The sequence below is a fragment of the Vidua macroura genome, chromosome 9, assembly GCF_024509145.1.
Source record: "Vidua macroura isolate BioBank_ID:100142 chromosome 9, ASM2450914v1, whole genome shotgun sequence".
Classification (NCBI taxonomy): Eukaryota; Metazoa; Chordata; class Aves; order Passeriformes; family Viduidae; genus Vidua; species Vidua macroura.
In genome coordinates, this window is record NC_071579.1 from 510,061 (window position 1) to 788,264 (window position 278,204).

Consider the following 278,204-nt stretch of genomic DNA (forward strand, 5'->3'; position numbering starts at 1 on the left):
CCTCTGCATAAGGTCAAGGTCCATCTGGAGCTAAGCTCTGACCTATGTGCCTCAACCTGTGCTTTCAGCCCAAGGCTCCTGTCCCTGCATGGCACACGGCACTAGCAGTGGGATGGGCCATAGGAAACTGCAGAGCTTACTCCCTGCAGCACTGGGAAGCAATCTGCTCATCCATGAGCTGCATTTGCAGCTGCTGGCATTCTCCACTTCCATCCCCAGCCCTGCCCTCATGTATCCTTTCTCTTCCTCCATCTCCCAGTGAAGCATTTCCCCGCTGCCCTGGAAACCCTCCACTCTCTGCCCTCCCTCCTCCACCACTACTCACGCTGGCCGGAGAATGGTACAGTGATCAAAACCAACAGCCTCGACCAAGTTTTCCACTTCTCCCTGTCAGAGCAGCCAGGCAGGATGAAAGGAGACAAGGATGACTGCAAGCACCATCCCTGCCATCCCCAAGAAGAGGCAGGAAAGACCTACTAAGCCAAGGGCAGGATGGCAATAACACAATGGCAACGTGAAGCTGGAACAGGCCAGGCAGGGATCAGCTCTCCAGGCTAGGCAGTCGGGGCGAGGGCCCATGGTGGACATGGACCACAGGTCAGCAGCGTGCCCTTGCAACCATCACGCTAAACTGCAACAGGCTGCTCCCGAGAGCACCTGGACTCAGCATCCAGCCTGGGGATGGAACTAAGCGGCACAAGACACTGGCAGGCAGCTCTGAGTCCAGCAGGCACTGGGAGCTGCAGCACACAACATATGGAGAAAAAAGCTTTTGCAACGGGTGTGGTCCTCCCTGGGGAGCCTGCGGGCTTTCCATCACGGGATATTTAATGCCTCACCTGGACACAGCCCTGAGCCTCCCCACATAGCTGTGAAGCCATCCCAGCTTAAGGCTGGGGAACTGTTATTGGGCTAGAGACCCCAGAAGATGTTTCTGGAGTTTGAGGAGGGAGGCAGACGCTGCATGCAGGTGCTGCGCTGCTTTATAAGAAGCCAGTTGCATAGCTGGCCAGCCAGCCCCTTCTCTTGTCCCGCAGCAGTAGGACGACCCTCAGAGCCATTTGGATCTCTAAGCCTCAGCTCCTGCTTGCTTCCCGAGCATCCCGGCATCCCGTGACTCCCGCACGAGCATCAGGAGCCCAGCCCAGCAGCCCCCTCACCTTCACGCGGAGGTAGAGGAAGCGGCTCTGTGGGTTTGCCCCTCGGGAGGACTGCAGGACAAAGTGTTTGCAGCCCCCTGCCCGCGCCAGCTCCGCTGCCTGCGCCACGTAGTCCCGATCCACACGGACAAAGCCATCCTGCGGGGGGGAGAGGAGGGTCCGCGGAGTAGGGAGCGGGCAGGGGAGGGGACAAGCGGGACCCCTGCTCGCCCGGGGGTCAGGGGGTCCCCACTCACTGCGCCAGCCTTGGCCCTGGTAGTGCCCAGGCAGCAGAAGCCCACGTCGTGTCCCTGGAAGGCGGCGGCGTGCTCGCCCAGCCGCTCGAAGTCCACCACTGCCTGCTCCTGCGGGGAGGCCGGGGGTCAGCGCCGCCGCAGCGGTCCCCGCCGCAGGGCCGGCCCTGTCCCCGGCCCGCGCACCACGGCCGCCTCCGCCTCGCCCAGGCTCAGCCGGCGCCGCCCGATCAGCGTGACCCGGGCGAAGGCCCGCCGGGCCAGCAGCTCCCGCAGCAGCGCCCGGCCCGTCTCCCCGGAGGCGCCCAGCACGAAGCAGCTCCTGCCGCCGCCGCCCGCCGCCATGCCGAGAGCAGCGGGCGGGGCCGGGCCGGGCCGGGGCGGGAGCGGCTGCGGCGCCGCGGGAGGGGCGCTCCGTGCCCGGGCAGCGGCGTGCGGACGCGACGCGGGGCCGGGCCGGGGCTGTGGAGGCGGGGGCAGCCCCAGGGACCCCCGCTCAGCACGGCCGCTGCGCCCGGGGCGCAGGGAAGCTGCCCCTCGGCCCGTCCCCGCCGGCTGCTCCTGCAGTGTGACAGAGCCGAACGCCCCCGGAGGATCCCTGTACCCGCCCCGCTCAGGCGGAGGGAATGTCAGCTGGAGGGATGCTGGGAGGGCTCTGTCACCTGTCCGGCGGCTGCTTTCCAAACCCCGCTGGGTTCAGCACGTGCTGCCGACCGGGGTGCTCGGCAGCTCTTGTCCCCTGGGCAGGAGGTGGGTCACTCCCCGCCGGGCAGCCTTGCAGTGACTCCAGTGTGAAGCAGTCCCTGGTGCCTGAAGAGCAAGGAGATGAAGCCCACTTCCTCAGGAACTCTCGCTGAGCAGGTCTTGGGATGTGCCAGCAAGCACAGACCCCCGTTCCGAACGCTGTCTGTGCCTTGTCCCTCTGGTAAGGACGATGCCAGTCCTCACCGGGGCGGCCCAGGTGCCACCAGGACACAGCTCTGGAGCAGGCATGCAGGCACCCCGCGGCTCTGCACAGCCACTCCCGTGGGCAGCATCAAGGGGCCCCGCAGCACCACGATCCCGTTTGTCCTGATTCCTGGGGAGGGAGGTGCAGAGGCCTGAATGGCTGCTGTCGGGATCAGCCAGGTGGTTTTCCAGCCTAATGTGTCTGTCAAGTGTGCTCCTTGGCCGAGGGCTGAGGATGAATCCCAAGTGCACGTGCCATTTGCGAGGCAGGATGCGCGTCATGACAGTCACCGGGTTAATGGCTGGCATCCCGCTCCGCCTGCCAGTGTGCCGCCGGCACCCACGGCCGTGCCCTGCCCGTTGGGCTCTGCTCCGCAGCCACAGGCAAACCCAGGTGGGTGATGAGGGGGAGGCTGGGGCGTACCAGGGCTCGGGGTGCTGGGATGGGTGCTTGAGAGTGGCAGGGGAACGGTACAGTACAGAAGTATGGGCGTATATGATATGTGTAGGCTATAATGTGTTCTAGGGTTTCATGGTACCGTGGGGATGCCACTGGAGAGGGTGGGATCGAGGTGCATGGGGGCCGTGCTCCCACGGTTCATGGTCTGCTTCTCCTCCACGGCAGGGCTCTGGGGGGCCAGCCAGGTGCCGGGGTGCCCACTGTCCCAGTGGCATGGAGACATGGTCCCGGCGCGGCGCTGCCTTCGACTGCGTGCCCCAGCCGGCAGCCTGCTGCCCTGACTGGATGGCAGAGCTCCCCGACGCCCTGCCCCTCTCCCACCTCTCCATCCCTGGCACCCACGACTCCCTCAGCCTGTTCGGTGGCCGGCGCCTACGGTGCCAGAGCTGGGGCCTGGAGGCCCAGCTGGCGGCCGGCATCCGCTTCCTGGATGTGCGCTGCAAGCTGTCGCGGGGTGAGCTCCGCATCTACCATCTCTGCACGTTCCAGCGGGCCAGCCTGCGCGGCGTCCTGCGCCGCACCCTGCGCTTCCTCCGCGCCCACCCCAGCGAGGCCGTGCTTATGCGCATCAAGGAGGAGCTGCCCATCTTCTCCCGGCCTGGCTTCGCTGCCCAGCTGCACCGCTGCCTGCTGGAAGAGGGACAGGGCTGCGTGTGGTGCCGGGAGGAGGTGCCAACGCTGGGCCAGGTGCGCGGGAAGATCGTGGTGCTGGAGGCACTGGCGCGGGAGGTGTTGGGCATCCCCTACGAGCAGCTGAGCATCAGCGACGCCTGGAACGTGCTCTCACTGGAGCGCAAGTGGGCCCGGGTGCGGCGGCACCTGGAGAAGGCGGCCGGCGGAGACCCCACCACCATGTACCTCACCTTCTGCTCCGGCAATGGGCTCTTCACCTGCCCGGAGGAGGTGGCCCGCTTTGTGAATCCCCGCTGCTGCCAGCACCTGCGGCGCCGGGGCGGCCAGTCCGTGCGCTGGGGGGTAGTCATCATGGACTTCCCTGGCGCAGGCCTTCTCCGGCTCATCGTGGAGAGCAACGGCCCGCGGGCCAATGGCCGCGGCATGGCGGCCCCCGGCACCCCCACGGTACGGTCCCGGCGCCGCGGCGGCAGACCGGACAGACGGCACGGCCAGCACAGCTCCGCGCGCTGCCCGCGCCGCTGTCCCTCGGGGAGGACACTGCTCCCGGCCCCGCGCCCTGCCGAACGGCCTCGGTGCCCGCAGGGAAAAAGCGGGCTTCCAGGTCTTGCAGAGCACCGGGAAGCCTTCGCGTGACAACGGTGTGACAGCCGCAGAGGCAGCAGAGGAGGGCCGGCTGCGGCAGGAGCCGGGCAGCCCAGGGAGCTGCGCCCTTGCCCTGAGAAGCCAGGTACGGTGCCGGTACGGGGCTGGGCCACCTGAGTCCCACAGGGCAGCAGGGTTGGGTGGGGGTAGAACGTCCTGCCTCACCTCCTGTCGGGCCAGTGAATCCTCCCAAGATGCCTCTCTGCAAAATAGTCCTTTTCCTTAAGGGTAAAAAAAAATAAAAAGAAGCTAGGAAAGCACTGCCGATGTTGCCTTGCCATTTCCTGTCAGAAAAGTGGAGAAAAGACCTTTTGCTTTTGTTGCTCAGATGTGAAGGAGCCTGTAGCCCTCTGCCCGTGGATGAAGCACAGTTAAATTTTTGTCTGTGACCATCTTGCTCTTAAAGCAGAGCTGCAAGAGGTTGCAAGAGTAAGAAGTAATTTCAAAGGTGACAACAAGTGGCTAGGAACATCCCTCCCCTCATTATTTTAGCTTTTGTTTCTTTCTTGCAGGGGCTTGCCCCAGAAGTCAGGACTCTTAGCCAGAGCTAACTTCAGCAAGGGCTCCACCCTGTTCTTGGAGAGCTGGATGGCCACAGAGACAGCGATTCAGACGAGGCTACCCTGTCCCTGGGGCCACATACCAAGGGATGCTACACTGGGCAGAGCCCAGCAGTTAGCAACAGCTGGGGCAGTGCAGACAGGGCACTTTGTAGATCTACAAAAAGAAGGTGGTTGAGGCATAAAAAAGACTTTAAAATATGTTGTGCCAGTGCCTGCTCCACCTGCAGATAATAAATCACTAATCTAAATAGACAACACAATAACTCCTTGGAGCAGAAAGGCAACCAAGATCCGAGGGGAGAAATGATCACCCAGGAGGGTGCCTGCTGCATCACTGGCAGCAGCCGAGCCAGACAGGCTGTGTGCTGAAGCGGGGAGGTGAGGAAGAGAAGAGGAACTTTTAAAAGAGGAAAGCTCAGCCCTGGCCTGCCAGAAGGTGAAGAATGTCCTCAAAGTTGCTTCTGTCTCAGGTGAAATGCAGCTGGGCACAGCTGGAGGAGATGCCACAGAATTTCCTGGCCAGAGGAGAGGATGTCTTTTGCTGTGCAGGGGCTAGCCCTGGCTAGAGACACGGCTCCTGGTTCTGAGCCTGTTCTTCTGCTGCCCAGGGAGGGGAGCAGGCAATAGTACACAGCGGGTGACAGAGGTGACAGGCAGAGGAATCTGGCTCTGGGTTTGCTATGGGAGACGGGAGAAGGTTGAAATCTCTGCATTAAACCAGACATGCGACAAAACCACTGCTGGTGTCCAAGGTGAGGGTGGCCTGGTTCATTGGCTACCAGTGCCTCCTGTGCCTGGGCTGCCCCCACACCAAGCCAGTGTGGCTGGTACCACTGTCCTGCCAGGAGGATGGGTTCTACTGGGGCAGGGCCGGGTGAGTCGATGGCTTCTCTTAGCATTCCAGGGATGCACAGTGCCATGGAGAGCCAGGCAGGGCAGAAGCAGAGCAATCACAGTTCCTAGGAGCTGTAGGCTGGGTGGTTTGGCTGTCACTCAGGGCTGCCCCTGGATGTGGCACATCCCTGCAGCTGCACCCCAGCAGCCCGTACCCGCCCGATGCCCCAACTCGCTGGCAGGGCAGAGGTGCCGCCGGGGATTCCCTGGTGGGCAGAGTCACTTGTTTATGCCGGGCAGAGTCACTTGTTTATGCCGTAGCACTCAAGCAGTGAGATAATGTCGGTGTTATCTGTGCCTCAGGCATCCTGTTTGGCAAACCCTTATCTGTGCCGTGCACATGTGGCTGCTGCCAGGTGCCAGGGAGCCGGCAGGCAGCACGGGCAGGGGTACTGGGCAGTGATGCCCAGTGAAAAGGCTCTCCAGCACCAGCTTCGCAGTGAAAGGCAGGAGGCAGAGAGCTGTCCTACAGCTGAGGTCACAGAAGCATCTCTTAGAGGGTCTGGATAGGGTGGGCAGGAGCGATTTGCCCAAAACTACCCCTATACTCCACAGCCTGGGCTGTCCCAGTGCCTCAGGGTCCCTGTGGGTGCGGGGTACGGGGTACCTGCCCCTGGACTTCTGGTCCTGGCTAATCCTCACGATTATCTCAGTCCTTCCAAGCCAGGGTAGCACCCTTAATGCGTCTCCCTGCGTCCAAACGCTTTCAAATTGTGAGAAAGATTTTATCAGGTGCTGCCTGAGGCGGGGCAGCAGCCGATAAAAGGGTGGAGAAGGAGGAGGCTCCGGCTGCTGGAGCTGTTCGCTGGCAGACTTGCTCAACGGCACCCTGCAGCTCAGGGACACCTTTTGGGTCAAGCACTTCCTAGGGACCTGTGGTGGAAGGGATTCTCCTGCCCGCGCTCAGGAGATGCCTCTAAAGTCTCAGGGAGAGCCGCCCGTGTCCCCAGGGAGGAACGGAGGGATGGCAGCAGCGGGACTGCACCTAGGCTTGTGTGTCCTCGCCGGTAGCACGCCACAGCCCCGACGGGGCGGGATCGGGTACCTCCAGTGGGCTGTTGAGCCCTCCCCGGGGCGAGCGGGGCTCCCAGGAAGGTGCCCGCTGTATCGCCGGCAGCAGCCGAGCCGGCGGGGCAGCATCGATTCCTCTGCGGTTTGCGGAGACATTGCATAAAGAGGGGAACAGGCTGTGCCAGCCTGGGCGGGAGCCTCTGCCCTAAACAGCACGCGGCCGCGCCCCTTCCCCAGGAGCAGCGCCTGCGGCGTGGCTCTGCGGCGCGGAGAGCATCGCCCCGACTGGTGCTCAGCACTGGGGCACAGCAAAGGAGGCACTTCTCCATTCCAGAGCCTGCGTCCAGAGGGACAGTACAGAGGTGACACAAGAAAGTGTCTTTGTACCTTTGTACCCTTGAGCCCACGCTGAGCAAAGCCCCAGCTTGCCTTGTGCCCTCAGAGGGATGGCTGGGGGACAGGATGCACCATCCTGACACCTGGGAAATTCCCACACTGCTCAGACCCTTCCTTGGTGAGCAGAGCAACGGGAATCCAGCAGGAGCATGTGCCCTGCAGCATCCTGAATCCCTTCCAGGGAAGCCAACCTCCAACCTTGGAAATAACCTGAGATGTGAAAGGGCTTCTGGTGATTAACCAGCTCCCAGCAGAGCTGATTCAGGTCTTCTCTCCCTCCTACCATGTGCACCTTTTTCCACTATCTGCAAAGCGAGCCTCCATCCTGCCAAGTATCCATCCAGCCATGTAGGACCCGCTCTCTGAACCCAGGCATGGGGCACCTGCCTCCACACAGAGCTCAAACTTGGTCATGTATTGTCTCCGCAGCAGCAACAGCCTCTGCATCTCAGACACCTTGATTCCATTTTTAAAGCAATACCTATTTGTAGTTACCTATTTGTAGCAAAACTATTTGTAGTTACAAAAAGAAAGGTGGCAGTATTTTTTTTTTTCCACTGTTCTGCCCTACCATGTTGGGTTCCAGCAGAAGTGAAACTGGCAGGGCCCTGCTCTGCCCTGGGGCCGTGTACCCATGAACACCCCTCTGAGGCCCAGCAGTGTCTCAGCAGTAGGAGGAGAGGCAGCTCCCACCCTGCCCAGGTGACCCTCAGCACTTGGCACTGGTCTCCTCCCCAGCAGCTGCCCCTCAGCCTCTCTCCCTTCCTGGCTGCTCCTTCCCTTCCCATAACTGACCACTCTTGGCAGAGGAGCTGCTAGAAAGCAAGTGATCCTGAATTACTGGATATACAGACTCAGCAATTCCATAAAATGAGACAACTATATTAAAACATTTTTTCAAGGAAGATATCCAGAGACAGGAAACAAGGTTCATTTATACTGGCCAATGATAAAGTAATTGTAGTGGGTTATGGCTCTTGTGGAATGGGTTCCTCCTTTTGTCTAGAATGTCCTGGTGGAGCAGCATCAATTTCTTTGGAACTGGAAAACACATGTGACCTGCATGGCTCTTGTTTGGCTTTAGCTGGAAATGAGCAGAGTAATTTCTGCGGAAAACCTGGCCAAGGCAATTCTACTTACGAGCAGGACAGGGTAAGAAAAGATTTTTAGTGATTATAATGATCCAAGGGGCGGTGGACACAATTAGACATGTTCCTGAAACACTGGTGGAAGTTTCTAAAGGATGTTAATAAGTCAGGGGGAAGTTCCTCTGGCATATTCCGGACCTTTCTCATAAAGACTTAAAGGTAAAGACAGAAAAATACATTGTGTAAGTAACTGTTTATAAATGGTATATGAAGATTCACAGCCAGAGCAAAACGCCTCCATACGAGGAGAGCGTCTGGCGCAGGAGCTGGGAGGTTGTTAGCCACTGTCCCACTCAGCCCACAAGGGACCTCATCACACCTCAGCCTCCTCTGCCCTCTACCAGTGTAGGCGCTGCCACATGGACACGGTGGGTCAGAAAGGTCTTGGCGCACCGTGGACTGGGGCTGAACACTTTTCAGGGGGTCCTTCTCCTCCTTATGGGGTGCTTGGGCAAGCCTGTCTCATTGTGGGTCATCTCCTGTGGCTATCCTGTCCCCACGGCAGTGGGGATGCAGCCAACTCCCGTGCCATGGGGCTGCTGCCAAGCTAGGTGCATGAGGACCGTGGCCAGTGCTGACCCCACTGTTTGCCTCCAGCCTCGGGCTCAGAGAATTGTTTCTGGGGGCTGGAGAGTCCTGTGGTGGGGGAAGCGGGGGTGTGGGGCAGGATGTGGGCTGGCAGCGGGGTTGGGATGGGAGGGGAAGAGGCCAGGGGCAGGGAGCGATGTGCTGCACGCTCAGAGGAAGCGTGAGCAGCACTGCCCACCGAGGGACAGCTGCTGCGGGCTGGGCACGGTGCAGCTGCGGCACCAACATGGTAAGTCCCGCTCCTTTCCCTGGGGATGACTGAGGGTCTGCCTAGACAAGGGGATTAGGGGAGGGCAGGGCTGTGGGCAGGCACTGACAGGAACCACAGCTCGGGGCTGTGGGACACACGCAGGCTGCCCCGGAGGCACCCTGCCAAACGACCTCAAGCTCATGGGACACTGCCAGGCACAGAGGGCACAGCTACTGCAGAGGTAGATGCCAGCCCTGGCTGGGCAGGAAGGGGCTTGGGGGGCACAGGACTTAGGAGCTCCCCAGGAGTGAAGTGCCCAGCTGTGCTGTAGGCACAGCTCCCACCAAGTGCCTCACTGCAAGGGGCCCTTCCTGCAGCAGAGCCGTAGCTGGCTGGGAGCACCGTGTGTGCCTGCGTGCCAGTGCCACAGGCGACTGCCCTTGTGTGAGCCAGGACTGCCTGGCAGCGGTGTGGGTGCACGTGTGAACCCCTTGGGATATGCACGCTCGTGTCTCCCTCTCTGTCAGGGCACTGCTGAGGGACTGCGATCTGCTGGGAGGACATGGACTCTGGGCGCACCTGGCACCTACCTGGGCATCGCTGCCATCGCATGGGGTAAGCCACCCACCACCCACTCAGTAAGCCCAGTGTGACCCTGCTGCCGAGGAGTCTGCAGGTCTGAGAAACCGGAGAAATGTAGCATTGTTATTTTGGAGGCTCATCAGCCCATCCTCAGGGCTGAATCCCTCGGGGCTGGGAGGGGGCTGCCCCTGCTTGTACCAGCTCCCTCCAGGCAGACCATGCTCCCCCGGGAAGGGTCAGGCCATGGCTGAGGTCCCTGCAGGATGTTTGGTTCCCCAAATGCAGTGTGGCAGCTGGTACTGTGAACTGTGCTGTGAACCGGGGGAAGGCAGGGGAGCTCTACCCACTGCCTACACCCACGCTCGTGCTGGGGAGTTGGGCACGGATGGAGTCACGGGACCCATGGGTGTAAGGGTTCATAGCACAGCTGGGGCAGCATCACACAGAGTTAGAGCTGCTAATTGACATCAGGAGTATAGAAACTAATTTGGTTTTGCTGCCTGTAGGGTATTTCCTTTACATGCTGGTATTGCACAGAGCAAAACTACTGGTGCCTGCTTTGTCCCTGGAAATTCTCTCTGAGTTGAATTATTTTCCTAAGAACCTTAGTGACTGAGCTAAGGAACAGAAATGAGGTAAATGCAGTGTCAGGAGGAGACTGAGATTTGGCTCTGAGAGAAAACTAAAAGGCAAAGGCACCTCAACTGCAGAGGGTGCTGAGCACCACCCTGGGAAGAGGTATCAGGGCTGCCACGGGAGCCAAGGGGTCAAAACACAGGAAAACAGCACTCATTTGGGGGCTCAGCACCAGGTGGGGCAGGAGAGGTAGCATAAGACCAGGGAGGTGAGCTGTGCCATAGAGAGGATGTAACTGATGGAGCTGGAGGAAAGAAGTAGGAGAGCATGTGGAGGATGGATATGGAGCAGATGTCAAACTTTGGCCCTTCTCAGTTTGGGGATGGGCTGTGTGAGGGTAGCAGGCAGCTGCCTTAAGCTGTGCTGGGGAGCAGCAGGGGCCAGGAGGAGGGTGGTGGGAGCTGAGGATGAGGCAGGCTCCCAGAAGGTGCCCTGAGTTCCTGTCCTGCAGCCCCAAATTCCCAAAAGGTAAAGAGGGAACCACATTTTTTCCAGCTTCAGTTCTGTTGAACAAAGAGAATAGTTTGCTCTTTCACAAGAAAAACCAGACAAATTATGGGAAATTACTTACAAAAATGTATAACGATGGACCAAAGTACAGCCCTAATTAGACTTCAGAAGATGTGTTTTTGCATCTAATCTGCAATGCCCGGATCTTTGCACAACTGCAGCATGATAAAACGCTCTCCTGAGATACAGCGTGAGGTAGGCTGGTTGTTTGGAGCAGACTTTGATCCCCATCTCGCTTTCTGCACAGATGGAGATAGGATATCCCCACATCACTTTCTGCAGTTGTGGAGGTAGCTGTCCTGGGGAGAATGGAGGAAGCTTCTTTCTGTGGCTAAAACCATTTGATTGCATAAAGTCGTGGTGTGAAATGCTGTAAATAAGAGCAGGGTTTCAGCAAAGTGCCCTTCGCTTCTGGGTGTGGGTTCCAGTTACTTTCGGGCTTTGCCCTGCCTGCTGGGTATGACTATAATGTGAGCTTGTTTTTGAAAGACCTTGTTTTGCAACACTGAGTTTTACAAGACTCTAGACCATCTCTGTCTCAGATGAGCAGGTTGGGGTCCAAATACTTTTGGGGGTGAGGGCATATTGGCTGCTCTGCCTTGCTCCAATCTGGCTCTCATGTAGCAGGATAAAGCAAGAAAACTGAAGTATACACATCTGCACTCAAGGAAGGAACTGTGTTTATGGAACCATCTTGAAATGGGACTTTCCTCTTTGGGAAACTTTTGTGGGCAGGGGAACAGGGTCATGAGGCTGAGCTTTCAATCCTTACGCTGGAGGAGGGTTGGCATCACTGCTTGGGGCTCTTTTGCCTCCTGTGCTCTGCCTACCCCATCCTGTGCTGCCCTATCTCAGCCTTCACCCTGTCACCTCCACCTTCGTCATCCCTGTGCCATCCCCCTCTGTCCTCAGCTCCTTCTGCCATGCCTGATCCACCCACGTCTTTGTGTACCCATGGAATTCCATTCTCATCCACACGCATCCCTTCATCCAGTCCCTTCACCCAGGCAGTCACTGGCATCTCTTGGCCATGACGTCAGGCTTAGCCCACCCTCATGTCCCAAGGGATCCCATCCCTGACCCAGCTCCCATCCTTTCTGCATCAATCCCAGATCTCATCCTCTTTCACAGGCATGGTGCTGTGGGTGGAGGTGGGTGCCTGGACCTACCACTACAGTGACCAAGGGGACTACACGTGGGAGCAGGCCAGGAATTTTTGCCAGACCTTCTTTACTGACCTGGTGGCAATCCAGAACCAGCAGGAGATCGAGTACCTCAACAAGACCCTGCCCTACCACGGGCGCTACTACTGGATTGGCATCCGCAAGCTGGGCGGTATCTGGACGTGGGTGGGCACCCGGAAGGCGCTGTCCAAGGAGGCAGAGAACTGGGCAGCGGGGGAGCCCAACAACCGCCGCTCCAACCAGGACTGCGTGGAGATCTACATCCAGCGGCCGCAGCAGTCCGGCAGGTGGAACGACGAGCGCTGCGACCGGAAGAAAAAGGCGCTGTGCTACCAGGGTAAGCAGGGGCACTGCGGACCAGAGCTGGATTGGGTGGGCTGGGGACCTCGGCAGGGTGGTCAGCAGCTCCTGATGACTGTTCCCTGTGTGCGCAGCCTCCTGCCAGCCCCTCCCCTGCAGCCAGCGTGGTGAGTGCGTCGAGACCATTGGGAGCTACCGCTGCGAGTGCTATCCCGGCTTCCACGGCCCTGAGTGCACGGATGGTGAGACATCCATCCCTACCCCTTCCTCCCTGGTGGAGAGCCCAAACCCTGGTGACAAAGCAGGGTTCCAGTGCTCCTGACGGGCTGTGGCGCCGTGTCTCTCCCAGTTGTGCAGTGTGCCAAGCTGGAGCCCAAGGGAGTGCCCATGAACTGCAGCCATCCCTATGGGGACTTCAGCTACAACTCCACCTGTGAGTTCGGGTGCCACGAGGGGTTTGAGCGGCGAGGGGCGGGCGTGCTGCGGTGCCTGCCTTCCCAGGAGTGGTCAGCAAACATCCCCACCTGCACAGGTAGGGCCTGGCAGGGACTGGGGGTCTCAGGGACGTAGCATTGATGCTTTGGGGGGGACCAGCCCTGTGTGCCCAGTGCTGTTCAGGCAGGTGTTGCTGTGCCCTTACCTATTGTGGAAGCATCTCCTGGTGCTGCACGTGGGGTGGGATTCCCTGAGGAGGCTGCAATGAGCAGAGCAGCTGTGAGGCCATGTTCTGCCTGGCTGTCCCAGTGCCCACGCTTGCTGCCCTGAATCCCACTCAGATATCAGCACCCTGTGTGCACCAAGTGTGGGGTCATGATGGTGTCCTGGCTCCTCTGTCAACTCTGTGGCAGTGTCTCTCTCCTCTAGCCTGCCCTGGTCTGCCTTGGGAAGGCATTTGGCATCTTGGGAAGGAGAAAAGAGGGGCTGCTGTCCCACAGCCGGGGGAAGGGTGTATCCTGGCAGGGGTGGGCCACCTTGAACAGGGATAAGGACTCATGAAATGAGGTGGGTGGTACAGGGTGTGGTAGGAAACCACAAAGGAGAGAAAGCTGTGGTATGTTATGCTGCAGGGGCAGAGAAAGTCTTCCTGTCAGTGGTTTGAGAGTTTGCAGCCAGGCACCAGTCATCCCAGAGAACTGCCAGACTTTTCTGGGGGTGCAAGAGCCTTGCTCCACCTTTCCTGTGCTGCTGTGTGGTACACATGCAGCCTTGCACAAGGATGGGGTGAGTCGAGCAGACATGGGACACAACCGTGACTAGGAAGGAATGGGAGTGGGCAGCATCTTTGTATTTATATTCTTTTTAAAAGAAGCCTTCCTTGAAGTTAGTGCTGCTGCTGCTGCTGCTGCCTGTGCAGGGTGGGCCTGTGGTCCAATCCAGGACCTTAGGTAGCTGAGACCAGCAAAACTGTCTGCAATTAAGGGGAACAGGCGCAGAGATGTGATGTGACTGTTCTGTAACCAGTAACCCCAGCAGGGGCAAGGGCAGGAGCTGGCTCCCAATTTTGCAAAAATCCCCACAGACAAGCTGGGCTGAGCCTGTGTACTCCAGGCTTTATAGGCTCCCAGGGGCTTGCTTTCCCAGCTTGTTGGGTTTTTCCTGCTGGCTGTAATATGATTGATTTTTGTTTTATTGCAAATAATCAGATGAGTGAGTTGGTTGCCTGTGCTGATAACAAAATGGTGTTAGCAAGCATCGCCAGCTGGGCTTACTCCAGAAACAAGCAGAGCAAGGCTGAAAGCAAGGCTGGTGGTGCAGCAAGCACTGTGTGGGGCAAGGCTGCCTGTTCTGCCTCAAACTCTGCCCCATGCCTGCCTGCAGCCATTGTGTGCCCATTGCTGGCTGACCCCCAAAGGGGCTGGGTCAGCTGCTCCCACCCACACAGCATGTTCACCAACAGGCACTGGGAAACCAGAACTGCCTGTAAAATAGCTATGGAAGGAAAAGTCTACCCAGGGAAGTGTTTGGTGTCAGTTTGAAAGCAGAAGATGCAGTGAATGCAGTCTGTCTCAGCTGGGCTGGGTGGTGTTATTGCCCCGCTGGCACTGACCTTTGGTGCTCCCACAGGCAGCGGAGCCACTCACCCCAGAAAACTTTGGGTATTGCCCTGGCATGCAGCAAAACACACCCTGGGAACAGGCAGGGGAGGCTGGTACACAACCTCTTTAGCCATTGCAGTGCTTTACAGTCCCAAAGCCATCCTCCTGCCACTGTGACAAGGACAGAGGCTGGTCTCTGCTCCAGTAAAGGGAGGGAGATGAATGGGACTGCAGCAGCTGTCGTCCTGCCTCCCAGGGGCTTTGGCCTAGGGTAGTGAAAGGGATAAACAGGGCTCTGGCAGAGCAGCAACTGTGTCCCCCTGAGGAAATCACTTGTAGGGCAGAAAAATTATTGCATCAACTACAGTTTCAAAGAGGTGAATGTGGGTAAGGTTTGATTTGCATTCAGCCTTAATTGTTAGATTTAACCTCATCTATCCCATCTCTGAGCTCTGCTCTCCCATTGCAGCCATCACCTGCCCGGTGCTCAGAGCACCAGACCAGGGAGAGATGAACTGCTCCCACCTCCATGGGGATTTCACCTTTGGCTCCACGTGTGCCTTCTCCTGCCAGAAGGGGTTTGTGCTGATGGGGCCGGAGAGCCGTGAGTGCACAGCCACGGGAACCTGGACAGGGGACGCCCCACACTGTGAAGGTAGAGCTGCTGCTGGAGTGCCAGCTGTCACTAGCCTTGGGCTGTCACTGTGGTGTTCCCCAGCCCTTTGGTCCCAGAATTGTAGTCTCCTAGTTCCCAAGCTGCTGGTTGATGTGTACCTCTTCACTCTGCAGCCATTGCCTGTCCAGTGCTCGGTGCTCCAGACCAGGGAGAGATGCACTGCTCCCACCTCCGTGGCAACTTCACCTATGGATCCATGTGTGCCTTCTCCTGCCAGACAGGCTTTGCCTTGGTGGGGCTGCAGAGCCGTGAGTGCACAGCCTTGGGGACCTGGACTGGGGACACACCACACTGTGAAGGTATTGCTGCTGCTCGAGGTGTCACAGGCCTCTGGTTCACCCTGGAATGTTCTCCAGTGTCCTGGTCCTTTCATTCCAACAGTTTAGCCTTGTAGTCCTCAGACACCAGCTCAAAGTACTTCTCCCCCCCTGCAGCCATCACCTGCCCAGTGCTCAGAGCACCAGACCAGGGAGAGATGAACTGCTCCCACCTCCACGGAGACTTCGCCTTTGGCTCCACGTGTGCCTTCTCCTGCCAGAAGGGGTTTGTGCTGATGGGGCCGGAGAGCCGTGAGTGCACAGCCACGGGGACCTGGACAGGGGACGCCCCACGCTGTGAAGGTAGAGCTGCTGCTAGAGCTCAGGGTGTCACTGCCTGTAGGGCGACTCTAGGGTTTCCCCAGTCTCTCAGACCAAACAGTTTAGCCTTGTAGTTCCCAGGCTCCTCCTTGAACTGTTTCTATGTTCCTGCAGCCACTGCCTGTCCAGTGCTCGGTGCTCCATACCAGGGAGAGCTGAACTGCTCCCACCTCCATGGGGACTTCGCCTTTGGCTCCACGTGTGCCTTCTCCTGCCAGAAGGGGTTTGTGCTGATGGGGCCGGAGAGCCGTGAGTGCACAGCCACGGGGACCTGGACAGGAGATGCCCCACACTGTGAAGGTAGAGCTGCTGCTAGAGCTCAGGGTGTCACTGGCCGTGGGGTGACACTAGGGTACTCCTGAAGCTTCTCAGGCTGAACAGTTTAGCCTTGTAGTCCTCAGACTCCTGCTCAAAGTGCTTCTCCACCCCTGCAGCCGTTACCTGCCCAGTGCTCAGAGCACCAGACCAGGGAGAGATGAACTGCTCCCACCTCCATGGGGACTTCACCTTTGGCTCCACGTGTGCCTTCTCCTGCCAGAAGGGGTTTGTGCTGATGGGGCCAGAGAGCCGTGAGTGCACAGCCACGGGGACCTGGACAGGGGATGCAACAAGATGTGAAGGTAGAGCTGCTGCTCAAGGTGTCACTGGCCTTGGGCAGACCCTGGGATGTTTGTTCTCTTTTTAGTTCTCTCATCACAAGAATTCAGCCTCATAGTCCCCAAGCTGATGCCTGAAGTGTGCTTTTTGCCCTGCAGCCATCAGCTGCCCAGTGCCCAGTGCTCCAGACCAGGGAGAGATGCACTGCTCCCACCTCCATGGCAACTTCACCTATGGATCCATGTGTGCCTTCTCCTGCCAGACAGGATTTGCCTTGGTGGGGCTACAGAGCCGTGAGTGCACAGCCTTGGGGACCTGGACTGGGGACACACCACACTGTGAAGGTACTGCTGCTGCTCGAGGTGTCACAGGCCTTGTGTTGAGCATGGGATGTTTGCTAGAGGACCCTCTTGGTCCTGTTCTTTCAACCGTCTAGCCTTGTCGTACCCACATTTCAGCTTGAAAGTGTTTCTCTGTCCCTGCAGCCGTTACCTGCCCAGTGCTCAGAGCTCCAGACCAGGGAGAGATGAACTGCTCCCACCTCCACGGAGACTTTGCCTTTGGCTCCACGTGTGCCTTCTCCTGCCAGACAGGGTTTGTGCTGATGGGGTCAGACAGTCGCAAGTGCACAGCCACAGAGACGTGGACAGGGGATGCCCCACGCTGTGAAGGTAGAGCTGCTGCCACAGTTCAGGGTGTCACTGGCCGTGGGGTGACACTATGATGTGTCCCCAGCCCCTTGGTCCCAACAATGTAGTCTCCCAGGCTCCTTTCTGAGCTGTGCCTTTTTACCTTTGCAGCCATCAAATGCTCAGCACTGACCACCCCCAAGATGGGCCAGGCTGCCTGCTTCCATCTCCATGGGGACTTCACCTTTGGCTCCACGTGTTCCTTCTCCTGCCAGGTGGGGTTTGTGCTGATGGGGCCAGAGAGCCGTGAGTGCACGGCTCTGGGGACCTGGACTGGGAACTCCACACATTGCAAAGGTAAATCCTGTGATCTCACACATGTCTGAGAGTGCTCTCCCCAGCACCCTGGGCTATGTCAGTTTATCCCCTGGCTTGCCAGCCCATATGTCCCCATCTCACTGCCATCAGTCCTGTCCTCTTGATGCTCCTGCTGTGTTTTATCTCCAGCCATCAGCTGTCCAGTGTTGTCCCCCCCCAGCAGAGGCCAACTCAGCTGCTCTCATGTGCACGGGAACTTCACCTACAACTCCACGTGCACCTTTTCCTGCGAGGAGGGGTTTGTTCGGATGGGAGCAGAGATGCTCCGGTGTGAGGCCACAGGGAACTGGACCAGGGATCCCCCCGTCTGTGCAGGTATGATGGGACCCCCAGCTCTTCTAGCACTGCGGAGGTTCCAGCTTTCCTCCAAGCACATCTTGAGTGTGGTGGAGGGGGGGTTCCCCAGGGGCTGCGAAGTGCTAAAGTGCTGACAACTTTCTAATGCGTGGCTCTGTGGCTTTGTTTCAGAGGATGGTGCCTTCCTAAAGCAAGTCCTGGCTTACAGCAGCGGCTCAGCCCTGGCAGTAGCTGGTCTTGTGCTCTCTGGAGGGCTCATTGCCCTCCTTGCCAAGAGGCTCAGTGACAGAGGTACAGAAATGTTTCCTGCAGCCCACCCTAGCTTCGGCCAGGGGCTCTCAGGCAAGGTGGTGACAGTCCCAGAGGAGGCTAGGGTGATCAGAAGAGTTTAACAGTGTGACTGCCTCCATTCACATGTTTTACTTGCTGAGTTGCTTGGGTCCTTGGCAATTGGTCCAGCTGAAAGTGTCAGCAGCCAGGTTTGGAGGGCAGAGCCAGATAAACAACGTCACTCCAAAGAAGGCAGAAAATGCTTGTTAAGGCAGCCCCACCTCATGCCTGTTAAACTGTGTTCAATTTCAGATGCTGCTGCTGCAGCTTCTCGTGACCTTCACTAAACAGATCTGGTTATTTCTTTTCTATGTGCTTTATCCCCATGGACATTTCAACACTGTTATCAGAGGAGAAGAGGAAGCTCCTGAAACCCACCAGGTGAGAGCCATGCTTTGCAGGAGGGTGGCTCTGCCTTGTGACTGCCACAGCCCTGTTTTCACCCTGCTGACACCCAAATCTGCCTGTGTGAGGCTGTTTTTTTATTGGAGCATCTCTGGGGCCGACAGGGCTGTGCTAACCTAACCCCTGGCCTTCACATACTCCTGCACTCCCCAAGGTGACACCCCTGTGTTTGCCTTCCAGTGACCTGGGAGCGCCGGGCACCTTCACCAATGCAGCATATGATGCCAACCTGTGAGGTGAGGGCGGGCGAGACCCTCGCAGCACCCTGTTCAAAACTCACCTGGGTGGCCATCCTCCTGGCTGGGGTGCTCCTAGGTGGGGACACCCCTTGGGACTGAAGTGGGTAACACCAGCTCCATCTCTCCTGTGCTTCCAGCCTGCCCAAGACTGAAACGCACCGTGTCCCCCAGGGCTGCAGGCCCAGCTGCTGGAACTGCTGATGGAGCACAGAGGGACTCCATGCCTGTGGTTGTAGCCTGGACCAGAGCTGCCCCTGGACACTGCCACCATGCTGCATGTGCAGCATTCCCCTGGGAAGGGGAGCTGCCTCCAGTGCAGGCAGCTGGAGACCCACCAGGGGCCAAGAGCCACGTGCTGGGGGCAGCCTGCCACCCAGCCCTTGGACATTCTCCCGCCAGGAATTTGGATATTCCCCGGTAGCTGCTTCACTCATGCTTCCACCAATGAGTTTGTGTCAGCGAGGTTTGAATAAACACCTTTTTCTAACTAATGCCTCCTGTGTGCCTGGGGCGGTGGGGGGAAGTTTTCATTAAATCATGTGGCCAACACACCTAGGGAAGTGATTCTTCCCCTGGACTGGCACTGGTGATGCCACTTCTGGGGTGCTGTATCTGGTTCGGGGCCCCTCGGTTCAGGATGTTGAAGTGCTGGAGCATGTCCAGAAAAGGCTCCGAGCCCGGTGAAGGAGCTGGAGCAGCTGGTGAGGAGCAGCTGAGGGAGCTGGGGTTGTTCAGCCCGGAGAAAAGGAGGCTCAGGGGTGACCTGGAAGGAGATTGTAACCAGGTGGGGTTTGGGTGTTCTCCCAGGTTAGTTTTGAGAGGACAAGAGGACACAGCCTTAAGCTGCGCCAGGGGAGGTTCAGGTTGGGCATTGACAGGAATTTCTACACAGAAGGGGTGGCTGGACACTGGAGTGGGCTGCCCTGGCAGGTGGTGGAGCCCTCAGTGCCACGGTCTGGGTGACAAGGTGGTGCTGCTGGGTCATGGGCTGGACTCGCCGATCTCAGAGGTCTTCACCGACCGATGTGAAGCCGTGACTCTGCGGGGCTCGGAGCGCGGACAGCGGCCCTGGGAGCCCGCGCCGCCTCCGCCCGCCGAGTGTCCGCCGGCGGCCGCCGTGGCGGGCGGGGCCGGCCCTCCCGTGCCGGAAGCAGACGTGTGTTTCGAGAGGAACGGGAAGCGATGGCGGCGGCCGAGGCCGAGTGGGAGCCGGCGGGGCTGCTGCCCGCCCCGGGGGGCGGCCTGGACTGGGGTGAGCGAGGCTTCGGTGGGCCGGGCGGGCGCAGAGCTCCCCGGCGGGGCCGGGCCGGCGCTGAGCGCGTTTTCTCTCCGCAGAGGCTGTGCTGGGCGAGGAGCTGAGCGAGCTGCTGGGCGCCGCGGCCCCGAAGGACGAGCCCGACGTGAGTGCCGGGGATGGCGGGGGCCGGATCCGCGCTCTGCCGGCGGTGAGAGCCCCGGCCCGGCTCGGGGGGCCTCGGAGCAGCCTGGCAGGAAAGTGCCAGCGATACCGATGGCTGAGGCACAGTGCGGGGGTTGCAGAGCGGGAGGGTAGGGTTAGGGTGAGGGTGCGAGGTGTCGGGGAGGAGGAGTGGCCTTGTCACTGCCCCGGTGAAGGTGAGCCCCGCAGGGCGCTGCTGGGGGAGCGCTGGCTCGGGGCTGCCTGAGAAAGCGGTGGGTGCTTTACACCTGCGTCCACCCGGGCTCTTCTTTATCCCTTTGCCTGTTGGATTACTTCTTGTTTCCTTCTTTAATGTCGGATTTTCTCTAAAAGCCTTTGCTTGCAACCTTCTGCATTAATCCCTGTCGTTCTCGCTGCCCACTTGTCCACACTGCTTTTTCTCTCCCCGGGCATTTACCCCGTGGATTCTCCTCTTCGTGTTCTTCCCCTGCCGTGGCTCTGCTCACTGTGTCCCAATCGACCTCCAGCACAAGCCCGGGTTATCACCTCATGTAAACCCCAGGTTCTAAGAGCATTCCTACACGTGTAAAACCAGTCACTGGAGAAAATCTGGGAACAGAGTGATTGTACAAGGGAAAGGTATTCTCCATCAGCAGGTCAGCATTACTTGCCTGGGTGAGGGCTTTTAGTGCACTGTTCATGTTGTGGTTTTTTGGTCATTCTTCCTTGAAATGAGCTCTGATGAGCTTTTCATTCTAACTTGTAAGTACCATTATGCAGTTTGCAGGCTTTTTGAGCCTCCCTTCACAAGGCAAGTTGAGAATGTAAGGGAAGGTATAATTGCAGATTGGTTTTCAGGAAAATATTTGTATAAGCTGGTTAGGTCATGTTTATATTTTTCATGCAAGTGCTCATAAAGGGCCACATTTGCATAGGAAACTGAGACTTAAGATGCACAAGCAGAATAAATGGAGAAAAACCCCAATTGTTGTTTTGAAGGTCATAAGATAAATAATATGTATGAAGTGATTTTAGCCAGTTTGTTTTGATTTTTGTTGGAAAAGGAAACTTTTGGTGTTCTTGGCTTTAGATGTTGACATCAGTGTATTCAAGTATAGGGAGACCTAACACATACTGTTAATCAGGTCTTGGGCAGATCAGTCTTGTGTCCGTTTTCCTGCTGGTAAACTGTCCCTGGTGATTTTGTTTGTAAAGTGCTTTGAGATGTAATGGTGCAAGAGCATTAAATAGATTTTTCAAGGCAGATGAAGGAGAGGATGGCACCAGGTTCCCAAGACTTGTGGTTTTTTTTGAGATGGTTCAATGAACTTAGAACTTTTGCTTTACAAATTACAAAGAAGAGTACGATAATTAGTGATGATCTTAAACTAACCTGACCCTTCCTACTGGTGTAAGTTTAAAAGAAGCCTTGTTTTCTGTGTTTCAGTTGAGAATTTCTCCTTTAAGGACTCTCATCTCTGCATACCTTAAGGCACCTGTGATTGATAGTTATGCTGTTTGTTTTGTTTTCTGGAGCTGTAAGAATATGAACATAATGGCTGATGGTGTCAACACATCTTTCTTTTTGTCTTGTCTCTTTTTCTGAACTGTTGTTTCAGGAAAATGATCTCTATAACTTTCATTTTGATTTGGATTTGATGTCTTGGGACTCAGACCTTTGGAATATTACAGGCCATGCTTATGCAGGTAATTATGCACCTATATTTTGCAGGTCTTGCTCTTCCCCTCCTGCCCCACAAGGGTGAGCTCTTAAAACTCATGTGGAGCTGTTTGATGCCCTACAGCCTTTTGCTCTGTGATGAGAATTAGGCTGTGTTTCTGTAGGATGGGTACAGCTGGCAAGGGCTGCCCTACGAGCCAAGCTGTTTTATACCTTTAATCTCCCTACGTTTTCTGCTGTGCCTTGCTTTGGGAATGAAATATCTGGTGTAGGACAGTGTGTTCTTTACTTTTCCCATTGCTAAAAACCTGTGCAGTGAATTGTCTTTACCTGACTCTTGCAGATGCAAACGTGAAGACAGAACCTTTATCACCAGCCACTTCCAGCTGTTCGGTCCCTTCACCACCATCTGTGGACTCTCCAGTGCAGAATGTGCCTGTATGCAAAACCCCCCCATGTATCACAGACAGCAACAGCTCTGACAAAGCAAAACCCTGTGATTTACTCCTCTGACCAAACTCATGGCATAAGAGGAAACAGCTTATTTTCCCAGCCCTTGCAAAAACCTGTCAGTGGTGTTTTCTTATCTCTTCTCTGTGACCCATTTGAATAAGAGCATGTTCAGCTCTCTTTCCTCAGCTATGTTCATTAACCAAACAAAATGCCTTCCAAAGGCTTCTGGGTCTAGCAGAGTTGGCCTCTGCCTCCCATTGCTCTGCTGATGGGGAGAAATACTTGTTTTTTTTGGTTTTTTTTTTTTTTTTTTTAGTTTTACGTGGCCAGAATCAAATTGCAGAGTAAAACCTTTCTCTTGTTGGCTGCAGCAGCAGCACAGATGTGATAAAAAGCAGATGTACTCTGAGCTGCTGGTAGATACTGCTCTGAGTTTCTGAAGTGTTAATTTCTTGTGCTTTCTGTCTGCAGGATGATGTGGACTTCAGCTGTAGCTCCCAGATGTCTCCAATCTCTCTCTACAGCAAGAGCTGCAGAAGCCCTGCATCCCCTGAAGGAGATGGAGGGAAGAAGCCTGCTGTGAGCATTTCTTCTCGATCTGGTATGAGAGAGAAAGTTACTTTCATCCTATAGATAATATGTGTGTTGTCTTGCATCCAAATTAATGCTACTGACTAACTGACACTAGATGTATTATCATTTATGACTTGGATATTTGATTAGATAAGTTTATTTTTAATAAATATTATAGATGGATAAAAACCCCACATTAAAAACTGCTTCATTATTGCTTGAATTATGTATTTTATGCCTCTTGGTCCAATTCTGACCCTTTTTTCCTTTTCTAGCAAATAATTCTTCAAGGAGCCTGAAGAAGTGTGGTCAGACAGTGTCCAGGCCTTTGATACAGCCCAAACCCCTTTTGCCTGCTGTGCCTGAAGCTCAGGCTAACATTGGCATCCCAGCTAAAACCATCATTATTCAAACTCTTCCCACACTTGTGCCACTGCCAAAGAATCAGCCAGTTGTGAACATCCAGCCAGCACCTCCTAAAGGTAGGTGAATTGTCTTGACTAGGCCAGGTCTTGGTGGTAGCATTGTCTCTTTGGGATGGCTGATAGGATGAAGTTAGGTTTGGTGTACAAAAGAGGAGGAATTGGAGAAAAAAAGGCTCTACGTGCATTGCTGGAAAAGCTTTAGGCTGAGAAGATGGCCTTACTCCTCTTGTCCTGTCCTGTGAGAAACAGCACTCACATGGGCATTGTGTAAAATGGAAGACTGGATTATATAATTCCATTATTTGGAGTGGAAGACAGAGGCTGTGCTGAACACTGACAGCTGTGGAGATAAAACTGCTGATTTGGAAGGATCTGTAAGGATGCTTTGCTCTGCTCTGCTTGCAATGTCAGGTAGTGCATAAGGTGATTATAGTGCTGCTCTGTCATAACTGAAGGAAGATCCAGTAAAATCTTCCAGGATGGCTTGAAGGAAGCTGGAAAGCTTGAGAGAAGTGATATAAGCGTTTTTTTACCCACATGAAACTCTTCCAGAGGATTGAGGGAGCATGGGTTTATGGCTTTTTAGCTCACTAAACAGCATTAAATAGAATGTTGTGAAATCTGCTAAAAATTGAGAGCTGTGTCAGAGGTTAGAAAAGTTGCTGATGTTAACAAGAGGGAAGCGACTTCCTGCCCCATGATAATTCTTCATTGCTACAGTTACCCTGTTACTGATTTTTGAAGTAGCTCGAGCTTTCATTTCTGGATCCAAAGCATTTCTTCACTCTCTAGCTGGGGCAGTAGGGACACTGCTTGCCTTGCAGCAATTGCCAGCTGCAGTTGCTCGTTTCACCAGCTGATGGCCACAGTCCCTTGCAGTTGATTGCATAGGCACTGGGGCACGGAAGGAAAAGGAGACAAATTCTTAAGGGCACATATCTAGAAATTATTGCAATTGGGAAAAATTTGTCTCCGTCACTGATTTCTCTTCCATCAGGGGTTCAGCCAAATCTGGAGATGCTGACATTTGTTGTAACATGCCTAAGATTGCTAGACTGCTTAAAACACAGGTCAGCACAGTCAACGTGACCTAATTCTAATTCCTTCTGATGTTCCAGCTGATAAAATACCATCTGGAATAAGGAATGCTGGGGATATGGATTTCTTTGGATATAAGTCTAGTATTCTGAAGATCAGCTTCTCCTTTTCCCTGAAGAAAAGTCAGAACAGTAGTTTCTGTGAGACAGTATAGAGGAAATACTTTTGAGAAAGTATGTCTATGCTTTTGTTTAACTGATGGTATGTTTAAAATTTCTCTTGTGCAGTTTCCATAACAAAAACCATAAGGATCTTTTTTCATTAGTCTAAATCCGCTGCATATGACAGGTTGGAACTACTGGTTTGAAATATGCCATTATCTTCAAAGAAACATGAGAAACTTTATTTGTACAGCCCTTTTTATAAAATCCTGAAGGAGAAAGCACAGTCTTAGAGCATCATCTCTTTTATACATTAAAAAAAATTTGAAATAGTCTCAAATTCATTATTTAAGATTCTTAAACAGGGTCGTACTAAGTTATGATGTCTTCGAGATTGTGTCTGCAAAAAAAAAAAAAAAAAACATTTCTAGTTTTGCCCCATACATAAGACCTTGGCACTAGGTAAATGACTTCACTTTTCGCCTTCCAGAAGGCTGGATAAGTGCTGTAATCCATTGTCGAGCATTTTGGTTGGAATGCTCAGCTGGAATGTGCTCTTTCTGAAAGCTGGCGAGGTCATCCTGTTACAAAGGATTAGACAGACATTAGCGTGTTTTCAGACAACAAAATATTACTCAAGCACCTGCTTGAGTTAAATGTAGTTGTTGGACTGAAATTTCTTGGAAGTGACTGTTTTTAATTCCATTTCAAACTCTGTCAAAATGACCTCATTTTTTCTGACAGCTTTTCTTTAAGCTCGATTCAGCTTGTGTATAAACTTTCTTGCATAAGACATTTTTCTAAAAAAATGGTCTTAGTGTGAATTGGAGCTTCAGCGTAAGTTTTGAAAGTGTAACTTGCATTGTCTTTTTTGTTCATCTTCCATCTCTCTGCTAGCTTGAATTGATCTATGTGGCATGAGTCACTTCTGTCTAGTAAGTTTTCCATTGAATACAGCAATAAAGTACTTATGGACAAAAGGGAGAAGGAGGATTGAGGTAAGTCGGCTAAATTCTGTGAAAAGGTTATTCAGAGTGCTTCAAGTATTAGCAATACTGAGTAATGTATATAACAAGTGTTGAATTTTATGAACTTTGAAGAGCTCTTGGGTCAGAGCTTCATTTATTGGATTTCTTTAATGTCTGTAGTTTTGGTTTGCAAGATGGATTAAGAGTCCTGTGAACTTTGGAACAACTTCTTTCCATTTTTGTTCTGTGCAATATACGGATGGATTTGAGATCAGCTGTGCAGGGCAGGAGAGGATAGCAGAATGCCCCCTACAAAGTGGTGATGTACAAATCCATTTCATCTGTGCTGCGCGCTGTTGTTCTTGTGTTCCAGGTCCATCCGTGATGCTGCCCCAGCCGGCTGTGGTACAGCTCCAGGCTTCTGGGGTGCTTCCTGCCTCCCAGCCAGTCATTGCAGTCACTGGAGGGGCCCCAGCACTTCAGAACCACACAGTGAAGGCGCTGGCTTCTGCTTCTGGGAACGGTTCCAGCAGCGGCAAAATCCCGGTGACAAAGCCCTTGCTCCAAAGCAGCTCCCCAGCCTTGGGGCTGGATGTAAGTTCTGACTCTGGGATAGCTGCTAACCCAGTCTTGTGCGCCTCTCTCAGTTACCTGCATGTGGGACCTCATGGTCCCTTCAGAGTCTCAGGGACACTCTTAATAGGATTTCCAGCTGTAAGCAGGGAATTTAGCAGCTTGGCACAGAACAGGGAGGAACAGCTAAATATGTGCTGGCCTGCATGGAGTTGCAGACCAGGTGTGCGAGTGTAGTGGCAGAAGTGCTGATTGATGTTTTCTGTAACTTGTCTTCTCAAGTGTGAGCTTTCCATGGCTGGACCACTCTTACATACAGGCAGATTTGATCTGATTTTTGATTAGTGCTAAATCACTTTCCTAATCTGTATAATAAAAACGTTTCTTTGGAAGCAGATGAGTTGGAAACTTCAATGCCTCATTCTCTTTCCATACCCATTTATCTCTCCAGATTTTACTCATGATTTTTAGAAACTTCAGTTGCTGAGTTCCATTTGATCCTAATCTCTTTAGGCTCCCTTTTGGTCATTTATTGAATGAGTAGAAGAGGGTTAAGCTCTCAACAATCACAGTGCAAATAAGTAAGTTTTTCTGTAGTAGCTCACAGTAAGCAGTAGGTGTAAACAGTAGGTTTTGAGATATGTGTGGGCTTTTTTTTCTCCTTCAGCTCTGACATCTTAACCCAGCTAGCAAGCTGGGTGTTAACTTGATTTAACTCCTAGTAATTTGGAACTGCTTTGATAGCATTTTGTTGTCCAAAGAAGACATGCTTGTGGAAAGGACCAAAGCTTCTTGTTGGTGACTTCAAAACTCTTGTCATTCCCCTATGTGGTATTCCAAGCACAGTTGTGAGCTGAGGGTCCTATCACATGTCAGTGTAAGGGAGAAAATACTGGTGGAAACATGTGAAATTTTGCTGTATTGGCCCCTGCTTATTAGCAGTGCAGGTCACTGCTTCCCAAAAGCAGTGGGAAGCCTGTTCCTTCAGCTTCTTTGGAGGGATGTTGCTGTATAATTTCCTAGTGTCTGAAATTGCTGCTCAGGCTTGATGGTTACTTTTCCTCACTAATGATATTTGTGTGTGGGCTGCGTTTTATAATGAAAATATTGTGCTACCAATAGTTTAGCAGCCAGAGTACAGTGGAAACTTGATACTCAATGTGCAAGAAGTAAAGGTCTGTAGTTGGCAGAGCAGTTAAGTGTGCTGCATTTTTAGTGAGAATTCCCTGTCATGCAAAGTTAACTCAAGAAACCACATATCAATGACCTGCAGTCACTAGATTTGTGACTCCCTGTAAGCAGGGCTAGCATGGCACCTTGCCAGTGTCTGAGTGTAAGGTTTAATTGACAAAATCCCCTTATTGTCATCAGATTCCATATACATATCCATGACATCAGGAGTCAAATGTGTAGCTGGGATACCAAACAGGTGTTTGTTTCCAAGGGTGGTTGTGTTGGTATTTCCACCCAAAGCCATTTTAGGGAAGGAGTTTTAAGACTTGTGAAATACTGCACATCTTACCTGTGTTTTTTACAACATGAAGAAACAGTTGCAGCTGCTCTTTGGCACATGCTGTGAAAAAGTGCTTTGAGAAGAAACAAATGTTTTGTGATTCAGCTGGGGCCAGCATGGTTAAAACATCTCCCAGTTGCCTTGGACACTGTATGTGGCGCTCAGGGCTGCACAGATGGAGCTGTCATTTGAGCTCTGTAACATGTGTTATTGTTCGCTAATCTAAGCAAATGTTGCAGGATAAAAAGAAATACTGCAGGACTTTCTTTTGGGTTTAGGGGGGATAAACTGTTAGCTTAACACTCAGACTGCCAGTGGATCACACTAGGATGGGCTGATGGCAAGCTATAGGTGTGAGGCTCTGCGTATCCTGGTGGCACACATGTGCAGCCTGCCAGCCATGGGGAAGTGTCAGAATACAGAAAATCTAGAAAAGATTAGTTATGCAAAACAACTTCAGCATAAGTGTGGATTTCTGTTGAAGAATCCTCATGTCTGTGCTGTACATTGTGTAATATTTGTGTATCATAAACCCATTAAGCAAGTTGTGTTCTGTTGACTTAGAGACGAGAAAACCCAGAACTTCTGTGAGAACAAAAAAACCTTACCTTAGTCTTGTATTCCTGCAATCAAAGTCCTGTATTCCTGCAATCAAAGATGTGTCTTTCATAAGCTGGGGTAAGAAGCCAGCTAATGCTGTGTTGAATGGTTTGTACTTACAGCTCTTTGTTAACTTTCCCAGCACATGTACAAAAACTCTGGAGTATGAGAGACATTCTTGCTTCTACAAGTACAGCTTGTGTTGGAAGGGACATTAAATTTTGCTCACAATAGAGTTTTCTTTGGAAGTAAATTGAGGTAGCAGTGTTTATTTGTAAAGTGCATGACTCTCTAAAACCTCTGAAGATAAGAGGACAATCTGAATCTGGTTAGTGCTGTTTGAAGCAAGGGTTTGCAGTGAACCTGCCAGTTCTCCATATTTACAGCATTTTTGTGTGTGTCTCTGCTAGTGGTGGTGTGGTTCTCAAAGCTAGAAAGCAGAAGTTGCATCACTGTTTACTGATTGTTTTTAAGGCCAGTGTTCTCCCTCGTGGTCTGTGTTTCCTTAGAACCAGAAGTTGCTGTCTTGAGTGGAACATCAATATGATACAACTTTAAAAGTTGGGGGCTGTAAAAGAAGTTAGCAGAGGCGTTTGCTACCTTTAATCCTGGTTCAGCATTTGTGCAAAGCAATGTTGCTGAAGCAGACTGACATTATAAATTAGTTCCTTTCCCTCCCGAGTATCAAAGTGCTTGGGCAGTGGGCATGTTTACCTTGGTGCTAGGCCAGCTGTGTAATGCTGATGGCCATACTGCTTCCAGGTTCAGCATTCCTGTACCACTTCACTCACACAGCTCTTTCCATTTCCTGCATCACTTTTAGGTGGGATTGGGTGTGCAATTGTGGCATATTCCCTGAGAAAAGCCAGGCAAGACCTGGAGGGCTGACCAAGGAGGACCTTATGCTGTTTAAGGATTGTAAATTAAAACAAAATAACTTCAGGACACAAATGCTCGATTTCATTTAAGCAAGGCTTAAAAATTAGTCAAAATGTAGTTGGTGTGGCATAGACTGAAATGTAGCTACTGCACAGGGTACCTGGAATTAGGCTGGGGAGAGCTGCTGCTCCTCACAGCGTTTGGACAACTGTTAGCAAAGTAGAGAAATCTGGATAAGTAACACATAAAATGTAGATGGCAGTGTCTGAAACAGTGACAGATGTACCTTAGGATGTACTCTTAGTGTAGAGGCACTGCACTGGTGCTCTAACACCTTCTTTTCTTCAGAGAAGCATGTAGATTTGCCAGAGGTTCCAGACATGTAATTAAAAGCTGTCCAGTAATGAATAATCCTGAGCAGGTCTGCAAACAAGAATGGATGTAAACAGTTTGGTCTTTTCTGAGTTCATGATGCAGAGGGTCTTTTTAAAAAGAGGAATGTAACTCCTTGTTTGGAATAGCACACAACTTGAGCCAAACTGCTGCATGAACTCATTCCTTGTTTTTTCATCTCTGAACAGTTTAAGTGATCCTGGCCACGGACTGGTGTGTTCTGTACACTGCAGTTCTTGGCTAGCCTGAATCTTTTTTTGGTCCAGTTTTTATATGTCTGCAGAAGCTTTTTTATGTTAAATATTGTACTTTAAAAATTCAAGACAAAGCTTAGTGTTAATGAAAATATGTTAAAATGTTTTCCTTCTCTACTCCCTGCCAAAGAGAGGAACTGGAGTAAGTTCAAACAGCTTCACTTTCACAAACTTTGGCTGGTGAAAGCAGACTAGACATATACTAAATGATCTTTATAAAAAGCAATTAGACCAACACGGAGGCAGCCCAGAACATTAATGCACTGTAACGTGTTTTCTTTCTTTGCCACCAAACCGCAGCATCATGAAGAACGGTGTCTTCAAACAGCTTGTGGCCACTTTTTGTTGAAGATGCCAGTGCCTTAGAACAACATATTGTCTGTGTGCAGGTAGATACAAGGAGAGAGTGGAAAAGCTGTGGTTACGTTTTTTTACATAGCTGGACTCAAAATCGGAGTTAGTTAATGTTACTGTTCTGTGATTGTATTATTTCCCTAGAATAATACTTCTGGAATAGTTCTCATCTTTTTTCTTTAATGTTCCTGGTCTGAGAGATACAGGTTGCAGCAGGGCCTGTGCTGGTAGTTTCTGAAGGATATTCAGGTCTATGTAAGATGGATCATTCAGTTATCTGTCAGTGTAATTGTCATTGAGGCACATCCAGTTACAGCTTAAAAGTGTGATGGAAGTCTTCTGTTCCTAATGAAAACAGAGTTGCTAATCTGTGAGGGAAAGGAAATCAACAGTCTGGTGTTTGAACTTAGTATTTCAAGTAGTTTTGTATAATTCTGCTGTATCCATCATTGTTATCCTTGTCAGCAGCAAGATGCTTTCGGTCTGGGTTGTCCCACTCAGTGCAAACCACAAAATGAGTAAGTGGTAAAAGATGATGGAGTGTTCCTGCTTGGGAAAAAACATCAGTCGTCAGGGCTGTTGGAGGATGGGAAGGGGTTGCTTTGAGCTGTCCCAGTCTGGTCTTGCAGACTGAATGCCTGCTAGTGGTAAGAATTAATTATATGCTCTCCTGGAGTATGTTTGCTGGTTGAGCTTTATCCTGAAGGAATCCAGTTTGTGTGCTCTCAGAGACTGTTCTGTGATGTGAAGAGAAGCGCTTTTAGTGGGACAGTCAGGAAATGTGAACCCAAGCCACACTCCTCATCTGAATTACGACGTTAGTGCAGATGCAGCCAGAGACTGCATTTAAACTGTTGTGTAAGTGCTTGATACACATAGAATGTGCAATCTGAGATGAGCAACACTATTCAAAATCTCAAAAACTGTGTAGCATAGGTGGAAAAGGTACAGAAGCAGGTGTAGTCAGTATGGAAATTACTTCCATACAGAACTGACTGGAAAAGCCTAGAAATTTCCTGTTAGGAAAGCAGATGACTGATTGTAGCCTGTAAAATGGTGCAGGGAGAAGTCAAGGTGAAAGGCTTGCTGCCTTGCAGACCTGAAGATAGGTAGTTTTTGTCTTTGTGATTTCATTGATCCAATCAAACTCGAGTATATGTTTGATGACTCCTGCATATAGAATGATGAGAATACAGAAGAAAACTGAGACAGTTCAGGACCTGTTTTTTCCTTAGGTGTACCATGATCCAGAGGTGCCTCTGTGCTGACCATTCCAGCTCATTTGAAGCAGAGTATGGGAAGCTATCTGTGCAGACCTGTGACAAAGCAGAGAAGCAGAAATTCTGCGTGAAATGGAGGCAGTTTTAACTTGTGGATTGTTAATAGCCTGTGTATTGTGTGTATTGTGTGTTCAGGTCAACGTCTTGAGGCGGCAACAGCGCATGATTAAAAACCGTGAGTCAGCCTTTCAGTCACGCAAGAAAAAGAAGGAGTACATGTTGGGGCTGGAGGCCAGGCTGGAGGCAGCCCTGCTGGAGAATGAGAAACTCAAGAAAGAAAACAGCACGCTGAAGAGGCAGCTGGATGAAGTGGTATTAGAGGTAAGAGATTGTGATGAAAGCTTGATTTTATATGAAAACAGTTGTTCAGGTGGAAGATGCTACAACAGAGTTGGGGAAATACTGGCTGTAAGACCTTTGAGGGTTTCTAGCCCAGCATCCCAGTTCAAGCATGACTTTCACCAACTCTAGCTCAGGATAGCTGACACATTATCGGTATACTTTTCATTCTTTACTTCATGGTGCTTCTGAATATTTCACTGGATAGAAGCCGAACATAATGTATAAAGCAAAGTTTTGTTTTTAAGTAGTTCAGGAATGTATTCACACATAATTAGGCAAGTATAAATCTAATGATCAAGTACAATTTGGTGTACTTGGCTTCTGACATACCCCTGCATATGTGTACCCCTCTTTTACTCAGTGTCTTCTGTTTACTCTGTCTAGAACCAGAAGCTCAAAGTATCATCTCCGAAGAGAAGGACGCTGTGTGTGATGGTGATACTGGCCTTTATAATGTTGAATTATGGTCCATTGAGGTAAGCTGCTTAGAAATTCCTCTTTGCCTAGCAAGTTTGCTATCCAGAGATTTTTGTTTGAATCATTAATAACAGCTAGTGTTGTGTTTTAAAGCCTTGAGCTTGAAATCTGAAATGTCCTTTATTCTCCTGCTTAGGGAAAGATGCATCTGTATAATGGTTCCTCTTTTGGAATCCTTCTGGCAATAAGGGCTAGATCTTGTACATCTCATTTCTCCTGGTTTGGCATTTTTTTAATTCAGTGGCAGCATATAGCAGTTTGTCTGCTCCATTTATACCTGCAGAGATTAGGAACTGTGTTTAGAATCCTTTTAGGAAAAAAAGTCAGACTTGGAGAGCTTATCTGCTTGCTCATACCTGTGCTAATTTCAGTAGCTATGACTTGAAGCTGCTTTAGTACTCAAAATACTCAGGAAATCCTGCTATACGTTCCATGCCTTGCAGTCCTGACCCTTAGACGTGTCCAGCTGCAAGCTCCCTCATTACAGAGTAAGCCCTTGTCTCCCAGGTCTGGTGAAGAAGTTGTTTCCTCTCCTTGATTAGTTGAAGTGGTAATCAGAAACCTCTCTTGTTTGAACTGTTATCAGTAGGGCGTAGAAGCCAGAGAGGAGCAGGGAAAAGCAGCCAGACACTTCATAAAGAAATCTGTGGAAGAAAGGAGAATAAGAATAAATACTTCTTGCGCATACCTGTCTATTTAACTTGGCTTTGGAACATAAAGACCTTTCAGATGGAGCTGTTCACTTTTTCAAAAAGGCATAATATTTCAGTAGGATCCCAGTCAGCAGTGTCTGCATTTGTCCTCAAAATCCCAGTCAAACAAAGGAATGGGGTAAATATGGAGGGAAGACTTTGTTTCTGACTGTGATACATTTTTAGAAAGTGATGTTTGTATTTTTAGTATAAGAAAATTTGCTAAAGCTGAAATTACTTCTGAAGTATTTGTACTTACAGCAAATATTGTTTATCTCAGGAAGTGAATTTTGCTTTGATATGGATGATGTTAAGGTTGACCATTTCTTAGTGTTTTCAGGATTTGTATTGTGATTTTTGACTATCAGGCAGAAAAATCATCTTCCAGATACTAAGGGATTGATTTGTACATCCCATGTGCATTTGAAGCATTACTACTCACTTGAGAGAGACACTGGTTGAGAATTACTAGAACCAGTCATCTTTCTGAAGCTGGGGGAAATGTACTTGTGTCTGCATTACAGAGAGATGATAGAATGCACAAAACTCTTGTTAGTGGTGAAGGACTTGGGAACACAGAGAGATGGGTGGGAAGTCTTTTACCACAGTGCTCTGAAGTTCTGTATCTTCCCTACCCTCAGGAATGAGCAAGGTGTTGAGCTCAATGGCAAGGCACTGCTGTCAGAATGGGCTGGAAGGTCACGTTGTGTTCATGTCTTTGCAGCACTCAGCAGCTATAGGAATGTGACAGGGTTAACTTCCTGACAGGTTTGATGTTTAATAAAGTAGATAAAGCAAGAAGAAATCCTTGGATGTCTGACTGTTCCTGGCCAGTACAGTAGCTAAGTGTGCCAGTGTAACTGTTGTGCCTGAACCAGGTGGTTTGCATCAGCACTGGATTTAGGCAACGAAGAGAAATGGAATTGCAAATTTGCAAGGAATTACTCTTCCTGGGTTTTTATTTGTCCTCTCTAGCAGAAGAAACGCTCACACTGCAATTAAAATCCTAGGCTGTATCAAGATGGTGTGAATGTTTGATCGTGCAATACTCTTTAGAAGACCCAGAATGTGGGATATACAGACCATTTCTTTGGATTTTACTCCTCCCATACACATTTTCTTCCTTTTATAAAGCTGTCACTGAATGGCAGCTCCACGAACATGACAGGATTGCTTAGGTTCTGCTTAGTGCTTAACAACTGAAGATTCCAATATATGTGCTTTTTTTTCAGCCCCACAATTTCTTACCGAAATAAGTAATTTTTTGTGATAATACCCATGCTAGCTTAAAGTTCAGCAAAAACACTATTTCCCCCCACGTAGCTAACTGTGGAATCCCTAATTTCCATGCAGTGGTTAGCTGGAGGTATATATGTTCTGGAACCTTGTGCTGCCATTTTTTCTGTGTAAGAAATCATTTCACTTGCACACCTGAATGGAGGTGTGCCAGCATTTGAACTCAGGGTGTTTTGATCCAAACATACCAGCAGTGAGTATTTTGTTACTTAAAACCAGTGAACCATTGCAAAGAGAATGACATCCAAAAAAGCAAAATCATGGGAAATTCATCCCCTAAAATCTGTAGCAGACTTTGAAATTCCCTTAGCCGGCCTTATTGTAAGATTCTTCTTAGGTTCTTGTGGGAAGTAGTAGGATTTTTTGAAGACTAGAGTTAAAACAAAAGGGCAGATGTATAGGTTACCTCTTTCTATCAAATCAGAGAAAGAGAAACAGTTGGATTGTTTAGGGCTGGGGATGTGAGGCTGAAGAACAGTCCTGCAAAGCCTCCGTGTCCTGCAGTGGATCAGTGAAGGTGCAGTGTTTGGGCACTCAGCATCCCACAGAACAATCCCACCTGGATTGGTGGCCGTGTAGTCAGTTCTGTGTTTTCCTGTGCATTAATGGATGTGTGTTGCACTAATAAAGACTAACACATAGCTTTTTAAATTGGTCTTAAGTCTTGTTGCCTGTGTGTGTGGTGAAATGTTTGTAATGTTTCATAGAGGAGTCTGAGACTGCTGTTCAGCTGTTTTAAGATTATGGAAAGCAGTCCAGGATGTGGCAGCCCTTGGCAAACAAGTTTAGCAGATAAAATTATTCTGCTGACACAGGTTTTCCTGCTGACAGATAGCGTGGGGGTAATCTGTAATGCTGAACTTGGGAATTTGGGGGTGGGGGTGAAAGTCTGGTAGGGAAGTTGGCCTGTTGACACAAGAAATCTGTTTGAAAATACTGGAGGGAGAGTGTTGCCCAATCTGCTTAATTACTAACAAGCCTTTCAGAACATCCTTCAGTCTTTGACACAGCACCATGGTATCTCGAAGAAAAGAATGCAAGTCTAATTCTATAGAAATTGAATGCCAGTGTAATTTGAGGATGTGAAAGGGGCTTGTATGGAGTTAGTGGTAACTCTGCATTGGGTGTTACTAAACTCTTTGGGTTTGTTACTGCCTTGTATTGAAAACTGAAACTTTTACTTATTAAAAGCAGAAGTAATCTAGCAGGAATTCTATTGGTGTTTCTCTTTTATCTGTTTGTTTTATACTAGAAGAGAGGCGCCCAGGAATTTCCCATCTGTGTGTCAGTGAACTATCTGTCTGTAATCTTCGTGAGTTATTTGGATTTGGATTCAACACGTATAAAAACTTCCTTTTATTATTATTTAAGAGTGATTGGTGAGGTTTGTGGAAGGTAAAGGGTACATTTCGGTTCAGTTCATTGCTGAGATCACCCCCTTGCCCCAGCCTTGCATTCTGTGAGGTGCAAGGCAGGAACTGGCAACCAGCAGCATTTGCCCAAAGGCAGTGAGCACACAGGCCTGTGGCACACAGCAGGGCTGGGAGCTGGAACCAGGACACCTGGAGCCGGGTGTCCCTGGGAGCCAGGTGTCCTGGGAGCCAGGCTCTCCTGCCTCCACATGTGCTTTCTGTGGAGCCAGTGTTGGTCCCACTCCCAGCTGGCATGGCATCACTGAGACATGGCTGGCTGCTCACACTGACAAACATCTTGATTAGCTGTGCTGGTTTTTTAGCACGTACAAGATCAAATCTGGTAGTTTTCAAATTATTGCAGTTCCTATATGGCTTTTTCTCCTCCTTTCATTTCTATATTTGTGTTGGACTATGCCTTAGAGTAAACAGATCTGAAAATGTGTTAAACAAGCACAAACAAGGCTGAAACAAATGGTAACCAAGCACATGTTCTAGTCTAAACAATCCATGTATTTATTTTGGGAATATTTGTATTTTGATTCTCTTCCCTGTTCTAATTTCAATATAAATTGTCTTGTATGTTTGTTTTGGTTTTTTTTTTATGCAAGTCCTACGTGTGATAGTAAAACATTTGTAGGGAAAGGAGAGCAATCACAGAAGATGCAAAAGATAAATTTTCTGCATCTCTTCTTGGGATCGTAGCAGCAAAGCATGTAAGCTAGTGGCTGTAGCATTATCTTTGTGGCTATAAAAAGTGTTCAGCTAGTTATTTCTTTCCCCGTAATCAGTCTGCATAAGTTTACATGGTGGTTGTCACCTAGCAGCAAACTTAGAGCATTTATTAAGATGTCAGCCAGCCAGAATCTGTCCTAACTACCACTTTAGCTATGTAGTGGACAGAAAACAAAAATACGAAGTTGGAGGGAGGAAAGGCAGATTTGCAAAGAGAAGGGAACAGGAGGTTTGAGAGGGTGATGTGATACTGGTTTTTTAGTATTATTATTATTATTAATTTTGTCTTTTCTTAACAGTTGGCTACCTCTGTATGGCTGGAATCCCTTTCAGGCTGGAAAACAGACTTGGGGATATGCAGAAAGCTGTATTTGTGGTGGAGGATGACTGAGGTGGTGATTGATGTAGCTCAGTACAGCTGCTGCTGCTTCAAAACCTCTTGTGTCCCACTGACCCCAGGCAGCTGCAGTAGAATGGCTGGCCTTTAGTAGAGATTTCATTGCAGCTCCTCTCCAGGGTATCCTCATAGATTTTCCTCTGCTTTCCAGGACTATCCTGGAAACTGAATAATCTATTAAAAATTTAGATCCACTGAGCAGTTGCAAATAAAGACACTGGCCTGGCTGGCTGAGAAGTGATTTGTCTGCTGTTGTCATAGACTACTACAGCAAATGAAGAAGCAGTGACTTTTGATTCCTGAAAGATTTAGGGGTGTGTCTAATTTCTTAAGTTGGTAGCACAAACAGGGAAAAAAATCCAGAAGTGCTAAGATTAATTATCTTTTACTAAAAATGAGGAAATTGCCCAAGGATTGTTCAGCTTGCAAGCTACCACGACCTTCTGTTTGTGAGGATAAAGTAATGAAAACACAAGTCTTCGCTAGCAGTACCCAGATGAGTATCCCACCTAGTGTGCAGGATGCTAGTCAGCCCTACTGGGGTCTGCTAAGCTTTTGGAGCATGAAGGATTTGGGCTGCTGACCGCACCTTCCACTGAGCACAACTGTATTGGTGTCCCTGTGGTCTAGTGCCCTTAACGAAGCTGAGCAATCTCGAGCTGGGGTGTGGGAGAGGAGGATTATTCTGAGGCCTGGTGCATTCAGCAGAGTTTTTGTGCAAGTTTGCTGTTGTTTGAGACTTTATGCTGGACTCCTCGATTAAAGAAACAGACCCATTGTATGGTCAGCAGGAGCGTAAGGATACCTCAGTGATGGGATGTTGGAAAGTTAGAGGAGTGGTGTCAGCAGGGAGCATTTTCTGTGTGGGCAAAGGAGCTGGTCTTGTTCCCATACCATCACGTGCAGCAAGTGTTGTGCTGCTGCAGAGGTGTGGGAGCTGTGTGCTTGCACTGGGGTCTGTCAGTGCAGATCCCATCCACAGCTGCCAGGCCAAGCTCCTGGTGTGGTCTGAAGTCACCTCTGTGCTGCCCTGGCAGGTGACCCCAAGCAGTGACATGGTATGTTCAAAAACATCCCAAATGTCCCCTTGAGTAGCAGGTGCTGAGTAGGCTAAAGCCGTGTGTCTGGTACCTGTCCAACGTGAAGGGCAGTGACCAACAGCTCACACAGCACTTCTTTGGCCTTACATTAGCTTGTTTCCTTAACATTTCTTCCCAGACTCGGTGTGTGCCTCCATTCCAGGGCAGAGTGAGGCAGGTTGGTTGGAACCACTGGTGGCTTGCAGGAGGAGTGGCAGAGGAGCTCTCAAACTCGTGGTGACTGCTTGAAGCATCTCTAAGAGGTGTTCTGAGAGCAGAGAACTGCAGATCATGGGCAGTACTTCAGGGTCAGTTTCTTTTCCTCAGTTCATCCACTCCTGAGCTTTTTTTGCACTTGGTGAAGGATAGAAAAGGATTGGTTTTCTGCTTTTTGCAAGCCTCAATAGCTTCCCATATGTCTTCAGGAGGCTGATAGGCTTAAATGTGATGTATAGTAAAGCTACACACAAATGATGACAGTCAAATGCCTATTAATTTCTTACTCACTGGTAGAGAGGAACTGGTGAAATGTGAAGAAAAAACTGAGTTGAGTGCAGGAGGCATGAAACAGTGCCATGTTAGCGAGGCCCATGGCTTCTGGCTGCCCATGAAAGATGAAGCCCTCTGGGTGTTTTAGCAGAAATAGCAGAAGCATCGGAAAACATTTGAGGCTCTTAACACTCGTAGTACAGGAAATGTAATGTTTGTGACACTGAAAGAACATGTTTCAGCGCTGAGTTGAGTGTACATTTGTGTTGGAGATGGCCCAAAGATATAAAACTGCTTCTGCAGCACACCTTTGGTCTTGCGTTGTAGTTTCTCCTCGAAGACAGAAGGAGAAATTGAGAGAAGAAGGACAGGCTGAGTGAATTGGCCACGGGTCTAGGTTCCAGACCTTTCAGTACCTCTCTTGATAGGTTGCTGCTTGAATAAAATTTCTTACAAATTACAACTCTGGGAGCAGGAAGGGATTCCTTCCTGTGTCCTCTGCTGATCACAGCCACAAGCTTTGGCAATAAAGGCCAGATAATGGTACAGAGTTTTCCAAGCAAGAAAAAAAGTGCTCTGGGTGTCAGTATCTGTTTTCTTCCTTTCTTTTCCAGAGGCTTTATTAAAAATAAATTGCTCTTTAAAGCATGCAAAACACGACAAAAATACACGAAAATTACACTTTGGGTAGCTTTCCTCTTCTGCTTCAGAGGAAGAAGGCTGGGCTGCTCTCTCCAGCCCAGTACTCAGAGAGGGCAGCTCTGGAGCAGCCCTCAGGAGAAGGCAGAGCCTTGCTGTCAGCAGATGGTGCACTCATCAGGAGCAGAAACAGAAATACTTTCCAGAGAGAGTCTGGCACTATGGCAGCCTTGTCTGGAATCAGTTAGGAAGAGGACAAGGTTGGTGTCTCCTTGCAATGTCAACTTTAGCTTGTTGGAAACTTCCCAGTTCATACTCAGAGTTCTGTCCCCAGAAAACTCTTTGTTGTGATACCACTATTGTCTTTCGTCTAAAAATTACTGTACAACTTAAATGTCAGTATTCAAAACTTGAATTGCACAGGATTTGTTCAGCCAGAAGCACAAATGAAATTTAGTTTGGGCTCCTGGCAAGACTTGCTTTCACATTTATCAAACTGACATTCAAACCAAAGAAGTAAAAATACAGCTAAAATATCAGGTGCTGTTGAATGCCTGGAGAAACCATGGCAGTAGTTCTGCTTTTCTTTCCCTCTTATAATCAAATTTATCTGCACGTCGGAACAAACATCTGCATGAAGTATTTAGTGGTTCTTTCTTTTTTCCCTTGGATCTGGTTTTGCATCTGAAACAAGCCGAGAGCTCAGCCAGCTTGGACAGGCTGTTTGTGGCTTGTGAAAACCCTTTCATGCTCACGGTATCTGGGATGTCCAAATGCAGGCTCTAAAGCCTCGCTAGGCACCCCAGGTGTGTGAGTGAGCCAAACAGGAAAGATTCCAATTTCTGAAAGACTGTCTTGCCCAGTAAAGCCAATTCTCAGCTTCAGTCTTTTTTGACTTTGAATGTGGGGCAGTAACTCACTTCCCGCGATTAGCAGGACATGCACAGGGCAGATATGCCAAAGTGCTCTTCCTTTCCAGCTTCTCATCTTGTAGCTCAACAGGATGAAAAAACTGTTAATGCTTTTGCCATTTGTCATATTAAACCAGTTCTTAAACCAACATGAAAATTCTGTTTTTCTGAAGCTTTCTTCCCTCTGAATGGGATCTTCTACCTTTCTTTTTCACTTTTTCTGGCCTCTTCTGCCTGATGCTTTTAATTGCCCAATATTTACTTCCTCTTCAGTGTCATGGTGCTGGGATCTGCTTTGTAGACCCTTCCTGTTGCTGCTTGTATTGTTGCTGTTCTGCTTGGCCTTTGTGAAGCTCAGCATGCCTGAGGTCAGCAGATGTTTCCAGATGCAGCTCTGCAGGACAGGTCCATCATCATCCCAGCTGCTTGAAGGGATTCCTTGCTCCTCAGTCATGCTTTTCCCCCCATATTAATGTTGAAGGAGGAACATTTCTGATACCCTGTCTCAGACCCTCAGGTACCCACGTGGCAAGGGAAGGCCTTGGAGAAACTGGAGGACATGGACTATTACCTGCACATCCTCTCCTATTTGTTTCCTGAAGATGGAGCCCTATTTATAGACAAACTTCACTAGTGTTCCCTCTGGGGAGAAGGGAAGAGGAAGAAATGATACAACAGAACAACGTCTTCTGTTCAGATGGGGAAAAAACGAACAAAACGAACAAAACTCCCCAAATAATTAGAAGGTGGAAGTGGGGCAGGATTTCAATTTGTGGGGCTTTTCCTTATCCAGAACTAAAGTTATTTTGGTTTCGGGTCATTGTCACAAACCAGAGGAGCAACAAAGGGGATTTTTACATTTATTTTCTTCAGACACATCTGAGACATTGAGAAGGAACAGTCATATGCCGTGTCCTAGAAAAAGAATGGGAAAGGGGGAATGCAAAAGTGGCCCATATAGCAGAGATTGCTGCTAGCTCTGTTTCAAAAGAAAAAATTAAGAATCCTGATAAAGGAAAGGGCATTGGAAAAAATACCCTGATATCATATTTTGTTCTCAAGTTTGTGTTCACATTGTCAGAAGTGGACACCATGATTTATGCCTGTAAGGATGGCAAAACATACTCTGTTCACCTCCTTCTTTGTTTTTTGCTGTTGAAGATATCTTCTTTCAGGTTGAAACATCCCATGCTCAGCTGATGAAAAGACAGAGATATTTTATGCTTGAGAAGAGGGAAAATAAACATTTCCTCTCTTCTAGAGCTGATGCAGTAAATGTGATGTGTGTGGTTTAGAATGGGTGTGTAGCTAAAACAACTAAATCACAGAAAGGAAGATTAGCTGTGCTTGTGGAGCAGTGTGTGTCTTTATCCTTGGTTTGGATTTGTCCCTGTTGTTCAGAGTTCAGGGTGAACTGCAGTAGGAATGAACTGTGTGTGACACTTCACCTTGCCAAGCTGGAACCTGAAATAACAAGAATTGCTTTTGCAGAATGGGACAAATAGGAAGGAAGAAGCATCATTTAAAAAAGCAGTTTGTTGCAGTTCTTCTGCTTAGATTTTTTTCTCAGCTTTAACTAACTAATTACATGGACAGTTTCTCTGGTTCTATGTGTCAATTTGAATGGGAAAGGAGAGAAACAGGATAGGGTAAGACACCAGATCCAGGAGGTCCAGCACCAGACTGGATGGCTGATACACTTCAGGCTGTGGAGAAAGGATTTGCAGGAGAGTTAACAACTTTCAGATCCTCCAGTGGATGTTCGTGGTCTAATGAATAAAGTGCCATGTACTTCTGGCTGTCAGGACTCCAGATTAAGTATAGTAAGGGCATTTCACAGGTGAGTGGCTTCCAGCAGGAACATGAGGCATCCATTTAAGCATCAGCCTTAGTTTTGAGCTCTGGTTCTTGGGCTTGAGACACTGCCAGTTATGCTGATGCTTTTATTGGCAGACAAGATATGTGATCTCATAAAACCTAGTAGGTAGGGGGGATTGGTTCTGTAAAATTGGATAGGCCTGGTGTTGCCTGATAGGAGGTTATGAATAACCATCCAGCTTTCTGTGCAGTAGAAGCAATGAGACATTTGGATACCAATGTACACAGGCAGTAAGGAAACTGTAAGTGCTTTTCTGCCCATTGGCACAAGTGAAAGCAGAGGCTGTAGCATTTCTGCTGCCCTCATTCCGTGCTGCTGCCTGGAAACCTGGAGGAGAGGAGGCAATCAAAGCAACATCAGCCTGAGTCTAGGATTGTCCTGATTCCTATGGTTCAGAACGTGACACAGTTGCTCATAGGGTTATTGCTAATAGGAGTGCAAAAGTGTTGGCAAAAGAGAGGGAATTTCTAGGCAATTCTGTCTGCCTTCTGCTTAGTTGTGGAGTATTTAATCTGCCCTCCTTGCTAGGTTTTGCCTGCGTCTATTTCTATTTCTTGCCTGTTGTAAAGTGATGCCATGTAAAACCAGGAAATACTCACCTGTGGAGTTTATGCTCTGCTGGACAGGAGGGGTGAGGCATGAGTTAAAATGCACTCTGTGAACTGTTATCAGCATGAATGGCAGGGATCTCATCAGTGGGCTGCATTGCATTTTTATGTTTTCACTCTCTTGCTGCTGCTGATGCTCTGCTGTTGGCAGCCAAGAAGGTTAGGACTTGGGTTTGTAAACATGCATATTTCAGGAAGCAACTGTGTTATGAAAGAGGAAGGCCAGCCTCTGGAGAGGAGAAATTTAAGTATTGCTTCTGTGCTTTTGAGAGTTCTCCCTTGTAGCTCACCCTTCTGAAGATGCAGGTCTGGTACAGCAGTGCTGGGTTGTGTTGCCAGCTCACACGTGCAGTGCTGCTCCCTCTCTGCATGGAGAGCAGCACAGATGCTCCTGGCTGGCTGAGCAGCCTCCAGGCCAGGATCCTTCAGTCCATGCCAGCACACACCAGATCAGGGTGTCTGGCACCATGGCCTGCTGCCCATGGGGCTGTTGGCCCTGCCGGTTGTTCTAAATCCAAGTAGAATTGAACATATTTAGGTTTGTGTACAGTCCTGGTAGATGTCTGGCATAAAATTCCAGGCTTGCAGCTGCACAGAATTTGATAGCTAAGTTTTCTTTACATGTTGTATTCATATAAACTATGTAGATTGTACTTTGAGGCTGATGAAAGTTGAAGTTTAGGCGTGCTTTGATTTGATTGTAGATAATTTTCTTATCCCTGTAGACCTGGGTTACAAGCAGAGTGTTCTTAGTTTCAGCAGGTGAGGCTTGTGTGAGGGCATGTGAAAACTATAGCATCAGAATCCTTCAAACAATCGTAACTGAAAAAGAGAACAGAAATGCTTTTCTACTGCTTTGAACAATGATATTATAATGACACATCATTTTTTAACAGTAGATATGGCATGAACCTTATCCATGTAATGTAACAGCAGCCAGAAACTTCTCCACCTGAGTATTTAATGCCTTACAGAAAAGTGCCTTGCAGACTTCTTATGTGTGTGATACATTTTGCTATGTTTATTATGTTTTCAGTGTATTCGAAAAGGATCCCAGTGGAGTAGATTCCACTGTGAGTTCTAACCACCGGACCAGAAATCTTCTGGAGTTCTCAGCTCGCCAAGAGTCCAGCACAGCTCAGAAGATACCTGAGGGCATCATTTCTGAGAAGAGTAACAGGTGAGATGAAAACCTTTTACGTATTTTGGGTGGCAGAGAGCACTGGTGCTTTTAGCCCTCACTGTCCTGCTCACCTTTTTGGCCGGTGCTCTTGCTGCTTTTACAGAGTACCTGAGTTCTAAATATAGTGTTTTGAAAGCTTCTCAGTTTGCTCTTCAAATTAATATAGTGTTTTATCTCCCAGTGTACCCAATATATAGAGCTTCAGAAGTGTACACCTGGCTGTACTGCACGGTGTTAGGGAAGAGAGCTTATCCACAAGTGCTTGTCACCAAGACTTTCAGGACCTTCTTCAATTCAGATGTTTGCTTTTTTCCTCTGATCTGTATTTTAGCTTGCGTAGTTGTGATAGCTGTCATGTTATCTCTTCTTACTTTTCAAGCTGGGGTACTTATTTTCTTAGTTGCTCAAGAGAAGACTGGGGAAGTTCACACGTAAGAACACACTCTGCACTTAGCAGTGTCTTTTTCATTTAAAAAAGTCCATCTGAGTCCATCCCTGTGCTTATCCATTATTTAATTAAATACTGCCTTTCAGGCTTCCTAGATCTCCAGCATGCAGTGCATAAGTGAACATATAATTGCCTCCAGATTGAAGTCTGGCTAATACAGCTCATGTTTTCCCGTTACAAGATCTATCCTCTTAGACTGTCCCTTTCCAGCGGAGTGTTTTGGCTGGTTGAGCAAAGCCAGGCACAGATGTGCAGAAAGCCCTAATGTATTTTGCCATGCAGAAAGAAGGCAATAAATCATGAGCATTTTAAGGCTGTAGCCATGTTGAGGGCTTTTGTATTCTACGTTCTGCATTTCAGACCATGACCTGGGAGACAGAAGAGTGGCGTGGTTCTCTTAGGAGGATGTGCTCGTGCCTGTACCTCCTTTTCTTTCACTGTTTCACCCTGGGTTTGGCAAGCTGTGAGCTCTTTGCTGCATATTCTTTATCAGTCCTAGATGCAGTAGAGAGGAGAAGCAGACATGAAGTTGGAGAGAAAGCTGGGAAAGGGAGGGGACTATGAATAAGGCTTTCTTAAGCTCTTATACCTAATTTTTCAGAAAGAAGTTGAGGTTCAGGAGCTACAAGTCTGTCAAAATCAAGAGGACTAAAGCTGTTATGTTGATAGCCTGTCAAGAGAGAAACCTACATTAGGTATTTGGTGATAAATAGTTAACCTGTCAGGAATTTCTGAGTGTTACGGATTTTTGTACCGAGAAGTACATGCTCCTTTTCACTTTTTATCAAAACTAAGCTAGTTTCTGGAGACAGAGATGTAAATCCTCTCCACTCAGTTATAATATAGTTTGTGGCTGCTCAGTTGTTAAATAGGTTATGGTCTTTCTATCTGCATGGTTTCAGTGGATAATAAATTTAGTATTTCTGTAGCAAGTCTTGCACAGCTTTGGAATGAAAAAGAAAGTTGTGTCTGCAGAGATCACATAGTTTGCATACTTTGAGGAATATTTTACAGACTACATATTCTATCAATATCTGGCCTTCTTGGGAAGAGATCCAACATCTGCTAATGCTCATCTGTCTGCCCTGCATTGAGAGCTGTCAGCCCCCTTTGAGGGATTGACTACGAACACTGGATGTTTGATAGGAATTGTTACTCACCTGTTTCAGAGGTCTCATGGGAGCAGCTGTAACATTCATGGGTCTGCTGGTGATAGTGCTCATTCTCTGGCTTTGGTCAAACGGTCATGAAAAAGTTTTTTAAGGGATTTCTTTCTGTGCTTTTGTTGATTTTTTCCCAGGTATGACCATTCTGTATCTGATAACAAAGCACTAATGATAGTCTCAGAAGAACCACTGTTATATATTTCACCACCACCACCCCCCTGCCGGCCTCTGATCAACAGGACGGAGTCGCTGAGGTGAGAAAACAACCTGTTGTGAGCATTTACAGTTTATTAGGAGTTTATATATAAACTCTGTGTTGGCTGAGTGCTGCTGGACAGCTGTGCATGATGCTATTGTCCATTCATGGTGTTTATCCAGTACCTGACCAGTGTCTCTCTCCTAAGTGTCTGCACTGTCCAATGCTTGCTATCATAAGGACAGATCCACTTGGATCTTTTTAATCTTTCCATGATTTTAGTAATGATTTTCACCACTCTCTTTGCACACTGGTCATTTGCAATAACCAAATAACAATTTTCTGATTGTCTGGGTGGTTTTCACGACTTAAAAAGAGAAATCACTTCATATGTAGGAGTGTTAATGATATGGAAATCAAGTCCAGCTAAAAGCCTTTCTCAACTGAGTTACATAAGAAATGGTCTTCTATTCTTCAGCTTCTGATAGAAGCGGTCTGAACCTGACATTGCAGATGTTCTTTGTTCACTGTTAGAAAACACCTAGCTCCACTTTTTCTGTGGATATGAGTCACTAACCTTACCTCCATTCTCTTTGTCTATTCTTTCTCTCAGATTTTTTTTGCCAAAATTTATCCTTAATCAGTAATTTCTCTTGAATTGATCAGCTTTTCATTTTAAATTTCAGTAGTCCTTTCCAGTAATTTCAAAATTACTGTTCGCTGGGCAAAAGAAAGGACTGTATCTATTTTATGTAGGAACACCCATGAATCTAGTACTTTATAGATAAATCTTAAAATTGTATTTTCTTTCTGTGGTATTAAAAATAAGTTATCCTAAGGTGAAATAATAGCAATTTTCAGTGTCTATGATGCCTTGTGGTGGCTACCTAGAACAGAGGCTAGACAAGATTAAGAGAATAAAAGCAGGTATTTATTAAATTTATTTAATAAATAGGCAATCAGTAATAAATAAATTTATTTAATAAATAGGTAAATAAATAAAAAGCAGGTATTTATTTATTTATTACCTTCAATAGGTACACCTTGGGCAGTCAAAGCCCAGCCAGGGCCTACACCCAAAAATGGACGACAGGTCGTGCGTTTTCATACTTTTATATGTTTGGTCCATTTGCATATTGGGGGTTAATCTTCCAATTACAGCTTCAGGTAATGCAGTAATTTACCCCAAGTTTGCACCTCCCCAACTCACTTTTGTTTACATTTCTCAGGGCCTGAGGCAGTGAGGTGTCCTTGATTCCCATGCCTAGAGAGGAATTGTTGTGTCTGACCAAAATGGGAAGACAATAGCCAACACTCCATATGGAGTTTAGAGCTATACGCTGAAGAACTGCAGGATTACAAATAGATGAAAAATAGAAAGCTAAAATCCTAAGGCATCATCTATATGGCAGCTAAACTGTTGTGTGACACTAAACCATTGTGCCAGTGTTGTTTGCAGTCTGTGCTGATGCTGTGCTTTCCCAGGCTGACCCACGAGCTGCGAGGATGGGTGCACAGGCACGAGGTAGAGCGCACGCGGTCGCGGCGGCTGAGCAACAGCCAACAGCAGCGAGCGCGAGCCCCGCAGGTGTGTGATCAAAAATTCATTCCATGGAACACTCTCCCTCACCTCTTGTGCTTGGCATCATAGACAGAAGTGCCCATCATGCCTGTAATTAGGGCAGCCAACACATCCTATTTTAAATTGGTGGGTTTGGTTGATTACTATGTTGTTCAGATTTGTTCTTCCATTCCTGCTCTTGGATTCAGGGTTTTGAATTTTTTTAGCAGCCATCAAAACATGATCAGCATTTTCTAAAATTAAATCAATCATTATCCTTTTTATGGCTTCTCTGTAAAGATAAGCAATTGCTTAATGGAGAGAAATACAACCTACAGCACATTCATCTGACTCACTGTTAAGGGTGACAGCTGATTTGTTTTGTTGAAGTATTTCTATTGTTTAAATTTTTGCTAGAGGGATTGCGGGTTTTTTTGTATGACTACAGAATTATGAGACTTGTGCTCATATTTCCATTTTTTTAAAATCTCTTTTATCTACGTGGCATACTTATATCAAGGCTGAAATTAAGACAATGAATTTCCCAAGTATTTAAATGGATTAGGCGTAGTAATGTTGCGGCGGGCGGTTGTCCAGAGTGCCGCGACGTTCTAGAAGAAGTGCCTTGAAAAAGACACCTCGGGGGCACAGGCACGTCTGTGCTCACACCGGGTGATTTCAGCTCTTCTGTGATCCCGGCGACACAGGAGAAGAGACGGGGTTTTCATGTGGGGTTCCAAGGAGAGCCTTCATTGAGTTTCTTCCTCAGAGGAGTCCAGGGACAAAGAGCCGCTCAGGCAGGGAAAGCAGGAGTTTCTTTAGGGATCTCGAGGGGCAGGACAGAACACCAGGGCCAATGGGATGAGGGCACAGGGCTGGAGCAGGGGCGCAGGGCCAGTGGGGTAGGAGAAATCAACATACAGTTGCAAAGGGCTCTGGAGGCAATTTTCTTGCTCTCCCTTACCAAAAGGGTTGTAGGTCAGGGGTTGGCCCTCCAGGGGAGTGTGGTAGGCTTTCCTTTTGCTGGCTCTCCGGCCCCCACATAGTAACAGCTTTCAAGGAATTGAGCATTACAATGTGGGAGAGACTGCAGTTCTCTAGAAAAGAAGTGTTGTGTATTAAACTTCAGATCCTTCTCACCGGTGTCCCAATGTGGTAGAATATTTAGAAATGTTGTCTATGGTGCCAAGCTCCCTTTCTTGTCTCTGAATGTTGACTTCCGATTTGGCTGTATTAAAATCTTGCTGGTTTTGTTGTTCCAGCTTGATTGATGACCATTTCAGTTTCTCATGTTTCAGTGGAAAAATGTACATTTCTGGTGCAGGGCACTGACTGACCTCTGCCCCCCATTCTGTGTGTTGTATTTAATGTAGTGACAAACCACGGAGCTGCTTATTGTTTTCACTTTGTGTCATCTTCTCTTTTTACCCCTTTTTCAGAGCTCCCTCAGTGACAAAGCAGATTCCCAGCTAATGGCCATGCCTTACACAGACACCAGTCTCAGGTAAGGCAGAACAGCTCCTTTGTTATTGCTTCCTACTTAATAAAATAGTTTTTCACCAACAGTTTGTAAAGAATGCCCATTTTCATCTTCTCAGGGTTCTTAAGCCAAATACAGCTACTTTTCTTGGTCTAATTCTGTCCCTTAGCAAATAACTGCCTCTGATTATTTATATTACACTTCAAAGGACCTCTGTATCACAGCTGCACTCTTCCAGGGCTTTTCTAGCTATGAATTTTAAGAAAATCCTTGCTTTGCTCTCCAGAATCCCTTTCCAAACAGATTTGACTATTTAGGGAAAAACGGGGGGAACTGACTTTGGACTCTGAGAACATCATTAGTTTGTAAGAAGGTTTCAAAGAGCCGTGAGTCTGGTAAGGAAAAGGTTTCTCTCATTATCTTCAAGAGTAGAGCTGTTATAGCTAGCACCAAATTATTATGATGAACTTAAAAGTACCATTGTATCTCATTTGCATTCTTTGTCTCCATCTGCTGACTTTTCTCTGGTGATTATTGGAGCATGTTAATGGATTGTTTCCTGATGTCCCCTGTCCACCCCTCCTCATAACTATCCTGTCCCTCTTCCCTGGTGACAGGAAGTCCTGGACAGAAAAGATTTAGGAAACAAAATTTCTCTCTCCTGATCCCTGTGTGAAACTGTTTAGGAGGCTGTCTGCTTTGAAGTGCCAAAGAGGAGTGTAAGAGCAGAATGGAGTATGGAGGGGACTTTTTGGTGAGAACACCACCTGAAATGGTGCTGTGGGAAGTAAGACAGTTGTGGCCTATCTGTTTGCATTGCTGCTTTGGAAACAGTATCAGTGTGGAGGAGAAGAGCAAGCTGCAGGCAAATGTTATGGAAAACAGGCAATTTTGATACATCTTGACTTACACAAAAAAAAAAAAAAAGAAAAAGCCTTTTGAGTTCTACAGGCAGATGAAGGATAGCTGTTTCAACTGAGCACTGATGAACAAGCTTCATGCCATAAAGCAGTTTAATATACATGCTTGCATTACCCTTGAAAAAATTATCAGGATTATTGGAAACAGTGTGAAACATCATGCAGCTCAGCATCGTTGTGCTCTGAAGGAAGTGAGATTTTTTTGGGTTTTTTTTCAGATTAAGGATGTTTATATGAACAGGACCAGTGAGCCATGGCAGCTGCATGCTAACACTGTTCTGGAACTGCTAAGAACATGAAACAGATTTCCAATTCCTCTCAGAGCCACCAGCTACTAGCTGCTCTATGAAATCATAGAATTACAGTGTAGTCTAGGTTATAAAGGACCTCTGGAGATCTCTAGTCCAACATCCTACTCAAAGTAGGCTTAACTTCAGGTTTACTGAATGCCTCTGTTAGAAGAGATTATTAGATTACATCTCCATTGTAATCTCCATTAGGAAGCTGAGGATTGAAAAGAATTTCAGGGAAGTCAAAGCAGTGGAGGAGATAAATTTAAGATGATTTCAAAGAAAATCATCAACACCCCTCAGCTCCTTATAGTCTGTGTAGCTTTCTTCAGAGGTGATTTTGTTGAGGGCTTATGTAAGAGTGTTTCTTAAGGCTTCAGGTTTCAAAATGAGACTCTCCAGTTATTTTCCTAAGTTTTGCACTATTAAGATTGTGGTTCTTGATGCATAAAGCACTGTGTCCTGCCGCATTTCTTCCCAAAACAAGCCTGTGTGCAACATGCCAGTGCTCTGTGATGCATAACAAGCAGTATCCTTCAGAGTTTTGAAACAAAAGTTCTATTTATCTCCCAATAAATGGCCAGGTTCAGCACCATTGTTTGGGATGCGCAGTTTAATATGGTGCTTTCTTGTAATATGCAAAGGTGTTACTAAAACAGCTGATAGTTTTGCACCTGGTTTTGGTTCTGGAGTTACTGCCTCCCTTCGATGGCGCGGTCCATCGTGGTTATCGGCAGATGCAGTGTCCTACCTTGTAACATGTCCTAGCGTGCACCACAGCAGTTGAGACAGCCATGATACAGAGTGATACAGAGTGTCATCATACAATTTCAGAAAGCTTCAACACATACCGAGTAATACAATACCACATCAGAAGGCTTCAGGTGTCTGCCCATGCAGAGTGACATCACTTCAGAAGGCTGCAAGCATTGCCCCTCTTGTTCTTTAGGCCAAACTTTTATACCCCTCATTGTTCGTGCATTGTACCTGTGTGCCCTCTGTTCCCTTCTGAGATTGGTCAGTACCCCTGGGCACTCCATGTCTCATTGCTTTCAGTACTGGTCACTTGCTTTTCACAGTTGTAGCCCATTAGGGATGAGGCTTGGCCGCAGCCCCATTCCCAATTAGCACAAACTGTGTACCTACAATAATCCCCTGGTATTGCTCGTGTTCGATGTGTTACACGACCAGGAGAGCTTTGGGAAGGCCCTGTGGTTTCCAAGTGCTTTGGGGCAGTTTTGTCCTCTGGCTGGTTTTCAGGTCTTGTTGTGTCCCAGTGGAGTGTGGGCGAGCACACAGCTCTGTGTGCCCCACGTTAGCTCTCAGGATGTGTTGTACCAGCAGCGCTGTGCCTTTCATCACAGCCAGCTCCAGGGCTGGTGCCTTTCATCACAGCCCAGCTCCAGTGCTCCATCTCAGATGTGGTGCCTTTCATCACAGCCCAGCTCCAGAGCTCCATCTCAGGAGGGGCTTGCTGGGCCTGGGTATTTCCGTGGATGAGTAATCGAGCTCAAATTAGCTCCAGTCTTTGATTCCTGTGTGTGAAGGACAGGAGCCGATTCCTCTCGTGCATAGTGCTGCAGAAAGGGATGTGTAGAGTAGAGCTGCCTGCTCCTGATCCCCCAGGACTCACACCCCCAGTCCTATGAAAGGGCAACTGGCCTGGCAGCTGCAGTCTTCTGCTTGCAACAGGACTCAGTTAGCAGTGGAAGAGAGGATGGTGACAGCCTGCTATTACTGCTGCTTGAGAAAATCTCTTGATGATAGATTTGTGCCTTGTTATATTTTAGAAACATACTAAAATCATCTAAATTAGCCCCCTTAGTTCAAAACCTGGGTCAGCAGAAGACAGCTTGGGAGGGGAGGGATGCCTGGTCAGATGCCTTGCCACAAACACACAGTGCTATTAGAGTGTGCTATTAGAGTGGAGGAAATTAAAATGACAGGTTGAAGGTCCAGCTAATGGTTTCCCTCAGTACAGCTTTCCAGTGTGATTAAATAAGTTCTTTTGGAATGGAATTGGGGAAGTATAAATGATAGCAGTATATGCTAGGAATTTCTCACCTTTCCAAGATAAACAGTGGCTAAGTACCATGATTGTAGGACTTGCCAGTGTTTTGGCTTGGAATGAGCATCTTTTCCCTGTGTCTCATATGTGTAAGATGAGAACTGTGTAAAAGATAAGCCAGAATTATGCGAATATTTTATTTTTGCTCCTCTGTCTAAATTGAAATCAAGAGCAAACCTTGGAGTTGACCAGGGGAGAAATTTTTGAGCTGACCAGAGGATACAGCAGAAAAAAAAGAAAAGAAAGGCGGGTGAGAAAGAAGGTGAATTTGTCATTTGACAGTAAATTAAAAACTCTGTTTATGCTTAACTTTGTACTTCTTTCAATTTCAGTGGTTTGAATTCTTAGCAGTAAGAGAAAATTATTTCATTACTAAATAGTTTGGTATTTTATTTCAGAATGACATTTTATTCTTAAATTTATTTTCAGAAGTCATCACAATTTTTCAGACACTTCAGGTTGAAACTTTTTTTTCCTGTTGAGCTAGCAAACAGGTTTTTGCTGGCCTCAGAAGCATGAACAAAAACAAATCTGGAAAACTTTGTCACAATAAGACCTTTGAAACACCTTGAACTTTCAAAAAGTACTGAGTAGTTTCATTGTCTACACCTGTGTTCTGTGTTCCTCAAGCTTCTCTCAGTGGATGAAGAGCTGCAGTTCCTTTAAAAAGCAGGTCTTCAAAGTCATTGTCTCACTGAAATTAACTGTCTTGTCTAAAATAATTACCTTTGCCCTTCTTTATTTCAGCAGGAACTCAGGGAATGAGCTGCAAGTGTATTATGCCTCTCCAAGGAGCTATCAAGACTTCTTTGAAGCAATTCACCGAAGGGAAGATACATTCTATGTGGTGTCATTCCGCAGAGTAAGTGTAGCAGGGGCTGATACTGGCCTTTTACACACGTCCCTAAGACTGCTTCTAGCAGAGATACCAAAGATGACTTAGCCAAGATTGAAGGTAAATTTGTTTCTTCTGAAGTGATGCTTCTCTGTGTCCTCTACAAGTAACATGGCCTGATCATGGTCTTTGCAAAACATGCCCTATCACATTGGGAATGGAAAGAGCTTTGCAGGAAACATTGTAGGCCAGGGCAAGACAGCCCAAAATTGCAGGAACCCTGTGGTTAAACACACGTTAGAACTACTTAATAGGGGTACAAACCTTCTGTGCTTCTGGGTATAGGAACAAATATACCCTCTGCATAAATTATTACTGTTAGCACAATGCAGTTTCTGTATTCTTCTAGAACTCTTACATTTGTAGCTTTATGTGTCACATATTGCAGCTGTACAGGACTGTGTGCAGGGCCACAATTTTTCTGCTGTTTTGTGACTTGTAAGTTGACACAGATGAGCAGGTCTGCTATCTATGCTGAGATACAGCAGAGGCTTGTGCTGCAGCTTTGTCAGGCACAGCCTCACATCTGCAGCACAGTTAGTGACGGTAAAAGCTGTTCTAAAATGGAATTTCAGGTGTCTGATGGCACTTTCTGCACTGCAAGCACGACTAGTGTCGAAGCCAGGACAGCTGCAGCAGTGAGGAGCTGGTTGGGACCTGGTGGTAGAAATGATCAAGGCAGACAGACAGTGGTTGAAAGACCAGCCTGGAGTTGGAGGAATTTCTTCCTCCCTTTTGCAGAGGTCTTGATGAATCATTAGATTCGTGTCTATAATGCACATTTGGTTGACCCTGGGCCCTGCTGAGCCTCCTGCCCTGCCATTTTGCAGTCGTGTTGTTAGATGAGAATTGTTCTGTGCATGTTCACACCCAGCTGTGATCCTCCCAGTACCGTGCAAAGCTCCATTTGTTTCCTCTTCATAGGAGTGTCCCAAGAGGGGTCCCGAGGTAGTGGGGCGCCAGTAGTGGCCACAGCAGCAGCTCACCCAGCTAAAACCCGTTCTGTGTAAGAGCACACTCATCAGCACAGTTCGTTTAAGCAGTTCCTGTGTTGTCATAACTACCAATCTATGGATGCCATAGGTACATAGGTAATACAGCCCTGTTCCACCTGGTACACAGCAAGTTTCTTAATTTGTGAGATGCACGTCTGTAGAAAAGGTTCAGGCAAAATAAAAACAGCGGTGCTCTTCTTAGTATTAAGGTTTTATGCTGAGTAGAAATATGAGATGAGTTTCCAGTCTTGGGATTACTGGGTTGTGTCACAAGGCTGGAATTTTGTTATTAAATGCTTGGCATGTTCTGCTGTTCTTTCAGCTAGCAACACAAATATAGCCAGCACCAGGCTCCACATATCCTGAAGATGAGGAGAAGGGAACAGAAGAATAAAAGTTTTCCTGGAAACTCTGAATACAAAGCAGAGCAGTGTTTGTAGAGTTCTGCACTTGGGACCATTGCTCCAGCCCACCTGAATGCATGAACATGTCCATAGGTCCTGTTTACACTGTTGGGTTAATGACCTGGAAGTTGTCAGCTCTCATTTCAAGTCACAGAGCTGTCCTTGGAAACAGTGTGCCCTGTGCCACAGAATCCCTACAGCTTGCTCTGCTCTCTTGCAGGGAGAGGTGCCTGGGCCTTTTAAACCCATCTATGAAGTTTATTTGGTTGCAAAGCTTTTGGTATTTCTGTTTTATGAATGAAGTGTCCTCAAATAGAAGTCAATTTCATGCATTACCTCATTTATTGTTTTAACAGGGCAAACCTGATCTAGCAGCAAGCTCTGCCCTGAGGCACTTTTCAATGACTTGCTTAGATTCTTTTGTGAGTTCAGAAGAAAGGAGTCCTGCACAGCCAAGGGGTGCCATCAGCAGGGCCCCAGCCTGGGAGGTGCCCTTTCACTTCCTCGGGGGGATTGCTGACTTCATTTTCTCTGGACCACAGCTCCCTTTTCCCTACTGGTTAGGAGCTGCGAGAGGACTGATTCCTCCCCAGTGCTGTCCCACAGTTCACTTGCATTGTTTGCTCTTGTCCAAGTGAGCAGCCAAGGCCTGGAGATGAAATGTTTAGTTCTCCTCTCTCGCTGTTTGCCATGCAGACACTCCCACATACTTCATAAGCTGTTACAGCCCTGTAACATAAAAAACAGAACAAGAATCATGTAGTTAAAAGTTGCAGGGAGTGGGTGGTTCTGGTTGTTGTGCTCCAAGTGGAAGGTGGGACTGTGGATCTCAGGAGTTCCCTTCCGCCTGATGTCCCTGGATCCTCTGTCCCCATTTCCTGCTCTGCAGCCTCATAAACCCTAGCGTTTCTCCTGGATACATGTGATAAAATGGAACATTTTTTGTGTGTTCTCAATTGCACTGCAGGAGCTGTGCCCTGAGTTCCTTGGATTTTCTAGAAAACGGGATTTGCTAGGGCTACTCCTGCCTCTTACGTGGTAGGACTCAGCCAAGACTTCTGGAAGTGCAGAGTTGGGAAGCAAAGCTCTTGCACACTGCATGTTCTTCTGGTGATGCTTGCTACCTGTAAGACTGAGATTCCCATGATCTCATTGATTTTACTTTCTTTCCTTGTCTTGGAAGGCTTGCAGTCTGCATTTTTACAGTTGAGGTTTATGTGGTTTGGTTTTTTTTTTCCTTTTTAAGGAGGAGAGAGGAAAATAAAGTAGCATTTGGATCAGCTGAGTCCATAGAAGAAGCAGGGCTTTTGCTCTGGGTCGAAAGAAATTAATTTGTTGCTATTATCAGGGGAATCTCTAATGTCATTTTAAACAAGAAGAGTCTGCTGCTCTGCCAACCCCCTTGATTTCTGCTCTGTAATGTCTGTGACACGAGTCTGCTTGATGTGTCCTGAAAGCGCAGTGGAGTGTGGATACAAAAGCCCAGCTGGTGGATCTGAGGTGCTCTGTCAGCAGGGAGGAAGCACCTGGCTGGCTCTCTGTGAGCCTGGCACCCACACAGCTCCCTGTCGGAGCTCACGTCTGGTTTGCCACAGAGTACTCAGGCCTTGCGATTGTTCCTAGAATTACCTGAATAGCTAGCTTAGTTTGAAAAGTAATTAATTAAAATCATTGGAGAAAACAAATCCCACCCAATTTACTTTGGCCTGTTAATGCTGCTTCAGATCATTCCACCCTTGTGTGGTTAGGATCAGAGTCCCCACAACTTGGAGTGATTAAGCAGTAGATTTCACCATCCTGGAAGGTTCACTCATGACCCTTTGGATGACATCTCTGCGGGCTTATTTAAGGACAGGGACATTTTTTAGGGTAAGAATGTAATTACGGTTCTTAAGGAAAACACTGTTTAAAGTTTAAATCACTTGGGAAATTCAGAGGACTTCTGGCATTTCCTTTCACTGCTTTCTCTATTTCAAAGCAGAAATATCTCCTAATGTCACAGTTTGCCACTTGTATTTATTGCAGTGCATATAGAGTATTATACAGTAGATTGTAGTAAAAAGTAGATATTAAATGGTTTCTGTTTCTTAGAGCAAGAGTGATGCTGGCCCTATGGAAATCAATGGCAAAGCCTTTACCAACTTCTGTAAGACCAGGAATTTGCTTTATAGATTTCTGCTTCAGTGCCATAAACCATAGAGCTTCAGGGAAACCTCTTATTATGAAAGTAAATTTCTGGTCCTATGAGCCAACATCTGCAGTAAGTATTTAACAGCTTTTCAAGTTCTGCAAACAAGTTTTTGCTGAAATGATTAAGCCAAATTTCAATCAGAACTTTTGTTCTTTCTTTGTTTGCTAGGAATAAAAATGTCTAGGTTGTGATGTGCTTCTGTTGGTAATAAGCCTGTGCTGTGCTAATTGTATTTGAGATGATATAATTGTATTTGGGATGATCTGTTACTTTCAGGAAGCAAAAGATTATAAAGCCTGGCTTTGACGTGCTTGTGCAGCAGCAGTTTGCTGTGCTGCACACACAGCTGGCAACAATAATTTGAATGTATCAGAGAGCTTGAGGCGGGTTCCAGCTCACTGCACTCCTGATGCCATCGCCATCCTGTAGGGAAAACTGCTTTAGAAGAAGTTGGCTTCAGATGATGTTTCACAGCCAGAAATTCAGTCCTAACATCTATTTTCCTCCTACTTGTTGCACTTGACAATGGGTGGTTTTTACTGAACATGGAGTTTTCTGCTGTTGATTTTTTTTGCGTATTTCTGCAAATTGGGATGTGTAATTTGGTGTTTCATTCAGATGAATTTATTAGACCCACATAGTCCTGCTGCCCCTAGAGATAGGGCAGCTATTCTGTATGTTTGAGTCCTGTGGATTTACAACTGCTGCAAGTTAACATGCAGATTTTTGAAAGATTTTACAAACTGCCCTTTTTCCTGTGGAGCCCGACCTTAGTAGCTGTTCAGAGGAAAACGGTTACTTTATCCCAGGATTGTAGGATTTTTAGATCTTGTCCTATATTTTCTAAATATGCTGAGAATGATATGTGATAAACAAACTGAGGCTTAGGGTGTAGTATCCATGATAAAATTGTCTGTCCTTTTCAAAGCAGAGGTCACCCTTTAGCCTGTCTTCTCTGTGAGGCCAATTCTTGCCTCTCTGGGAGAATTTGAGGAAGCAAACAGTATGTGTGATTGTGCTTCAGCATGCCCTGAAGCTCAGTGAGTCAGCCTCTGTCAAACTACAGCTGTATTTGACTGTCAGATTTGAAAATCCATTATGAAAACCTCCTGTTTCCATTGAATTGTCGATAGTGAAAATTAAGTCTGGCCTGTTGTATTCTTTGTCACAAATTCCCTCTTTTCTGGCCAGACTTTGGATTCTTTCTGTGTCAGGGAATTTTCTCCTTCCAAATCCCTGGTGTCCATATGAAAACACTGAAGCAAGCTTTCTTTCTGGTGTTTCTTGAACTGTCTTGCTTTCTGATATGGAATATTTCAGGTAGGTGGGGAGGAGGTAGAGGCGACTTTCAAAGGGACGGAGAGGTGGTGGGGGGAAGGTTTCTCTGTGCTCTTTCTGTTACTCAGCTGGGGAAGATGTTGCTTTTGATAGCATCTTAGAGCTTAGTCTGAAAACCTCCAGAGAGAAATCTTAATAATCTAAAATGAAGACTAAAATATTATGTTGGTCTATAGAACACAAATGGCCTCACCTCTGTCCTGGGATTCTCAAAATACTTGTGTATGTGAACAACACAGCTGCAAGTTAGGTAAAAGGATGCTCAGAAGAAGTTAATTTAGGTTTGCAGCTAAAGGCCAGCAGTTCTTTAAAAAGTGTTTCTATCAGCACCTTCTCCTATTTTCCAGAAAACCTGACTATGTCATCATTTGTCACTGAGGACATCCTTTGGGGGGCGAAGCAGCAAAGAGCTCTGTGTGTGCTGTGGAGAGCAAGCAGCCTGAGAGGAGGGGGAAGAGAAGGAGCAAGCAGTGAGACATCCCAGATGTGTGGGGGTGGAAGCCAAAGAGCAGCAGCTACGAGTGGCAGCTGCAGTGCAGCATCTCCTGCAGCCTCCTGGCTCCACCAGCTGCAAACAGGGGGTAGGAGGGACCAGAACAGCATTGCAGAATGGTGTTTCTGAGAAGGGAAGTAATGCCTGTCCCAGCAAGTGGGGTTTTGTTTCCTTTGTTCTTAGCTCCTGCTTGGAGAGCTGCTCCTACTTGGGAATCTGTCCCAAGGCATTTTGGAAGAAAAGTCTTAGTCACTCTGATTTTTATCTCTTTGGGTCCCTTTGAACCCCACTGTCCTCTAAATAAAGTCGAGAATTGATGTGGTGTTGAGGACAGATGTATAAGCAGAGGCAGGAAAGTCAACTTGAATATGGCTGGCATGAAGCAAAAGCTCCTCTTGGATTTTGTGTGTACAGTCTTGATTCGTTTGCCTTCTCCATGGTTGCTGGAACTTCATGAATCATATTAATACCGTCACTGAATTTCTTTACACGTCCCAGATCTAACTAATACTTTGTTATTTTTAACCTAGTGTTTGGAAGGACAACATACACTGCAGATAATTATAGTGAAAATAAAACATGCTGCAAGAAATGTCTCCAAAACCCAAAGCGGTTGCAGGGAGACATGACCAGTAATAGCATACATGTATTTAAAATGTGCTGCATGCTTGAGAGACAAAGAGCTGTGGGCAAGAAGGAAAGGAAGATTGTTGGGTTTGGAAAACCTCTGTAAAAGACCCAGTGCTTATGAAATTGGTGTGGACATAGGCTAGAGAAGTATAATTGAGAAGCGTGGGAGGAAGTTGTGATTATACAGTGGGAATTGTCTCAGTAAAGGAATGACAGCAGTATCTCACTTAATGAGGGTACAGAACAGCACTAATAAGAGTACAGAACAGACAATTGCTACCAACAAAGTGAGCAGGAGCACAAGTTTATCCACAGACAATTAATTTGTTTTCAATCAGAGCATGTGGTGAAAATATGGAGCTCTGAAACAGTTCCCTTCCTTCAGGAAATAACCCAAGTTCAATAATGCATTAATAATACTTATGCCAGATAATAGTACATCTTTCTTTAGTGATAGCGTGGTATTCATTAAAGAAAATTTTACTCAGATTATTCTGAACAGTTCCCAAAAGGGAATGATGGGCTCTTGCTTATGATCTGTAGCAGTATTTAATTATGGGACCGATGCTGATTGAGCCCTAACTGTACAGAGACATAAATGATACCTTCACCTCTGGAACTGCAGTAGCGAGTAAGACACTGACTTGCATCTGGTAGGAATGAGCTGCTTGAAGAAATGACCTTCGTGATACTTCGTTTGCCTTGAATGACAGTACATGCAGAGAGCACTTCAAAGTACCCATGCTTCCTTTCTTGGTTGAACTTCACACTTCCACAGCTTCGGACTAGTGATAGTTTTCTGTTCATTTTCTGGTTTTATATCTGACACTCTAGAGTCTGTATAAAAGTAAAGCACACACAAGAGAGTTGGGTTTGGTTTCATTAGTGTCCTACCTTTTAGTGAGTATTAATCATTACAGTATTACATTTGAGACCATTATTTAAAATCATAGGCACACATTTAGAGTTAATTCTGGTCAGATGAAGTTATTTGCTTCCAGGTGGAATTAATCCTTTTGCAAGATTTTTAGCTGGACAGCACACAAAGCTTATTTTATGAAGTAAGAGCCCAGGTGCCGTTAATGAGTGTGTGCAGATTATCATCACCTCCCACTGGACCAAACAGAACTCTTGCAGCTTCCAGATTTTATTTTTAAATAGCTGACACTCCTAGGACAATAAGTGTAATAGAATTCACTGTACATTTTTATCTTTAAAGTGGCTTTGAAACTGCTTGAAAGTGGAGCATAAAACTTGTTTTCAACTTCTGGATCTCCTAGTTGGATCTATCTACTGGAATGGTGATAGGTGTGAGAAGAGACCGTTTTGCCTCATGCCTGGCACGGCTTGCTCCTCACCCTGCAGTTGGATAAACTCCAGTTTTGCCAGCACATTTGATAGAGAATGTCAGGCTTTGAGTTTGTGATTAAGAATTCAGAATGCCGTGGGCTAAGCTATGAGATCCTTCACACTGGAAACCACTGTTCAGGAAATCCTCTTTGTGTTTTGATTGCAAACATTAAAATGTGCCTGTGAATAATTCTGGCACTTGAAAGTGTTTTTCATGGAGAGAAGGCAGAGCTGTGCAGGAGGCAGGTGTGCACAGCTCGAGCAGTGTTGTTGCAGTGTGAGGATGCTGCGGAGGAGTGGCCTGCCTGCTAAATGCCATGGGCCACTGCCCTTGGAGCTGCTTGGCAAAGGGCCACCAAGTATTGCACAAGTGATTGCTATTGTTCCTTGGTTTTGTGACTATCCAAAACAAGGCTGGAAGCGTCAGCTGTCTCAAAGAGGGTTATATCCAGTATGAGGAAAGTGGTCTGAGCTGTGCTCAGAGTGTGGGAAGGTGCACAGGCCTTCCTCTCAGGATCTGAGTCCTGCCAGGCTCCTGTGTGTTAAACAGAGCTCTCCTCTGAGACTCTAGAAGTGCACATTCCCAAGCTGTTCCTCAATGTGGAGATTCTTAGGTTGAGTCACTTGTTAGCATCTGGGAAGCCCTTGTTTAATCTCCTTTCTAGGAAATCAGCGTGGAGCTCTTCTCCTCTCTAAGAACAGTCCTGAGCACTCAGACCTGCAGTTTTTCATCAGGAACTCAGTAGGTAATCAGTGGGCAGGTGTCTCCAGGAAAAGGTGGCTGAAAAGAAACCAATCTGCTGTCTCAGGTGATCTGGGACCAGCATCTCCAGAAGGGCATCTCCTTAACATCAGGGAAGTAACACTGTGGGTTTCTCTTTACTTTTGCTGGTCCATATGTTTGGCATTTGCTAACCAGCTGTAAGCCTTAACTCTCCAACAGGCAGCAGAGGTGCTGCATAGAATCCAGGCATGAAGTTTCCTTTCCTTCTACCTTCTTCCCACTCAGTTTCCAAAGTGCCAACATAGAGAAACATGTACAAAAATGAAATTAGACATGAGCATGCTGTTATTTGGAGAAAAGCAACGGATGCAGCCATTTGTTTGGTGTGAAATTTTGGCAAAATCAGGTAATTGCAGCTCTAGGAGAATAAAAGAAAGTGTAAAGAACTACATTTACACAACCAGAAGGAAACGTTAGGTTAAGGCTAAACACAGGTGTGGTACTACAAATGCTGAAAAAAGGGTGTGAAGCCAGCTGGGTAAATGGCAATGTTGTGACAAGGTATTTCCATTTCAGGGTAGAGTTGGTTGGTATTGGCTTGGTATGGGAGTCCAGGAGGAGGATGTTGCCCATAGCATGGCAGTTGCCAAAAGGATGTAAGAAATGCGTGTAAAAAGCATGTCTGTCCCATAGTCTCGTTGTCATGCACACATGTGCCTGTAAAGAGTGCAGGAGAGGCCAGAGAGTAGAACCTGACATCCTGTAAGTTCTTGAATAATGACTGTTTAATTCCCTACAGCACTCCATCCCTCCACGGCTCTCCTGGCAGTTCTAACTGTCCAGCAGAGTAGAACCTCTTCACGTGAATCAAAATTGATACCCTTATGACTTAGTCTCTCCAAATCTTGATGGTTGACTTGAGAATTTACCTGTTTGCTTACAAAAGTCACTTCCAGTACCTTAATTCTCCTAGGAAACAGGCATCTTGGAATGAGACTAATGTGCACAAAAACCAGAACCCTGTACCTCAGCTGTGGCACCCTCTGTCCAGTTCTGGTACAAATCACCTCTAGCTGCTTGCAGTGCTTTTTCTGATTGAAAATGCCCTGACAAAGCCTTGGTGCAGCTGCCTAGGCTTGTAGGAAGTTATAGAGTTGCATCTGGCCCATCAGAGGATGTGTTACTGTGCTCCTGGTCTGGGTTTCCCTCCCAGTAATGGCATGTGCAGTTGTTACAGGGCTGTGTATGCTCTTGGTGTGCCTTACAGACAGATCTGTGTGGGATCAGAGGGACAGGGGGAAATGATCTGCAGCCTGGGGACTGCCTGGAATTCACACTGCCTTTGTGTGGGTCAGGCGTAGCTCTGCAGAGCCATGAGAGTTTCAGAGGGCAGGAGGGAATGGAAGTGAAAGGGAGCACATCCAGCAGGAGGAAGTGGCCTCAGGCTCCTGCTCTGCTGTAGATCTGCACATTAAGAGCCTGATAAGGTATTTTTGTTGATGAGCTTAGGTAATGAAGAGAGTAGTGACTACACATATTCAGCTGGTTAATGGCAAGCTGAGTTGCCCTCCAGCTAGAAGATTTGGATTGGTGTCTTCAGGGTGCTCAGTACCTCTGTTATTTTGCAGAAGTCATCCCGAGTCCAAGTTGTTCACTTGTTTTGTGTAGAATTAAAACCAGTACAGTAATAAGAAAAGAGGGGAGGATTCATATGGAAGCATAATTTAGGTGATTATAAAAGTGCCCATGCAATTGATGCTATCCGTGTAATGAAATCAATTATTTTGCCATAGTATTTGTACCCTCAGTGTCTAAGAGAACACTGATGTATGTACTCATCTAAAACCTTTCGGGCAACATTCCTCACATCTTTATTCTGTGATTAGATTTCTGGTAGAGCTTTCTTTGACCTGAAAGTCCCCTGTATTTTGAAATAAAAAAGCTGGAAACTCCAGTGGCTTGGTGAAATGTTGTCAATGGGTCATTTCATTTTTAAAACCCACATTTATGAAAACAGAGCTTCTGTGGTTCTCTGATATGGTTGCATCATACTTTGCAGGATGTTTGTAGAAAATGTTGAAATTTACTCAAGACTTCTTTTTCCACTAGCAAAATGTACCTAATTAGAACAGTTGAAGGCAAAAGCCTTTACTGTAGTTTTAGATGCTGCTGGCACATGTCAAGTGAGAGGTGCACTAATAAAGGCTTAGGTTTGCGTAATTTGCAATGTTCCTCTCATACTCCTGTTTTTCTTTCTTAATTTCTTTGCATCTGGCTTTCTTTCTTACATAATTCCACAGATTGCTGTTACTACTTCATGGACTACCAGGCACCACAAATTCTCAAGCACCACTCAAGGCTGCTTCTCTGCTAAATGGAGGCAGAAAAGCTCTTCTCAGTTTTCCCCACCTATTGCAAACACCTACCATTGCATGGACTGGATTTCCTTCCAGCGGTGCCTTTCCTTCTGTAGGTTTCAAAAGGAGCCCAGACAAGTCTGTGAGACAGCTGAAGCTGGAAAAAATTAATCCCACCCTGAGTGGGGAGATGAAAGGCTTTTATTTGCTCGAGCTATTATGTTCTAAATGTGGTGGAGAGCTGGCAAGTAGTGATAGAAGAAAACATATTACTCTGCAGGAAGAGAGACAGGCCCAGCCTGAAAGCGATAGCCTGATGCCTTCTTAGTGGCATGCAAGCAAGCATTTCCACGTTTTTATCTTCCCAAAGCTGACCTTTCCCACTCTTTTGTCTAATCTGGTGCCTGTGATCTTGATAATTCAATTGCTGTGGCAGACAGGCAGTTACTCAGATGCAGTCAGGAGATGAACAAGGAGCTATGCTCATGCACCAGTTTACACCTCTGTTTATCCATTCTCAAGTTTCAGAGCAGGATCCAAGTAAACCATTGTCACACAAGAAAGCTTTTTTGTGGAAAAGTGCTATTTTCTACCAGCTGTACAATGGACAAGTGCAGGTGGCTTGTGTGATGGCTTGTACAGCACTGTAGTACTCTCAACACTGTTCAAAACTGGATGATTTCTTTTCTTCCCTAGCTACATGAGCAGATCCCAGGATTTTCTAAGGGTAAATACCAGTGAGTCATTCACATGGCTTATCAGCACCAGAAGGGGCTCCCGTTGTCCATGCCAGTTCCTTGGCTGTGAGTACTCAGGTCTCTCTTTGGGCCATTTTATTATCTTGGTGGGAAAGCAGCCTGAGGAGTTCAGGACACTTTCAGGAGAGTCGGGCAGTTGCCAGAGGCTGGCAGGGAAGGAGAAGGGACCCTCCTGTTTTAGGTGGTCATGGGGATCAGATTGCTCAGGCTATGCCCAGCCATTCTGAAGGGCACTTCAGGTAGCTCGGGGGTGACTAACGAAGAATTCTCAATGCCAGGCCTCCTTTTTGCTTCCACGTATGAATTGGTCATGTACCTTCTATATGCTTTTTAGACCATTTTCCATCAGATTGTTTTGTTGTTTTGGTTTGAGAGGTTGTTTTTAGGGGAAAACGTTGATTTTTTTAATAGTCCTTTTTCACTTATAAAATGATCTCTGTTTCTAAAAACTGATTTATGCCTTCCTCAGCAAGACTAGAAATTCAAGCAGAGTAGACGCTTGGCAAAAAATCTGGACTCAGAATTGAGATTTAGAAGTGAACCTAGAAGTAAACTTAGCTGCAAATGTGAATAGAAGGATGCTCATTGGGCTGGGCTAAATACAAACCAATAGGCAAAAAAAAGAAAGGGAGCTTCATCTTCATACTCTCTTAACTGAGATTATTACTAACAGAGGCAATAACTTCTTTAACATTATTATATTGAGTATCTCTTTAATTAGAAGAAGCTATTAATAGTTGATGAATCCTTAGCCATACAGATGGCCTGGGATCTGCAGAATGAGAAACATCTTTCCAGCAAGCAGCTGTAATGTAATACACATTGCACAGCTTAAAATGCTGCCATCGAATTTGGATTCAGCCCACTGCATCCTGATACTAAAACCTTGTTGTCTGTGCGCCTGCATTCTGAGGGAAACAGAAGGCAGCTTGGCTTTGGAGCCCCAGCCATGGCCTGAGTGTGTCAGACCACTGTCCAGCCGTGGCAGCCCAGGAACTCTGCCTGTCCCTGCTTGCCAGGATGTGCAGAGACCCACCCAGCTCTGATCTGAAGTCATTACAGAGCTCTGTGTAAAGCTGGGGAGTTCAGGCAAAAATGCAACCAACTGGTGACTGAGAAGAGTGTTTATTTCTGCGTTATCTGCGTGTGTTTCTTTCCTTATGTCCCATGTTGCTCTGTTCTTGGGGGTTTGGCAGTGGCATTTGCATTGTGGATGATTATATTTATATAAAGGTATTCTTTTGTTCAGCTTTGGCATGATTTGCAAGGAAGGAGAAACCACTTTGAGCAGTGAAATCAGAGGACCCAATTCCTTAGGTTCCATAGAAAGGTGTTTTCAAAGCTGCTTTACCCAGTAGGTACTGACAATGCAAATGAGACCTGTATTTTTAAAACCAGGTCAAAGGCAGTTCAGTAAAAGTACTGCCTCTGTTTATAAAACAGCTTTCTGCCTGGGACCATCACCATGGTGACCTAAAATATAATTTTTTGCTGCTGCTTGGGAGGTGATTACCTCCATCTCATTGGACTTAACTTCATAGAGGTTTAGAGAGAGTTTCAGGTACCCTGAGCATATGAGGCTAAAGGATGGGGGGAGGAGGAGATCCCCAGAAACTTACAGTCAGTTGCTTTTTCCAAGAATTTGAGGGATAACAAACACTTCTAACCCAGACTTTCCAGTCCTCTGATGTATTTCTGTGTAATTGATGCAACTTCCACAATTAGGAAGATTTGTTGCTAATTTCCTGTACATCTGCTGTGCTCTCAGAAGCAGCATCTTTCTGGCTGCTGATGTGAATCAAGCTGCCACTGTCTGCTCTTGGGCAGTACCATGGTTAACCCTATCCAGTTAATAAGAGCCATGCAGCCACTTGTTCATGCCCTGTCTCCCCACCAGTGGGGAGGAGAATTAGAGAAAAAAAAAAGTGCGTCTTGTAAAATAAAAACAGTTTAATAATGAAAATAAAATAAATATTATTATAAAAGTGGTAATAATTATAATGAAAAGGAGAGAGAGGAGAGGAGAAAATGATGCACAGTATAGTTCCTCACCATCTGCTGACTGATGCCCAGCCTGTCCCAAGAAGCAATCCTGGCCAGTTCTCCCCAGTTAGTGTACTGCACACAGTATTGTGTAGTATGGGATATCCCTTTGTCCAGCTTGGGTCAGCTGTCCAGGCTCCCAGCAGTGCACCTGCTCACTGGCAGAGCATGGGAGAGCCAGAAGCCCTTGATTTGAGGTAAAATCTCAGCAACAGCAAAACGGCAAAAAATTGGTGTGTTATCAACATGAATTCAAAACAGGCACTGTGCCAGCTGCTAAGAAGAAAAATAACTCTCTCCTAGTTGAAGCCAGGACAGGCACTCAAGTGCAAGCAGCAGCAAGGTGGGGCTGTCCCAGCAGGGAGAGGAGAAGGGAGCACCCTGAGTCTGGTTCCCAGTGGATTTGATCTGAGTTTAATTTAGACTTGCTTTATTCTCTCTTGTGATTAGCCTTGCTTTCAATTTGTTTGTTTACCCCTCCCAGTGAATATATTTCCAGCAAGTTGACAGCAATCGCAGATCAGTGGATGGATCAGGAAAGGGAGAAAGTCGCAACGACTGTGAGATGTAAGCTTCAGTTGTCATTTTGTTCACTCAAACCAGATCTGAATCCAGTACCTGATATCCTGGCTGCAAAGGACATATATGCTCTCTCTGCAGACATTAAAATATTTTTAGGATAAATCCCAGGTGTTCAACTCAAGAATGCATCTGTGTGTGCTCAGATTTTGGGCTAATGAACAGTTGGGACCTGTTGTGCCAAATGTGCCTATTGTGCACACTTTTTAGAATAATTAACGGCTTCTGTAAAATGAAATTTTGGAGTCTAGTAGTATTTTTACCCAAAGCTTTAAATGTATATTCACCTGTACACCAGTAATATATATAAGTTTTATTTGCATGGGAACATGTTTGGATCCACTTAATAAAAGCTGCCCTTCAGATTGAATCCTGCATCTTGTGTCCAAATTCTGATTGTCTCAGCTTCCTTAGCTGAGCTGTCTGAGATGCTGAGTCTGCTGCATTGAAAACTACAGGTGCTCTACTTCTTGGCTTGCAGCTGTCTTACATAGTGTGGAGCTTGAATAGGAGGTTTAAATTCTTCTGGTGCTGCAGAAGGCAAGAAGATGGTAATTTCAGATTAGGGCTGGCTCTTGTGCCATATGTGTTGTAGGACTGAACACACTGTGATCAAATTAATTGCCTTGATTTTAAAAAAATTGAAGTGTTGCCTCTACTTAGCAGTTGTTTCTGATTAGGATTTTAAAGTTCTCCTGAATCCCCAGCTGCCTGCATGTGTGGGCATTTCTGCGCTGTATGAAAGCATCTTTTCTCCTACTTTGAAATGAAATTGTTCTGCCAGAAGAGTGTTCAGTCACAGGCTGTGTGACCTTTCCTGGGCTTGTGTAGCTATTCCTGAACGTTTCTCATGTGTATTTAACCCTGATTGCTGTCTTTGATATCTTTGCAACCCTGATTGCTATCAACATCTTTCTCATACAGTCTTTTCATGAGAGGTCTGCAAATCAGGGAAAAGGCAAGGTAGAAGTATGATCTTGACGGTCTTGAAAATTTGAGCCCAGGTCCTTCTGCATCCTGGAAATGCTGCTTAGAAGAGCCCTCTGGCCCAGCCTCCTGTGTGGAAGAAGGCTGTTGCTGACAGTGAGTTGGCTGTGGCATTGTCAAGTGGGCTCTGAAGAGCTCTCAGGATGATCTCACCACAAAGTGAGATCAAAGTGTTCTAGTACTTCACTGTCCTTTGAAGTCAGCTGGAAGAGAAAGCAGAGGGCAGCTGTATTAGCAAATGGATCTGGAATTGTAGTGCTACGTTGAGCCAGCATTTGGAGAAAGCCTGGCATCAATTTCTTTTTAGCCATGCAGCTTCTGTTTCATGGGAATGTGATCTGAAGAGATCACGCTCCCCTCTAAGGAGTGTGCCCATGGAACTGCACCGTTTTTGTGCACTCACTAGCTCTGTGCTCATTTACGGCTGCAGAAGGCAGAACAGCAGGAAAAAACGTGTTTGCTGATAGGAGCATTCTCCTGTACAGTTGGGGCTATGTGTGCTTTTTGGGTAGTCTCCAGCAGAGCAGCAATTCTGGGAATCCAGGATTTGTCTTCTGTAGAAGACCTGAGGTCATGCTGACAAGTATAGAAACTTTCAGTTAATGTTTTGTGAAAGAAGCAAAGAATCTGCATTATCCTTTTTGGTTTTACTGGACTGGATTCACATGCCCTATCTAAATTACATGTTTTTGCAATTACAGATTGCAGTTGCAAAACTAATAGCCTGCAGATGCCATGCAAAGGCAGAACTCTACTGCAGTGAATTATAGAAGGAGGGGTATTTCTTTTTATGGGTAATAGTAATAAAACAATTAATTCCTTTTGAGTCTTACAACTTTGTAAAATCTGCAAAGACAGTTGACAGACTCGGCTGGGAGTTACATATGAACTGCATTTCTGTGTTTCTGTAGCCCCTGGGAAGGATAGAAAATGGCGGAGAAACATAATTTTCAAATAATTTGAAGCAAACATTTATAATTTTATGATGCTGGTTAGATTGAGAGAGCTTTTAGAAGAAAACCTGATCCTTATCAAACATAATGGATAAACTTTTCCACCAGTACAAGCTGGGATTCTTTTTTCTTCACTGAGGCACAGAACTAAGTCAGCTAGACATGCCTTTTCCAGTCTGTTTTGAAATGCAGATAATTTCCACAAATAACACACACACAAATTACCAAAGCATTTTCAAGAATGCTTTAGAACCTTCCTATACGATTTTAACCAAAACTGTTCACTTAGACGTAGAATTCTGTCCCTCACATCCTCTTACTTTGCGTTTAGGAATTTTTTTTTAATCTGCTGCCAAACCAAAATTACATCATAGCAAATGCATGCATTGTTCTTTACTTTTGGCCCTGCAGAGCAGTTCTGCAGGCAAGTTTAACTGGCAGGATTTCTGTCCAGTCTCTGTCCTATGCCCTCCATGTTCACATGGCCTTTATCCTTCCTATTCAAATCAAAAAGGACAAAACTACAAGGAAAAAATACATTTATCAGAGAAATAAAGTCCAAATGGTGCTCCTTCACCTCGTTCTTCCTTGCAATTGGACTGGCATTGGTGTGCCCCATTCAGGCTTCTGCAAACTGTGATTTCCTGGGGCATTCTCTATCCACAGGGCAAGGATGATGGTATGTAGTGCCTCTTATTTTGGATGTCTTGCAAGTCAAAAATGATACTGAAATAGCTTGGATAGAAATGAGGGAGGTTCATCTCGGGTAATTCCAGAATGAGGGATTTGCAGAGGAACAGGAAGCTCGAGAGAAGCTGGTAATTTTGCTGCCTTGGTGGCACTTTAACAGGGTGAAGGCAGATGTTTCAGTAGGACAGGTTGATGAACCTGTCTTTGGAAGCACGCTCATGATCAACTTCCTGGAGGGAGGCAAGGTGCCTTCCCAGAGGCCCACTGGGTAGAGTCTATAGATACCAGATTAACAACACATTTCAGTGTTATCTTAAGGCATAATTCCTCCTCGTTGGCTTTGTATGTTGAACAAAGGGATTATAAACCATGAAAATAGAAAAACTGAACAGTGTGTCGATATTTTTCACTTTTCTATATACCTGTTCTACAGCTGCCTTTTGTGCACTTCCTCAATGTGAACCCTTGCATGTTTGTGAGCCCAGCAGGTCTCTGTTATCCTTAGAAGTCTCCATAACCTTTCTGGTTCTTAATCCAGGAGAGATCCTTTGCTACTGGTTCTCCTTTACATGGAGAAAAGTCTCCAAAGCTGAGCCCTGCTCGTGGACAGGCAGCAGTGCTGTCTTTGGATGGAGGGGGAGAAGCTCCTCCGAAGGAAGCTTGTGACAGAGTGAATTTTCCATTCCTCTGAGGTCTCTGGGATTTTCACAAGGCTCTCTGACTCACAGTGAGGTGCTTTCCAGGTAGCTTGGAGTCCAGCCCATATCACATCTGGCAGTAGCACAATTTACAATAAAAGGCACTAAAGACTTCTTCATTAAAAGACCTCTCATGTGGAAACTAAACTGGATAGCAGCTCCTTCTTCTGCAGGGACAGTGACTAGAAGTTGTTCCAAAGTGCAGTTAGGTTTTATTTATGAAAATTTGTCTGGGAAAGACAGAGAGGTGTAATCTTACACTAGAGGACATTTTATTGACTGTGGGATTGAGCTATTTCTGGTAAAACACTTAAATAAAAATCATATCTCATCACTTCATTCTGTCACTGTGTGCAAAGAATAGGCTGTAAAAACCACCTGTGCACAGAAATACAGGGATTGAAACAGCACTGTGGTGAAAAGGAGCAATTCTGGCAAAAATGAAAGCAGAAAAACAATCTCTATTCCCACTACTTTTTGGAGCTTTCTTGTTCTGGGACAGTCTTCTCCCCATCCCTTAAAACCTAGAAAAGTAGTTAGATGCTATGATTCGGGGTTGAGTTCTTCTTTAAATGTGCTGCAAACTCAAACTGTGTTAATGTGTGCTGGCTAACATCAAGGTTAACATAGGTAGAACTGGTTAATTTCAAATTAAGTTAAATGGCATTGTTAAACTCCAACTGGTAAAGCTACTCTCAGGATGGGCTGCCAAGAGCTGCTGCAGAGAGACTGATACCTTGTGAAATTTGATTGTGGGTTTTCTGTGGGTTCCTTGCAGTCATTTTCCCCTTTTTCACCTGCTCCCATACTCTTCATGTCATGGATTCCCTGTAAGGATCCATGATGAGGTAAGTGAATCTCCTTGTATTTCTAAGGTCTACCTTAAAAAAAAAAAAAAAACCAAAAACAAAAAAACTCAGAAACCAACCAAACAAAAAAACTCAACAGACCAACTTTAAAAACAAGCCAGCTTTACTAAGTTTCTGGCATGATGAGCAAGAGTGGTGGCTATGAGTCACAGTTTGTGCAGAGGTTTTAATTGGTTTCCTGTCTCTTTTTTTTTTTTTTTTTTCTATTCTCAAAAACATCCCTATGCTTTTCAGATATAAGGGTCAGAAATGTTTCCAGAGGCACCCTCCCCTCTGCATTTCTGCCCAGTGTAACATCCACTGATGGTGAAGGCAGTGTTTCAGGAACTTCTGGCATTTTCGGAGGGACCAGTGCTGCACCCAGTGCAGTGTAAACTCAGGGCACCGTATGGTTGCCATTCCCCAAAGGAATCAATAATGAAATTATACAGCCATTTCCCCTACAAATTTGTAAACTTTCATACACATCCTTTTTGAAATGCCAGAGGAAACCAGAAATGCCAAGGCCTGACTCCCATTTACATCCTGCTCTGTGCTTTGCACTGTTGGGAGCTGCTGGGGTAGATGAGGATCAGCCCCTTGACTCTGAGTGCACACTGGTGAGTTCTCTTCCCTGGGGAACAGCCTCCTTTTGTGTTCAGAGAGCTGACATCCAGCCCTGGATTCCTGAGAATTAAGTTCTCAGGTACCATTTCTTGGCCAGGAGTTGTGTGCCAAAGGCTGGGATGCTGCTCAGGGCCAGGTCACTGGCCTGTGTAGGAGAACAGACAGACACATCACATCTCTGGTAACAGCAAAAAGCTGGAAACAATGATCCTGAAATTTTTTAAAAGTGTAAAATCTGTCATTTGTGGAAAAAAAAGCTGGCTCAGGGGCTCTGTCAACCCAGGGGTTTAAGAGGTCTAGCTCCTTGGAGTATTTGTGCTATGAATCAGTCTCTGAAGTGGCATGCAGTATTTTGGGTCTGGGAGAGCATATTTTTGTTGCACATTCTTTGTATTGTCAAAAGCATACCTGTAAAGAGGTCCAGTGTTGTGTCAGTCTCGAAATCCCTGAAGATGTTCAAAAAAAATAGGGTTGAAAGACAGTGCATGGATTTGATGCACAATTTTTGTATGATCAAAAAAGTACTTATTTTCTATCTGCTTCATCTTGAGATCACTCACTAGGTATGGTCAGATAGTGAGCAGATAAGGTTTTAAGCTGTCAGGAGGTGTTGGAAACTGCCAAAAGTTGTGCCATTAAAGAAAAACAACCCCTCCGTGGGATGTGGGCGGCTGCTCTGATGCCTTGTGAAGGCTGAGCTAGAGCAGAGGCTGGACAGAGTTAAAGAATAAAGTAGGGATTTATTAAAGGGCCTCAATGGATCCACCTTGGGCAGCACAAGAGCCCAGCCAGGGCTGCACCCAAGATGAACCAAAATGGTCACAAAATGCACGACCGGTCATGAGGTCTCTCACTTCCATAAGTTCTGCTCCATTTGCATATTGGAGCTAATTGTCCAATTCCAGCTTTAGCCCATGCAGTCCCATCCTGCTTGTTTTTCTCTCTCCAGTCCATGTTGTTTGTGCTCTTGGGCCTGAGATTTGGATCATTTGTCCTTGGTCCCCAGCTGGAGAAGGAATTGTTTTGTCTCCCTGCTCTGTGAAGAGAGCTCACCATCCCTTAATAGGAAGCTCAGAACTACACACTAAAGCAGTACAGAATATGAAAAATATAAAAGCTAAAACCTGAGGCATCACCTCAGCCTGGGTCAACAGCAGCTGTAATGTGGTCCTGGAACCACAGCGGGAAGATTCAGGCTGGAAGAGGTTGAGGCACACAATTCCCTGGGAGACTTCTTAGTCATAAACAGAGATGAAAAAATGCCCAGCTCCAGTGTTTGTTTGCTGTAAGAAGCCTTGGGAAGCTGCTGGACGGAGTGACAGAGTACCCTTTGGCATGCCTGGCTCCTGTTGGCCCCTCTGCTCTTGCAACTGCCTTTGTTGCAGCATTCTAGCACAGAGCAGGTCTCCAAGGCCATGGTAAAGATCAAATCGCCTCATCCAGGCAAATTACAAGAATAGCACACTCAAGTTTTCCTTTGGTATTTTAATCCAGTCTCCTCGGAGCTTTTATTGCTGTAAACCAACAGATGTCTCTTGTTTTTGCAAAAGGTTATCCTTGGTTTGTCAGAGATGGAGCTCTTAATGAAGAGCAGGGCTCACTGGGACATCTTGACAAAGTCTTTGTGTGAAGTCGGGTGGGGGCTGTGTTCCTGGAGCCTTGGCTCCTGCATGGATCACATCTGTACTTTGCAGGGTACATGCTCCAAGCTGCCTGGAGGGGTCTGAGGCTCGACAGCAGCATGACCAGCAGTGTTCACACAGGCAGATGTGCTAAATATGCTCTAACAAAGCACATCTCAATCAAGGGTCCTTAATTAAGACCTCAGAAAAGCCTTTTGAAAAATACTAATCCATACCTAAGTACAACAGCTAAAAAGGTAAGAAAAATCTGGGGCAATTGATTTGACAGAGAGAAAGCCCTGGGACAGGAGGAAAGACAGCTCATGCTGAGAGTGCAGTGCTTTGCAGGGCTGGAAATCTGCTCCTTTGTGTCCTGTGTCACACGGGCTTCCCTGAAATGCGTGCACCTCTCCTCCAGACATTGCCTGGAATATTTTCTTCCATCGTGGGCATACTGCGAGGATCAATTCCTGCGTGTTTCTGTCACCCAGTGAAGCAGGAATGGAGGAGGTGCAGGACTGCTCCCTGGGAGGTGCTATGGCTGATGGGATATGCATTGCAAAAGCCAAAACAAGCACTGTTGCCAGTTCTGTTAATTTAAAAGCCAAGAGTCCAGCTTAGAAGTGATGATAGTTTATGAAACAAAATTAAATCAAAAAGACCCATGCCTAGCATTTTTTCCTCTGTTTAATGAAACCTCGTGGTATGCAGTGATGATGTTTTGTTTACATCCTTAAAACTATGAGAGTTAAAACCATTTTTTTAACAAAAAAAGGAAAATGAAAGCTAAAATGTCTCCATATTTTCATGCATCTAGGTAGGAGGAACTTTGGGTACCAAACCACATATCATGAGATTGAGGCTGAAGCTGCAGGAGCAGCAGGACTTCTGGAATATTCTGGCACAGTGGGTCAGGATTTCCATTGCCATTTGGCTGTAGGGTTAGAGATACATGAGGCTCTAAAGCTTTTTCCCTGCTGGAGCCCTGATAACACTGATCTGATGCACAAGAAACCTCAGAATCCTTATTGCAGTCCCATGTGTTGTTGAGACTTCCTAAATTAAGGTAACATGTTCATGGCTGGATTTTTAGTATCTGTGTCTATATCTGTCTGTCCATCTCATCTGGCTTCAGTATCACAGAACTGCAGAGATATCAAAAGCAAAATGAGAATGCTGAAGCAAGGATCTCATTTGAAATATTCTTTCCAGGCTGATATTTTTCCAGTCATTCTGCCAGCAGTCTCAGGTCTGCTTCGTCTATTTAAACTGTCGTCTTAAGTGCAGCTCCTGCTCCAAGCCAAAGCCATCTGTTGTTGGGTAATAGTCCTGATTTATTCTGACTCTGGTTGACACTCATGCTCCTGAGCCAGATGCTGACTTGCAAAATTTGCTTTTATTCATTTTCAGTTTTATACCATGTGTTAATATCACAAACAGTATTTACAGTATTTTAATTTAGGGTTGGTTGTTTGGGGTGGGGTTTTTTTTTTGTTGTTTTTTTTTGGGGGGGGTGGTTTTTTTGGGGTTTTTTTGTTTTTTTTTTTTTGTCTACTGTTTAAAATTAGGGATGAGTGATAGTGTCACAGCCCCCTCTGGGATGCAATTCAGCATCCTTCAGAATGGCACAGGACATTTTAGAAATGCATTCAAACAGTGCTTCTACATGTCTGATATCTTCAAAATCACTAATCTGAAACTACACTCATTTCTGTGGCATAGAATTAATTATGTTTTGCTTTCAAATAAAAGGTTTGGGCTACTTGAAGACTTTTGGGCTGGAGAATGTTTTGGGTGGCTAACTGTGGTCAGAATATCTGATATTCTACAGCATACCCTGCGAATTCAGTGAAGAATGAGGGTAGTTAGGTAACTGCAAGTTTGCACTGATTGCCACAATGCATATGAAAGATAAAGATGATTAGAGAGATGGATAAATTTCACCAATTCCAGATTTATAAAATGTCTCTTCATAGATGGGCAGCTTCCAGACAATGTGTGCATCTTGCACATTAGCTCCTGGTGGCAATCTGGGTTTAGAGCTTTTTGTTTGTCTGTTTTCTCCAGAGTTGGTGTTGAATCACTGGGAGGTTGTGCAGCAACTCCAAAGCACGTTTGAATGCAACTGGAAAATCCTTGTGGTAGCTCTTAATACAACTTATACATCCAGTAAATAAAGGTGCCATTATAAGGCAGCATAAATTAATGCACCAGTCTTCAGATAGGTTAGCAAAAAGCAGCTGCTACTTGTAATGACTCTCAGGTGATCATCTGTGCAGTACTTGTGGTTTGGTAGGTAGTGATGGACTCTCAGAAGCATTGAAAAAGGAAAAAAAAAACAGTATAAGCAATTTTTAAGGTCTGCTAAAAATAGTTATCAAATTGTGGCAAGGGTATTCTTACAAAATGTAACTTAATGGACATCTTATCTTAGGCCTGTTCCTTTGGGAACGTTGGATTTCAATAAGGGTCTTTATGTAAGGTTCATTGTCTTAGTGAATGTTGTCTTAATCTTAAGCAGTTCAAAAGTGAAATGGGAATTACATATGTGATCTGAGAATTATGCCAGAGTGGTTTTATAATTTTGGTTACCAAGATGCTTTTTGCAGACATCTATTTAAGTAATGTTTTCTTCTCATGGTCAGTCATTTGGTGTTTTGGGGGAGGGAAATTTTTGATGGGAAAAAAAGAGAAAGAAAGTGGTATTTCTGCAATGTATCTACAGAATATCTTGACATATTTAACACCTAACTTTGTGTGTAACTCAGTTCCCAAAATCTTACATATAATACTGTAGTGTTTATATTTTTAAATGGAAAAATTACTGTTACACTGACATTAATAAATTAATGTATCTTGAAGGAAGTCTAATTCAGTTTGCCAAAAAGATAACCTTGCCCAAAAGTACGAGATGTTTGTATGTGAAAAGCATGGGAAAGCATGAAAGGAGAGCATCAAACTGGCCTAATAATATGGGAGATGCCTGGACCAGAGCTTTTAAGTTCCATTGATAAGGGAAGAACCATATTTTTCCAGGCTGCAAGTTGAGCAGCTTGAGTTCAGCAACAGCAAAAGAACCCTGAAGAAAGGCTGTGTTTCTCCTTGCAGGCCAGGTCTGTATCCAGAGCAGATCCTACATCCTGCAGATGCAGCTTCCACTGTCAGAGCCAGGGCAGTTACTGCTGCCTTACAGGAGGGATCAGCTTCACCATCCAGCTTCCCTGGAAGGTGTTGTCAGCAGAGCTTGTGTTTCACACCCCAGCCCAGCTCTGAGAGTGCAGTCCTGCTGCACGAGGCACGTGGTGTAGAGCTTCACAGAGACAGCAAGACGACTTACATAGAAAGTAAACAGCTGTGCAAGTAAAAGCTTCCATTCAGCAAGGTCCTTAAACATATGTTTAAATAGCATTGAAGTCAAGTTAAATTACTTTAATGATATACATGAGCACTCTGTTGAATGAGGGCTTAATAGTAGTTTCCATCTCTTCCCACATGATCAAGGCTTTTTCATATTGTGCTGCATGCAATAGGGATTTCTTCTTGGTTACGCAGCATGAGCAATTGCTGTGACTTTTGGAAGACTCCCTCAACAATATGGATTTTCTGAGCTGTTGTAAACAGTTCAGTGTGGGATGCCAGTAAGGGAGAGTGGAAAGGCATTTTCCCAGCTCTCTGCTTTGAGAGTAGATTTAACACATCTTTTCTGCTGTTTTCCAGGACCACCTGCTACTGCCAGCCACCACACATAACAAGACCAGGAGACCAAAGATGTCTATAGTGCTGCCAGCTGTAAACATCAATGGTAAGTGCAAAAGAAGAAAGGGAACGATAAGAGAGCAGTTTCAAAGAGATGTGACTGACTCGTACATGAAAAGCAAACTTGGGCCAAATATCTGTCATTACAGCTTTGCAAAAGCAGTCAAACTGATCATTATTGGGGTTTAGTTGCCAGGGTCCCCGTTGGAGCTGGAGTACTGGCAAATCTCCCATGCTTGGTCACCCAGACTGTGAGGAGAGGTGGGGACCTGGCCAGCAGTTGTGCATTCTGGCTCCTTCAAGGACAGAGAGGGTGCCCCCCAGTCCTGGTGATTTGTACCCAGCTGATTAAGGGTTACATGAATGCAATGTAACCTCTCTAACTTGGTGGCTCACAGAGCCCATGGAGACTGTCCTCCTCTCCTCATTTGGGTTCCTCCTACGCTTGCTTAGCAGGGCAAATTCCTTGGCCTTGCTGGTTTGTTAGGATGCTGACTGCCTTCCCTGGTCCTCCTCAGCTGTTTACCACGCTGTTACACAACACTCAGTGTGAGTGGGACCTCTCAGCACTGCCTGGTCAGGATTAATAATCATCACGTTACTGTGCTGCAGGACAGCAGAGAAAACAGCTTTGCACTGGGGCACGGGCTTATTAGTGCACAGAAATGTTCTGGGGCAGCATTTCAGTCCCACATGAGAGACAGGACATGACCTGCACAAATACATCATGAATTCAGATGGTGCAGAATTGCCAAGCTGGGACATGTTTGGGACAGAGGGTCACTGCCACACTCATCAAATGCATTGAGAACCCTGGAGCAGTGTAAACTTTACTTTCTGAACAACTGTGCACATAATGCTTTTTTAAAACATCTGTGTTTTACAGTACATGTGAATCATAAACCCAAATGTTATTGTTAAATCCCAGCATGCTGAAAATATTATCTGCTGTTGCGAATTTCCATAAACTAAGAAAAAAAGAATCAGTTCAGGCTTTCAGCATTTTGATAATTGCACTTTCCCATGCAGTGCAGCTGAGTGTGATAATCTGTACAGCTGTCCTAGGGGAATTTTTATTAGATGTATCAGAATTATTTTTGGCATTTATCTGCCCAAAACTCCCTTTTTATGTCTATTACAAAAATCCTTTTTGGCTGACCTGAATTATCACATGCAAGGGGGCACTTTATCACTGAAGTAAAAACACTGTTTCTAAATTACAAATTATTTCTTCTTAACATTTTACTGAGTCCTGTTTTTACTTGAAATAACTTTTCATTTGTTGGAGTAAATATAATTTGGAAAATATGCATCAGAATCCAATGACAAATCTTATCCATAAATAATGAAACATTGTGAAATTATATTTTCATCAGTTCCTCAGGATTTTTTCTTTGGAACATCAGCATAATTCAGGAAATAAAGAAAAATGTCCAGGGATTTGGGCTGAGATGTTGAAACAGCTGAGACACAAGAATAGAATTAAGTAAACAACAGCATCAAACACAGATTCCTCTGTGACACCCAGCCAGGTGTTGGGAAAAAAGTTACAAGACACAAAAGAGCCAGTAGGTAACTTGGCTTGATTTTCAATGTGACTATTGATAACCATAGCAAATTATTCCCTAAAATGTTCTGTCTGGAGAAGAACCCATTTCTGTCCTTTGAGAAAATTGCTTCTCCACCCTATTCTGCCTCTGTGGGGCCTGGAGATGATCTGCACAAGCATCTGGGAGTTAGCTGACAACAAAGCTTTCCTCCCAGCTGTCTGCTGCTCTTTTAAGCCCACCTTAATTCTTTGTGCACCTGCAGAGAGTTGGCTGCTGGAAAAGGACAAGTCTCCTTTGGAGAAATTGGCAAAACTTTCCGTGTAAGAACTTGTCCCCTCTTTCCTTGTACCTCAGCCAGACCTCTGTGCAAGAAAGGAAACCTTTTCTACTGCCACTTCCTTGCCCTTTCTTTTCACTGCCACAGCCCTGGCAGAGGAGATGACAGGAATACAAGTGAAGGGGTCTTTGTTTTAAAGCTTTTTCAGAACTTCATCACTTGCTTCTGTGGGGACTTTTACTGTGTACTAAAGTTTACCCATGACACTGTTTCCAAAGATGAAATACTTGACAGGGCAGTTGAGAGCCAACCCTTTGAACTACTTGGACAGTCTTTTCCCAGCAGACAGTCACCCTTTTCTGGTCACCCTTAGATTGTTCTGGTGCCTTCTGAGGCCCACTAGTGACTGCCTTTAGCTGACCTGAGCCATTCCCACCACTGGCTGCAGGGACAGAGAAGAGTTATGGACAATGAGTACGGAGTTGTCCACTGCTGTCCTGCATGGCTCTGCAAGACTGATCTGGCAGTTTTCATGAGTGTACAGAGCAGAGTCAGGGTAACAGCCTGAAGAGTTTTTCTGGGAAGAAGGTGGCAGTCCTTGCGCTGTGAGGTAGTGACAAATGTCAACAGACAATCTTGTAAATGATGTGCACATGCATGTGTGTGCAGTCAATAAGATCAAAGTTTAAAAGGAGATCTTGTACAAGGCAATAGCAGTATGTTACTAATTTTCCAGATCAAAACTTGCTTTCAAATGTTCTGTTGCTCTATGCTGGAAAAGAATAAAAACAGCCATTACCTTGTAACGTGCCATGTGCTCCTTCTCATGGTCAGCCTGAATCACCCATGGCCCTCAGAGAGCATTAGGGTAGAACCAGATCCTCACTGTGCAGGTGCACAGAAACATATTTGCCTATTTAAATATGTTTCATATATTAAAATATGTTAAATATGTGTAAGCTTGTTTTTTTTTAAGTATAGGAACTTGTTATACATTGTTACTTGTTAATCCTCCACCTCCTACTCCCTTTTCCTTCTTCCTGCCTGGTCATAGCCCTTTCCAAGCTTGCTGGGCCATCCCCTAGTTCACAGTCAATGCTTGCTGGCAGCTCTTCCTTTTCTGCCTCCCCAGATGCTCTGTCAGCCCTTTGCCCTTGTGCCATGTCCCTGCTGGCTGCTGTCCCCTGGCACAGCTCTTCCCCTGGACCCTTCAGCCAGCCATGCCCAATTCTGACCTGCGTCTGCCCAGGGTCAAAGCGCCAGCATTTGTGACCACATGCAATGCTCACAGAAAATCTGCCTGATGGTACCTAAGGGCCTCAGCACTGGTAAACCTGGAAGGAAAAACGCAGAATTGGGGAGTCCTAGTCCCACTCTATGTGGTTTTGGAGGCACCATTGGTGTCCCTTCCTGGGAAGTTACTCCAAGAAGAAATATCTTGCAGTTTCTCATGGGAATGAAAATGAACTGCAATCTACAGTCAAACTCAGGCTTTTGTTTTCAAGCAAGTCATGTTTGTTATGCTGGATTGCAGCTATTATTTTAGAAATCTAACTATGTACTTGAGACCAGTTAAGTCCTCCGGTAGGTTTCATTCCTAAATTTGCTTTTATTTTAATTCAGAACGTTGTTGGCTCATTACACCAGTTCCAAATTGACATATAGGCGGTGCCTTTCTTGAAGTTTAAGTGAAACCATCTGCCATTGGCCCTCTATTTATTTAACTGCAGCGGGTTTCAACATGGATCTTTGGATCCAAGAGACCTATAGAGAACAGTGTGGCCGAGCCACTCTCTCCACCCTGAGCACAAGTGTTCTGTGTGTGCAGCTCTGCAGCTCTGCAGCCCAGCACAGCCCTGGGACTGCTGCTCCGTGCAGCACACAGGAGTGAGGATGGGCAGTGCCAGAGCGCCAGTTCAGTGTTTGGCCCAAGAAGGCCCTTTCAGGAATGCACTTCTCCCTGGGGTTAGGTGAGGGACTCTCACAGCTTGCACTTGCTCTTGGTAGGAGCAGCTCTAAGTGTCTGTACAGATGTGTACTCACCAGTGAACTTAGCAGCAACACAGAGACCAAAAAGACCTTTTTTCTTCTTAGGAGCCCGTGCAAAACAGTTCCCTAGATATGAAAGTCTTTCCATCATTCACTTTCTTTAAACTGGGGGTTGGTGTCTGCGCTCTAGGCCAAAACAAAAGTAAGAGACCTGATGAGAAAGCCCCTGGTGAAATCTAAGGCTCATTTTCTTGGAATTAGCAGCCATGACAGAGAGAATTTTGAACTTTTTATAAATATTCTGGATGGGTCCTTAGTCTGATGGAGCCCAGTGGGGCTTGTCTTCAGTCTGCCTTTGAGATAGCTGTTTGTGTGACCCTCCTTAACCTTCTTAAGGAGCTCTCTTCTCCTAAGGGTTGTTTTTTGTCATGAAATCCAACAGCAAAATAACCTCCCAAAGGCAGAAATGGAACGGAGTGCTGACTTCAGCAGAGTGCATGTGCTCTGTTGTGTTGGCCACTTTCTGATTCGTGACCAGTTCCATCAGCTTTCCTTCTTACCATCCATCATCATACTCATGTAACAGACTTCTGAAATAGTATAAAAAGGTGGTAAACAAATCTAGTGGTTAGGCTTTTTGATCAAAACTGGAACGATTTCTGCCATCAAGCAGCATAATTATTTGCATGCAGCTACGAAAAACTTCCCTTCAACTGACAGCCATGTGCAAGCAAGTCACAGATGTCCCAGGCTGGTAGCAAACTGTCTGTGAAAAATCTGTAAGGCAAACAGAACCGAGATAGGCTGAGGAGGAAAATGAAAACAAAAGCTCCTTGGGAAGTGACAATGGTCTGTAAGTTCCCATGTCTTAGGGTTGAATAAATAAAGTCTTCAACTTCCTCTGCCTTTCAGGATCAAGCAAACAAAAGATGCTCTTTCCTTTTTTCAGAGCAAGAAACAGAATTCACAGTCAGTCATGAAGGAAAGTCTAAAACAACACGTTTGAACAGCAGCTGCCTTCCCTGAAGGTTACTGCTTGACACTTTGGGAAGCCTCTTTCTCGCTTTGGATAGCTCCAGAGCAGTTTCCAGGAGGGTGATGGTCCCTGCTATCCATAGCTGTTGTCCCTCATTGTTCTCCCTGTGCCTAAAAGCCAAGTCGTGGTGCCCATGGCTCCCTCTCACAGCTGCTGTCCTTGGCACCAGGCTGGGAAGCTCGTGCCACTCTACCAGGTATAGAGGACACGTCTCTTGGCTGCACAAGCATGAGCTATAGAGATACTTCCCTCAGTGTTTCTGCTTTTTATCTGCATTTAACAGAAAGTCCTGAGAGCTCAGCATGGCCTTACAAGCTGTAGTGTGTGACCAGAAGGCTCTGGAAGTTGTTCAGTGTGGGATTAGAACCTAGATGTGAGATGCAAGAAGGGTGACTGCTAAGGTTTTTCGGGAAAGTCACTGGGAGTCTGTCAAGTTCTCTAAACAGGATGTAGGGAAATACATCTAAGAATGTCTCCAGTGCTGTCATTCCAGTCATTTTGAAACTGCCATTCTTTTGCTTCTTGAGCTGCCAGTTGAGGAATAAAAGTCGTTTGGTGAAGTCTGAGAAAGGAAGAATCAGAGCCATGATTAGACCTCGCTGTAGCAGCTGATTCCTGAGCCTGGGCTGGGACAGAGGGAGAGCCTGCAGTGTCCTGTGTGCAGCCATGGGCAAGCACCACTGCTGTGGTTCTCCTGTAATTTAGGAGGATTTGCCGATGTCAGAGATGTACTTCTGCTCCCGTGCTTGTGTAAAGCTGTACTGCAGAGGTCAGGATTGCAGTGATGGCAGAACATTGTTTAACAAAGAATTTTAACAACAGATTTTAGTAATCTTGTAAGATGCTGCTGTTCACGTTTCTGTTCTCAAAGTCATGTAGAAGTGCAGTTTGTCAAAACAAAATATTCCCTCAAACTTTCCTACACTTCTTTGAATCAGAATTGATCATTGCCTAGATTAAATCCTAAATAGAAGTTTTCAACTGCTTTTGTTACCTTTGAAAGGCTTTGCTCTCCCCAGCCATGTTTGTTAATATGTTGTCTTTGACAGAAAGGAGGAGATTAAATTATTCAAAAAAGTAAGAAAGAAATCATTCAAGAATCTGTGCGCAAAAGTAATGGAATTTGTGTCACTTGAGTTCATGTTTATTTATTTAGACAGGAAACGAACAAGAAATGAAATCATGAAGGCTTATTCCCTAATGACTTTTCATAACGAGCTGTTTACCTAAATTACTAAATGAGTTATCTATTTTTATGCATTCAAAAGAACAGGAAGGTTATTTCAGGGGATCTTCGGTGCCTTTTGCCCCTTAATTAATACAGAAAAGAGTATCTCATGGGTTTTGCTAGAGCAGGCCAAGCCCCAGCATGCCTGGTGCTCCCTGTGCAGACAGGGTGGCTGCTGCGGATGGCATTTTGCTGGGAATGTGCCATTCGCCAAGGGGGCAGAGAATTAGTCATAAATTAATTGGACTTCGTACGTAGTATTTCCAATGCCAGTGTCGAGTCATTACAGCAGATTGGTTTTTCCATAAGAATGACACACTTCTGTAAAAGTCACAAAGTATGATTGAAAAGAAGCCTGTGCCATAGGCTGGCAGCGTGGATGCCAGTGTGGAGTTGCAGAGTTGGTTTGAACGGAGCAGGTGTGTGTCTCCTGGATGTTTGTTAGCCCTGCATGCTGGTGCTGCTGTGGATGTGTGCCCTCCCAAGGTTCACCGAGAGCGCTGTGCTGAGAGCTGTGCTGCAAAGCCAAGAGGGAACTTTCACCCCAATCTGTGAGGTTACTGTTGCCATCCTGGCTGTGTTGTGTTATGTGCAGCATGTTGTAATTCTAGCCTCCAGCCCAGCCAATCTGCCTTAATGTATCTTCAAATGTTGTGAATTCAAGATCATATAATTCCTCTTGGTGTGAAATTATAGGTGGCAAACAGTTTTATGTGTGTGATACACGGGCCAACTCTGGTAACTCCTTATTTCTGCAGTGATCTGAAGCATAATTATCCATAATGAGCTCACCCCATAAAAACACGAAAAGCTGCAACAGAGCTGGTAGAGGAGGTTCACATTTATGAGTTCTGTCTTGAGGACATCACTGGAGTAAACCTAGAGACTGGTGAAAACAGAGCAGTCTGAGAGGGCCTGTTGGAGTGTTTGGGTTAGTCTCTAAGGAGACTCCTGCCAGCAGGGCTGGGAGGCTTTTCCCTGCTCCTTAGAACCTGGGTCTGTCCTCCAAGCTGCACTTCCCTCACCTCTTCATGTAGCCCACCTCACCCCTGGTGCTTCCTGCTGTGCTTCCTGGGCATCTTCTGGGCTTGGAAAGTATTTGAAAAACACATCCTGAGTTCCTGAAGGACGTTTTTGCTCATTCCCTACTTCATTAAGTAAATCATCTGTAGGAACATGCCTTCTGTTGATGGAGTAAACAAGTTACCCTTTGTCTCCTTAAAAAAGGAAAAAAACCTAGAAGTTTCTCTGTTCAATTTAGTTAAAAAAAACACCTCATAGGACCTTAAAGACTTCACCTCAAACTTAAGGATAGCTAATTAGACAAAAGCCAAAAAGTCCCGCCTAAGCAATTCACTAGAAAAAGAAGAGAGCAAAAAAAGCAATCGCTTTTGTGAAGTGTTTTAGCAAGAGCAAAAACCTCTTGCCCTGACTCGGTTTTCCTCTGTAAAGAGCTTTTTTGTTTTGCCTTTTATTAAAACTTTTTGTTTCCAACACTGGCACAAGAGCCTGCTTCTTTATACCACCTAAAGGGTATAATGCTTATCTTTATACCACCTATCAAGGGTATAATGCTTATCTCTGAGAACTTATAAGACCTAGCCTAAGGAGAAAAAGCATTAATCATCTCCCTCCATCCTGCCTGAGTCTGTAGCAGCTGCAGAGGAGCAGGCTGTGCCATATCCCCATGGTCTAGCACAAACACCTGGATGAATGTGGATGAAGGAATGACTGCCGCCCCGGGTGCCCCTCTGCATGGGAAAGGAGGCACTCCTGTATCAGAGTAGGACTGGCACATGAAAGCTGTAAAATGTCCCGTTGCTGAAGCTGGGAGACAGAAATGTTTGCAAGGGCCATCTCTGTCTGTGAGCACGCTGCGTTCAGACAGGCTCTGCAGTGCTCTCATCATTACCTGACACATGCATTGACCCACAGAAGCTCATGTGCAGGAGAGTGCTCGCCCCACACAGACAGAAGATGGTGTTAAAATGTGCTTCTACGAGCAAGAGCTGATTGCAGTATCTAAATGACGTAACTTTATGTACCCAAGTTAGACAGGTGGAAAATTTGGCTCACTCTTTGGATAGCGTCCAAACAATAAAAACATTTCAACTGTAAGGGAGTATAGGCTCTCACTGGCCTTCAGTCTTAAATCAGTGACACACTTTAACACCAGGATACAAGTGATACTTGGTGATAGGCGAGGTCCATGTCAATGCAAATGATGCATGTGATGTTGCCTCTTGAAAATAAAAATTATTTAAATTAGTTAATTTAACTAATTTAGTAGTTAAATTATTTTTATCAGTAAGTGCCTGCAACTTGAAATGCCATAATTCAAAGGTAAGGGCTAAAAAAATAGGAAAACATTAAAGGAAGAACTAGTGGGGTTAAAATGCTGGCAAATGAAGATTGATTAAAGATTAAAAGCTCACTGCAAGAATCTTTAAAAGAAGACTAAAAAATACGATGGGCTTAAGTAACACATTAAAGTCAATCCATAGAAGTAAGAAGATAACTTTTAAACAATGGACATTGTAGCCAAATGAGAGAATAGGAAAAAAGAAAGAGGATAGTTTCTGGCAGACTAAATGTCAAACCATAAGAAGTTAAGCCAGAAAAAGATACTGAGCAACAGCATGCCTGAGGCATAAAATAAATAGTAAAAATATTTTTCAGAGGAAGCCTGCCAGGGAATCTCTAGTGCCTGTGGAGGACCAAGGTGTAAAGGAGTACTTAAAGTGGAGGTCAGCACTGCTGAAGGAAGGAGTAAAGTGTTCTTGTGCTGGTAGTAACCGCTGAGTCTGTATAAATATCAGGCGGGTGACAAATAAGGCAAACTTTTAAAAATGGCTTCAACCGAAGTCTCAGTTTTGCACCAGTGGGCAGAATCTGTGAGAGTTGAGTGTGTCCTGGCACATGCAACAGCTTGGGAAGAGAGCACAGCTCCTGCAGCGGCAAGTCCTACCTTAGTGCTCCATTGGAGGCCCCAGAGGGAGAGTGAGTGAGGATAAGGATGATCCCTTCAGCACAGCAACATACTGTGTCCAAAGACCTTGGAAAAAGATGGTTCTTTGAATGTGCTGAAAGGAAGCAAGCTTTTGTGAGACAAGGGGGAAGGTTCACTCACGGATTAGTGTTTTTCTAAAAGGTGGAAACAGACGGTCTCATTTTGCAGTGAAGGGATTGTTACCAGTAGGTTCATACACAGGTCTGTGCTGGGGAGATGCCATGGCTCCCAGTCCCTGCTGCACTCAGAGGGTGCAGTGCCCTGGTCCTGGGACAAGCCCTGCAGCCCTAGTTCTTGAAAGAAGCCTTTGCTGGAATGCCTTTCTGGGCTACTCTCCTGTGTGCAGTTTTATGTCTTGTAAAGTGGGTAGGTCTGGATTTGCAGGCAGTGTGGGAAGTTTGTTTATCCTTTTAGTGCCTCCCATGTGGGCATGGGATGGTTCTGACTAAGAGCATTGCTCTTCCTCTAGCCTCTTTCCTTCACTCCCAAGAGTTTTCTGTGCAGCAGAACTCTTTACTCTTGTCTTTCTTTTCTCTTTGTGTTTTTGCCTCTTGTCATTAGCATTGTCACAGATGGTTAGGTTTTAAATAGGGTCATCCTGCAGCAATGCTACCCTGCCAACAACACACATATACACAGCCAGAGCTGTCAAAATGTCTCTGTTTTTCTGAGAAATACATCATCTGAGGGAGTTTTAAATCAAGTGCCTGCAAGGGTCAACACTGGTGAGTCTGGTCTTCTCTTCCTTCTCTTCTCTTCCTGACCATTGGCTCCCTCTCAAAACAAGAGCAATCACACCAAGTCTGCACTGGGCCATCTCCTCAGTAGCTCATGTTCTTTCTCTTAGAGGGAAGTGATGCAGCATGAAAGGAGATTGAAAAGGGAGGTAGGCAATCCAGTGGGACATGTTCCTTGGGAAGAGCCAACTTTCCTTCCCTCTCCCTGAGATCTCCCAGTCTAGAGCAGGTACTGCAAAGCACGAGCTGGCACAGATTGGCCACTGACCACATTGCTCACAGGTGCTGCTGGCCTCTTCCAGAAACCACACAGTGGTGTAAGCTGAGGGCAGGTGATGCTCCTCACCCACAGCCAGTGCCAGTCTCTCTGGTGGCTCCATTATTTACTTCAGAGGCCACTGAGAGCTTGTTTCCTCTGGTTCTCTTGCTTACCTCTCATGCCTCTGCATATCTCCCTTGGATAGTCCCTGACACCACTGGTCCAATGGATTGGGCATGAAGAGAGAGACAGCTCATGGCTTCTCAGGGTGAGTTTGATGGTGTGGATCCAGTGTTTCTGTACTCCTAGAGATGCCTGGTTCGCAGCTGGAGAGATGGTAGGAGATCTGGAGACTGAAATGCCAGGATCTCACTTAGTGTGTGCCCAGGACTGAGGACAGCTGAGTTCACAGAGGTGAGGCCACTGCAACTGCTCTGTTTGGAAGCAGTTCCAAGTAGGAATTTGCTTTTAAATAGGGAAGTTATTTGGGTCACACTATAACTTGCTCCCTTGCCTCAAACAATCCTGTCCAACGATCCAATCTGTAAATGTTTTAGCAATCCTGCTGCATTGTTGCAGTGAGCGTATTTTTAGTCTGTAACACTGCTTCATTTATATACTTATTTGGTAGTGTATACCAACCCTTCAGATGGAAACATTGTCCAGATGTGCAGGGTAGGACAGTCAGGGCTTCTTAACAGAGATGAGATGGAAGATTGCTGCAGTGACAATGTGGAGAGAGCCCCATGAGTTATGTGTGGGGACAGCTGCCACCCTTCAGCAGGCCAGTGCAGCAGAGTGCAGCTGGTGCCTTCAGCTCCTGAAGCTCCTGCTTCCTGAGCCCTGCTACCCTAAACATAAGCTCTGGATTGGGCCAGGGCAGGTTACAATAAAAACTATTTAGATAATTAGGTGCTAAATCAGTCCTAAAGCTAAACTTTATCATTGTCAGCTTGGTGCAGCTCACACAAAGCATCCAGGTGCTGGAACTTGTTAGTGGCTCTTTGAAAGCTGCCCTGGTTTCTGCTGCTGTGAGAGATGGGCCTGCAGAAGGAGCTCCAAGTGTAGATTAGTGCTGACACAGACTGAAAACTTTCTCTTTAGAAGGAATTGTGGAAAGTACAGAATGTGAGTAGCTGTTCAGCAAAGATGGCTTTAATAGAGTTGGTGGGTTTGGATCACCTTGCACAGGGGTGATTCACCGGCTCCTATTTTGACATCAGTTAAACTGGTTCCATGGATAGCAAAGTCACCTTCTGCTCCCCACCCCCCACACACAAGGAGGGCATGATTCTCTCACCTTATTGACAAAGACAGGCAGTTAAAGTAAGGATGGGGCAAGTGATTGCCCTCCCTGTACCATAGCAGGAGTAAGGAACAGTAGTCCAGATCTGTGTGGCTGATAACACCTTAAATGTGAGTTCAGTGAGCGCAGCAGATACAGAGCCAGGCAGGTTCTGACCATTTTAAAGTCACCTACTCAGAAAGCAACCACTGGGTACTTGGGTTATCTGCTTCAAAGGCAGCTGAGGCCTTAGAAAAGGGCCTGAGGACTGAGGACCTCACTGAATGCTAGAGTCCCACTGAGTTTGTTTTTTTTTTTTGTAATCCACTGTGATATTGCCCAGAGTAAAGTAAAATTCATAGTTCTGGTAGAATAAGGCTCTATAAATGTACGTATGGCATGAATGCGCCTTCAGAAAGCTGTAAAGCCTTTCCATGGTGTTTGAAACAGTCCTGCAAGCTCAGGTGGCCTTTCAGGGCAGCTCTGTCTCAGTTTCTCTGCAGACACCAGTTTTCACAGTGATCATTTGCTGCAGCAGAGCTTTTTGGGAAAGATAGGAAGGGATAGGTAGGAAAGGATAAATTATCAGAATTACATCTTTAAGACAGATGTGTCCATAGGGCCAAACAGCCTGATATGTGTAAAGTTGAAGTCTGTGGAGACAGCTGACATCACCATTTGTTCTTACTAACTGCAGAACAAAAGTTTCATTGCCTGCCTTTCAAGCCCTCTGCCTGTCTTCTCCCTTTCTCTGAGAGACTATCTCCCATAGAAGTAGGTGCTCAATCTTGCAGACATTTGAACAGCCAACTGATTGATGGATGTCAGTGCTACTGAGGGAAGAAGGAGGATTTTGGGTTTATGGCCTTTTCAGTAATACAGTTTTAAAAATCTTATGTTTCAAATATGAAGACAATCTTCTATCATCTTCAGTAATTTGTAGCAGTAGTAAATGCCCTTAGCCCTATTTGGTTTTGGTTTGGACCACAGACTTCAGCTTTCATCTGTTGGATCTTGCAACATGATTGTTTTTAGGGGGAGAGCAGCACTGGGAATTAGGTTTCTGTTCCCTAGATCAGGCTCATGCTGGGAGTTTCATACAGCCTGCAAGAGCCAGTGAGACTCTTTGGGAAAGTGCAGTCAGAGCTGCAACACTTGGCACAATTACCTTTGCTATTAATTTGAAATAGTCAGTCATCTGAAGCATGGCTTTTAAACCTGTTAACAAATAATTAACTGCAGCACAGGCTCTTGGCCCAGCAAGGATGGCTTCTTAAGCCTGAGTCTGCACTGTGTGAAAAACTGTATGTTCTGAACTTCAAAGAGGAGCAATAAATCTATTTATAAATCCAGACACCTCTACAGGAGATCCGTTCCTGTGTTTTCACTGACGTAATCCCACAAAACATCAGTCATAAGTAATTCAGAACAGTAAAGATCACTCCGTGTCAGCTTTGCTCTGGGCCCTTGGGCAGCCCTGTGTAACACACACTGGCAGTGCTGACCTTCCAGCCAGCACCTGAGCAGCAGGCAGCAGCCTGGGGCCATCAGTTCTGCTTCACAGACACCCTGCTACCTGTGCCTCGCTGGGAGGGGTGGTGGCTTTGTGCTCAGGCCGGGGAGTGCAGGCTGGCCTGAGCACTGGTTACATGCTGAGCCCCCCAGGGATCAGCCACACGTGGCTGCTGAGCTCAGTGCTGGGCACAGCCCCTCTGAAACCCACCTTCTGCCCTACTGGCACCTCCAGATGCTGGTACTGCACAGGAGGGGAAGGAGAGGAAGAAAGCCTGACAAGGCTGTCTTTGAGTGATCTGACACAGGAATCACCAGGCAAAATCGTGTGCTTGTGCTGGGGATTAGTGGAGTCCAGTGGAGAACCCACAACTCGAGGTGCTGTGTTTGGTCAGGAGCAGGGACTTGCAGCTCACAGAGGGGCAGGGCCAGAGGGACCAGCAGTGAATGCAAGTGTCTGTGGAGCTTTGGTACCCAAGGGCTTGATGGGCAGCTGCTCCTCCAGCCTTTCCTTAAAAGCTCTCCATCATGGAGATCCTCTCATTTTCCCAAGGTACTTTGATCCAGGGCTTGTATTTCATTATCATTAGAAACTTGGTCAAAGTTAAATATGTTTCTCTTGCAGTCGAGCTGTTGTTTCCAATCCTGTCATTCTGTTGGCTTATCCACAGTGATCCTCTGCAGTCCTCAAGGTTTTTCTGTAGTACTTCTGCTCAGCTACGTTTTTACTAATGTTTTCCAGCTCTGGCTGTGGTTGAAATGCATTCTGAAGATTTTGGACAGCTTCTCTCTTTTATCAAAACTGCAGTCTCATCCAATCTAGCCACTCCAAGGTTGTTGGAATCTCTCCAGTTTAGCATCTTCCAGAAATCTTCTAAGTATGCTGTCTATTCCCCATCCAGATCACGAAGCAGTTTAGCAGCATCAAGCTCAGGATGGAGCCGTGTGGAATCATTTTTTGCAATGACAGTGAGCTAGTCTTTCCAAACAGGGGACTGTGCCAGCTGCACTCAGGTCACGTTTGCCTGTTGTTTTGCTGAGACCATCACATGGGTGTTCACAGAGCATCAGCCCCTCCCTGGGCTGGGATAGGCCGGGTGTCCCAGGGCTGCCACTGCTTTCAGACCCCTCCTTAGAATGAAGCTGGTCCATGTGCCTGGCAGCAGCACCAAGCAGTAATTTCTGTCTTTGAGGAACATCCTACCTCCTCTTCTGTGTCAGTTTGGAGCTAATGGTAATGAGAAAGGCTGCTGGAAATGCCTGTAGTGGGCATTGAGCCATTCCCACTGCTGCCCTCACCCCTGTGAGATCAAAGCCTTTGCAGAGGTTTTCTGCAGCAGTTCAGTGCCTTCACCACAAAAAAGGGAAATAATCAGATGCCAACTTCAAACCTGCCTTCAACTTCTGAGCTAACTCACAGGCCAAGGGCAGGATTTGGGTACTTTTTGTGGATGTCTATGTGGGGGATGTGCATCCCCTGTGTGCCTGCTGGCCAGAGAAGCTCACCATGAGCATGATTCCTCCCAGCTCTCGCTGCTGTGGTGGACTCAGAAGACACAGACCCTCTTGCCACGGGGTAGCAGAGCTGTAGCTTACTTAATCCTGGCACACTTTGTTGGGAGGGAGCTGTGTCAGCACAGGGGAAGCAGGATCCCAGCTGGCCAGAATGGGCTGGGCTGGTTCCCCAGTGCCACCCACACAGCACAGCTCCCTGCCTTGCCTGGGCAGTCCTTGGGATTGCTATTCTCCTCTGTCTTGTGCAATGCCCAGAACTTAATGACAGCCCTCTGTGCTGGCTGCTGCAAATAGTCAGGGAAGCTCACTGCACTACCAAGATGTTTTCCTGGCCCTGGCCACCATCCCATCCCACCTCACCCACTTGTGGCTTTGGAGCACTGTTTCTCACATAGCTGGGGTTCCATCAACTGCAGCATGAGAGCTGAGGAGATGTTTCCAGCTTGTGGTGTCACAGGGAGCCCATCTGTGCCCATTTGCTGGCTCCAGGCTCTGTGCCCTTCAGCTTCCCCTTGTGCCCCTCTGCTCCCCTTTCCAGTCTCCTCTCCTCAGTGGCACCAGCAGCCCTGCTCCCTCTGCTGACTCGTCCTGAGCCTGTGGGTGGGAGTTAAGAGCACCTCCAAAGGCAGACAGAAGGGGTGACCTGGAGGGATGGCCTCTGAAAGGGTCCCAGCACCTTATGTCATAGCAGGGCTTTATCAGCAGGGCAGCATCCAGGAGGGGTGGGGTGCTTGTCAGGGGTTTGGGTCAGTGGCACAGAGACTTGCACAGCTGCTTCTGGCCTCAGTCTCTTGGTGGCACATACAGAGCTTTTTTCCATTTCATTTCTTGCAGGTGCAAGCTTTGATTTCCCTTGCAGGCTCTCAGCCCCCTTAGCAAGAGTTTGCTCCTGCTTCTCATTACTATACCAGACATAGTTGATCTAATGGCTTCTACAGGTGGTGTGGGGTACAACAGGGTCCAGCCACAGTCTTCAGCTGTCATCCAGAGTCAGAGTTAATCCAGGAAAACAGTAAAAATTAGTAATGTATATTGCATTCCTCCAGTCCATACGCTTTCCATTAGGTGATCTTCCATCCTCCCGAGCACAGAAAGGAAACTCTGCCAATGGCAGTCTTCTGGCTCTGAAAGGATTGGTCTTGCCTGGAAATCCGATCTCAGCTCTTGCATTCCTGGGCACACTGTCTATGCAGGGAGTAGTCTCCCACCTTTAAATCCAGGCAGCAGATGCTAGCCATGTGCACAGCCTGTAAGCCCAGCAGCTCCTGTGACAGCAGATGTCCCAGGCTGGGGGCCACACGGGGGTCCCGTGTGCTGGTCAAGGTCTTCCTGCGTCCAGGCCTCTGTCAGGGGAGTGGCCTTGCCCAGTGTCACCACATCACTCAAGTACAACAGCTAGGTCAGGATGGGAATGAGGCACAGTTAATTCTTTTGAGAGATCACATTTTAGGATTTTTTTTTTTGTTAATAAACTGGTGAAGAAATTCCTCAAGATCCCCAGTGGATCCCCAGAGGGTTACAGAAAGTGAAACATTCAGCTTTCTTAAATAAAGCTTATTTTCAATCACTCCCATGCTTTAGTGGCTCAAGAACAACAGTTCTGTAATGAATGTTACACAGTGCAAACTCTGTCAGTAATGATGTGCAGATGAAGAAGAGGAAATAAAAGACATTAATTTCTAGGTGTGACTGCTCATGCTAAGTGTGGTCTGGGCTCTTTGAGGTGTCATGAGCAGTCTGGGGCTCTGCTGTGTGAGATGGAGCTCCATGTGTCCAGCTACAGAAAGGAAGTTCCCCCACTGCAGTTCCTGCTCCAGACAAAAAAAGGTCTGGAAACCTCTGCTTTTAGTGCTGTTGGATCCCTAGCTTGCAGGGCTAACTCTGACCTGTTTTTTTTTTTTTATCCTTACTTTTGCAGAGAATGTGATCAATGGGCAGGACTACGAGGTGATGATGCAGATTGACTGCGAAGTGATGGACACCAGGATCCTCCACATCAAAAGTTCATCTGTCCCTCCATACCTCCGAGAGCAGCGCAGAAATCACACCGACACCTTCTACAGCTCATCCCCCTCCGTCCCAGAGACGCCCCATGCCCTGAGGGCCATTGTCAAATCCCTGCAGTAGCTCCTGTGGCAGCGCACAGGGGAGCACCGGCACGCAGCAGGTCCTGCCGCCAGCCCGAGCCCCTTCCCTGGCAGGTCCTGGGCCTCCTGGCACATGGGCGCAGCAGGGACAGCCCCCTTTAGCCCATTCCCGTGCCTGACATTGCCCAGTGGCCGCATCCTGCCTGGGGATAATGCAGCTCAGCTGGCTCCTCGCCGGGGACAGGCCTGGGGGTCCCACACAACGTGGGGGACACGGGCCGTCCCCGCTACTTACGCGCTGTCCAGAATTATGGGTTGTTTTTCATTTTAGTCCCTGTTGGGCTGCCAGAGGTGGGCTGGTGAGCCAGAGACAATACTGCAGACACCCACACTTGGGATGGGGCCGCTCTCCCTGCAGTGTGCCTGGGCAGCAGGAGGATGTCCAGCTTCAGGTGCTGGGCCTGACCAGACAGCCCCACTCCTCATCATTCCCTCCCAAATCCTGCCTGTGCAGCCTCCCTCAGCAGGAAACCCTGGGGTGCAGCAGTGTGGTGGAGCAGCCCAGCCCAGCCCCCCCAGAGGGTGCTGGGGCCCCGCACTCACCACTAAAGCACTACAAGCAGAACAACCCCACTGCCCTGGGGCTGGGCTGCCCGATAAGGCACTGCCCACCCCGCACCTGCCCGGCTCTCCAGGATCCTGCTGCTGCCTTCCCCAGCCCACGTGGCTGCACGGCTGAAGGCTTGGCCCAAAGGAAGTTATTTCATGCAGCAGATGCATTTGTAAAGTTTGGTTTTTTTGAGTTTGTTGGTTTTTTTTTTTTTTTCCTTCCTGGTTTTTATTTGCGTGGGTTTTTTGTGTGTGCTATTTAATGCTTTTCACTGCTAACAAATGCCCATGGAACAGCACTGGCCTTGCTGGGGCAGAGGGGCTGCTTCAGTTCTGTGGGACAGAGCCACAGCACCTTCTCCTGAAGCCACACACCCATCACACACACTCAGCACCACGTACCCCTCTCTGCCTCGCCAGCACAGCCAGCCACTCGCCGGGCAGCGGGGAACGTTCCATTTGCCCCAAACACTGGCCGCAGCCAAGTGCTGCCGTTGCAGAGTGGAGCTCTGTTCACCCATCCTGTGTCTGTCAGCCAGGCCCCAGGCCGGAGCTGGGCCCAGGAGCTCCAGAGCACTGGTGCTCAGCTGGGATGAGCCACCAGCAGGGCATCAGCCTTGCATAATGACTTCAGCATGTTGTAACGTTATTTTTTCTCCCCTGTGCAGTTCACAAAGAGGATGATGAGCTTCAGTTTGCCAGCCAGCTGTCTTTCCTTCGTGGTTTGAGCGCTAACTGGCTCACGTGGTGGTTTTAATTATTAATTATTAATTATTATTATTATTATTATTGTTTTTCGTGTATGTGTGTGGCTGTTAGGAAATACAGGTTGATATGGCAGCAAGACAAACAGCTCCAGGGGCAGTGAGGAGGAGGATGAGGAGCAATACACCCCTCTGAAGTATGTGCCTTGCAACACCTTGGAGAAGCTGTGCCCTTTGCCACGTCCCCGGCGCAGGCAGCGCAGGCCCCGTCCTCACGGCACTCGCGCTGCTGGGAGGGAGCTGGGCTTGGCCGGGGTTTGGCTGTGCTGCTCGCACCAGTTCATTTTCCTGGCCTGGCCCCACCTGACTCTGGGCCAGCTCACAACAGTCAGAAATAAAAACCCCAGCGGTGCCCCAGCCAGAGGCACATGGCTCCCCTGCCGCCGTGGGTAGGGGCTGCTGGCTGCTCTGGGGAGCTGGAGAGGGGACTGGGGTGGTGGCTGGGCTTGGTACAGCCTGGCACATTGGGAAGAGCTGCTGGTGGGGGCCGGGGGCTTGGGACTGCTGTGGCACCACATCCTCAGCCAGCACCCCTGGGCTCCGGTGGTGGAGAGCATCTCTTATCCTGTGTAATTCTGTTCTCTGTGTCCCCAGTACTGAAGGCAGTAAAATCCTTCTTTTATTTATTACTAATAACTTCATTATTGTGCGTGTTAATATTGTTTTCCTTAGGCAAACTACTGGAACACCTGCCCTGGTCTGCCATCTCTTGGGCTCCAGTGTGGCTCTGTTTGGCACAGTGTACCCTGTCTCCTTCCTTGTGCTGGAGAGCAGGTGTCCTACACGAGCTGCTTACCCAGAGCCTGCCAGAGGAGCCCGTGAGGGCTGGACATGGCATGTCACCCTGCCCCAGTATCACTCCCAAGCAGCAGCCTAGAGCCCTCTGGGGTTTGTCTCCATCTGGTGTGTAAACTGGCTCTCCCCACACCAACCAAAACCCACCCAAAACACCCCTGTGCATTTTCATGCACCCAGAGGGTGAACCAGAGCCAAAGAAAGCCCCAGACAGCTGCGAAGGTACTGGATCCTTTATTACTGACAGCAGGTAAATACAAGATGCTGATGGGCAGGAGGGCAAGGGCTGTGCCTCTGTGAGGGGATCCTGATGGTCCAGGACCAGGGCGGGCATGGGCATGAGAGGGAATGTAGGAGGTGGAGTGGCACAGCAAGGGCTCTGCCAGCCCCTGCCCAGGCAGCCCAGCACCCAGCTGAACAGAGCCTTCGCCCAGCAAATGCCAAGGGGGACTATTTGGGTTACAAAATGAACAAACAAAAGCCATCTACACATATTTACAGCATCTCCCTCCTGCCGCCAGCTCCCTCCAGGCGTGAGTCAGGGCTCGGGGTGCACCCAGCCCCCCAGAGTGGCCTGCAGAGAGCAGAGCCCCAGCTGGAGGGGACAGTCCTCGACGTAAGTACCAGCACCAGGGGCTGCCGGAGCTGTGCTCGCAGCCCTGTTGTACAGCAGGATCTCCAAGGGGCCTGCTGGCCGTCAGCCGGGAGGATGGTCCTGAGAGACGGGACATTCTCGTGGGACGTGCAGGTCCTCCACCAGGACAGGCAGGCAGCAGCATCCCGCTGGTGCCTGCTGCGTGCAGCTTTGCACTGGTTCGGGGGGTCTTGCTGATCATCTGTAGCTAAAAACATCAACAGGATGGTGGTGTCTGGGCCACCTCCTCGTCCCCGGGTAGGAGAGCCAGGCCTGCCCTTCCAAAGGAGGACCTCCTTCCCCTGGGAAGGAAAATTAGAAGCAAGGATGCAGCAAAGATGAAGGGGGTGGTTCTGGCCTGGGGATCGATCTACAATCCGCCATCAAAAGCCAGCTTGGAACAAAACCCATCATTTACTCTTCAATTTGTACAAAATAACAATAATAACAATAAAAATAATAATAAAGGTGCTGGTGGCCCCTGGCTTGCAGTGCCCCACTGTGGTGGGGGGGTCTCAGTAGGCAAAGATGACATGGTAGGTGACTTGGTGGCCATTGTCCCAGGCGTAGAGCAGGCGGTCCTTGGGGTTATAGTCTATCTGCGTGGTGTAGGCATACTCATTCTCAAAGAGCAGCCTAGGGATGATCTGCGTGTTGGTGTGCGTGTCAAAGGCGTAGGAGATGTTGGCGTTCCTCTTGTTGTAGCTGTCGACCGCGTACAGGACCCCACAGATGACAAAGCAGTTCCCATAGAAGTTCTTGCGCAGCCCCGTCCGCCACGTGGTCTCCTTCTGGGTGCTGAGATCGGCCGCGTTCAGCTTGCTCAGCACGATCACCTCCTGGCTGAAGCCCTCGTAGCTGATGGCTGGGTAGATGACCCACAGGCCGTTCTCGTCCACGGCAAAGTCCACGTCCGAGTGGCCTCGCCACCGCCACGGGGTGGACTCCTCGTAGGCCACGTCGTGCAGCATGGCCCAGGCGGCCACGTAGCGCTGCTTCAGGTCGTACTTGATGATGTTGCGCGTGAAGGCCCGGTTATAGTAGAAGGAACCGTTGTAGACAACGTGCCCTGTCCCAATCCAGCTGTACGGGAGCTTGTAGGAGTTGCTCCAGCGACCTGTGTGGGCAGACACACCTGGCTGCTGAGACCTCCCTTTGCTGCGGGGTGAGCGGCCATGCCAGCAGCACCCTCTGCCCACAGCTCCACCTGCACTCCCTCCCTGGCCGCCAGCCACAGCCTGAGCTGTCCCACGCTCTGTATCCCACACACCGGGTGCCAGCATCCAAGAATGGAAGGTTCCCAGGCAGATCATCCCCCTACGATGCAGCATCCCCAGGAAGGAGGATGCTGCTTGGATCAGCTGAGCGGTGGCTAACGTGGTATCAGAGGTGGTGCAAACCTACCTTGCTTGAAATTGTCAAGGTTCCTGAACTCCACCAGTGTGTTCCCATAGTAGTAATTGGTGACATAGATCCTCTCCTCCTGGGCCAGGGGGTCCTTCATCCAGGCTCCCTCATTGCGCCCGTAGGTGTTCTGGGTGGTGGGCCCCGAGATGGTGGACAGCGTGTCCTTGCAGCGCCCTGTGTGGGCAGGGAAAGGCTTGTGAGGCCAGAGGCACGGTGGCCATGCTGTCCCTGAAGGCATCACCCCCCTCCAAGCCCCTTGCTCACCCAGCAGGTACCCCCTGCCACCTTGGCTCCGGTGCAGCTTTGTGAGGCCCAGCAGGACTGGCCAGACCCCACAAACATCTCCCCACAGCCTCGGCCGTGTGCCTGCTCCAGCTGAGGCTGCTGCCTGTCTCGGGTCCCGTCTCTTTTTCCTCTGCCCAGCCCAGCCCCTAAAGGTGGGACGAAACTACAGTAGGTTCCAGAGTTAATAATTAAACCTGGCACCCCGGTGAAGTGCTGTCCAGCTGCCATCTCCATGACACCTCCCACCTGTGACCAAATCCAGGTGTGCCGTGCTTAGCAGGACACACTGTGGGCATGAGCCAGCCCCCCCCTCACAAAGCTCGATGGGTGCAGCACCTGCAGGCACTCACCAATGATGTTCCTGATGTCTTCCTCCTCCAGGCCCTCTTTTGGGGTGGCAGGGATGGCTGGGCTGACCGGTGTTGCGGGGGTGTTTGCCTGGACCCAAGCTCCTGGGCTGCGCTCCACGTCACTCCAGCCTCCAGTGGGGGTGGCCACAAGCAAGTTCTCTGTGGCTGTGGCCACCACTGTGCTGGCCACGGCTGCCGGTAGCTGCGGGGTCCCCTCCTCTGCCAGCCCTGCCGGGGCAGTCACGGACTCCGGGGCGGGGATCAGCCAGCTCACGGCGGTGGGGTCTGGCGTGGCAGTGGACAGCGGCACCGTGGAGGCCGCAGCAGTGCCGGCAGCTGGCAGGGTGGTGGGAGCTATGCCGGGGGTGGGCGGCCACCCCACTGGGGAGGGCTTTCTCAAGGGCTCGCCTGCCCTGGTGCTGGGCCTCAGGAGCTGGTCCTCTATCAGCAGGTCCACCGTGTTGTCCCCGCTGAACAGCTCGTCCGCTGCCAAACACAGGCACAGCTGTCAGCCCTGCAGCCAGGGGAGCCAGGCCCCTCCAGCTGGCTCCCTGGCCACTGCTGCGGGCTGTCTGGTACTAAATCCACCTGCGTTCCCTCTCCATGTGCCCTCAGAGAATTGCAGAGGCTGACAGTGCCCATGTCAGGAGGTGAGTGAGGCCCCATCACAGCGACATCCACCACCTCAGGCCAGGCAGAGCGGAAGGTGACTGAGATCAATTCTGCCCTGCCACCTCCCAGAGACTGGGCAGGATGGAGACCCAGCTGCATTCCAAACCCGATCCCACTCACCTAACCCGGGTTGCCAAAGCAGGAGCCTCAGCCAGGGCACGGGGATCACTGAGATTCCCCAGCCAGCACGGGCACCCTTGGCTCCTCCTCATCTCCAGGAGCTCACGAGGCCCCGCAGGGCAGGGCTGGATGTCCTCACTGCTGAGCCAGTCTGCACAGGAAGGGCACTTGTCCTTCTGCCCTGCCCACTCTGCTGGTCCCTGAGGGCTCAGCCCCTGCTCCCAGCACAGCCAGGGCTGTGAGCCCTGAACTGCCTTCCACCACAGCAAACACTGCACAAAGCTCCCGGGATGCCATCGGGCAGGCGGATTTGAAACACAAGCGTATTTAATAAACCTCCGTTTACTTCTGAAAAGGTGTTGATGCTGAGTGTTTTGAACCAAAGCAGTGAGCTATTTCCTCAGCTACCAGGGATTTTCCACGGAATAACAATGCTGCACTGCCCCGCGTACACGGCTCAAAGGCTGCCCAGCAGTGAGGTACCAGCTGTCCCACCTCCCCCTGCTGCTCCCACACACTTCGCCCCCCACACTCCCAGGGGATGAGGCACTGGCTTTGCCGCAAGATGCAGCCACCATCCCACCAACCATGGCTGCATACCCAACTCACGTTGCTCCTCGATGTCATTCTCTGACTCGGTGGACTGGGCTTTGTAGTAGGTGACCCCTCGGACAATGGTGGGCTTGGAAGGAGGCCGGCTCCTCACCCGCAGCTTCCTCTGCAAAAGCTGCTCAGGCTTCTTTTCCTCCAGAGAGAGGTGCAGCTCTGGGAGGGATTCCACAGAGTTGATCTGCTGGGAGATGGTTTCATCCTTCAGGAATCTTTCTTCATATTTTCCCTGGAAGAGACACAGTAGGTTGTTACCAGATGGGCTAGAAATGCCCCGTTTTGGTGAAAGGGCAGGTCAGGCTGCACAGCCCCATGCTGGGCTGCTGGGCAGCCCCTCCTTTCCCAGGGTCTCCCTCAGTCCATTCTGACATGGGAAACCCTTCAAGACACAGCAGGGTGGCAGACCAGCGCTGCTCCTGCATATCCCTGGTGCCACCCTACGGTTCTGGGGCTCAGGGCTCCATAAGGCACGTGCTGTGGGATGCACGGCAGGCAGGAGAAGTAGGGTCACTCCCTGGAATGCCAGGGGCTGGTTCCAGCAGCTGATCTGCAGAGTGTGTAATGTGCAATGAGCTTTCACAGGGCAGAGAGGCTGAAGGCACCTTCCCAGCACGAGCGGGAACCTCCCGAGGCAGGGACCGGGAACCCCCCCAGGGCCAGGACCAGCTGCCACAGCTCAGGTCTGAAGGATTTAATCTCATTAAAGAAAATCAGAAAGCCGGCCTGAGGGATGAAGCAGTGCCCATTTGGCTGACAAGATGGGCCCTGCTGCAATTAGCAGCGAGGAAAGGGGAATATTGGGAAATGAGGTCACTCGGGGTAATAAAAGCCCTACGCTCTGCTCCCCTGCCTGGCTGGGGCTGGCTTCTCTCCAGCAGGCAGCAGCTGCTCAGCTCACGGCATGGGGAGCAGGGGAGCGGGGCTGGGAGCACGGCCGGACGCTCTTGCCTGGGCAAGGCTCTCCCTGGGGCAGGGAGCGCTGGTACAGCACAGTTGGCGCCATTTCCCTACCTGCTGAGACACAGTGCACGTGTGGGAGCCCACCCCTGTCCCCAGGGGCTTGAGGATCTGCAGACCTGGGGTGGAGGGCGAGCACAGGCTCTTGCCATCCTCAGGAGCTGAGCACCCCTGCTTGAACTGGAAATTGTGCACTAACTGTTCCCCCCTCCCCGCCAGATACCTCCTACCGCCCTGCAGAGGGACACTGGGGTGAGGGCAGGACGATCCAGGAGCTGCCCAGCAGGGATCAGAGGAGCACGGGCCATCCTAGATAGCGCCACTGAAGCAGCAAGAACTTCAGGACACCCTGGACAGACCTTTCCCCAAAATGCCCCGCTCACATCTCTCTGGGGCTGCACAGAAACTGCTGCCCCAGGCAAAGGATGTCCGCACGCTGGGCAGACCCATGGGGACCCCTACAGTCTGGTGCCGTGTGCCAGAACCAGGGGGATGCCCAGCCCCTGCCTGGAGCCCGCCAGGCACAGGGGCTGGCTGGTGGTGGAGGGGTAATTGCCTGGCAGGGAGGCAGGGAGGGGAGGCAGGCGACAGGCTGTCCCTCCACCGAGCCCCAAGCCCTGCTGTTTCCCAGCGCTTCCCAGCCGGCCCCGCAATGACATCACGCTTTCCAAGCAGCTCAGCCACCGCTGACCTCGAAAACCAACAACCCCGTGGGAAGGGGGGAGGCCGAGGGAGCAACCTCCCTCTGCTTCCACCTACATCCCGTCCCAGCAGCAGCTGGGCTGCGCCGAGACACGCGGTTTGGAGTTGGAGGCGCATAAACGGGGTCACTCCAGTGAGGAGAAAATCACCGCGGGGCAGCGGCCACATCCAGAAGACACCCCAGGGCTGCATGAGCAGCAGCAGTGACACCGAGCTGTACCTCTGAGTGAGCGTAGGCAGCCTCAGCGTCCCGCTGCAGAGAGCTCTCGATGTCGGCCAGGCTGTTGGTGAGGAGCCTGGAGCAGTTTTCCCTGGCAGGGGGATCCTGCAGACCCTCCTCCCCGCTGGCTCCTGCCCGCTGGCCTTCCTGCGTGAAGTTCCTGGACATGCCCTAGGAAAGCAAGAGAGGACACTTTAACGACAAGGGGTGTTCCATGGCTCCCAAACCGCAGCCCTAGAGCTCTGTGCTGCCATCCCGGGCACGCGGCTGGGGGTTCTCCATGAGGCTGGGCACTTCAGCTGCTAAGAAGATGCCCGTGACCCCAGTGGGATCCAGGAACCCCATCCCTGGTGTACATATCCCAGATCCACTCTTTGCTGCAGGTTCCCATGGAGTGAAAGAGTGGCCTTGAGGCTCTTCAACCCCCCCCACCCTCAGCCACATTTGCCAGCTCACAGAAGAAAGAGGAAAAGACAAGCTGAAACGCCTTAAGTCAGCCTAGCGTCCTTTGCCTGTGGCAGCAAGTTCATCTTGCAGTTATTAATCCCACTTTCCTGGCCCGGCCACATCGTGCCTCCAGTCAGGGACTGCTGCTCCCCAACAACCTCTGCTACCACAGAATCTGAGAATCTGGGGACAGGACAAGAGCCAGTGACCCTCAGAGAGCTGTCAGAGCTGTCCTGTGACAGGGACAGAGCTGGGGCTGGTTGCAACTCAGCCAGCAGGCAAAACCCTTCTCGGTCCCCCAGCCACAGGCACACCCTATACCCAAGGGATTGTTGCAGTCTCTGCTCATCACTCCTTGTGCTTCTACACCTCAAACAGCAACTGCTTTGCATGGGTGGCACATCAGTCAAAGCACTTTAGCACAGGCACTGGGGGTGGTTACCCTGATCCTTCATTTTCAATCTGTTCAGTCATTAATTTCTCCTGAAACCCACTGTGACCTTCATCTGTGACCTCAAAATTGCCAGCTGATGTGGCAGCTGTGAGCTCAAAACAAAGCAGAGGAGCTGCAGTAAGCAGAGGAGCAGGAGATCTCATGATGCTCTCTAGGAGCAGCGCAGAGGCAGCTCTCAACACCATCCTCCTTTAGAGAGGATGACTGATTCCAACAGTCCCCTTACCGCTTCTCCTGTGTAATGTTTGGCTTATGACCTGCCTAGGGGATAAAATCTGCCTCACCTTGAGCAGAGAGGCAGCACCAAAGCCTGGCCTGTGATGCTGCTGAGGCTGCTCAGCTGCTGCGTGGGGCAGCAGCTGCCAAAAGCACCAAAGCCTGGGAGGGTGATGCTCTGAAGCCGTGCCAGGCTCCAGTTCAGCATCTCAGCTGTCCATGTTGTCAGAGCCCACGGCCGGTGCAGGGTGTGATCCTCCTCCACATCCTCTCAACAGGAATTCCCATGCTAAGCCAGCAGCAGGAGGCATTTCACACCTGCTGTCTGCATCAGCTCAGCTCTGCCCCAAGCACTGGCCGATCTCCTCCTAAGCAAGGCCTCTCCTGCCTTTTTCCATCCTGTCCAAGCGCCTGCAGGCAGCTTCAGCTGCTTTTACATCATCCTGCAGCTTCAATTCTGGGAAATGAGAGACCCCTGTGAATTCCCTGCTCCTACACCTCTACAGCTCCATCCCAGGCCAAACTCCTTAAGCCCTACAGAGCTTTCTGCCCATCTGCTTCCCTGTGACGGGCTGTGAGTGGAGTGACCAGGCTGCAAAGGTCACCCCATGTGTCCAGCGTGCCACCGGCACCGCTGGCTCTGAACCCCCCTGCAGAATCTAGCTAGTAGGCAGAGCCACTTTGGTACTGGAGCAGAGCGCAGCGATAACCCCACCTGAAACAATCCCTTGGCAAACGCAAGTAATGACTGAAGAACACACTAAACCACAGGAAGAGGGTGGGATTGCAAAGGGGAACATTGGTGCTTTGTTATTTTCAGACCTCAAAAACCCCTTTTGGGTCAATTTCCATGCTTGGAAACTCAAAGCCCCCCAGGCAAGCATGCTCCCCTCAGTAGTCTCCTTCCTGACCCCGGGATGGAGCACACGGTGCCTTCCTGAAATACTTTGCAAGTGGAATTTTGGCTTTATAAATCATCGCCTCTCAGCTCCTGGCTGGAGACGAACAGGACTGCTCCACTCCGACAGGAATGTAGAAATTACCATCCCAAATACAGACCACGGGAGAAAACTCCAGAATTTAATCTGGCAACCTGTTGCTACATAGCCGAGCACGGCTTAAACTGCAAACCCTATGCTGTGCTAGCCAAAGAAATATTAAACTGTATGGAAGTGAAAATTATTTCACTGTAAGTCTGCTCTAAAATTAAATAGAAGGTTGAGGGTTCTGCTCTGTTTTAACACAGGCCAAGACATACTTGGTCCTTCAGGAATGTGAGCTCCTTGGCTCCCCACAGTCCTGCTGACTGTACCCCTGCACCAGCCTTGAACCTCTCGCCCCCACATGAAACAGCACAAAAGCTCCTGGTTGAGAGCAACCATTCACACCAGCACACAAGTAAAACTGAGAAGAGGAAAAATTTAACAGCAGGGCCTTCTGACCCAAAGGAGATGCTGCTCCTGCTGAGGCCACAGCTGGGGTCCCGCTCGCAGTCTAAGCCCTGAGGGACTGTGAGAGCCGGAGAGCGTCAGGCAAGGCTGACAGGGTGGGACTGTACTGAGCACTGCCTGTGATCTGGTCCGGTTCAGATCCAAGTCTGGTCTGGTTTGGTTTCAGCCAAATAGTTAATTAACATTTCTTCCCAGGCAACGTGGCTCTGAATGCACCAAAGGCAGCAGGAACTTGGTTGGAGGCCAGTCCCACCCAGGGCAAGGACATTGAAGGAGAGCGGGACTCACCTCGAGCTTCTCCACCCGACCCACCAGCTTGGTCGTGACTGAGTGCAGCTTCAGAAGGTCTAAGCCATAAAAGGCACTTTCCAGCATCTCGACGATGGAGGAGAGCTGCGTGGCAAGGGGAGAACAGTCAGGCAGCAGCACTTGGTGTAACATACCCCCCTGCGGCTTCTTCAGCCGAAAAGTCAAGTACACTCCATCTGAGTGCAAGAATTTGGATGAAAAGGCAAGTTTTCCCTGACACAGCCCTGCTGCACTGCTGCCCTGGTCAGAGCACGGCATACAGAGTGACACTCGCCACTTGCACTGAGCCTCAGGGCTTCAGGAGCACATTTTGGGTGCTGGGGATTAGTAGCAGAGCAAGGTAAAATGCTGGTCTCTTTGCCACCTCTAGGCAGGCTCTCCCACAAGCCCAAAGGCTTAACTACTCCACCAGTGATGTGACTGCCAGCAAAAGAGGCAACAAGAAAAAGGCAGCTCAGTTTGAGATCAGACTCTGAGTTCGTGCCATTCTGTGCTCTTTTTCCTGGAACAAGAAGAAACTTGTTAAAAAGTTTTAAAATACCCTCAAAATGCAAGAGTGAAGAAATAGAAATTCCGTGCCAGCCTGGCAACAGCTGCCTTTCTGAAGAACAATTTTATCAGAGGGATTCTGCTCTCTCCTGCAGCCACCCACTTTACAGACACCCTGTATTTAAGTCACCCCTGTACCTGTGTCCTGCCCAGCATCTGCCCTTGGTCACCTCTGGGGATCTGGACAGCAGAACCCTTGTTCTGTATTTTGTCCAGTTTCTGGTGCTGCTCCACAGAAGACAGTGCTGAGCACGGCATGGCTGGTGGGAAGGGCTCCTGGGCCACCTCCCCCTGTCCCATGTGTTCCCATGTGTCCCCACATGTCCAGCATGTGTTGTAGACTCTACAACCCCAATGGCTGAGCAGGATTTTCAGTGGATAGGAATTACTACAGGGCAGTGACATTTTCTCCCAGCAGCTACAAACTGGTCAGCAGAGCTTCATAAACATGGGAGAATCACAGGCAGCACTGCTGGCAGCACTTGGAGTTTCCACCCCAGCCTCTGCAGCCTCCCTATGGAGCTGACAGCAAAGGAAAGATTTTTTGGGCCAGATAAAATGACAGCATTAAGAGACAAGAGCTGTTTTATGGCTGTGCATCCACTTTCCACTGAGAGCTGGATGGAGACAACCAATACAATGCACACTGCCTGCCAGACAGCCACTGGAGACACTTTCCCTCCAGGCTGGAGAATTTCCATCAATGCACAAAGGTTGCAGACTGCATTAACCTCCTTCCAAATGATCCTGAGCACAACTTCCTTGCACTCACTCTGCACCAAGACCCCCAAAACTCTCGCTGTGCCTGCAGGCAGCATGCTGCCATTTCACAAAAATAGATCTGAGATAAAGCTACTTCCTGCCAGCACCACGCTGACCTCCCCCCCAAAGACCACACTGATGCTCCTATCAACTCACTGCTTCCCTCCCTTCACCCACTGTGGACTTTGGCTCCCACTAGATAGATGGTCCATGAATGGTCCATCGGACTTTGCTAAAGGCATGGGAAGCCCAGCGCAGGCATTCGACTGAGTTTGGTTGCCCCGGGCTGTGTTCCTGCTGCCTGGATTTCTCTCTCTTTCTCACCATTCCCTCAGGGACTCATCCTCCAGCCCACCCAACGGAGGGACCTTCCCATGGCTCTCCCACACGTGGAGTACCCAGGGCTTTTGTGTCAGATCACAAAACAGTCTGGTAAAACACAACACACAAATGACCCTGTGCCCTTCCTGCTGCTGGACCGGGCAAGAGTGATGCTCGTTGGACCAGCAAAGAGAGTAAAACCCTTCAGGGGTACTCAGAGCTGTGGGGTGGCCTCACCTGGCCCCTCGCTGATGAGCTGCGGGAGCTGCTCCACATGAGTGGCTTAAGAATTGGAACTGTGTCCTCTCCTTCTTAACAGCCTCTCCTACAAGAAGGGGCTGTTCCCAGTGATCCCAACCCCAGGAGGGGCTCTGTACTTGGAGGGAAGGCAGTCCTGCTGCCCAGCTCCTGGGATGGACCCTGGCAGCACAGAAAACCCTTGTGTGTGTGTGTGTGTGTGTGTTTGGATAAACCTTGTGCAACCGCCTGGCCACGAGCCCTTGCGAGATGAGCGGGGGAGCCGGGGCCAGTTCCTAGAGGACAGCCTTTCACACCACAGCTGGCTGCGAGCAGCTCCCCGGTGGGAAGCGCAGCCGGAGCCAAGGGACAGCCAGGCAGTTCTGCTCCTCCTGGAGGAGGATGAGGAGGGAGCTGGGAGCTGCTGGTGCAGGAGCTCTGCCTGCTTCCCGGCAAGGGACCACAGGGGTGGCTCTGTCGCCTCGGGGGTGTCCCCTCCCCTAACCGCAGAGAGCTCACAGCTCTCATCTAAGGCCACGTGGGACCTCCTGGCTTTTCCCCAGACGAGGGACCACCAAACAACTCTAGACTGGGACTCCTCCTCCCCTGGAATGATGGATTGTCTGCCTGTGCCTGTTTATCTTCCCTAGCTGCAGGGGAGCTTGGACAAGAAGCTGCTAACTGTCTGCAGTCGGACAAGATGATACACATCCTCAAGCTCCAAATTAATTAGAACAAGCCCATCGTGGCGGCCTCCATGGCAGCTGCCCCACAGCACCTTGCACGCCACCCCCCGTCCCACCTGAGAGGGATTTAGGGGCACCAGTGCCACCAGCACTCAACCTGCCGCTCCAGGAACTTGCCGGGACTGGACCAAGCCAGTGGCACGTTCTGCTGCCCTACACTGGTGGCAAACTGGAAAACCCAGCAGGGTCTGCTGCCAGCTGCTACACCAGCAAAAGGAAGCATCCAGTAAAAGTCAGGAGTACTTAAAACAAACACTGTCACTTTTGGAAAAGAGGTATATATTACTAGAGAGATAAAATACTAGAGAAGTGTCAGCATTTAAAACAACAAATCCATCCTGCCATTAGCCAGCTGTGCATCACACCCTCACGCTGACGCATCAGCAGCTTTTGGCCCATGGAAGCCAAATCAGCTTTTTTTGTGTGGGTCTTTGGGAGTCCCTCTCCACAACAGAAAAAAAGTCCTGGCAGCTGCTGAGCAGAGCAGAGCTGTCCTCCAGGGACATTTGGAGCTGGACAGAGGGCAAGGAGCAGCCCAGTCCCTACTGGGCTCTCAGCACAGAAAGCCACGGTGAACCCCAGGCAGCACAGGATGAATCATGTGAATCATCCATTGCAGCTGCTCGACTTAAGCTGAGCTTGATTTTTATATCAAACGTGCAGATATAAATATAACTAGGAGATGGTTTAAGAGAAAAGGTTAGGAAAGAGAGGGTTTTTTTCAGAAAAAGCTCAGGAAAAAAAAAAAAAAAAAAGGCTTCATAATCTTGTCCCCAGAGAGTCGGGAGCTGAAGCTGCTCTCCTACCTTCAGGTCACTGCTTTCTGCCTCCCGCAGCTTCTTCAGCCTGAAGTCGCCCTCGCAAGGGTTGAGAGCTGAGGGGGGGGCCACGCACGCACACTTGCAGCTGGGTCCTGACGTGATAGTTTCCACCGTGTAAAAATCCTCCGCTCTGAAGGCGCCCTCGTTAATCCTCTGGCAGGCGCCGCGGCCCAGGGGTCTGACCAGGCATTTGCAGCGGCAGTCGGAGCCTTCGGACACCGCCTTCACCTTGTCGTAGTCACCTAGCAGCTGAGCACAGGTCACCAGCAGTGAGCAAACCTCCCGTCCTCTGCCTGCACGGCCAGGAACAAGCACGGCCTAGAGCTCAAGGTCCAAACAAGGACGCTCTGGATACCCTGAGTCTCGAGGAAACTGGCCAGCCCTTCCAGAATCTGCCAAGCCAAGGAGCTTTCTAGAGAGCGCAGAGCTGATCACTACCTACAAGGGGAATAAAAACTGGCTTCTTCCAACAGGGTATTGTTTTATTGCACTGTGCACAGAACGCTGCTTTGAATTTCAAAGACAAGAATCTTAGATTTTTCTGCTTCCTTTAAATGCTCTGTGTACGAAGGACCCAATAAGCCACCTGCTACCCAGAGCAAGACTGTTTTACACAGGCCAACAGGGCAAGGGTACATTGGAAGAGTGACGGAAAGCCACCCTATAAGCAGCGTAACCTGGTGGTGAAGCAGTACTTTTGATTAGCCCTATACAATGCCAGGAATTTCCTTTACGGAGATTTGCAGACAGCGCTTCTGGAAGCCCAAGCGCAAAAATAACTTTGGCGGTACATTTGCAATAGTCTCTGCGTTAGCCATTTCCGAGGGCAGATAATAACACACTGCCTGATCAGCCAAATCTAACAGAAAGCTCCACCGCATCCCACTGGCAGGGAAAGGGCCCGGCTCCCTCCCCTCCGCACACAAAGAGGCCCCACAAATTCTCCTCTCCAGGAGTTTCCCTTTTTCTGAGTCCCCCCGGAGAAATGATAGGATGGAGCCTGCGAAGTGCTCCCTGATGGGGAGTGATTTCACTGTGCCTCCCGCGATGAACTTCCTCCAGCGCACAGCATCACTGAGCTTCACCGAGAACGTACAGCCAGCATCGCCCAGGATGTGCGCAGCATCGCCCAGCACCACCGACAGCGTACACCCAGCATCACTCAGAGCGCGCACAGTATCACCCAGCACCGCCGAGAAGCCCACGCTCCGGAGCACCCGGCTCTGCCGAGCGCCTAGCGCACGCAGCAGCACCCAGCACCCCGCAGGGTGCGCCCAGCACCGCCCGGCACTGCCAAGCCCCACGCGGCGGGCGCAGCACGCCGAGGTGCCCGCAGCCCCCGCGGTACCTGCGAGAGGATGTTCTCCTGGTTGTCCGCCTCGTCCTGCAGCGGCTCGGCGGAGGGCCCGGGCGTGCCCGTGGGCTGGGTCCCTGCCCGGCAGCCGGCGCCCAGCGCGGCCAGGCAGAGCAGCAGCGGCAGCGGCCGAGCCATGGGCGGGCGTCGGAGGGGCCGGGGCCGGGGCCGGCGCGGAGCCGCCGCTGCTCGCTCAGGTGCGGAGCGGCGGGGCGGGCGGGGCTGGCCCGGGCTCCCGCCCCGCTCCTCCTCCTCCCCTCCCTCCCGCTCCTCCCTCCCACCCTCCGCTCCTCCCTCCGCTCCTCTCCCGCTCCTTTCCCCTTCGGCGGCGGGACGAGCCCCGGGCGGGCCCGAGCCCCTGGCGGCGCTTCCCACCTGCGGCGGGGGCTCCCCGCAGCCGCAGCCCCATCCCGCTGCCGGGGCTCCGCGGGCCACTCGGGCATCACCCGCCCGGAGCAGGCTGCGGGGAGCCCCGGCACGCGGGGCTGCTCTGGGGAGCCGCCACCCGGCTCCCCAAAGGGCCTGCGCTGCCGGTCGGCACCCGGCGAACCCGAGCATCCCATCCCTGCCGTGTGCCAGGCAGCTGGGGCGGACGGAGAGCCATCCTTACGGCCTGTCTGGCTCCTTTTCCGGCTCCAGGAACAGCCTGGCTCTCAACCCGCGTCCTTTGGGTGGCAGGGAAGTGGTCCCGATGGCACGGCACGGCATGGCGCACCGCAGCTCAGTCTCACCGCCCACACTGGGGTCACACAAGCAGCGTGTTCCAAGAAAGGCTCCCGGCCATGAGTGCGGACCTCTGTGTGCTCACTGAAATTCAGGCTGACACCGCTGGGAAGCGGCTGTGCTCTGGCAGCCCTGTATCCTTGTGCACCTCCTGCCAAACGGAAATGTTCTGGACACGCTGTTCCCGGGGAATGCACGGGCACAGCATCTTGCGCCGCAGAGGTGTCTGCGCTGCCGTGACAGTGGCTGGGCCTCGCTGACACAGGAGGAAACCTGAGGTGCTCTTATAAACACACCAGCGCAGGCCAGCACCATGCCCCAGGTATGGCACAGGCTCGCGTTTTCTCCAGACGTGCCCACCGGTCACAGGCAGAAGTCACGTACGCAGCAAGTGGCACCTGAGGCCACAGAAGCTCTTGCTGAAGCAAGGCTGTGCGCAAGCCAAGCCCCCCAGTCCCTGATGCACACATGTCCCAAAACCACCCCAAACGTGGTGCCTGCAGCCCTGGGGCCAGGCACCCTCCTTAGGGGGACTCCGGCTCCTCCATCCCACCCCTCTCTCCCACGCTCACTCCGCAGGGATGGAGTTGCCAGACACAAAGAAAACATCTCGTGTGAGAGAGGAAGCGGCTGTGGCACAGGGGACGGCGGATGATGCTGACCTCAGGACTCGTGTGGGATGGCGCTGTGCCCCCCTGTCCTCTGGCCTTCCTGGGAAGGGGAGCCTGCGGAGAAGGGGGCAGGACCGTGTGGGTCCCTGCAGCAGGGCTGAGCAGAGCAGAGCAGCAGGGGAAACAACCAGGGAGGCTGGGAGGAGAAAGACAGTCAACCTTTGGCAACTGGAGAGCAGTGGGAGGCAAAGGCATCTCTAAAAGCTTCCCCCGACCAGCCTCTCTCAAGGATAATAGGTCCCTTGAGCACAGGCTCCTTCACTTCTGTTTCCATGGCTCAGCTTCCCTGAGGATAGCTACCCCATATGTCAGCACAGGCTGTCCTGGGGCTGCCGGGCCAGCGCTTTGGGAGTCCCCATCCTGTGCCCAGCTGGCCCAGCCTCCAGCTGGCCCAGAGCACCAGACCCCCCCCCCCCAGTCATGGCACTGCCGGGGCTGGCAGTGAGACCAGCCCAGAGAGCTGCCACAGCAAGCAGCACCTAAAACTGTGGAGGCCTTTTCCTAATGATCACTTTCAAAGGCTGGGAAAAACATAAGGAAAACAAATCAACCACAGTATTTCAAAACTAAAAGGAAGGCTTTCATATGTTACTGACATCCCTCGCTGATTTCTTTTCTTTCTGAGGAGAAGAAAGCATTTCTGGAGGTATTTAGTTTGGGTTAAAAATGGGTTTAATCCTGTCCTTCGGGGGCAGGGAGAGAAACTGACAGGCACTTTGGGTTCAGAGCAGTCATCTCTAGAGTCCGAATATTCCTCCTTCAAGAGAAGAAAAACAAGACAAATCCACAGACTGAGGAGGACAGCCAAACAAGAAGGTGTGGTTCTGGCTTTTCTGTCTTGCTGATAGAGACTGGCCCAAACTTTGATGGGAGCAGGAGGGCCCCACTGTCCCCATATCTGACCCCATTCTATATTATTGGGTTCGAGCAAAGCCAGGGCTGCCCAAGGATGCAGGTAGACAGTGCTCTTCAAAGTGCAACAAGAACGAACACCACCAGGTCTGGGTAAAAGGGAATTTAACAGTCTTAGGTCTGTGCCTGGAGCTGTGAGTGCAAAGACCTGCCCACTGAAAGCGTGTCCTTGGTGCCTCACCTCTCCGTGCTTGTCTGGGCCCCTGCGAGGGGGCCCTGCAGCCGGGGGACACTGTGGGTCAGGCCAGGCCAGGGGTGTGGCGGCGGGTCCGGGATGCAAGGACCATTCCTCGCCATGCCAGGGCGTGCTGAGATCGGCAGGACAGACGGACGGCACGGGCGGCGCATCCCACCCTTTGGGGCCACCTGAGGCTGCCGGGCGCCCCGGGGGCGGTTCGCGGGGGCTGCGGGCGGGTGCCCGGGCTGGGACCCCGCGGGATGCCCGGAGCTCGGCCGGTCCGTGCCGGCCCGTTCCGCTGGCGGGGCCGCAGCTCCCCCGCGCGGCGCCGCCCGGCCCGGACACCCGGGCGCTCGGGGCTCCTCGCAGCTCCTCGCGGTTCTGCTGGGGCCAGAGAGCCGTGCTGGCCCGCCCGCGACCCCCCGAGCCTCCTCCAGGCGGCACAAGTCCCGGCGCGCCCAGCCTTTTTCCGCACGACAGACGCTCCGGTGTCTTCTCCATCGCAGTGACCCTTACTGGAAGCTCTCCATGGTCTCTCCTGTGGCCGGCCAGCCCCGCACTGCATGCAGCACTCCGGGTATGGCCCGTGCAGCGCTGAGGAGAGGGGAAGGATCCTCCCTGTGCCTGCTATCAGCCCTCAGCTAATGCACCCAGGACACCATCCTCCTTCTCCCCTGCCAAGGTGTGCTCCTGGCTCCTGCCCAGCCTGTTCCCTGCCTCAGAGCACCCTCAGAGCTTTCTCTGCCAAGCTGCTTTCCAAGCTGGGTGGCCCAGCACATGCTGGTGTGGGGGCTGTTACTGCCCCTAGCAGGACTCCGCCCTTCTCTGTGTTGAGCTGCATGAGGTCCCTGTCACCCCATTTTCCCCAGCCTGTCTCTGCAGGGCAGACCAAGACTCCTGCCAGTCCGAAAGGACACATGTCAGATAACTTAGGGTCAAAACCTGAAAGATCCCTAGCATCACATGGATGGGACACATCATCTTCCTTCTTATCTGGCCCAGAGGTGAGCAAGGTGAGCTACAGGCTGTGCTTGATCCTTGCATGCTCCTGGTATGTGCTGGAGCTCTTCCCAGAATCTGCGGCCTCAGCTCATATGGCTTTTGGTCCCAGGGCCTTGGGTGTCAGCACCACATCCTGCTGAGAGAGACGAGAGCCTCAGGGGGCAGGTGGTGCTTGTATTCCCACGCTGGATTCTGCGAGCTGCTGTGCCTACCAGAGGTCACAGATAGAGAGGCTGCTGGAATAATCCCCACGTTCCTGGGCTCCAAAGTGCCGTGCCTGCTGACAGCAGCAGCCAGGGCTCCTGAAGACAACGCTTCTGCAGCTGCCAAGGAGATTGGTGAGCGTATGAAGTGAGGGGTGGACTCAGCAGCTGCCACTCACCTGACACAACTTGTGGCTGGGATGGCAGGAGGTCACACAGCCTGGCAGGCGCCGCAGCAATCAGTGGCAGCGCCTCGTGCAACAGCTCCACCACACAGGTTTGCCACGGGTGCCCAGGGTGAGGGAAGCTCCCTCCTACATCCATCCGCTGAAGGAGGAAATCCATCCCATGGAGTGAATTAACCAGGCAGGAAAGCTTGTGACGTGACCCTGAGCTGCACAGCAATTTGAGAGGTTTCCCTGCTGACCTCAGCAGCAAGATTTTTTGTTTATTCTGTGAGTCAAATGATACCTGGGTGAGCAGGCACATGCTCCGGAAACCATTCTGGAGCTGTCCATGGGAGCAGGAGGCACAACTGCCCCAAGCCTGACCTTCAGCATTCCTCTGTCAGAACACCTGTGCAGGGGGAGGAGGGCTGTCCAAGCCGGAACAAAAAATGTATTTAAAAATATGTCCTAAAACCAGTTATAATAGAACTTTCCAAGAACAGTTTTTGAAGCCAGGAGCAGGCCAAGTGAGTTGCACTGTGTCAGGTGGGTTAGCTGGCTGGGATGAGCCCCAGGCTTCCTAGGCAGGTCTGTCCCATCCGTAAGAGCTTATGAGAGCAGCTTAAGGCTGGGTTTAGGAGAACTTGCCCTAAGCTGAGCTGCACAGGCACTGATTACAAAGCTCAGGCACTGATTACTGCAGTGTGAGGAAAGTGGGATTTCATACAAGTTCTGCCTTACGATGATATTATACTGAAATTCCTGGCTTTCTGTTCCCATTCACTAAACAGTGGCAGATGCTGGGCCTGACATTTTCCCACCAGTGTCAAAGACTTTTGGGATTCACCTGGGCTTTCCTACACATCAAGGGATTCTGTCCTGTGCCAGCACTGGTACCTACAGAGTACCATGGAGTCCCCTGCTCCATGGCTACCCCATGCATGGCACAGCCAGGAAAACAGCTCTGGCTATTAGTCCTGGTTTGAACAGCACAGAAGGTGACAAAGAAATCCAGTGGGTAAATATAAGGGTGTATCCATACCTCTGGCCCCTAACTCATACCCAGCACCTTCAGGGATGCAGCTGTTCCATCCCGCCTCCCTGAGATGCCAGCTGATTGTACCCATCCCCGCTTCACACTGTAATTAATCCTGGCCCCTGTGATCAAGGTGAGGTTCTGCCTTGCTGTGTTTCAAAATACAAATCTCCTTGAGCACACACATGCCATTCCATCAGGCACGTGCCCTCTGTGCCGCGTGGGGCTGTGCAAGACAGTCCCTGGGTTTTTGAGGCCACTTGGCCACCATCAGTGCCCTGCCTCACAGCACACTTCCATCACACCCACACACTGCCAGGCTGCTCCATCAGCACTCGGACACGCGGGGATTCTCGGCTTCTGGGCCACTTGGGAAGGATCAGCATGTCCTCCTGCCCCTCTCTGTTTGCACATCCCACCCTTCAGCAGGAGGCTGTGACAGGAAGGGTGTGCAGAGGATTCCCCGCTGACAAGTGCCATGCCCAGGCACTGCACGTGTGTGCCCTCGCTGCCCTTGGCACGGTGGCTGCACCAGCTGGCCCTGGGACAACTCTCACAACAAGCAACACTGCTAGTGACCAACTTCTGGCACAAAATGAGTAGATTTAGACAAAAGCCCTGATTTACCACGCTGCTGCAGAAGGACAGCAATCTCTCCACGCAGCCCTAACTGCAGCAGCCTGCCCTGCCCACACACCTTCCCCCTCCCCTGAAACCCCTCCACGTTCCCCTGTCTCCATGCTGGCCTCAGAGTAGCCCTGTCAAGACAGGGCAGGGGATAAGAAGGGCCCTCAAGGGGAAGCAGGGCCTTGTGGTAGCTACAGAACTACTCAGGGACGAAGCAAGGAAGCAAAACCTTCTGTTTCAGTCTCTCAGACAGAAAACCCCACTAGAAGTTTCTGGGGAAATCTCCAACTTGGAGAAAAGTGAGGCTCTAAGGACTGGCTGGATTCAGTTCTTTTGGCTCCAGGGAAACCAGCCTGGCTGACCCACATGAATCCCAGCTGTGCTGGTACCCGCCTTGCAATGTCCCCCTTGTTATTACCCTGCTCTGCTCTCTCCTGAGCTGAACCGTGGACCTGAGAGGTACGGGGACAGTGCAGGGAGAGCCGGGCAGAGCCTGCGCACCCCAGCCAGCCTGCAGAGGCTGCTGGAGGTCAACATTCAGCACTGCTGGCAGAGTGAGCACGGGCCAGGTCCAGGACAGCCTGTCCTGCTCCAAGCAGCGCTTCTGAGGTGTCCGGGCCACCGTGGTTGGACCCCCAGCTCACACAGCAGTGCTCTGATAAACTTTGGGAAAGCTGACCTTTGTCCTGCAGCAATCAAATCCTTCATGAACACCTCGCTGAGGGATGCATGGGCAGGGGAAAAAGGTGGAGAGAAAATAGGGATTAGCAAGGCCTGATAAAAACATGACCTCTCCCTGACAGTGTCACAACTGACAGTATTGACAGGTCCCTGGGGAATGAATGAGCTCAGCTCCTCAGGCAGGGAGCTGCGAGCATCAGCCTGACCAGCAGCATTCAGGGAAGGTGATTGATTGAGTGGGATGTGCTGGGACAGGTTTCTCCAGCAGTCACCACATACCAGCAGCACCTGCCACTGAGGTGCCCTGGGCAGCACATCCAGAGATGGCACCAGTGCCAGCACCACCAAACCTGTCCAGCATCACCTGGGAGTCCTGGTCATGTCCAAAGGAGGATGGTGAAGGGCCTGGAGGTGAAGCCACGTGAGGAGCAGGGAGGTCACTTTGCTTGATCAGCCTGGAGAAGAGGAGACTGAGGGGAGACCTCATGGCAGTCTACAGCTTCCTCACAAGGGGAAGTAGAAGGGCACCAATCTCTTCTCTCTGATGACCAGCAATACAACCTGAGGGAACAGCAAGAAGCTGTGTCCAGCAAGGCTCAAGTTGGATATTAGGAGAAGATTCTTCACCCAGAGAGTGGTTGGGCATTGGAACAGGCTCTCCAGGGAAGTGGTCATGCCTGCCAGAGTTTCAGAAGTGTTTGGACAATGCTCTCAGGCACATGGTGTGATTCCTGGGGTGTCCTGTGCAGGGCCAGGAGTTGTGCTTTGATGATCCTTGTGGGCCCCTTCCAACTCCATGACTCTATGGAACCTGTTCCAACATGCTCTCTGTTTGCCCTGGGATTCCAACAGCAGATCACTCTGCCATGGCCACTGCCTGCACCTCACTGAAGATCCTGCAGGCTTTTGGGGCCCAAGAGGTGTTGGAGAGGACACCTTCATACCACCAGCTTCCACCCCCACCACCTCAGCTCCATGCTCCCCCTTCTCCCCCGTGTCCTTGCCAACTCTGCTGCTCTGCACCCCAACAGTGTTCCCTGTCCAAACAGGGTTTGGGAAAAGAGGTAAGAGCAGAAGCTGGACCCAGCTCCCAAACTGCACAGAGAATAACTGCGCGTGGAGGAGCAACAGCAACTGCAGGAATGTCCCACCCTCGTTGTCCCTCCTCATTAAGCACTCCTCCTGCGACACCAGGAACACTGGAAGGGCTTTGTTAGTGATGGAAATGCCAAAGGCCATCACCACGTTGGTGGGAGGAACCCACTCGTGCCCATGAGGCTGAGGTGGCTGCACCCAACTAGAGCTGCCTGCTGGACTGTCCTGCTGCTGGCTGATTCACTGGCCCCATGCCTGGGGTTCAGAAAGGCAAAGGTCAGTCCCAGCAGGACTTTGGGTCCCTCTGCATATGGCAGAGGGGTCCCCCAAAGCCCCTCTGTGGGACAGGGTATATGCCAGAGCACCCACCCCGTGCAGAGCAGGGAGCTCAATCATGGGTTTCCCCATGGCTGAGCACCCAAGTGCTACACTAACCCCACACACTGTCCCTCTTGGACACAGCTCACCCTACAGCAGATGTCTGGTTAAGAGGATGGACGTCTTCCCTCAGGTGCCCAAGGCCAGCACTGGATACAGAACCCTCACAGCTGAGGGCACAAAAGGAGGGCAGAAGAACGGCTAGCACCATGTGGCCCTGCAGGGAGCCAAGAGGCAGCTTGTTAATGCCTTGCCTCTTCCTGCCCCAGCAGGGACATCCCTGACCAGGGACTGCCAAAGCCCACGTCACCATGGGCCGTAAGAAAGCACCTGCAGATGTGACCCACTGCCTGTGTACAAGAGCCATGCCCAAGCTACCAACTGCTCCTGCCATTTGAACTTCTCTGACCTTGTCCCAGTGTTCCCAGCCTAAACATGAGCTGGGCTCCTCTCCCCGACTGCACTGACCCTGCCCTCTGCCACTGCCTGGCAGTGAGCCCAGGGCCTCCATCCCTTCTGTTCTCTGACACTTCTGCTGTCACATGCACCTGAGTCACACCTCCCACAACATTCTGCCTGCTCCTGTCCACAGACTCAAGTGACAACACATTCCCTTCCACATTCCCAGACAAGAATGCCTATTATGAGCTGGGCACAGCAGGAAAAGCCTGAGTCAATCCAAGAGCTGCCCAAAGCCAAGGAAGCCAGGACCTGCTGAAAGGTATTCAAGGAATTCAAGGCAGGGATGAGATGCAGCCCTCCTGAGCTGTGGCAGCTGCTGTCAGGCAGAGCGTGGGGAGGTAGAGTGAGGATCTGCTCTGCTTCGAGTTAGTGTTAGTGGCCAACAAGAAACCCCTGGCACCTGGAGGCCATGCTCACCCATGCCAGGGCTCTACAGGCCAGCCAGGACAGAGCAGCATCCCTACAGCCTCCACACACTGCTGCTTGGAAGTGACTTATCCAAACCATCGCAGCCAGTGTGGCTTTTGCTGGCTCACCAAGAATGAGCCACCTTCTGCTCAGATGACAAAGGCACTGAATATTGCTGCACCTGCCATGTGCTGCCCAGAGCTGTGCCAGCCACGGTGACTCACGGAGCTTCCAAGGGACACGGCTCCCACTAAGCCCAGCTGAGCTGACCAAAGCTTCTTCTGAGACAGACGGAAACACAGGGAAGGCCAAGTATGGAGCTGTGCCTCCATGGTACACCATCTTTGTCTTTAGTAGCTTCTCCTTCACCAAAGAGGGTCCTACACACACGTTCAGCATCTGTGCTGCCTTGCACAGCCTGAGCCCGGGCTGAGTACCCAGCCACGCTCCTGTTTGCTGTGCTTGAGGCAGCTCGAAGGGAGAAATGAATGCACAGTAAGCAGCTCAGCTGCTCTGCCTCAAGGTGAATGTCGTCTGCCTGCCCTGTTGTCTCACCTGCTAGCACTTTGGTTTGATACAAGCCCTTGCATCTGCAGAGGAGTTCTGGCAGGGCAGCCTTTCCAGACCCCTCTTGCTGAGCACTGGTGCCAAAAATGTTAATTACAGCATCACTGCCCCTCCAAGCTCTGCTCGTACACAGGAGCATTGACTGATGAGCATAACAAGGAATTTACCACTCATTCTGATTCTTCTCACAAGTTGTTCCTCAACTCATCTGCCAGTTACCTTTTTGATTTCTCCTCTGAGCACAGCTCCATCTTTCAGAGTGGTGCTGACAATCTTCCCTGACTCTAGAGGCAGTCTTGGCTCTACAGTTTGCCCATTCTCAGCAAAACCCACCCAGATCCAGGTCCCTCTCGTCTCTTCCCTGCCAGCCAGACAGGTCATGCTGCTGCAACACTCTCAGAGTGGCTTCTCCCTGTTTCTCACCCAGCTCTTCAGAGCTGTGTGCCTCCTCTCCCCACTCTGGGCAGCTCCCCTCCAGGACTTTCAACATCAAAGTTGCCATCTGCTAAGCCTGGATCTTTCCAAACAGCCTGGCTGTATTACATCCACCTGCATAGGGGACATGCCAGTCCTTGTTGTTCTCTTCCACCCCATTCCCTTCCCTTCCTGGAGAGGCAAAGGTCACCCAGCAATGGGATTTCAGCTCTGACACGCCGATCTCAAGCTTTCTCCTTCCTTGGCCAGGACTCAGGTCTCACCCACCCTCCTGTTATCCATGCCCTACACAGCTGAAAGCCAGTTGGGCTGAAAGGCAATGGAGAACTCGGGCTGTGTTTGGAGCAAGGCAATGCGTTTGCTCACAAAGGTGAAAAACCAGTGGCTCAGGATGAGGCGGAGTTGTGAGATATCCGATCACACAGCTGATTGTGCAGGGTTCCACAGAGCAACCACCATGAGTTTTCACACTTGAAGACCTGCCCTGGAGGTTCTCTGGAAAGCTCCATATCCAAGGATCACAAAGAGCAAGCTCCTGTGTTAGCAGTGATTCATGGCTGCCACTGCCAGCTCTTCCCTACCCCAGCTGGAATTTCTCACCACCCTGCACCACAGGGCCCTGTGGTCCAGGCAGGACCTGTTTTCATTGCACAGAGGAGTCAGGTCCAGCTGAAAGGGATTAAGCTCAATTAAGCACAGGCATCTGCTGGCCAGGAGCAGAGCATGAGGAGCCATCCTCCCCTGCTGAATGGCACATCCACAGCAATGGCCAGTGCTTCTCAGTTCTTCTCACAGCCAGCTGCGGGGTGGGCAGCCAAACTTTGGGAGCAGCCAACACCTGAGCCACCCTTTGGGCAGTCCCTGTTTCAGGGATACAGGTCCTACCTGTGCCTTCAGGACAAAAGACAAAATGTGGGAGGTGGTTACAGTTCCCACCCCACAAAACAGTCCCATCCTTTGTGTGCAAAGACATCCAGCTTCTCACCACATGGAGAAGAGGGGCAAAAAGTGAGGTTGAGCACAACCAAGTCTTTTTCTACAGAAAGGCATGGACACTGATGCGTGGGGGTCACAAAAGCAGGCAGGAACCCCTGTGGAGAAGCAGGGACCTGTGACAAGTGCTGCAGAACAGTGGAGCACCTCCTCCCACTGAAGAGCATTCCTCTGGAGACACCTGGGCTGGCTGTGCCTCTCCAGCTCCATGCAGCACCAAACTTGTGGGAAATCACAAGTGTATGCCTGTTGGAACCCAGGACACCCCTCTGGCTGCCCTGGATGGCTCGAGCCTCTGGCAGGGGGCTCAGAGACCTTGGCACAGTGTCAAGAACACCTGTGGCTTTGATTTTAGCCCGTGGAAAAAGCCGCCAACTTTACATGAAGAATTACAAACCACAAAGGTTTGAGTAGTGTGGTAGTTGAATTAACACAGGGTGAAAAAGTAGAATTTTGGGGCTTTTTAGAATGGGGTTCAAGGGGACAAGATGGAGGGATTTGGGCATGTCCTGACCTTCTTCTCCTTCTCCTTGCCCTCCATGTCTCGCTGTGCTGGTGACACTTTTCTATTGGTTTAAGGTACAGACACACTGCCCAACATCAATGACAGACATTGGCACGTTATTGTAACCATGGCACACGGAGTTTTTGGTATAAAATGTGAACACTGCCCTGAGGGCAGACAGAATGCCATGGCCGAGCTGCTGGACAGAGCTCAGCAGGGCAGAGAGAGAATGTTCTAGAGAAGGGAAAATAAACAGCCTTGAGAAGCCGACCCTGCGCATTCAGACTCCTTCTTTGGCTGCACGGGCTGGGAAACAAAAGGACTTCTACACTTTTGGGGTCATCCCGACACACGGACCCCAAGATCTGCCATCTTTCCAGGTCATTCCACTCTCCAGGGCTCAGCCTGTGCTTTAGCACCTTTTATTCCTTCTTCGTGTCACTCTGAACAGGAAGCTGAGCTCGAGGTCTCCAGAGGCCACTTTGCACCCACACCAAGGACAACCATGGACAACTGTCCCTCACTACTCCTGAATCCCACATGTGCATCTCCCAGCACGGAGCACACATCTCAGTGCACCAAGTGCCACCACAGCAACCAAGGGGAAGCTAAACCATGCAGCAGGCCGAGCTCGCAGCAGGACAGAAAAACACGTCTTCTCTAACCCTGAGCTGCAAATCCTCAAGGGAGAGCTACAGAGAATTTTTAAGACGAACCAGGAACAAATTTATAGCTTTATTGACACCAGTGTCATGGGTAAAGACTCATCCTCTCCCCTCATCAGCCACTGCATGCTCCATAGGCAAAAAGCACTTGTCCCATCCCATCCCTGCTTTTCCTGTTAAATGTCCAACTTCATCCTACAGCCACACTTGAGATAAAACCTGAAAGGTCCTTCCTCTGGTCATCAACCTCTGCCCATCCAAGAAATTTTCCCTTTTTCCAAGCTTTAAGAAAAAAAAAATCCCAACAGAACCACCAAACCCATATATCAGAAAACATTTATTTTTCTTAAGTGTGCTAGATTATGCAAAGCTACATCTTCTAGGATCTCCAGACCTCACTGCATTCAAATCCTAAGCCTGGCAGAGCTGCAGTGCCAGCTGGCACAGGGCATAAGACCCCTGACCCTCCCATTCCCCACTAAGTTGCACTCAGCTCAGAAGCATTATGTCAGACTGTGTTCTGAGTAACACTTGCTATTTAATTTATCTCAGCCCAAGGAGAAAATGAGGCAGGGAAAACAAATGACTGAGTGCCTCTGCATTTGGGGTAGGGGGGAATCCTAAAGGTGAAGGTGGTGAGTGTTACCTGCTACAGCTCAGGGCAGAAGCGCAGCAAGGCTCAAGGTGCTCACCTAAAACCAGCCAAGGCAACGTGCTTCATCTCCTCCAGAACACGGATGCTGTGGGGAAGAGAACCAGCCACTGACTTTCCCTGTGAAGAAGGGAAGGCACTCCACCAGAAACAGAGGGTTTTGATCCCAGAGTGTTTCAGGACACAGCTGAACAAAGCCACAGAATCCAGATCTGGTGCTGGGACTGGCTTTAATGCATTTAAATAAACACCCACATAAGCACAGACCAATCTGCTTCACAGCTCTGAACAGCTACAGCCACAGCTGAGGGAAGCACCACCCCACAGCGGCCAGCTCCTCACTCTGTTCCACTGCCAGGCCAAAACCCAGTACATTCCTACCCAAACTAGTGCTGGTGGGCTCAGGTCTTCACACAAGGCTAAGCTGGGAGGGTCTCCTCAGCCCAAACTCAAGACTGAGACACCTCTGCTGCCGGTACCACCCCGCTGGCAGTCCCCCTCTGTTCTCCAGTGGAAGAGATGAAGTTAAAAAATGAAAGCAATATTCTTTAAATCTGTATCCCTGCAAGCCAACTGCATGAAGAGCCTGGATTCTCCTGGCTGCCAGTTCTGTGCAGGTTTCCCACCCAGAGCCCTGAGCTACCCCTCTTTGTGGGCACGCTGGCAGGAGAGCCTGCAGCACAGCCTTCCTCTAAGAGCACCTGAGCCCAGGCAGCCCCAGGGAAGCGCCTGGGCTCCCCTGCCAGGGAGCATTAAACCAGCAATTATGTGACACAGCAGGGTGAGCCAGCACCAGAGACACCTCCCAAGAGCCTAAGGCTGGGAAATAGCCTCAGACTTCCCAGCGGTGCTCAGCACACAAAACCACACTGGAGTCTTCAGAAATCACCCCTGTCGTTCCTTAACTAAAGAAGTAAGCCCAAAAAGGTGGTTAACAGCTCTTCTGTGGCAAAGAGGAAAGACTCCACACCTCTCAGGTATGCACAGGCAACAAATTAAATTTCCTTCCAAGCCTCCAAGTCAAAAGTAGATGGATATTGGAGTAAAAACACCACTGCATCAAGGACAACTCAATTTCAGTCATTTATTCATTACAGCACTTGAAGTTACTTGGTGGCAGGTACTTGGTGAAGGTCCCCCAGATAAACAACAGGAAGAATGGTTGGTACAATAGATTTATATAAAAAGAGTTAAACAGCTAAAACAACATGGTAACCTCTCACTCTTGCTCAAAACAGAGCAGACTGGCCCTGAGTGCAGGTTAACATCATCCTTTCAAGCCAGTCATGGTTAAAACCCTCAAGTGCCCATACCCAGGGGACAGCAAGGCATCTGTCCTCACAGTTGAGGCAGGCGTGTGCTTCTCAGGCCAGCTCTTCAGGAGCTTGGTTTCAGCTGCTGTGCAGACCCTGCCTGCCAGTAAGGCTCAATCTCGTTGAGCAGGTCTGTAGAGCCAGCCCCAGCTTTAGTAAACAAGTGTAATGGCAGCTCTGCTGAAGAGGAGCCTTCAAGTACATCAGGATCAGCCACAGGTGATGAGTTTGAGCCATCTACAAACACCAGCAGAGCCAAGATGCAGGGCAGCACCCCAGACTGCTGCCTTTACTGCACCGAGCCAGATGGAAACCACAGGTTTTGAGGCTGTTCCTGAGCCACACACAGCTCAGTCATGCTTCTGCAAGACACCACTTTGCAACTGTGTTAGGACAGACTCTGCCTATTCGAGGTCTCCAGTTTTATGCCAAAAGAAAAATCCCACAGCAAAAGATCTAAGTATTTCTCTTCAGTTTTCACATTTCCATTTTCAGGAACTGTTCACCTTCTGTCGAGAAGGAAGATTGTGTCTGAAGCTGTGCCTGCAGAACAGCTGGCAACACAGGTAGCACCAGAATGAAGAAATCCCATGTTACTGATACAAGACTCTCACCCCACTGAGACTAGCTTTACTTAATCTAAGAGATCACGGTATTTCTCTAGAGTCTGCTCCTCCAGTTCTATCAGCTTCTGGTAAAGTTTCTCAGCAGTGTCTTCATCCACATCCATCTGGAAGGCAAGGAAACAGCATTGTGAGACCATCACCTTGGTGGTAGCCAGTGCAGACACCGAGGGCAGCTCTGGGGATAAGCAGGGTGCATTTCCAGAGCTTCTACCCTCACAGACAGCCAGCTAAAGACACCTGTCACCAGAGCATAAGCCAGAACATATTTTGGGGAAGTATCATTACACACTTAATCTGTTCTTCCATTCACTTCCAACCATCACTTCCATTGTCTTCCAGACTCCAGCCTAAGCCAGGAGTTACTCTAGGAAACACTGCAGATAACCCCACTTCTTGGCATTCAACAAGCATCTTCCTTCCACTCCAGGCACAGGACACCCTTGGCACCAGCCCCCCCCATACAAAGCAGATGGCAGGCCCCCAGCCAAGCCCCTTGCAGCACAAAGCTCTCTCTCCACTGACCTTTCGAGGCTCCACATAGCACTTCCCCAGTCCAGAAGTACAGCTGTGGTATTTGACAAGAGAATCCAGGTACTCTGGCTTCTGTTTGAACAGCCACACCTGGGAAGAACAGCACAAAGATGTACAAGTCCAGCACAAACTGTCCCAGCCACGCCTGTGGGCAAAGACCTGACTGCCAGCAGACACAGGAGACACCACAGGTGCTCCCACCAAGCAGGGAAAGATGTGATATGTCAAGTTCTGAGCTGGCTCCCTTCAGATGTGACCTACCTGAGCCAAGAGTAATGGAGGTTTCTGCTAAAGCAGTTCAGCATGGCTGAACTTGCTTCCACTGTGCTTGAGACACACTGTGCCCCCCATCACCCACCTCCATCCCCTGTGCTGCACATCATTCTCCCCGGTCAGGATGTTTTCCCAAAATAATTTATTTTATGGGTACTGGGTGAAGGCTATAGAGCACCACGTGGCCGATCAGCCCTGGGGACAGCTGGCTCCCCACACTCACTGCTGTGTGGTATTTGGGGGTCAAATACAGCACCTACCCACAGCCTTGCTGACAGGCTCTTCGCTCGAGCCGCAAGACCCCAGAAGAGCTACTCAGAAGGAAGCAATGTTAAAATCAAGTTGTGAACTACTTACGTGAGCTTCTGCTCCGTTATAGGGTGTCAGAGTGTAAGTTTTGGCAAAAAATCGGATCTGAGGGGAAAAGGAGGACATGGCAGAATTTGTACTGTGGCCCAACATTTGTTGGCAAGCCCTGAGCAGCCCAAACACTCCAGATAATCTGCTAGGGGTACAAATGCTTCTCAAACTGGGCAACAGGTAACACTGCACACTGACTAAAGCATCCCTTTATCACCACAAACTGCTTTCTGGAGCCCCCCAGCAAGTGTCACTCCACGGTCCCACACAGAGTTCACCCCAAGGCAGGAGCAACAGGACACACACACACCTTGCAGGTGCCTCTTCTGGAAGGGTCTCAAGGGCAGGAATGGCAGGAGGCAGAGGGGATCTGCAGGACTGCCAGCTTTGAGGACAGCTGAGAAGGCATTGCCTCTCTGCTGCCAGGAGAAATGTGATCCGTCAGGATCAGCTGCTGCAATTGGGGCAGCTTAAGATGAAAGGCAAGAGCATCAAGGGTCAGAAGAGGCAGCCTTCAGGCACAGAACCTGGAAAGCTGAAGGCCAGAGGAAGAAAGGCAAGGGAGCTCTGGGGAAGCAGGGGGAGAGGCAACAGAGAGCAGGAAGCTTTGCTTTCCATAGGGTTGGAAAGAAAACAACACTGCCTTCTAGAGGAATGGAAAGAACACCACTGAAAAACAGGTTGTTCTAGAAATGAACAGCATCTCAAAGCACAGGGCCAAGTTGGGGCCACATCCTGAGCTCTGCTGCCAGCAAGCTAATGGCGTTTCACAATCCCAAACAGAACTAGCAAACCTTCCAAGGGGAGCCTTGACAAACACTGCTGTAGCTGAAGGCCTGAACCCTGCCCCTCTGAAGTGTCCAGCACCAAACCCCCAAACTCAGCTTGGAAACTGGGGCCCCAAGATGAGAAGGGGAAGGTTTACAGAGGGTCCAGCCTGCCCAGCCCAACAGAAGGAAGAAATCTACACCAACGCAGGCAGCAAGGAGCCAGAAGTGTGCTGTACATCACTTGCAGTGAAGTGTGTCACAGCCCAAAACCAGCCAGGACATCCATCCACTCACCAGCCACATGATGGGCATTAGCAGCTTCCACAGGAAAACAGGCAAAATTCTGTATGTCATGTTGGACATAACGAGCCCAGGACAAACAACACTGGAATACAGACCCTGCAGAGAAGAAACCAAGTCAGTGTGCAATTACACCACAGTTAAAAGAATGGGTCATGCTCCTTCCCTCCCAGACCTCCTCAGCAAGAGAGGGTGTGTACAGACACCAGACAGTGACAGTCCACTAAGTACCAGAGCAGAGAGCAATTAGATGTAGTGACTTTTAAGAGGTCCAAACTGGAAAGGTTTGTGTTAGACCCATGCCCATTACATACCCCCAGGGTAGAAAATGCAGCCTCCTGGTGCAATCTCCATACAGCTCAGCAGCCACAGCAGATATCCCACAAACTACAGCCCACTCAGACCAAAAACTGCCTCTTCTTTAATATATAAGGGCTCAGCCTTCTGGGACTGAACCATTTTCTCCAGGAGTGTTTGAGAATGGCACAACCACCACTGCTGGACCAGGGCTGCAGCTGCCAACACAGCCCATCAATCCCCCACAACAGGGGAGGCAGGTTGCTTGTACAGCTCACTGGTGAACCTGAGCAGCAGCACAGAGCCACCAGCAGAGCTTGCAGCTCCAGTGCTTGCAGGCAGCACTGCCAGAGCAGCCCTGTGCAGATAGGCAGGGACACCTGAAAAAAGCAGAGGCTCTTTGCTCTTTAACATCAGTTCTGATCTAAAGAGAAGAGCTTGCAAGGTAAGAACCACTCCCAAAACCTCCCGCTTTGGGAAGTTTTTCTGGCAAGAACTCCAGAATCTGGCAATCCCTCTGGCAGATTCTCTACCCCCTACACCACCAGTTCAACCTCAGCCATTTTTAGTTCTTACCTGTGCATTAAGGAACACATCACATTGCTATGAGTGAATGAATGCAACTAGGTAACAACGACGTCATGATAATTACAAACAGTAGCAGCTCATTAGGTTTCTGCAGCAACACAAACCCCATCATCACCTGGCCATTAAATTTCCTGTTCAGAACCACACTTGTCAGGTCAGTAGCATATTTAGAGGAACTGTATGATTCCTGCCCCTTGGCATGCTGATAGTCAGAGAGGCTGAAGGCAGACTCCCTGGCATTGCTGGAGGAGGTCCAGATGAGTCGTGAGGGCTTCTCATTACCGCAGAGCAGAGACTGAAGCTGACGAACCTGGAAAAAGAATTGTTAACTTATTTAACACAGCAGCTTCCCAGTCTTAGGGTATAACTTCACAGCACCTAAGGCTGTGAGCTTCTCTCAGCTTTCTCAGCCAGCTTATCCTAGACTAGCCAAAAGCAAACACTTGCATGAGCAGCTGTCATTCTGCTGGACAGCTCAGCTGAGCACCTCAGAATTTAATACAGCCAAGCCTTAGCATTTATCCGGGATGGAGAACTACATATGATCGACTTCTGTCTGCTGGCTCACTAGAGTAACCTCAAAATTATATAAACTCTTGCAATAAAAGTCACCATTTATCGCTATTTAGACAAATGCCAAGGCCTTTGCCCTGTCATTCTTCATCTGTCAGGCTGCAGCCTCCACCAGCATCTGAACCTGTGAGATCTGTACTGCCCAGACCCATCACTACCTACATCAAACATCAGACTGAGGGTTTAGTCTTCATACGAAGCCTCACCAGCATAAAGTGTCCAAAGAGGTTGGTAGCAAACACCTCCTGAAGCCCATCTCCATTCAGCCTGTCCGTCTGGGTCATGATGCCTTCGGCAGTGGTCAGCATGTGGAGCACCTTCCTGGAAGCCAAGAACAGGAGATAGTGAGGAACACTGCCAGGAGGAATCTGCCACTCCCCCCCTTCAGCAGTAGCCCCCATCTCACAGGCTCCACACAGCTTCACACAGATATTCAAGGGCAATATCAAACCATGAAAAAAATAGATGGGAAAGGTATAGAGAGTGTCCCAGGCCCTTTATTTGCAAGTGCCTCAATACTGACTGAACCAGAGAAGACTTGTCCCTTCAATTTCTCATGGTAAGCAACTGTTAGAAACAACGCCTTCCCTCGTTTCACGCTCAGATAATTTAATTAAGCTCCAGGACTGAGCCAAGCCCTTGGGCCATGCCTAACGCAGGCGAGGAAATCAGTCAGGCACCGGTGCTCAACACCCCAACAGTTCTGTTAGACTCACACGAGTCACTGTGCTGCTCGGCTCAGCCTCCCCGTGCTGCCCATGGAACAGCAATGCTCACACCAGCACCACGAGCTTCACAAAGTACTGTGACCCACAGCTACAGAAACCCACGCTGGCATCACAACAACAGCAAGGAGACACGGAGCTCAACAGAGCAGCACTTCTCACGCAGCGGCAGGGGGCTACAAGCTTTGGGCGACCTCTTGCCCTTCCCACGCCCTCAGCAGGCCTCACAGCCGGGAGCAGAGGGGGCACTGATGCCCCGGCACTCAGCCGACAAACCCACCCCTCACAAGAGGGTGCATCCCGCCGGGACGTGCCCTGTCTCACACCAGGGAGGGAGACAGGCTCCGCAGCACGGGACCCAAGAGCACAGCGCCGCACAAGTGCTCCCCACAGGCAGGGGGCTGGAACCCCCGGCAGCATCGCCTACCCGCTCAGGAGACCGTGCCAGAGAGCCTTGAAGTTCACATGCGGGTTGGGCATGATCCCCGCGTTGAGGTAGACAAAGTCCAGGCGCTGGAACCTGCGTGGAGAAGGGCACAGGAGCCGGGGTGGGAGCGGGGTCAGAGGGGTCGCTGGGGTGGAGCGCGGGCAGGGGGCGGCCGATGGGGGCACACCCCATACCTGCAGCGGAGCTCACGGGCGGCCCGCAGGACGGAGGCCAGGTTACCCAGGTCCACCTCCACGGTGGACACCTGGGCGGCGGGGTGGGTGGCCAGGATGAGGTCCCGCGTGGCTTCGCTCTTCTGCTCGTTGCGGCAGGCGATGCAGAGGTGGATGCGGCCATCCTCCTCCAGCAGCCGCTGGCACAGCGCCAGCCCCACGCCGCTGCAACGGGACGGTGTCAGAGAGAGCCCTGCCCAGGCCAGGCCTGCCCGCCCCTCCCGTCCCGTCCCGTCCCTCAGCGCCGCTCACCCGCTCGCGCCGGTCACCAGCACCACACGCTCCATCGCTGCCCCGCGCCCGCCGCCCCCGCCTTATAAGCGCTGCCCGCGCCCGGCCCCGCCCCGCCCGGCCCCGCAGCCAATCGGCGGGCTGCAGGGGGGCGGGGCCCGCGCCGCCGGTGGCGTGATGGTGAGCCGAGCGCAGGGGGCGGGACCACCGTGACGTAAACAATGGCCACGCCCCCGAGGGACACGCCTGGCGCATAGGGCCCGCCCACATCCGCGCGGGGCCCGCCCCCTCCGCGGAGAGCCCGGATGTGCCCGCTGTCCCTCCCCTCCCTCCCCTTCTTCCCTTCCCTCCCCTTCTTCCCTTCTTCCCTTCTTCCCTTCCTCCCTTCCCTTCTTCCCTTCTCTTCCCTCCCCTTCTTCCCTTCTTCCCTTCCTCCCTTCCCTTCTTCCCTTCCCTTCCCTCCCCTTCCCTCCCCTTCTTCCCTTCCCTTCTTCCCTTCCCCCTTTCCCTTCCCTTCCCTTCCCTTCCCTTCCCTTCCCTTCCCTTCCCTTCCCTTCCCTTCCCTTCCCTTCCCTTCCCTTCCCTTCCTTTCCCTTCCCTTCCCTTCTTCCCTTCCCTTCTTCCCTTCCCTTCCCTTCCCTTCCCTTCCCTTCCCTTCCCTTCCCTTCCCTTCCCTTCCCTTCCCTTCCCTTCCCTTCCCTTCCCTTCCTTTCCCTTCCCTTCCCTTCTTCCCTTCCCTTCTTCCCTTCCCTTCCCTTCCCTTCCCTTCCCTTCCCTTCCCTTCCCTTCCCTTCCCTTCCCTTCCCTTCCCTTCCCTTCCCTTCCCTTCCCTTCCCTTCCCTTCCCTCCCCTCCCCTCCCCTCCCCTCCCCTTCCCTTCCCTCCCCTCCCCTCCCCTCCCCCGGAGCCCGTTGTGCCCCGCTCTGCCCAGCCCTGCCATCCTTTGCCACCGAGGAAGGCAGAAGTGTCCCGCAGGTCGCCGTTCCGCCGTGCCGGGGCGGTGTGGGTGCGCAGGGCCCCCGGGAGAGCTCCCTGGCCCCTGGCAGGGTCCCAGCTGGAGCAGGGCATGGACACACCGGGCCCCACAGCTGCCCCCAGGCACCCCAGCGCGTTGCTGAACGCGGGGCCGTGCAGACCGTGCCGAGCGGCTGCGGGCGTGCCTCACCTGCCCCAGTGCCCCCAGCCTGCTGAGGCACGTCTGGGATGGGCCACGAGGCCCCTGGAGCACGGAGCCATCCGAGGGGACAGGCAGAGGGGCATCAGTTCCGTGGCACGGACAAAGCCCGTCCCCGCTCGGCAGGGATGAGACACCCTCTGTCGAAGCCAGCGGAGCACGCAGGAGACCAGCCAGCGTCCTGCGGGGCACAGCCCAGCGTCCCTGCCCTCCCCTCTGCCAGGCTCACGGTCCTGCCCGGCCCTGCTGCTGCACATGTCCTGACATGGGTGCTAAGCCTCGGAGCATTACCTCCCTCCCTCCTGCCCGCTGGGATGGACAGCTGGCATGGATCAGCCAGCTGCTCTCCTGACCGTGCTCGCCCCAGCTCTCAGGCTGTTCCCCGTGTTCCACACCGCATCCCGGGCACACGGTGCAGCTCCAGAGCCCCCCCAGCCCCGGGGTGCCCGCGGGGGAGGCCAGCTGAGCTGCCTGCAGAAGCGCCACAAGGAAACCGTGCAGCCAGGTCACATACAGAGTGTCTCTTCAGCGCGTCTGCCCCTACACATAGGCGCATCTACTGAATATACACATGCCTTAGCCGTGGGATACTGGGAACTGCGCCACGCGCGCCTGCTGGTGCTGAGCTAGGGCGTACAAAAGTGTGGAGGGGTCCACGGACCCTCAAGTCCCACAGTTCCTCCTGTCCAGCCACAGGAGGGTCCGAGTTCGGGGCGTGGTGGGTAAGCTGCCAAGGCTTTGGCACCTGCCCGGTTTGCTCAGGACGCCGGCAGCTTCGGGAGCATGGACGGGTGCCGGAATGCTGTGGGGTGTTCAGGGTGGCCGAGCCCAGCCCGGGTGCTTCAGCTGGACTGTGATCCCAGCCTGAGAACCAGGGAGAGCTGGAGCGCCCTGCTCCACGCCCGTGGGGTTGTTGCAGGCATGGGCGGCAGGCAGCTGCCAGTGAAACTCTGCTACGTGCGTTCCTCTCCTGGCAGATGAAGATGTGGGTTAACCCCGGGGGAGGAGGACATGGAGATTTCCCCATGGAACTAAAAGGTGCTAGCATTCTGCTGCCAGCTGCCGTGCACCACCCGTGGGGCATCCAAAATGCATTTCTTGGGCAGTTGAGCTGCTCCGGAGCGGCTGTGGTCGGTGAGGGAACGTCCCCTCGGCACAGGATGCCCGCTCCTCCCTGGCTGCACACTCCAGCAGCCGGGTGAGGTGCCGGGAGCGCCCCCAGTCTTCTCCCTGTGCAGCTGGGGCTGGCCAGCAGGGAGGGCGCTTCCCATCTCTCCACTGGCATGTCCAAAGCCCCAGATGCCCGTGGAGTCTTTGTTTTTCACCCCGCGATTGCACAGCCCACTGAGACCTGGTGGCAGCTCCCGGCTCCCCCTGAAGCCGGTGGTGGCTGCCGGTCTGTCCCTGCTCCAGCGGGCACACGCCTGCACACATCCCTTCCCTGCGTGTGGGCCGAGCTTCCTCATGGAGAAAGTCCAGCTGAAGCTCATTCCCTTCAGCCGGGGAAGAGAATCCGCTCTGTCCCAGTCCTTGTCACCGGGAACACGCAGCACCAATAAATAACCCTCCCCGAGCCCGTGCTGCTGCCGGGCTCAGGTCTGCGGGGAAGAGGGAGCTCTGAGCCGTCCCACGCCGTGGGGCTTTGCTGTCCTTGGGGGTCTCCTCTGAGGCCTCACTGCACAATGAGAACACGAGCAGCTGCTCGGGGTTTATGGCTAAGTCCTTGTGAAGTGGCTTCTGTTCGCATCTGGGGCTCCTCTGGGGACAGGGAAGGATGGGGACCAGGATAGGTGGGAGCCAAGGGTCATTCTTCACTGGCTGAGTCCTGGAGAAGGCGATGGATATCCTGGAAGGAGGGACGGTCTTTAGTGTCCCGTCTCCAGCAGCTGAGCATTAGCTTATAGACTGAGTCAGGGCAGAGCACGGGCTGCGGAAGGTAGGTCTGCAAAACAAAAGGCAGAAGTGGCAGAGAGAGAATTACTGCCGCAGAAACCAATGTGCAGACTGCTCCTGGAGAGCCCCATTTCTCAGGGTGCCCCATCTCTCCGTGGCCCGGGCTGGGGGCTGTGCTGCCATGTGCCCAGAGGCAAGGTGACCCCCAGAGGGGGACGCCTGCCTCTGTCCCCCAGACCCTAGGTGCTGCAGTGGGGTCAGCGAGCAAGCCATGCCTTGGGCCGCATAAAGTGCAGCATTTGCCACGATGGGCCCTTCACCAGGATTCCTTCCTGGAGGAGTTCCTGATACATAGCTGCTTCGCAGCCACCCTCCCCGTCTGGTCACCTTAAAGTCTCTCCCCAGGCCCCTGATGTCCTGGGTGCACCACTGGCCCTCTTGTCCCGTCCGTCCCATCCCGGCCCTACCTGCCGGCCCTGGTCCCGGAAGAACTCGCCGGTGTTCTCAATGACCTGCTCGTCGGACATCTGGGAGTAGGGCTGCTCCCGGCAGAGCGTGAAGGTCTCCCACAGCGTCACTCCAAATGCCCACACGTCGCTGGCCGTTGTGAACTTGCCCTGGCCACAGGGAGCAGAGCGGGGTCAGGCGTGGGCTTTACCCCATCCTGCTCCAGAAGTTGTAGGTGCTCGCTGATCAAAACCTCGTTCTGGATGCTTCAGCATCCACATCCGGTCCCACAGAGATGCTTGGCACTCCCCCACAGACCTGCTTTCTGCCTGGGGCCAGCATCTGGTGAGCTCCAGATCTGGCTGGCAGTGACTGCACTGGAGCTTGCCAAGGACCCAGCTCCTGGCAAAGGTAAAAGCCAACACTTGCTCCCCTTTCCAGGCCTGACCGTGGCCAGAATAAAATGCCGAGCATTCCGCTTAAAGGATGTCCTGCCCTTGGATATCAAAAATCACCATAGTCCCCCCAGCCTGCCTCGAAAACCTGCCACCACTCCTGCTTTCCCCATGCTTCACCCTAAATCTGGGCTGCAGTGAGCAGAGACCTCGCCATCCCTCCTGCACCCCCCAGCCCAAGGAAACAGGGCAGTGGGCATCCCCAGAGCCACGTCGGTGTCCATCAGAGGAGCCCAGGCCCCGTGTACCAGCAGGATGCTCTCCCAGGACATCCAGCGGATGGGGAGCACTGCCCGGCCCTGGATGCGGTAGTAGTCCCCACTGTAGAGGTTCCTGCTCATCCCAAAGTCGGCAATCTTGATGGTGTAGCGCTTCCCCACCAGGCAGTTGCGCGTTGCCAGGTCTCGGTGCACGAAGTTGAGGGATGAGAGGTACTTCATGCCCGAGGCGATCTGGGTGGCCATGAACCGCAGGTCACTGTCAGGGGCGCACGGCACGGATGAGCAGAAGGAAGGAAGGACAGCAGCCAGAAGGTGCACGGCGCCAGGCGGGGTGTCCCGGGAGCAAGCAGCACTGCCTGCCCCTGCTCTCCCAGGCAGCCCTACCTGACGGTGGGTGCGTGGGCAGCAGCGGGGCCGCCTGCCTGCTGGCGGGACAGGAACTGGTTGAGGTCCCCGTTCTCCATGTACTCGGTGATCATGCACAGGGGGTCATCTGTGATGCACACCGCCAGCAGCCGGATGATGTTGGGGTCCTTCAGCCGCGACATGATCTTGATTTCCTTCAGAAAATCATTCCTTTCCGGAACAGAAACCACACGGATGGGATGGACAGACCCAGAGGGGCACAGAGGTGAGCACAGACTGGCCAAGAGTGCCACTCGCCCACCCAAGCCTCCTGAGGGACCTGTGGGTCCCGTCCCCGGGGACTGCAGAAGATGAGCTGCAGAGCGGGCTCAGCAGGTAGATAGGCCCTGGGGAGCTGGTTAGGACCAAGGATCCTGACATGTGCCAGCCCAGCATCCCCACCAGAGCCCAGGTGTGTGGTCCTTGCAGCTGCATACTGAGCACACGGCTGATGGAGGCAGGGAATGCTTTCCCAGCATCCCAGCTCTCCTGGTGAGGCTCTGCACGGGGGCAGTGCTGGGGTGTGTGCCCCCCCTCAGTCCCTACCTGGCATTCTTGTTGGCATCTGCCCGCAGCATCTTCACAGCCACCAGCACAGGGCGGTCAGAGCTGCCATCCAAGCCCTCCAGGGCAAAGTCCTTCCCTGCGAACTTCTCCATCCCCTCCACTTCACAGAGGTGAACCTGGGGGAGCAAGGGGCAGCCATTGCCTCTGCTGAGACTGACAGCCTGCCACAGCCCCTGTGAGCTGGGAAGAGCTTTGCCTGAGCCCTGCTCGGAGCAGGCCCATTTCCCGCTCACCTCCCCAAACTGGCCTTCTCCCAGCTTCTCCTTGAAGCTCAGCAGCTTCCTGGGGAACTCCTCGACGGCCACATCCTTGCCGGCGAGCAGGTCCATGGTGAGGGCTGGCACTGAGTAGGTGTTGCCGCCTGTCACACCCTGCAGGTTCACAATGTCGGCCTCGGCGTAGTGCGGGACGCCCTCAGGGACGCTGGCCTGGGATGGCTTGGTCGGGCAGCTGCAGCCTGGGGGGACACAGCGGGGCCAGCCCTGCCATGGCTGTCCTGCCCTGCACCCTCTGCTCCCTGGTGGCTGCTCGCACTCTGTCCCTTCTGCCCCCGCAGAGCCGCATTCCTGCAGGCAGCGCAGGCTGCTCCACTCCTGCCCCACCAATGGCAAGCACACCAACCAAGCCCTAAGCACCAGAGGAGCAGAGATCAATGCCTGACCTCCAGACCATTGAGGAAGAGGTGCCAGAACATCCCAAGGATGATCTGGGACACAGCTCGGTCTGGCAGTGGACGTTGGTGATGGCTCTCAGTGACGGGCTTTGTGTGACCTTCATGTGGGTTGCATGGGGACTTGTGTGACCTTTCTCCTCTGTGACAAAATGTCTGGAGAGTGGCCAAAAGCTGGGGTTGGAGAGAGGGGGATGCAGCAGGCTCAGTGAATGGTGTCCTGGCTCTCACCTGTGTCCTCCTCCCCCGAGGTGAACTCGGGCAGCTTGCGGATCAGGCGGGAGGGCTCCTGGTAGTCGGGTCCCAGGGGGAAGATGCGGTCGTAGGTGGAGCAGGACTCCTGCTCGCTGGGGGAGGAGGAGCGGTTGTGGTTGAACATGCTGGATTCGCTGGGCAGGGAGAGGCTGACGGTCATTTCATCATCCAGCATCCTCCGTGACGCCTGCGACAGCGGGGCAAGGGAGGAGAGAGGTAGGGTTCCCCACAGCATGGGCGGGAGGGTACCAGGGATGAGCCCAAACCTCCTCTCTAGTGCCTTGTCCCTGGCTTGCAACCCCTGCCTGGGTTTGTCTGCGTGTTCCCCCCTTCTCTTGTCTGCCTCTATGGAAAAGGGTTTGGCTTCATCGGTTCTGTGAGTGGCCTTGTTTAGATGGTGGCTGTGGTGAGAAGCCTCCACACCCAGGCTCCTGTTCCCCAGATCAGCTTGAGGACAGAGGGATGGACAAACAGGCAAGTCCCAAAGTCACCACCCTGCTCAGCTAAGTCCCCTTGCTTGGGAGATGGGTGAGAAGCCCAGCCTTTCTGAGGAGGGGAAGGGAGCATCAGCCCTTGCATGGAGTCTGTTTTCTCCATGCTGAGCTCCCAGAAGAGCCTGCCCAGACTGACCTCACCGGCCACACCACGCTTGCCCACCTTCTCCAGCATCTTCTGCCAGAACTGCCGCCACAGTATGATGACGATGATGGCCACCAGGATGAAGATGATGGCCACCAGGCACCCAATCAGGATGCGCGTGTTGCTGTCATCTACCTTGAGTGTGGGGTCTAGCCAGAGAAGGGGACAGAGAGGGCCGGTCACAATGGGGCGTGGGGAGACCCCCTGCCCCTTTCCTCTGTGGGATGGGGCACAGTGCCCACCCAGCACAGAGTGACATGCTTCCCACGCTTACTGTAAGTGGTGGGGACCACGGGTGCCTCGGCGGGGGGCACTGAGTTGTTGTACATGGCTGCATCTGGCCAGGGAGCAGAGAACATCAGAGTGGGGGGTGTGGGTGCCCCACAGCCCCGCTGCCTCCTTGAGCCTCCCACCCAGGAGAAACTGGTCCCCATGGGGCTTGTGGCGACGGGTACCTGACTGGAAGGTGATCTCACTGAACATCATCCAGGTGTCAGCGAAGTAGTACTGGCACTTGATGGCACTGGCCATGCGGTGGAGCAGAGGCACGGTGACGAAACGGGCGCTGGGGTTCACATCATCCAGCACCAGCACTGAGGAGACCGCGCCGGGCTCCCACTCGCTGGCATCGGCGCGGAAGTAGCACTGCACCTCCTTGAAGATCTTCACACCTTTGGCGAACATGTTGTTGCAGTGGACCTGTGGGGCAGCCTGTCAGCATGGCCACCGAGGGGCACGGGGAGGGTGACAGGGAGGGGGGGTGAGGACCTTCATGGCAGTGAAGTTCCTGATGCGGTCGAACTCGAAGGTGATCTCCACGTAGCCGCCAGCCGTGCTCTCGTTGCGCCAGCCCACGTAGTCGTAGCCCGGCCAGACGTGGTACTCGTGGGTCTGTGTGAAGTCATCCAGCCCCGACACCCCATCCGTCAGCTGGCCCAGGCCCTCTGTCATGCTGGCATGTGCAAAGGGACAGACTGAGTGTGACTCTTGCCAGCCCCACCAACCTGCAGCACCCAGCACCCCCCCCGGCAGCTCCTCACAGGCCCCAGGATACTCAAGGGGGGATTTTGTTCCCGATGTCCTCTCTGGAAAAGGCTGTGGGGCGCTGAACACGTGGTGCAGCTAGAGCAAATCCAAGGGGAGGTCTGGAGCTGCTTCCCCCATCACACTGACCCCCTTCCCAGGCTGGCCATGTCCCCCACCTCAAGGACACTGCAAGCATTTGCTCTGCTGAGGAGCAGCCTGAAAATGCAGGGTAGAAACACGCTCCTTGCCTGCTCCCCAGCATGGGACCCAGTCCTCACCTGTACCCGAAGGCCCCGTCGTACACCGAGTCGTTCAGGTAGATGATGGTGCCCCCGGGAAGGACGAGCTGCTGCCCGACCGGCGCGTTGTAGGACACCAGCCCGTCTGCAGGGAGGGAAGGGTGAGTGCCCGCACACCCCGCCAATCCTGGTGCTGCAGGACAGACAGCCCCCAGTGGGATGGCCAGCACCCCAGGATGGGCGCTGGGGACACGGGGACAGGCACGGGACCGTGCCACCCACCCAGCCAGGCACAGCCGTACAGCTCCACGCGCAGGCAGACGTTCATGGAGTGGTCGGTGACGGGGATGAAGCGGACGAAGCGGGCGATGAGGGGCGGCTCCAGGTCCTTGAGGACGATGTCGTAGGTGTTGGTGTTTCCATCCAGTGCCTGGAGAGAGAAGCACGGTGGGGATGGGCAGGAGGAGCCTCCCCACCCACCATCTGATGCAGCCCCACCTCACCTGCTTCCCGTGCCGGTTCCTCCAAGAGATCCAGCGGGTGCCATCCCGGCTGTAGTTGATTTTATACATGGGGGCAAACTCATTGCCGTGGCCCTTGGCGTGGCGCCCCTGGGTGCCCACCAGTGTGATGAAGTGCAGGGCTTGCAGGTCAATCTGCAGGAACTCCTTCAGGTCATTTGGCTCCACTGGGGTCTTGGGGCACCAGGCTCCATCGCCCTCCTCCGAGTCCAGGCTGTGAGCCCAGAGTGGAGGAGCTGTTTGCACGTGGCTGAGGCCAGCCCCATGTCCCCCTTCTCCCTCCATGCCAGCCCAGACCCTGCTGTGGCTGTTGCAGGAGGCCCACACTCACCGTCCGTACTTGGCGGCCGTGGAGTCAGACCAGTGGCTGGAGGCCGAGATGTCCTCGTCAGGGATGTGCCCACCCGACATTCCCAAGGGGTACCGACACACCGCTGCAATGACACCGGCAGGGAGCTGAGCAGGAGGGGATCCCCCCGTGGAAAGGGCCTGGCCTGGGGCACGTCCACTGCGCCCCAGGGCAGCACTCTCCGTCCCTCTGGCTTACAAAGAGAGGACGAAGAAAGGAGGGGACGGTCCTGCCAAAGCAGGCACCTTCCCGGACAAGTGAAGCCTCTGGCCAGAAGCAGCCCAGCCCAGCTTCAAGTGAAGTGGGAAGAAGGGGAGGTGGCTCCAAGGGCTGATGGGCACGCTGGGCCCTGTCCCCCGGGATCTCCTCAGCCTTGCTGGCAAGGATCTTGGCTGCGGTGGAGAGCCTGTGAGCTGGCACTGCTGTCCCCGTGCTCCAGAGGGTTCACTCCAGAGACTGCTGCCCAGAAACCTCACCGGCAGCAACTGTGCCGTGCTGCCCCGCTGCTCCCCATCCCTGCCTGGGGGAACAAGTGACCGAGACAGGCACTCGTCCTCCCTGATGACCCCTCAGCTCCCACCACCAGCCCTGCTCCTGGCTGGGCCGCAAGTGGAAAAGTACTCGGGGTGGCAGGCGGGCTGCACCCCCGAGTGGCAGCCGGCTCCCTCAGCACTGCATCCTCACTGCTTCACAGGAGTTATTTTTTCACGCCTGGCTGCCAAGAGCACTGCTGAAAGGGTGGCTTGTTTGGCCATGTTTACTGTCTGGCTGCCGGCTCCAGCCCACCACGGTCCCGCCACACACCACCCCGAGCAAACACCCACACTGAGGTGGCAAGGACTGTGCAGGACGCTGTGCCTGGGCCACCTCCTACCCCACAGCCCCTGGCTCGCCTGGCACCGTACCCACAAAGAACCCGTGTCCCATTGTATCACCACCCCTGGGACACCACACACAGGGACCATATCCTGCATCAGGCAGAGGGATGTGCGCACCTTGATCGCGAGCACTGGCACAGTGGGAGCATCTCTTCTTGTCTCCTGCTCTCCCACTCGTGATGCTCTACAGAGCACAGCTCCCACTGAATTCCCATTTAATTCTTGCCAAACACGGAGCCAGCCCTGTTTTTTTGTCTTGGTAAGAACAATCCTAGCCAGGCAAATCCAATTCTGCCAGCCACAGATGTCTGCGGGAGAAACAGGATTGCCTCCCTAAATAAGCACCGTGCAACCTCCAGTGAAGACCCAGCTAACTCCTCCCACAGACGGAAGAAGCCTTTGAAGGGACTTGGTAAAGGGACTCTCTGGGGAAACCCTGGGAAAACCTGGGCTCTGTCCATTCCTGCAGCACAGGATGGGGCTGAGCCCTGCAGGAACAGCCATCTAAACACACTTGTGCTGCCGGCTGGCGCAGCCTTGTGGTTTCTCAGCAGAAGCCGGGCACCCAGTCTGGCACCCAGGCACCCGAGCTACTTCCCCAAAGCCAGCCTTGGTTTGCTGCAAAACTGCCAGGGAAGGCACAGCCCAGCAGAGAAAACAATAGCTTGGCAACTGGCAGCCTCCAGACTCGGTGAGCCCCCGTGGGCAAGGGCCCCGCTCAGAGCCCAGGGCTGTCGTGCTTTGCCATGTCCAGCACCCTGCCAGTGCCAGGGGCCGGAGAGCACCTGAGGCACGCTGGGGAGGGGCTCTGAAGGTCACTGCAGGTGCCCAAGTGAGGTGCAGGACAGCAGAGTGACCAGGCAGGTGCAGGCTTGGGAGCCATCACATACTGCTCCCAGAGCTGAGAAAATCCCAGAGATGACGGAGACGACGCGAGTCCAAACTTGGCAGGAGCAGAGACCAGGGCAATGAAATGATGGCACTGCAGCCGCCTGGTCCCTGTGTGACTTACCGGGGTTGACCTGGGCTCTGGCAATGTGTGGGACGTGCAGCAGCAGCAGCGGCAGCAGCGGCAGTGGCAGCAGGGATGGTCTGGGGGTGGCCGACATGTCGGCAGTCCTGTGGAGACAGAACCAGGGCTCGTCACGCTGAGGCAGCCGAGCGGGGGGCAAACGCCAGCCCTGCTTGGACCAGCCAGCTGAGGGTGGGAGCACTTCTCCTGCACCAGACCCCATGTCCCCACCTCAGCCTCGGAGGAGGGACAGAGCCCCAAGCTTCAGATCTGTGGTGGTGGTCACAGGGATCCCAGACACCACCCCTGGGAGCCACGGCGTGCCACATCCCCATGGAATGGCCACAGGACCCACGGGAAGCTCCCTGGGCTCTGCCTGGGGCCAGCACTGGCTGCCTCCACCGCAGGGCACAAAGGCTCTGGCCTGACTGCCCACCCTTGGCTGCCTTTGAGAGAAGAAGTTGCACAACCCCATCACATAAGACAATAATAGCAGGGTGCCAGAGCGGTTTCCTGCCTGCTGGCTCCGAGAGAGGAGAGCAGATAATCACCCGAGATTTAATTTACGGGGCATTTAACTGTGATAGCTCCCCATGGCAGAGTGGAGACCAGGGCCACGTGTGACACAGAACGTGTGACAAAGGGAACGGGAGCCAGCTTGCATCCTCTGCCTCGAGGGGAGCATGGGATGGGGCTGGAGGGGACCTGGGAACGGGGCTTGGGCCACAGCATGGGGAGAAAAAGGACTGGTGCTGCTGGGGCTTCTCCTCAGAGGGTACAAGGGGAGCTCCCCAGGACGTGCCTGCCCTTGTGGCTGTCACCATAGCCGTCGCCTTGGCCCTCACCAGCCTCAGCTGCCAGGAGCCCCCAGAGCCTGAGCAGCTCCCACACACCTCTGGGTGGCCACCACGGGGTGTGGCACCGTGCTGGGAGAAGCACCAGGGACACCCCTAAATGTCACCAGCTCTGCCCCAGGCTCCCTGAGCTCCCCTTATATCTGCCAAGAGGACACTTTCACACCAGCACCAGATGCAGTCAGTTCTCTTTCTATTTAAAAAGGCTGTTTTAATCTAGTTTAAATGCACATAAACCTTTGAGAGAGCAACCTTCTAACCTGGGGGTTAAAGGGACCACAGCTCCTGGCCAAACGGCCTAGCTGCTGGGGTAAATCCCAGCCAAGCCCACTGAACCAGGGATGTCTGTCCTGGCTGGCACATCCTTGAACCAGCCCAACACCACTGATGCTGCAGGTGAATGCCTGGTTGTGTCCCTGCATCTCCCCACCACCAAGAGAAAGGCTAAACACACCCAAGCCAGCTGCCCACATCCCACAAAGCCAGCTCGGAGGTGCTGGATATGGCCCTGGTTGCCACCACAGCCGAGGTTTGGCATGGCAGGAGCGAGACTGGGGCTTGCTGTGGCCACACCAGCACCCAGGGGGAGAGCAAAACCCCAGGAGCTGCCACTTGCACTCTGCAAGAAGCTTTCCACACCCCACAGCACCCTGCTGGATTCCTGGGGGACTCTGCCAATCACCAAAATTTCTGCAGGATGATTTTCCCCCCTTTTTTCTAATTTTTTTCTTTTTTTTTTTTTTTTTTCTTTTAAAAATGCACATATGTGGTTGCTTTTTTTTTTTTTTTTTTCCTATTCACAGCTGGGAAACTGTAGCTAGGTTGCAACTAACTCAGCTGCAACTGGGAATTTCAGCTGCATTGCCCAGAGGCAAGAGGCTCCTGCGTTTGATGATGATGGCCAGTTCCCCCCCAACATTAAAATCTTAATTTCCTTCTGCATTCCAAAAAGTATCCAGGGATTTTTTTTTCCCCCACTATTCTTTCAGGCTGAGTAAACTCTTTAAGCATCAGGATACCACATGCTGTCATCTCCTGCAGGGAATGCATTTACATTTAGCCTAGTATAGGGAAATCACCCCCACACAGCACCGGGAAGTGCTCATCGCCCCTCAGGGCTGTGGGGCTGGGGGACAGTGCGGGGACAGTGACTCAGGCCAAGGGACACATGGTCAAGCACGGGGGCAGTACTGGCAGCCCAGCTGGAAATCAGTTTTGTTCCACCAGCCCGGCAAAAGGGATGGCTTTGCAATGCTTTAACTGAAAATGTTTGCTGAAAATTTTCAATCACTGGAAAGTTTTAGTGCAGACAGTTTTTGGAGCTCCTCCCTGGCATTGCCTGGGCTTCAAGTTTCCCTCGGATGCTGCTTTTTTGTTGTTTTCCCTTCTTATTTCCCTCCTTCCTTATTCTACTGAAATAACCAAGGGAAATAACTGGGGGAGAAACTAAATCTGCTTTTGTTAAGAGACAACCCCCACCCGAGCCATGGTCCCTCTTGCTGTCAGCCCGTTCCAAGTGAGGTCCCCAGCTGGGTGAGGTCCCCAGCTTCCTTCCCAGCTGGGCACTGCCACCTTTGCTGGCACTGGAGGAGCATCATCCACGGGGAGGGGGCTGGATGGCAGCAGCCAGGTCCTGGACACAAGTCTGCCAGGACTTGTAGGGCTCCTACTGCAGAGCCCCGGTCCTCATGGGGCTGGGGTTGCCATCCTGCTAGGTGAGACAGGTCAAGGCCACTCAGAGAACGTCCCTGAGTGATGACAGGCCCGCTGTGAGCCTGGCCCAAGAGTGTTTGGATAAGGGGGTTCAGGATCCCTGCCCCAGCTGGCACTACAGCCCCCAGCATGCCGTGCTGCCAGCAGCCGTGGCGGGCGCGCAGTGCAGCATGCCGGGACCCGTAGTCCTCCTCCCTTCCAAAAATGCCATTTTAGACTTCTTCTGGGCTGGATGCAGCCCCATTTCCTGCAGCAGCCAGCGCCTCCCCAGCCACGGGCTCGCTGGCTCAGCCTGGGCCATCGCAGCTGCCCAGAGCGCCAGGAGCGGGCGGCAGGTCCCCGTGGTGGCTCCAGCTGCCCTGGCGAGACCTGCCAGGAGCACGGCTGGGGGCCTGGGGCCACCATCCCGCGGGTGCTGCATCCTGCGAGTGCTCCCCGGCAGCCAAAAGCTCCCAGCCCTGCTCCACGCTCCGTGCCACGGCCTCGCCCCGCTGCCAGCGGGGCTCCGCAGCGTCGCCCCTACGCCACCCAGGGCTGGCAGCACGAGCGGGCTCCCAGCACCAGCGCACGATGCTCACGAGCACCAGGGCAGTGGCCTTGGGCTCCCCTTCCCAGAGTGACCCGGTGCCTGGCTAGGGGACCCTGGGGACAGCAGGGCCTCCCTGGCTGACCGGCGCTGCCGCCAACTCTGCCAACACACAGGTGGGAGCTGAGGAGGGACACCAGGAAACGCTGGCCTGGCACGAGGCACAGGGGGAAACACGGGCGCTGTGGGGTCAGCTGGCAAAGAGGGGCCAATTGTCACCGCCCCGAGCGAGGACGGTGCCCTGCTGCCGCCCCAGACCCTTCCCAGGCAGACCTCCACCCCAGCCCCGCTGCCTGGGCTCTGCCGCGGAGCACACTTGACCCGTATTCCCCCAAAAATCCCAAGCCTAGGAGGGTCACACACGTCCCCACGCAGCCGAGAGCGACTCACCGGAGCGGGGCTGCGGCGGAGGGCGGGTGGGCTCCTCGCCCCTCGCCTGGGCCGGGGGAGCCAGGTGAGGAGCGAACTTCCCCGGGCTGATGCAAGATGCCTCTGGGAGCTCGCTCGCATTCTGCGGATTCCTGGGAGCCAGCCAGAAATCCCACAATCCTACATCTTGCACATTTGGTTTCAATTAGGGAGCGGAGAAGGGGAGCCAGTCAGTGATCCGGGCTGGCGTTTCAGCAGAGGTTATTTTCCTCGGCCCGAGGGAATGTGCGCAGAGCTATAATTTACAGCAAAACCCATTCATAGCGCAAGAGAAAAAAAAAAAAAAGTCCCCGTGGCCAGCGAGGGAACTTAAAGCAATAGGCAACATTTCACTTTCCAGCGCTTGCCCCGTGGCTGTGGCATGGCACACACGTCCAGGACCCTCCTCCTGCACTGTGGGGCTGGGTAGGACACCCCCAAAATGCGGGTGATGGAGACACTCCACAAGACCCCAGAGCTGGCCCAGAGGGTCCCACATGGGCTACCCCTCTCCGGGCCCCTGGGGGAATGATTTGGGTCTCCTGCACGGGCACACGTGGCCCGGACAGCAGCCAAAGGACCGACCTGGCTCAGGGCACAGCTTGGTGCTCCGGCTCCCCAAGCTGCACGCAGAGCTGGTGGTTTGACATCATTTCCAGGCACTAGCCTGGCACGGCGGCCACCGGCTACGCAACGAGGCAGGGAGAAAATAATAATAATACTAATACTAATAATAACGGGCTCACGATAATTTTTGTGCAACATCAAAAACCACAATTAAAGAACTTTTTCAAAAATTTTAGACTGTTTCGGCTGTGTTGAAATCCATGCTTACATTATGGAAAGGAAACAGCACCCCTGGCAGCGGGCCACCAGCTCCCTATAAAGCTTTCCTGTCCAACTAGACACCCCAAAGCCCCAGGGCTGTAGCCTTGCTCCTAAACCTCTTTGGCAGCATGAAGTCTCCAGACAAATCAAGTGAATCACAGGCAGGGGAAGCCACCCACTGCTCCCAGCAGACACTGGTGATCCTTGTCACTGCCACCAGAGAGGAGCTGCAGCACCAGCTGAGCCAGCACTGTCCAGGGTGACAGAGGCAGGGCACAGCTTCCCCTGGGCTGGTAGGGAGCAGGTCTGAGCAGAACCCCATGTGCTGCCCCAGATCAGCTGGCAGGGAGAAGCACAGGCTGCCCTATGTACACGCTGGCACAAACACCAGCCAGCTCTGCTCTACTCCCCTCCCGCTACCTGGAATTGCTGCTCAAATAACTTGGCAGCAGCAAGCACCCCAGTACTCTGTCCCAGGACCTAATGCAAAGGTGGTGGTCTGCAAAGCCAAAAAAAGCCAAGGGCTCGGCCACGTGCAGCCCAGCCAGCAGGAGACACAACACCAGCCGGGACCCCCCACGCTGCCCTGGCGGCCCAGGCACAGTGCCTGGGGAACCAAGTGCTTGGCTGAGCCTGGGATGCTCAGCAGCCACCTTTGCACCGGGGGGGCACATGGTGACTTCCCCCAGAGCGAGTGGTTTGGGTCCCATTCCCAGGCCTGCAAGGGAAAATCCCCCCCAGGGCAGCCGCGGGGCAGCGAGAGGCCGTGACCACATCAGGATCAGGAGAGGAGCTGGCCAAGCTCTGCATCCTTCTTCCCAAACAGGAGTGGAGGCAGCACAGCTGCTCTGCCCCAGGCAATCAGGATGCCACGCTCGGCAATGGGCTCATGCAGGAGCCAAAGAGCCCCTCCAGGAAAAGCAGAGGGCACATGACACTGGTGGAGGGCTCAGTGCCAGGCTGATTTCACCCTGAGCACAGTGCAACACACCTGCCTGTTGCTACCTGCTCAAAGCTTGCCACTGTTTGCAGAAATTTAAGAGGCTGCAACTCTCTGCTTCCTCCAGGAACACCCCAAATGAGCACTGAAGGCTAGAGGCCCTGTCTGCAGCCACCCCAGACAGCCTTGCTGCACTGAACAGAGCACTTGGCATGATGCAGTTGGCTCTCTACTCCATGAGCCTCTTGGTGCAAAGTCATTGTCACTCAACACCACCAGAAGACAAACAGGAGCGACTCAGAGTTTAATTGGGTGCTTCCAGTGGTGGAATATACAAAGGATGACCAAAAGGGAGGACATGGGCAATGGCAAGGACCCTATTAAAAAAAAAATAGTCATGTAGATTTAAGAAAAATAAAAATTCTAGATTAAACCCAGCCCCATATCATAAAAATCCTCTCTCTGCATGTACAATGACTATTGCTATACACATGTTTAAAAAATAAATGCCCACAGCCTGGAGTGCGAAGGGCAGCACCACAGCTGTGCTTTGTGGCAGGGGAATCTGTAGTGTTTGGCTTTTAAATTAAAACATAAATAGAAGCATACAACATGCCAACAACCGAGTGGGTCAAATCCTCCTCTGCACATGGCTGGAGCAAGCAGGAGCAGTCCCTGCTAGGCCCAGCTATCAACCTTCATGTGCCCCAGTTCCTGGCAGGATGGGCAGCCCTGCCTGGGCACCACGCTGCCACTACATGCCGTTCTTCACCAGCTCGTGGATCCCATCCTCGTCAATGATCAGAGGCGTGCGGAACTCTCGGTCCTTCACGTACTTCTCCAGACCCTGGGGGAACGAGAAGCGGCTCTTTAGGAACACCCCGCACACCGCCTGCTCTGCTGAGCTGCCCACGGGTGCCTCTGCTCCTCTCCTGTGCTGGCAACCTGGGGGGCACTGCCCCAAAAAGCTCCCCGGTGAATTACAGTCGCTTTTGTGGCTTATCCCCTCGCACGTGTGCCCTGCCAGCCCAGTCCATCCGCAAGGGCCCCCCGAGCTCTGCAGGGCCAGTACTCACTTCTCCTCCGTAGGAGACAAGGGGAGAAATTTCACACTGGATTGGCAGGTCGTTTGCATCCTTCAAGCTGCAGTGAAAAATACACAGTCAGGAGAGTCAGGTACAGCCCGGGGGGACACAGATAGGGCTCAACATCTGCCGAGGCCAGGCAGGGGGTCAGGGGCTGTTTGGGGCCCACGCAGACCCCACCAGCGCAGAGCTGCCCTGGGTTAGTTAAGCCTTGCGTGCTCTCCACAGAGGTGCCAGCTAAAGTTTAGATACCACCAGCAACTGAAAGGGAAAAGAGCTTTAGATGGGGCTTCTATGGTGCCTTTCCATGTGTGTAACTACAGCAATGCCTGTGCCCCCGGCCCCGCTATTTTTGATGCTGCATGGAAACGAGTCACCCATTCCTTCTTCCTCTTGCAGCCCTGGGGTGATGTGAGACGCACTCGCAGAGCACGTTCCCATAAAGCAAGAAGTCTTGCTTTAAGCCCTCTCTTGCTTAAAGCACAACCTGAGGTCACAGGCTAAGCCCTTCTGCTCACTCAGAAACACTCCCTGCAGCACTGTTTGCTCCTCCTGCCTTTGCCTGTTAGATCAACTATCTTGGCTCCTCTCTTCTGCCTGTGAGCTGGATCTGGTGAGGAAAACGTCAGCTCCACACCGGTGCTGCCCACTGCAGCAGCACTGCTGGGCAGGGGCCTGTGTGGGGTCCCTGACCCTGCTCCTGCTGCCACCAGCCCTTGTAAGACACGCTTGGATGATCCCTGGATCCAGCTGGCATGTAAATCTGGGGGTGCAGCTGCGTGGACTGAACAAGCAGACATGGCAACAGCATCCCAGCCACTGGCCACAGCAGCCAAGCAGGCATGGCAGGATGCCATCCGTGACAATGCTCCCTTCACCCAGGTTTGAAGCTCCTTCCTCTGCCATGCACTCACTCAGTCCCCTCCTGTCACAGGTGTCAGTAAATAGAACTCACCCATCCCAACCCACACTGGTATTTACCTTGAGTGTTAGATTCAAGATAGTAGTTTTTAAAAAAAATTGACATTAACTGGTAATGAAGGGTAAACGTGGGACAAGGTGCAGCCTTTCTCCTGCATGTTAACTAGTGTGACGGCTTAGCCATAAGCCTGAAAACACCTGGAGTCTGGAGTTAAAACAGATAAAACAGCTGTATTCCACCAGAAAGTACCTGAAGGTAAAGCTCCTGAAACAGGGGAAGGGAACAAGATTGCTTACTCTGTGAGTCATTTACACTCACCAGCTCCAAGTCCCAGCAAGCCTGTGCCTACAGAACATAACGGAAGAGTTAAAACTTCCCCATGTATTCCCGTAAACTTTCAAGCACTGAGCCAGGGACTTTTCCTGGTGTCACGCTCTGGATCTTCCAAACTCAAGAGCTGGAGTCACACAAAGCCCAGCTGGCTGCTGCGCTCAGATTCACACGTGCTACATCAAAGCCTGCCTGACATTTGCTTCGTGTTTTTAATCCCGTTTTGGTCTGCCTGGACGCCTGGCGGACATCGGGAGATGGCAGCCATCCCCAGCTCTGGGACCGGCCAGGACCAGTCCCTGCTGTGCTGTGATAAGCAGGGGAGTGGCATCAAAGGATGCGCCAGGGCGTTTACCAACAGCATCCTACCTGCGGGGTGACCTTTAGGGGCTGCGTGCAGTCAGCATCAGGCTGCTGCCATCCTGCATCCGTGCCAACAGCATGAGCCCCCTCCAGTTATCCCTGCGGAAAGGAGCCCAGCAGGGAGCAGAGCTGCCTGCGCCCGCCACCGGGAGAAGCGGCGTCCCCTGTCCCCAGGGGTGACATGCCCCACGGCCCACATGCGCGCCCCAGCCCCGTTAGCCTGGCTCCGCCTGCAGCCCGTTAGTCCCTAAGCACAGCCCCGCCACCATGCACCTGGGACATGGATAGTTACTTGTCATTGACATCTGCTGGGCTGGCAGCTGACCTTCCGTTTGTGATGCTACACAGGAACAAACAAGGGTTAGCAAGGGGGGGAAAAACGAGTCTGGATCTACTGATCCCTAAAGAGGGCAGCGGGATGTCTTGTGGTTGAGGGATGCACTGATGCCAGCCTGGCTGCTGCATCAACCTGCTGGCACGCTCTGTCTTTAGGGAGTCACCTCCTCCCTGCAGAGGCAACCTTGGCTGTGCAATGGAGGCTGGGAGGACTCAGTTGAATCGAGTTGAATCAATTCAGTTGAATGCTGAATTGAGAAGGAAAGCTGCTGCCGACTGAGCACCGCTCCTGTTGTCACCACGCAACTCACAGCCAGCTCTGTCCACAGATCACCCAGGAGAGGGGACCCACAGCTGGCTGCTTCTGTGACACTGTTATCAGTGCTGAGATTGCCTTGTGCTTAATATCCAGCCCAAAAAGGAGCAGAAGTGACAGGAGAAGCAACTCACCGAGGGATGGCAGGGATGCGTGTGCCGTTTTCATCCACAAAGTGCCCCCCTGCATTGAGAACCCAGCAGTGGTGCAGGGACATCAAGGCATGTCGGGCTGTGGTGGGGTTGTCCTTGCCATTCTGGCTGTCTGCGTTCTTCAGTGGAGAGAACTCATCCTCGCGCAGCACCTCGTACACCACAAACTTCCTGGGGGAACACGGGAGGGTCAGGTTTGGAAACTGTGACTGCTTCCCTTGCCAGGGTGGCTGAGCTGGGCCCACAGCCCTCCCCCAGCCTACACCCACGGGCTGTTTTCACGGCCGTGCTCTAGGGAGAGGAGGGCCTGGCCTGTAGGGTCAGCAGATGTTCCTCTGGCACAGGAGCAGGGCTCAGGCCAGCAAAGAGGCATGACACGGCCATGGCTCCAGCTGCCATCCTGTCCTGATCCTGGGGCATCGCCAGTGGGCACACCCTGGCACAACCCCAGACGCTCTCAGAGCTTCCCCAGGGAGAGCCAGCAACCAGCCTGGACCTCACGGAGAGCAAGGGACATACTTGGAAAACTGGAAGATGTCGAAGACGAACTTCTCCATCTTAATCCCGTTGGGCTTCTCGGGTTGGATTAGCTGCCCCGTAGTGATGTCCACATGTGGGATCTTCTTCTCAGCCACATGGTGCTGCAGTTGTGGTTCGTAAGTGCTGCAACGGGCCAAGAAAGAGATGTCAGTGGTCGGTGCAAGCCACATCCCCAGCTCAGACACGGCTGCAGCAGGATGGCCGCCCTGCCCCAAGGTAAGGGCCACTCATCCCCCACAGCCAGGAGACACAGCCCCACACGCCTGCGCTCTGGAAGCAGCACCCAGATATGGCCCGGAGAACCCTTATCTCAAGGAAGGGGCTGTGCAGACAGGTGGGGGTCAGACCAGCTGTGCAGGGGCCTCATCCCAGCACGCCTGAAGCTCAATCAGCAGCCGGCGAGGCACAGCCAGCTCTGCTCGGCCGCAGCACTTCAGCGGCAGCAGCAGCATTCCTGTTCTGGCGCTCCAGCAGGCCCTTACTTGACCACATCTTTCAGGAAGGCAGTGGTGAAGTAGTGATTGGCGATGTTGCCTGCGTTGAAGAGCAGCCGCCCGTCCGGGCCCCGCTGCTGGGCAGTGGCCAGGGAGATCTCACTGTACTCCACCACCTGGTACACGCCGTCCACCCGGCACACCACGCCCACCGGCTCCGTGGGGTTGGTCTTCTCCACCACCTGCCCAAGGGAAGCACTGTCAGGGAAAGGCACCCAAAGCCCCACGCTTCAAACACGCTCCCTCGGAAACAGCGGGGCCTATCTAGAAAGGCTTCTTCCTCTGCTGGGACGGGGCAGGGATGAGGATGCTGGAGCCCTTCCCTCCCCGCTGCTTCTGGCAGTGGGGATTAGAGGAGGCTGCGATGGCAGGGGTGGGTGACAGGTGGCAGGCACACCCAGAGGGCACAGCAGGATGTGGCACCAAGCTAACGTGCAGCTGGCAGCAGGCACGGATATTTTTAGCCAGCTTGCTACTCACAATCAGAAGGCTGCTGGCTCAGCAGAGCCATCCCCCTGACCTTTCTCTCTTTCTTGCACCTCACACACCTCCATCTGGGCTGTGAGATACCCCGGCAAATCCCTACCCACCACTGTCACACAGAGCAGTGGCGCACAGGGGCACAGTGCTTTCTCCTTTCTGCATGCTAAGGTTTATTTCCTCTTTCTTTCATGCAGGTCAGGAGGAGAAACTGCCGTCCCTTTCTCAGTTTACCCTCTGAAAGCTGCAAGACCAGTAAGTCCCTTCACCTGTTTGCCAGAGCCAAGCCCAATGCAAACAAAACCTTTGGCTGCCAAGCCAGTCTTTAAGTAAAGCTTTAAGTGTGCAACGTCCTATCCACAAGACATGGGGCCGGGTTCAGTGCCAGCTGCACCCACCATGTCCTGGTCTGGTGCCCAGGATATCAGGCTGGGGACACCTGGCAGCTTATGGCAAGAACCCTGTCTGTCTGTGCTAGCCACAGCCACCCAGAAGAGAGCTGCCCAGCATCTGGGTGTGTGCCAGGCAGCTACAAAGGGCTCTCAAGCAGCCTCTTGACCCCAGGGGCGACCTCTGAGCCCTGGGCCTGTTGGTGCCATATTCCTGTGCCAGGCAGAAGAGCAGTGCCAGGCATCCTCCAGGATGCCAGGGGCAGGCAGGGCTGTGGCAGCATGTGTTACTTCGCCAGTGAGCTCCAGGTACTTAGCTATCCCTCCTGGCTGTGGCAAGCCAGCAAATGAAGGGTGAAAAGTCAGGGAAGCCAGGCAAGAAGCAGGACAGACCCCATCCAGTTCTGCAGAAGCAGTGCCTGCCTACTCCCAAAACCATACCTTGGCCCCGCAGTCTGCTCCCTTCTCCAAGCAGAACCCGATGAACCTGGGGTCAGCCACCTTCACCAGGATGTTGTCCACACAGTAGACATGGACACTCTGCACCCCTCTCCGCTCCATGTCGTCCATGATGCCGTGTGAGCCCAGGGCCCGGTACAGGCCCCCGTTGCCATCTGCAGAGGGAACGCCCCACTGTGGGTCAGCCAGCCACGCTCATCCTCCTTCCCCGTGGGCTGACGTGGAGGGTCATCAGCACAGCCGTACCACACCCTGGTCCTCCCTGCCAGGGCAGACACAGACACCTCCCAGCCTGAGTCAGCCACGGGCCAGGTCACAGTGAAGACTGCAGCTCCAAAAGCTGCTCCTCAGCACCATGGCTCACCCCTGCCCACCCCTCCTGTCAGCTCCTGGCCACCAACCTGGTGCCATAGCAATCTTGCCCTTCTCCTCCAGCAGGATTTTCCCATCAAATCCCAGGGCAGGCAGCATGCCCTGCTGGAAGAAGACGACATTCTCCTTCTTCAAGCCAAAGTACCGATGTTTGTGGAAGAACTCCTTGGTGGACTCCATAGTGCGGCCACTTGTCATAATGTACCTGTTGCAGAGTAGAAGACACCCAGTGAGCAGCGAGGAGAGGCAGGGTCTCGCACCACTCATCCCAAATGTGGGCAACACCCAGGACATGCTTTTCCCCCCTCCCACACTTAGGAGAATCTGACCTGCTGCGGAACCGACATTTTGACAAGCCAATGAAGGGTTTCACCCTTCCTTACAGCACGTATCTCCACAACCATACAACACTGTGCGTGGGACACCCAGCTGCGGTGGCCAGCTCTTGCCTTGTCTGTAAAGCACCTCAGCAGCTCATCTGCCCACCTCCCAACCCTGCACGGGGACATGAAAACCCTTCCCAAAGGTCTGACAACCTGGGACCTGCCAGTGCCACCCCGAGTCTTGAACCACTCACGCCAAGGGGCTATGGCCATTGCAAAGCGCTGGCATCAAGAGGGGCTATGCCAGTCCACGGTCCTTGGGCTGCCACGGGGCTCTGCATCAACCCAGGGGCTGCAGAGGGGAACTGCACCAATCCAGGCTAACCTCGGGCGGCCAAAGGGAACTGCACCAACCCAGCGGACCGCCGATACACAGAGGGCTATGCCGATCCACAGGACCCTGATCCACCAGTGCCAGCCGGACCCTGCCGGCACCACCCCACGAGCCCTGTCCCCCCGGGGCCGGGGCTCACCAGGGGATGTGGCAGGGAGTGCCGTGCTGCTCCTCCGCCATCTGCTGCAGCCGCCGCAGGCGCTGGGCCTGGAGGTGGAAGAGGGTCTTGCGGGACGGCAGCCCCACGTCGCACATGCCCTTGGGGTAGGGGACGCCGAGGCGGGTGCCCTGCCCGCCGGCCAGCAGCAGCGCGGCCACACGGCTCGCCGCGATCTCCGCCAGCCCTGCGGGAGCAGACACGCATGGGGCCCGCCGCGCCGGCACCGCGCCGCGCCGCGCCGCCCCGCGCACCTACCGCGCCTCTCCCAGCACGGCACCAGCCCGCGGTCGCGGGAGGCGCTGCCCAGCACGTCCCGCGGCACCGGCTCCATGCGCGCGTCCAGCCCCGCCGCCGCCGCCGCCCCGCCGCCGTCCCCGCGGGCGCGGCGGAAGAAGCGGTTGATCTCGGCCACGTCCATGTGGCACAGCTCGGCCGCCAGCGCCCGGCGGGCCGCGCCGTCTAGCTCGGGCCAGAAGCGCAGCACATGGTCCTGCCCGCCCACCGCCAGCCGCTCCCGCAGCTCGGCCGCCGCGTCCCCCTCAGCCCCGGCCGCCTCCATCCCGCCCGCCGCTGCCGCCGCCCCCCGCCGCCCTTTATAGCGTCCCGCTGGCCAATGGCCGGGGCCCGTGCCACGTGGCGCGCGCCGCTCGCCCAATGGGCGCCAGGGCAGGGGCGGGACCGCCCGCCCCCCTCGCGGCGCCCCCGCCAATCGGAGCGGCCGCTGCGGTGCCGGTGGGGGCGCGCGCCGCTGGCTGCCATGGCAACGCGCGCCACGTCAGCGCGCGGCCCCGGCGGGAGCGGGGGCGGCGAGAGGGGAGGGGAAAAAACCCCAAATCCGCCCCAAAATGAGCCGGCCGGGTCCCTGCGGAGGAGGAGCCAGCCCGGCCTGGCCCGCGAGCCTCGAGGCGTCAGCAGCGATGACACACGCACCACCGCTCGTGCCGTCATCGGGGTCGCGTGGTGTCCCGGGATGACAGGACGTGCTGAATTGGAAGGGACCCTCAGGGACATCGAGTCCAGCTCCCGGCCCTGCGCAGGGCGCCCCCAGGAGCCACACCCTGAGCCCGAACGCCCCTGGAGCTCTGCCGGGCTCGGTGCCGCGACGGGCCAGCGTCAGGGCGGGCTGCGGCCAAAAAACTGCTCACCCGCCGCCGCCCCGGCCCACGCGTGCCCCCGGCAGCGGCCCCGGGCGTTGTGCAACCCGCGGCTCTCCCGGGGAAGTTCTGCGTTGCCAGGCGGTTCGCCTGTGGACATCATCATTCTGGGAACCCTCCCGCCAGCGCCAGGGTGCGACGTGCCCCTGTGGGGCGTGGGTGAGCGGCGCTGCCGCAGGAAGCCGAGCCCCGAGTGACCGGGAGGGGACACGGTGGGCTCCGAGCCCCGAGTGACCGGGAGGGGACACGGTGGGCTCCGAGCCCCGGGTGACCGGGAGGGGACACGGTGGGCTCCGAGCCCCGGGTGACCGGGAGGGGACACGGTGGGCTCCGAGCCCCGAGTGACCGGGAGGGGACACGGTGGGCTCCGAGCCCCGGGTGACCGGGAGGGGACACGGTGGGCTCCGAGCCCCGGGTGACCAGGAGGGGACACGGTGGGCTCCGAGCCCCGGGTGACCGGGAGGGGACACGGTGGGCTCCGGCCACCGCCCCGGCGTGTGGCGCCCGGGAGATTGCCCGGGGATGCTAACTGGGAGTACAATTAGAGGAATGTGAAGATTTTTATTAGTGTCTTAACAGGAGTTATAACAGGTCAGAAATTACAGGGTAAATCACAGTTACTGCTCTCTGGATGGAATGCAGCTGGCATGAATTGAAACATATTCCATGATTATTTCCCATACAGACACATGCTAAGGGGGCTGGAGTGGAGTGGGGAAGCAAGTGGAGATAGCACATCCAGGCTCCGTGGAAATCCTCGAAGGGAGGGGGAACTCGGTGGTACCGAGCATGTGATACTTTGTGTATCCCCCGTCAACCAGAGGAGAAAAGGGAAGATGTCCTGCTGCTGAGCCAACAGCTGTCGTGAAATCCCCCTCCTTAGATGAACTTGCTTCGTTAAAGCCTAATAATAATGTTAACAGCCCCCTCCATCCCACAGTTCCCTGCCTCCAAGCTATGACCACCCCTCACTGAAACTGGAAGGAGTTCTGACAGCCATGGTCTCCAAGCACAAACACCAACGCTGCCATGGTCGGGTCACAGTCCTGTCCCCCAAAACTGAGGCCCTGTGACAGAGAACTTGCTCAGCTACATGGCATTTCAGTGTCCCACAAGAAGGGCACGCTGGACAACCACCTCGTACTGAAGCATTGTTTATTAATCACCTGTTTATTAAGCACACATCTGCTCAGCAATGGTGCGTGATGGGATACCACAATTGACACCTAACCTGAAGGGAGGCACGTGGTTACAGGATCCGGCACAGCAGCAGGAAGTGTACTGAACCCTCTGGAAGGAACCTGGCTACAACACGGTGCTCAGGTTATGTTGTTATGAGGCTGAAGACCAGTGAGAATAAAATTAGGAATACAGCTAAGAGCTGACTTGTGCTTTGGCCAGTGATTTAAACACTAGTTACCCTACAACTAGGGTAGGACTGTGTAGGTCGGTGCCACACTGAGGGTTATTGGCACAGACCAGGAAACCCAGCGAGCATCTGAGAAGAAAGCCTCAACAGCTGTGTACCTCAAGCAAGCAGTAACCTGGAGATGAGGAAAGCCAGGCCCATCCCAGACACACCACAACAGGCACCTTGGAGTGAATCACCGTGCACACTTCAGATACAATCTAGAGTTAAGGAACTCAAAGGTTTTAGCAGGGCTAAAACTTATGCCAAGACACCAACAGGTCACCGAGACACCAGAGTGAGCTTCATCTTGATAGAAAAAGTCTTTGAAGGCAGAGCGTGAGGAGTAAAAATACAATGCTTCTAAACCTCCCTGTACCCCACAGCCTGCAGAAGGGTGGATCCAGTGACAGGACAGAGATCAACATCTTCAACTCTTGCCAGGAGGAATATAAAGAAAAGCAGCTTTGGGTTTTTTTACCCAGCTCAGTGCTCAAGCCTGGTCAGTGAACATCTTGGAGAAAAATGTCTGGTAGCAGGAGTTTGCATCATGAGGATTTATTTAGCCCCTGTTAAAGAAGCTGAACAAAACCCCTGCCCAACTCTGGTGGAAGAGCTGCCATGCTGCAGGAACAGGCTGTAGCTCCTCTCTGAAAATCAATCCTGGCATAGTTCTATCTTTAGTTGTAAGAATTCTGACTGAAAAAGTCATGCTTGAAAGATGACAGAGCAGCTCACAATCCTAGACAAATGCATGTGAGAACTTTGAACACATCACATACCTGCACCCCAGCATCTCCCTGTCCCAGTGTTGCTGTAGGTGACAGACCTCACACTCTGCACCCAGGGAGCTCCCTGTGGCCCCACCTGGGCTGGCACTTTGCAGAGCAGGAGCTTTGGGCTGCTCCTGCCAGCTCAATGCTTCTGATATGGTGGCATTCAACACGTGCATGTCTGGACCAAAGCGCTTTGACCCCTGGCTCAACTCGCAGGGACAGCAGTAACGCAGAGCTGAGGAGGTCAGCCAAGACCCAACCATACTTTAAACACTGCTCTCCACACAGCAAAAACCCTCACCCAGTTACCATTCAATTCCTCCCAGACACTAAAAGGTGCTTCACTCAAAGGACAGTTAAATTAAAAGCAATGAATCACACACCCCACCTATGCAAAGGCTGCTGAACAGCTACATACACCAAAGCAGCATCATTCCCAGAAAAATCTGATCAGCAAATTGCACCTTAAAACTCATTGTGGGATTTTATTTTTTTTTCTTTTCCCTGGCAAGCCCACCATCTCAAAGGCAACAGAAGAATTCAGATTGGTCCTTTCTGAGGGAGTTTGGTAAGGGCCACAGTAGACAGCACTATACACCAGCACAGAGAGCAACTCAGACTCATGAAATGCTACAGACATTGGATCTCCTGACACAACACACACAGGGCAAAAAATCAAGAGGAACTTTTTAAGTGTAGGATTCCATCAAGTCCAGCATCAGCAAGATGCAAACAGTAAACTGCAAGGTAATTCAGGTATTATTCCAGGGATGGTCAGGGATGGTTCAGGCAGCTGTCCACAAGTATTTTGTCTGAAGAAAAGAATTCAGCAGGGCTTTCCTCCTCACTAAAACTGGGACCAAGACTACAAGTCAGAATACACTGGTGACTCTCTAAACAGGGCGTTTCACACTGTGCCCATCAGGAGCAGAGTGCCCACCCTGGAGGGAGAGGCTCTGCCAGGCGCATGGGTTTGGAAATCCCTGGGAAACAGCCTCTGCCTGCCCCATGGCAGCAGCTGACTGAAACGTGCTCCGGGGGGAAGTGATGCTGCTCGCCACAGGGTCTTCCCCAAAGGCATGTGGCTGTTGTCCCTGACACTGCGAAAGACCTTCTCCTGGCCAGTCCAGTCTGATGACTGATTAAGCCCTTTCCCTACAGGATCTCAGATTGCCTCAAGCCCTTTTTGTAACCTTTGAAGGACCAAAAGTGTCAGTGCTTCTAATCTACAAGTCTTACTGGGTTAATGCAAAACCAAACCGCACAACACAGAAAAGCAAGCGTGGGACCTACAACAGACAAATATTTGTTCTTATAAGACTCCTAAGGCAGGGGTCCTGCTGTGACACAAAGAATACTGTGTGCTGTAGCACTCCTTTCCAAAAATATCACTGAAAGACGCTTACATATCATAGATAATTTGGCATCAGAGCTAGGGAGCATCAGTGCCAGCACAGGGTATGTGCTAGAAAGATGAATCCACATGGCAGGGTTTTCACATCTACTCAGGCTACAAAGTGCTTACAGGTTGTGCTGGGACTGAGGCTGGCACTGCTCTGACCAGGTCTCCACCATCAGTCCCAGCCCACCCCAGGCATACAAGCAGGCTCAGCTCCCCACAGGCAGCATCATCCACACGTCACTGCCCAGCCCAGCATCAGCTGCATGGCTCTGCTCAGGTCACGAGGACAGGGTAAATCCACAGGCTCAGCAGATCCAATTTCATTGCCTCTCTCTGCTCTGTGTGAGGAGAAGACTCAAAAGTCCTCCTGGTCTGGTTTAGAGAGGATGGTGTTTCTGCTTCTTTATTTATAACAGGTATCAACAAAAAGCAGGCAAGCCTTCCTCCTCCTCCAACACTGGAGAGGAGGATTGTGTTATCGGAAAGCTTAACAAAGAAATCCTCTCCCCGGAGACAAGCCCAGCACTAAGGCCAATACTTTGGTCTGGCTTCAAATCACTGAGAAACCCTTGCCAGGATCTGCTTGGCCTCCAGGGCTCCCGCGGTCCACACTCCTGCCCCCCAGATGCCCCCCGGGCAGAGCCACACCCCCTGTAAATGAGCAAGCACAACACACACACAAGCAAGCGCTGAAAGGTCCCGGCCTCCCCAGCACATCACGAAGCAGCAGTAAAGTTTCAAAGCCCATTCAAGTCCTTTGCACCTCTCCTTCACAGATGACTCAGAAGCAGGGCTAGGAAGCTCTTTTGCACATTCAATTGTAAAACACTTGAGGAAGAGGAGCAAGACAACTCTCCTGATTGTTGCTACTGCCTACAGCAAGTTTTGGTACAGATATCCTCTCTTATAGGCACTCAGTGGGTAAAACGTAGCCACAACAAACTTGCCATCAAAAATCTTTCCAGTCAGCATTTTTTGGGCAGCTTTGGAATCACCAGCATTTGCATATTCAACAAAGACCTGAAAGAGAGAGAGGAGAAGTAGGACTTCCAGTGCACCATGCCACTTGCCCCCTCCCACCTCTGCAATGGGGGAAACCATTCCTAAACAAATTTTTCCCCTCCATCCTTGGTTGAGCAGAGAGCACTGGAGCTAAGAGTTGAATCTCTAAACTGGGATTTCATCTCCTGCTCCTCCATTTAGTAAGGTAGGAGAAAGTATGCTGGTGGTCTATACCCTCAACAACTTCTCTCCCACCCACTGGCTTCTCCTCTTCATTCCTTCTATTCATGCTAAAGCTGATTGGGCACCTCCCAGGTTAGGTAACCTTACATAACCAGGAAGGAACCTGTGCTGTCCTTCAAAACAGCCATTTATTTTTAGCACTGCCACCAGCCAGGAGATTTCCAGGCACTGAGCAGCAGTCCTGCAGCACATGGAGTGTACGCAGGAACACGCAGCTTCTTCTCCCCATTCACTTACTTGGCCTTTACCAGGATTCTCCTTTGGAATAAGCAAGGAAACCACCGGTCCATATTTCTGACACTCCTCCCTTATGTCTTCCAGGATATCTGGGAAGGGAAAGAGCTGGTTGGCTTTCACTTTGCAAACTACAGCGAGCCAAGAAACAAGCGAAGGCAAGATGAACACATCAAGAACACCCGGACAACAAATATTCCTTTCCTCTCAATTTAAAATAAACAAGCATGGGGTGACAGAGCAGAAGCTGACACTGATTAAAGGCCGTGTAATGAGATGGAAGTGTCTGAACTGAGGCTCAGGAACAGAGACCTGCAGGCAGTGAACCTCCAGCAGCAGGTTCCAGTAGCTAAAACACTGGGGATTTAGGAGTGCCTGCTATTCCACTTGGAGGAGAGGAACTGAAGGAACCGGCACAAACCTTTCTTTGTGTGAGCGGAACTCGGCCTTTCAACTCGTGTCCCCAGAGCGCTCTCGTTTGTGCGGCTCACATGGATTTGACAACACGCAGAAATGCAAATCCCACCACTATGCCTGCCATCCACCACGCTTTAGGAACTCCAATGAGATCCTGGGTAAGTTCATTAGCAAATTTTTAAGGATCTGTGCTATTTAGCTTCCGAGTCCTGTACATATCCAGCAGAAGCTCAGAGCCACAAACACATTGTGAATTTGGTGGGCATCTAACCAAAGAAAAAAAAAAATATTCTTTTTTTTTTTAATCTGGGATTCTTCAAGAATTCCCTACAAGCTCAGCTTTCTCCCTCAATCTCAGTTTAGTCTCTGTTGGTGCAGTTGACCCCTTGCAACCAAAGCTCAGCTGGGCAGCTCTGTGCCTATTAATTGCTCACCTGCTTGCTCTCACATCCCCAGAGCCACCGAAAACAAAGTCTGTAAGACAATATTGCTACATGGCAATTGCACCAACCTTCATATTCTTCTTCACACTGCAGAGAAGCATCACTTAGAACATTTAGCAGCCTCAGCACAGGTGTGGGGAGCATCACCAAGTCTTCAATATGGGGAGCTGTTTGACACCCAAAGAATTAAAGAAACAAAGTCAATGTCAAAGGAGCAAGCAAACAGGAAGCTGACTCAATACTCATTGTGATACTCAAGCACTTACTGCTCTTTGCAGTACAGTTTTGCTTCTCTCCACTGTTAACTGCATTCATAGTCTGATTTCTCCATTTCCATCTTATCTTTACCTGTGTACTGAGAGACTCTTCCAAAGGGTGCAGAATAATTGCACTCTGCAATTCTGAGGCTAGCTCTGAAATTGCTTTTCAAATTAAAGCTAGAGTTGTGTCTACTTAGCCCAGTCTCAAAAACTGATGTGACCTCAAGAACTATGCTAGTTGAACAAACTACCCCATATATATATGGAGATGTGAGAAGATCAAAGGAATACTCTGCAACTGCCTCTCCTGTCACTGCTCCCAGACAAGCTAAAAACAGGCTGGCCAACTTCCCTAATTCCAGTTCTTCAGCTGTACTAAGGCACAGGCCCCAGATCTCCTTAGAGTATCTTTTAGGTCTTTCCTGAACACCACATAAACCCTCCTCCCCTCAAAATCCAATTGCAATCCACTGTTTTGAAGACCACCGTACTTAAGCTACTTAAACAATGCAGTGCTGTAGAATCAGGCATGGCCACAAGGTGTGTGAACAGTGATCCTTGAAGGACTTCACAGAAGCAGAAATAAAACCCTTTGGGTGCTGGACATGGGGCACTTGGCTCTAGAAAACAAGCAGCTCCAGGATGGCCTGTGCAGCTCCCACAGATGCCACTGAGGAAGAAGACAACAGCCAAGGAGAAAAGGCTAATGACAAGCTATGAGAGTCACATTCTGAGGATAATCAGCCCTCTAGAAACCCAAAGCCACAGGGACAGTGTCACTTCTGCAGGGAAAAAAAAAAAAAAAGCTTTATATTATGTTCCTGTACACTAGTGACAGGCCATTAATGAATTTAAGATCTGGGCACCCAACTTGTAGTACTTGGAGAGTGTTGATGTGTCTATTTGTTTTGGCAGCTACAGCAACTGAACATAATAGCAGGACCTCACAGCTCTGCCACTTTACATTTGGAGGGGAGAGAAAAGGGAAATGGCTTAATTTCTCCAGTCTGAGCCTTCTGACTGTGCCAGCAAAGTGAGCTGTTATTTTCTGGGAAATACTTTTCCCAGCTAAGCACACAATGCCTGTGAGGGAGCTGACATCTCTGCCAGGCACAGTCAGATGTTGATCTCACAGTGCAAGAAGAGATGCAAGGCAAGCACAGATGCTGTAAATCTGCCTATCATGGAAAAACCCTTAGGAAAAGCTCAGAGTGTGAAAGGCCTTATCAGAAGAGATGATTCCCAGACAGCTCTCAGGGGCAGCCCTTTGAAGAAAGGTGCTGTCTTCAGATAACCAGGCATGTTCCAGCTCCTAGTGTGCCTCTAGGACTATTCTTCCATAGGACTATTTGCAACCAAGACACATCAGATGAACCGAAGACTAAAAGAACATTTAAGTGTCACCATGGTCTTATATGCTACTCCTTTTATTTGCAGAATCACAGAATCGTTTAGGCTGGAAAAGACCTTTTAAATTATGAACTCCAAGCTGGCATGGCCAAGCCCATCACTAAACAATGTCCCCAGATGTGCCACATCTACACATCTTTTAATGGGCATAGTGACTCCATCACTTTTCTGGGCAGCCTGTTCCAATGTTTGACAACCCTTCCGCTGAAGAGATTTTTCCTAACAACCATCTAAATCTCCTCTGGTGCAACCTGAGGCTGTTTCTTCTAGTCCTGTCACTTGCTGCCTGGGAGAAAAGACACTAAAGTAAATCTGTCCTTCATTTTCATATGTCTTTTTCCAGAGAGGGAGACAAACCAACCCCTGGAACTGAGACACCTGGTCTTCCTGTACTCAAGTGACAAATACATTTCTGGCAATCCCCCTCTGCCCTAGGAGGTACTTTCTGCCCAGCTCCTCTGCAAATGCCAGGTGATGCCAACCACACTGACAACACAGGAGAGAACTCGATGAACTGGAAAGTCAAGACTTAGCTGTATATGACAAGGAAAGCTATTGTCAGCTGTCTTTGCTCTAAACAGCAAAGCTGTGTCCAAGTGAAAAGCAATGACAGGTCATTTTCTGACTTGCTGGGAAAGCAGCAGTAAATGCTTCTCTGTGCAGACAAGCATATGTGCAAGTCTGTCAAAGAAAAGAAGCAGCAAAGAGAACTAAGAAAAACGGAAGCTGTTATATAAACTCCAAGCACTAACCACAGAAGCACCTTCCTCAGTACAGTGAGAGGTCTGTGTGTTTAAAACCAGCCCAGAAAGCACTGCCAATATACAATTCCCTCTGCTCTAAAGCAGCACCGGGTGCAAGGTTCAGCCATGGAAGGCAGCTTTGATTAGAACAGCCCCAGCTTCTAAGACACATGTGAAGTTAGAAAACAGGAATGAGTTTGCTACCTTTGCCTGACATACAGAAATATCAGTTATCTATAAGAAGCAATCCTTAATAATCTTGGCTGCAAGGTGCACCAAGGAGCTTAAGAAAAGCAGGGCTAAGATTCAAGGGGAAATGCTAGCTCAGCCTGAAGCATTAATTTATGCTTCAGAAAACCTGAATGCACAGCTCCTCACTGGTGCTCTTGAAAGCAGACAAGCTCTGGAGAATGCTACTCAGTTGTATTTGGAACAGAAAACAAGGAGGGACACAAGCCTAAACAGCCCACCTTTGCTAACTGCCTGCAACGCACAAGGGGAGGACTTGAGGAAACACCACTATTTTATTAATCAAAGGGACAGCACTAGATGAAAGTGACAGTGACATCCATGATCTGCCACACAGGTTACTGCAGCCCAGTCACTGCAGAAACAGGCTGCCACAACAAACCACCTGTACAGAGGCAGCAGCAGATGCCACTATCAGCCCATGCCCAAGGTGCTCACATTCCTGGTGATTTCTAAACTGGGAAACGGTGTAAGAAAACCCATCCATTCACCATAAATAGCACTGCACTCTTCAAAAGCACCTCAACAGTCAGAATGTTAGGTAAATATCCTGGTTATTTCTGTGCCCTCAGATGAATGCTGCTGCCAATACACTTTTGAGGGCAGAGTCCAGCTAGGAAAAACTGACAGCCTGTGGGGCTGGAGGAGTAGGGCAGCACTGAGAGCACAGGCATTACTCTGACCTCCCTCCTGTGGCACCATGGAGAGCTGGCAAGTGCCACAGAGGAGCAGCGATGAGGCCAGACCAAGAAACAATAGTTAATTGCCCTCTGTGCTGCTTCCAACACATGCTGTGAGAGTCCTGAGCAGGGGCCACGGCCACAGCTTACCAAAGGGAATGCTGAAGAACGGGCTGCATAAAGCCTTCTCAGCAGAGGCTCGTTTTCCTTGGTCACAATGAAGCATGCTGTAAGAGAAGATACCTTTATGTTCATGCATGTGACATTCCTGCACTGACACATTCCACTCAGGCTGGAAGCTAGCATAGAGGAACACCCTATCTTCGGGGTGGTTATGGTACAAGGAAAAGAGTGGGAAGCACATCTTGCAATTTGCAGCTGAAGCACACCAGAAGGATCCCCTGAAAGCATTTTGGGTAGATTGCAGAGCAGGCTTTCCTTCTTGATGTCTCTCAGCACCAAGTAATGAAAATTGCTCACTTACAAGTCTACAAGGAGCACAGCATGTTCCAGCTCCACATCCTCAGGCCATTCATCCCACATCTCAGGCATACATGCAGTCTCATGAGAGTGATCACACTCCAAGGTGCTCCCACATCTTTTCACAAATGGGATTCAAAGCAGGTAATAACCCAGAGCTTGCCTGAGAATATCCCTAACTTGGCTTTACCAGGGCTCCCAATGCTATTTGTGCCAAGTTGTGTCTTCTTCCCTCTGTAGCCTTAGAGCACAGTCACAAGACAGTGAAAACAACCCCCCTGGCAGACTCCTCAGGAGAGTTGCAAAAGTGCCTTTGAATCTTGGCAGCAGTGGAGAGCAGCACTTTCTGCCTCTTTCCTCATTTTTTATGATAACAATCCCCAAAAGCAGCAAAGTCTGCAGTTTTCTCAAAATACAATCTCTCGGCTGCAAGTGCAAAGCACTGAAACAGCAAATGATCAACATCATGACTGACACTCTCTATGTGCTTACTCCAAATTGTGCCAAAATCAGAGGAACTGAAACATCTCTGCTAATGCTTGCACTTGTTACCAGCAAAGGAGATTAAAAAAATTGGAAAAAAAAAAAAAAAAAAAAAAAAGAAAAAGTGTTAGCTGTAGGCTCTGAGTTGCTAAGAGCAAGGCTTGACTTTACAGAGCACACGTTTAAGCAACAGCTATCAAATATGCTACAGTACCTTTTGATAAGGTCTCTGAGGTGATAAGCTGGAATGGCTGAATTAACCACCCCCTCACTGGCAAATATGCGATCAATGATGGCAGAACTGTTTGTCTGGAGAGAAAAAGAAACAGTGATTAGGGAGGTAAAAACCAGACTGTGCAAAGCTTGCAATATCCTATCGTTTTCCAGAGTGGATGCAGAGGGCTGTGGTTCTCTGGGGTTTTGTGAGAGATCCCCAATGCCCAAGCCTCACATGTTAAACTAGAAGGCTCACATCAAATCAACTTTGTCCCATTTGCCAGCAAAAGCTGGAAATTTCCACATGCAAGTAACTTTTCTGTTGCTGTGGAGATTCTGATGCTGAAAGGATACTCTTTCTGGGAAGAGGAGCACAAAAAGTTATTTCACACAGAGCAGAGGACAGTCAGGTTCCAGGCTCACAATACAGAGCTTTCATCTTGTTTTCTCAGGATACAGACTTACAAGAAGGTCCCCAAATTACAGCTGACATTAAACTATACCCAGCAAATAATTCCTCTGCCATTGTGCTGCTGAACTAGCTGACAGACATCAGCCATTGATTTTGTTCTTCTTCCTAGGTCACAACTACAGCCAGCACCGCTTGCCTACCAAATCTAGACAAGGCACAGGCTCCAAACAGAGACTCCTGGAATACTCCTATTTCAGTAACCTGAACACAAGTAGCATTCAGACAAGCCAGTTCCATAGGGCAGGTGGGTCTTTAAGGCTCAGAAATCTTAATTCTCAAGACAACAGGATTAGATAAACAGCCTGGAAACACTACCTAGTTGCCAGGTGCTACCTCACAAATCCAGATTATGAATAAGAAGCAGAAGGATTCATTTGGTGCAAGCAAGAACTGTCTCACCTTCCATTCCTGAGATTGGACTGTATGTTTCAGTTTCATTCCTGAGAACATTTCCAGTAAAACGATTCCCAGACTCCACAGATCCACAGCAGAGGTACACTCAGTCTCACTCTGGAGCCCTGCCTGCGCCAGGCAGTTCTGCAGTTCTGCCTCTGGAGCCCGATACCCGTCTGTTTGAATGTATTTCACATCCTACAGGAGACCAAACACACGGAAAGTTGATTTTCCACACTCAGGTTCTCCACTCTATCCTTAAATCAGTTCTGATATCCTTCAAAGAGGTCCCCAAAATACTACTGTAAAGCCAGTTGTGCAAGGCAGGCAGTTCAGCTCCCTATACTGCTGTGCTGAGGGAAAACCAGGACTGTCTGGAAGAAAAACATCTCCCAGCAGAACAGCACTAACATCTGACCTCTGAAACACAGCACTGCTGGGAGGAAGGGGCTGGATGTTCCTGTGGACTGGCCCTTTAACCTCTCCTACATGCAGATGATGCTAGAAATTTTGGAATAAGGGTTGAACACCCACAATACGCTTCCACATCAGCTGCCTGAGAGCACAAACAGCCCTGTCTGAGCAGAGAGCATCAGGAGCTGCTGCCATTGTTCAAGTGATGCTCTCTGGAAGCAGGCAGCTAAAATGCTCAGACAAAGAAACCATCAAAGGCACTTCCCATGCACCTCTTCCATCTTCCCCGTGAAGCCTCAACTGCTGCACAATCAGTACTTGCCCAGCTGCCGTGGCTGGCACAGTGAGAGGAAATGCCCACATGCTGCCTGCTCCAAAGAAACTAGGGAATTACAGAGTCACACAAGTACTGGCTGGAGGGGCTGCTCTGAAGGCTCCAGCCCAGTCTCCTGCTTTCAGGCAATACCTGGTCAGTCAGCTGCGGCTTTGTCCAGCCAAGTCTTCTGTGTCCAAAGACAAACTGCACACTGGGTCTTTTTAACACGTGGGGGCTCATTTTAGACACACTGATGCAACACAAGGAATGACAGAAGAATATGCAAGCCTACTTTCTCCTGGATAAGGCACAGGATTAGGAATTCTTACCATGAGAATATATTCAGACCAAGATTATGTGGTTCTCTGACTGAAAATAAAAGTTTACAGAGCTCAGAAGTGGTTTATGAACTTAAAAATGATACACAAACTGCTCATTCTTGTCCCTCTTCCTATCAGTAGGGAGCAGAACCTCCGGCATGGCAATAGCAGCAACTTGGCAGGCTCCCAAACAACGTTTAGAGATAGAGAAAACACTGTGATCAATGGCACCAGCAAAAAGAGCAAGAGGGAATTTCACTCCTACCACCTAAAGCATTTTGAGAGCTTTAGGTTGAGTGGTTGAGACCTTGCTCTGTGTACAACCATTCCCTGTTAAACAGCAATGGCAGGAAATTTTGTCTAAGGATAAGCTGGGCAGGGCTGTCCTAAATAAAAGTAGCATGGTCTTTGACTCAGATAAGGAAATTATACATGCAGGCTGTGGCCCAAGGCAGGGGTGAGGACGGGACACTGGTACCTGATGCACATTCAAAGCAAGGTCAGAAGGTTCACCCATACAACCAGTGTGTTTTTGAGAAAAGGCAAAGGAAACTCAGCCCAAAGAAAGCAAATTGGAAGAAACCATGGAAGCAAATAAAACACCCCATCAACTATTATGAGGCAACTCACACAGCAAGCAGCAAAACACAGACCTGAATTAAATAAAAATACCTGCATTAGACACAGGACACCAGGAGCAGGTATTTTGCTGATAGACAGCAAGAGATTACCACCAGAAACTCAGCCAAGAATGTGGGAGAACTGAAGACAACACGGGGGAGTTAAGAAGTGCAAACATTAAAAACAACTCCTGTACCAAAGAATTCAGAGATAGGTCACCCACACAACCCTCTATTATTCACAATCAGTGGGCTGTGCTGCCAATACCAGGTAAACCAGTAAAAAAGTATATAAATTTAAAACTGCTAAGCAGGTAAAGTGCATGGAATAGGGACAAAACAGGACACTGCAGGAAGGCACAGAAAAAATTACCATCTATCGGCCAGTGATTAAAGGCAAGTGTGCTACAAGGTTACCTGATGGAAAAGCTTTACTGAGACTCCTCACAGGCCGCTACTGAGAGAGGGAGGAGTGAAAGGAAGATCTATCAAGCCAACAGCAGAACCTCCTGAGGCTCTCTGTTTCCATCAGAAGCCATGGAAGAGAATAAAATGGCCAAGGACAAACAACTCAGTATCACCAAAACAAAAGCGACAGCAAGAAGACTGAGCAGGAGACCAGCAAATGGGACAAAGAGTAGAACAGGTGGAGATTGTCTGTGTCAGTAAAGAACAGCCCATCCGGGACCAGACCACGGACTTTTGATACGTGTGGGAAAGAAACATCCAGACTTCCCGAGGAAGGGAGGCTGCTGAAGATAGGGTGAAAGTAAAGGCAAGCACAAGGACACTGCCAGAGATAACACGCTTGGCTAGGGAGGCTGATGGCAAAGCCTGGATTACTACGACACTTGATAAGGGATGATGAAAGGGAATTCTATATTTCTGGCTGCTCCCATTCATCTGACCACATAAAAACTACCAAACTTTCCAGGAAGCTGAGACACCACTTTTCTCAGTGCATCATTAACACTGGAATTTGTAGCACAATGGCCAAGACATCGAAACAAACCAGAGACATTCAAGCAGAATGGGAACACAGTTTCAGTGTCTGGGGCAGACATCATTTCAGCCTTTCCAGTTAACGCTCAGCACCAGCTCAGCTCCTACTCTGATCAGGCCACATGGAAAACATCACAGAGCCACACAACTCAACACAGAGCCATCTTGCCTCAAGAGTAGCACATTCCAAACCTGATTCCCCTCTTTGAAGCTAAGTCCAAAGTCAATGAGCTTAAAGCACTCCTCTTCTGCACTCCACAGGATGTTGCGTGGCTTGAGGTCTGCGTGCACATAGCCTTTGTGGTGCAGGAAGGCCAGGGCTTCCAGGACATCTCGGGCGCAGTGCTGGATCATCCACATGGAGCAGCCCTGGTTGCTGGAGTGCAGCAGCAGCTCGGACACGCTGATGTCCAGCAGCTCCAGCAGCAGACAGCGAGACGGGCCATTGGCAGAGTAATGGTTGGTGAACACGCCATAGAGTGTCACTACAAGGAGACACAGGGACAGGCATCGGTAACGAGCGTGCAGCCAGCACCTTCCACCGCTGCACACCACAAAAGCTGTGGCAGGCAGCTCAGATGTTTCGCAACGGGTGATGTTCAGAGAGATGGAGAACCAGGGAGGAAGGAAGAAGCAAGGGAAAAGCAGCCATGTCACCCCAACAAGCTTCAGAGGACAGGCTGGTCTCACAGCACTCCCCAGGCTCTGCCAAAGTGACAGGGCTGAGTGCTCCTGCTCAGAAGGACAGTCTCTGGGACACGGATAAGCACATCCCAGTGGAAAAACTGGACGCAGTGCCACTCTTTAGAGACATGTCAATCTCACCCCGCGACAGACGAACTTTGCAGAGCGGGAACCCATGTGCTGCCTGGGTGTCTAGGCACACTAAGGCATTAAAAAACATTTCACAAAGCATTTCACAGCCGACAAAAAATGTCAGCGGTGGGTGAACTTTGGCACTTCCAGCAATCACCTCTGACACACAGGCTTCCTCCCTTCCCCGGCTCATTCCCACCCACGAAGGCAGCCCTGGAGCTGTAGCACAGTGGGAACACACTGTCCCACGGCTGTCCCGCAGGGAACCCGGTCCTTGCTGGGGCTCTGGCACCCTGCCCAAAGGAGGACTCCAGGGTGCCCTGCTTGCAGGGACCCGCTCTGCCCATCCCTCCTGCCCACCCTGGGGATGTCACCTGCAGAGCCCCCACCCAGGGAAGGGGTGGGCTACCCAGAAGCACCCACTGCAGGGAAGCACCACTGCTTTGGGATGTCCAGGCTAGGGGCCCTCAAATCTGCCCACCCAGGGGTGCCAATCCGAGGGGCACATTGGCCTGGGGATGCGTTTGGGAGCGATGCTGCCCGTATTCCCGAAGCAGCTGCGAGCTCCCTTCCTTGGCTGGGAGGGTTCTCTGGAGGCACCAGCTCGGCAGGGGGAGATTGCCCTGGGGGGTGCTCTAGGGCCAGAGGGTGCCCGAGCAGAGGTGTTCGGGGGCCGAGGCTGCGGGGTGCGGTGCAGGGGTGCCGTTACCGATGTTGCGGTGCCCGCGGAGCTGCTCCAGCGCGGCGCGCTCCTTGCGGAACCCGTACTCGGCGCAGTCGGCGACGAGCGGGCGGGCGCCGGGGCGGCGAGCGGGCCCGGGCCGCGGCCCCGGGGGCGGCACGAACTCCTTGACGGCGCCGGGGGGGGCCCGGGGGTCCCCGCAGCAGCGCACCCGGTACACCGAGGCCGAGGAGCCGCTGCCCAGCGGCGCCTGCACCTCCCACAGCCGGCCCAGCGCCTCCAGCAGCGGCGGCGCCGCGCCCCACGCGCACCCCGACATGGCGCCGTCCCGCCTCACATCGCCGTCCCGCCGCCGCCCCGCCGCTGCCCCGGCACCGGCCCCGGCCCCGGCCCCTGCCTCCGCCGCGCTGCGGCCGCCATGGCACCGGAAACGGGGCGGCACGGCGGCGGCACCGCCCTCGGCGGGGCGGGCCCGCGGCTCGGGAGCGGGCGGGCCCGCGGTACGCCCGGGGCCGGCGCCCTCTGCCCCGCTGCGGCGGCTCCAGCGCCCTCAGCAACCCCGGGGATCGCGCGCCCTCAGCCCAGACATCCACCAGGGCTTCCGCCGGGGCGCCGTCTCCGCAGTGCCCCCGAGGCCCGGTCCGCTCAGCCCGGGCACAGGCGGGCTCCAGTGGCCTCGATAACCTCGGAGTTCTGTCCCCTCGGCCCGGGCACCGGCGTGCTCCCATTACCGCAGCACCCACGGGATCCGGTCCCCTGTGCCTGGGCGCGGGCGGGCTCCAGCGCCCTCAGCCCAGCCATCACCCAAGCAGAGCAGTTCTCCACCCCAGTCTGGACACCACCAAACTCCCCCTCCGCCTCCTGGCTCCCCACCGGGGTCGTGCAGAGTGTCCTCTCTGGCATCAAGGGAATGCCACGCATCAGTGGGTACAAAAGAAAAAAAAATTTATTGTGCAATCTGCATCTCTTGTCCCAAACCACGCATACGCACCTTGGCAACATAAATAGAGGCACTGGACCAAATGTGAGTGACAACCCTCAAGGGGAAGGTTCCCTTGGGATCACAGCGATTTAAGACACTGGTTCTTCAGAGAGGGGCTGCAAGTCCTGGTTTCCATCAACACCTACATTGCAGTGCAGATCTGGGCAGCACACACACCCCCCCTGAGCGTGGAGGTGGCCATGCACAGCGTGATCACATTGTCACAGGGTGTGTGACACCTCAGCACTGAACATGGGCTCTGTGCAACTCTGCATCCCTTCGCTCTTGAGCAGAGCTTTCCCAGAGCGGAGAGCTGCAGGGCCCCAGTGCCACCATGGCATCGCCACACCAGCGGCAAGGACATGGGTGGCTGCTCCCAGGGCAATCAGATTCACGCTCACAGCTTCCTTCCTTCACTGCAATAGCGTGGCTTTGGGTGGGGGAAGACATTTCTTCAGCCCAAACACCCTGTGTGGCCCAGAAGGAGCTGTGAGCAGGCCCATCCATGAGCTCCTGGGTTCCTCCAACCCAGCCTGGGGCTTTGGAGCTTTTCCTCTGAAAACCACCTTTGTGGTGAGGATGTACATAAAAGCTCTAAGCAAAAAGTTCATCTCACAGCTGCTGCCTTGTACTGGCATAGATGTCACCAGGCTGGCTAACCCCTCCTGTAATCCATGGTGAAACATCATACAGCAGTATCAGAGGACCACGTGGCTTCATGTGTCCCAGTCTCACAGAGACCACTGTCCCAGGACATAAAGGGGAACAGTGACACTGACTCACATGGAGAGGGCTGCCTGCCCGGACAGTTGGTCCATGGTGGCTGGGACGAGACCAGGAAACAAGCAGGAGCTGGAAGGGGGTCTCACAGAGAGCTCAGCTAGCAGCTGTGCAGTCCCAGGTGCCCAGCCCTGCGCCCTGACAGAGCACAGGTCTCCTGCATCTGGGGCTCTACTGCAAGGAGATGGCACTCAGCAGAGTAACACCACCAGGTGAGCAACTGGAGAAGGCCCTGGACACGTCTGCTGTCCTGGCTCACTGGCACCAGGCACTAGAGCCGGGTGAACCTGCTGGTACCCCAGGATGGGGTATCTCAGCAAGCACATAGTGTAAGCTGGGAAATCCTCTGGACCAAGGCTGCCAGTGCAGACACGGGGAAGTGTGTAGTGCTTGTGGGATGCTCACAGGATGCTCGCTCCAGCAGAGCCAATGGGGTTTGGGGCAGGCTGGCACCTCTACCCCCACGCACCCCCTTGGTTCCCAGTTCAGCAAGGCTCCTGGCTGCAGACAGGGTGGCTGTGGCACTGTAGCAGGACAGGAGCTTGGCACTGACCAGGGTGAATAGGGGCCAGAATGGGGCTGCAGAAGCCACGGCAGGACAGGCTGTGCCCCTCCTGGGAATCTGGGGAGAAGCAGGTTGTCATGGCTCCCCAGAGCCCACACCAGGCAACAATGGCTCCTTCTACTCTGAGGCTTCCCCCTTTCCAAAATAATCACCCCAAAAAAGGCAAGTGGCAGTGAGAGATAAGTGTGGGAGAGCCAGCCCCCATGGTGCCCCTGTCACAGCTACCCACTGCTACTCAAAGGACAGTAAGTCAGGATGGGCCCCCTCCACCTCCCAGCCAGGGGTACGTGGCTCTGGCCGCCCTGCGCTCCCTGGTGGCTCGTGCTCCAGCCCCGGTCTCCGTGAGGGCTTCTCTGTGCTGGGTGGCATCTCAGTGGCCCTCTCACCCACTTGCCACTGGCTCTCCTGGCTGCCCTTATGGATGAGGTCGGGCACAGGTAAGGCACTGGTAGGCTGGTCCCTGCTGGGCTCTGGGGTACCCATCACACTGAGGACACCAGGGCATTCTGGAGGAGATGGGTCCCCCAGCCCCAGCTGCTCCTCTGTGGGCTCAAGGCGAGCTGTGGGGGGTTCAGAAGGCTCATCAGTGCCACTCCTTGTGCTGGTCCCCTCCGGCTGTGGAGCAATGAGCATGTCCTGGGGGGTCTTCAGGGCGCGCGGCGTCCGCTTCTTGGTGATGGGGGGCGGCGGTTCCAGCCGGGGAAAGGCATCCAGCCCCACAGCCCTGCAAGCACAGAGGGACAGTTGCATACAGCCCCATGCTGGGCCCCTCCAGCCTGTGCCAATGGCCCTGGCACGGGGTGCACACTGCAGGGACACTCACCCATCCTCAGCAGCCGGCTGTCCTGTGCCCAGCACAGCGCCCGCGCTGGCGTTCACCTCCATGGCTCCCACGGCGGGCAGGCCGGCCGGCTCCTTGCGGCGCAGGAGGTCATTCACCTTGGCACCCATGGCCTTGCCCAGGTTGCGGAGGTGCTGGCTGCCAGCGGGCCGGCAGGGCTGGGGCAGGGTGCCCACCGCGGCAGGGACGTGCTGTGCCCGTGGCGTGGGTGCCGTGCCGGCGCTGGCGTTCTCAAACATGCTCTGGTCCACTGGAGGGAACAGAGAGGATGTGAGCACAGGGCAGTGCATGCACACAGGACCAGTGTGGGGCAAGAGAGGGTAGCAGTGAGCCCAGGACCCCACGTTGGCACTGCCAACACACCGAGAGCTTCTCTTACCTGACACCGAGCGACTTTGGAAGCAGGTTGTGGAAAAAAAGAGAGAGAGAGCGAGCATTTACCAGGGGAATGGCAATGGAAGAGGCCTGTCCCTTCGACACTGCCATGTGAGGCGTGCTGCCAACGCCCTGCTCAGATATGTCATGCTGCCCGAAGAGATGGGACTCACATGGAGGTCCCTTGTCAGCCACACCCTGGTAAAGCCACAGGGCCTTCTCTTGGGACACCCACGGCGTGGGCTCTGCACTGCCCACCCCACCATGGCACCCTCAGCTCAGCCCAGGCTGGGTCTCTGTGGTGGGTGGCAGCAGGTGCTTGCGGAGGAAAGGGCTCTGCAATCAAACCCCACCTCTGAGCTACACTGGCTTCTCCACCACGTCTTCCCAGCTAGAGTCTTTGAAGCAGTGGGGGCTGCCCCCAGGAGCTCAAACCCCCATGGCTGCCTCCATGTCAGAGTGGGTCTGTGTGGTGGCTCCAGCTAGTTCCTGGGTGAGCATGGTGCTGTTCTGGGGCCTTGCTGCCCATCAGCATCCTCTGCCCAACTCTACCTCTGCATCCTGAAGGCACATACTGGGACAGAGATAACCACCTCCACATCCCATGGGACAGGCAGAGAGGAAGGGTTCCCAGCACTGCTCCAACCTCCTGGTGGGCTGGACTCTTACAGGGACCCCCAAGTCACTGCAGGCCCTTTCCTCTGCATTTTGTGGCCCCAAAGTCCTGCTAAACAGCAAGCTCCCTGCCTGCACCTGCAGCATCTACCAGCCCTGGGGTTCATCCTACAGCTATTCATCTGCACCAAGAGAGCCACCCAGCAGTGCCTCTCCTCCAGCCTGGACACCAGCTCTCGGGAGCGTGAGCAGCCTGCTAACCTCTTGAAGAGCTCTCTTCTGGCTCTTCAGATGACTTCCAGCCCCTGAGAGGGAGACGCTGGCCAGCAGCAGAGCCAGCATTATGGTCCAGGACAAACTCACTGCTTCCAAGTGCCAGCCTGTGCTCCAGCGTGGCTACCAGTGCACGTTGTGCTGCCCCATCTTCCCCACACCGTGGCTGCTCAAGACCCAGATCCAGCACAGCTCCCAGGAGGGCTACAGCTGCAAGGGGTTCTACCGCAGGCCTCAGGTCCTGGGGGAGCAGGAGCTCAAGGCACAGGAGGCTGCAGCTCCTGGGGCGCCGGCTGCCCCAGCAGCCAGGCGGCTGCCACTGGAGGGCACTGCTCCATCACGGCTGCCAGCAGCAGGACGAATTGTTTCAGGAGCAGTCAGCTCCTGCCTGCGCGCTGGTTTTGCCTACACAACACTTCTGCCATCCTTTAAGAGAGGCTCTTCCCTATTTTTCCTTCTCCAGCTGCCAAAAATTTCCCGAGCCCCTGGAAGTGCCGATTAGCATCTCTGTGGGGAGCTCTGCAGATGCCAGGAAGCCCCTGGAACCCTCCAGCTGTTGGATCAGCAGCCCTGAGACGAGCAGCGCAGTGGCTGACGGGCAAGACTGAAACACCTCTGCTCCCAGCAATATTCTGGGCACCTTGCTCTCGTGGGCATCCTGTGGCTAGCACCACAGGCAGGGGTCCCACAGGAGAGGAAGCTTAGGTTGGAGGGAGTCTCTGCAAGGCCAGAGGATGCCACTGCTGGTGCTGGCACCCAGCATGGAGAGGGAAGGAAGTACAGAAAGAGACAGTCAGTGAGAAGAAAGAGACAACAGAAAGCCTTGAGAAATAGAAAGATTTATTTAGCAAAAGCCAGTTGACTAATGACAACACCCAAGGGTTAAGTGCACTTACATTGACAGATTGGCTTCCCAGATAGATTGAGTCAACAGTTAGTAATACGACAGTTGTAGGAAAAGAAAGGACAAAAAATATAGCTATAAAACCCCTGTCAAGGTCCATAACAAAAGTGAGAGGCTAGAGAGGAGTCTTGGAGGCAGCGCTGACTTAGGAGGGGTCATTTACATGTGTACACCCATGGTGCAGCATGAGGCTGGCAGGATCCTACCCAGCCCTGGCAGCACCCCCTCGGCCTGTGGGGCACCTGCCCCTGTCCCCTGTGGGCAGAGCATGGGGCACATCTGGTCCTGCCAGCCCCTCGCGGGACATGGCCTGAGCTCCGTGTGTGCAGCAGGGATGGACCGGAGCAGTGGCTCAGGAGATGGCTCCCCCACCTGCTTCCTGAGGCAGCCCAGCCTGGAAGAGACCTCTCTCCCTTCATCTGCCCTGTGTGTACAACTGAGCTCCTGCTGTTCTTTCCCCTGAACGGTCTCTCTGCCCACACGGAAATCCCTGTCCAACTCAGCCATCCCTACCCTGTAAGTGCCATGCCTTGTGCGTGCTGTCATGCCCACTTCTTCCTCCTAGCTGGACCAACCTTGCACCCCTTGCTTTCACCTTCAACTGCTGCGAGCTGGCAGTGGCGTGTCGGGTCCCCAGCAGAGGGGCTGGCACACAGCTGTCCCCACAGCCGTGCGGGACAGGGCATTTGGAGGCAGTGGTGACTAGAGGACAGGAGCACCACGTACCAAACAGCACCCTCTCCCACTCTGCCTGCTCTGTGGCTGGTGCACAGCTCCCCTGGACACCAGGGCACTGCTGGGGACACTGAAACATGTCCTTTTTTCCTTCCCACTAGCTCCTCAAGTCCACCCAGTCCTGTCACGTGGTGGAGGGTGCATAGCAAAGCTCGTGCTGACCCCGGGGGTCTAATCCACACACTCCTCAGCAGCTCTCAGTCCCAAGGGGACCAGGGCAGAGAGAAGCGATGGACTTTCCTCAGCAGCCAGGCTAAGCCCTGGAGGAGAGCAAGAGGTGGTGTCAGCCAGGGGTTAGTTGCAGACAGACTGAGCAGAGACAGAGCTGGTGAAGGTGAGAGCAGCAAGGAAGCAACAAAGCAAAGCAGAAGCAGGATAGGAGGGAGGATGGGGAGGAAGACAACCATGCCAAATCCCCACCTCATCAAGTACTTCCACATGAAGCAGGGTGGACATCAGGACTTTGGTTCATACCCCTTCCAATCTTGGCCTCTTAGAGGCTCAGCACCAGGCAGGTGATAAAAGTGTTTGCAGTAAAGGAACAAGCTCTGGATCCCTTGGAGGGCCCCACAGATGGCTTTCAGCCATAAGTGTTTCGAGGGCTGGTGGGGAGCCCCTGTGATCCTGCATTCACTTTTCCAGAGGGTGCAAACCAGAGGTGTGATGAAGCACCCCTGCAGACACCAACAGTTCACTCCTCATCGAAGGCTGGAAGTGTGCTCATCCCTGAAGATGCCAATGCCAGCACTGCAGCTCCCAGCCTCGGTCTGGGGTAAAACAACTGCTTGGAAATTGGAGGGTTTGTCTATAAAGCAAAGCAGGCAGTTTGTGGTGATCGGAAGTGCTTGAAAATGTGCCTTGAGAGCATGAAAAAGGCTTTGAAACCTGGCAGCTGTGCCAAGGAGCCAAATTATTAGATGAGGAGGAGGACACTCCACAGCTTGATGCTGCATGCCCTGGCTCCCTGCTCCACACTGCACTGTGCCTTCCTCTCTGCTCCACAGCCTGGCAGAGGAGTGAGCTCTGCCTGGAAGCCCTCCACCTGCCTTGGCACAGATAAACCCTTGTCCTGAAAGTGCCACATCCCCCTGCCAACCACTACCTGCACCTGGCCAGCCTGTGCAACCTCATCTCACCCCTTCAAATCCTTTCCAGGCTCATCCCCACTGTCCCTCAATGCCTCACTTCTCACTCACAGACCCACTCTGACAGTGCACTGTCACCAACCCTCATTTAGCATGGCCCTGTACTTGCCCCCCACCCTGCCTACCACACAGAGAACCAGACCAGCTGCTCTGTCCTTGCTCACCACCTTGGAGCTGCCCTCTCAGCCCCTCTTGTCCCTGCTCACTGCCCTAGACTGCTCTCCCATTCCTGCAGCAAAACCCTTCCTCTGCTTTCCCCAGCAGTAGCAGAGGCTAATCCAGCAGAAGTCCCTTACCCCTGCCTGACCTTGACACAGTTTGAAGGGAGACGGGGCCAGGGGGGAGCACAAGGAGCTGTCAGCTCTGTCTGCCGCAAAAGGAGCGATGCTGCCGCGTGCCGGAGCACAGCACGCCCGGCACACGCCCTGGGCACGGCTCCATCCTCACCTCCAAGCACTCCCGACTGGGTGCTGGGATCCTCCTGCTCCCTCCTCTGCCCCCCCTCCCTCTGGGCTGTCCCGTCCCTGCCAGGGCCATGGGGCTGCGGCCGGGGTCCTTCCCAGCTCCAGCAGGTCCGGGCTGCTCTGCACCACCTCCTGCTGACCCCTACACCGCGATCTCGTCCTCCAGGCTGTCGCCCAGGTCCTGCCTGGGCTGGACGTGGAGCAGGCGCGGCGGTTCCTCCTGGGACCAGGAGTCACGCTCCTCGCTCTCGTCCGTGTTGGACTCGTACTCGGAGGCGATGCCTGACTCGCGGAACTTGATGAGCTCCAGGCTGCCCAGGGCTGGCTCCGGGGCGGGCGGCCCCGAGTCCGGCAGAAAGCGGTAGCACTCCAGCTTCACCAGACAGTCGTTCCTACCTATGGGGCTGCCCATGGTGCCGGGGAACGCTGAGCCGGGGCCCAGCGGCGGCGGGTGGGTGTCCTCGGGCTGCGGGGTGGTCGGGTCGCAGAGCACGGGGAGGACGTTGGAGCGGAAGGTGATCTCCAGCAGACTGTCCTGGGAGCCTGCTGCAAAAGAAGAGCACGGCTAAGAGGCCCAGCTTGCCTGGGCAACCCCTGGCCACCATGGCTGGCTGCACACTGGCCAGAGGAGGACAGTCTGAGGTCATTTGGGTATCAACCTCTCCACTCTTGCTGTTTTGAGGGGTTTATTTGGTGTCACTAATGCCAGGAGCTGCTGCTGGCCAACAAAGGGTCAGTTCTCCAGGACAAGCCCAGCTCCTGCAAAGAGCTTGATGGCCACATCTGTTGGAGAGGAAGGTCTAACAGGGGCTCTTGGGCAGGTATGGAGCTGGCCTGGAGCATGCAGCCACTGGGGAAAGCAGACATACAGCTGATGGAGGTAGGTGACTACCTGTCCGTACAGCCCTCCCCGAGCCCCTTCCCATGCTGCATGCCAGCACCCTGCTGCACACACACAAGCCAGCTGGGCACAAATATCCCTCTGAACAAAATAACTGGAAATGCACAAAAAACCCTAAGCAAAACACCTGCATGCATGTCCCCCACAGCCCTGGCTAGCTGCGAGGGGAGAGGAATGGGCGGCAGTGCTTACTGGTCGTGTTCCCCGCCAGCTTCAGCTCCAGCTCCTGCACCTGTTTGACCAGGAGTGAGATGTGCTGCAGCAAGTCCTTGTTCTGGAGCAGGAGCTGGTGCACACGAGCCTGGGCCTCCAGCCGTGCCGCTGCTTCTGCTGCCAGCTGGTCCTTCAGCAGGTGGACCTGGACAGGATACAGCGGGTGAGCACGGCACAGGCTACTTGAGGGCTGAGGGCTTCAACTTTGGCCATCCCTGCTCATCTCCCAGGGCTCACCAGCATCCCAACCCATGGTGTGATGAAGCAGCCATTCCCTGCAGGTACTGCAGATGTGATGGGGAGCGTGTGGGTGGTGTCACACCAGGACTGAGCACATTGTCCCCTGGCCTCCCTGATGGAAAAGCTCAAGGCTAGGCGGGCAGCACTGGCTGAACTGTCAGTGGTACATGTGAGCTGCAGATGTGCATGGAAAGGGCAGCCCAGGAGGAGCCAGATGGATGCAGCAGAGGAGGCACGCTGGACCGACCGAATGGTGCTGCAGGTGCGTGAGGGCACAGCTGTGCAGCAGAGCTGACCCTGGAAAAGCTCTGGGGTGCGAGCTGGCTGCTTAGCCTGGCTCTGGGAAGTAATGCCTGCAGGGAGCCCAGAGGCAAGACCACCACTGATTTCAGCACAAGTACCTCTGTGCAAACATCTGTGTCCCCAGAACCATGCCCCCGAGGGCAGACAGCTGGGAGCTCCTGCCCAGGGCAGCTCTCTGATCTGAGAGGGAGATCTGAGCAGGGAGAACCCCAGAAACATACACTGCACAGGGAACAGTAGTGACCTGGGGGCCACTTTGGCTCAGCAGCCCATCCTGGCACCCACCCAAAGCTCCTACAACTGCTCCAGCAAGGACTGGAACCAGGAAAGCACAGATTTACAACTAAACAAAAAAACAAAAAAAAACAAAAAACAAAAAAACAAAACAAAAAACAAACAACAAAAAAAACCAACCAAACAAAAAAACCCAAACAAAAAAAAACCCCAAAAAAAACCCCAAAAAACCAAAAACAAACAAACAAACAAAAAAAAACCACAAACACCCAAAAAATCAAACAAAAAAAATTCTAAAACAATAATAACCCGAAAACAAAAATATCCCCACCAAACACAAAAGGCTATTTTTCTGTGGCCTAGAAAGTGACCTTGAGGAAGAAGAGGAAGCTCTCTGTACCTGCCAAGCTGCGAGCTGCTGCTGCAGCTGCAGGGCCCCTGAATCTGCCCCTGCCACCTGGCCCCACAGATGGGTACTGGGAGGCAGGCAGCTGCTGCCCAAACATGGCCAGCAAGGTGGCACAGCAGTGTCCTTGGCAGAGCTGAGCTAAAGCACAGCGAGCTGGGAGTGACAGGAGACCAGGCAAAGGACTGGGATTTACAGCTTTCTGCGAAGCCAGACCAAGAGCGAGGGGTGCAATATTTTACACTTTAAGCAGGTACCACGGAGCCTTTTGAATTGTGATCAACACTATACTTGGACAGACACAAAGGATTCCCCAATAATGCAGATCCCTCTTCCACAGGGGAAAGCAACTTGGCAGTGTGTGATCCCAAAAGGCATGTGGGCCCTGGAGGCAGCAGCTCAGCCAGACCTGATCAACAAATACTGATCTACTGATGCGAGAGCAGCAAAGCCATGGGGCAGCACAGAAAGGCTGCTGGAGCCCATCGCTTGGGCCCTGAAAAAAGCTGATGAATTGCAGTGAGCTCAGTGCAGGGTCAGGGAACAAGTAAATCTCAGGTAATGAGTTGGATAAAGCAGCCAGAGCTGCTTCAATGAGAAATAGCTGCATGGAGAATGAGCTGCCAGCCGCACAGCCCAGGCACGCCAGTCACCGGGGCAGGGCACTGGCGAGCAGACAGGGGCCAAAGGCCCCAGACACCTGGTGGCAAGCACCTCATGGAGCCCCCTCCCCATGGAGCTGCCTGCCTTCAACGCTGCCTCCAGGCAGGAGACACCAGCAGCACCAAGGGGCTCAGTAGTGTACCCCAGCCCCGCCACTGCCCCTGGGAAAGAATGGAGGGGAGAACCTGTGCCACGGCCACTTGTGTCTGCTGCTGCTGCTGCTGCAGGAGCTGCTGGAGAAGCTGCATCTGGTGGTGGGCAGAGAGGGGTGTTCCCAGGTCAGGCAGCTGGGCAGATGAGGGCAGCAGCATCTTGGGTGATGCTGTCAGGATATCTTCAGGGTGGAGGCAGCTCTGCAAAACACCAGTGTTGAAGATGTGATCCCCTGGCACTCACCTCAGAAAGCCACGGGGCACACATGAGCTTTGGCACAGAGCAGCCACGCTAAATACCCAGAAAAGAAGCAGCTGCACTCACAGCTAATGCACACTTTGCTGAGGGTGCTTACAACATTTGAAAACAGTACTTTTTCGGTTTCAACAACAACCCACAAACTTTTGTAGAAAATTCTCAAAAAGGCTGACACTTCCCATGGGAATTTCCACTGTACCAAAAAAGTCTGCTACTTTTGTGTTTTTGGTGGAAAAAATGTCCCTATCAGCTCTGCCCCAAGCCCTTTCCGTGTGGCTGCACATAGCTCTCCCCCTGGGCCCCAGCCAAAGGGCAGCCCTGCAGCGGCAGACGGCTTTGATCTGGAAGCTGAGGAATGCTGCACAATCCCTCCCGACCCCTGGGCCCTCAGGATGCAGTCAGAGTTGTGGGGCTGGGGCCGTTCCACCCCCTGAGAGTGGAGGGCAGGGACCCCGGGCTCGGTGTGGCACCCACCTCCTTGCCCACAGCATCGAGGTCGGTGACGCCGCGGCTGAAGTCCAGGATGTCGGCTCCAGGCAGCGGCAGCTCCACGGCGTCGATGTCGGTCTCCTCGGCGGAGGCGGCCGCTCTCTCCACGCCGGAGAGGCGACAGGCTGCAGGAGCAGGGTCAGGGCAGGGCACGGCCTGCCTGCCCCTGGAGCTCGCCACGTCTGGCCCGTGCCATGGGCAGCGATACCCACCGTGGGTCCCCACCGCCCCCCTGCCACCCACCCTGCGGCCCTGACAGAGAGACACGGCTGCTCTTCCTGCTGCTGCTGCCCGGGAGGAGGCTTGCAGCTAAAAACACATCCAGCCCCAGCACACCAAACCTGGGGAACGGCAGCCAAAAGCCCTGATGTAGGACAAACGGGCCACCGAGAACAGAAAACACAGATAAAGCTGAAGAAAGGTAAACAAGAGATTATGGGAAAGAAAAACAAAAAACAGATGCTCTGAATTCCCCAGGGAGCTGCATATTGTGGCCGGGACATTGTGTGAGGAAAACCAAACAATGACCGGTCCAGGGCAGCCCAATGATTAGGTCATCAGGACAGCACTGGTTACAGAGGCAAGCAGGAAACCACAGCCCAGCCCAGGCAGGCAAGCTGGGATGTGGGGGATCCAGCACACAGCAGGGCAAGGCAGGGCAGGGCAGGGCAGGGAATCCACACACAGACAGGCAGCAAGACCTGCCAGTGTCCCATCTGGTGCTGGAAGGGTTTGACTAACCTCTCATAGAACTTCTGCCTCCCCTCCAGCACAGGCACCGGTGCCAAGGAGCAAGGCTGCTCCCTGGGACCCTGCACAGCTCAGGGTGATGGGGCTGGACCAGCAGCCCCCCAGCCAGGCATCCCTGCACCCTCTACACACAGGGCTGAGAAGGAGCAGGGTCTGCAGCCTGCCTGCACTCCTGACAGATTGATGGGAGAGCACAAACACAGCTATGTCCATTCTGGGAACTGCAGAGAGGACATGAGGAAGGTATGTGCTTGGGGCCCCTTGTGCGGAAGCAGCAAGGGAATGTGAGGGAATGTTTGCAGCGTGTGCAGCCAAGCACAGAGCAGAGCCCGGGCACTGCTAATGGGATCTCAGCAAGGGGGATGTCTGAGAGGATCATGGCTAACACCTAGAGAAGGTTCCTCGCTGGGCAAGATCCCAGCTTGAGCCTGCAGCACAGCAGGCCAGATTGCTGTGCAAATCCATTGCCCAGAGGTGTCAGCCATCAAGGGGCAGTACGGGAAGACAGTGCCCCTGTGAACCACGCTTGCCAGGCTCTGGGGGCCCCACGCCACCCCCACCTTTGCAGCATACCTGGGACGTCCAGGTCATCTCCGTTCCTCTCACTGTCTGCGTCCTCCTGGCCATCGGCGTTTTGCTGGGTGTGCTGCAGGCTCAGCTTGTGGCACACCTCGAACGCCTGCCCCACTGTCCGCACGATGCGCATGGCTTGGCTCTGCCGGGGAGGGGAGGGGACATGTCACTTCAGCTGGGCTGCCTCTGCGTGGTGACCCCCCCAGGCAGGCACAGCTCTCAGGGGTCTCTGTGCTGCCACAGGGCCTCAGATCCACGGGGTCCTGCCCCAGCTGCTCCACCCAGAGCACACCAGGACGAGATGTGCATCCTGGCACTTTTACCTTCTTCTTGGACTTGAAGACGTTGCACCTGAAGACATTGCTAGACCCATCCCTGGCAATGTAGCTAAAGATCTTTAGGTCCTGGGAGTCATGAGATACATAGAATATCCTGCAAGGACAGAATGGAAGGCAGGATATAAGCATACACATTACCCACATGCCCAGGAGACTACCAAGGCCACAACCAATGCTTCCCATGGCACGGGGTGCTGCAGATGCCCAACCTCTGCAGCACATCCCTGCTAAAGCCCATCAAATATTTTTTTGGCAGTGGTTTTACCTCAGCTGGGAAAATTTGCCTGCTGATTCAACAGCAGCAAACATTTTGCAAAGGCAGCAGAGGACTTCTCTGCTCAGCCCCCAGGGACAGCATCAGTGGCTCAGGAGCCCTCCAGGGATGGAAAAGAGCAAACTCCACTCCTGGCCTGCTCACAGAGCAGGATGCCTTGGCCAGGTGCCTGCCACCCCCTCCCCAGCATGGCTGGGGGCCTCTCTCGCTCCAGTTTGGCCTCAATGGGACAGACACCCCCTGCTCTTGGCTTTTGGGAAGAAGATGGAGGAGGAGAGCTGGAGGCTTCGGGAAGCTCCATGAGCTGCCCCCCGCAGGATGGTGGCGGCTCTCCAGTGCCCAGTGCCCAGCACGGTGCTGGTGTGGTATGGGTAAGGAGCACGGCAGAGCCACGCAAGCCTCTGTCCCCTCACCCAACGGCCTTACCTGTAGATGGGATCATGCATAACGAGCATTTTGTTCTCGTCCCAGGCCCATTCTTTTTTCTGCAATGAAATAAGCTGAAAATGAGTACGTCAGATGCTGTCCTTGAGAACAAGGACAGGGCAGAGGGAGAGTCCAGGGACATACTTGGGAAGCTCTTGCCATAGCTCTGCTGCTTCTCCCCTGCAACCCTTTGGCCAGGGTTGGGTCCTGTTGAGGACCAGCCACATCCCACATCACCTCCCACAGGACACCCCGAGCCCCTTCTGCACACAGCAGGACTGCCTCAGCCACTCTGCAGGAACATGACTCACACAAGGCTGACCCCAGCCCATGCCTCCCTCTCCCAGCCCACCAGAGTTTCCCAGAAGGATGCTGCAAGGTCCTTGCACCAGGAGGGGAGGGGTTCTGCTGCTGAGGCACTGCTGCCCCAGGGACCAGTGCTGCCTACCTTCTTCTTCTTCTTCAGAATGACCTTCACGCCGTCCACCGACACGATGAGATTCACTTTCTTCTTCTTGATATTCTTGGCTTTAAACTCATACTGAGGGAGATGGAAGAAAACACCTGAATTAGTCTTCCTGTACCAGGACAGCCCCAGGGAGGGATGAAGAGGCCTGGATAGGAAGGAGCAAGAGGGACAGGGGCAGGTTCTCCTGATCCCACATCAACCATGCTAGGACAGGACGAGGGGTCTTTTTGCCCTGTAGTGTCTCCGTGCCCAGCATCTGGAGGAGCACACACCGAAGCAATCCAGCCCCTGGATGTGGATAATGCTTTACCCAGTACAAGATGCTGCTGGGAATGTTAGCTTGGGTTTCAAAGACACTTGGTCCTCCCCTCTGAAGGGCTGTGCCTCCCCAGAGAGGGACCACCATGCTCCCAAGGATCCGCAGCCCGGCTGTGCTTGCCCCGCTGGCTTGTGGCCATTGCTGAGCTCTGGAAAGTGAAATGCCATTTTGAGTTGGGTATTTTTTGGGCTCAGTATAAAACTGAAGATGATCTCTGAGGATTCTGTGAACCCCTCCAGGGGAGATGGGATAATGCAATTACCCACCTCAATTAGAAGTTACCGGACAGGAAAAAATCCCAACAGGAACTTACAAAGATCAGTGACTAAACACAAAACTCTGCTCTGGCCTGGGGAAAGAATGAGATTCCCCCCAAATCCACCCACTTTGGCATTTAGAGTGTTACAAGCAGGGAGAAGGCTGGCAGAGGAGTAGGCTAAATAAGCCATTTGGGCTGATCTTGTTGTGGGACTTTTGAGGAGTCCCGTGACTGGTTTGCCACAGGTACAGCCACACCAGGCACGTGGTATGCTGGTCCCACTTGCAGGGAGCTGTGCACAGCCACGAGGACAGACCCTCTGTGCCCAGAAAAAGCCCTGCATCCTGCCCCTCGCCTGCTTGAGGCAGAGGACTTGATTTGTCCTCTCCCCATTTCGGCAGTGTCTCTGCAGAGGGAGCGGTGCCCTGCCTGCAGCCCGTGCCAGCCTCGCTGTGACATTTCCAGCACCGCGTGATGCATCAGCTCTGGCAGCCAGAGCCAGCAGGCAGGAAAAGCTGCTGGCCCTGACCTGTGATCAAATGATAAAAGACCTGAAAGCACAATTCCTCAAAGCCATTTAAAATGGCTGAAGGGGATGGGAGATTCAGAAGGCTTGGGAAACAGTGCAGGGGAATGCAGCTCCGCCCTCCCCGAGCACTGACTAGGCAAGCCCACCCACACTGGGGCTGAAGCCACGGTGATGGGCTGGAGAAAGCAGAGGTCAGGCTCCCACCGTGGCTTCGGTCAGCCTCAAAGCCCCCAGCACGTCCCCATATGCTGCTTGCATGGCTTATTCCTCATGGAGAAGGGTCTCACCAAAGAACGCACCGGCGTAGGCTTCTAAGTGCCATCCCCATCATTACCAGCAGAGATATGCAGAAACTGCATTCAAGACCCCCTTCTTTGTGTCTTGTCAGGGCACTAGACCGGTGCCTGGTACCTAACACTAAAGAAATGTCTTGATTTAGCCCTGAAAAGGTGAGCTTTGGCCTGACTACCTTGCAGTAATTATCCCAGTCCTTTCTGAGGCTCTGCATGTGATTTTCCAGGAGCTGCAGGCTGATCTGGAAGCTCTCTGCAGCATCCAGGGTGACTGCATGACACCTTGGGTGCTGATGCCTGATTTATTGGTCCTAACGATCACTGATTATACACATCCAGTTGCATTTTGGAGCTCCTGGTGCTGTGGGGTTTCTACTCTGGGCTACCCCAAATGCAGCTGATGTGGGCTTGGAAGAGAGAAAAATATCTCAGGGTAAGACAGGCTATTTTTAATATGTTTTTTGAGCGAGTAACAGCCCCAGGACAGCAATGCAGACAAGCCAAGAGGTTTCAGCAAAGATGCTACCCAGCTCTGGCACATTTCAGGGACAGAATCATGCAGAGCTCCTTGGAGAGCCTTCCACAATCCCTGGCTGCAGGCAAAGGATTCTGCCCGGGTTCGCCCTGAGCCTGGCACTGGGGAGTGCTGTGGGAAGAGCTGCTGAGCCTCTGCCGTGCTGAAGCCAAAACCCCCTTGTGCCTGGGTCACGGCAAAACTCCACCAAAACCCACTGGAAGCAAAGAAGTCAAATTTTCAGAAGGGCCAAACAGACAGATTTGTTAAGCCCTTCTATAAATCCAGGCCTTTATCCTGACACCGACTGGAGAGCCAGGCTCCTTTGCAAGCCTGAGCCACGTGCTTAGGGAGCTGCTGCCCATCCCAGCCCATCCAGAGCTCACTAGAGCCCAGTGGCTCTCTGGGACGCGCTCCACAGCGCAGCTCCAGCCGGCAGAATGCCAATGAACTCGAGCCCACTGGGGCTCCAATGCAACACTAACCACCATTTAGTAACAAACAGCCAGGAGGAGCATTGGACAGGACAGCGATTCAGCCCAGCTGCCTCTCGCATCCCAGGGCTCTGCAGGGAAAGCATGCTGGGTCCCACGGGCCAGGAGATGCCATTGCTGATTTTGAGGGGCTTCCTAATTTGGTCTAAGGAGGTGTCAGCTTTGTGCAGTTCCTCTGAGTGAGAGCTGAGCCACGGAGACTGCAAGGGGTGAAACCAAAACCCTTTCCTTAACGGGGCCATTGAAGAACATCTCTGTACAACTGAGCAGAGCCTCCTTGGCTTGGAGTTGTTCTTGACGACTACTCTGCCCAGGCACAGAGATCTGCTGTGCCTGCCTGCCCATGTTGTTAACATTCCTCCTTCTGCTGCAAAAAAAAAAGAGAGAAAGCTTAAGAGGGTTGCAAAGCCTTAGGATTTAGCTGTTCTTGCTGCCAGGAGGAAAGCAGAGGTGATGATGGCAGGGATGGAAAATAGCACCGAAGGGTCTCTGAGATGGTCTGCACAGCCACAGCCACGGCTGCTGCACCCAAAACAAGCAGGCACTGGGTGACCCACAGGAAAAGGAAACCCACATGTTTCCACTGCCACCCAATCCTTGCTGGGAGCATATCCTGCATTCCCAAAGATGTGCAATAGGAACGTTTTGGGTGCTGGGTGGCAGTAATTCACCCCACACTCGCTGGGCACTGCACTGGGATTTGGTGACTGCCTCAGGAGAAAAACCACATTTCACACGTGATAAGCTCAGCCACCCATGGCTCCATCTTGGATAGCTGAATCCTAGCCTACAGCTTAATAAAGAACTGACACAGAAATAATTATCCAGCTTGAAATCAAGAAAGGAAAGAGGATTTGCACTGCATTCCCATGATCCCCTTTGGTTTCACACCATGCAGGATTTCACTGTACTACTTATAACCAATTAAACGCCGTAACAGAAGAGCGTTCTTAGCTTTCAAGCTAGCCATTTTGCCCATCTTGGGTATATTTCTGGACCTTTAAATACCTGTAATAATACTACAAGCTTATAACAATTCTTGTTTATAGCAATGTGGCAATGCCAGAAGAAAGAGAAGAATTAATTTCAGAGAAATACACAGAAAATAGAAAAAGAAACAAAAAAATAATCTGTTCCCAGATTTGCGCAGCTCCACAGTTGGTCTCCCACTTTGAAGCTCTAAGAGCTGCATTAACATTTTCGAGGAAAGGCTGAAAATGGACATCTGAGATAGATCAGTTAAAAAGCCTCGCAAGTATTTGAGAAGAAAATCAAAGGTGGTCTCAGTAAAGCAAAATAAGTACAAGATCACTCATGAAATCCAACCAAGTGAACAAAGATTATCCATTAATTTTACCCTGCTCACAAAAAAAACACATTCATCTTTTCAAATGGAAGAGAAACATCTACTCCATCAGAGCACAGGGGCCTTCCCATCTACCTCAGGTTAGTGGGAGTCTATTTTCAACATCTGTCTTTTGTGCAGAGTTCAGTATTCAAATAACTTTGGAAGGAAAAGAAGCCAGCTGGTGTATGCATCATTGCGCAACGCACTCCTACTGGCAGAGTATTAAAACTGCCCTTTCTGGAGAACTGAGTTAACATATGTTGCTTAATAGAGAGCACATGTAACCTTGTCAGCTCGGAGTAAAATTATGTATGAATCCGAGAGCGATGGGTGCGTGTGAAAAGCAGGGAAAACTCCGCGTCCCTAGAAAGATGCTACCCATCCCTATGGGGCTGTTTCCGCACAGCAGAAGTGTGAGAAAACTTGTAACCACACACTGCACGCAAGGTCAGGCAGCTCAGGCTCTGAGGAGGAGAGATGATGTCTTTCTAGATCCATCATCCCCCCACATTCACAAGCATCTGAAAAATGTTAACCTGAATAAAAATGCCCTCGTTTCATTCCAGCCCATCTAAAACTGCCTCAGGTACAATTTAAGTCTGCCCACTAGCACTCTCTGTAAGTAAGGGAGGTATCAGGAATGCTTTATTGTCACATTGTGGCAGGAGAATACAAATAAACAGAATATTTTTTAAAGGAAGTTGCTCTAAGTGCATCAAGCTGCCCTGTTCCCATACACCCTCTATCCCCCTCCTCAGAAAAAAAAAAACAAAAACAAAAAACAAACAAACAAACAAACCCCAAAACGAAAGAAAGAAAGAAAGAAAGAAAGAAAGAAAGAAAGAAAGAAAGAAAGAAAGAAAGAAAGAAAGAAAGAAAGAAAGAAAGAAAGAAAGAAAGAAAGAAAGAAAGAAAGAAAGAAAGAAAGAAAGAAAGAAAGAAAGAAAGAAAGAAAGAAAGAAAGAAAGAAAGAAAAGAAAAGAAAAGAAAGAAGTTACAAGCTTGTACCTTGTATTGGGGAAGGAGCAGTGTTTTGAGAATTCAATTTACAGGGAAAAAGTAATTCCCACAAAACTCAATGCTGCTCTGCTAGCTTGGGAGACAGGAGACGAAAATCTGCCATAAGGAAAAGCACAGAAGAGGGTGTAATTTTTGCCAGAAAGCTGTATCTCTGTGTGTTTATGCAGAAAGGACATGGAGCTGTGAGCAAAGCCAGGTCCCCCTGAGGCAGCTGTGCCGAATGCAGAGGGCTGGCTGGGCAGGACCTGCTGGCAGCACCCTCAGCTCTGAGCTCCCCTGCCCCTGGCCGTGCCCCCCAGCTCCTCCTGGCACAGCAGCTCATAAAATACCTAATAAAATACCTCCCCAGTTAGATTTTAACCCCAGGTCAGCCCGGGCTAATGACAGACATGCCAGACCAGCGCTGCTTTCCCAGCACTCGGGGGGAGGAGCGGTGCTGTGCTCTTGATGAAGAATTAACTTATTACAAAATGACAGCCAGGATCGAGTTCAATGGGCACAGGCTCCACAGCACCAGGAATTAACGGCTGGGGGCAGGCACATGCCTCACAGTTTCTGCTGCTGAAAACATGGGGAATGACAGCAAAGCTCAGAACCGTCCAGGAGCTTCCCAGGAGGGAAGCCTGAGAAACCTTGCTGGGATCCTAATAGCCATAATTGGGAGGAATGGCAAACACAGCTCTGCACAGGGCAGGAGGGTTTCGCTTTACTGAACCACGCAAAGAAATGGCAGCAGCCCCAGTGCCCTGGAATGACTCAGAAGCCACCTGTGGGCTGTGTGGGAACGGGAACCTCTGAGGAAAAGGCCCTTCTTTCCTGGCTAGGGGTGCCAAGCCACCCTGGGGTTGGGCAGGGAAAGCGAGAGGAGCAGGAAAGCAGCACCAGCTTCCCCCGAGCCCTTTGTGTGATAACCAACACCCCAAGCTCAGTGCCGGCGTCCTGCCAAAGCACCAGGAGCAGACTGCAGCCAGAACACCTCTTGCCTTCCTTTATCCTTCTGGTTAACTGCAGGAGAAGCGTGCCTTTCAGTTAACTGAAAGAAAATAACACTGGAGAGAAGGGAATGATTTTAGATACAGCTTTGGATTTAAAAAGTAGCAGACAGATCTAGCCTGGCCAGAAGCAGCCTTGCAGGTCATAAGAGTGGCAACCACGCAAGCTGTGATAGTGTGTGGTGTCCAGCCGCCAGCTGGGCAGGGAGCAGAGGCAGCCCTGTCTCTCCCCAGAGCCCAAGGTCAGAAGGGTAGGGCAGCAGAGAGCCAGAGTCCTGCCAGAGGGTCCCCAGCCATGCAGCATCCACCACTCCCTGCTGCTCCCAGAACAGAATGGCACCTGCCAGCCTGCCCTGGCCCATGGCTCCTCCAGCCCTGCCGGGGAAGCAGCAGCAGGAGTGAGGGGATTAAATGGCTGGAAAGCAGGGCACCTCCCAGGAGGGCAGACAGCTTCATCCAAAAGGCATTTCTGAACAAGGCTTCAGAGTATCTGGCAGTCCGGTGCTCTGGGCTGCACTTTATGCCCTCAGGGGACTCAGGCTTGTTGAAGGGGAGCACACTGAAATACCTGCTTAGCCTACTAATGTGATCAGCAATAAATGGACTGAAAGCCATTTTTAAAACACTGCTAAGAGCCATCCTACCAAAGTGCTGTGCTGCTGCCTGAGGACTCCCATGCCCTTCACTGTGGGATCCCATTGCACCCCAATTCCTCTGTGCATCTGTAAATCTGGCCATGACTATGCCCATGCTCCACACACGAGCAGGGTACCTGCCATGGGATGCCAGCAGCACCTCCCTGCTCCCTCCAGGAGCTGGGATACAAAAAGATGAGAAAAACAGGGAAATTTGGGGATCTCCGCAGTGTGGTCATTTTGCTTGGGCTCCCTGCTCCTGCCACCAAATCTGAGGACAAAACCAGCCTATGGCACTCACACTTGGAGCAGGGATGGGTCCCATTGTGGAGCACAGAAACATGGAGATATCTGGGGCCAGGATGAAGGTTCTCAGCCATTCCATTGGCAGACTGCCAGCATGGCATGGCCAAACGTGCTGGACACTTCTGCTATAGTGATAGTTTGGGTTTAAACTATTCCTCAGGATTAAATTTCCCCTGTCCTCCTGCCTACACCCCACTGCTGGTGGTTTTGGCATGAGCCGGACTTAAATTTAATGCCACGGTAATTTGGAAGAGAGGAAGAATAATGAAGTACTGAATGCTTGTTCTTGGGCTTAATGATGCTTTTTAAAACTCTTCCACAGCTCCTTGGAGTTTGCATTTGCACATATGGGAAATGCAGCTCTGAGGTACATGTGTTTGTCTGAAATAGATGTGATTTTGGTTTGCACTGACAAGGTCAGTGCTTATTTTCCCATCCAACTTCAGGTTTAATTTTGGTATCCGTTTGCGATGGTTGTGTGTACCCATGGTTATAAATGGGAATTAGGCTAAAAATACCCGTGTTGTGAGAGCAGTAGAGCAAAGTTAAGGTTGCTGCTTCAAAACTACTCCAGGATTGCAGCATACCCATCTATCACACAAAATATGTTTTCCAATAACATCAAATGCTTCATAATAAATGCCTTCTGCTCCGTTTGCTATTTCCTCCCAGCGAGCTGCCTCCATCCGCTTCCTCCAGCCTCCCCTCACTACCTCCGAGTTTCACAAGTTGAGGTGGCAAACTGGGACACACTCACCAGCCATCTGCAGGAGAAGCAGCTTCACAGGAAGCTCAGAGAAATCAGAACTAGCAAGAATTAAATCAGTATCAGTCACAGGGTTAAATGGAGAAAGTTAACAGGCAACAACTTATGCTAGCCCCCTTCTTTTGAAGACTTCCATTTGCAAGATATACCTCCCTACAAGAAATCCTCAGGCGTTCCATACCTCTCTGTGCGTTTTGGTTTTTTTTTTTTTTAACACCCTTAAATCAGAGGTTCAAAGGAGGCCTGAGGCACAGCAGCAGCTTCATACTTCCCAGCTACATCCCTCAGCTCCACCAGCAGCTCACCAAAGCCACCAAGGTCCTTGTGCAAGTGTTACTGCTCACTCCATGGGGGCTTGACTAATACCAAGCATACGAAAGAAAGCTGGGGACTCCAGCCTAGCCATATAATTTCTCCTCCAACCTGGGCATATTCAGTGACAACTCTGAGTGGGAGCAGTGCTTACGGACTGGGAAAAACAGCACCTCTCAGCCAGGCACGAAGGTCGGTGGAGACCCTGCAACACACTATCCCCCAGCCTTGGAAACATCTCCAAACTCCTCGCAGAAATCCAAGGAAGTGACAACAGCACAGGCTGGACCCACGTGGGAGGTGGCAAGCTCTCCCCTGCCTTCACACGCTGCCATCTCTGGTGACCACGGCAGGGTGCAAATGACCCGGTACATGGGTGGTGTGGGATACTGGTCAAACTGGTTATAGAAATAACAGCCGGGCTTTGAGCTGCTTCCTGCAGTCAAGGAAAACAAGGATGGGCTCTGTGTGCATCTGCAGCACTGCTCTCGCACTGCTTTTCACAGCCCGGGAGGGAGAACACAAGGAATGAGTTGTACACGTTTTAATATTTACCACCTGCTGCTAGAACAAGCAGAAGTGCATTCCTTGGAAAGCCCATATCTGACTGGAATTTGTGGTATTTTTAATTAGACATGCATTGGTTTGACCTATGCAGGCAGAGGCAGCACAAGCTGGTTTGGTGGTTTGGTGCAACCACCCTTTGAAGAAGGTGAGGAACTACAAGAGCCTGGAAATGGCTTTCTGTTTTTCCAGCCCCGGGTGGGTTTGAACCCCTGTGCTGGAACAAGCTTGGCTTAAAGAGCAGCACTGCCACTTGCAGCAGTTCAGTCATGCCCCTTTACAGTAACCCCTGATAAACTCCTGTCCCTCTCTGGCACCAGCCAGTCCTGATGCCTCAGAGGACCCCAGGACTGAGCAGAACTGGCAATGTCCAGCCCAGCACCTCCCTCCATCTGAGAAGGAAAACAGAATTCCTGTGTTCAAAATCAGCTCTCTCCCCCAAATGCATCCTTTCAAAGATAGACCCTGCCTCAAGGCAGCTGAGGTAATCCTTGCCCACATGGGCTGATACTGCAGAGGAGCACAAAGTCACCCCAAATCTATCCTGAGGGCAGGTGACAAAGCAAGGGGCAGCCTAAGAAGATACCCACACAGCACTTCAGAAAGGTGTCAGCTCAGCAAAGCGAGCCAAATTGCAGCACGGTGATATTTAGGCCCCAAGTTGTGAAATACAGGATTTATTTTGGTATTTTTTTTTACTGCTCACCACAGAGCTGCTCTCCCACTGTTGCATAAAAAGCTTGAGTAAGATCAGTTGAGAAGGCAAAATGAGAATAGCCAGGCAGAGAAGCAGTGACACGCCAAGGAAGGCAGGCTGGTAATACTGTAACTAAATCAGCAATTATGAAATTCAGACAATTCATAAAGAATGAATGAGCAGCAGCATTAAACGCTTGATGCATCATAAACAAGCCAGCCCTGTGGGGCTCTTAAGATGCTGGCAGTGCTCAACAATGTTTCTGGGTTGTAACTGGAGAAAAGATGTAATTATTCATATCACTCTTGCTTCACAGTTCCTTCACAATAACTAATGCACGTATTAAAACCCATTCACCAAATTCGACATGTTAAAGGCAACAAGAATAATGTACTTTAGAGTGATCTAGACGGAATCACCGAAAAAATTTCCAAGTAATAAAAGTATCAAGGTTTTAGGTGGAGTTAGAAAAGAGGGGTTGAAATCCACCTCAACAGCAGAGCCCCAGATGAAGCAATGAGAGACATAGGACAGAATGTCTATGTGCTTCCAGGAAGCCCCAGTGAGGAGAGCACAGCAATGCTCACTTCTACGCAGGGCTGGAAAAAAAAAATAAAAAAAAAAAACAAAACAAACAAAAAAACCCCAGCATTTGCTATCCAGGCCAAGTGTACAGGAATCTGGCATCTACTCATTTCAGGATGATTTTATATGGCATTGGCCAAGCAGCCTCTCACAGGAAAAAGGAACAGAAGCTGCATCTGCCAAAATGCAGAAATGTATCCTAAAAGACCCTGGAGGCATTGCAAGGTGTCATCCCAGTTCAAAAGACACTATCAAGACGCGTGGTCCTGGGCAATGTGCAGCAAAACAGACAGGTGACATTATCTCAAACCATGGCACCACTGAAATCACTACCAATACAATCCATTCATACAGAACATCTTCTGCTTTGTCATACGCTTCAAAGAAGAAACAGAAAACAGTTCAGAAAAAATCAACAAGAACATGAGGCAGTTTCCCCAGACTCCTACATCCCAGAGGTTAAAACAAATTCTCTGTATTTGGCTTATCCACAGAGCAGGCTCGGTGGGCACTTCTCCACAGCCCCAGACTTGGGAAGAGCTTCCTCACATCAAAGGCTCTGACTTTAAGCAAATGCACAAAATCACCTAGCTAGGAGTTGAAGTTGGATCGACTCAAATCACAGAAAGACAGGTTTTTTCCAAAGAAAGCTCAAAGGAACCTGCACCCCAAGTCACACTCACCAACTGCTTTGGCCAATTATTCTGGATTTCTCTTCTCCTTTTAGATAATGTGGATTTCTTAGCACATAACTAGAGGTCAGGACAGATGTGCTCTTTGCACTGGAAATACACACACATCCCCCAAGTTCCCAAGGATCAGGGAACGTTTGAAGGAGTCCAGACCAGTCCCATCCATCATGTTAAGAGGGAATAAGAAAATGTCATTGGAGCAAAATGCTAAAAAAAACCTGGAGGCCTTGGAGAGAAAAAGAAAGAGATGGCTCTCTCAGATGCATATCACTACTGCAATCCAACAACAACACTAAAACATCAGAGGTCTGGTTGTTTCCTCTTAAAGAATTAAGCTGAAGTTTAACCATCTCTGCTGAAGTTTCCTGTGGCAAATACACACTTCAGGCTGGCTTCTGCAGCTTCTGCTGGAACAGATCAGCAGTTTCCATATGCAAGAGGAACTGGTTTGGCCGGGGATTTTTCCCTATCATGTTACGCTCCCACTGCTGAAAAGCAAGCGACAGATCAGGAATCACTGGGATCCTTGTGCTCCGTCAGGTAAGGCTGGCCTCAGAAGGAAACATTTTCTACTCTGAAAATTCTTTGTCTAGAGTCTTTGCCCTGGGTACACTTTACTCCAGATGGGAAAGTCCGTGCCTTCCAAAAATCCCAGCTGAAGCAGATCACCCACCAACTATCGTCCGCAGAGACACGGAAGCAGCCACGGCCACGGTGCCCCGTGGAGGGGCAGCAGCCCTGTGTGGCCCTGGCAGCCTCCCTGTGAGGTGATAAGGAGCAGGCAGGGAATCTCCAGGGATTTCAGCATGCTCTGTGGGCTCCTGCCTCCTCTGCTGGGATGGGAAGAGTGCTTGGCTCCTTTCCCTTGTTCTGGGCAGTGCTTGCTCTGTCTGCTGCTCTACAATGGATACATCCTTTCCTCCCACTCCCTCATTAAACTCACATTCCAAAGACCAGCTCACACAATAGATTTTGCAACCTCTCCTTTTAACCAGCTGCTTTCCTCTGCTCCCGCACAGGGCAGGAACACCCGTGACACCCAAAATCCCTCTCACCTTCCTGCAGTGACACCCAAAATCCCTCTCACCTTGCTGCAGGAGGCAGGGCAGGCTCTGACTCTGCGCCTCCCCGGGGCACAGCATCCCTTGGAACATCTTCCTGCTGCACCGAGCCAAAACCACCAGGAATTAATTTTAGCAGGGAAGAAACTGGGGCACGTGGCATTTTTTTGGAAGGCTGCAGCCCCAGGCTTTTGTCTCTCTTCTGAGGTGATGCAGCAAAGAACAGCACAACAGATTAAATTAAAGGGTCCTTGGCCTTTGAGGAGCAGCAGGGAAGCACAAGAGCAGAAAGGATCATACACAAGAGAGGCATTCAAAGCTGACTTCAGTTTGGTTTGACTTGAATTCAGCCCGGTTCCCTGCACAGGGATGTCTCCCTCTGAAGGAGCCTGACAAGTCACAGCCTCCCTGCGTCTCAGGTTCTCACCCATAAAATGGATACCAAATATTGCTTGACCCCTGCTTGTGAGCTTTAGTTACTCTTTGGTCTCCTTTTCCGAGGTTATACCTCCCTTTAACCATGGAGCACGAGTGAGGTATTGTCTCTGGGCACACTCAAGCCCGGCTGGAAGATGTGGCTGCCCAGAATAAGGCTGCCTGCATCTCTCCTGCTCAGGCCCATGCAGCATCAGCACTCAGCACCAGGGAACACTTGGTCCCACTCCATCCCAAGAGTAAAATGTTGTCATGATGGCAGAAAATTGATGAAAGCACTGATTTGTTAAAAAACATGTGAAAATTCCATGTTGTAGTAAATAAGAAGGGAAAAAACCTCCAAATAAAAGCAATGCCAAGGGTGAGAGGAGACACAAACTCAGGGAGAAGGTCCAGTTCTTCACTGCCCAGATACTGCTGAGAGATGCTAGGACGAGTCACAGAGCCTGAAATCAGCCAGACCTCACCACACCTCTCTCAAACCTATTTTTTCTTATCAACAGCCTCTCAGGTAGCCAGGAGCTTATTCCTAGGCACTGTCAGAAATTTACTCCAAAATGCAAAGGGTAGTGCAGACGGCTATCATCACCAGCAATCTGCCAGCAGCAGAAGAGACTGTCCCCTCTGGGCTGCTGTGCACTGAGCTGGGTGTGTGACAGCTAGTGACACTGAACACAGCCCTTTCCCACAGTAACAACACCTCCAGCAGAGGTTTATGCACGCCTGAGGCTCAGGCCATCAAAGGAAGCTCTGTCACCTTGCAGAAGGCTATCAGTGGATGACGGCTTCTATAGGAACTCTTGGAACCCTCACAAACAGCAATCACCAGTGCTAACGCGACCCCACATCTCCCAGAACAAGCTGCAGACCTCCTCAACTTGACACCTTGAATCCATTCATGCCTGGGACGCAGAGTGTGCAACAAATCCTTTCTTTCCAGGCAAGAGGAAAAGCCGGAGCAGGAGAGCCCCGTTGGCAGCTCCCGTGGCATCTGCAGTGCCACAGACTCCACGTGTGCCTGGGCTCCAGGAGCAGGGTTTGCAGCTCCACATTCCCCTGCTTCTTGTGCAGCTGAGCCCTGGCACTGGGCTCAGCCTGCTGCCCTGCCAGAACCATCTGTGCAGCACAAGAAGGAGCTAGGAAAGCCGGGGTTACCTGGCCAGCATGCCGTGCCCCACAGCTAGTGCAACCCACCAGTGCAGTCTGGTGGAACTGCATGGTGGCCAAAACATGCTGGAAGGACCATTTCTGGGGAAGAACGAGGGGGAAGCAGGAGGAAGAGGAGGAAGCACAAGGACACACAGAGGACGGACATTGGTGTAATGGCTTTACGTGCTGGCCAGGAACTTGAAGAGGGCTGGGAGCCAGCAGAGCATTCCCTAGCTGGAGTGGCAGCTGAGGTCTGCGCTCCCGCCGCGTTCAGGGAGCCTGGCAGGCACCATTCCCCACCTCTCCCCTGAGCTCCCTGCGGACACTTGCTGATGGCTCAGACAGTGGCGTGGCAAGGCAGTGAAGCGATTCAGTGGGAGCACGGTGGGAAAAGCCCCCAGGCAGGGAGGGAATGAATCACAGGGAGACACCTCAGGCTCCCAGAGAAGGAGCAGAGTCCAGCCCAAGCACACGGAGGGCAAGGATGTGCGACAGGCCAGAGAGGACAGAAGGCACTGCTGCCTCCCAGCTTTTTGCTAGCAGATCCAGTCCTGCCCTGGGCTTGGTGCCTACTTGGCTTCCAGTCCTCTCCAAGGCACTGGGCTGGCTCCAGGCCAGCATCACCCACCAGGAACGCCGCTGCCTGTGCTGGCACGCCCAGCGCCAGCCGATGTGTCCTGCCAGAGCCCTGCCCGCGGGACGCTCGCCCAAAGCAGAGGAGCTGAGCTCCTCCAGGGCACGCACGGCTGCGCCTCCTGGCTCGGGAGCTTTCCCAAACCACGCTGCCCCACCTGGTTACGGTTTCCTTCATCCTCACTGGCTCCATGACCCTGCTGTCCATCCAGCTGGGAACCCCCTGCTCTTTCCTGCCCCAGCCTGGCCACCCCTCCCTGTTTTGGGGCCTGGCCATGAGGGACACGCTGCTGTCACAGGTTCGGCAGAGAACTCTTGGACAGGGCATTGCTGGAAGCTGAAAGGCGATGAGCTTATCACGAGTAATTTATGCAGCCAGCTAGCAGGGGCCGGGAGCATGCCTGCTCCTCACCCCCTCAGCACCCATGGGGTCACATGTCTGGCTGAGCCCAGTCATCCCTGCATGAGCCAGCACACTCAGGAGACAGCCAGCACAGGCAGGGCTTGCTCCCATCTCAGTGCCCTCCGTGCCTTTCCGAAGCATCTCCAGCAAGCAGTGCCCCAAGCTCCGTCCCTCACTGCCTTCCCCCAGGGCTCAGGCCGTGCTTTCCAGCATTAATGGCTCACACTTCCACCTCTTCAGCAGGCCAGATGCCTGTCTTCTGCCACACAGAGTCATTTACCTCCCTGAACTCCTCGTTTTACAGTGTGTGCATTGTAACTCACTACTCACTGCTCCACTGGAGGCCACAGCTCCACTGGAAAGCACTCGCCCTGTCCTGGCCATGGCACAAAGGCAGGGAGGGTCACCACGCTTTGGCCAACTCTCCTGAAACATGGGTAGTCTTGGACAAAAGGCTGCTCCAATCAATCTGGGTACTAATTTAACTAGCTCATTGATTAAACACTAACCACAGGATGAGATCCTGGCCTATTTCATGCCATGCTGGTAGCAATATCAGACTAGCCATTATTTCATTATGACATTAAGTGGCAATGGTGATGCCAGGAGAAATACAAGCACGCCCAGAAGGCTTCACCCCTTTATTGTGCCTGTCAGAGCACTGAAAGAGCAACTGAAATTATTACAGAAATCCTTTCAGTTCCCCCCAGATCTAATACAACATAATCTTGTTCATCTTGGATAACCACATCAAGTCATCAGCTTGTCAATAATTCACCTTGCACTGAGTGCCATGACTTGGCAGGAAGCAGGCTGTGCTCTTCAGGTGGCCAAAACCTGAGCATCTCCTGGCCAGCCCACTTCCCACTGTGCTGGTCCTCACAGACAGACAGGGGTGGGCTGCCCCAGGCATGCAGGGCCAGCTTGCTCCCAAATCCTGCTCTTTTTGCAGTAGAGACACAGGGAGAGAAAAGAAGAAAGAAAAAAAAAGGAAGGCATCACTGTAAATGGCCTCATGCTTTTAAAAACTCACCATGGCAGGAGCAGGGATAGCTGAGAAATATTCCAATTAAATGAGCTCAGAGTTACACCAGGAGCTCTACACCAGTAACTGGCCACACACATCAATTTTCACACCAGTCCAACTGCACCTGTGGCCTGCAGAGGATGTGAAATCTTGCTCTACACAAGCTTGTAGAAATTCAGCAATTCTGCCAATTCGCTAAAATTGAGCTCAGCTATGCAAAGCAGCAGAAGTCCCACAAAATCAGATGAACCTGACAGAGTAGGAGGTGTAGAGAAGCAAGAATTTCAAATGCTTGGAATGCCTCCCTGTTTTGAGCCTGCAAAACTCAGCTGGACACTTCCCAGAAACAGCCTTGCAGAAGACTTCCACGGCTTTTAAGAAGTGCCTATATAGCTTTTCATCCTTTCTGGCTCCAAAGAAAACCTGGATCGAAGCTGCACTCAGCAATCCAAAAGGGCTGATTCCAAATTCTCTAGAACCACAGCACCAAGCCCCAGCCAGGCAGCACTGGCTGCCCTAAAGACATGCCAGGGGCATGGAGAGGAAAGCACTTGCATGAATTTACATCATGACAACGCAAAAAAATATACAGTTGTTATTGTCCTTTAGGGCCCATGAGCTCACTGGGAAGGGAAGGAAAAAGATATCTTGCCACCTGCTCAGGCACTTACAACTGAAATCTGCAACAGCTCATGATCCTTGGGGTCGGGAAGACACACCACTCTTGGTTTGGGATTTTTGGATGCTCAGGTGACTTCCTGGACTTACAGATCAGTTCCTTGTATCTTGCATCCAGGGGAGCCAAGGAGCATTTGAAAAGCCAACCTACTCGAGGAGTTCAGGGCATGAAGCAACGTGGGCTGTGCCACCCTGTTTGGGGTGAGCAGGAGACAGGAGCCAGTTGTACTAACAGAAGCCCCCCTGCTTGCCCAGGATACAAACCCTGGTCTATTGTATTTATTATGTATGTGGCCATCGGTGGTCTGCAGGAGACATGTAGGGTTTGGAAGAAAGCTGCAGCAGATGCTCACAAAGTTGCTCCCCGAGTGCATCTTCAGCACGGCTAATGTCCCGTTCCTCCGCGTCACCTCAGGGCCAGGGACTGACACCGAGGTGCAGTGCAGAGAGGGCTGTGTTCCCAGCAAGCCCAGCCCATGCAGGAAGGAAAAGCAGAGACAGGCAGCTGAGCACCTCCCCTTCCCTCCTCCTGAGCTGTGAGAATCCCGGGAATTCTCCACATTCTCCTGCTTCTGGACAGAAACTCCCTCCGGCCGGGACCGTGAGGACGGCCATGGCATCACCAGCCCTTCAGCAGTGGGGAGAAGGGGATGGCATCCGTGGGGATGGTCTGCAACACAAACCCCCTGTTTAAAGTTCCTCTCACCCCTGACCCACAAAAGGTTAAGCCCAGCTTTGGGCTTAACCTACCCCTCTGGTGTAGCTCAGGTGGAGCTGTCCTGCCCACAGCCAGGGCTCTGCTCTGCAGGGTGGGCCTGCCTGGGGCAGGCATCCCAGCAATGTCAGCTATGCACAGTCCTCCTTTGTGCCCCCAAAGGGTCAGGTCTCCATCTAAACAGGAAGCCAGGCCCCCGAGTGTGGGGGAGTAGAAGGAAGGCAGTGCTACAGGGCGTGATGCTGCTGCTGTCCCAGCCCCTCCCTGCTCCCAGACCAGCACAGGCAGCCACAGGGGGCTTCCAGGGCATTCTCCCCATTGGGATCCCCACTCTCGGGCAGACAGCATCCTCGCTTCTTTGCAGGGTCATTTTTTAAATCATTTAGTAAATGGAGGCAAAGCCCAGAGAGCAGCTGTGGCGAAGGCAGCACTGAGAAAGGGGAGTTGAGGCAGCAGAGGGGATGGTCCCCCACCTTCATCAGCAGTGACGAACTTGGAACAAACTGAGATAGAGCGCCTTGCCCCTAAACCAGGGACTGCATTAAAAACCACACAAACCTCGGGGTCAGCAGCTGCTTCACACCCTACACACAAAACTGCTGCTGCTTGCCACTTGATCTCCCACTGCTTGCTTTCTGTGCCTAAGTAAACTGTTTTCTTCCTCTGGTTTCCCCATGCCAGTATTATGGGATTCTTTTATGCCTTAAAGCAGAAGGGTAGCTGTGCTCTGTAAGGAGGACGTGCATTACTTCAGCTCCAGCCAAACTGAAAGGAGCCCCCAGCACCCAGCCTGGCCAGAGCTGTCCTCAGCAATGCTGTGGTCTCTCCTGCTGCCAGGCACACAGCCATGGCAAAGCACAGCACACCAGGGGAGGGCTTTGCATGTAGACAGCCATCCATCCAACCATCCTGGCATCCCACTCACAAACCGCACCCCCTGACAAATAAACAGACATTCAAAGTCTCTCTGGCACATCTGACCTGCAAAGTCATTGCCTTTCATGACTTGCATCTCTCCTGTCTTACACTAGGTGAAGAAAGCCTGAGCACATTCTTCAAACACATCATTCACCACAAGAAACCATTATTTCACCCTACTCTGTGTCCTTTCACTGCCACTCAGAGCTCTACCTATGAATTTTCTAGACCGTGCTTGAGTTTATTTATACTGGTCATCAAGGACATTCTGGTGTTCTTATTTTTTCCCCCAGGGTTTACTTAAACCCTCGAAGTTGTGCCAGTCCTTCCACACTGAGGTGGAGTTCTGTGATTTTGGGGCTGGAGGTGCATTTGTTCAAAAGTCTTATCTTGAAAGGCAATGAAGGAAACTGCTGTTTATGAGAGCTCTTGACGACACAATAGTTGTTCTGTCCCAAACTGTCTGGACACAAGGTGAGCAAACTTAATGCCATAAAGGCCTTCCCATCTCATGCCCCAGTCACAATATTAACCCCCAAGGAGAGGACAGGAGAGCAGGTAGGAAAGATGTTGAGTAAAGCCCACAAACTATTCACACCCTGAAAGTTTGAAATAGAAGAGCCTCGAAATGTCTGTCCTTTAACTGTGATACTCCTTATCTTGGGATATGATGCTCTTCTCCTCCTCTGGTGAAAATGAGATTATAGCAAGAGTCTGCATGAAGGGCTGAGAGGAGCAGAGCTCTGGTGCAGCTGCTGAGCGACAGGAGCAGCTTTGGTGCCCAAGGGATCCCAGCAGAAAGACAGCTCATCCCTTGTCCCTGCAAGTGCCTTCAGGCCCTTCCACTTCAGGGTGTTATTCCCGGGAGAGAGCCATCTCTGGAGGACAGGGCACCCTCCTTGCTGTGGCCCAAGGACAGACCAAACCACCTGCGCCCGCAGACACCACACCCAGGGCCAGCTCGGCCCCAAGGGCTGTCCCCTGCTGAAGAGCAGTCAAGCTCCTGCCTTTTTCACCCCTTTCAGCGAGTTTTGGGGTGCGTGCTTTGCTCCCCTCCCAGCCCCCTCTGAACACCTTGCACTTGTGCTGGCCAGAGGCTGGGGAGCAGAAGTAAAGCTCCTCTCTTGGCTATGGGCCAAGCATTATACAGCAAGGGTGTCCCATATCCTGGCTGCAAGTGCTTTGGGAAGCCAGATGACTTCATTACCAGATCATACCCCCTGACCTACTCACCCTGAAACAAGCTCGCTGCTGGCCAGCCCCAGAGCTTGTAATTCTGCCCTTCGCCTTGCACGCTGCCATTTAGCACTAACCTGCTGCCATATCCTGGCAGCGCCTGAATTTTCACTCTGCTGAAACTCTTGCACAAGCAGTAAAACCCTAGGGAACCTCTCGCGCAAGTAACTTGTCGTTACTTTGTTATTGGCACTGCCAAATGAGGAAACGCTCCCAACCAAGGGCGCGCTGCACTTACCATCGGGTGCCACATCCCGTATCCGCCTTCCAGCCCATCCCCGCCTCGGCGGCGCGGCACCGGGAGCGCACACACGTGTGGGCTGCCCGGGTACCACGGGGGCAGCGTGCTGCCAACAGGACTCCGCGCCACACCCAGCCTGCGGGCAGCGCGCCCAGGTGGCACGGAGAGCGCAGAGGAGAGAGGGACGGCGAAAAGCAGAGTTATGAGTACGCTGGAGGACAGGATTCATGCGAGACAGAGCTGCAGGCGCAGATGGAGGAGAAGGCGAGGCCTGGGATGGGGAAGGGGAAGGAGCAGCCTGGCCACACTCACCCTGATGCGCCGCATGGCCGTCACGATCTCCACGCGGCTGTTTGGCCGCGGCACATCCAGGCTCCCGATGTACTGCAAGGAAAGAAAGGAGATTAGTCCAGTTCCTACAGCCCTGGAAACCCCATGGTCCCAGCAGGGCCTCAGTGGTATCCACACAGGGAAGCCAGGGTCACTTCTGGGGAATGAGCAGCATTTTGCCTGCTGCACCTGAATGCTTGCATGCCTCCAGCCATGAAGCTGTTCCCTCGCCACACCAGTGCAAGTAGTCAAAAACCCCTTTTCTAGCAATAAAATAACTTCAGCCATCAGGCCAGCAGAACTCACTCATCTAGGCCATGATCAAAGCACACAGGTATAAGCAAATATCCCCTTGGCTGCAGTGAGTCATCTGTTACAGACCTGCATATTGGAATATCCCTAAAATAGCCGGACCAACCTGTCCTGTGACAGGCCCTCCATTATTTAATTGCAGCCCTGCCAAACCCGTGGCTGTTTTTGCAGGAATGCTGAGCCTCCAGGCCAAGCCTCCGGAATAAAGGAGCCGCTTTGCTATTCAAAGGGGACCAAAGGCAGCAGCACTGCGACCCAGCACGGAGAGACGCAGAACAAAAACCTTTTTAAAAATAAAATGGAAGAGGGCAGATTCTGAAGAAGGATCAGAAAACAGACAAGCAATGAAGAGTCAATGCTGAGCGCTAAAAACGTGTAGTTAGAAGAAAAGCGTTTTGAGCCTATTTACTGGCCCCTCTGTGCTCCCACGCTTCATCTCAACACAAGGGCTGACGTAACCCTCGGCAGCACAGCACGGGCACCAAACCCAGCAGGGCTGGCTACGTGTTCCTGGGAAGACGGCCACAATCTCTGCTGACACCATGGAAGCCCAGGTGGCTGGTTCCCAGCAGCAGCACCGACGTGGGTGCCTAAGTGTCTGAACGAGTGCTCAGGCAGAGGCTGCTGAGAGGGCTTGTTTCTCTCCCAGCACCACTGAGAGACTTCCAGCTTTCTTGCACTGGGATTGCCACTGCTAAGGAGGGATGGCACAGTGCAGGGGGTGCACAACCACGCCTGGGCTCTGCGTGTGAGCTGTCCCAGAGGGCCCTCTGGGACAGAAGCTCAGGGAGCCCCGTGTTTCTGAGAGCCCTCCTTGCTAAGACCCAACCCGGCAGCTCAGCCAGGCCGTCCCCAGACACGCAGCTCCTGCCTGGGGGAACACAGAGGCAGTGTCCAGTGACCAGCACGGGGCAGTCGGAGAGGAGATGTGCAGAGAGAGGTTATAAAAATAACCCCAAACAGCTGGCACGTCCATCACGTGCCACGCGGGCTGCGCGGTGCAGGGCAGCCTTACGTAACTGGGAATTACAGCCCAGGACACCCAGCCCCTCAGTGCCCTGCTGAGAGCACACAGCTCCGAGCAGGTCCCTGTCACAGAGTCTGCCACCTCTTCAAAGGGGCAGGTCATCTGAGAGAGGCATCTCAGACATCACTACATTGCCTTTTTTGAGGTAAGGCCTGGAAACCATCAGGAAAAAGCAGGAGCTGAGGAGGAGGGCAGAGGCAGCTGGAGCCCTGAACCTGCAGTCACCAGGCAGCACCTAAGGAAGAAGCCTTTCCCCATCCTCCTCTGCCAGGCAAATATCCCTGTTGTACTTCCCCACATCACTTTTCTGCCAGGGACCACCTGGGGAAGCAGGGTTCTTATCCTATATGAGAAGAGCAAACTTTTGCAGCCAGAGGAAGCCCATCTTCCTCCAGCTATTCCCAGCTGCATGAGGTCACTGCCTGGAAATCCCTTCCCTTCCCCTGTGCTCTCCTTGCCCAGGCAGGTGCAGAACACATCCATGGCCAAGGACAAGGCAGGCAGTGCCAGCTGGGCTCCCACGGCCACAGGAATTCCAGCCATGCCAATTCCAGCCATCCCTGGCTGCTCAGCACAACCTCACGGCCACAACCCAGTGTGTGAGGCTGGCAGGGCTGGGGTGCCCTGCAAGCACAACCAGACACCACCCTGGGCCAGGCACCCCCTCTCTGGATTGGCCTCCTGAGAAACAGCCTCGGCAGTAGGGCTGTCTTGATGCTGTCCTTTCTGTGCTCCAGCTCATGTCCACATGTACCCAAACCGAGGGGCATGGGTCACAAAGCCTGCAGGATTCACCTTTGCTCCCCAGCCTGGCTTCGAGAGCATCCTGCTGTATCCCACAGCCCACGGGTGCTCCCACCAGAGCCCACAGCACATCCACCCCAGCGTGGGCTCACTGCACACAATGACCATGCTCACAGCTCCAAAAACACCCCACTCTCCCCCCACTCTGGAGGCAGGTATTTTTTACACATTTCACACAACTCAGCAGATGGACAAAGCCTCTCCAGATTATTTTTTGCCTCCAGGGCAAGAAATCATATGTGACAAGTGCACTGCAGAAGAGTAACCCTTCACAATGTGGTAAATATCTCCCCCAAAATGTGGACTTGGGGGTTGGTCTTTCAGCTAAACAATTTCCCAGGCGCGCTGGGGGGATGGTCTGAGAAGGCATCCATATTCAGCAGTAATCTGCAGGCAACGAGGGCTGCTCCTGCTCCACTCTCCTCCAGCCCTCCTACTCACAGCACCAATTTTTGATTATGGGAATAGGTGTGGGAACAAGCAGGTGAGGCAAAGACAAGGATAAGCAAAGCAGCCAGAGCTTCCACAGTGCAATACTTCCCACTCACCCCACTCCTGAGACTGAGCTCCCTCTCTGCCAGGGCAGGAGCTCAGAGACCCCCAAGCATGGGCACTCCCAGGCACAGATTTTTGCCTTCCTTTAACACACACGTGCCCCAGCAAGGTGCCAGGCACACAGCCACTGCAGGGGCCATTATCCTGGCTCCCAGGGCTCAGGCCAGCATCCATGCCAGCGAGCTGACCCCACAGCAAAGAGAGGCAGGAAGGAGAAAGGAAGGTGCCCGAGACAAAAGGGAAGAAAATAAAGCTGTGCAAAAGAGCTGATGAAGAAAATAAACCCGCGAAAGAACTCGCCCTCCCCAAGCCCCACGAGCCAAGGGGGAGAACATGTGTGCATACGCAGGATGTGGCTTTTCCAAATAATCGCCTCCAGATCCATGGCCCCACCACCCTGCCAAGGGACGGAGGGACAGAACCAGAGTCCCCTACCCACACCCAAGAGCCAAGTGGGATCAGGGAGTCACAAATCCCCACGGGCTGTCCTGGGCAGCCTCCCCCTCGCCAGTCCAATTAGGGGAAGAAAGGCCGCCCGCTGGGTGAATGAGCAGCCAAGGGGGTCCCTGGTGCCCAGGCGCCCTGGCAGACCCACAGAGGCAGCCCTCGCACTGCCAGCGGCCAGCGCTGCTCGAGGCTGTGATGCCAGCACTAAGCACCTCTTCTGTAGGGTGCTTTTGGTCCTTCATGTGCCCCGCTGCTCCTCATCCCTGTGCTGGGACCCAGCCTTCCATCCATCGATCCTTCCAGGACCCCAGGAAGGGCAGTCCCTCCCCTTGCCGTGGGAGGTGGCAGCACCCATCAGGCTTCTCAGCAGCCGCAGGGACTCTGCTTGCTGTCCTCTCCCCATGCAAACAGGCTCCCAGTGGACAGGGGCCCCTGCATACAGCCTACACCACTGCACCCTCTGCCCACGGCTTACAAAAGACCTGCCCAGTTCTGGGAAATGCCAGGGAAGAAAATAAATTTGTTTTTTAAACAGAAAACAAAGGGGAGCGCTTTGCCAAAGCACTGTTTGCACAAGTCACTCAGTTTCTCATTTTTCCTCGGGGCTGTTGAATACTGCTCGTTTTCTGCTCTGTCAGAAACGAATTTTCTTGAGACGTCGCTTTTTCTGTGACAGCAGGTGGCAGATATTTTTGGAAAACTGAAGGCCAATCGCATCACTGCCGGGGGACACCTTGGAAGGGGTGTTGATGAGATCGCTGGTAGGCAGAGGTGGGCAGCCAGAGCCTCCCTGGGGAGGAGATGCCGCCTTCCTGCTGCTCCGACAGCCCAATACTGCGTGCAAAGGTCAGGGCTGAATCATCCCTGGCTTACAGGGGAGCCTGCATTGGCCAGCTGCCCGTCTCCAGCTTCCAGAGCCACCCTGAGCCAGAGACCCTGCCACAGATGAGGAGCCACCGCTTCTTTACAGGAGCCGCAGGCGGGCAGCAGGGTGGGGGGACACGCTGGTGCCAGCCCCAGGCCACCTTCAGGGCCAGGAGAGCCCTGTCCGGGCAAGGGGCCCTGCCCCCGCGTTAGGGAGGGGTTACCAGAGGTACCAGCAGCCAGATGGTAGGCACCAGAGGCGGGGCACAAGGGTCTCCAGATTTCTACAGACTCCAGGGTGGTGTGAGGCTGCACCAGGTACTGGGACATTGACCCTGCCACATGTGGCTGTGCCACAAAGTAAGGGACAAAGTGCTCAGGCACCACTCTGAAACCTCCTTATTTCTCCAGCACCCGGGGAACACCCAGTCTGTCTGCAGTCAGCCTGATAAGGGTTTCTCCCCATGCTGCTGCTGTCAGGGAAAGAAGGGAGAAATCCATTCCCAGGACTTTGGCTGTCTCACTGTTCCTGCTCTCCAGTTGCCCATGCGTGGCCTCAGCCCAGGGAGCCAGGGGTCTGGGCTGGCATGCTCTGCCCTGCACCTCAGGAACACCCTGCCTTGCTGGGTGGAAAGGGGGAAGCTTACTCAGACTGTGCTGGTGCAGGCTCAGAGGCCAAAGGGGATGGAAAATTCACAGTGCCAGCCGACTTTAATGGAAAAAGGCCCTGGCTTCTATTCCGAGTCCAGCAGATGGGTGCTCTGACAAGCTGGGCACCTCAGCCTTGCCCAGTTCCTCCCTGAGCAGGGCTCTGCACCCTGAGGACAACACATCCAGCCTTGGCAGCCAGGTAGACTGAGGCAATGTGTCAGAGCCATCCAGAGCCAAGAAGCTGGACAATGGACATTGACACAGCAGGGACCTCACAGCAGGCAGGCAGAGCCCTTAAGGACACCAGTGCCTGTGTGTGTATATATATATATATATATATATACACACCAGTGCTGGTCCCAGCAGCACTTGCCCTGCTTAGGAGCTGCCCCGGGGCTCAAGGGCCAGAAACACAGAGCTCTGGGGGCTCCAGGACACTCACCACACCCACTCTCCCCTCCCACCAGCCAAAACAGGGCTCACCTGAAAAGGGGAGACCCCTGTGCTGCAGATGACGATGCAGCAGAGCCAGCAGGGCCCAGACCCAGCAAGTGCTGAGGGATGAAGTTTTTTGCGGGCCAGCAAAGCAGGACTGTCCAATTGCCGTGTGTCCACCCCCACACGGGGCCTGAGCTTCCTGCACCTCCACCCAGCTGCACCAGGGATGTGCAAGCCCAGAGCGCCGCAGAAAGCAGGGCTGGCAGCGTTCCACCCCCACTGCTGCTCGCGTGGGACCTCTGGGCATCTGCAGAGCCCACGTGCCTGCGACCCACAGCCTGGGCACACACGGCTTTGCCAGAGCCAGACGGAGTTTTCTTTGCTAAGAGCTCCACTAAGCAGCCTATGAACCGATTTAACAAGTATGGCAGAAATACGCCACTGTCTCAGACGAGAGCCTTTGTAGAATTGGGAAGGTTATTTATAGCCTGGGGCGAGCAATCCCGGGCTCAGGCTCACTGCAGCTTTGGGCTGAGCAGCCCCTACAGAGCACATCAGAGCTACCAGTACAAACAGCCCCCAAAGAGAGCTGCCAACTCTCTCCCAGCCAGCCAAACTGGTGCAGAGCATCACACAACCTATCTCTGGGCTCCCAGCCCTCCAGGAAAGGGACCCTTGCTGGGAAGGGAGCCCGAAGCAGTGGAGGGGAACTGAACACCTCGATCAGGGCTGCCTGCAATCCAGTTCAATTCCAATGCTGTTATTTGCAGCCCTACATACATAAAAATATACACGCAAGTGGAAACACACGTGTGCTCCCTGCTTAGCGCTCACCCGAGGCTATTATCATTTTCCTGATAAAGGATTTTGCTTTGGAGCAACTGGCAGTGCCTGCCAGTGCTCGCAGCCCCTGGAAGGCAGCAGGCAGGTGGGCTGGAGAGGTTCAGAGGAAGGGACATAACGGATCAGACTTAAGTCTCCTCCGTGTCCCATCTCCAAACATAGGCAGCAGCAGATGCTCAGTTCAACTCGAGTTTCCCACGCACAGAAGCAGAGAAAAGCGCTGACAAAAATGAGAGAAAGTGCCTGGTTGCCAAGACCACTTAAGCGAAAAAAACCCACCCCACCAGCCAAACCCAAAAACGCCACCTGCTGCGCAGAGGAACAGCACCCCTCCCGAACCTCCAGTCCCACCTTTACCTGTGAGCAAGTCTGGTATCAGGAACAGAAGGTTTCAGCACATGGGATGCCCAGGCACATGTCAGTCCCAGACCACAGGCACTGGGTCCACCAAGGATGGAGATGTGTTTGGGCAGCCACTTCTTCCCGTGCCTGCACGGGGGGACCAGCAAAGAGGGTCCTCACACCCACCTGCCCCTTCTTTGGAAACCATGTACATCAAGGCACTGCAAAGGGATTAATGGGACTGAAGGAGCAACAGCTGTTTCCAAATAATGGGCATTCAGTAGGTGGGACCTGGCTCTGGACCACAAGACCTCTGGGGCAGGAGGCAAACCCCAGCCCAGCCCAGGAGAGGGACAATAACAACTTCCCTGAGCGAACCCAGCAGCACCCAGCACCCCAGCAGACGAGGGTCTGGCAGTCCAGCGCCAGGCTCCACCACCCCACTCCATTCCCTCTGCCTGCTGCTCTGTCTGGAGGCCTGGCAGTAGCTTGAGTCACAATGGCTGAATACACAGAATTGCTGGTGTTGCACAAGATGGCCCTTGGGTTTTGTCCTGCAGCACCAGGGCTTTGGGAAGATAAGGAGTAAGCTCACATCCACCTCCTTCTCATGGAGGTGGAGGAGAACAGGAGGTATCTTTCCTCTCTACATCCCCATTTATTTAACCAGAAAACCACTGCACAAGTGGGAATTTCTGGCCATTCCCCTGCACCGTGCTGCAGCTCCCAGTTCTTTCATCCAAACGTTTCAGCTAACCCAAGGGGCCAGGCTTTTGATTTTAATCAACAATTCAGAGTGCAAGACACAGAAGAAAACAAACATCCTGCCTTCCCTTGTAGCCAGCTCCTCTGCAGCCTGACCAAGGCATCTCTGGGATACAGCAGGGTTTGGTGCCAAGAGAAGTGGCCAATGAAAACAGATCCAAAAGTGTGAAATGCATTACTGTTCCTAAGAAGCCGGAGTGGGATTTTCTATCTTTTTGATTTAGCTCCAGAAAATGGATTAACATAATCCTTAGGGGACACTTTGACTGGCGACCCTGTGCCAGCACATATGGCTGCAAGTGGCTCCGGTGGGGACAAGAGGCACAAGCCTCCCAGTGGCATCACAGCTCAAGTGACAGCACCGCTCGCCTCACATCAAGTCCATCATCCTCTGCTTGACGAAGGTTCAAATTCTGACTGCCTGTGGCCACCCAGTCACCCAGGATGCCGAGACTCCCTCAGGAGAGGAACAAGGGGGACAACAGCACTGATGCCAGCTGCTGCTGATGGACCAAAACATGCACTACATCCACCACATGTGCCACTTAAAGGCAGCAGCAGGTCCAAGTGTAAAAACACAATTAAAAATTAAAGCAATAAATCAGCACACACTGCCTCAGATCCACACTACCCCCCTGCAGTGAGCCCCAAGCAAGCCCATCAGGAATCTCAGGCTGCTGGAGCAAAGAGCACTGGTCCAGTGCTGAGCTGTAACACCGGGATCCCCGCTGCCCACACTTATCGGCTCTCCCAGGAGGATTTGAGGAGTCAGCCATCCCAGACAAGCATTCTTCTGGTTTAATCTTCCCCCAAAGTTCTGCTCTAAATCATAGTTCCACATTTTTGTGACTCGTGCTGGGTGCCTGGCTGTAACAAGAGCTGTGCGGGTGTAAGCGCTTGGGATTCTTGGGGATAAAAGGAAGTAAAGGAATGTAAGCATTTAATTAATCGCGAGCAATCTAATAAAAGGATAGAGTAATTGCCTCAGCCATCTGCATTCTGAATCTGGCATCAAGGGCTGCTGGAGAAACCCAGGAATTTGGAAGCTGGGTTTCGTACGGATTGTGCTTGGCATTAGCGTGTGCCACCGGATACCAAATAAGAGAAAGAGGAGCTAACAAAGGCTAATGTGCAGCACTTCATTAACGCAGCCAGACCAGCAGCGTGGAGCAGAGAGATGAGCCCTGAGCACACCCAGGGGCTGCTGACGCCCTGTCCCACTGCCCAGCCTCCAAGCCGGGTCACCCGAAGCTGGCATGGAAGAGGCACGCAGGATTTAGAAGGTGAGATGCTTTGCAGCCTCCCCGCAGGTGAGGGGTGAGAAGGTGCTGGCAGTAAAACAGCAATCGGCTCCGATCACCCAGGAGCAAAAGGCAAAGCAGAGTTTGAACAGCCTTTCCCAGGAAATAGTTGCAAGGCAGGTTTAAGTTTGCTCCATAAACAACTGTTTTGCTCTCTGCAGCACAGTGCCTGCCATCGGGCAGGTGATGGCCTCTGCAGAGGAACCCTCCCGGCCCCGAGAAAAGGCGGAAAAGAACACTTTGACACCTTCCTACGAGCCGCAGCCTTTGCCCCGAGGGCATCGCACACAATTAGATGCCAAATTTTCTTCCCCTGACAGCACATGTTCTCCGAAGACAACAATGTGTGACAGACGCCTGCCTTCCTGCCTGCCGCTCAAAACGGTTTTACACCAGGCTTTTCTACTAAGTCAACCTCACTTGAGTACCTCTGTCAGCATGATAACCGTATTCCTCAAGAGAAGAAAAGAAGAGAAGAATTTTATGCTTCCCCTTTCCAAACCTCCTGGCCAGCTCCTTCCCAGTTTCCTGCTGGCCAGCGTGCCTTGCTCGGTAGCCTGGCTTTTGCCAGCCTGCTGCGAGGTGGCAAGGGCCAGCCTGCGGGAAGCCACAGCCGACGTGGAGCGAGAGACTGAAAAGTCACAACGGAAAAGAAAAGATGAAAAGCTAAGAGCACTCCCTGCCAAATCCACTAGCAAGGACGGTTTATATGCATAAAGAGAAATAGCAAGCGTTTATTTCGGGTGCGTGTCCCTGACCGCCTGCACCGCAAATGGCACGCGGTTCATGCGGCTGCTCACACCAGAGGAGCACCAGGGTCCAAGGCATCCTGCAGACCCCGGCCACCCGCGCCCCATCCCAGCGGCGCTCCGGCAGTGCCCACAGCGCTGGAGCCGCAGAGCACAGCCCGAGCCCTCTGCTCCTCCCTGCCTGCGAAGATGCACACGGACCCCGCTTTGGGGGCCAGCGGCCCCGAGCAACACCACGCGGAGCCCCGGAGGGATGCAGGGCCAGGGAGGGATGCTGGGGTGAAGCAGGAGGGCGACCCCACTCCAGCCTGACCCATCCCGCCAGTCTGGGCATCCGTACCGGACAGGCGGGAAGCCTCGCCCGACTCCGCAGCTGAGTTTAGGGGAGACCAGGCAACGCCAACGGGAAGGGCTCCGGGGAAAGCAGAAAGCTATGCCAAAAAGAGAGGTGGAAAACCGGAGCTGGCATCCCGGAGCGTCGGGGTGCAGCACCGGGCAGCGACCCCCGCGGCTCCCCCGCGCCCGCCGCCCACCTTGGCCTCGAAGCAGATGCCGTGCTGGAAGGCGTCCTCGTTGTGCAGGGGGATGCGGAGGTCGTGCCGGTCGTCCACCAGGTTGTACTTGGACTTGGCGGGCATGGCGGCCCCGCGGCCGGGCAGCCCTGCAGCGCGCCCGGCCCTGCCGCCGCCGCCGGCCCGCCCCGCCCGGCCCCGGGGCGGGGACGCGCCCGCGCGGAGCGAGCGGGGCGGGGGCGGAGGCTCCGCGCCCCCTCCCCGGCCCCGGCCCCGGCCCCGGCCCCGGAGCGAGCGGGCGGCGGAGGCTCCGCGCCCCCTCCCCGGCCGGCAGCGGCTGACACCCAGTGCGCCCCGCCGCCAAAACTTCAAACGCATGGAAAACCAAAGAAGGGATAATGGGAAGCGATGCCTCGGGAGCGGCCCGGGGAGGGTGGGCAGCGCCGGCCGCCCCCTCGGGCTGCACATGGTAAGGCCGCTGCTGGGAGCCGGCGCGCGTTCCTCCGGGCTGGGGAGCCGCGCCAAGGAGCTCCGCACGCAAATCTTTGTCTCAGCGCCGAGCACGGCGGGAACCAAGCGCGTTGGAAGTGGAAAATCTCTGTCTTGCATTTAAAGAAAGACCAGCGCTTGAGACCAGACCCAAAGTCTTCTACTTATCAAAGTCCTGAGATCTGTGAATACGCTTCCCACCCACCGAAAGCAGCCCAGAGCTGCTTTCCAGCTGTTCAGGGAGCAATTCACGTAGATCTGAGCTCAAGTCCGGGCTGTTGCATTCCTTACCCCCACACGCACAGTGTACTCTCAGGTAGGGCTCCATCCTTCTGTGTTTGGATATCCACGGATGCTGCAGAGCTCATCTCCCCGCGTGTGCCTGAAGAGCCAACACGGGCCTCAGAGGCACTTCTCTCCACGAGAGAACCACAATTCCCAAAGCCCTTGCCTTGCCATGCCTGCATGTTCCTACAGCCAGAGCCCACTTCCCTCAGGGTTCCAAACTACTGCAGTGCAAAGAGCAGCACTGATTGTTGATCCTTCCCCGGGCAGAACAGATCCAGGGCCATTGATTTTTCAGCCTGAATCGATGTGGTGAAGCTTCCTTTGAGTTTATAAGACAGTTCAGTGCCAGCCACAGCACTTCAGCCACCTCTGAAAAATGTATTGCTCCAGTCAACATGGAGTGGGCTTCCCCACACTCCCAGAGGCTCGGCTGACGGTCTGGGCACAGTGACAAGCTGAGAAATCCCTGTGCTCCATCGTGACATGAGAGGTGTATGTGAACAGCTGTTGTGCTGCTGGTTTCCCTGTGCCAGGCCCAGGGTGGGATTTCACAGAGATGTCAGCGCTTGGATAAGTGAATCAAGGGATGATTTCCCACTGAAATCAAGACACGAGCAAGCCCTGGGCTCTTGAAACCTTTTACTCCTGGTTTTGGGAGAGGGCGGGGGATCAGTGCTGTGTGTTGCAGTTGTGACTGCACCTGCAGGGATACACGGGGGAAAACGGTGCAGAGAAGGGAACATCTGCTTGAACTCACTCCAGCCTGGGACAGGCAGAAGCTGGTGGTGGAACATTCCTGAGCCTGGATCTGCTCCATGGTTCTTGCTGAAGACTTCTGTTTAGCAAAGGTTTGGCTAACAGCATGGAAGTCACAGGTGCTGGGAATGACACAGACACCACATAAGTCCCCTGAGAGTCTCTCGTCCCACGCCTGCTCCAAGCAGGGTAAGTTTCAGCTTCGAGACTAGAGCAGTAGCTCAGGGCTGTGTCTAGGCATATTGCAAGTATCCCCAGGGACAGAGATCCCATAGCCTCTCTGGAGGCTTGTTCCTGTGCTAAATTTGATTACAGACACACATTCTTGCAGACTGTAGAATTTCCACAGCCTGCAAAGCCCCGTGGATTTGGGGAAGAACTGAATCCCGTGTGGGAGGGCTTGCAAGCATCTCTCCAGTGAATGGTGCCCTCGGGGAGGTGTTCCCCCAGGTGCAGGCATGGGCATTTGATGGTAAGCCTTCAGAGCCCGGGGAACAAACGAGCTCCTTCCAGGCAGTCCCAGTCCAGGCTTGCGTGGCAGCACTGGAGTTCCTGACAGATGCCCTGGGCAGTCCATGGCCTGCTCCTCTGGTTTCTCCCGCAGTGTAGTGGCTGCTCTCACTGCCTGCTGCCGTGCCCGGAGCCAGCTCTTAAAATACTGGGGTTGGACCAAAGGACAAGCCTCCCCCTGCAGTTACTAGTTGATCTTTTGCACCACAGGCATGGGAAACAGCAGCGTGGGGGACAGCAGCTCTGCTGCGACCGCTTTGTCCCAAAGGCACCTGCCTGATGGCCCAGGTGTGAGCGGGGGATGCTCACTGCATCAGGCAGTGCTCCAGCCATTCGCAGCTCAGGACACCCGCGGCACTTCACGTGATTCCACCTCCTCGCTGTGTTACAAAAATCAGCGGGGTCTCTTTTTTCTTCTTTTCTTTCCCCGCTTCGATCAGTGACCTTACACCTCCCTGCCCTTGCACGTCCCTGCCAAACCACCGCCTCTTGCTGGGAGAGCCTTTCCGGGCTGCCGAGCCCGGCGTGTCGAGCTGAGCTCACCAGCACCGCGAGGTACAGGAGATCCGGGGAGCCACATTAACTCTCACACTCGTGTTTGGCCTACACGTCCAGAACCTGTCTCCTCCCAGTAAAAATCAATAATTAGAAGCCCTGGAATAACCCGTCGAGGTTGTGTAACCGGTTTGCTCGTTGTCACATGCCCGTCCGTCCCCACCCGGTGGCGGGACCGGGGCTCGCCCGTCTGCGCCCGCCGTTCGGAGGCTGAGGTGTGCCCCGAGCCCGAGGGGACCCCACCAGGGCCGGGGATCGGATGGCAGGGGACGCGGCTCTGCCACCCTGAGCCACGGCTGGGGCATTTCCACGGACTCGCCCGTGACCCCTCCGAGCAGCCCCGCGGCGCCGGCGGCAGCGGGAGGGAACGACGGCTCGGTGCCGGTGCCGGTGCCGGTGCCGCCTCTCCCGGGAGCTGCGGGATGGGGATTTGTAAGGCTGGCCTGCCATCTCCTGGGAAGGCCGAGAAATGCGGCACGGAAAACCCAAACTGGACGGAGGGTCCGCGGTCGCCTTCTTCAGCCTCTCCCCAGCGTTCGGGGTGTGCGTGTGTGTGTAGGCTGTTCCCCCCTTGCTCTGCGCCAGAGCCGCGGGGAAACCAGCCCCACCTGCCATTCACAGACTGCCTTTGGCATCCTGTGAAGTCGAGAGGATGTTCTAGCGGAGCTGACGCGATCAGAAGATAAAACCCGGGTCGTTGTGTGCCCTCTGAGGGGCCGTCTCCAGATGCAGCAGCATCTGGGGTGTCATGGGGTGCAGCGGGGAGAGATGATCGTCATCCCACCTAGGAACACGCCTGTGCCTTGGTCTGCAGTGAGCCACACACCCTAGCAGCAAAGGACCCAAAAGAGCTGGTCAGGGTGGTTTGAGTTTGTCCAAAAGCATCCCAAAGTCTTGGCAGGTCTCAGAGCTAGAAAAGAGATCAATCATATTGTACAAATATGTTATAGATGCGACCTGGCCTGTGAGTGTCAGCCCGCACCACCTAGTCTCACACTTATAAAAAACCACAGTGAAAATACCACATTTTTTCCACCAGAAAGTCCTATATATTACTGTCATATTCACAGTCTATAGCAGGAACCTCTTTTATCTAACCTAAAATGCAATGTTTGCAGAGCACTTTGTACCTCCAACACTGTTGGTGCCAGCACAATGAAGCTGCAACCTTCCCCCAAACTTCCCCCACAACTCCTGTGCCATGGCATTGTGGGAGGAGAAGATAGCTGCCCTCAAAGGTGGCAATGGTGAGCACATACCCCAGCCCCAGGAGGCTGGTACCCCCTTCCCTTGCTGCTTGTGTTCTTCAAACAAGGGATTTAATGTAGTGTCATTCATGCAGCACAGCACAGTGGGTTTGGGGAACATACCCCACACGCTGCTTGTGCCTAGGAGGCTCCTCCTCCCAGAGAAATAACTCCTGGCTTTTGGCCAGGAGTGCAAATATTTTTTTGCTGTGCTGGATGCAGGTGGGAATGGGAAACATCACAGGGCATGGCAGACTTTGCAGCTCTGCACAGTAATTCATAAAGCAAATTGGCCCTTAGGCAGGCAGTCACACAGCAAAGGTAGGATCCAGCCCACAGGTCGGTGCTCCCCATTGCTTTGATGTCCTTCCACAAAACCCTACAGCGGCAAATTCTTTTAGGGTCACGGCCCTGTAATCAGAGAGTGCACCAGAGCCACCCGTGTGGCATCAGGGCATCCCAAAGCTTGCCACCTGTGAGCCCGTGGTGGGCTCGGGCTGGGAGTCACCCTCCAGTCACCCGCACAGCCCCAGGTGGCAGAAGCACCAAGCGAGGTGTGCACCATCAGCACGTGCTTTTTCTGCCCAATAAAACACGGTGACCAACATCTAAATAGCAAGGTCTGGGAAGGAAGCAAATAACTTCAGAAGGGGGAGGAAGGCAAGCCTGTTGGAATTAAGGTCAGGAACTTGCTGGCATTTGCTGACATTTCATTCTGATGAGCTGGCAGAGCTCATTCTCATCAGGGACACACTTATATACGCGTTTATTTATTTTAGCGGTGGGCCTGGAAACAACTTCAGAGCTGGTTTTGAAAATACAGACGCATCTTTGATATCCAGTGGGGTGCCGGCCGACTGCTTAATCAAACCACCTGAAAACTCAGATTTTGTCTTCATAGACATTTGAATCTTTGCACCATGGTTTCCTTTCCATTTGAAATTATCCCAAGTTTTTGGAAGTTCTCCACAAACCCCAAGTCTTGAAACATTTTTGTTTCAGAAAAACAAACACTCCGTGCTTCTGGAATAAATACACTCCCTGCAGCAGAGCAGGTGCTGGCTAAAATTAACACTGCTTGCTGCCAGCCCCACCACAGCCTGCAGGGCAGCCGTGAGAGCCTGGGAGGTTTGGGGCACCCAGAGTCCCATTGCCGTGGCAGGGAGCTGGTGGCAGTGGGAGCTCATCCCCAGGAGCTTCCCACAGGGCTCCACATATGGATCAGGAGTATTCCCACAGCAAGCTGGAGCAGCGTCCACATCCCCTGAACATCTCACAGCCTTACGGGAGCCATCCCATACAGTATTCCTCTTGCTCTTATCTCACTGGCCCATTAAACACCCCTAAATGGTGTTATGGGAAACACACTCTGCATAAACCTCACTCTTGACCGTTCCCAGCTTTATCAGCTGTAGTAATTGTCAGTGAACTAATCAGCAACTGCAAGAACAGATGCTCCTTGCAGTGAGAGCCCGGTGCCACGGGCTGGCATGTGCAGCCACTCCAGGGGCACGGCACCATCTGAAATTCATTCCCCGTTTGTCACAAAGCTGTTCTGAAGGTGGAATCACTGCAGAAAAGTCTTGAGGTTGTTTTTGTCTCTAGGTGGAGGAATCTGTACAGCAAGATCTCCCATCTCTGCAGAAGTGCTCAAGGCACCAGAGGCTCCAGGCTAATCTTGTCTCTACGATCCCTGAGGATGTGATGTTGTCCACGGCTTTTATGTTGCAGCAGAGACAAGAAGGAATATGGTTTTTCACAGCTTGTAAGGAACAAGAAGAACATCTTCATTTGTGTGGCAAGCATGTAGCCATATTCAAATAATATGTTAATTGCAGTGTCTAGCTGTACAGGCTTCTGGTAGCAATCCCCCACTTTTGGCTGATAAATAAATACAATACTTGGCATTCTTCATGTGGGAATGCAGCTGACGATCTTCACACGTGTTACTGCTCAGTTCCCAAGTGCAGAACACCAACCAGAGGAGGAGGCAATATCCTGGGTGCTCTGTCCCGTGGATCACTGCAGTTAATTGGAACTACCTTTGATAAGTTTGTAATTCACCAAGGCTTATTTGCTGTATAATCAGACACATGGCCCCTTCCTTTAATTGCTTTATAAACTGCCAGAATGATTAATTCTGCCACAAGCCTGCATTTATCCGGGGATTGACACATGGTCACTTGGGAGGGGGATGAGGTGAGGGCTGGGACACCCTTGTGGAGCCCAGCGGGCTGGGGCAGATCCCTCAGGCTCGGTGGGAATGGTTGCACACCTTTCCCGGGGCCGGGGCATGCGGAAATGCCCCAGGGACGCAGAAGAGGGGGTGCCTGGCGGTGCAGTGCCTACCAACGGGTGCAGCATTCCCGGGAACACTCCCCATGCCCGGCCCTGCTGGGGCAGAGTCCACAGCAAACCCCTAGCGTGGCACTCGTATGCACGCCTGGGGACATGTGCCAATCCCTACCCCCAGCTGGGAAACCTCCCCCAGCTCTGCCTTTCTCCCACAGCCCTTCCCCTTGATAGGTGCTGGCCAGCAAAGGCAATATTTCACTCCCACTCCCACATATCTTACATGCTAACGCTGTAGCTCTGATATATTCTCCTAAGGGACCTCTTGTATCTGGGCAATGAACATTTCTGTGCTTGCAGCTCAACTTTCTCGCCTGGAGATATGTTCAGATGAAACAATAATATATATCAGCTCCCAAATCCCAATGACTGTAAATACCAGGGGAGAATTAAAGCAGCACAGTAAATAGTCCTGCGGAATTTACACAATTCCATTGCACCCGGACACCGGGGAAAGGAGGGATGAGCAGCTCAGGTGAGTGCCTGGGGGCTCAGGTGCTTGCTGCTGCCAGGACAGATGGACACATGGATGGAAGGAGGTATGGGAAGAGATGTGGCAATGTGCTGGGCGTGCCAGTGGGGTAAGAGCGGGGAACAGGGATGTGGCAGCAGGCTGCAGCGTGGGCACAGGGGGGATAACCAAGCCTCACAGGAGGAGATGGGAGTTAGGATACAATTGGAACCATTTTCACAGCCTTAGCTGAAGATAACACCCAGGGAACGGCATCTGTCCAAAACCAGGGGGCAGGGATTTGCCCTGGGCTGTGAGCAGGTGCCTGGCGTGGGGAAGGAGCCTGCTTTCCTTGGGCACGCAGGAGCTGCTTCCCTGCAGGCGGCTTCGGGGAAGCACACAGAGGTCAGTGGGATGGGACATGTGCCAGAGGGAGTGTTCAGCGGGAAGAAAGCTCTTGAGATTGTCCCTCTCTCGGTTTCAAGGGCTAGGTTATTTTGGAAACATAGTGTGGAAAAATGCCCACAAAGAGAAGAAGGCAAGGAGGGTGAGAGTGGGTGCAGGGGCTCAGGGGGAGGGCAGCAGCTACACCCCAGAGCCCTGGGGTCTCCACCTAATTTTTCCTTTCTGCTCCTTTTTGGGGGCCTGATCAGGCGTCAGCTGAACCCCACTGCAGCTGGCTCAGCCCCCTCCCAGAGTCAGGGAAGAAATTAAGGAAAACTTTGTTTCCAAACAATTGCAAATGCATAGTTCAAGTATCTGTAATTTAAACTCGAATCCTCCTTCTGCTAACAGTGATGGATGGCTTTTTCCTACTGCTTTGAGAGCCCTTGGATCCTGCACGGCAGATGCCTCCCTGATTTATGGCTTCCCTGTTCCTGGGAAGGGAAACAAACAGTCCAATCCTAATTACCACACTCTTGTTAAGATACTTTCCTCCACTGCTTCCATCTTATTACCCAGGCTCCCCACTCCACCTTTGTGCAGCTGACTTGCGTTATGGGGAACCCTAGCATGGATTCAAATCGTCTCAGTTGCTCTCATTTTACTGGTGAATAAGTTTGTGTGCTCCGCAGATGGGTGGCCTGCTAGAAACTGCATTTTATCCTGAGTGGCTCAGTCAGTGAGGGGGTCAAGATGTGAGGATGGGCACGATGGGGAGGAAGGAGAAAAGCCAATGCCAGTGGTATTTTCCCACTTCCAACTGGTGCTGGCAGAAAGGAGGGAGGGAGGGATTGGGCCACACGAGGCGCTAAAAATAAATGTTCTTCTTGCTAAAGAGAATCTTGCTGGTTCAACTCTTTCCCATTCTTTTGTGTGTGAGAGCAGTTAATTCTCCTTGGGAGCCCATTCACTCAGCAGATGTTGCTTTTCTTTGTGTGATTAGCCTGAAATCAATGGAAAATAATCCTGCACTCTAACAAATATCAGAGCACACGATTCCAGTGCTACGAGGTGCTTCTGCAGCCCGAACAGAGGCTGAAATTACTGCCTGTAGGGAAAGCGCACGCGGGTGTGTTTGTGCCTCTAGAACAGCACCGTGGCCCAAGTCTCTGTGGTGATGGGGAGAAAATGCCAGCGTGCAGCTGCTTGGGCTCCCTGGCACAAGGACAGCACCACCCTGGAGGAGCCCCACTGATGCCAGCACGCCGGCCAGCCCAGCAGCACGGGCTGTGCACGGAGGAGATGAGAATGGCATTGGCTGAGCCCAGGGAAGGGGAGCACCCAGGAAGCCTCTGTCCCTGTGCTCGGGCCCCTGTGCTTGGCACAGCCTGCAAAGCTCAGCGCTGTGCACTCTGCCCATCCTCATCAAGACGTGAATGCTGCCAGCAGTGATGTTACTGACAGAAATGCCAAGCCCTGACCCCGCAAACGCTGTCACCTGAGGGCTTCTGGCTCAGCTGCCTTCTAAAAGTGAGCCTGTCAGCCACATTTTAATTCACATAATGTGTCTTTTCCTGATGACTTTTAAAATCAGAGTGCCAGGCTGGCCCGACTCAAATGCCGGGAAAACCAAAGTGTTTCACTGTATCTGTGCTGTTACCTTTACCAGCCAAAGACATGATCTCATCAAAGAGCAACATCAGAATTATCTGCTGTGCTCAGAATCCCTGCAAAAGTCAGAGGATGGGGATGAGTTTCCTCCCACTCTAAACCCACTGAATACCAGTAAACATGCCCCTTACTTATTGGGATGAAGTTTTGAGGGTTTCTATCCCCAGCACCAGCCCTTCACCAGCACCTTTTATGGCCCTTCAGTCAATGTGCCTAGCTGCAGCAAGCACTGATGCCCACCTCTCCTCTCCTCCTTCTCATGCCATGTGGGAAAAGATACTCATGTCCCATCACCCTCCCTCCTCGTGCTTGAGCTCAGCAGCCTGGGGCCATCCCATGTCACAGGGACAGCTGTGTCACTGCTCTGCAGGCTGCCCAGGCTCCAAGCCAGCACCATCACATCCTCCTACTTGTGCAGGTGATAGCTTTCCCCACCAGGAAATCCTTTGGGTCACATAACGAGTACTTTTATTTCAACTTTTTTGCAGTCAATGCTGTTTCATATTTCAAAGACACTTTTTATGTTCCAAGGAGGAGGGAATAGCCCATGAGAGCTTTTTGGAAAGTGGTGTTTCTAATCTTCCTTTCAGACATATGAAAATGCAAATCCTTTCCAAATGCCATTAGACCCTTGAATCCAGCATTATATTTGTGTGGTCAATTTGTTACCAGTCCCTGAAAACATGCCCTGCCTCAGTGCTGTGCTGGAGTGCTCTCTGCTGTCAGAATCAGCATCTCCCTGCTGGCTGGAACCTCAGTGGGAATGGGGGCCTGGCACTTCCAGGTGCCTGAGTGAGCTCACCTGAGTAGCTGGGCTGGCCCTGCCTGGCACTGGGATTGCTGATACCAGTACTGAAAAACTTCTTCTCTTCCTTGCCCATATCCTGAGATTGTTTCAAGTAGCAAAGGTGGCTCTGCATAGCCAGCAACGACCTGGTCCCTCTGACTTCAGGGGAGCTGGGGACAGTCCCCACAGCTGGGGAGACGTGAAACCCATTAATCATCTCCCTTGCATGAAATTGGATTTAGCACCATTAGCAGAGCGGCTTCTGAGCAGCTCCTCGACTCCTGCTGAAATCACTCTCCCATTGCAAAGCTGATTAACAGAGTGTGTCCACAGTATTAATTAACCTAATGAACCCTGACAATAAAATTGGAGTCCACTTAATTCCTGGTGCCCCGCTGTGCGTGCAGGTGAAACAGTTCAGGGTGCCACAGCGGCCTGCAGCTGCTTCGGCGAGTTCAAGGGACTTGGCACTGGGGCTGGTGGCTCCTGTGCAGCCCCAGGATGTGGGGAATGAGTTGATCTTTGCCCACTTCACTTCTAAAATTCCATGGAGGTTTGGAGGTAGCAGATGCACGACTCACATCGGGGCAATTCCTCAGTGTCCTCACAAGCCCCGGGGCTGGAGCAGCAACCTCTGCAAAGACCCCACGTCCCACGCCCAGGCATTTCTGCTCAAAGGAAAGGAAAAGAAATGAAGTGCTCGGGGACTCTGGCAGAGTCTGCGATGTCTGACTGTGCTGCCCTAGATGTGACAGGCTCAGGCCTGTGGGGACGAGGCAGGTGGTGGACAGGGTGAGGAGGGGAGCCTGTGCATGCTCCTGGCCCGATGGCAGCTGCCAGCTGAATCAGAGCCACAGCCAAGCCCTGGCCCAGCCTGCCTCTGAAACTGCTCCAGACTTCTGCAAAGAAATGGCTGAAGCGGGATTTCTGCCCTGGTATGAGCAGAGCTCTGTGTTAAAGGAGAATGAGCTGGGAGCTGGCCACAGTGGAGCTTTGGGGACAGCTGGGGACAACTGCCAAGCACCCCACACAGCTATGGGGTGCCTGCAGGTGATGTGAATTCTCCAGCATTTGGTGCTTTCTGGTTCTGACAGGGTTTCTCCCTGCGAAGATGGATTGTCACTTGGCCAGACACGCTGGGCTTGAAGCAGGGAATCATCAGGCAAGTGACTCTGGCCACAGCTCTGCAGATCATAATAGTCCCTTCTGGCCCTAAAGCTTATGAATCTATAAATCAGATCATTATGAAAATAGCTATGTCATTTCCCTGTGACATAACAATCATCTGAAATGTATTTTAATACACAGAATACGAAAGAGGAATGTCCCATGGAAACAAAAATGTTAAAAAAGCATAAATTCTGTTTCTTACAGTAAGTCAGCAAGTGCCTTTTTGTGCTGTTTTTAGAAAAACGAGAAACAGCCCCCTCCTGCTTCCCAGGAGCTTTGTTCCCTGACCTGAGCTCCACCCACCTCTCACTAACCCCGGCTACCTGCTCAGCAGCCCTGAGAAGTCATGGCACAAGCAGGGGTGCAGAGTCAGACAGCAACCCAAGGGAAAGCTGCCTTTCCTTCACTGCAGGTCAGTTATTCCCTTTCTTTCTAATTCCTGGAGTCCTGAGGGCTCGGAGCCTTCCTGAGTGCAACAACTCAGGGAAGGAATTAAGGGGCCAATTTAAAGGCAGGTTCAGTCACTGGGAGGCTTCATCCTGCACTTGCTTTGTGCCTGGCCCTCCTCAGGCTGCTCTGTTCAGAGGAAAAGATCCAAAACTCACGGGAGAAAAACTCTTCTGAGCCCAGAATGAAGATGAGATACAATGCACTTTTTCCTGGAGACTTCTAATTGAGAAATGTGAGCCCAACGTAAGAGCTTGTGGGAGCCACTGCATGTCTGGATTTCTACAGGGAGTCTCAGGGACTGGAGTCAGGGCAGTGAAACTGGAGAGAAGCAGTATTTCAGCTGCCCAAGTTGTTTACAATTGCAGGATGATGGGTATGGGAAAAAAAGTGAAAAATAAAGTAAGTGGGAAAATGAGTAAGATGATTTTTCCATTTTGATCTTGTAATACTCTATACTGTGGCTTGTCCTGCAGATAAGGAAATGACAGATACTTCAAGTCCACCAAGATGAAGTTATTTAGTATTCCTTCAACATGGAGAGAAATGGAAATGAAGCCTAATAAGGCTCCTGAACTCTTTCTTTACTACCCTCAGAGACAACCAAAAGGCATTTAATTTCCTGCAACCCAAGAGCATAAACTGCACTCAGACACTTTATAAAACCCATCAGGCGTCTTTCCCAAAGATTAAATAAGTAGGACAACATTTTCAAGAAGCTGACTGGAGCTGCATGAGCACAGTGCCCCTGCCTGCTCCCCTTCCTGCCCCGCTCTGCTCTCGCTGCCAGCACAGCAGGAATGACCCTCGGGTGGCATCACCACCCCTGGGCAGTGGCAGGGCCCTGTGCCTGCCCAGCCCTGGCAGAAGAGGTGCAGGGCTTGCTTTGCCCCCTGTGTGCCCCCTCTGCACGGGTCAGTCTGCACCCTAACCCTGAGCTCCACTCCCGGGGCCTGGCACAGACGGGACAAGGTGCAGAGGTTGCTGTCCTGCTGAGGGGGGATAAATCCCCTCCCAGGGCTGCTCAGCGGGATGGGGACCGTCAGAGGGGTCTGTGTTCCAGAGCAGCCCCAGAACCGATGCAGCAAGTGCCCAGCTGTGGGTGCTGAGCCCCATGGGCAGGGTCTGGCAGCCCTCCCGTGGCTGTCACAGCTCCCACAGCACCCGGGAAGCCTGGCGAGCCCCTCCCAGGGCAAGGCTGTACTTTGGAGGGCTGCTGCCAGCAGCTCCCAGCAGAGGGAAGATGGTTGGATACACAAGCACGCTGGCTTCCCCCTGGAAGCCACGTCGGAGTATGGCTCTGGGCAGGGATGGGAAAGGAATCCCACCCTCCGGCGGTGTGGCGTGAGCAGGGGGCTCTGCTGACCCACGCTGCCGCTCAGGGCAAGAAAAAGCCACAGGTAAGAAGAGTAAGCTCTGAGCTGTCTGCACAGAGCCCTCCCTGTAGGGAGGATGGGGGCATCCTCTTCCCTGTTAGCCTCCTCTCCTGCAGGACTGGGACAATGCAGAAGAGTGGAGCAGGCTAGGGAGTGTTTGCTGCCCCCTCCAGCTGGGATAAAGGGATCTCTGCTGCCTCTGCACCTGGGCAAGCAGCTCCCAGAGCCACTCCATCTGGACAGCTCTGCTTCTTTGCCACACATCTTAATGTTGCAGCAGACGATTTCAGGGACCAAACTACCTCTGTGCAAGGGAGAGGTCCCAGTGCCTTGGGAAAGAGCTGTGGGTAAAAAAGGGGATGACGTGACTGCACAGCGTCAGTTTGGGCACTCCCTCTCTGGTCTGCACTCTTCAAACTCAGTGCCATGGGCAACAAATCCTTCAAAGTAAAGGGAAGATTCCTGTGTGTACCCGGGGACGGTGTGTTCAGGGAGCACTGCAAGGGGAAGGGGACAGCTCATTTCTGTGCAGCAGGCAGCGTTACTGTATCACACACGGAAGCTGGAAGGAGCCCAAAAGCTGCAGCTGTGTTGAGCAAATTGGATCGTTGTATTAGAAACCGAACAGGAGGAATCTGTGAACAAGAGCAGCTTGATGCTCGCTGGTTTTCATCTGAAGAGGGATTCAACAAGGCGAACCCACTTCCCACCGTTACCTTGGCCACAAGATGACGGGGATGACAGCTTGATATTCCCTCCCATCATATCTCCTGCTATCCATGCAAACAGCCCGTCAGACTCTCCCAGCCCTGCCTGCCTCTCCAGCTGGCACAGTCCTGCTGGGAGCACACTGAGCACCCAAGCCCCAGGGGTGTGCAGAGCAGAACGTGCAAATCAAGGCAGAACAAATCCTTCCACAACCTCCCGCAGCTGGTGAAAAGCCCTGCCCTGAGGCCAGTGGGGATGGGTGGCTTGGGGCACTGGCAGTAAGAGCCAAGCAGCCTGGTGGACAAGTGCCAGATTTGGTGCTGCTGGAGGGGGGTGTCAGGGACCCTCCCGGCTGTAGGTGCCCAGGACCCACTCTGGGCTGCTCACTGTGCGCTCTGGGTGCGCCACTGAGGACTGGAGCAGGGAGCAGAAGGGCCTGTGCCATCCTGGCTGATCGTGCCCCATGGTTTTGTTTAGGAGAGAAGTAACCTGCAGCCCCCCAAGGGAATTACTGGCATTGCCAGCTGTGGCTCCACCTCCAGCCCCTTTGCCAGGAGAAACCTCAGCCCTTGCTTTGCTGGCAGCCTGACATGAGAGACAGGCTGTTGTGCAGGACGCCTGCTTGGGAGCCCCTGCCAGCCAGCAGCACCCAGGGGATGATCCCTCCCTGCAGTGGAGGGCTGCAGCTTGCAGGGGAGGCTCGAGCAGGGCTTGTGCTGCCTGTGGCCGTTAGCTCCTGGGGATGGCAGCACTCCCAGTGTCCAAGGTGCAGGGAGGAGAGCCCACCTGCAGGAGTGCCGGGGGCTCCCTGTGCCTGGCTGGCACAGCCTGCCTGCAGCAGCCCCCGGCGCCTGCTGCAGCACACTCAGTAAGAGGATCTAAGTTAAATGTCAGCTGGGATTTGGCATTTTATCTCCGAGCGGGGTCAGTGACCTTTCTGGCCGCGGTGGGTGCGTGTTCCCAGGAGCCGGGCGCGGGTGGCCGTGGGGGGAGCACCTGGCCACACACTCAGTTTTGGCAGGAACAACATCCATTCTTTGCTGATCCCTTGCTGCCCTTGAGTCACTGTTAAACTTGTCAAGAGTGATTTACAGCTGTGTCAACAAGTGGGATCCAGGCTGCCGGTGCTCGCTGCAGGGAGGAAGAGGAGGAATATTAGCAACAGTTCCCAAGGCACAACAGGGACTGCAAGGCTGGAAGAGAAGAGCGGAGCTGCTCTCCCCAGCCACAGGCTTGCCTCGTCAGCAGGGTTGCTGTAATTGCTCTGCGTTTCCCAGGGTCTGACATCCCCCTGGACATTTGTCTTGCCATTCAGATGCAGCTGAGTCAGTTTGGCAGGGCTGAAATCCAGACTGCTGCTCACAGGGGTTCTTCAGTATCTTCAGCTTGTCTCTGCAGCATGACAAGAGGCGACGTGCTTGTCTCCCCAAAGACATCACGGTCCTTCCCTTCCGGGGAAGGCTTTTGTGTGTTGAACCCCAGAATCACCAAAGTTGGCTGTTTGGCCCCAGTCCAGCCCCTAGCTCAGGACAGGGCTATCGCCAGCCCTGCATCTGGCCCTGACCATTTTAGTTGCCTTTGGTTTCTCCAGGTTTCTCCTGACCTGGGGGCAGGGGCCCAAACCAGCTCTGTTTCAGATGCAGCCTTGCCAGCACCAAGCAGAGGAGGGTAGCAAGTCCCCTTCATCTCCTGGCCTTGTTCCTCCTGGAGGAACAAGGAACATCCTCCAGGACGTGGCTGCCTTGCCCTGCCAAGCCCGTGCAGACTGGCATGCCTGTGGGCTCGTTTCTGAGGAGGAAGACACAAATCCTTGTCCCCCCAGAGATGCCAGAGGGCGAGCCACCAGCCACAGGGCCATCCACCATGGAGCAAATGCTCTGGCTGGCAGTGGGTGAAGCTGGGTCAGTGCACAGAGGAGGAAGCTGAGCTTCTGCTCACTCCAACCAAATCCAGCCCCTTGCAAAGCACTGAGGGGTTCAGCAAGCCAAGCCAAGCCGAGGAAAGACAAGATTCACTTCTATTTAACGTTGGTGCCTGCAGAGCCCTTCTGCTCCCTTGGAAGTGCTGCAGAGCCCTTCAGCTGGCATCAGGCACTGCCTCCTCGTGGCAACGGGCCCTGCTCCTCAGGAACCCTTCTGCCTGCTGCATCCTGACTCCAAACAGGGAACTGGGGAATTTCCTGCCTGCAAATCCCTGCCATTAATGCTTTTCTGAGGTCAGGTGGAGAAAGACACATCTCACTCCCTGGAGACCCTTGGAAGCAGTATTGGAGGTACATGACATTTTCCTTCTGCTTTTTGGCTGGAACAATCTGGACAGAAAGGACTTGTATGTTGGAGAGAAATACTGCTGCCACCACAGAGCTGCATGTAGCTGATGTTTATTTCCCAATGAGGAGAATTACTGTAATCACTGACAAATCTATAATTGCCAATAAAAAGCAGCAATGGAAGCAAGAACATACTGGAGCACGTCATCCCATTGCCAAAAAATACACCCACAAGAACTGCCATTCTCCCTTTTTTACCTTCAATAGGTGAAGAAAATTGCCACACATTTGCTCTGTGGGGCCTCAGACTCAGCTGGGTCACCTTCCCATACAGATAGCATGCCAGTTCTGAAGTGATGGAAAAGTCCCTTCTCTATTTCCCCTTAAAATTTCTGCGTGGTGAGTGGGTTCTGCTTCTCACTGGGGGCTATTCACATGTGAGTCAGCTGTGGTGGAGCTGATTTAAATGTATCATCCTGACAGTAAAACCTGCTGGGAAAAAATTACCTTAATGAGAAATCCTTAAGAGGGTTGGAGCAACTGTCCTCACAGCTCTGCAGAAGGAATTCTGACAGCAGAGCACGGATGTCCGCTAGGGAAAGGCAGATCACAGAATCCCAGGATGGTTTGGGTTGGCAGAGACCTTTAAAAGGCTTCTAGTCTAATCCCCTTGCAATGAGAGAAGACATCTTCGACTACAGCAGGTTGCTCAGAGCTCTGTCCAGTCTGATCTTGAATGTTTCTAGGATGGGGCCTCCACCAGCTCTCTGGGGAAGATATTTGCTGAAGTCAGGGGCTGCTGGCTGGGGAGGGTTTGAAGCTGCAGGCAAAGCCTGCCTGCAGAGAAGGAGTCCCACTGCTGTGCCCTGCTTTCACACGTGAGAGGGCTGATAAATAACCTGATTCCCAAACTGCTTGTGCTGGGGTTGCTCTGCCAGGACTGTATCTAAGCGGGAATTCCCCATCTGTCTCCCTCCCTTCTGCATTCTACTCCTCCTGCTGCAAACACAGCCTGCTGCCATCATTATTGGTTTTGCTGTTGTTATTATTATTATTACATATCACTATTTAATTGCCTGGTAAATTTGCAGTATCTTGGAAAAAAACAATAGAGGATGTGCAATTTGAAATGCTAAAGAGAAGAGGAGTAGACAGGGAAGATGCAGTGCATCTAGTAGGAGTTTTGAAGAGGTGATGAGGACATTCTTAACCTTAATTATTTCAAATCAACTCATTTTGTAGAGTGTGTAGGTTTATGAATCAGATGAAATGTAAATTGATTCATAATTTCCTTTAATTTTCTGCTCTTTGGAGAATATAAATCCATATTAACATAACCTGTACCAACCAGTTACTAAGAGACAGGAGAAAATTAGCTTGGGTGAAGTGGGGAGACTGGCATTTTAATCTGCTCGAGCCCACCTGCTGTGTGGGGTTGGGGATTGGGACTCATTGGCGTGGGGTTGCTCCCGTCAGAGAGGTGCAGATCTGCTCCCCAGTCCCCTCCGGGCAGCCTCAGCTTGCTGTTTGCAAGTGTTCTTTTCCAGTACTTTTCATTTTTTGTGACCTTCTCCTTGTTGTTCGCTCACTTGCATTTATCCTCCCGGCACCTGTTTTCGGCTACCCAAAAATACACATGAAGGGGAATGCATGAATCCATTGTGTTGTGTAGTGCTGGAAAAAGAGGGTCTTGTAAGTGACAGTACGTAAGGACTGCACAGAAATTTTCAAATCTCCTTGCCCTGTGCTGCTGGATGTCCCAAGCCAGTGGGTGATGCAAAGCGACACCGTGTCCCCCCCAGTAGGAGCTCTCTGCTGTGCCAGGGATGTGCAAGCCTCTGAAGCACAGCATGGATCTAGCACCAGCACCTGTCATTTCTGCTTTCAAAGAGAAAGCTTTCCTTTAGGAAATAAGAAATTACAGGAATTACCAGCGACAGGGAAAAAAAAAAAAAAAATCATTCAGGCTGTAAGAATAAGGATGTCTACAAGCAAAATTGTATTCTTGCCCTTTTTACTTTTGTTGAGTCTATACTGCAGCTGATTCCTTTGCTGTGCATCAGGAGGCTGAAAGGGAATGTGGAAGAAGTTTTGGGGACAGGGTGTTCATGCCCTCCTCCAGAGCAAGGCAGCATCAAGCCACGCTGCAGCAGCAGTCCAGGCTGACCTTGCTTGCAAGTCCTCTTGGGCAGTGACAAATGCCTCCCTTCGGAGACTGCTCTTATTTCAGGCTGGACAGAAACCAAACGTAAAAAGCACAGGAGACAGTTGGCCGTGTGGGAAGCTGGCTCGCAGCGCTCTTGCTCTGCAGTGGGAACGCTTTGTTGCCATTTCCCTTTGTCCTGCACATCGTCCTCCTTGAGTCAGCTGTGCTGATATGGGGTGGGCAGCCTGGGCATCTCTACTGCTGCCAGGTCTGGTGACGTCTGATGCTCAGAGTTCAGCAGCCGTGCAAAACCCTTTGCTTTGCTACCAGGCCAGAGCTGGTGGTGGACAGGGCGAGATGAGCCATGCCTGGAAGTGTTCAAGGCCAGGCTGGCTGGCGCTCTGAGCAACCTGACCTAATGGAAGGTGTCCCTGCCCATGGCAAGAGTGTTGGAACAAGATGATCTTTAAGGTCCCTTCCAACCCAAACCATTCCGTGAGTTTTGCAGAGGCAGCAGGAATTTGTTCCCAGCCCAGGAGGCGTTGGCAGAGCAAAACCCAATACAACCATAAACATCTCAAGGTGATATTCACTGTTTGCACTCTCTGCAGTCTTGTGCCTGTTCCCAGTGGTCAGGGATTGTTATTCCCTTGCAAGAGTGCCAAGAGAGGGGAGATGTACATGTCCCATGCGGGAAAACTCAGTTTGTGGCAAAAGACCTGCATGGGCACACTCTTGCCAGTGTATCAAATGTGCTGACTAAGCCAGCAGCTCGTGGTAATATGAATGCAATAGAAACAATCAATAGTGGGATTCAGTTCAGGGGAGAGGGATTTTTGTGGCTGCCTCTTGCAAGCACAAACACATATTATGTCATCAGCAGTGCAGTAAATCAGCATTTCTGAGACCAGCTGCCCAATTACTGAGGCAGCTCAATGATGGGAAATGTAAATTGGATGTATGCAAATACATAATATGAAACAGTAAAGTAAACACCTCCCAGAATTACTGAGGAATCTCTGGACTGAGTTGCTGCTCCGGGCAGATAGCCAGGAGTGCAGGCTCCCAGGGTATGGAACAGAAGAGGTGTCTGAATGTTTTTGATGCTCACCACCATCCCCAGGGCCCTGTGAGACCTGCTCAGAAACCTGAACCCCCCCCGATCTGCAAAGCCCCACGGCTGTGGGGGGCAGGAGCACCGAGTACCTGGTGCATCTTGGGCTGTCTCACAAAATGTGTCACTTCCAAGAGAGGAGAGATTCAGGTCAGATGTTGGAAAGGAATTCTTCCCTGTGGAGGTGGGGAGGCCCTGGCACAGGTTCCCCAGGGAAGCTGTGGATGCCCTTGGATCCCTGGAAGTGTCCAAGGCCAGGCTGGACAGGGCTTGGAGCAAGCTGCGATAATGGACGGTGTCCCTGCCCATGGCAGGGGAGTTTGAACGGGATGATCTTTAAGTTCCCTCGAACCCAAGCCTTCCTATGATTCTGTATGCTGCTTTACATCTCCTTCAGGGTCCTTTGGTGTTGTGGACCTCTGGGTTTCCACAAAGACAGGAGCCGGGAGCCAGGACCTGCGAGACATGGCCAGCTCCACGCCATCACGTGAGGGTGCTGTGGCCATCACGTATTTCCACATCCTTGCTCTGTGTCTTTTCTGAGCATATGCTGTACTAAGGAATTACATCAGTTTTGTCTTTTCAACAATTTAATAAAAAATTTTTAAAATTAATACTATTAGTTGCTTTTCTCCTCTCACAATTTCTTTCCTCTATTGTACTTAGAAAGATAAGGTAAAGCTGCAATTCAGAGTGAAGCTGAAGAACTGGAAGTGGCAATGATGGGACAACTCAAAGCATACACTGGTGCCCACAGCAGGGATGAGGAAAGCCATTATTTCAGTGTATTTATAGGGAATATGCCCATTACAGAGCACACTGTGAAAGCCTGCCTAGAATACACACTCTCCTGTGCCTTTTCTAAAGGACTCCTGCTCAGCCTCCTTCTTTAGTTTTGGTTCTTTTATCTCTTGTCTTCACTCACAGACTGTCCTCCTGCTTCATGCAGTGCTTGCTTTCTCCCAAGATCTATCCATCCACCATCCCCTGCTCAGGGCAGCCCTTCTGTGCTCACATGCAGATTTGGGGCAAGCAGGATTTGTGTAGGCTTCCTCATTCGGGCACCTGCATATGGTCTGGGCAAGAGGCTTTCCCTGCTCATCCAGAGGACGCCAACAATTTGTGGGTGACCCTACTGTGAGCGGCACCGAGCCCATCAGGTCTTGGTAGTCCCCTGGACAGTCACCTGCTCCTGCAAGCAAAATGGTCATTGCATTTTCTGCTTGAAATTTGCTGTGTTTTCTGTGCTGGACACTGTACTGCCTTCATCATCTACCGCGAAAACGTATTTAATGTCATACATCGTCTCCGTGGACAGGTGCTTAAAGAGTGTGGACATGTTTATTCTTTACCCAGCTCTTTAATAAGCAAGACAAATTGAGCTCCTGAAGTCACTCTTTTGTGTAAAGGTGGTTGAAGGGCTAATTACCTTGTGGTCAGGATTTGGGACACAGAGCAATGTGATCACAGCTTGGCAGAAGTGATTTTACCCTGGCTTCCTATGGAAAGCAGCACTCCGTGCACTGTATGCCTATTGCTTGTCTGTCTGTGATTCCCATCCTATCCTCTCCTCCTCATCTCAACCTATTGCAACCCTATTTGTCCGAGGGGCTCAGTACCAGGGAAAAGCAAGCTGGAAACCTCCTGGATGCAGGGACCTGGCAGTTGTAACCCCCCAGGTGTAGCAGGGGGGCCCTTGTGCCCAGAGCCTGGTTAGCCACGGGTTCATTGCGTGCCCCTCCCAGTGCTGAGAGCCCACAGAGCGAGCTGTGGGTTGGGAGCTGACAGCAGCCAGCCTGGGGTGAGCACACAGTGCAGTATGATGAGTTTCTGGCCTGGCTGTGGAGAGCTCCTTGACAGAAAGAAGCCTCAGGCTCCCCTGGGGACTCCCCACCGCAGGAGCTGCAGAGAACGGCTGGCTCCAGGATGAGCCTCCTCCCCACTGCACCTCGCTGCACCCACCAGGGTCTCAGCCCCACCAAAAGAACCCCTGATTTCCCTGCTGCCTCGGCCCAAGAGCAGGATGAGGGCTCCAGCACAAGCAGCATCCACAGGGCATAGGGCACTTCCCTTGCCCTGGCCGCAAGGTCCAGTGTCACCTCCCTTTGCTGTCTGCCTGGCACTGAGCGAGGAAGGCTTTGCAAGGAACCTCCCTGCTGCTCTCCCTGCCTGCTGCCCAGCCCACGGTGGCCAAGGTGGCAAGAGGAGTGGTCTGGCTCAGAGCTGGGGCTCTCCCAGAGGGACCCTGCCCTGCGCCTGGCCCAGCACATGTGCAGCTGCAGCCCGAGAGAGCCTCGCTGGTTATCCCAGCCTTCAGCAGTGCCACCCAGAGGGATGCACCCCAGCTTAGCCTGGCACTGGGACACGGCAAAGATCTCCTGCCAAAGCTGGCATCTGCCAGAGCCGAGAGGGGATTAAAAATAACCCTGCATCCCCGGGACAGGGAATGAAACTTCTCCCAGGCAGAGCTGGGCCGTGCTCCCGAGCGGTGGAAAGGGACAGGGTGTGTGACAGAGGACAGGCCAGCCTTTGGAAGGGTCACTTGAATGTGGGCTCTGGGTCAGGATTCCGCCCCGAGGCTGGCAGGCTCTGTCCTGCCAGGGGGGTGGGTGCTTGTCCTACACGTGGAGGGGGCAGTGCTGGCCCAGCTCCCTGCGTGGCACATGCACACAGACCCAGCAGGAGTGTCAAGGGCAGGACACTGCTGCTGCTGCCCAGCCTGGCTGGGCTTTAATCGGTGTTTGTTTTAATTGTGACTGTCTAAAAATCTATTTTAATTGCCAGACAGCCAAGGTCAGCACACCACAGTGGGTTCCAGAACGAGCTGCTGTGCCTGGGAGAATGAGATCCCTGGGAGCTGCCAGGGACACGGGGGGTGCTGCAGGACAAGGCAATGGCCCCTCGGTGCCAGGGGAAAGGGCTGCTGTTGGCAGAGCTTGGCATTGGCAGGGGAATGCTGCACTTCCACCCCATTGCTGGAAATTGAAATATTGTATTATGCATTTATTATAACTTAGTCTCAAGCCAGTCAAGTGTGTAATGAGCTGTATCAGCACAGGCATAGGGAAAGGCAGTTCTGGCCTGTCACCCACTGCTCACCGACCCCATGTGTCTTCAGGTGAAGAAAATGCCTCTGACAGGGGCACCTTCCTGACCTGTGACCTCTCTGAGGACAGAGCCATTATCAGGCTTGGGGCTAGCAGGGCTAGCACAGGGATGGATGAGAACTTCTGGCAGTGCCCAGGGCATGGCTGTGGTGTGGGAGCAGGCAGAGATGGCAGCTTTGGGGTGGTAGGAGGGCCTCATCAGCCTCCCAGGTGGGAGTCAGAGCTACAGAGGCCACTAGGACACTCAAGAGCCAGGCTGCAGGGCTGGGCTTTGCTGCACGGGCCATTGCTTCACCCATCCCCACGCCACTCTGGGTGCTGTCCAGTGCTATCCAGAACATCTGCTTCTCCTCTTTCCTTGGGGCAGGAAGAAAATATTGCAGGTGGGGTTGGTCCCTCACATAGCGATGTTGCTCTTCAGGATAGCCTGCTCCAGGGCGCCGCTTCTGCACCTGTCCCTCTGATGCCAGGCTGCCAAATCTCTCCATCATGTCATGCAGCAGCGAAGCTGGAAGTGCTGCCTGGGTAATCTTGGTGTGCGGGGACAGGCTGGCGCTCCCCACAACAACACACAGCCTCTCAGACATGGAGCATCCCCAGAAAATCTGGTTTGGGGGCTGTCCTGATCTCTTGGTTGGCCTAGAGGCTTGGATTATTTTAATCCAGGCTTGATAATGCAAATAATTCCAATTGCTCATTCATGATGTCTGCTTTCTGAACTGTAAGTGCTTTAATATTTCATTTTATGTTGCTTTCAGGGTTACATAGTTTATTCCACAAACAAGAGGTTGGGACAGTCATTAGCGTGCGAAATCAAAAACGCATGCATCAGTAACTATGGCAACTCTGAGAGAACACCAGCTTCTAGTAACATCAAGAATTAAGCTTACATGAAAATGCTGAAGTAGGAGAGATCCTATCTGCTGAGGGCTTAGCATACATTTAGAAAAGAAAAGGAAGGTCTGAAATACTCAAGTGAACTGAACCCACCCAAACCCAGGAGCAGAGGTGTTCCTGTACCCTGGCCATGCTCGTGCATCCCTGCAAAAGGACACATCTGAAAAATAAATCCGTGTAACTACTGAGCCCACCAGCCTCATCCAAGGAGTTCTCGTGCTGCCCCTGGACCCTTCCACCTGCTCGTAGGGCTTGTCTTTCCCTGGAGCAGGCTGATGTCGTGTATCTCACGGAGAAGCACAGCTCCAAGCACAGGGTATCTGCTGGGGGATGCTTGGAGCAGCATCCACAATGAATGCTGTAAAACCAGCATTTCCAGTCTGGGCCCCCTCCTGATGTTCAGTGTCAGATGCCAGAGCAGCTGCTTCCCACACGCCTCGTAGATACAGCAGTTTGCTGCACTCTGTGAAGGCATCACAGAGCTCCCCCTAAATAATTCAGGCCACCCTTTTGACAACCTCCATGCGTAAGGGCTTTTCCTTGCCGTGATGAAGAAAGCCTTTGCTTTGTTCTCCTGAAAGCTTGTTGCCTCCCCAGAATTTCCCTTCCCAGGGAACACATAAACAAAGTGCCAGCTCTGGGGAGAGGCTCTGAGGTGCCATCCCCTCTGCAGAGCAGCGAGGGCTGAGCCCTGTCTGGCAGGACTGGAGGGGTGACACCTGTGACAGGTTGCCATTAATCAGGTGCCGAGTCCGAGCGCTGCTCCGTGGACGGCATCTGCAGGGATTTTAATACCAAACAAGGTGCTATAAATACCTCACCAGCCTGGCAAAAGGCAGGAATTAGAGGAAATGAAGTTTTTTGGAAGAGGCTGTTTTTTCAGTGCCTGATTTAACGATGCTCACACTGCTACCTGTGATTATGTTTGCCCTATTCCCAGTTACTTTTCCAGTGTAATCAGCCTCGAAGCGTTCAAATGGAAATCTTTCCTGCTGCTTTCCGCTTCACACTGATTTGGAAGCAGAAGAGGAAGGAAACAGCTGCTGGCTGGTGGGGGCCTTGGGGAAATCAGGGCTGGTGTTGGTGGGTGGAAGCTGAGCAGTGGAGGATGCAGGGCCAGCAGCACACATGAGGAACAGCCTGCCCACAGCAGGAGCCCTTCCCTGCCCAGCCTCACCCTGGCACATCAGAATGCTCCATGTTGGGGCGCCAGGATGCTGCACGAATGCCTGCTTATTCCTTAAAGAAATCTATATATTGAACAAATCTATATGTGAAACGTACGAAACCAAGCAGGACACTGGGTGTGGGATTGTCCAGGCTGGCCCAGCAAGATCCTGGCACACAGACCAGCTCCCAGCTGCCTAATGGCCCAAGGTGGACACGTCTAGACTGCGTGATCTCCATCTTCTGGAGCACTTGAAGCTGCCTTCTGCATAAATGCACTGCCAGCTATCACCCCCAGGTGTGCTCTCAGCTGTTGGCCCATGGATGCATGGTGGACATCCAAAAAGAAATCACGAGGCTCAGCAAAATGGCCTTGTGCTCTGAGAGATGAAGCATTTACAAAGAACCTCTGTGCTTCAGCTGAAAAGTTGTCAGGAAATGTCTTGATGTTGAAAACAGTGGATTCCTTTGAACCCTGGAGATGCATACATTCATTGTGCTCATCAGAAAGGTGGGTGCCATGTGCATGGGGGGGGGTGATTTGCAAAGCCACTTTGCATGAGCTTGAAACCCTGACCCAAATCCAAATTAAATATTTTTCTGGCAAAAGAGGTTTATTTTTGATGAGTTTTTATCCTTCATGAGAGCACCTTGTCCTCTGCAAATTATCTGCAGGCTGCAAGTCTGTGCAATTATTATACAGATAATAAAAGGAGTTTTTCCATATGGCAGGAAGAGTCCCTCCTTATTTTCTGCTCTTAAACAGACGTGATGCATTTCCTTTCCACCAACGTGAGCATAAGCTGATATTTTTGAGCATTCACAAGTAGAAAGGGTCATAGATATTGAAAAGGCAAAGCAGCTGCGTTCTTCTGCAATAACTTTGCCAATGCAATCATTTTATTCACCCCTTTTGATGAGGGTGAAGGCTCCTTGGGACAGGTTTGTTCAAGAGCATCTTGACTTCTGGCTTGGATGCTTTTGGTCTCACGCCTGAGTTCGGTCCTGAGTGGGATTTTTGGAGGAATTATGTGGCAGAGGGTGACCAATCTCAGAAGCAGCCCATAAATATGAGCAAATCCACAGCCAGGGTGGCAGGAGGAAGAACAGCAGCAGCACACGAGCATCCAAAGGAAGCGAGCTGCCTGTCAGGAGTAATGCCCAAGGGAAACCGCCTCCTGATGTGACTGCTGAAAACCTCTGCTGCCTCTGCTTTGTCAGGGCTGGGTGCTGCAGGGATCATCCCACCACGGGCAGGAGTGGCTGCCCCCAAGGCACAGCTGGAGGAGGCGGGGGAGCACCCCAGCTGCCCCGAGCCTGCACTCTCCAGGGAAGTTCAGGGACCTCTCATTTTTATGGGCTTGATTCCTCACGGGTCCTTGGCCCTGGGTAGCATCTCTTGCTCTCCAGCTTTGCTGGCTCCAGTGGCAGCACACATCGCCCTCACTCGCTGCGTGCCTGGGGCAGGGAGAGCCCAGTGCAACGGGCAGGAGGAAGTAATGAAAAATAGATTCTCTTTGGCCCCGTGCCCAGCGGCCTTTGAAGGCTCCCTTCTTCCCCGCTGTTGTCTCCTTTGATGCTGCTGCTTTCATTTGCAGTTCAGAGGCTGTATCAGAGCCCTCCAGGCTGGAGGGGGCTTTAGGGAAGAGCATTGCCCTGCAGCATAGCCTGACCTGCAGCATTCTGCTGGCTGAGCAATGGGTGCTGCAGGCAGCAGCTCGAGGGGGAGATAAATGTGGAGCTTTGCAGAGCAGCTCCCAGCCCCGCCTGCTTATTATTGAAATAAACCCATTCCTGCTCACTTTGAATCATCTCAATAAGAAAATAATGCAACAGAAGACTGCTGTCTGAGGGGTGCCACAGAATTACCACCGTTGGGTCAAGGTTTTCCATTCCCAGGCACTTTGATATCCCTCTGTGAGCCAATTTTCAGACTATAAACTGCACACCTGCACACCTTTGGGTATTAATGAGGCTGGTGGGTGATACCATGACAGGTGCCTATGTGCAATATCACCACGTTTACTTTTATCCATCAACCTAGTAACTAGGTGGAAAAAAACACGCAGGGTTTGACAGGATTCATTTTTTTGTTTAAATGTATGGACTGGAATTCATTTTCCATTAAAGCACATGGACCACTGGCCAGGCTGCTCTCACGTGCTTTTCCAGCTGCTCTGCCCCTTGCTGGCTTTCATCCTGCCATGGCTACTTGCTCCTTGCCAGCCTGTCATCCTCGGCTCCCGGGGACATCACTGTGAAAAGCTGATTTTACAGAGACATTTTCTGATTCTTCAGGCCTGTCAGGTGGAGAGGCTGTCACACAGCTGCTCTGCATGACAGCAGCAGAAGGCACCTTTATCCCAGACGTCTTCCCTCATCATCCCCAGCTAGGGAAAATAATTTGAAAAGTGACTGACACCTCTGGAAAGAAAACCCATTTGGAGATAATTTGGCTTCTGCTTCATGAGTTTGCTGAATTTTCCTGCATCCTGGTGCTGTGTCTTAACATGGGCTAAGAGTCTTTGCTTTAAGCAGTTCATCAGCTCCAGTTATTGACTGTGCTCCTCGTGTCAGTGTTTGACAGGGGAACGTAGCAGCAGAGAGCAGCCACAAGCTGCAAAATCCCATCTGTGGTGAAGCCTGAAGAGCCTACCTAGAACAGAGGCTGGACAGTCTTGAAGGAATAAAGTAGGGATTTATTAAAAGGCCTTCGAAGGATACACCTTGGGCAGCACAAGAGCCCGGCTGTGGTTACACCCAAGGTGGACCCCAGGTCAGGAGTTTATAAGCTTTATAAGATTTGTTCCATTTCCATTTGGGGACCATTGGGGTCCATTAATTGTCCAATTCCAGCTCCAGGTGATGCACTCCCACACTCCCACCCTCCCAGTCTGCTCTCCTCAATTCCCTGTTGTTTGCACTTTTTGGGCCTGAAGCTGCAGCGGTGTCCTTGGTTCTGGGGCTGGAAAAGGATTGTTGTGTGTGCCTGAACTGCGAGGAGAACTCGCCAACACTTTATATGAAGTTCAGATTATATAAAAATGCAGTACAGAATCTGGAAAATATGAAAGCTAAACCTTAAGGCATCCGTGGCCTCTGCCCCATCAGCAGAACTGCCACCAGGCTCCAGGGAAAGCAACTGGTAGGGACAGAGCTGCAATAGCTCACAGGGTTTGTTCCTGGCATGAGCCAGGATCTCAGTGAGTCCCCTGAAAGGGTCAGGATGGAGCCAGCAGAGGTGTCATGCAAGAGCAGCAGGCTTGGAGAATGCAACCTCCCCATCAAGTGCAGCCTGCCCGGGGTGTGGCACGGCCTGTCCAGCTCTCCTGGGAGGCAGCTCCTGCTTCCTGGCACGACAGTGGCAGCACCGTGCTGAAAACCAAGGCAAGGCGTCGTTCCGCAGAGGGAATAAACGGCTGCATTTGGAAACTGTAAGATGAAGTCTGGTGATGGACTCAAACGAAATGGAGAGGTGGCCCTGGGTCTTGATAAGAGATCCTCCACAGATGAGATGGAATGCTAAATGAAGAAGAATTTTAATGCAACATCGAAGTGCTGAGTTTAGGGTGAGAAGCCCCAGCCCAGGCAAGCAGGGAAGGGTCCTGTGGCAATGTCCGTGTGCCAAGGGCTGTGCAGCTCTGCTGGGAGCTGGTCCCCAAGCTCCTCAGTGGGGAACAAGCCAGAGGCTGCCAGTAGCATCTTTCTGACTGGGAAAGGCTCATTGGGACCTGAATTTCAGGCAGTGCAAAGCCTGCAAGAATAGGATTTAGCACCTAGAAAACTGGATTTTGTGTGAGCACTGAGGGCAGGCAGCTTGACTTTTGAGGAACAGATCCTGCAGCCGTCAGGGAGATGCTGGTGCTCACACGGAGAAGTGAGAGCCTGCAGCGAGCACAGCTAGTGTGGTGTGAGAACAGACAGCTTGGAAGTCTGTGGGAACACCAGCGTGCTGGAGGCTGCCTGCAGAATAAAGCAGATGAAATTTCACAGCTCTATTATCACTCTCTGAAAGGCAAGCGGGTCTCTGCTCTCCAAATTAGGACTCCTGGCCAGCCCTACATGCTTTGATGGCCCAGAAAAATCTCACCTGTAAGGGCAGGTGCAGCAGGAGCAGCCGGGCAATGATGCTGTGAGACGCTGGTGATAACCTCGAAGGACAGACAGCAGGATGCTGCACTCCGTGATTTAGCTGGGGAAAGCTCTGCTCAGAGGAAATCCCTCTGCTCTGGGAGGCAGCCCGGGGGTGAGCAGGGAAGAGCTTGAGCCCAGGCTGCAGGGACTGTGGTCTGCACAGGTCCCTGCACAGGCTGGACACTGGATGAGGGGGTTTGCTGTTCCCCCCCTCCCGTGAGTGAGTCCCTGAGCCCTGGGCAAGCTGCCCCTCTGCCTTCAGCATTCTGCATAGCTTTCTCCTTGGAAAGTGCTCCAGCAAACACATCTTGAAGAAAAGCAGCAGCTCCTATTCCCTTGGAATTCTCGAATAGCTGTGATTAGCGCTGCCAGGTCTTTGCGAGCCCTCAGGGGCAGGCTGGGACAGCAGCTGGTGCTGTGAATGCTGCTGGCCAGAGGGGTTGTCCTGGGCTGGCAGGGGGGAGCACGGCAAGAGCTCCTTGCTGGTGCTGCACAGCACCAGGAATTCTCTGGAGATGCTCTGGGATGCAAGAGGGAACTCAGCCACAGCGGCTCTGGACCCTTCAGGCTGGAAGCTCTTTCAGTGCTTTTGCCCAGGGAGAGCGGGCAAATCTTCCAAGGGCACCTAAACAGCTGAGGAGTCGGTGATGTCCAGTCTCACAAACACCCCCCAGCACCAGCGATAGGTGGTGGGACCCGAGCAGGCTCCAGATCCTGCTGGCCCTCCTTCCCCTCACAGGAAGGCCAGGCCACGGCCACGGCCACGGCGGCTGCAGAGGCTCCGTGGGGCCGTGAGCTGCCAGGGACCTCCCGCTCTGCATTTCCCTCATCAGCATCACCTGCATCCTCCAAATCTTTCCCTGCCCCTCTCCAGCTCTGGCAATTGGTTGCCTGCGAAAGCGGCAGTGCTCGTGCTCTGGATGACTTTTGTAGCAGGGCAGCCGGGCTGCTCCACACTGACAAAGATGGGCAGAGCCCTGCTGTGAAATTCAGGAGATTCTCATCTATCTTCCCAGCTAAGGCGAGTTCCAGGTAGCTCCTAGATGTGTTTTAGCTCCTTGCCAGCTCCAGCAGAGGAGACCAACCACGATCTAGGGCGGGGTGGATGGTTATTCAGCAGCCCACACACTGATCTGGGCTCTGCTCATCATCAGTTCAGGGAGCAAACACACCATCCAGACTGCTCCAGCAGCTGAGAATTGCCTCAAAAATGCAGCCCCACAGGTGGAAAACAGCACACAGTCAGCCCTTACTTCTTTGAGCACACAAGTTCTCCTTTTCCTCTCCTAATCTGGGGGCATTCTGGGGAATTCTGACATTATGACTGTAAGAGAAAACGTGGCATTTTCTTTTGCACAAGAATTGATGGTTTGCCAAGACAGATCTCTGTGAGGAATCTATGCCCTCTCCTATGCCTGCAGCTGAACACTTTCAAGCAGAGTGCTGAGCCAGCCCTGTACCATCCTCCCTCTGCTTGCCTGCTTGCAGTGAAGAAGAGGAGGAGGATTTGGGCTGGATTTTGTGGTTTTGCTCCTGCTTTTCCCTGACTTTGCAGAAACACGAGTCCCTGAAAAGCCCAGGAGACAGAGGAGTGTAATTAAGGAAGAGAGGAGCTCCAGATGACACTGGCTGTGGAGAGCAGTGCTTCCCCCTCCCTCTCAGTGCTCACTTATTGCATCTGTCTCTTGCTGGGGGCATGAGTCACATTGGTTCTGGTGATGGATGAAATTAGCTCCAATGTGGAACAGGAAATAAAAAGCCATTCACCAACAAGACATCTGCACAGGCACGGAGCTCAGGGCAAGGATCCTCTCTGCCTTTTTCTGCTCTTGTGCTTTTCACAAGCAGCTCCCTTTTAATTAGATAGGATGCAGTTCTAAGTCAACTATAAATGATATTATCAAACTAATAGAGTGTGATCATATCTTGGCTTTTATTGGTCTGGGAGCTGCTGCTGGCTGCCATGGGAACAGTGTTTTTCACAAAGCTCCTCAGCTCTGATTGTAGGCATCAAAAGGAGGTCAGGGGAGAAGTGATGAACCCCTGGGATGTCCTTGGCTTCGCAAAGAACCAAGGAGGGGTTCCCCTCACTCACTCATCATCACTGGGATGTTTTCATCCCCTCTTTCCTGGTCAAGGCTGCTCTTCAGTACTGGTGTCCATCTCCTACTGCCCTCCACTCTTGAGTCTTGCTGCTTGCCAACGCCCTCAGTGCATCCAGGCTGGGCAAAACCAAGAGTGGCAGAGAAGGAAAGCAGAAAAGAACAGGGAGGACATTCACAGCCTGCATGCGAGTGTGGGATGGAGTTGTCCTCAGGAGCAAACCCACTGTCCCCAGCTGAGCAGCCCACAGGAGCTCACCCTGCTGCCCTGCGCCTCTGGGGGACGTGAAAAAAAGAGGCTTCCTGGAGGTTATCCAAGGGGAGTGAGAGCAGTAGCACAGGGGAGGCATTTCCTGGGTCCTGCAGCTGCCACACTCCAGAAATGCCAGGTGGGGAGGTGGGCAGCAGCAGGAGGGGACAGCAGGGGCTGGCGCCTGCCCCCACACCCACCCTGCGAGCAGCAGAGAGGGAGCAGGGCAGGATGCGCTTGCCAAGGCAGTCACGTGGGAAGGAAGAAGAGACAGGAGAGAAAAACATGGCTTGGTCCTGGCCATGGTTGGTGCTCCCAGCCTGACGGGGGGTTGCAGGCTCTCTGAGGATCAGAAGGTGGCACAGTGGGTGTGCACCCTCATGGGCATGAGGGGCAGCTGCAGGGACATGGGATCCACGGGGGAACTCCGTGAAAAGAAGGCTCCTCTGCCAAGTGTGGTCCTGTCTTTCTGTGGCAAGAGATCCAGGTCCAGTCTCAGAGCAGGGCTTGTGGGGAATCATGGCTACGAGTGGCCAAGGGGACAAGGGACAGCCTGGCCACCATCCCATCAGCACCTCAGCTCAGTCCTGCCTGCCCCCCCTGCTCCTGCTGCCCGTAACGCTGCAGCTCAGATCGCTGGCTTGGCCTCACCTTGCCTGCTGAGCTGCTCTCCCCTTCTTCCTGCATTTGGGATCCTCCAAAGAAAACCTACCCTGAGCAGGAGGGGTTTGTTCTAACAGGCTTCGTCCCTGCCTTCTCCTTGATGTCTCTTTGAAAAGATGTGTCCACGCTCTGTGAACGGAGGCAGCGTGAAGTCTCAGGGCCCAGCCGAGATCTCAAACCACCCCCTGCTGCATTGATTTCTTTTGCATAGGACTAATTTTTTTAATCAGAGTGATGTAGAACACGATCAGAAGCAATTAAAGGCTGGCAGGCTAATTAGTGTCAATCAGCATGGTTTATGGGTATTGGCCTTGTCAATCAAACTTGATATGGTATGCTGGTGAGATTGCTTTTGGATCTCAGAGCTAATGCTTCACAGAGAGCTTTTCTTTCTTGAGATGCTTATTAAAATAGTACAAGTCCTTCAGAAACCAGTTAAAGGACATATTTAATAGTCCTTTAGGCACTGGCAATTACAGGTAGATCCTTCGCTAAATCCTACTTGGGGCTACAGCACATTAAATGCCAAGCTTGTTCCCGTGCTCCTGAAAACCGGGCTGGGCTTGTCCCACCTCTCCTGGGGCTGTTGTGCTCCTTGGCATGTGTTTGCAAGAGCTGGGGCTGAAGGAGGTGGGAATAGCAACCTGCTCAGCCCAGGAAAGGAGGGATTAAAGGGTCATCATGGCAAGGCTTAAGAAGGAGAAGGGCAGGATTTCCCCCAGACTGGAGATGTGATAAGGGCCACTGGGTAGTGTTCAGTGGGATGTCAGGGGAAAAAGAAAAAGAAGCAGAAACCTGTCTTAAGGCTGATCCTGACAGAAGCAAATCCCCAAGGTATGTCCTTTCGAAAGGTTGGGTTTGGAAGCAGAGACCTGCTGCAGCAAGGGCATTCCCAGCACTGCTGCTGCTGTCTCCACAAGGCTCCAGACTTTAGCTGACTGTGGGCATTGGCAGCATTTCCAGGATCCCACGGGAACCCAGGGAAGAAGAGCAGAGCCAGCCGCTGAAGCACATCCCTCCTCTTGCAAGTCAAGGTGCCCTGAGCCTGGTGCTGCCCTTCTTAACACAAAAGAATCAAGGAGGGAGTGTTAGGATGGCACAGGCACAGCAGCCACGAGTACATGCTGCCTTTGAAACCCTGAGCCGCACAGCACTCGTGTTCTTTGCACTTGCTAGTACAGATGTAATTTTCTACTCGTAAGAAAAATAAAGGAAGAGCTCCATCAGGCAGAGCCCCTGGGAAGTGCCTGACAGAGGTGTGAGGTATGAGAGAGATGAGTGTGCCAGACAGAGCCAGCCAGGGAAGCAATGCTCAGAAGTCCCAGCAGGCCAAAGCAGGGATGGCACGAGCCAGCAGACTGATGGCATTGTCTTCCCAGCAGAAAACACCTGGCCTGCTGACAGCGTCGTGCTTGAGACGGCTAAGGTCCATGGCAGCACCATGCCAGCTCCTCCCCTACACAGCCCTGGAGGGGGCTGAAATGCTGGTCCACATCCTGCTGCCTTTTATAGGCCTCCCTGGGTCTGAGAAGGACTGGTGTGCTACTCAGCATCCCCGTCAAATACTGCCAGCAGGTTTCTGAGTGGGTGCCATTAAATTTATCTGCGTGATTGCTGGGGCTCGTGTTATTAAACTGTGCAGCCGTGTAATTGTGTCCTTCCCCAAGGGCCCACGGCCTGCCAGGTGGAGCTGTCTGAGGCACCACGGCAGGCTGAGCTCAGCACTGCTCACCAAGCAGCTGGGAGCTGGGCAGTTGAGTCAGGCAATGCTGCCCAGCTCCGGCATGCAGGGAACCGCTGCAACATTCCAGGAACGGGGAGAAAGCAGCCAATGCAGGGCAGCAGAGGGACTTCTATGACGCATTCAGTTCCATGGTACAAAGCCACATCTTGACATCGTAGTGGAAGATCCTTTGCCTGGTTATCGCCTGAAGACACACATTTCATCTGAGGAAATGCTTAATTGCTCCTCGTTGGACACTGGTTATGGAACATTAGGCATCGATAAAAGACAACTCTTAAAATCCGGGCTGAATACCCTTTCCAGGGGATGGTGGTGGTTACAGTCACAGAACAGATTTGCTTCACTGCATTTTTATTTTTTTCCTAACTTTCCCATTTGAGCAAAGTGGGTGGTATCCCTGCCATAACCACATCCCTGCTTCCCAGCCCCAGCCTTTGCCCTGAAGCTTTCCTGATGCAAAATGCCCCACCCCTGAGGGGGCCACTGTGGACAGAGCCACAGATTTTAATTCCTAGCTGATGTGGGAAAAGCCAGGCCTCGAGATAGATGAGGCTGCATGAGGCTCACCAAAACCACGGAGCTGCCAGTCGCTCTGAGGACATGGATGCTGGAGGAAGCATTAGTATTCCAGGCCACCGTGCCTCCCTACCATCTGTTGCACCAAAGCAAAGGACGCCCGAATAAATTTCAAAATCCCCTGCAAGGGAGAACACTCTGGATGCTATTTCCACATCAAGCTGTTCAGGACTTGCTAAATCATCTCTCCTTTCCAACTATTTTTCAGAGCTGTCTTGCCTCAGGGAGGTGGCTTTGGTGGCTGTGTCCCACTCGTAGGAGTGTGATGGCACATGCTGGAGGTTCACGGTGCTCCAGCACAGCCAGTCCAGCTTACTGCCAGGAGAAGGACGAGACACAAACCACATCGTGTCCAGAGCAGCTAGCTGGGATCAGGCAGGGATCTGCAACTGGCAGTTCTCGTGATGCAGTTTGCTCCTGAGCTGGCAGCACCATTTAAAGTTTTCAGACATTTCCTGAGGTGGCCGATGGAAAGGCGGTGCCCCCGGAACACCTGCAGGCTGCTGAAGGACCCTTGTGCTGCCCTAGCTCCTCCTAAAATCTCTTCCTCCAAGGATGCATCTCCTCCAAAAGTTGACATCCTCTTGCCAGGAGGAGATCAAGAGGAAAAATTTATGAGGCTTTCTTCTTTATTTGCTGTTTGGGACTCTCCCATTACAACACACTTTCTGATGATGGCCCATTCCCCTGTTTCCTACAATGTGCAGGTAAAGATTTATGCAATTCCAGGTGCCAGCCTCATTTGAGAGATTAATCAGAGATAATGCCTCACAAAGAGGTTTATTGAGTTCTCAGAGTTCATTCACCAGCTGTGAAGTGAAACATCCGAAAACAGTTTTTGAATACTAAGTTCTCCCTGGCACCAGCACAGGAAAGGGAAACAGTGCCTTTTTCTGCTTGAGGTACTTATTCTGCTGGGCAGAGCCAGCTTCATGTGAGCAGCCCTGAGAGCTGGGACGCTGGGTTTTTAGCTGCCTGCTGGCCTGGCCCACCTGGGGTGCAGGAGGATGTGTCTGGCATGCTCGAGGTGTTGTGCTCTGGTTCTCAGCATCCTCAGCCCCGTGAGCGATGAGTTGCTGTTTCACAGCAGGTTTGAAGAAGCAGGGGAACCCTGGAGAGCAAGGATCACCACTCACCTACAGCCACGGAAAGGCACTAGAAAATGTATTTGTGGCTGCAGAACCCTGCAGACCTCGTGTCTGCTGGCTTTATGGCACGAAATTGATCTGATGTCGTAGCAACATCTCTTCAAGGGTGGAGAAGGAAGGTCCTTCCTTCGACCTCAGTCTGCACCAGTCACCACTGGATGTGTTTTGTTCGCTTGCTTCTTGGGACACCAGGAAGCTTCTTGCTCCTTCCCTGTGCCCTACCCAGAAGCCAAGTTCTGGCTCGTGCACCTGCACGCTGGGCTGGCCAGAGGGCAGAGCCAGCCTGGCACCACCCAGCAGCACATCTGCTGGCCACGCAGGCGGAGCTGCTGCTCCCTGGTGCAGTTGGTTTTCTTCCTCGGTGCACGGCTCGGTTGAACAGAAGGCACCCCTGCCTGGGCTGGAGGAAATGGGTCGCAATTAGTAAACTGCCTTTAAAAAAATCCTCCCATCAGCAATTGGGCAGGTGGCCGTGCCAGGGCCTCTTGGGTGCATCTCAGTACGCAAATGTTGGTCGTGAGGAGATAATTATTCTGCTCTCCCATCTCGAGCACATTCCTACCTTGCCGATGGATCATTCTACCAGTTTTTATCTTTGTTGCACTCAGCAGAAAATGCCCACAGTGCGTTTGTGCTTTCACACAGACATTGGGGTACATTAGCCAGGAAGAGCCCATGGAGAAACCCACAGCTCTGAGGACAGATTTTGGCAGATGATTTATCCTTTCCATCAACGTGCTACAGCACGTCCCCAGTGAGGCATGAGGGCTTTTCCTCTGGGATACACCAGTGGGGAGGACCTGGGCATCTTCACCACTTACTTATTTATTTACACTTTGACATTCCTTCCTTGGAGGTGACTTTTCTGCTATCTGCAGGATTTTTCCTTTAAAATCGCCCTCCGAACAACATTCCAGCAACATGACTGCTGCTTCTTCATGTCTTGATGAAGAGCTTGCAGACATTTGCTTGCAAATGCCTTCTGTTGTAACATCGGGAAGCTCACGTAAAAACAAAACGCAGTATTCGCTCTTCCCTATGACTGGTCTTTGTGTTCAAGCAGCTGTAAAAAAAGGGCAATCAATAAACCTTGCCAGGGTCTTCTTAATGCTTTTTGAGCCATTATGGTCATAATGCTTCTTCAGGCTGCCGTGTCAATACACTCGAGACACTGAATATGTCAAAACCACATAAAATCTTTATTAAGATGAAATTAAATGAGCAAGCCCAAATCAGCAATTTAAATGGATATTGTTCTTCAAGGATGCCAGACCTAAAAACCAGACACAACTGAAGAATTCAGAGCATTCAGTTAGGATTAAACTGGTGTGAAACTCAAACTTTTGCCACAGTTCCTGGGCAGGAGGAATTTAGGAGGATGGGAATTGCTGTCAAGGTGCTCTCGACACCTGCCCTGTGTTTTCTACTACATCATTGGCCTGAGCTTAAAAAGTGAAGCAAATATAGGGCAGGCGGGAAGAAAACAGTTATTGGCATGAAAGTTCAGCCTGTCTCTGCTCATCAAATTAACCCAGACTGATCCAACGGAAAAAAAAAAAAAAAAATCCTTATTTATGCATGGTTCCAGGGGACAGTGCATGGAGCTGCACTGGGTGGCACTGCAGAGAGTCCATCCTCGTGCTGCATGGCCCTGGTGGGTGGATTTCTTCTCCCAGATCCTTCCAAGCCCTTTTGGGCCCTGCAAAGTCACCAGAGCCGTGCTCACATGGAGAATCTGGCGGCAGAACCGTGGGGTGCTTTCAGCTCAGTGACTGAACCCTTCTCCAGCCTTGCACAGAGGCTGCAGCATCAGAGATTTTCACCTGCCAGAAGGAGGTGAGGACAAGCAGGACATGTGAGGGCTGCCAGGACCTCGGGAAAGAAAAGCTCCAAGCTCGAGCCCCACTCAGCACCCCCCCAGCTGAATGCAGCAGCAAGAGGCTTGGGCTGCCATGGGCTGCGTGCGACCTCCAGCAGGGTAAAAACCTGTGGTTCAGCCCAAGGCAGCGAGGAGCTACTGCAGGTACCCCGAGGCTGTTGGGGCACAGGAGCTGGGGCTGGGCTCTTTTCACAGACGGTGTCAGGCATGCAGCAGTTCAAGCCCCTTGCTGCCACTTTGCCCAAATTTTGCACAGCGGGACAGGAGCCAGGTGGGCTTGCCTGGGCTAGATGTGCTCTAACAGCCTGCACGGCTCACTTTGCTCCACTCGGGAGCTCCTGTTTTGCAGTGCCACAATGCCTGGGAAACGAGTGGGTAGAGCCCAGCCCTTGCCACTGCCCAGCAGGCAGTATCAGCTCCTCTGTGCCTCTGCAGGACCGGCCAGTTTGCTGACCCTTGGGACCAGCCTGACAGAAAGGCTCAGGGGGCTCGGGTCTTGCATCTCCAGAGGGTGCTATGACTCTGATGTGCCCTGCAAGCTACAGGGTGGACCTGGCTCCTCCAGGGGTTGTCACCTGGGAGGAGGAGGAGCCTCAGCACTGACCAGTGGGCTGGCAATAGGTAGGACAGAACCAGCCTTGTCCCCAAAGCACCACCAGCCTCCCCTGCCAAGGGCACGGCTGCCTTGTGCTCGTGGCCTGGTTCTGATGGCAGCAAGGGACAACACCCCCATGGATTTTCCACTGGAGCACAGGGATCCCTTCTGCATTGCAATTGTGCAGCTTTTGCTTCATCAGGTGGGATTCTACAGCTTGCCAGGAGGATTTCACTGTTCACAAAGGAGCTCTTTTCCTTCTCAGCGGAAAGCTGAAAAATTGCTCGGTTCCAGCCTATTTAGTTTTAATTGTTTCCTTTAGTTCTCATTGCCCACAGCAAAATATCACCCTCCCCTAACAACCAGCCAGGCTGGGAGCCAGCCACCCTGCCCAGCCGCTGTGCCAGCCCTCCTTCTGGTTCCATGGCTCCCAAGAGGCTTGTCTGTGCTGGCAGGGCTGGATACTGGGGAAGAGGCATCACCCCCAGCAGGCAGTGGGCAGAGCAGCTGCAGTGCTGCCATTGCTGTGCTGCCACCATGCCCCAGGGGCTCTGCTGGCTGCTCTGGCTCTCTGCCTTTCCCAGCCAGCTCACCCCTCCCTGCTCCCCAGCCTTCCTCTGGCAGCTGCTGAGGAGAGGCCAGCTCATCATTTCTGCTTCAAGGTGGCTTTGAAGAGAAAGGGCTGCGTTGCTGAGGCAGAACGCGATGATGAGCAGCAGAAGATGAGAAAAGCCTCTTCCCTCTCCCTTCACCAGAGCAGGCTTCGAGCACCTGTGGCTTTTTGGGAATGATGTGGTGCATCCCAGGTGAGCATCACCTCCAGGACCTCTGCTCCTGCTCCACCTCCTAATGCAGCCCTTCCACACAGGGACACCCCACTCCACAGACAAAAACCTCACGTCAGCAGTAGAAAGCAGGGTCTTGCAACCTCACGAAAAACTTGTGGGGACTCCTAAACCTTCTTAGAAGTTATGGGACCAGGTGGATAAAGAAATATTCCCTTGCCATTCAGGCTGCCTTCAGGGAGCACAGCCAGACACCCCAAACAACCTTAGCAATAGCTCAGGCTCAAGGGAATATTAATGCATTCCAGTATAAGGCAAGGACGCAGGGCTAGCTATCGGGGTGAAACAGAACAAAAATGCACCCAACCCATCAGAGTAACCCACCAGATCACCGATTTTATCCTCAGGATAAAAGATCTCTGCATCAGGGTTCAGTCTGATGCCGGGCGCTGCCTCAGCTGGCACGTCCCAGCCTCCAGGGTTCACAGCACCATGCCAGAGGTTTCCCTGAAGATTTTCCTCTGCTCAGCTCTGGGGAAGAACTACAAAACAAAGGCTCATAAATTAATTACCTAAAAGAGCAGCAGAATGTTATTAGATACTTGGGAGTTAATTGCACTGATGCTAATCACATGTATTTTAAAGGATCCAGCAGAGATGTAATATGTAATTCCACAGGTATTCCAGAATAATTTAGCAATTTAATTAATTTCTGCTAATACCTTTTAAATCACCTGCCCACTTCCTCTCACGTTTCCCGAGGGAAAGGGAAAAGAAACTTTTCCAATTGGCTAAATCTGTTGCAAACTCACTTCTGTTGGCAAAGCTATTGTTTTATTTCTCGGTGGATTTAATTAACATTAGAGTTATCCCTAGGTGACAGAGTGACCAAGCAAGACTGCGATTGCTTTGTCCTAAAATTGGAAGTCTGGATCGGGGATGGTTGAAGTGTTTTGGACAGATTGTGATGGGCTGAGAAGATGGAAACTGAAATGATTTGTGGATTTAGGTCAAATTTGGTAAGCAGAGCCAGGGGAAAATATGGGAGAGAAATGTAAATAGCACCAGGCATTTTATTCCATCTCCTCAAAATGCAACATTTTGTTTAGAAAAAGCAAAAATACCCCATTTCAGCATGTTTGAGATGCAGGTTTTTCTGCTTGCCTCCTTGTGCCTCCCCCCAGGGTCAGGCAGATGGGACGCACCCAGCTGTGGGGCAGCACTGCAAAAATGATTTATTTCCTTTCTGGGCCCACTGCTCAGTGAGCGCAGGGCACAGCACCTCGGGATGGCACTTGGGAGTCCAGGGGAGGCGGACAGAAGCAGAGACAAGTGATTTGGGCTGCACGAGAGCTGAGCCCCACCCTCCCCACGCTGGCAGAAAAGAGACCACCAGAAGCCATTGCTCTCATGGGGCTTTTATTGTCCGGCTGGCCCTCGCCTCCCACCCTGCTGCCCGTGGCTGAGCCCTTCAGCACCACCCACAGCTGCACAGGAGACCCCAGCCCTGCTCATCCCCAAGCCACCTGCCTGGGGCAGCACATTCTTCCCGGCTCTTTTTTGGGGTTTGGTGGGGTTTTTTTTGTTTGGGGTTTTGTTTTTTTTTTTTTGTTTTTTTTTTTTTTCTTTTTTAATATTTATTTTAAAAATATAGTAGCTGTGGAAAGCAGCCCTCTTTATAAATGCTTGATGCCAGAGTGAAATGCATCATCGGCATCCTCGTTCCTAACCCCTCCTGGGTGCCCCTGCCTGCCAGCAGCAGTGCCGGGGGCTGGGGAGGCTGCTCGGGCTGCTGCAGGCAGAGAGGCTCTCGATGGCAGGGGGGGAGAGAGAGAGAGAGGGAGAGAGAGAGGGGCCCTTCTAAAAATAGAAATATTGTGCTGAGTCGTTTGGAGTGAATGAAATACGTAAAACACCAGCATTAGGTTAGCTTTAGCTCATCAGATATTGCTCCCGGCAGAGTTGGTGCAGGGTGCTGGTGGAGGCTCAGTCCTCCTCAGCCTGGGCCAGGGCAGTCACGCTGGCCCCAGCCCCCTCCCCACTGCAGGGCTCCCTGCTCTCGTCCACCTCGAGGACACTGGCCCACAGGGCAGCCTGAGAGCCCCTGGAGCCGATATAAATAGGAAACTGTAAACACAACCATTGGAGATAAGAGACATCTACGATCACAGGGTTTACTGCTTCAAACCCCCCGCCCTCCCCCCCAGTCCACACCCCTATGCCCGCGTCCCCGCTCCGTAAAAAGGTCTCCAGTAACAAAACCTTCGATCCAGGCTTGGAGTAAAGGTGAGGTGCTCGGGGAGTAAAAAGGGACATTGCAACCTTAGCGGTCTTTGCTCGGGAGGGGAGACGGTGGCAGGAGGGGGAGAGAGGGTCAGCTGGTTCAGGTCCTTTGCAAGTCCATTTGGTTTGTCTGGAGGACTCCTAGGGTTATACCTGAGATGAAGACGTCTAGAGGACACCCCATAGCTCAATTAGAATGCCGTTGGTGGTTTTGTGCCTAGAAGAGCCCTCACTGCCGGGATTTGTCTGTCGTGCTCGCGCCGGGCAGCAGGAAAGCAGCATCATCCCTCTTCCGCTCGGCACGGGGCCATCGGAACCAACACCGGCCTGGGGGACCCCTCATGTGTCCAGGATCTCGCTGGTGGGCGACGGCTCGTGGGGGATGCCCTGTGCGCTGTGGATGGTCTGGTTGTGCGAGAGGGAGTTCTGCTGGAGCTCCAGGGCGATGGCGTTCTGCGGGAACTCCTTCACCTGCCGCTTGTACTCCAGGAAGGTGCACGCCTTGGTGGCGATCGCGATGATGTTCTTGCCGATAAAGATGGTGGAGACCCTGCTGTCCTGGAACAAGATCATGTTGATGGCCCGGATGAAGATGGTGACGATGTTGATGGTGACCAGGCTGAGAACGGGGTAGAGCATCATTTTTTGCGGGGCAATGTGCTCCCCTTGCATGCTGATCTCACTGAGGGACACGCAAGGCAGGATCAGGAGGAGTATGTAGCAGTAGAAGAACATGAGCCCCTCTGCCCAGATGGGCAGGCCGGTCCTGTGTGGCTCCCACAGGTTGGCCTGGATGTCCAAGATATCCAGCAGGTCGAGGGCCACCCAGAAGAGGCGTCCCCGCAGGTCCTCTTTCTTCCGAAAGGTCCGTATGTACTCCATGCTGTCCAAGGCCACCAGCACCAGGTAGAGCCCCGGCACGCAGATGGAGAGCAGTAGGGTCAGAGCTTTCCTGGCCACTGTCTCCAGGTTCTTCTTGTCTGCTTTGTAATTCTGAAAGATGAAATACAGCTTGATCTCCAGCACAAAGATGTAGAGGAACCACAGGATCATGGCATAGCCCCGCTTGGCCGTCTTCACCTCGGCGCCCACCCACACGGCCACGTAGCGCAGCACGATGAGGAAGCAGATGTCCCCCACCAGCACGATGATGCAGACGCCGATCTTGCGGGGCCCCTGGTTCTGCTCCACCAGGTAGGCATCCATGAAGGCCATGCTGGTCATGATGACGATGGTGGTCAGGCAGACGTGGCGCTTGTCAGGCGGCGGCAGCACCATGGCGAGGCGGGCGGCCCTGCGTCCCTCGGCGCCGGCACTAGGGGAGCGGTCCCGCCGGCGCTGCGCGGGGGCACATCCGCGGCCAGCCCAGGGACCGAGCGCCGCTCTGTCCCCCGCTGCCACCCCGGGAAGAGGTGCCTGGAGGAGCAGTGGCTCGGCTGGCAGCCCCACCGTCCCAGGGCTCGGGGCTGCCCCTGCAGACCCCACGCCAGCCCTTCGCCCCTCAGTGGCCGTGCCCTGCAGGCACCGTGGCTCTGCCCCCAGCCCAGGGCTGGCTGAGCAGCCCAGCCCCAGGCACCCTCCACCACCGGCAGCCAGGGCTCACGGGTGTGCAGGGCCTCCTGGAGGAATGTCCCTCCTCGGTGGTGGGTCCCCCATCGCTGTCAATCCTATGGTACTAGCACGCCTTCAGGCTCCAAGCCCCAAATCCCGGTATAGATCCCTGGAAACACGGCGGGTGACGGGGCAGAAGGGGAGCTCTCCCGGTTCCCAGTGAGATCCCACGTTCCTCTGGGGTCTGGGGGGCTCCCGCTGTGTCCTCACCTACACGCCTATCCCCACAGGGCTGTGCTGGTGTCCTGCCGCTGCCAGCTGTACCCGCATCCCTCCATTCCTGCAAAAAGACAGCAAAGAGCAAGCGTTAGGGTCCCTCCGTGAGCTCACCACGGAATGGTGGCAGTGACAACCCCCGCAGCTCCCAGCACAGCGCAGCCTGAGCTGGGCTCCCAGCAGGCGCCACCCCACCACTGGGGCTCCCACCGCACGGCCTGTGTGCGAGCGTGCAGAACAGCTCTCACTGAGCACAAGCACTGGGCTGTCCTGCCGGGAAACGCAGCCTGCTGCCCTTCCGCGGGCACTGCCCGCCCAGAGCTCCCCAGCAAGCTCCCGCCCTGTGTGCTTCTGCTGTTCCAGCACCGCCGACACAAAACCACAAACCTGGTGGGGACACACAGGCTCTCAGCATTCCCAGCTCCAGGTATCCCTGCTCCAAGAGGGTCACAGACCCACAAGTTACTGCAGAGGTCCCAGCCTGGACAGTTCTGCATAACTACAGCCATGAGATTCTACCAGTTACTGGGCAGCTCTCAGGGTGTGGGGCACGACCCTCCGCAGCAGGGGTGACGTCAGGGCTGGCACATGGGGGACAGGGCAGAGCTGTCCCCAGGGTGCCATGACGTCCCAGCAGCTCTCTGGACTGGTTCGGCTGCTTGTGGACACAGCTCCTCCTCGTCCCGCTGTGCTCGCCTAAGTAATTTGTTAATCTTTTCTGTGCAGGGAATGCGCTCCCAGAAATGAACAGGTAAGCCCCAGTGCACGCAAAAGGTGTCCTTGAACTGCTCACGTGGAGATAGACCATGATCACAGCCACAGAGGCTGAAGGGAAGCAGCCAAACCCGAGGAGGTGTAAGCCATTAAAAACCTGCCCTACTTTGCAGCTGCTTATGTTTATAGGGCCTCATTTAAATAAAAGCTAGATTCTCTCCTGCTTCAGGGAGACAAGAAGAACAAAGAAGAGAAAGTGGGAAGCCAGATGAGTCAGAGCCAGCCCTGCCTTGTGCCTGAGTAGGTGGACAGCAGGGACGCTTGTACCTGTGCCCTGGTTCCCAAAGGATGTGGTGCTTAGCAAACGTTAGCAAGGGACTTAAAGCTACTGCCTCAGCCAGGACCCTCGGGATGCTCTTCTGAGTCTGCTGCCAGCAAGGAAAACTGGCATGTTAAAATAATTTCTCAAGCAGGAATTGCTCAGAAAGAAACCAAAAAGATGTGGTGGGAATTCATGAGAACTGCTGCATGGTGCTTCCCAGGCAAGGCAGTCCCTGCAGGCCCACTCGCCAGCGTGGCTCTCTGCAACAACTCAGAGCTGCCCTTTGGGGCTCCGGTTTATTCTTTCTAGAGGTTTCAGATAAAAATACACGGTCATTGCTGTAACTGCCTTAAAACTCGTGCCAAGTTTTACAGAGGATTTATAGCCAAGGAGAGATAATTCCACATAAATTAGGTCTTTCAGGAGGGAATGGTGGCTTTTTTTTTTTTTCCTTTCACTCTCTAAGTATTTATGCCTTCAAAAGACAGCGGTTATTTAAAGGGCAGTGGGTTGCATCACAGCACAGTGAGGCTTGGAAGCAGCTTGCTTGCAAATCCTGCCCCTGTGCCCTGTGAGCTCCTGGTGTGGTCTGGGGAGCTGGGGGAAGGCACAGCTCTCTCCTCATGCCTACGTGAAACCAGACAGAAAACCCTTTCCTGCCTCCTGGTGAACACCCAGGGCACCGAAAGGTGTTAATTCACAGCGTTTACAGCGGCGGCCAGCAGGTCTTTAACCACCGGTGCTGAACAGATCGTTATCAGCAAAAAAAATACGCTCGGATGGCAGATCCTTCCCCGGTGTGTGCTCCTGAAGGGCTCACGGCAGCCCGGGCTGGGTTTGACAAACATTTGCGGTGGTGACCTTTCAGAGGGGAGTCACAGGGCTCTGGCGCTGCTTCCTCCCCTGTCAAATCATGAACTACCCAGGCTGAGCACCTCTCTTGCCTTTCCCAAATAGTTTCCAAGCACTTGCTGCAGGGCAAGCTCTTCCCCTGATTGTCCAAGAGCTGGTGTTCTCCCCACCCCTCGCAGCCCTCATGGAAAATACAGGGTCCTTTGCAGATCCATGGAGCAGAGCTTGCCAACTGGAGTGATGCCTGACTAGCCTGTCGGGGAGAGGGCACATAAAACTCTCCTTGGAGGACTGTTAGAGAAAAGCAGGTCGTTTTTAAAGAACCATGACTTTGTGACTTTTAAATGACCGCATCGGACAGTACATTCAGAAACTGCCTGAGAACTGTGCTGAGTAAACAAGACAATAACCACGTCAGACAGCCACAAGAGCACATCTGAGGCAAATATTGGTTTAGACAAGTATTCACAGAAGTTTCTTCCTGCAGGAATTCTTGCAAATAAAAGGCAGCCCACCTGAACATAATGAGCTTGGAGCACTATGGATATCAGTGAGCCAGGCTGGCAGCTTCCTGAAGAAGGGATCTAACAGCTTTGGCATCCCTCTTGGTGCCAGGACTCCCACAAGCAGGTGATGGAGCAATGCTTCAGTCTTGGCAACTACGTGCCTCCTTACCGGGACAAAATTCAATCCCTAATTGCTTATTCTCCTCCACTTCTGCCCTGCTCAAATGGTTCCATTGCGCTGGAGCGAGCAAATGACCTCAGTGACGGTCAGCGTGTCACCAGCTGACAAGGCACAGCCCAAGGCCACCATCCAGCCCCACCAGTGAAGGCCAGCAGCAGGGAACGGGAATGGGGAGCAGCAGCCTGTCCCCTCTCCTTCTCTGGGGTGTGTTTGGGGACACCCCATTTCCCAGCCCAGCCTCCCCTTTCCCAGCTTCCCTGCGGGATGGGAGAGGCCTCAGTGGGAATGGAGGGCGCTGCTGATTTCCTGGAGAGACTCAGGGATGAGTGCAATGAGATGAGACTGCAGGTGAGTCCAGACCCGGCTGAAGGGCAGGGTTTGCACTCTCACCGCTGCCCTGCTTCCCCTGGCACCGAGGGAAAGGAGCAGCATTGGTGCAGCCAGCCCTTGCCCTATTCCTCTAGTGCCTCTGCTCTGTCTGAGAAGTTATTTCTTGGTCTTGCACCTCTTTTTCCCTGCTCTCCCGGGTGCTATAAAGCACTCGTGGTTACCCAAGGACGTGCGGTCACAGCCTTGCTCCACCACCAGCCCAGGCAGTCTGGAAGAAAACCGAACTGTGCTTTCCCCTGCGAAGCCGGTGGCTGGTTGCGGTGATTAATTACCGCTAGCTCTGCCCTTTCGGGCCGCCCATCACGGTGCCCTCCTCTCCTGCCTCAGGCCAGCCCCTCCCGGCACAGCAGCCGGGAGCCGTGGGATGCAGGAGCTGCCCACAAAGCCCCATCTCCCAGTCAGGGGAGCCAGCAGCTGCAGACGGCCTGGAGGGCTCGTGGAGCCACTGGCAAAACACCGTCATTAACGCCAGCAGGCGCTTCCCAAAGCCCAGCTCTACCTGGCAAATAAATTTAAATTATTTATGTAATTTGGATCCTGTCTATTGTAAAAAAAGGGAGTGAGACAGAAGTATACACAACGCGCTTCCCAGGTAATTAGGATGCCGCATTGCTTAAAGCTTCATTTGCACTTTAATTGCTTTGATTTATTCCAGTTTTCCCGAGTGTAAATCCAAAGCTCCCCCTCACTTGGCCCATCAGAGAGCTGCTGCTCCACCAGGGCCTTTTCCCACCCGGCAGCGTGGGCCAAGAGGAGGCGATGGGCACAACCACCTGTGCTCGGGACTTCAGGGCAGCTGTGGCAGAGCCACCAAGGCGATGGCATCACTCCCTGGCAGCGGGCTGTGCTCCAGGCAGCCGCTGAACCGCAGCTAGGTGCCCTGCTCGCGGCAGAGGCGGGGGACGGGGAGCTGCTGTTCATTGTTTACACGATTTGTGACTCCCTGAATTACTTGTGACTGTGCACCACCTAAGGGTGGGGCTTACAGGCAGGGCAAGCTCTGTGTTGACTAAGAATAAACTCTAAATCAGCTTGTCCCCGAGCCTTTGCATGTTCCTGCCGTTGGCTCAGCCTCACTGACCTGAAGGTTTCACCTTGCCCACCCCAGGCAGTCCCTGGGGACCATCAGAGGGAGGGAGGGAGGGAGGATGCTCCTATCCTGAGGAACAGGGAAGGTCGCTCTGGGCAGCGGCTGTGCCCCGCCTCCTCCGAGGCAGCGCCGGGCTCTCAAGTGCATCCTGTGAAGGAAATGAGATTGAGGAAGATTTTTCCAGACCCTGCCCACTAATTGTGTCTGAGGAGGAAGCAGCCCACTTGCTAATGACTACAGATAATTCACTGTGTAGGCCCATCAAGAGATGGGGAAAGAGCTGCAAACAGTTCCTAGAACCTGCTCAAAATAAACAATGCACTGTCAGACGAAACCAGCTCCTGCTTATGCGGGTGAGTACATCAACTGTGCTCTCCTGCTGCAAACCCCCTCAGTCCCCTTTGGAGTTCATTTCAGGCCCCTTTCCCAAAAACAAACACAAGCAGAAGGTACCAGAACTGTTGTCTGAATAGGAAAAAAATAAAACTACCCTCTCAATCACACCACTTTGGTGATGGGGCAGGGAAATGCTGCTTGCCCAGAGCCCTGCACAGGCTGGCTGCATGGATGGATGGATGGATGGATGGATGGATGGATGGCCTCTTTGTTCCCAGTTTTGTCCCCCACAGCCATCCTGGTCACGGCTCTCCTGCTGATACAGGCAGCTGCAGCTGCTGGGAACATCTCCCCATTCACAGCCATGCTGAGTTTGATGATACTTGACAGACATGTCAAAAAAAAAAGTGCCTTTTTAGACGTTTCGGGTGTTTAAAAATAGTTAAAGGTAAATTGTTCATTTTGACTTGTACATAAATTGTGAAATTATAATACCACATTTTGACTCTACCAAAACAATTTACCATTTTCCCAGAAAAATGCTTCTGCAGAGGAATTTCTTGGTGTTTCCAACATGGGTGGATTTTCAAGACTTTTATCTAATTTGGACCAAACCCCAGAGAGAAAAGCATCTACATTCCCCACCGTTCATTGGTTTGTTGCCAAAAAAGGCACATTTGGCAAACATCTGCCTGAATGTATGTTTGCCACAGTGAGAGATGCATGTGGCGTTCAGTGGAGTGCAGCTTCTGCTCACAGAGCTATCCCCACCCTCCTCTCCCTACTGCAGGCTCCTTGCACTCTTTATCACTCTTCAGCACAGCTTTGCCCACTGGTCCTGGGGCATTTCCCTCTCTGCTACCTCCTCCTGGGCTTACACAGATCTGCCAAATCATCAGCATTTTCCCTGCCCTGCTGCCCTCCCAAATCCCAGCGCTCCTGCAGATGCAGGACTTGCCCCTGCTGCGGGAATTTGACCCAATTAAACTCTCTTTTTGGTTTGTTGGTTTGGAGTTTTTGTTTGAGGTGGGTTTTTTTTTGTTCTCCAGGCTTCCCCCCTGTGAAAAATGCATATTTTATGATTGGCTTTTCACAATAGTTACAATGAATATTATATGTGTAATGTTGGAAAGTTATGCTGTATTAATTCTCTCAAGTAGTGTGTTGAATGTATTTTTAGGTTATAACACATTGTTAAAATAGAAACTATACTATGTAAGATGCTTTTTAACTAGCTCAAGAAAGAGATGGGATAATCAAGGAATTCTTTGCACAAAGATAACAATTACAGAAACCCCTAAATTTTCCAGAGGAGAGGAATTTATGGCTTTCCTTATCAACAGAAATGAACTTCTTCAAGCCTGACTTAGACTCGAAGGCACCTGGGAATTAACAGAAACTTTTTGACAAGTACCAGATGAATTTCTTGTTTTAAATAAAATATATGCATAATCATGAAGTGTTTTGTATATGCAACAGGCTATTGCTTTTAAGGTGATTCCTTTGTTCCCAAGGCATGCTTGTCGTGGCTTAAGTGCCCAAGAGCATCCGGACGTCCGTAATTCTTTGCTTTTTATTGTCTTGTAATTGGCCTAACTCTAAATTTTTATTATTTTTATAACAATTTTATTATTATTAAACTTTATACGTGTTAAAAACCAAGTGATTGGCATTTTCCACACCCCCCACTTTTTTGGAGATGCTGTTGGATTTTACGTGTTTCCTCCAGCACGCTCCCAGCTCACTCCAGAGGGTGCTGTCTGCAGCTATGACCAACGCCCTCACCGGTCCTGTCCCCTGCCTAGGAAGCTGTTTGGCTGTCCCCTGAAGGAGCTGTGCCATCCTTGGGCTGGGAAGAAAAGTACTTCCTGCCCCAGGCATGGCAGGGCTGGGAGTGCACCTGCAACTTGCAGTTGAACAAATCACCTCACTAAAATCCAGCAGCACACCACCAGCTCTGACCTCTGCTGGTGCCCTCCTGGATAGAAAGGCCTCACTCAAGTGGTCAACAAGTTCCACCTGCACACAAAGACCACAGCTTGGATTTTTCCTGTGCCATCAGTAGGCATGAATGCAAGCACCAGGAGCGAGCCAGGCCAGGAACACAAAACTTGGATCCAGTTTCGGTAGCCTGAGGATGTACTTTTGTGTGTGACTCACAACCATGTCCTCAAATAACCTCCCACTGTCAGTGCTGGGGGAAAGGAAATCATGGAGCCAGAGCAGAACCCTCACACAGATGCTTTCCCCCACTGCCTGCTGGAAATCCCTGCAGATGGAGGATGGAAAGCTTCCTGCTCCTGCTCATCCTTGTCCTCACTCTCCTGGGTGCTGGCAGAGAGGTACAAACTTTCCTGAGTGCTGCTCCCAGCATCCTCACCCAATCCACTAGGTGCCTGAGAGCAGGTGGGAGAGGGAATCAGCTAATTAAAATCAAATGAAAACTGGAGTGTGAAGCTATAAATAGGAGAGCGCTGGGAGTTTCCTGGCGCTAAAAACATGCTTGTGGGGAAGGAGATGCTGGAAGCTCTGGGGCAGAGCTCTGGAGATCTACCAGGGAAGATGCATCTGAGATCTGCTGGCACCTCCTGCCTGTGTGAGAGGGTGCTCAGGCAGGGATGACTCTGCAGCATGGGCTGGATGAGGGCAGCCATTGCATCCTGGGATTGGGTTTTAGGGGTTCTTGTTTGTGTTAGCTAGCCGAGCAGCCTTGCAGGCTCTTGCAGAGGAACCCTTGCTGGTTCCTCTGCTCTGGGCCAGGCTGGCTGTCAGACTTGAGGCAGCAGGAGAGGGACCTCTCCTCTCCTCCCTCACCCACACAGTGCAAGGAAAGGCTGTGGGTGAACGTGCCAGATGCAAGGAAAGCAATGCAAGCTGCGAAGGGGAGAGCTGGGAGGACAAGGAGGTCTGACTCCCAAACTACAATCCTGGAGAGCTCTGCTCTACTTGATGGTGAAGGCATTGAGGACTTTCTGCACTCAAATAGCTTTTGGGAGGTCCTGCTCCAGCACGTGTGCTAGGGTGGCAGGACAGCAAGAATGGCTGTGGTGTCCTGCTCTCACAGGAGCTCTTACTCCCCTTGAGGCCCCAAGCGAGCAGAGGGCCTGGGTGCTCGAGGAGGGGAGGTGGCTTCAGCACCACAGAGCTGGGGAGGTGCCTCTGGAGGCCAACCACCTGCTACACAAAGCAAGTGGCATCTCTGGGAGTGGTGTCCAGCTTGTCCCTGCTGCCGGGCTGGGATGGCACAGAAACAACTGTGCCCCGTTATTCCCTCCGCCCCCAGCACAGGGTTAGTGGAGGTGGGATGAGCCCGGCAGGCTGCTACTGCTGCCACCAGTCTGGCCTTTGATTAAGAGTGATTGTTCTGCTCTTAATTAACAGGAGGCAGCTGCTGGCTGTTCTGGTGGAATGGAGGAGCAGAGCCCAGAGGCTGTGATGAAAGGAAATTGTGTCTGCTGGCTCCCACTGAGCCTGGCACGGCCATCCTCTGCCCAGCCACACACCTGGGCTGTGGGACGTGTCACTGAGAAGGACTCAGCACTGCCAGGGTTCAGGCTCTGCATGAACAGCAGATATGGGGCAGCCAGATAATCCAGATAATAATATGGGGTAGTTTTGCTGCTCCCTGTCCTCCCAGGCCACCCTGAGGTGGAACTGCTGGTGATGCCTGCCTGGTTCCCACAGGGTTTATTGCCTGGTCTGCCCCTCAGAGACCTTCCTGAGGCAGGGCCTCTCCTGTGACAACAGGTCTTGTCCTCTGGTGACATGTGGCTTTCTGCTGCTCCCCCAGGTTTAAGGCAGCCATCTGCCCTGGGAGCAGGCGTGCTGCTGCTCAGCCTGGCATTCTGACAGCTGAGCCAGCTCCCCAGGAGATGAGAAGGCATCTCAGCTTCTTCTGCTCCCCAGGGCAGTGACTCTTGAGCAGAAGTTGGGTGTATCCCAGTAAAAGCTTCACCATTAGCATCATGCCATTTTTCTGAGTGGAAAGCTCATCTCAAACCTTTGTAATGCAGGGACAGTACACAAGACAGAAGTGATGGGTAGCTTGTAAAATCAAGGGACCTTTGCCTTGCCACACAACTGCAGAATTTGTTTTGGCAAGGCTGGTCCAGTGTTAATTATTGATGAGAATAGCTCATGCCGGTTGTCAGGAGCCCTTAGCAGCTTGAGAATTCCTGGTGTTGCACCTCCAGCAGACAGCTATGAACCTGGTTGAAATCACAGCTGGGTTGTGGTGGGGGCTCCTGCTGCCATGGGCTGGAGTTGGGCCTCGGTGCATTCTGCTCTGCACTTGTTCTCCATCGTGCCACTGCCAGGTCCTTCTGGGACAGGCTCCCTGGCACTAAGCCTGAGGTCACCCTCCTCCTCCTGCCTGTGCCTCAGCTTCTGGGATGGGGCAGTGCTGGCATCTGCTGCTCTGGCATCACCTGGGAGATGACACTGCACCCATCTGACACAGTGCAAGAAAAATAATGCCAGCCCTGAGGTCGCCAGGAAGACACTTCTCTTCCTCTGGTTTCTAGCCTTCTCTCTACCAGCCTATCTAATAAATCTAATAAAATCTGTCTTGTTGATGTTTAATTCAATTCCAGCACCCAGAGACCAGGCTCCTTATATCACTCACAAACCTAACCAGCTCCCTCCTTGGCATATGAGCCAGGCCAAGGGGCTGCTGCAGGCTACTCCGGAAGAGAGCAATTACCTGGGCTCAGGACTCGCCCTCCCAATCAATTACACTTTTATAGGTTTTCCTTGGGTCACACCTAATTGAACTTTTAGGTGCTTGAACACCGTGGTCAGAGGCAGCTGGTGACTTCTAGGCTGAAGTCTGGGAACTAAATTAGGTGCCTTGAGTGTCACCTCAAAGAAAAATCCCCACAGTACCGCCTGTCCATAGCTGGGAGCCAGAAAGGAGTGGTGCTGGGAACTGCCACAGCCCCTCGCACGTGTGCTAGCCAGCATGCAGCAGGAAGGGCTTGGGGTGGCTGAGACAAGCACGACCTGGGGGGATTTGAAGTAATAACTTGTGTATTCCAGTATTCCCTCTCCTTTACATCCGTCCCCAGCCAGGTGGGGATGATTCCACCAGAGCAGCTCAGACCACCAGCAAGTGCCCCTGCAGGGGTCTGAGCCGTGGGTCAGACAGCACCCCAGAGGTGTGTGCTGCTTCTTGGGACTAAGGCTTTTGTTTGCACAAACTCTTGGCTTTTCAGGCTTTCCTTGCTAATGAAATTCTTTCCCTCCTTCAAAAACAACCAGGAGCAGGGGCCATGGCCAGGGGCTGGGAAGCTGCCAGATTCCTCGTTGCCAGGTGCCAGGTGAGGAGGGAGCTCAGCATGGAGGCAGCATGGAAAGTGGGAGATGGGCTCCCCACCCGACAGCAGCAGGTCCTGTCCCCCAGGAGGATGTGACAGTTTGCTGTGCTGGAGCTTTCTGCCAAAGAGATCAAATATTTACAGCTGCTCCCTCCAGCTTCCCGTTTCAAGCCACAGTTACTTATTTGTTACAGATTTACATGCATGCTTAAAGACATCTTTATGTTCCTTCTAAGTATAAAAGGTGTATTTCTCCATGTAGCATTTTGCCAGTCAGAATCAGCCACCCCATCTAGTATATGACTGCGTTTGTGCCCGGCTTCAGTGCTCATTTTCCTCTTGGTAATGATTATCATTATATGAAGAAAAATGGGTCATTTACAGCGGTTTCTCCCCAAATAAAAGGCTGTGGGATACAGGATATCATTAAAATTCTAAACCTGACTTCCAACCTCAAAAGCAGGCTCTTGCTATTCGGGTCTCTCTGTGGAGGGAGGGAGGGAGGGAGGGAGGGAGGAGGGGAGGTGGGGAGAGGGTGCACGATGAATGTGCTTTGGCCATGAAATCTCTGGCTGACATCTGCACTGCCATTGAGGCCCTAGGGCTGAGGTTATCTCTGCTGCTCACACACGGGCTCCCTGGCTGGCCCTGGAGGGCACAGGCTGCCTCCCAGTCCCTCCAAGCTTTCTCCTGGCCAGCACATCGCCAGGGCTCTCACTCCAGCCACGCTGTGCGTGGGACTGTATGGCCAGAGCAGGAGTTAATTCCTGCCATAGAAAGAGCAATTCAGCCCCTGCCAGAAGGACGGGGCTGGGTGAGGTCTCCCCTGCAGAAGGGGAGGCTGGCAAGCTTAAAAGCTGGTGCTTGGACAAGGGAGAAAGCAGGACGAAGTGCTCAGACACAGCAGCCCTTGCCCTGCCCTCACCCACTGCTAGGGCTGAAACAACCCCTGTGGGAGGGTCACTGCTGTCCCATGGGCCAGCTGGCCAGGACCTGCCACCAACCCCTCCAACACCCCTGTCCCCACACCTGCAGGTGCCTGGGGGTGGAGGCGATGCTCACCCGAGGACTCTGCCCATCTCCTCAGCCCTAGATCCAGGCTCCCAGCACCAGGGTGCCTGCCAGGCTTTGGGCTCACTCCTTCCCTCCTCATTCCTGGTGACAGGAAAATGTGCCTTGCCCACATTCAGTGCTGGCTTTGTGTGTGGGAGCAGATCTCCCACCTCTCCTGGCGTTCTCCATCCCTGCTCCCCAGCATGCTGCTGCCCCAGAGGCTCATTTCCATCTCCTGGCATCCCCAGAAGGGGCTTCACAGGGAATGTTTTGCTTGGAAAGGCTGTGCAACTCCTGTGCAAGCCTGAAATTGCTGTGTACAGAGCTGTAAGGCAAAGCTAATCCATTTTGCAGCTTAGCCAGCTGTTGAAAGATGCTGTTTAAGAGTGAGGAACTGCTAACTGTTTTTCTCCCCTCCATGAAATGGGAGGGACAAGGGGTATTCAGAGGATGAGAGATGGAGACTCACCCAAAATGGCTAATTTAGAAGCATCTTTTAAAAAGGGAGACTTGCCCTGAATTGTTGATTTTTGAAGTCATTCCTTTCTAAATGTGCTCAGAACGGACTAATTTTTCATTCTCTTTTCTGGCATTTTAAATCAAAATGTGCATGGGAAGCTCCCTTGCTGCTGATCCCAGCCAAGCAATCATGGCTAATGCCCAGCCTCATCCTGGCACCCTGGAACAACCACAGCAGCCCATGCCAGTGAGGGCATCACCCAGCTCCAGGTCACAGCCATGGGGCTGTGAGTGTGCATCACAGGTGGGATTTGGGGTATCTCCAGGGCAGGACAGAGAGCTCCTCTCCTCCCTGGTGCTGGTTAGGGCTGTCAGAATGACAAGTTAGTTTTTGGTCTGGCAGACAGGCTGAAAATCCAATATAAATTATTTCTGTTTGGTAGACATTTAATTATTTTCACTTGGGTTTTTTAGCAAAACAAAACAACTGCAAAGAGTGGCTAGGAGCAATCCTGGGATGCTTTGTTCAGCCTCAGAAATATTTCCTTTCTCTCTGGGGTCATTTTACTCTCCTCCTTCCCTCCCCTCTGCTGATAACTTTAGATTGCATTTGAAGTAGCAAATGGCTTGGACTTTTCAGGAACATTGAATTGGTTTGCTAGAAAACATAGATGCAGGGGAAGAGGATTCAAAACTCATTCCCAACTGATGCCAAACAAAGGGAAGAGCAATAAAACTCCTTTCCATACACTAATGGCCACAAAGTCATCACACATATTCTCCCTCAATGGGAGGGAGACTCTTGCCTAGAAAAGGGGGATAAAGTGTGGAGTGGAGCAGACATTTCCCAGTTTTCCAGAGAGAACATGAAATGTGGTAAATGGCAGGTGTTTCTTACTGAATTTTCCTGTGCATGATGCACGGGAAAGCTGGTGTTTGCAGAGCATCCCTCCTGTACAAAACAGGCAGTGCTGAATCCCAGCTAAAGAAGTGGTGAGATTTGGGTAGGCTGGGGGAGACTGGTGGGGACCAGGGGCCACTGCTGGGCAGTCAAAAACCCACCTGGCTGCAGAGGCACAGCGAGTGCAGCTGCAATCAGCTGCTATTTTAATTTGTGTTCTGAAACTGCTTCTGGAAGCCCTCCCCAAGCACCACGGCAACATCTTGCACTGATGTTTGCACCACCATTTTCCCTCTCCCACCCTTGTTCAGCCTCAGCCTTTCCCACCCTCTGGCTGGGACCACCAGCACTCTCCCATGGGATCCCCCGTGGCCTCATTAGGCAACAACCATTTGTCATTGGGATTCCTGGAAGCCCAGGTCCCCCTGGAATCCAGTGAGATCCTCCCCCACTCCCCCAGGGGTGCTCCTCTGCTGTGTCCCTCTGCATGACAGCTCTTGCCTATATTTATAGATTTGCCTCAAGTAAGGATGGCCCCACTCTGGGTGGTTAATTGCTGTGTAATTAGGCAGCCAGTGTCTGCCACAGTGCCACATAATGCCGGCACCCTGTAGCCACCAGCAGGATCAGCTTCTCCCTGCAGGGGTGTCCCCACGTCCTCTGCAGCCCAGAAGGGCTGGGGATGAGCACAGAGGCCAAATAAGGGACAGAAAATCATTAATTTCTGTGGTCTGTGGGGTGCAGCCGAATTGAGAGGGGAATCCTCCCAGCTCCTGGTCCTCCCCCGGCGCCTGGCTGGCCCCTCTGGGCTGGGGGGAGCTGGCTGAGGCAGGGTGCAGGCAGTGACCAAAGACTCAGCTCACCACAAAAACCACTGCCAGGTGTTCCCACCTCAGAAACAGCGCTGGGGACCAGGGCTGTGCAGCTGGGAACAGCTTTGCAACACGAACCCTGCTCTTCCAGGGCAAGCACCGGCAGCTTTCTGCTCTCTCCAGACTTGGAGCATCTCTAGTCCCCCAAGGACTGGTTTTGATGTGATTTCTCTTATTTCAGCTTTGCTGAACCAAGTGAGTGGAGAATGCAAGCTGGGTGGTTTGCTCCTGGGCTGTTTGAGGGTGCCCCAGTCTGGGGGTGACAGTGTTCCTCTTGTGGAGCTCCTCAGCATGGCTGGGGCCTGGATGCTCTGCTAAGGGAAGCCCTGCCAGGGGAAGCTCTGCTCTTGGGATGGAGCTGCCCCACTCCCCAGCCAAACAAAGCCCACCACCAGGGCACTGCTGCAGGGGTGGTGGGACCCTGCTTTCACCTTGTGCTGTGTCCTACAGAGCTCCCTGAATCCCTTCTTTCCAAACATCTCTTGCTGGCCCCATTGTGTGTCACAGATATCACCCTGCTCCTGTAGGATGGGCTGGAGCTGGTGGCTGTCCCCCTTGCCTGTAGTGCCAGATGGGGATTTCTAACCCCTTCACCAAACCCTGATGTCCTGCCAGAGGAACAGAGTGATGTCCTGCCAGGGTGAGCTGGCCCAGGCAGGGTGTGTTTTCCACCTCCTGGACTTGTTTGCCCACAAGAAACGGGGCAGCTGTTCTTTGAGGGCAGCTCCAGCCTGCAGTGTGAGCTGGTGCTCAGCCCTGCCTTGTGGCTGGGGTAGGGGGTCCTTTGACCCTCCAAACCTCCCTGGTCCTGGGGGAATGAGGAGCACACTGGTTAGAGTGTTCCTACAAGAAAACTGAGCCACCTACGGCTCTTTGGGCACATCTTTGTATTCTCTTCCCATGAGAAGATTGTGATTTCTTTGTGCTGAGCTCCAAAACAGCTCAAGTACACTTGTAGGAAAGACTGCAGAGAGCTGGCTTTTCTCACCTCTGAGGTGGAACACAAGTGAAATTCTGCATGATGTTTGTGTGAGCTACGCCCTGCGGGACACCCTGTAAGCCTCGGGGCCTGGGCTATGGCAGGATGGGGAGAGCACAGCCAGATCCAGGCTTGCACTAATTTGATCTCAGCTTTAAACTGATTAGGACACATACAGCGCAATGCTGAATTACTCCAGTTTATGCTTAAATAACAACTACATACAGCTTTCTGCTGAATGAGTTACATGTGTGCAAACACACCCTTCTGTAAATCCAAACAAGGTCTTGAAGCACAGCTAACCGTTCATCACCACATAAATCTGCCTCTTCACATTGCTGCTGGTGCTGGGATTCCCCTCCTGTGCTGAGCAGCAAGCCAGCCCTGCAGCTCCTACACAACTTGGCCTGCAGCAGCCAGCTGAGCACCGCCGGCAGGAAAACAACGCAGAGAAGAAGGAAGGAGAGAAGAAACCTTGTAGAAGAAACACGGGGCTGCCAGCTGACACACCTGCCACACCAAACCCCAGCTCCTGGGAAGTCATCACTTATCACCTGTCCTGCTGGACAGCATCTGCTGCAGGCAGGATTATGGACAGCCTGTTGGAAGGGGTGGTAGATGGTGAGATCCCATCACAGGTGTCATTTCTTCTGTCAGCACATGGAGAGCTGGTATCTGCAGCTCCCTTTGGTGGTGGTGAGCTCCAGAGACAGGGAGGCTCCTCAGTGTCAAGCCATACACGTTTCTGTGGGCTGGAAGTAACCCCCAGCAGCAGTGAGTGCTTTGGGATCCTGCAGCAAGGAACAGCATTACTCATTTTGGGCAGTCCCTAGAAAAGTCTCCATTTTTGGTACAAACACTACAGATCAGGAACATGGGAATGATTCATGTAGTCTAAGCTGAGCAAGGCCACTCCACCTTCCCTTTCTCTACTGCACTGAAAGTAATAGAAAACAGATTTTTGTTTTTTCATTATCAAGCTGGGAAAAAAAAAAAAACCCAAGAATGAAACAATCAGCTGTGGGCTCTGAACCTGACTCTTACACTGCATCCCCAATTTACCCAGGAACCAGCTCATTGCCTGAGAGCACCCAGCAGCCAAAAGGGTTTCGCTGGCAGCTGTGCCTTTCTCTCTCTCTATCCCTGCATACTAATATGAAGTAAAATAGGATGGTAATTTAATCCTATGCCACTAGAAGCAAAGCATCACACAAGCCTGCTCATCCTCTCCTCTAAGTTTAGCCCAACAGTGTATTAAAAAGCTGCTACTGGATTCTCGCCAGCCCCTACTTAGCTAAACTACCTGACTCTGCAGAAAAGCAGAACATTCTCCATTCTGTGTTATTTCTGATCCTTGGGAGAACGACCCACATCTATCAGGGAACTTGACCCCCCACGGGGCCCACAGGAAGCCAGTGCAATTTGGAGAAATGTGTGGAGTGACAAAGGTTTTCCTGTGACATTGGGTATGTTTCCTGCTGCCTGGAGCTGAGCTGCTGGAATCTCAGCTTGGAGCTCCTTCCATCCCTTCACTGCAAGCCCATACACAGTAATGAATAAATCTGTCCCTGCTCACTTATAAATAGTTTATAAAAGGTTCATAAATAATTTCTAGATGTTTTAATGAATAGTTAATCAATTGTTGCCGGGCCCAAGAGGTCAGCAGATTGCTTAAATCCATCAATTGCTGCTGAGGAGCTCGTGAGCATCAGTAGGACACCACCGATGTCTGTGATGGGCTTGTAGCGGATGTAAAGGGTTAATAAGTAATTAATAAATGATGCAAGTGCTCTTTTAATTAAGAGCTGTAGAAGGCCATTGAAAAATGCATTCCTGGAAAAGCCACAGGCAACACAGCAAACAAACATCTGGACCGGGTTTTGTAACCCTGCCTCTGAGGAGCAAAGCTGGCAGGGAGGTGCCAGCCTGGCCCAGCAGGCAACCCGGCTGCCTGATGAGCAGCAAACTTCCCTCCTTCAAGCTGTTTCCAGAGAAGCAGTGGCCTGTTCCCAGTGCCCTCTTTGAGCCTGGAGCCTGCACCACGGAGCTCAGCCTCCTCATCCCCACCTGCTGCAGGAGCGGCCTCGGCGCTCTGGCTGCCACGGGCAAGGTACCAGAAAGGCAGGGGACATGGATGCATGGGAAAACAAGACAATTCCCATTTTACAGGGCTCTGGCCTTGCTCCTCCCTCCTGGGGGGTTTGTAGTGAGCAGCCCGCTCTGCCTGGGGGTGGGTGACACATGCCATGCCACACCGAGGAGTTGTGCCCTGGCAATAACACGCTTGGTGTTTGGCCTCCTTAGCACAGGCTCTTTATTATCATTAAGCACTGAATATTTCTGGATGATAAAAGCAATTAAGTGTAAAAAAAGGCAATGATCCATCCCATATTGCATCCAAAAGATATGAACATCCCTCATAAAATTTTCACCCTAGTACAGAATGGGACCTAAATATCTTTATAATGTAAGACAGAGAACTTTGCTTACAGTCAGAACATTTATAAGGCATTCAATTAGCCACCAGAGGGTTTCTTAGTATTACCCAATTCTCCACAAGCACAGAGGCAATTACAGGAGATTCTAACTTTTTAAATTAAAGACAAAAGGCAGGAGAATTTGGATGAAACCTGTTCCCAGGCTCACCCTGGAACATACATGCAGAGGAAATTTCATGCAGATCAGGCTTAATTTACTGCACAATTTAGCTCAGAGCAAAGCAAGACTCTTCCCACTCCTTTGCTGGAAGATCCTTCTGCATGGGCAGGGGCCCAGTACATGATGTACTGCGCTGTGATCTGGTCCCGGGGTTGCCAGGGCAGGGTGCCATCCCTCATCCCACCCCCTTAGCAACGTCCCCAAGCCCTTGGGCAGGGATCCCGACCCCAGCTGCTCTGGGGGATCCATCATGGGGACTCCTGTCCCCACTGTTCCTCTGGGGGGGCCTCTGGGTGCTGGCAGTTGGTGTCTGTGCCTTCAGCCTGTGCTGGCCCAGGGCCACTCAGCCCCTGCACACTCCTCCATGCATCACTGTGCCACCACGCTGCCATGCCCAGGGACCAATTTAGGCTGGAAATAAGGTGTCTATCTGTAACGGGCAGTTAATGGTGAGGGTAATCAATCACAGCAGCAGATTAGCGAGGGACATGATGGATTTCCTGATTCCGACACCTTTAAATCACAATCAGTTTCTCCTTCCAGAACTGCTGGGGCTGAGCCAGAAGGGATGGGCTCAGTGATGCATCACCCAGTCAAACCTCCCCACAAACTGGTGCCGTGCTGGGAGCCCTCGTTCACATCCACCCCATCCACACCCACCTGCCATGGGGTACCAGGGCTCTCCTGCAGCAGCAGGAGGAGAAACTCTCCCTGCACGGGGGCTTTGATCGCTTCCTCCTGATTTATATTTTGAGAAAGTTTAAACGGATCAAGATGTCAGCAAACACTATTTTCTTTTAATAAGGAGAGAGCAGAGGGTCATTTCATCTGCTCTACCTGCTCTGCTCCTCCGGTGGGGAGGTAGGGCTGCACCTTCCCAGCACCAGCACCTCTCCTCTCCTTTCAGAGTGGCTGTGACTCCCTTTCCCCCTCACCAGGAAGGCAGCAGCATCCCAGCACAGCTCCTCCCCTGCAGCTTGTGAGGATCCACACTCCCCTACACGTTCCTAAGGGTGTTTGCTGCTCCAGAGCCGCTCCTCACCACCACGGCCTCACAAAAGCACCGGCGGCTGCTCCCGAGCGTGTGCTCCCCACGACAGACGTGTCATGAGTGGCTTCACCATCACGGCAGTAGTCTACAAAGGGATCCAAAGCCATGCCTTTCACTTTGCTTTTGGCTCCCGAGCCTGCCAGCCTGGCTTGGCTCACAGGCAGAGCCTGTCTCCAGCCACCAGCGCCAGACACTCCTCGCTGGCTGCCGGCGCAAGCCAAAATCCTCCCGCGGCCGCACACCAGCCTGTGCCAGCCCAGGCAGCGGGCACCACGGGGCTCCTGGTGCAGCCACGGGGCCACCAGCCCACGGCCACATGCCAGAGGAGCTGGGCAGGCAGAAGCACGAGGAGCAGCTGTGCGAGCCCAGCAGGGCTGCAGCTGTGGGGTGCCCTCGGGCTGGCACAGAGCACTGAGGATTGCTGCGCGGTGGGGAAGGAAGGAGACAGGCTCCTCCTGACACTGCCCTGCTGCTGCACATCCAAACTCTTCCTGAGGAACCAGCCCTGCTGGAGCAGTCTGGGCTCTTCCCAGGAGAAAGTGTGCAGGAGAAGGAAGCAGCACAGAAAGGTGAAGTGAAAGTTAATATAGCTGCATAAACTAACTCTGACACCACACAGGGAGCATGCAGGGAAGTGTAATGCCAGAAAGGACTTAGGTCAAAAAAGAGGGGTTTTTTTTTCTGAAAAGCAAAGCTCACTACTACTTTTTCCAAAGCACTTGGAAAACCTGAGCATATCATTACTCCCTCAGGGCATTCCCTCACAACCTCTGGCATTCTCTCCACGGGTATCAGACAAAGGGCATGCACACTGATGAATCCCATGCTGAAGAGCATTTTGATGCTGCTGTTTTGCCAGCACTGAGATCACTACAGTGGGGCCAGCTGTGGGAGGTAGGGCTGCAGGCAGCATCCCCAGGGCCTGACACCTATCAGCATGTCATTCTACCCAGCTGATCCCAGTCAGCATTAAAGCCATGCTTCGGCATTTCTGAGCTGCTGCTGCTCAAAGAAATCACTCTGTGCATAGTATGGCAGAGCTGGGTGCCCATGCTGCCTTCCCTGTGCCCAGGCGAGGGAGAGAAGGGCTGTGAGTGTGCAGAGAGATTCCTTGCGGGGCACTCACATTCAGCAAAAAAAAAATAGGTGGGGGAAAGAGCGTGTTTACAAATCTATATATTCATACCTATATGTATGTCATTATGCTAAGTCATGGTGAGACAAAGTGGATTGGCTACAGTCTTGACGTGCTAAAATTAGGTTTTATGTAAAATAAGTATTTGCTTCATGTAGGGCATGTTGGTATTAAGATTTATTTTCATCCTGACTTATATTACTGCTTGGTATGATTGGGCAAAGCCCAGGGCACATGCATATCGTTTCCATTCACAACTTCTACATGGATTCATGACCCAGCGAGCTGAATTGCCTTGCAATCTTTTTTCCACTGCAGAAAGCTTAATAACCGTATCAGTCTTGGAGCAGAAAGAGACCCCATGTATTTGCTCTGCAAGAAGAGCTCTTGAATGGAGTTATAGGAGGCAGGGAAAGTGTCGCACTACGACGCAAAATAACTCGCGCGCACACACGAAGACTGAAAGAGTAAATGGAGTGAACTTTATTTCTGACTTCGCAATATACAGAATTCCAAAAGTGACGGTGGATTGGAGGATAAAATTGCTACTTCTCTAACTACACTGGTCAAACCGATAGTCCATCACCATCAATTCTCCTCTCCCACACAGAAGAATGCAGAACAATCATTATTTACATGACAGTGCCTGAGAAACTCCAGTAGAAATATGTAAACATCAGAAGGTATAGAAAACTTTTCAAAGAACTTTAAAACTTTTAAAAGAACAGGGCGACAGGAAAGCATCACACCAACTCCCTAACACCCATTGCCCATGTGGACTCATTTCCCAAGCGGGTGTCTGTGGGACTAACAATGGATGCCAGGGCAGTAAATGTTAGTGGAGTGCTTGCATAAACTCCAGGACAGCCCCAGGGAAAAAAAAAAAATAAATCCAATGAGTTTGTTTACTTCAACTGTTTAACCAAAGGGCTTTGGCAAAGGCAGTTTACTGTTGTGAAGAAAGCATAAATTGAATGGGCCCGTGCTCCTGCAGCCATAGCAATAGCTACCATCAAGAGGTGGAAACGGGGAGTTAAATGATGACTTTTATGTCCCCTGGGGCTTTCCTGAGGAACCTCCCCTCACTGCCGGGGAGCAGTTAGAGCCCAGAGGTGGCGGGGACACAGCATTTTTCTCACGGAAACAAAGGTCCATCGCTAACAGCAGCCGGGGAACTGACGCTGCCCGCGGGGAGCAAGGAGAGGAGATGAGAATAGGGTGGGAAGAAGAACCTGCTTCTCTGCACAGGATGGGAAAACAGGCACAGTTTGGTTTCTGCTGCAGAGGAGCAGGGGTGACAGGAAAGGCTCAGCGTGCACTGAGACACTGCTGAGAAACAGCCCCTTCCGGAGACCTCTGCCCATCCTGCAGAGAAAAAGCACCTGCCTGCAGATGGGAGAGTCACAGTCAGTTTAGTAGAAGGAAGATGTAGGTTTATAGAAAGCTTTTCTCAGATGGGCAGAGAGATTCACAAAGGACTGGCTAAAGCCCTGGGCTCCTCAGGTCAGGGCTGAGCTGTGACACCCTGATGCAAGTGAGAGGATGAAGATGTGCTCACTGAGAGAGCCTGGCCAGCTGCTTGGAGGAGCTGGGGTTATTGGCTCAGCTGAGACACCAGGTAGTTTTGTAATAAAAGGACACGCTGAGGGTTTGTTATGCATCTCCCTGAGAGTCATTTTGGAGCAATGCTGCTGGGATGGTGAAGAGTTTGCAAGAGGCTGCTTTCCAGCAGAGCTTGAGGTGCAGATGCTCAAAGCAGCTCTGCTTGGATGTGGCTGAAGAAGGCTTTTTATGTGCCAGTGACAGAACTGACATGAGGACGTGCTGCTTTTGTTTGCTTTTTAAGAAAGAATGTTATCCAAAAAAGCCAGCTGTAGAAAGTAAGCTTCTATTGGACACTTGTGGAGCAATCACCACTGGTTTCAGTATAATTCAACAGAACGGAACGAAAAACAGGATGGTACGTGAGGGCTTCATCCTGACGAGGAGAAAAGGGATGAAGGGATCTCCAGCCTCTTCCATGTGAGTACTTTTCTCCCCTTTGGCTTATTGCCCACTTTTCCAAGGAGATGCCAGAATGCAGCACCCAGGGCACCGGAGCTGTGGGCTCTACAACCTCAGCATCCTTAGCCCACAGGGCTGCTATCGCCTGCCATGGCCCCTTGCCCTCCTCCTGCTGTCCTGGGGCCAGGAGCTCCCTGCAGGACACTGCACCCTTGCTCCCAGCTCCACTGGAACACACAAGCACCACTTCATTCCACACACGTGGCTTTCTAAAAACATCCGTGGCATTCCCTCACAAGTGTCAGCATCGACCTTCACAGCTGCCATGGCGATGAGCACCACAGAGAAGCCTATAAATAACATCGATGTGCCACACACTGGCCCTTTTATGAGCCCCACTCTTTTTGATTTACTTACATGCAAGATATTTTACAGGACAACCCAATTAAGCGTGACAGACGGCTGACGATGAATTCCCGGTGATGACTCGCAAACACTTTGTTTTAAACCAAATAAAAGGATGCAGAAAACCAGTGGAAGCTACTGGTGTGATTCTGTATTATTCTCCAACCTCTACAGCAACAGCTGCTGGAGAATATCCCAGTGGAGGAGATGGGCAGAGCCCAGCAGGCTGCCCCAGGCTGGAAGTTTAGGAGGGTTCTTTGACTCAGGGCAAGGGTGCCACTGAGTTTCTAGGATGCTACAGGAACCCTGCAGCCTAGCTGCTCACATTTTGGTCTACAGATCGACCCGAGCAGGTCGCTGTGCTGTCAGATGCAAAAGTGTGCTCAGCTACCCTGTGCTGGACAGCGACCATGAATTTTCTGTGAGGCCACCGTGGAACCGAAAGCCCTCACCCGGGGGTGCTTTGGTGGCATCAGCACGCGCTGTGCATCAAAACTCGGTCATTTTCCCTTCAGCCAGGCTGCTCATCCAGGCTTCCACCACTTCTTCAACATGGGCACTCCTCACCCAGCAGCCACCAAAAGCGATGCTTCACTTGGCAGTTTCATCTGACGCTCTGCCATCCCAGTAGTAATTTCTATATTCCAGAAAAGCAACACAAATATGAAACAGAAGACCCAGGGCTTGCATGGCATGTCTCTCTCAGCCCCTGACAAGTCACAGCTATCCTGGGAAAGCCTCTTTCACTTTCTAGACCCGCTTGCATTTTCTCACCCAAACAAACCAACAGCCATGATAGAGAGCCCTCATCCCAGAGCTACTCCAGCCCAACCATTTTCCCAGCTTGATGGCATCTTTCTTATGCTCCCCCTGTACACCACTACACCTCTGGGTCAGGGGAGAGCATTCCCAGCAGATACAGGTGGAAAAAAGAGATTATTCACTGTAGAAATGACTGAAGTTGCTTTCTGTGTTGCTCTCTGGGCAAGGAAGTGCCTGGATTCTGCCTGAGCTCTCTGTGAGGCAGGGGCAACAAAGCCCCCATGGCACATGGGGAAAAATACAGGTTCCTCACTGACAAATAAACACAGCAGCATTTTTTTTTCAGCTCTTTTTGGCTGGAGCCCAGAACTGGATTCAGGCCCAAATATCCATTTTTAGATTTTTGATATTGAATGATTTAACGATATTGAGGAAGGCAGGGGCCTCATGAAATCCCATTCAGACACTTGAAAACCCAATTTCCCCACAATTTTTCAAACAGAGAAAGTTTTGATCAGCTGTGGTTTGATGTTGAGTTGACACCTGAACCCAGGTGTCTGGAAGGTTAATGAAGAGCAATGAGTCCCCACAGTCACCTAAACTACCCACGCTCTGTGATTACTTGGCTTCAGGTTCATAAATTTTCCCCAAATCCACATTAAGGCTGTCAGTTCTCCCCTCACATTCAGCATTTTCTCCTTTTATGTCTGCAGCATTTTTCTCTCTCTTTATTCCCTTCTCCCTGCATGGTTTTATTTGCCTTTGCCAAGGAAATGGAACGTAATGTGACTTTGCAAAGTTCTTTTGCAACTATAGATTTCCTATACTCCCCCTGCTAGACTTGGGCATGAAGACAGAGTTCAAAGCAATGCTAGTCTCATGAAACTCCCATGAATTTGACACAAGATCTGTGTAGGACTGCAAGGATTCATTACCAAAGCCTGCTTCTCAAGAGGACAGAATTAATTATGAGGTTATGGGACCCACCATGACCTCCACCCTGAGTGAGGGAGGCACAGGCATTGCCCAAGGTCTGAGGGCACACAGTGCTACCTGAGGTGAAAAACTGTGCTGGTTATTAGTTTGGATGAGTTGTGTAGCTGCAGAAAATGTGGGAAGATCAGAAAAGCCAAGACATCAAAGGAGGAACCAAAGACAACATGAGATTGATTTCTGTCAGGGAAATCAGAAGTGAACAAACCAGTGATTATATTGCTGTACCTTGCAGAGGGATGGGGAGGAGTGGAAGGAAGAGGCTCCCATTCCCAGGGAGCCCAGGGTGGTTTGCTGCTGTGCTGCACACTGAAAACCAGCAGTCATGCTCCCCAAAATTTAAGATAAATGAGGAGAACTTGTCGTTATTGGACACGAAATGAGTACACAGAAGCTTGGTAAGTTCAAAAGAGAAAAAGAGCCAGTTTTATTCAAACATCTGGTATTTATACAATTCCAAAGGTGACTATGGATTGGAGGATGGAATTACCACCTCTCCAACCACACTGGTCCAAAGATCAATCCATCATTTCTCTCCACCCACAGAGAAATATATAAACTATTCTATTTATACATGACATTGTGTGGGAACTCCGACTCTCAAATATGTAAACATTATCAGAAGGCTAAAGAAGTTTTATGAGAACTTTAAAACTTTCAAAAGAACTATAAAAGAAATTTTAATAATTTTAAAAATCAGGGCAACCGGAACTCACACAGGAGTAAACAAGAAGCTGGGTATTTTGCAAACTGATTGAAAGAAAGCTTTAAAACAGGAGCTCGTAGCTCCACAGGTAAATTAATTATGTGGAAGCTGCCCAGGAAAAGGATGTGTAGCAGCAGCATAAACTTCAGTGGCATCCCTGGTGACCAGCACCAGGAGACTGAGGGCAAGGGGAGGTGCTGCTCAGCAGAGCCACCATGCAGCAGGTTCTCCTGCAAAAAACAGGGAAGCTGTTGCCAGCCAGGACCTTGCTCGCAGAGGCAAACTTCAGCAGGAGCTTAAAATCCAGCTCTAGAAGAGAATCACAGGGTCACAGTCTGCAGCAGGGAGCGCTTGCTCAGACATAGAACTTGACCAGCCTCAGCACGAGGTACTGCTGGCACGTCTACAGGAATTCCCTTTGCTTTTTAAATGCAGGCATGCATGTCCACAAGGGTCAGCCCCTACCTTTAATAACTCGAGGACTCAGGACCTTTAATAATAACGTTCATTTCAGACTACAATTTAAGCTCGCCGTGTAAATGATAGGCAAGGGCAAGGCGTGGCTGTAAAAAAGCGAACCCGCATCGCCTGGCGCTGCTGATGGTGCAGCACTGAGCCCACGGGAAACAGAAGAGTCATCCCAGGGCAGCAGCAGTGGCAGCTGGAGCTCTTTGCTGATTGCTGAGGACAACCAGGGACCTGCCATTTGCTTGCTGCCTTGCTGTGTCTGTGTGTGGGAAGGGTGAGGGCACGCTCGCACTCTGCCTGGTTTGCAAACAGCACAGGGGGAAAAGTTCAGCTGGAGTGCCTGAGCTGGAAAAAAGCAGCTACATATGAGGATTAGTAACACAGCTTTCTTCTTAACTGCAGCTGCTATAGACTCCAGAGGTGTGCTTGCCTAAGCAGGTAACGCTCTGAGCCATTTAATGGTGCTGGCCCAAAAGCAGCTGCCAGGGGCCTGTAACAGCTGGGGAGTGAGCACGGCCAGAGTGCCTCCAGCACACTCAGCCCCTGCTCCCAGCTATTCCAGCAGGGTGCAAACACCAGGCATGTGGCACGCCCCCATCTACTTGTGCAACAGCCAGTGCAGCAGTGGGACATTGAGAGACTTCTTTCTTTTGGGAGGCCAGAGTGTTTCTCTAACCCTTCTAGCCCTGAGACCATGAGAAGTCTGGATGCTTCCAAGGTGCTCATCTGTTTATTCACTCCAGCCTCACAATTTGAGGAACCCACTCAAGGAACCCAGGGCAGCGGAGGATTTGTTGCCTCCATGGGTGCAAGGACCTGGATCTGCTTCCAGATGCTTCCTCTGGGAGAAGGAAAAGATGTGATGGGTTCATGCAAACCAGCAAAGATTTCCTTATGTATCCCAAGCGCCAAATCCATATTCAAAGCAGGCTCTCTGTGGATGCTCTGCACAGCTGGACTCTCACATGGGTTTGTCTGCAGAGCTGTCACGGCCTGAGACTCTGCTTTGCAGCCAGATTTTTGTATTCTGTGCTGATTTCCCGAGGGTCTTCATTTGGGCTTATCATCCCCACAGGGATCAATAGGACTGCAGCTGCTGCCCCAGCATCTGCAGCCAGCTCTGCTGAGCAGCAGTGTGGTCTGCTGGATAACGCAGGGGCTGGGAGCCAGGAGCACTGAAAGCCAGCCCAGCTCTGGCAGGAGCCTCTCTCTGCCAAGGGCTCAGTCGGGCTGATCAGCATCTTCAGAGCCATACAAGGCATGTCCCAGCCGGGCAC

At 52.0% G+C, this 278,204-nt stretch overlaps 11 protein-coding genes across 43 annotated transcripts in view; 3 read left to right on the forward strand and 8 right to left on the reverse strand.

Annotated features, from left to right (window-relative positions):
- The window catches only part of HTATIP2 (HIV-1 Tat interactive protein 2), a 2,511-nt gene extending 766 nt beyond the window's left edge, over nt 1–1,745 (reverse strand). For 2 of the 4 annotated variants that reach the window (XM_053985645.1, XM_053985646.1), the window contains exons 1-4: nt 1,580–1,745; nt 1,397–1,504; nt 1,161–1,298; nt 326–387 (exon numbers count right to left, since the gene is read on the reverse strand). In XM_053985645.1, coding sequence (XP_053841620.1) covers nt 326–387; nt 1,161–1,298; nt 1,397–1,504; nt 1,580–1,738 — 467 coding nt within the window. In that variant the 5' untranslated portion in view covers nt 1,739–1,745. The remainder of the gene's footprint in view (nt 1–325; nt 388–1,160; nt 1,299–1,396; nt 1,505–1,579) is intronic. The other 2 variants (XM_053985649.1, XM_053985647.1) reach the window with 2 other exon arrangements.
- A 2,016-nt stretch (nt 1,746–3,761) lies between these two features.
- SELP (selectin P) lies at nt 3,762–19,090 on the forward strand. 19 transcript variants are annotated; one of them, XM_053985616.1, is made up of 18 exons: nt 3,762–4,164; nt 9,397–9,484; nt 11,729–12,118; nt 12,216–12,323; nt 12,431–12,613; nt 14,587–14,772; nt 14,907–15,092; nt 15,228–15,413; nt 15,546–15,731; nt 15,866–16,051; nt 16,187–16,372; nt 16,514–16,699; nt 16,829–17,014; nt 17,165–17,350; nt 17,504–17,623; nt 18,013–18,043; nt 18,248–18,303; nt 18,444–19,088. In XM_053985616.1, exons 1-17 carry the CDS (start codon nt 3,847–3,849, stop codon nt 18,300–18,302), a joined length of 2,967 nt encoding a protein of 988 aa, XP_053841591.1. In that variant the 5' UTR covers nt 3,762–3,846; the 3' UTR covers nt 18,303; nt 18,444–19,088. The 19 variants fall into 19 exon arrangements, 17 of the variants coding, with proteins under 17 accessions (XP_053841591.1, XP_053841601.1, XP_053841592.1 ...); XM_053985626.1 differs by lacking the exon at nt 14,907–15,092 and having other exon boundaries at nt 18,444–19,089; XM_053985617.1 differs by lacking the exon at nt 18,013–18,043.
- A 336-nt stretch (nt 19,091–19,426) lies between these two features.
- ATF6 (activating transcription factor 6) lies at nt 19,427–94,555 on the forward strand. 3 transcript variants are annotated; one of them, XM_053985638.1, is made up of 16 exons: nt 19,427–19,558; nt 19,642–19,706; nt 21,325–21,412; nt 21,730–21,824; nt 22,311–22,440; nt 22,688–22,894; nt 25,378–25,598; nt 30,986–31,171; nt 31,577–31,668; nt 42,843–42,986; nt 44,738–44,857; nt 46,285–46,387; nt 47,800–47,864; nt 51,869–51,980; nt 76,018–76,102; nt 92,373–94,555. In XM_053985638.1, the coding sequence occupies exons 1-16, from the start codon at nt 19,489–19,491 to the stop codon at nt 92,579–92,581; spliced, it is 1,992 nt and encodes a 663-aa protein (XP_053841613.1). In that variant the 5' UTR covers nt 19,427–19,488; the 3' UTR covers nt 92,582–94,555. The 3 variants fall into 3 exon arrangements, with proteins under 3 accessions (XP_053841613.1, XP_053841612.1, XP_053841615.1); XM_053985637.1 differs by having other exon boundaries at nt 19,428–19,558; nt 51,866–51,980; XM_053985640.1 differs by lacking the exons at nt 19,427–19,558; nt 21,730–21,824 and having other exon boundaries at nt 51,866–51,980.
- Nucleotides 94,556–94,927: 372 nt separating this feature from the next.
- Nucleotides 94,928–108,498, reverse strand: OLFML2B (olfactomedin like 2B). 2 transcript variants are annotated; one of them, XM_053985636.1, is made up of 8 exons: nt 108,327–108,498; nt 106,964–107,227; nt 103,522–103,626; nt 100,666–100,836; nt 98,787–99,015; nt 97,386–97,871; nt 96,748–96,924; nt 94,928–96,460 (listed from the first exon to the last, which is right to left on the reverse strand). In XM_053985636.1, exons 1-8 carry the CDS (start codon nt 108,468–108,470, stop codon nt 95,859–95,861), a joined length of 2,178 nt encoding a protein of 725 aa, XP_053841611.1. In that variant the 5' UTR covers nt 108,471–108,498; the 3' UTR covers nt 94,928–95,858. The 2 variants fall into 2 exon arrangements, with proteins under 2 accessions (XP_053841611.1, XP_053841610.1); XM_053985635.1 differs by having other exon boundaries at nt 98,778–99,015.
- Nucleotides 108,499–121,762: 13,264 nt separating this feature from the next.
- On the reverse strand, nt 121,763–128,041 carry HSD17B7 (hydroxysteroid 17-beta dehydrogenase 7). Of its 2 annotated transcripts, XM_053985643.1 has the most exons (9): nt 127,961–128,041; nt 127,670–127,873; nt 127,476–127,568; nt 126,530–126,644; nt 125,866–126,060; nt 124,860–124,964; nt 123,793–123,849; nt 123,154–123,252; nt 121,763–122,735 (listed from the first exon to the last, which is right to left on the reverse strand). In XM_053985643.1, the coding sequence occupies exons 1-9, from the start codon at nt 127,993–127,995 to the stop codon at nt 122,640–122,642; spliced, it is 999 nt and encodes a 332-aa protein (XP_053841618.1). In that variant the 5' UTR covers nt 127,996–128,041; the 3' UTR covers nt 121,763–122,639. The 2 variants fall into 2 exon arrangements, with proteins under 2 accessions (XP_053841618.1, XP_053841619.1); XM_053985644.1 differs by lacking the exon at nt 123,793–123,849.
- Nucleotides 128,042–129,618: 1,577 nt separating this feature from the next.
- DDR2 (discoidin domain receptor tyrosine kinase 2) lies at nt 129,619–142,317 on the reverse strand. Of its 2 annotated transcripts, none has more exons than XM_053985634.1 (17): nt 142,233–142,317; nt 138,690–138,796; nt 136,782–136,884; nt 136,433–136,664; nt 136,212–136,359; nt 135,969–136,074; nt 135,433–135,616; nt 135,120–135,363; nt 134,939–135,001; nt 134,683–134,813; nt 134,002–134,212; nt 133,334–133,557; nt 133,080–133,216; nt 132,513–132,704; nt 132,156–132,384; nt 131,473–131,622; nt 129,619–131,054 (listed from the first exon to the last, which is right to left on the reverse strand). In XM_053985634.1, exons 2-17 carry the CDS (start codon nt 138,784–138,786, stop codon nt 130,917–130,919), a joined length of 2,589 nt encoding a protein of 862 aa, XP_053841609.1. In that variant the 5' UTR covers nt 138,787–138,796; nt 142,233–142,317; the 3' UTR covers nt 129,619–130,916. The 2 variants fall into 2 exon arrangements, with proteins under 2 accessions (XP_053841609.1, XP_053841608.1); XM_053985633.1 differs by having other exon boundaries at nt 134,656–134,813.
- Nucleotides 142,318–144,303: 1,986 nt separating this feature from the next.
- On the reverse strand, nt 144,304–151,692 carry UAP1 (UDP-N-acetylglucosamine pyrophosphorylase 1). The gene is made up of 10 exons (XM_053985641.1): nt 151,389–151,692; nt 151,113–151,317; nt 150,286–150,461; nt 149,867–150,039; nt 148,545–148,738; nt 148,042–148,185; nt 147,505–147,693; nt 147,011–147,058; nt 145,095–145,161; nt 144,304–144,865 (listed from the first exon to the last, which is right to left on the reverse strand). The coding sequence occupies exons 1-10, from the start codon at nt 151,690–151,692 to the stop codon at nt 144,773–144,775; spliced, it is 1,593 nt and encodes a 530-aa protein (XP_053841616.1). The 3' UTR covers nt 144,304–144,772.
- A 1,733-nt stretch (nt 151,693–153,425) lies between these two features.
- UHMK1 (U2AF homology motif kinase 1) lies at nt 153,426–168,138 on the reverse strand. The gene is made up of 8 exons (XM_053985642.1): nt 167,796–168,138; nt 166,463–166,755; nt 163,605–163,796; nt 162,732–162,826; nt 161,705–161,781; nt 158,281–158,379; nt 157,356–157,444; nt 153,426–156,893 (listed from the first exon to the last, which is right to left on the reverse strand). The coding sequence occupies exons 1-8, from the start codon at nt 168,085–168,087 to the stop codon at nt 156,747–156,749; spliced, it is 1,284 nt and encodes a 427-aa protein (XP_053841617.1). The 5' UTR covers nt 168,088–168,138; the 3' UTR covers nt 153,426–156,746.
- A 554-nt stretch (nt 168,139–168,692) lies between these two features.
- Nucleotides 168,693–211,058, reverse strand: NOS1AP (nitric oxide synthase 1 adaptor protein). Of its 5 annotated transcripts, none has more exons than XM_053984998.1 (12): nt 210,920–211,058; nt 201,271–201,342; nt 182,117–182,209; nt 181,669–181,727; nt 180,954–181,062; nt 180,631–180,772; nt 179,293–179,432; nt 178,593–178,760; nt 176,541–176,706; nt 175,844–175,993; nt 170,919–171,186; nt 168,693–170,819 (listed from the first exon to the last, which is right to left on the reverse strand). In XM_053984998.1, the coding sequence occupies exons 1-12, from the start codon at nt 211,022–211,024 to the stop codon at nt 170,327–170,329; spliced, it is 1,965 nt and encodes a 654-aa protein (XP_053840973.1). In that variant the 5' UTR covers nt 211,025–211,058; the 3' UTR covers nt 168,693–170,326. The 5 variants fall into 5 exon arrangements, with proteins under 5 accessions (XP_053840973.1, XP_053840972.1, XP_053840971.1 ...); XM_053984997.1 differs by having other exon boundaries at nt 175,844–175,990; nt 181,669–181,742; XM_053984996.1 differs by having other exon boundaries at nt 181,669–181,742.
- SPATA46 (spermatogenesis associated 46) lies at nt 171,198–172,916 on the forward strand. Its single transcript, XM_053985001.1, is given in 3 exon segments — nt 171,198–172,102; nt 172,105–172,231; nt 172,233–172,916. Coding segments are annotated over 3 exon segments (783 nt in total). The 5' UTR covers nt 171,198–171,915; the 3' UTR covers nt 172,702–172,916.
- A 36,599-nt stretch (nt 211,059–247,657) lies between the features above and the next one.
- The window catches only part of TMEM121 (transmembrane protein 121), a 38,471-nt gene continuing 7,924 nt past the window's right edge, over nt 247,658–278,204 (reverse strand). Inside the window, exons 2-3 of one of the 3 annotated variants that reach the window (XM_053985530.1) lie at nt 252,770–252,839; nt 247,658–252,668 (exon numbers count right to left, since the gene is read on the reverse strand). In XM_053985530.1, coding sequence (XP_053841505.1) covers nt 251,288–252,226 — 939 coding nt within the window. In that variant the 5' untranslated portion in view covers nt 252,227–252,668; nt 252,770–252,839 and the 3' untranslated portion in view covers nt 247,658–251,287. Of the gene's footprint in view, nt 252,840–253,162; nt 253,250–278,204 lie in introns of those variants that run through there. The other 2 variants (XM_053985529.1, XM_053985528.1) reach the window with 2 other exon arrangements.

Coding starts and splice junctions, on each gene's coding strand:
- OLFML2B (XM_053985635.1), bottom strand. CDS start 108,470: ATGGCTCGGCCGCTGCCGCTGCTGCTCTGCCTGGCCGCGCTGGGCGCC. Junction 100,837..103,521: donor GTCGGGTGGAGAAGCTCGAG/GTGAGTCCCGCT, acceptor TTGCTTTCCTAG/GGCATGTCCAGGAACTTCAC. Junction 96,925..97,385: donor AGACATCAGGAACATCATTG/GTGAGTGCCTGC, acceptor CTGCCCACACAG/GGCGCTGCAAGGACACGCTG.
- ATF6 (XM_053985637.1), top strand. CDS start 19,489: ATGGCGGCGGCCGAGGCCGAGTGGGAGCCGGCGGGGCTGCTGCCCGCC. Junction 19,707..21,324: donor CCCCGAAGGACGAGCCCGAC/GTGAGTGCCGGG, acceptor CTGTTGTTTCAG/GAAAATGATCTCTATAACTT. Junction 25,599..30,985: donor CCCCAGCCTTGGGGCTGGAT/GTAAGTTCTGAC, acceptor TTGTGTGTTCAG/GTCAACGTCTTGAGGCGGCA.
- NOS1AP (XM_053984996.1), bottom strand. CDS start 211,024: ATGCCCGCCAAGTCCAAGTACAACCTGGTGGACGACCGGCACGACCTC. Junction 179,433..180,630: donor AGATGACCTGGACGTCCCAG/GTATGCTGCAAA, acceptor CTGCTCCTGCAG/CCTGTCGCCTCTCCGGCGTG. Junction 171,187..175,843: donor CACCATGGGCAGCCCCATAG/GTAGGAACGACT, acceptor TGTTCCCTCCAG/TGGACCAGAGCATGTTTGAG.
- UHMK1 (XM_053985642.1), bottom strand. CDS start 168,087: ATGTCGGGGTGCGCGTGGGGCGCGGCGCCGCCGCTGCTGGAGGCGCTG. Junction 166,756..167,795: donor CCGCGGGCACCGCAACATCG/GTAACGGCACCC, acceptor GTCTCCTTGTAG/TGACACTCTATGGCGTGTTC. Junction 163,797..166,462: donor GCTTCAAAGAGGGGAATCAG/GTTTGGAATGTG, acceptor GGTCTCCTGTAG/GATGTGAAATACATTCAAAC.
- UAP1 (XM_053985641.1), bottom strand. CDS start 151,692: ATGGAGGCGGCCGGGGCTGAGGGGGACGCGGCGGCCGAGCTGCGGGAG. Junction 150,462..151,112: donor ACTCCCTGCCACATCCCCTG/GTGAGCCCCGGC, acceptor ACTCTGCAACAG/GTACATTATGACAAGTGGCC. Junction 148,739..149,866: donor GAGCAGACTGCGGGGCCAAG/GTATGGTTTTGG, acceptor TCCCTTGGGCAG/GTGGTGGAGAAGACCAACCC.
- SELP (XM_053985615.1), top strand. CDS start 3,847: ATGGCCGCGGCATGGCGGCCCCCGGCACCCCCACGGTACGGTCCCGGC. Junction 14,773..14,906: donor GGACGCCCCACACTGTGAAG/GTAGAGCTGCTG, acceptor TTCACTCTGCAG/CCATTGCCTGTCCAGTGCTC. Junction 15,732..15,865: donor AGATGCCCCACACTGTGAAG/GTAGAGCTGCTG, acceptor CCACCCCTGCAG/CCGTTACCTGCCCAGTGCTC.
- DDR2 (XM_053985633.1), bottom strand. CDS start 138,786: ATGTCGGCCACCCCCAGACCATCCCTGCTGCCACTGCCGCTGCTGCCG. Junction 132,705..133,079: donor GATGCCAACAAGAATGCCAG/GTAGGGACTGAG, acceptor TGTTCCGGAAAG/GAATGATTTTCTGAAGGAAA. Junction 132,385..132,512: donor GCCCACGCACCCACCGTCAG/GTAGGGCTGCCT, acceptor CGCCCCTGACAG/TGACCTGCGGTTCATGGCCA.
- HSD17B7 (XM_053985643.1), bottom strand. CDS start 127,995: ATGGAGCGTGTGGTGCTGGTGACCGGCGCGAGCGG. Junction 127,874..127,960: donor CTGGTGACCGGCGCGAGCGG/GTGAGCGGCGCT, acceptor GTCCCGTTGCAG/CGGCGTGGGGCTGGCGCTGT. Junction 122,736..123,153: donor GCTATGTGGAGCCTCGAAAG/GTCAGTGGAGAG, acceptor CTTGCCTTCCAG/ATGGATGTGGATGAAGACAC.